Genomic DNA, 288,358 nt, shown 5'->3' with positions numbered 1-288,358 from the left:
AACAACTGGATATCATAGCACAAGGCCCGCTTCTTGAATTGTGATAACCAAAAATGTCTCCAGAATTGCCAGCCATCTCCTGGGGGCAAAATCTCTCCCAGTTTTAAACAGCTGGTTTAGAGGAATACACGGCCAGATTTTAAAGGGCTTTTACCACCAAGTTAAGCCATACATCTAGGCATTTCCATTAAAAACAGGCTGGGAAAATATTTTTTTTGTCTATAAAACCCACTTGGAAGAAAGTTATTTCTTTATTAGGTTAAAATAATTAACTTTCAAAATACACTGTATCATTTCTGGAATGGGTAAGCTGGAATAATAGCTTTTATTTTACAAAATAATTCCAGCTAAGCAAATGACGACATATAATTAACTGATTGGTATGTGAGCTGTTTGGAAAGAGTCTTAATATTGTTCATCTTATTTTTAGCTGTGCTGATACTGTTCCTTAGTTTTTTTGCCTTTTTGCACTGCTGGCTCAATGCCTTTGCTGAGATGTTACGCTTTGGTGACAGGATGTTTTATAAGGTAATGTGTACTTGGACTCATCTTCCTTTTCACATTTTATTTGTGTACTCGTTGTTAAGTATTTGAGCATTGTTTGCTACTAGCTTTTTAACATAAATGTTGTGAAATCGTTTTCTTCCACAGGTTTTACCAATATTAAGTCTGAAATTCTATTACTGATTTAAGTGACGTAGTCTTGTCTTTTCTTCTACCTCTAAATCTCCCTTAGTACCGCATTTGGTTCCTGCTGGATCCTGTATTGGTGATTACAGTGGGAAAGCAGGTGTCCAGAGGGCATTCTGAGACTTTGCTGACTTTTTATTCATTTGAAATCGGCTGTCTGGTGCTGTAGGAGTGATCTCAGCAAATTATTCTATTTAAGATTGTTGAACAGTTCATGAAGGAAGTAACTTTTCCCTCCTTTATTTTGAAAGGCATTAATTCTGCTTCAGATAGTATTCTTACACTTCCAAAGTTGGAATTAAGTTGTAGAGTAGAGGCAGAGTGGTTCACAGTGTTCTGTAATCCCACCTGAAGCCCTCTAGAATTTTGTCTGTTCATGTTTTGGCAACACTCCAAGCCTACCCCTCCTTTCTCAAAGAAGCAGCGAGTGTGTGTTGCAAATTTTATGTCTTATTCCATTGGTCTGATCTTAGAGTAAGAAACAGGATATATATAAAGGAGCACCAGGAGTTGGAGGTAGCCCCCATCTCACTCGTGGTACAACTTAAATTTTGCTGTCTATGATACCAGCAAACTGCTCTGAGGGTTATCACCCTATCTAAGTCTGTGTGACCTTAGAATTCTCTCATTGTGTTTTAGCAAGGTAAGGGGGATTTACTGATTGTTATTTAGATGAACATTAGATTTAATGATTATGTTGTGTATCTTCCATCATAACTTGTGTGATAAAGAGATAGTGAACCTGGGAACTTAATCATCCATAGAACTAGGATTAATGTCACATTGAACACTAATAACCAAAATGCCTTTGAAGATTTTTCTGACATCAGTGTATGGACTAACAATTTATCATAACACACTCTAGGTGTTATATTATGTGTGTATATTCCCTGGGAGTAGGTTTTGCTTTGGTTCTGTGTATATGTATACCTTTGCTTTTTTCCTTAGGACTGGTGGAACTCCACATCATACTCTAACTATTACAGGACCTGGAATGTGGTGGTCCATGACTGGCTATATTACTATGCTTACAAGGACTTTCTCTGGGTAAGCAGCGAGATTTAGTTAATGTTGTTTAAGAAATGGAGATTCTTTTCCAGAAAGTATTACTATTGTGCAGCTGGAGGAAGTTATACTTAGTTGTCTTCAATGCTCTTGTGAGCCGTTAATGTCTTAAACCTTCTGCTTTGAATAGCACTGCTTAGAGACCAGTATCTACAGTTACTAGGACTAAGACCATGTTTTTGCTCTGGATTTTGATTTTACATGACTACAAAGTAAGAATGCGTGCAGGCATTTGGAGAAGTTGAAATGATCCACCAGTAATGGATCATTTTGTTGGAGTCTCATTGCCAGCAAATAATCTCCCCTAGCTTTTTCCATTTGTTTTTTTGTTTTTCTTCCTTTGTTAGAAGTGGAGAAACCACCTATGTTCGGATTTACAGCTCTCCGATATAGATTATTAATATATGTCTTTGAGACATTCTTTAGAGCATCACTTATTTAGACTGAAGAAACATAGTCTTGAGTCTCATGGTTGATTAACGTTGGTATCTCTGGATTGCAGGTTTGAATTGTTAAATAAGGGCACTATTTGGTTAAATGACAGTGTGTTGTGGTGCAAATAGCACAGTATTCGAATGTTCTTTCATTTATAAATGTAATTTGACTTATGGAGGCAAGTCCCTTGTTTCTAAATCTTAGTTTTGTTACCTGTAAAAATGGTACCTGCCCAATCTACCGTACAATGCTACTCTAGATTTGATGTGTCCGTTTAGCAATGAAAACTATGTTTTGTCAACCATAGTGAGTTACAAATATAAGTTATTAATGTTTTTGAAAATATGCTCGATCTTTCAACATTAATGGTTTTGAAAATATGTCATTTAGTAAAGTAAGGATTTTTAAGCATAGTTGTTTTTGTCATTATTTTAGTACATTGGATTACTCCAAGTAGACTTAGAAAATCAAATATGAATATAATAGGTGCCTTTAATGTGTGTTAATTATAAGTCTTATGTACTTCATGTTTAATTACTTACTCTCTGAAAATTGCCTCTAATATTTTCCTTTTACCCTAGTTTTTCACAAAGAAGTTCAAGTCAGCTGCCATGTTAGCTGTCTTTGCTGTGTCTGCTGTAGTGCACGAATATGCCTTGGCTGTTTGCTTGAACTTTTTCTATCCAGTGCTTTTCGTGCTCTTCATGTTCTTTGGAAGTAAGTATCTTGGCATCTCCTGAGTACTGAGTATTATGCTAAAAGAAATTTAGAAAATAAAATATAAAATCAAAGTAGAAAACTAGATAGTAATACCATTTCAAGGCAATGTTTGTTTATCAGATAGTAAGAACATTAATTTTGAGTAATTATGTACAACTCTGTTGCAGGATGCTTACACTTTGATGTAGAGAAATGAACTAAATAAGCTCTTGAAGACTGTTGATAACACTGACTTGGTAGCTCATAAAAACTATAAACAACCTCGTCATTCTTAAACTTTGTTCAGTGTTCACTCTGAAAAAAACTAACCCTTTTTTGGGTGGGGTGGAGAGGGACAAGTTAGAATAGGAATGCGTCCATGAAATATGTTTTCACCTGTTCTGAATACTGATTGCTTTCCAAATAATCACTGATTAATAAATTTAAACAGTGAAGCTTCATTTGTACTTATGGGACCAATGGCCAGCATAGAACGTGTATATACACAGTTGATGCTGTTTATGATAACTAAATGATTGTAGCAGATATCTGAGGCCCCTCATCTCCTGGTAGATTTTGTTTTGATGACTATATATATTTTTTGTTGTTTTCCTAACTTCAGTGGCTTTCAACTTCATTGCCAATGATAGTCGGAAAAGGCCAATTTGGAATGTTCTGATGTGGACTTCCCTTTTCGCGGGCAATGGAGTCCTCCTGTGCTTTTATTCTCAAGAGTGGTATGCACGTCAACACTGCCCCTTGAAAAATGTGAGTCATCAATCAGGCTGGAGTGGTGAAGTAACCTATTTGTCCCCTGATTGTGAGGGTTGGTGGGCAGTGTTAAGGGGAAGGGAGTAGTGGAGATGGTGATAAATTAATGTTAAGGGGAGGGAAATGTGGAGTAAAAGCAGTAACTTATCTTACTGCACTGTCCTTGAACTTTTTCTTTTCTTTGGTTTTCTTCCCATTGAACTCTCCTAGTTCTTGGTTCTCTCTCTCTTTTTTTTCCTCTTTATCTGATTTTTGTTTAGCTCCTTCTAATATTCTTCCTGTGCCCTGAAAATGTAGGTCTTCTCCAAGGTTTTCCCAGTGGCATGTGTATCCACCCCCACCCCCAAATATGCATCTTTTACCTCTTCCTTCCCGAAGTAATAAACTCTATAAAAATGTCCAGCTAGACTCATATGCCTAGGAGCCCATTTCCCTTTTTTTGTTGTATTTTTCTTGTTTGTAATTTTGTAAGAGTCTCATTCTTAGAGCTTTAGTTTTCGGCTGCTTGTAGAAAACTCCCAAATATTTGGGGTGGGGGGCTTCTTGATACATCTGCTTGGGTATTTCTCATGGATACCTATAACTGAAGATGTTTAAAATCAAATTAATCAGTTTCTCTTCCAAAGCTTCTGTCCACCCTGATATTGCTATGCTGCCCTCGCATCCCCTCCTTATTTCCTATGAGTCCCCTTTGTGCATTTGAACTAACTGCTCTGGACTCTGGACTCTGTCTCTGGTCACTCTGCTCTTTGCACTCAGATTTCACCTGTCAGATTTTATCAAGATCTGATTAGGATGCAGTGTCGTCCATGACGCTTATTGATTTATTTATTTGGTTGGTTGGTTGGTTGGTTGCGCTGGGTCTTAGTTGCGGCTCGCCGGCTCCTTAGTTGTGGCACATGGGCTCCTTGCTTGTGGCATACGAACTCTTAGTTGCGGCATGCATGTGGGATCTAGTTCCCTGACCAGGGATCGAACCCAGGCCCCCTGCATGGAGTCTTAACCACTGCACCACCAGGGAAGTCCCCGTGAAGCTTTTTAAAATTCCTGCTCTAGTCTCTTTTCTATTTCTGAACTTTCATAGTATTTCATCTGTTCCTCGTTTAGATAATTCAGTAATTTAAGCTTTGTATTATAGTAATTTGTGTATATTATCATCCTTAACCTACCACCATTTAGATTTAGGGCTACTAAAAATAGGACTGTGCTAAAACAAAATGCAAGATACAGAAAAAAGGTAGTGCCTCTTTAGAATTTGGTCAGGAGTCCATGCAGTTGTGTAGAGTTTACTGGACTTAGCTTCATGTAAAGCTTCTAAATCAAGTAAATCTGTGCTATAGATAAAAATGATGAACATCTTTTGAATTAGTGAGCTGCTTATAGCTTGAAGGTTACTGAAATGCTGGGAGGCATTTTAGAGACGTGCCATGTGTAACATCAACACCCCCTATCTACCCCATATCTCATACATACAGTGCACACAAATAAACTACTCTTCCATTCTTTTTTTTCCCCTTAAAGCCCACATTTCTGGATTACATCCGGCCACGTTCCTGGACTTGTCGTTATGTGTTTTAGAAGCTTGGACTTTGTTTCCTTCCTTGACTGAAGATTGGGTATTCTACCTGATTTGGGGCCAGCATCTGTTTCCAGCCGTTACTGAAGTTATCTGTGTTATTTGGACCACTCCAGGCTTTACAGATGGCTCACTCCATTACTAGGTCACCTGAAGCTGAGCTGTTAGAAGTTTCCTGGAAGCTTGTACACTTTTAAGCAGTTCTTAATTTTTTCCTTTTTGGGAGAAGGGAGACTTGTAGCTGATATAATGACAGATTTTTGCTGGGTCATATCAGCTTAAACATCAGAAATTCTGTTTTGTTTCTTGATTGCATCTAATTTGAGACTAAACATCATGCTTTCTTGGCCACTGAATTAGCCAAAACATTGATGAAGAAATCATTTAAGTACCCCTGGCTTAGAAATTTTTTCATGTGCATTGTTGGAATGTATGCTCATTAACCATGCAATTGGGAAAGAAAATAATGTGGAATGTTTTGCTATTTCTAGTAAAGAGAAAATATCTATTTTTCCAAAGATAATCTTGTTATATATCCTAATTTGTATTTTTTTTTTAAAGTTCAGTTCTATTTTTATCTTGTTTTTGCTATACAGTGTAGGTCGTGATATCTGTGAAGCAAAATTATCCCTTTCACCTTGAATTCTTGAGTTTGCATCCATAATATTATATATCGAAGGGGACAGAAGTAGGAAGGGAAAAAGAAGTGGCACAGGACAAAGAAAAATATTTCCTCTTTTAATTTCTAAAGTAATTTTTAAAAGAACTTGCAGAGTCAATAATGTGTTTAAATTATTTTATTGTGGAACTTATGTGGAAGATAACTTTTGTTGTTTAAACTTTCAGGTAATAACTTCTTTGAAGTTATTTAGAAGTAACCTTTGGTACAGTTATTTTATCTAATAAATACTGACATGAATTATTTTTCAGACTAGTAAGTCTGTTACATAAGTATTAATCACCACCATTAATATTAAAGGGAATATTAAAGATACAGAAGCTGGCTTCTGCATTTGCTCAATTATTATACTTTTTTTTCAATTATTATACTTCTAATGGTAGTGTACTTTAGTTGCAATAAATTAATAGGTGATCATTTTCAAGAAAATGTACTTTATTGTGTGATGTTCCATGTTATCAGATGCCTATAGCTAATACAGTGTGGTGTGTAGGAATTATTTTGGTTGTTTGAATGACACATGATTATGTTGGTAAAGACTGAGCTTTGGAAGGGTTTTTGAAGACCATGTAGGTTCAACCCAAAGAAGGGAGGCTTATGAATTACCCAAAATTTGAGAAGCAGCCAACTTGAGAAACTATCTTGGTATTCTAGCAGCCCTACTGCTATCCAGAAAGTTTTGAGAAATCTTTTTCAAATTGTTTTCAAAAAGTTAGTTTGAATCTCACAAGAAGGTAAGTAAAGTTTCTTAATAGTCACAACTTAATTTATACCGCAAGGTCTCAGCTAAGTTTCCCATACCTTTGGTCCAGTTGAGTTTGGGCAAATCCAACCTCAACAGACAAAAGTGTACCTCAAAGAAGGTTATTTTTAAAAGGGTATTCCAGGACTTCCCTCGTGGCGCAGTGGTTAAGACTCCACCTGCCAATGCAGGGGACACGGGTTCGAGCCCTTGTCCAGGAAGATCCCACATGCTGCGGAGCAACTAAGCCCATGCACCACAACTACTGAGCCTGCTCTCTAGAGCCCAGAGCCACAACTACTGAGTCCGCGTGCCACAACTACTGAAGCCCGTGTGCCACAACTACGCACACCTAGAGCCTGTGCTCCACAACAAGAAAAGCCACCACAGTGAGAAGCCCGCACACCACAACCAAGAGGAGCCCCCGCTTGCCGCAACTAGAGAAAGCCCGCACACGGCAACAAAGACCCAATGCAGCCCAAAATAAAATAATAAATAAATAATTTTTTTAAAAAAAAGAAAAGTAATGAGTTTAAAATTTCTTTCCTATAAAGTATTAATGATAGTAATCATTAGTTTGGGTGTGTTATCTAAGAGAACAACTAATATCTCTAACTTTGTCATAAATTTGTTAGAAGCTCTTATTCTCAATTCTGGGTAGTGAGGAAAAATGGAGGGGTTTTTTGTTTGTTTTTGGTGGATTAATTACTGCAATTGCCTAGGTAAAGTTGCTTCCTCATGTTAGAGCTTAATTAGAAAATTGAGGCTGCTTTTACCCCTCTCGGTAACCACAACGTTTGGAAGCAAAAGGAGTAGTGGAAATGTTTTTTCCATTTTCAATAGTTACAGGGTGAAAGTGGATGATATTTGCAGGTTAAGAAAGTACAAGTGTGTAAAGTAAGTATTCTATATTTGCATACACAGATTATGTTGTAGAAGTAATTCATTTAATATAGGCAGTTTTTATCATAGTTTAAAAATTATACTTACCTGAAAAATTGAATCCTGAAGTCTTTATAGGAAACCTAACAACATTTATGTTTTAGAAGTTGGTCATGTGGGCTACATAGCATGAATTGTTGAAGTCTTTTATGCAAAAATATTTTTGTTTTGTGCGGTCATAAGTAATTTTGAGTAAAGTTCATTGTTTTCTTTGGAGGAAAATAACGGAGATGAACTAACATAGCTGTAGTAAGCAGGTGGCCTGGTGTGGTATAGTAATTTATACATGTTACTTTCGAAACCTTTAAAAAAAAATTGTTAGGCTTAAGCCCAGCATGTAAATCATGCTGCTTCTGGTTGAGACAGGGATGCAGGGCTGGAGCCCTTGTTTGGTTATATCCATTTCCTCTTACCCCCAAATACCCAGTTTGAAAACCACTGGTGTGGTGAAAAAAGTCCATGCACAGCCTTGTGATTAAGATAGCCCCATACTTACTAGCAGTGGCACCCAAAGTTGCTTAATTTATCAGAGCCACAGTTTTCCTCATCTGTAAAATGGGGATTAATAACTACCTCATTCGGTTGCTGCAAACCACTAGCCCAGGCAGAAATAGGGCCTCGTTATTTTCTTACTCTCCATAAATTCCAAACCTAAATCCTTACTATTATTTCATTGGAATCCTTAAAAAAAGACCTGGGATGGCGGGAGGGTGTTTCAAATGCTGCACACTCCCAAGAATATATACTTTTAAATAGACTCTCAGGCTGATGGTGAATTGGCTTTGCACCTTGATAGATACAGGCTCTCACATAATAGAATTGGTAAGAATTTAACAGGATTGCTAAAAGCATTCTTGTTTCCAGCTCTCCAAAATTATTGATACTTTCAGATTTATCTGTTTAGCATTAGGGTAGAGTGGCAAGCTTCTGAAAAGAAATGCTTTTACCTAAGTATTAAATCGTGTTTAGAACTAGTGTGTATACTTTATACTTAAGTTTTAGAAATTATGGAGAGGACGGAAGCTAATGAGGCCTTACTTCTGCCAGTGTAAGGATGCTTCTAGTCTTGGAAGGCAGAATGAATTTCTTAATGGAAGATAGTTCAATGACTTGCTTGCTGATGCAAAATTTCATGTAATTTATATAATAGTTATATATGTGTGTGTGTATATATATTTACTATCAAAGAAAGACCTGCCTTGGACATTCTTTCACATATCTTATCTCTAGGCTTTATGATTATGGCTCAGAAATGGAGGGAACTGGGACGTAAATGCTTTGAGGAATAAAATGAATATTGTTAGTGAAGCTTATGTAAGTATTTGATTAGTTTCTAACATCACTAAAGTCTCTATCAGGTCACAGAGTGTTGGAAGCCAGTTTATGAAGGAGGTAGAATACAGCTACTCTGGTTGCAGTGGAGAGGAGTCCTTACTTGGTCCACCCGTGCTTTTCCCCACCCTGAATTTAATGTCCAGTGTGAAAATCGGTAGATACTGATAAAATTCATAAGCTTTAGGTTAGTAGGAAAGCTGTACAATCTGTAAAACCCTTAATAAAGTTTCCTTCTTTTCTTGTGAAGTATAAAGACTTTTAAATAGCTAATTTGGATTTGAGAAAAATAAAGGCTTAATTTCAGAAGTTATGCAGTTTTTTAAAAAATCTAAAACTGTCTCCGTACTCTTTTTCTAAATGCTTTCTTCTAGCCTTTATGCTAGCAGATACTTCACCATGCTTTGTGGTGTTCTTTTAGTTTGTCTTAATGAGATGGTAGGTGTATTTCTCTTCTCTTAGGGATACAGTTTGAATTCCCATGTGCAAACATGCCACTTGGGTGGGAAGAGAGCTGAAGCCCTAGCCAAGGCTCTGCCATTGGGGCCAGTAAGGCAGCTTCCTTCATGTGTTGGTACCTTTCCAGCATGTGCATTAAACCCATAGTGTTTTAAGAGCTGCAGAAAAGTCCCGGGAATCTGAAGTTGTTATAAGGGTTATCCTGTAATTAACGATGTTTTTTCTAATTCGTTCTTGTTTGCTCTTTTCCTGAATTACAATTCCTCCTCCCCCACCCCCTATATCTTTGTCTAATCACTGGTATCATCACTTTGTTTAGCACACATTGTATTAGCATTAACATTTTTTAAACTTTAAAAAGAATACATACAAAAGGGCAAAATAATTGCATATGTGAAGAATGTGGTAAATTTGGAAAAACACCATGTCTCATTTTAAAAGTAACTCAAGTTTGATATTAACCCTATATTAACTATGTGTTTCATGTTCATAAATGGTTTTCACCTTAATAGCACACAGCTTTATATGCTGAATATAGCCAATAATTTTTATTGGAGTATAGTTGATTTACAATGTTGTTAGAATTTTCTTTTTCAGGATAATGGAGGGAGCCACGTTACAGATTACAAAGAAATAATGGGGCCCAGTTGTGATTTTGTATTTGCATCAAGAAAAGCAGTGACCCTGGTTCTTAAGCCTCCTTTCTTTCTGTGGTCATTATTTGTTGCTTGACTTCTTTTCCTGTTGGCCTTTTAAAACTTGTGAATGGGTATTTCTAAAAGTGTACTGCCCACCCCGCTCCCCAGTGGGTAGAAATGGATTTAGGTTTCTAATGAAAAGAGAAAATCTGTTGACTGGGAAGTGTGCCTTTTCAAACAAGACTTGGGAAAACTAATTTTGAAGCAAGATACGTTGCTTCCCTTCCCTCCGAAGAATCTCCTTATAATAGGAAACTACTATGAGTAGGATTTGACATCACAACATTCTATACATAGAAGCATATGTCATAGTATAACAGCCAAGAAGTACTGAGTTAGCCTCCATGGTCTGGCTCTACCCACCTGCCTCTGCAGTGCCAGAGGAGTGGGAAGGGGGAAGTCCCTTCGGAAATTAGATGTGCCCCTGATTCTTGGACCAAGTGACTGTTCTTTGCCACTGGGGGTGAAGCCACAGTGTGGCAATTTTCCTTGATGAATTTACTAAAGTTTAGGATCTTGTCCTTTTAGGCTGAGCTTGTGTTTGGACCCAAGTTAACTGCATTCATGAATCTGACTTATAGAACTGGAACACCAGTTTGTAAATGTAGCATGAGAAACTGCACTTGGGGTGGCATACTCAGGTTGGCCATGGTCACTAAATTTACTCTCTTGCAGAAGCCCAGCTTACTGTACAATGAGAAAGATGATTTTTTTTTGCCTAGATGGCATCAACACCATGTGATGCGCACTGAAGACAGGCTGTGAACCAGACAAAAAGCCTATTTCTTCCTCAAGGCACAGCCATGTTGTTACCGAAACGCAACTGTGTTCCTGACGCACAGTGAGGCCAAACACCACCAAAACGCTGGAGTTTGGGACAGAGAAAGGTTTATTGCAGGGCCATGCAGGGAGATGGGTGGCTCATGCCTTAAAAAAAACCCCAAATTCCCTGAAGTCTTTCAGCAAAGCCCTTTTACAGGAAAGATGAGGGAGGGGCATAGTTAGTTGTTGCAAACTTCTTGGTGTCAGATCCTTTGTTCTTGAGGTCCGGTCATGGTCAGGTCACCATGTTCCTGTAACATCGTGGGACTTAACAGGGACTGGTTTACAGGGACATAACAAATAAACGTTATCCTTTGTTCTGACAGGAAAGGGCAAGGTTCCAAGGCTCAACTTTCGCCCTCCGAGGTCCAGGCCTGGCTAAGAGAAGGGAGTCCCTGCGAGGTGGGGCGCGGGGAGGGTGGGTGGTTACCGTGCCCCGGAGCATTCGTCTAGCACCCAGTCTGGGTCCTCCCAGTGCCCAGGCCTGGCTGAAGAGGCAGATCTCAGTTGGTGGCTCCCTCAGGGCCAGGTCCCCAGACACTGCCCAGCTGTCATGGCTGAGGGAGCCAGGCGCCCAGGACCCAGCTGGCCCTCAGGCTCCTCAGGCTGCCCAAACGGTGGGGGCCAGATGCCCCAGGCTGTGTCCCATGCAGATGGCCGCTGCCATTAGGCTGCAGAGGCACAGATGGGGGAGAGGTTCACTGCCGCCTCAGGGCCTGGGCCCGGCCAGTGGGCGGTCCTGGTGAGGCCTCTGTGGAGCCCGAAGCTGGAGCTGGAGGGCCCCAGGGAGAAGGCTGGAATCTGCCTCTTACTCTCCACCTGACGACCACCACTCTAGCAGCCCCTCTAAGGGTCGCCCATTGACGCTGGCTCGCTTGGGGGAGGGGCCCACTGTGGCACCGACCAATGGCTGAAGGGGGCCCCCTGTGGCGCCGACCAATGGCTGAGCAGGAACCTCTATCGCGGGTCTAACCCTCCCGCCTTAATGGTCTCTCTATTATAAGGTGAAATCCGAAGGAGGGTACTTCGGTGAATTGCAAGACATAAAAACTAAGACAGACTGAAGCATCATTTCAGTTTTACAGATGCCATTGTTTTATGGAAGCAATACTCTTCCATACTACTCTTCCCCTGGGTAGTGTTTGCTGAGCAGTGTCCAGGTTTCTTTCTCACCGTCTCCTTTCAAACATTTGTGATTGATACCTTCATTTTTCTGTTATGTTAAATACAGATACTGGCCTACTTCCCACTCAGACTCCAGGGAGCTTTGCGTGCTGTATTTAAGCACACATGGATGTGTGTATCACCCTTGTTCACACTTAGGAAATGAGTTGGTAAAGATTGGTGCATAAGCACACGCTGTGTTTGTTTGGTCCTAGTTCAGGGTATGTTTGGTGATTTCACTGACTGGCTCTCTTCCGAGATATTGTTTTGTCCACCTGAAGCCCTGGAAGGCCCTACTGCTGAGTGGTATAAAGCTGCCACAGAAGTCAGCCAACATCAAGAAGCACAGTTAGCCCTGTTTATAACTGTGTCACTTTTACTATGTCTTGAAATTTTCTATTTAGGAAAATTATTATCTGCTTGCATTTTGCTATGGTATTTTCCATCAAAGACCTCAGTAATACTTTATCTTAACAACATTTTAGCGTTCATCATTGTGTATAATTCACAATGATGAGAGGAGTTTCCCAAGAGTAGCAGTTGTATTCTTCAATAGTTATGGTCTTATTGTAATGTTCTTATGTTATCTTTTCTTGTAGTTATATTTCATATACTTCTACAACTTTAACCCAGACCTTTGGTCAGGAACTGGTATGTGTAATCACCACACCATTGCACAGGATAGAAAATGAGAAGTAACATTTGATGTCTTTTTCTTCACATCATAGATCCAATCACTTCCCAAATCCTATAGATTTTACTTTCTTTTTTGGCTGTGTTTGGGGCTTCGTTGCCACATGCGTGCTTTCTCTAGTTGCAGTGAGCGGGGGCTACTGTTTGTTGCAGTGCAAGGGCTTCTCATTGCGGTGGCTTCTCTTGTTGCGGAGCACAGGCTTCAGGCGCGCGGGCCTCAGTAGTGGTGGCACAAAGGCTCTAGAGCACAGGCTCAGTAGTTGTGGCGCACGGGCTCAGTTGCTCGGTGGCATGTGGGATCTTCCCGGACGGGGCTCGAACCCGTGTCCCCTGCATTGGCAGGTGGATTCCTAAGCACTGCGCCACCTGGGAAGTCCCTAGATTTTACTTTCTATGTATCTCTTGAATCTGTTCACTTATCCCCATCTTATCAATGCCCTACTTTAGATTTTTTAAAACTTAAGAATGTGAAAGATGAATTACTTTGTTCTTCTAATATGTAAAAGCTTGATAAACCATGTATAAACTGATGCTGGAGTTTTGGGACCTCTGAAGTTCAGTATCCTGGTTATGGTTCCAAACTCTAATGTAGAGTCAGGACACCAGTGAGGAGGGAGGAAGACAAACTTTGGAGGAAAATTACCTTCCACCTGCTTGTGCCTTGCTTCTGCCCCCTCACCTGTTTTGATGGTTGCCAGTCCTTAAGGTGAAATATGTGTGTGCTATGTGTATTTTAATTCTTGGAAAATCTAGAAAAAACCTAGGATGATGGGATATAGGGCTAAAGGCTAAAATGTTTAGATACCCAAGGTGTTTAGAAGAATTAAAAGGGGCATAGAGATTGTACTGTTTTTGTTTTCAACACTTTGCTCATATTTCTGTGAGCTATTATGAGTCTCCCAAAACCCAGAGACTTAAGCATATAAACACAGAAGCATTAGAACTGTCCAGCTGATTTTCAAACATCATGTATTGAAGGTGTTTGTGCCAGGCACTATGCTTGGTACTAAGGAATATGATGACTGAACAAGAGAAGTTTTCTTCCCTCCTGAAATTTATTTTTCAGACTAGAGGCATCTAGATGCTGGGAATCCACCAGCATTACTTGGCATTAAGGTTTCATCCTAATACAAAATGATCCTGAAACCAAGCAGTAGGACCCTGTGAAGCCTTCCGGGGGAAAGACACTGCCCCACACCCCCATCCCCTGCCTCTTGTTTGCAGAAAAGCTTCAGCCTCCTAGGCCTTCCCCAAGTTCCAAAGAGCAAATTCAGAGAAGTGAGAAAATGCAGAAAGAAAGGAAAACAGTCAAGTAAAATAATAGTTTAGCTATAAAGCAAAAGTCAATGGCCCTTAGTTCCTACCCAAAGGCTATAGATAATATTCTGAGCCATATCCTTGAGTTTTTTACATATACTAACTCCCCCACCAAATGGAAGAAGTTGACTGCATGCTAACAAAAGCACATAGACCCCAGACCGTTTGGAACCATAAGGCTGATGATGTTGCCTCCCGAAATACCACCTGGCTATCTCCCCAACAACCAGAAATCAATCAGAAAAATGTCCACAAGCTGATCAGGCACCTGCGACTCTCTCCTTTAAAAACCCTTTAAAAACCCTGCCTTTAAAAACCCTTCCCTGAAAGCCACTGGGGAGTTCAGGTCTTTTGAGCCTATACTCCTTGCTTAGCACCTTGCAATAAACTCTATTTTCCTTCATCACAACCAGGCTATGCTTTGGGCGAGCAGACCCAAGTTTGGTTGGCTAATCCTGGTGGTGGTAAGAGGCGGGCTCTCAGCTCCTCCGTTCTAATGTGTTTATCCCATTACTTCCTGAGAACAGGTTTTTAAGCAGTAAGACCCAACGATTTGACTTGGGTTGGCTCTGCCTGAAGTGCAGTCTCCTTACCTGCCTCCAGCCAAAAAAAGTCTAGACCTAGGAATGCCTTCCCCCTTCACGGAAAGTTAAGAGTATGATGGGGAGGGGGGCGCGGGCGGTGCTTAATAATCCAAGGAAGACTCGATGGAAATGCCAAGGACAGGAGCAGCTTCTGCAATAATGCCTCAACTGATGGGAACACAGAGTTTTTGTTTACCCAATTTCCCCCTGAATGTGGCTTTTAGGATAACAGAGGAAACAACAAAAAAGTGGGACAGAGTGATGCGAGAAACTTGCTCAAGTCCTACCTCGCCTTTGGTCACAAGCCTAAGAAGTCTTCCCGGGGCAGGGGGAGAGCGACCGCCTGCCGCGGAAGCGCCTGGATCCAGACACTTTCTGACTCCGTGAGAACGGCCCGATTAAACATTTTTATTTTTCATTGCTGTTGAATCTATGTTGAGATTTAAAACACATGGGATCCCCGAGAGACTGTTTCTTAGCCGTTTCAGTCCTCCGCAGGCACCGCCGAAGGCAGCCGCCATTGAGGGTTGCTAAGGCCCGGGGTCCTCGGTTTCTATGACGACAGGCAGGCGTTTGGGAAAAGGTGCGGCTACAAGACGTCTGGCGAGAAGCACAGTTTACAGGTATGGGCTGCAAGTGTCGGTTTCCCATCACTCCTGATGCAGAAACGGTGCGAACTCTGCCCGACCGCGAGTCGGTGGGGCTGCGTGCGCCAGGCGCTGCCTGTGGGGAGGCCGGGACCTCGAGCGAGGGGCGCATTCAGGTGGTGCCGGTGGTCGGAGGTGTGGGCCGAGCGTGTACTTCCCGACCTGGGCCCAGACTCTGATCCACCCACAGGCTTCTTAGTCGCATCAGAGGACTTTAGAGCCCGGAAGTCTCCTCAGAGAAAACCCATGCTAGATGAATTGTAAACTCCAATTTTAACATAAACAGTTAACGGGTCTCTCTCTATCATTCTCTCTCTCTTTCTCTCTCTTTCCTGCAGGTCAATGTGGCAGCCCTGCCAAATCCCAGTAATGCCGCTGATTTGTTTCTAGGTTAGCTTTCTGGAGGGGTATTTCAAATTACTAGAGAGTGATAGGAGGCATTGCTTACTATGTCGCTCCCGAAAACGCCCTCAACGTCAACACCTGAGGGCAAAAATGTGAAAATCTCTGCATCCAAGGAAGAGACAGGTAAAGTTCTTCAAGGCATAAATAATCATGGCCATAGTCAGAAATCACAATACGTTCACTATTTTCCTTAATTTGAGATTTCAGGATACTTTAATTAGTTTCGTTTTTCCAATACATTTGTTTCAATAAAATCAAAAGCCATTCCTTTTATAATATTTTTCACTGCTCTGCGTAAGGACTGTGTTTGTAATTTTTTTCAAATGCTAATGAGTTTTATATTGTTCTGAATTCAACCTATTTTAAATACCAATGGTTGTATGAAACAGTACTTTTTTGGGGTGTTTGTATCAGGTTTTAGTAATTATTCTGAATGAAAGTAATTATTTGTATAAGATTTTCATTCATATATAGCTAAATGCAGATCTGTACTGGAATAAGAATCTGCTAGTCACTTCCCTGGCGGTCCAGTGGTTAAGACTCCGCGCTTCCATTTCAGGGGGCTCGGGTTCGATCCCTGGTCTGGGAACTAAGATCCTGCATGCCAAAAAAAAAAAAAAAAGAATCTGCTAGACTCATTCCTACCCCTCATTATGTTAAAGCTTCCTCCAACTCACCTACATCTTGTTTTTAGGGGATATTCTGCTAAAGTCCCACCTAACTTTTTTTTTTCCTTATTTCCTCCGATATTCTGACTCCATCCCAAACTTTCAAGAGATAGACTTTTGGTAATGTGAACTTCGGAGGTTTTGATGGTGATCAAAGCATGATACATCCTTACAGAAATTAACAAACCATTCTATGTGAGGGGCATAGATTAGTTGAGAGTTCTTTAAGAAGATTGACAACCTACCCCTCCTTGCTGACTGTATAGGAGACCTTTTCCTATATTAGGCCTACTCCCCTACCTTTATAACTCCTCTGCCCTAGTCAAACTGAGTAGAACACTCTTTATACTGAGTTTTACTGCACTAATTTGCTCAGATTATTTTACTCTCTTCATTTCTAAGGATCCCAATTCTACATTTAAATCCAACTCATAGCTTTCACTCTATAAATATTCCAATTTAATTTTCACCTTTGAACTTATATAGAAAAAATTACTAAATAATTTGACAGTTTTGAGGAGAGGAGATTTCTTTTGTCATTTTCACATCAAAGGGAAAATAGACATTCCCATCATCTTCATGCTATTTCGGTTAGTTGATCAAGCGAAGTGAGTTTAATTTTCAACTTTGAATTTGGAACAATGGAGGTTCATCTTTGTACCTGAGTTTTTGAACTCATGTCTGATGTAAGTGTGAGTAGGGCAGACAATATGAGTTCCTTTTTCTTGACCAGTTGACTTTCAGTGTTTTAAATATTGCTGCTATTCTTGGCAACCGGAAGCAATGTTTCTCTCTGTTAGCAACATATATATGGGATTGATGAGGTAGCCTGGGAATCTCTAATTAACTCTCAAAAAAACTACAGTAAGCTTTTCTTTCCCATTATTTTCTTAGGACTTCCTAAACTAAGGGAGAAAAAAAGTCTGGTGGATCCGTCGAAACCCCTTCCTACTTCCCTTCAGAATGAGTTCATCCCTCAGGAAGTTCTACTTTCTCTGACCTATACAGCCAATGCTGGTCCTTGTCCTGAAAACTTACTGCCTCCTAAGAAAATTAAAACCCCAAAGGTGTGTATATACATATATAAAGTACTTGGGAACATTTATCTTTTGGTATCCGGTTCATTAAGTATTTATTTAGCATATGTTATGTAATCCAGATTGTCTTAAGAATATTTTAAAATTAATTTCCTAGATTGAAAACTAAACTCTTTTGCATATTTTCAAGGAAATACTTGAGTATTTCCATTAACCTGTTTTTATGTGATTTACCTAAATGATCATTACTACTCTTAGTCTTGATATTTTTCTTTCACTATTGAATTGTCCTAGTTTCAGTCTTTCTCCTTGGTATTAAATAAGAATTCTGCTCTCTCTTTTTCCATAGAATATTCAAATGCCTTTAATGTAAATTCTCAAAAATGATTAAGAATAGATTTCACTTGACTAGAGCGCCCTCTGCTGTGTGTTCATGTTTTTCTTTTTCCCAGGGTACTCTTCCACGCCCTGTTGACCACGTTTGGCATAACCCTATTCGAAGAAATAAGTTCAAATATCTGATTGACCATCCCGTTTCCCTAACGGGAGCTGGAAGGTAAAGAAGGAAGATAGTTGGGTAGATGCAGATGAATAGAATCATTATCTCATTTTGTATGATTTCCTTGGGAGGAGCAGAATCGGAAAAATTGTAAAATCATAGAATCATCGATTTTAAATCAGAGAATAAAATCATAGAATCAAGATTTCAAAGCTTGAAGTATCTTTTTTTAGAAAAATACATTTATTTATTTTTGGCTGCATTGGGTCTCTGTTGCTGTGCGCGGGCTTTCTCTAGTTGTGGCGAGCGGGGGCTACTCTTCGTTGCGGTACGTAGGCTTCTCATTGCGGTGGCTTCTCTTGTTGTGGGCTCTAGGCGCACGGGCTTCAGTAGCTGTGGCACACGGGCTCAGTAGTTGTGGCTTGTGGGCTCTAGAGCGCAGGCTCAGTACTTGTGGCGCACAGGCTTAGTTGCTCCGCGGCATGTGGGATCTTCCCAGACCAGGGCTTGAACTGGTGTCCTCTGCTTTGGCAAGCAGATTCTTAACCACTGTGCCACCAGGGAAGCCCGCTTGAAGTATCTTTAATGAACCAGAATACAATCTGAAGAGGACATGGGTCTACCTTTTTGTGTATGATGATTATCAAGAGGATGGCAATACGTGCTGGCTCTGTTGACTTCTCACTTGTTTTAAATTTGCTTTTGCATGCCTTCATGTACTTGTCCCCTTACTCTCCTATTCTTTGTTGTACCCTAGTAGAAGGGAAAATATCAGGCAGAAGACCTTTAGGGCCTCTTTTATTTGCACATCTGAGAAGAGCTAGGTAACATAGCTTCATGACCTGCAAAACCTTGAAAAACAAGTGCTTAATCCCTGCTTTTCCTCAAAGCGAACCCTTAACTTTTACACTGTTTTAGATCAAATCAGCAAATTATATTTGTTGTTTTTATATCATTCCTAAAAATATCCAAAATTACAACATTTTCCCTGTGAAGATTGTAATCTGCTAATTTTCTGTGTATGGTTAATTTATCAATTTACTCCCTCCAAAAAAAAATTTACTCCCTCCATGCTCCTTACTGAAATATCACTTAATAGTAAGTTTACAGTTACTAATACTTGGGTAGGTTATTTAGTCTTTCTGAGTTCCATTTTCTCACTTGTAAAAAGGGAATAATAGACTTGCTCCATTTTGTGTACCTTCCAGGGATATAGAAAGCACAAATGAGATAATGAATGCAAGAGCACTTGTAAAACTATACACTGCTATGTAAATATAAGGTGTTATTACTCAGCTATGTCTCAGTGCTAGAAAAAGTGGTAGAAATTTAGGCTCTTCATTCCTGTGTCCTGGGGCTTTGGTGTCATAAGTATTGGTACTTTATTTTATGCCATCAGACCATGGCTATAATTATTACTATATAATAATTAGTAGTTATGAGATGTTTGAAGTACTTTGAAAAAACAATTAGCTATATCTGAATGCAGCAATAAACTGACATTAAAGTTTTAATGTCAAATGACATCTGAGTTGGAACTTTTTAAAATGTGAAGATCTGTAGTGTGATAGACAGGATAATGACCTCCCTGAAATGTCCTCACTGCAGTCTTTGGAACCTGTGGTACCTTACATGGCAAAAGGTACCTTACATGGCAAAAGTTACCTTGATTTGGCATTGGCAAGAGACAAGAGGAGACAAGAGGAGGGTGACTGTAAAATTAATAAGTGTTAGTGACAGATATTGAGGACAATGGATGGGATGGAATCAATTATGGATGCTGAGATTTTTGATGAGTAGAGTGGTGCTGCTAACTGACAGAATTAGTGAATATAGAAGGGTGAAAAGTGAGAATGAAGGAGAATTATTCAGTCATATCTAGAGGTAACAAATATGATAAGGTGAGATTTGATAGCATTGCCAAGGGAGAAAGTATAGGGAGAGCACAGAAGGATGAGGACAGGACGTTGTGGAGCATTTCCATTTGGTAGGCAGGAGGTCACAGAGATGTTCAAGAAGGGGTAGGTAGGATGAGAGAACCAGGAGAGTCCAGTCATACAGAGGACAGAGGAGAGGAGAGTGTTTTTAAGAAGAGAGGTGATCAACCCTGGAAAATATTCCAGGAAAATAGTGGAAGATGAGAACTGATGACTTAGCTGTAGAAAGTCATCCTCAGCTTTCTGGAGAATGATTTCCCAACTGCAGGGAAATTTTAAGAAGTCTGATGTTTAGCAGAAAGTGAGAGATAGATAGATCAAGGTAACTTGACAACAATGTATGGTCAAGGGAAGATTTTTAGAAGGGGAGAAGACTTGAGTTATAGACCAGGGGGAATGTTCCAAGAGAGAAGGAAATACACAGAAATTAGGATTGATGGAATGAGGTCCCCAAGGATGTGGGCAAAGATGAAATGAAGGACTTAAGTGGAGGAAATAATCCTGGGGAAGAGAATATATCTTAACATGAGGCTGAAGGAAAGGCGAATGAGAAATTTGACCTGGAGAAGAGGAAGAGTGCGGGGGGGAAAACCCTAATGCCTCAGCCTTCTTAGTAAAGTATGAGGTAAGGAGACCAGTTTTGTGTCCCTTTGTATCCACTAGAAGGATGTGTGTGGACTTTACCCACTCTTATCCAGTAGCCAGACAAAATTTATTTTGTAAATATATTTTTCTTATCTTTTAGGGATATTTCTTTTCTGTACGATGTTAAATATGTTAAAGGAGAGACTAGGGAGAGCACAGTTTGTCCCCCACAAATGGACCGTTCATTACAGTCACGTGATGGTGTCCTTGTGCCTCATAAGGTAAATAAAGTATTTGACAAATAATTTTCTCTCCCTCTCTCTACTTAAAAAAAAAATTTCCCCCAAATATAAAGCCATGTCATACTATAACAACCTGCATTGTTTATGTTTTCATAGCACTTTCTAATTATTTCTAGAAAAGGGCATTTAGTGGGAGATGATCAAACATATCTTATTTTAAGCCATTTTCCAAACTACAGTTATTTACTTTAATCTGGATAATACAGTGTAGGAGACTAGATTTTTTTTAAAAGAAACCAACAGTTTAAAGTTGTAGAATTCTTGAAAGTAACACAACATTGTAAATCAACTGTACTTCAATTTTAAAAAAGGCAGAAAAAAGAATTGTAGAATTCTTATTTTTGGCTTGTTGCTAAGGTAAATTTTACATTCCTATTGAATTTTAAAGTCAATAGATTTTTGTGTAATTAATACTAAAACCAAGATTGTTCTTTAATTCATGGCTAATTTTTAATTTTATTTATTTTTAACATTTATTTTTGGCTGCGTTGGGTCTTCGTTGCTGTGCGTGGGCTTTCTCTAGTTGCAGTGAGCAGGGGCCACTCTTTGTTGTGGTGCATGGGCTTCTTATTGCGGTAGCTTCTCTTGTTGTGGAGCACGGACTCTAGGTGCGCGGGCTTCAGTCTTCATGGCACATGGGCTCAGTATTTGTGGCTTGTGGGCTCTAGAGCACAGGCTCAGTAGTTGTGGCGCACGGGCTTAGCTGCTCGGTGGCATGTGACATCTTCCTGGACCAGGGGTCGAACCCACGTCCCCTGCATTGGCAGGCGGATTCTTAACCACTGAGCCACAAGGGAAACCCCTTGGCTAATTTTTTAATTTGTGCTCTGCTAAAAGTTTATTACTCCTTGCCATGACCCATATTACTAATATTGTTATTTCTCTGATCAAAATCTCTTAATAAATAGTATCCCTTTGGTATAGAAATTAGGATTTGTGAAACTCAATTTTTTTCATCTGCTTGTTTTCATTCTTGTTGTTCTTTCTTTCTTTTTAAGCCAAAGAAACTAACAGATACTTTGATTCCTGAAGAATTTCATATTGTGTCAAATACAGGAGTTTCAGGTTTGGAGTGTTATGATGAGTGAGTACTGTGGTATATACTGAATATCTGACAAGTTGAACTGTTTCCTACTTCCCAGACATAGAGGAACCTGAGCAGTTCACTCATGTTCCCAAGCAATATCTACACTGAAGTGAGTAAACATCTGGCTTACATCCTAATACAATTTAAGAAAGGTATCAAAAACTAATGAAAAAAGTCTTACTTAAAAGAGTTTGAAGCAACAAGAATTTACTGTATAGCACAGGGAACTGTGCTATTACAAGATATTGAATATCTTGTAATAACCTATAATGGAAAAAAATCTGAAAAAATATATAACTGAATCATTTTGCTGTATACCTAAAACTAACATAATATTGTAGATCAGTTATATTTCAATTTAAAAAGAGAGTTTGAGATTTTAGTTTAGATTAAATCGTTCTCTGTCTTTTCCTACTGTTTAATTTTGAATTAAAAAAAAAATAGATCTTTGTTCTGAACGCTTGCTGTGCCTCTTTGGGAATGGTTTTGAGCAATGACAAAGGAAAGTAGCCCTCTAAGTTGGAATCTATAATGCACACTCTAGGGCTTAGCTCCAGACTTCAGACTAGTCATTTCAAGTTTTCTTTGATTTCTGCTAATGGGATTGAAAATGGGATCTTGCTTTTATTTTCTGAAACAACACTTGAATGTTTCATAGTTTAAAAAACTAGAACTTTGGATTAGGTTTTATAGTAAAATACTCAGAAGCTGTCACTCTTTTTACCTTATCCAATACGTATGTTAAATGGCATTTCCTTATGATGGTGGGTTTCAGAACAATATTTTGCCAAAGGGAACTAAACGGAACTCATTTTAATTCTTATATAATTTCAAAATTATAAAAAAGCTACAAAAATGGGACAGGGAACTCCTGTATACCCTCTATCCTGACTCACTGAGTGTTTACATTTTGCCTTATTTGCTTTAATACACACACACACACACACACACACACACACACACTTAAACTATTCAAGAGTAAGTTGGAGTCCCTCATGACCCTTTGCCACCAAATACTTTAGTGTGTATTTCCTTGTAACCCACTATTTATAGATCTTTTTGATGACTTTTTTAGCTCCATCATTCTTGTATATATTAGTTGCCATTTTACAATATAGACTCATAGATTTCTGTTTTTTTCAGTGAGTTATAATTCTTTGCTATCATTGATGTTCAAATTTTTCCTGATTTTGCTAATGCCAGATCCTTTGAGCTGGCTCTTGTGTTCTTTAGGCATGTCCCCATCATTCTTTGAATGTTCTCTTATTTTCTGGCTCAATAAGATTTTCAGGTTCATCTTGTATTTCCCAGCTCCAGCTTTGGAGTGAGCTATGAGTCACTTCTCCACGGAGTACTGTTTGCCTTTTAGTGTAGAAGCGTTCTTAGAAACCAAGATCTGGGTGCTAGATGTACTCATTGCTCCTGGGGTATCATTGCTTCTAGTCCCTCTCACATACTCATTTTTGAAACGTTTTTGAGTCTTTATATTCCCTGAATATTTTTCACTAATCTAAATTCTGAAAGTGGACCTTATTAACCAACTGTGTTCCAGTAGGGGGCAGACCAAAGGAAGTGTTTTTTAACTAGGGGAAGAAAAAAGATATATAAATAATAATGAATTTGAAGAATTACCATGAGATTCTCATTGTGATACCCATTTAGGTATAAGCAAGTACTTCCAGAGGACAGATAAATATGCTGGGCATCAGGAAGCTTGGCTTCTAGTTTCAGCTCTGCTTATTAATTTTATAACCTGTTTAGTCACTTAACTTTGTTGACTTCAGTGGTCTTAAAACATTCTTCCACCTTTGAAATGTCATTTTTCTTAATCAAAGAAATTTTTGTATTGTGATACACTGAGGAATGTGATTAAAGCTCTTTTACTTAAAATTTTTTAAAATGTGATAAGTATCATTATATCTGTGTCTGTAGATGTCTAAGGCTATTTAAGTATCCTCTTGTGTGTAAAACGATGGACCTTTCTGATTGTCTCCAAGCTTCTCAATTCTGTGAGGTCTTAAGTTTTTCATGTCTTGTTATGTGATAAATAGGCCAGACAGTTTTCTTACAATAATATTTACCTGTCTTATTTATTGCAGCAAATATACTACTCTCCTCACAGATAGTGAAAATAGACTATTGCTCTTCCCATCCATGTAAGTATTGTTTATTTTTGAGAGTGTTTCTAAGAAGGAATAACTATATACACATATTCTTCTTTTTATTGGTACTTTATTACACAAAAATATTAAAATTACTGCAGAAAGCCAAGACAATAATTGCCTACAATTCTATCATTTGATCAGTGTTTTCATTTGTCCAACTGCATATTGATTTTTTTTTTTTTTTTTTTTTTGTGGTACGCGGACCTCTCACTGTTGTGGCCTCTCCTGTTGTGGAGCACAGGCTCCGGACGCGCAGGCCCAGTGACCATGGCTCACGGGCCCAGCTGCTCCGCAGCATGTGGGATCTTCCTGGACGGGGGCACAAACCCACGTCCCCTGCATCGGCAGGTGGACTCTCAACCACTGCGCCACCAGGGAAGCCCTGCATATTGTTTTTTTACATATTTATAATAATATCAAAGTGCTAAAAACACTTTTTTTTTTACCATTTTAAATGGTTTTTTTTGGGTTTGTTTTTAAATTTTATTTTATTGTGGTAAGAATACTTAACATGAGATCTATCCTCTTAATAAAATTTTAAGTGTGCAATACAATATTGTAATTATAGGCACAGTATTGTACAGCAGAACTGTAGAACCTTGCATAACTGAAATATTATGCCCATTGATGAGCAGCTTTCCATTTCCTTCTCCCCTCAGCCCCTGCAAACCACCATTCCACTTTCTGATTCTATGAGTTTGACTATTTTAGATACCCCATGTAAGTGGAATCACACAGTATTTGTTTTTCTGTGACTGGCTTATTTCACTTAGCATAATGTCCTCTAGGGACATTCATGTTGTTGCATATTGCAGAATTTCCTTCTTTTTTTAAGGCTGAACAATATTCCAGTATGTATGTATGTATGTATGTGTGTGTGTGTATACATATATATATGTGTATACACACACACCACATTTCCTTTATCCATTCATCAATGGATCAAGGGTTGTTTCCACATCTTGGCTGTTGTGAATAGTGCTTCAGTGAACTTGGGAGTGTTAATGTCTCTTCAAGATCCTTTTTTTTTTTTTTTTTCTTTTGGCCACACCATGCGGCATGCAGTATCATAGTCCCCTGCAGGGATCAAATCCGTGCCCCCTGCAGTGGAAGCATGGATTCTTAACCCCTGGATATCCGGGGAAGTCCCTCTCTTCAAGATCCTGATTTCAAGTGGGATTGCTGGATCATATTTTAAATACTTTTATATTCTAAATATAACCATTAGTGTTTCTCCATTTTGCTATAAGCTTCTTTTCTTTTTTTTTCTTTTTTTTTTTTTTTTTAGGCTTCTTTTCTTATCTATCCCTTGTCCCTTTTCTTTTATATTGTGAAGTAGCGGATCTTAGCAGCTTGGTGTTTATTACTCCACATTTTTCTGTGTTCTTACAATCTTACACAATAGGGGTATAGAGTTTTTTTGGGAGGTGGAACATTATTTTCTTTTATGAAAAAGAGGATCATACTATTTGCATTTTTGTTGGTTTTTGTTTTGTTTTGTTTTTGTATTTTGTTTTACTGTATTATTGATATCCCACTAGATTAGTATTGTACATATAGGTATAACGCTTTAAAATACCATTAATATTCCATAGTATGTACATTTTCTTTATACATATTATGTTCCTTTTGCCATCTGAGCATGACCTATTGTAGCATTAATTATATATGTCTGCCATCTTAATCTTTTAGGAAACCTAATAAAAGAGTAGAAGTGGTCCAGCTGAATGATGTGATGGATGCTATGCTAGAGAGGGCTGGTGTGGAAAATCAGGCATATACAGGGCCAACCAAGGTAATTACAAAGATCAATGTAAACCAGTGGTTAAGAGCATGCACTCTGGAGGTAGAATGCCTGGATTGGACTCCTGACCCTGCCGTTTATTAGCTGACGACCTTGGGCAGGTCATTTAATGTATTTGTACCTTGATTTCCTCATCTGTAAATTACAGATAATAATATTATTTACCTCATAGGGTTGTTGTAGAGATTAAATGACATAATGAATGTAGATTGCTTAGGACAGTGCTTGGCATGTGGTAAACATTGTATAATTAATTTTTAGTCATTATTATTGTATTTAATTGAATATAAGGCACCACTGATTATAAGACCCTTATTATTTTATGTACCACTAAAAACATTGCCAATTAAACCATGCTTTCTTATCACTTATAATTTTTATTTTGCACCTAATGAAAGAGCTCTTTCAGTCTTACATAGATACAGATGTTTTTCTTTATGGGGCTATTTCTCTTTTGTTTTATAAGTTTTTATTTTTATAGAATTTGAAACTTATAGACAAGGTCAATATAAGGCACTCCTGTAACCTTTACCCAGGTTTGGTAATTGTTTACACTGTGCCCTATTGGCTTTGTCATTCTCTTTCCCTCTCTGTGTATCTCTATGTGTATGGTTTTTTTCTGAACCATTTTAGAGTAAGCTGGCAACATCATGCCTCTTTATCACCAAACATTTTAGGGTATGTTTCCTATAAATAAGGACAATCTCATATATCCATAATATAGTTATCAAAATCAGGAAATTTAACATTGATATGATAGTATTATCTAATATAGTTCATATTCAAGTTTCAAATTTTATTAATTGTCCCTGTAATGGCTTTTATAGCTATTTTCCCCTCCATTTTGGAATCCTAGGATCACACAGTGCTTTTAGTTGTCATGTTCCTTTAGACAGCTATAATCTGAAACCGTTCTTTGTTTTTCTTGACCTCAATATCTATAGAATGTTCCTTAATTTTGGTTTGTCTGATGTGTACTTATTCAATTCAGGTTTTGTATTTTTGGCAGGTATAACATAGTGGTGATATTGTGACTTTCTCAGTGCATCATATAAAAAGGTGCATGATTAGACATAGATTTTTTTTTTAATATATCATTTTTTATATATGTTTATAAAGGAAAATGTAAGTGAACAAATTAATCAAGGTGTTTCTAAAACTTATTCACATTGAGTGCTTACCTCCTAAGATGTTTTTTACTGGCAAGACTGTAATAAATACTGATTATCTTACTTATCTTTTGCCAGATGCACAAACTATTTCATATATTGAAGAAGGAACAGACCATTTATAATATAGTATTTCATGAACTTATTCGACAAGTCAGTGTGGACTGTGCAGATAGAGGAGAACTACTATCCAAAATCAGGTTAGAGCTGTTATTGGAGTACCCCAGTTTCCTCCTGAATTTTATATTAGAATTATATTTATATCTGCTTTTAAGAAAATCACAGGGCTTCCCTGGTGGCGCAGTGGTTGAGAGTCCGCCTGCCAATGCAGGGGACACGGGTTCGTGTCCCAGTCCGGGAGGATCCCACATGCTGCGGAGCGGCTGGGCCCGTGAGCCATGGCCACTGAGCCTGCGCGTCCGGAGCCTGTGCTCCGCAAAGGGAGAGGCCACAACAGTGAGAGGCCCACATACAGCAAAAAAAAAAAAAAAAAAAGAAAATCACAAAAGTAATTTCTCTATTGATAATAAGGGACCTAAGTGCATTTCTATTATATTTTCTATAGTAAAAATATATTAGTTGAGAACTTCCTTAAGGTGATTTCTGTTGGGATGTTTGGCACCATATTCTTTTATGATTGGGAGTGAAGTGCTACATGGAAAAGTAGAAACAGTATAGATTCTGGAGACAGACCAGTCTGATTTTAAATCTTCATCTAGGTGTGTGACCTTGGTAAAAGTCTACCCCTTAGTTTGCTTATTTGTAAATGAAGACAATAACTATGTAAACATTTTTCTTTTTTAAAAAAAATTAATTACTTAGTTAATTTTTGGCTGCATCGGGTCTTCATTGCTATGCACGGGCTTTTTCTCTAGTTGTGGTGAGCGGGGCCTACTCGTCATTGTGGTGTGTGGGCTTCTCACTGCGGTGGCTTCCCTTGTTGTGGAGCACGGGCTCTAGGCACACAGGCTTCAGTAGTTGTGGCACGTGGGCTCAGTAGTTGTGGCTCGTGGGCTCTAGAGCACAGGCTCAGTAGTTGTGGCGCACGGGCTTAGCTGCTCGGTGGCATGTGACATCTTCCTGGACCAGGGGTCGAACCCACGTCCCCTGCATTGACAGGTGGATTCTTAACCACTATGCCACCAGGGAAGTCCCACTATGTGAAAATTTTCCATTCTTAAATGATATTTACTGAGTTTCTACTCTGTGTCAGGCATTAAGATGCTTCATAGAATAATGCAAGCACAGAAGTAGGTGCTCAATACAATAATTATTATAGATGATGATGATAACTATTATTACTATAATTCTTTTCCTTATGACTATGGCACTTTCCAAAAGCAGAAAGGAATAGTAGAATTAGAATACTGGGTTCAAATTACACATCTGTAGCTTCCTTGCCATGAAACCATAGGCAAATTACTAGATTTCTCTGAATATCTGTTTCTCCTGAATGGGAATTAATAATATGAACTTGCCCTATTAGCCACTATCTGATTTGTGGAAACAGAGTCTGCCTATCTGACAGTGCTGAGAAACTAGGAGCAAAGCCATTAATAGGAGACTGGTCAAGAATAGATACTAAGGGGTAAGTTGTTGGAACACCATCAAGAGCTTCAGAATGCCCAATTAGAATGAGGATAGGGGCAACTAAAGGCTCAGTTGTCACTCTAAGAACAAAGCCAGGAGAGATAGATGAGGAATCATTGCAGAGGAAGTAGATAACTAACTGTGTATCCAAACCTTCCTTTAATGAGGAATTGGTGTGAGTGGGACTCTTCCAGCTGATTTCAGGAGTTAGCTTCTAGGGGCCAAAATAGGGTGGGGCCCTATTCCAGGAAGTCTAGACAGAAAGAGATAGGCAGGCAAGTCAAAGCCAAATTTCTTTAAGAAAAATTGAGCCAGACACTAGGGAGACAAAAATGCTAACTCTAAAGTGCCAGAGTTAGGATCAGAATAGGGTTTCAAAGCTAAGGTTTTAGAATGGGGTAGAGTTGGAGTTTAAGAATACCCAGTACGTGGGGATAAGCAATGAGGTTTCAGGGTGGTTGCTGCAAACATTCATGATGTGTTTGTGAAATGGTGAAACATTCAGTAGGTCCAGAATGATCTATCGTCCGGCATTTTGTTGTGTTAGGAGCTCTTTGAAGGTCTAGGGCCTACCTTCAATGAGGAAGACTTCTGTTGTCCTGAGCCTGGTATCTTCTAAAGTCCTCCCTGTTTCACAGGATTGTTGTGAGGATCCAGTAGCTGTCCCCAATAAATGGTAACACCATGCATGCCCTGGAAATACTCTATATCAGCCCCATTTGCTTGTCACTATAGTTTTCTGCTCTGTCTTTTTTTTTTTTTTTCTGGCTGCATTGGGTCTTTGTTGCTGTGCCCAGGCTTTCTCTAGTTGAGGAGAGCAGGGGCTACTCTTTGTTGTGGTGCACAGACTTTTCATTGCAGTGGCTTCTCTTGTTGCAGAGCACGGGCTCTAGGCACGCAGGCTTCAGTAGTTGTGACTCTCATGCTCTAGAGCGCAGGCTCAGTAGTTGTGGCACATGGGCTTAGTTGCTCCATGGCATGTGGGATCTTCCTGGACCAGGGATTGAACACATGTCCCCTGCATTGGCAGGCAGATTCTTATCCACTGCACCACTAGGGAAGTCCCTGCTCTGTGTCTTTCTGATCAGCTTGTGTGTGTCTCTGCTTTTCATGCGACTGTCTCTTAGGCCTGTTACTGTAGAAGGAGGGTTTCATATGAAACAGAGGTTCATAATAACCATTTTTTATAGAGGGAAGAATGACAGATTGGTTATAAGCTGAATAAGACTCAGATTACACAGAAATAGGGCTACTGCAGTAATTATTTTTGGTTGACACTATAAATATCTTTGGATGCAGGCATCTGACATTTTTCAGTTATTGTTATTTTCATTTTTTCCAATATTTTATTAAGGGAATTTCCAAATACCCATATAAAATTTGAAAGAATTTTACTGTAAGCACACATATATCTAGATTCTGCCGTTAACATTATACTGTTCTCACTGTATTGCTTGTCTATCCATCTAGCCATACTTCTGTTTATCCACCAACTTCATGTACTTCAAAATAAAATGCAGACATCAGTGTATTTCCCTCAGATACTTCAGCGTGTCTGTCATTAATCAGAGTTCATTATTTATTTGCCTTTTTTTCCTTTTTAAGTAAAATTTACATATAATAAAATGAACAAATCTTGTCTGCATTTGTTGACTTTTGACAGATACATACACTTAAATAACCCAAACGCTTATCAAGATATAGGGTATAACGGCCACCTCACAAAGTTCCTTAATGCTCTTTCCCTGGAAATGCCCACCCCTCCTTCTCCAGAAGTTCTGACTTCTTTGAATCTTAGATTAGTTTTGCCTATTTAGGAACTTCATACAAATGGGATCATACAGTATATACTCTTTTATGTAAGGCTTCTTTCACATAGCATGTTTTTGAAATTCATCCACATTGTGCATGTATGGGCAGTTTGTTCTTTTTTATTGCTGAGTGGTATTCCATTGTATGAATGGAACAAAACGCAGTTTATCTGTTTTCCTATTGATGGGCACTGTTTCCAGTTTGGGGCTATTATGAATAAAGCTACTGTGAACATTCTTGTAAGAATCTTTCTGTGAACATGTGCTTTCATTTCTTGGGTAAATATGTAGAAATGGGATTGCTAGTTCATAAGTTTGTTTTTTTAAATTTTTTTCAAAAATTGTTTATTTTTACACAAATTTTAAAGATTACTTTCCATTTACACTTATTCAAAAATATTGGCTATATTCCCCATGTTGTACAAAACATGATAAAGTAAGTTTAACTATTTATTTATTTATTGGCCATGCCTCACGGCATGCAGGAGGATAATCATACTTTTCCCTAAAGTGTTTGTACCATTATATACAGTATATACCATTATATACTCCTGCTAACAGTGTGTGAGAGTTCTGGTTGCTCCATATTTTTGCCAACATTTAGTTATGTAGTTCTTTTTAATTTTGGACATTATGGTGGATGTATAATAGTATGTTATTATGCTTTTAACCTACATTTCCCTGCCAACTCTTTTTTTTTTCTTTTAAGATTTATTTATTTTTGGCTGTGTCAGGTCTTAGTTGCAGCACGTGGGATCTTTTTGTTGAGGCATGTGGATCTTTTGTTGCAGCACGTGGGCTCTTTGTTGTGATGCGCGGGCTTCTCTCTAGTTGTGACGTGCGGGTTTTTTTTTCTCCTCTTCTTTAGTTGTGGTGTGCAGGCTCCAGGGCGGGTGGGCTCTTTAGTTGTGGCGCGAGTTCTAGAACGCATGGACTCTGTAATGTGTGGCATGCAGGCTCTCTAGTTGAGGCACGCAAGCTCAGTAGTTGTGGCACACAGGCTTAGTTGCCCCATGGCATATGGCATCTTAGTTCCCTGACCAGGGATCGAACCCACCTCCCCTGCATTGCAAGGCGGATTCTTTACCACTGGACCATCAGAGAAGTCCCTCCCTGCCAACTTTTGATGTTGAACACTTTTTCATGAGCTTCTTGACCATATATTCTTTTCGTGAAATGTCTGTTCAAATCTTTTGCCTAGTTTTAAATCAGGTTGTTTGTCTTTTTATTATTGAGCTTTAGGAGTTCTTTATACATCTTAGAAACTAGTCTTCTGTTATATATATAATTTTATTTTATATTTACATATATTTTAATGTATTTTAAAACATACATACATTTGACCCTTGAACAATGTGAGTTTAAACTGCATGGGCCTACTTAAGCATGGATTTTTTTTTTTTCTAATAAATACAGTACTACATGATCCATGGTTGGTTAAATCTGTGGATTTGAAACCTTAGATACAGAGGGCTGACTATGGGACTTGAGCATCGTTGGATTTTGGTGTCCACAGTGGATCCTGGAACCAATCCCCCACAGATACCAAGGGATGACTGTCCACAGATTTTTAACTGCAGTGGAGTGGGCACCCCAACCCCTGCAGTGTTCAAGGATTGACTATACTTAATATTTTCGCCCAGCTTGTTACTTACCTATTCATTTTTTTAAAAATGTGTTCACCTTACTTTCTTTTAAAAAATAAAAAGTTTAAAAAAAAATAGTTTTAGGACTTCCCTGGTGGTGCAGTGGTTAAGAATCCACCTGCCAATGCAGGGAACACGGGTTTGAGCCCTGGTCCGGGAATATCCCACATGCCATGGAGCAGCTAAGCCCATGCGCCACAACTACTGAAGCCTGCACACCTAGAGCCCGTGCTCCTCAACAAGAGACGCCACCATAATGAGGAGCCCATGCACCGCAACCAAGAGTAGCCCCCGCTCGCCGCAACTAGAGAAAGCCCGCGTGCAGCAATGAAGACCCAACGCAGCCAAAAATAAATAAAATAAATTTATAAAAAACATAGTTTTAGATCTACAGAAGAACTGAACAGATAATACAGAGAGTGTCCCTATACCCCTCTGTCCTCTGTATACAGTTTCTCTCATTGTTAACATCTTGTGTTAATGTAGTATATTTGTTATAAGTAATGAAACAATATATCAGTATTATTGACTGAAGTTCATAGTTTACATTAAGGTTTATTCTTTTGTTACACAGTTCTATGGGTTTTGACAAATGCATATTTTTCAACCATAGAAAGGAATGAAGTACTGATACATGATTTACCATGGATGAACCTTGAAAACATTATGCTAAGTGAAAGAAGCTAGTCACAAAAGACCACATAGTGTATGACTGCATTTGTATTAAATGTCCAGAACGGGCAAATCTAGACAGAAAGTAGATTAGCAGTTGCCAGGAAATGAGAGAAAGAAGAATGGAGAGTGACTGCTAACGGGTACCGTTAAGAGGTATTTGAGGATGATGAAAATACTCCAGAATTAGAGAGGTTGAGGGTTTCACAACTTTGTGAATATACTAAACACATTATCATACACTTTTAAAGGGTGAATTTTATGGCATGTAAATTATATCTTAATAAAAATTACGAAGTGTTCCTTAGTAGTCATCTCATCATTGTGATTCCTCATTTACATTGCCGATATTAATTTGTGTATCAAATTTCACATAAGAAAAAATTTAAACACCTCTTTTATGTAAGTGTTATCTACCTTCCTATAATTTCTACCTGCTAATCCTAATTTTGTACTCTAAAAATCCTCAAAAGAAGTCCATTCTTCCTTTCATCTTATATCTCTTTAAATATTTGAAAACAGGCATTTTTTCTTCCTCTTATGCATTCTGTTAAGCTAAACATCCCCAGTTCTTTCAGGTTTTCTTACTGAAATATACTACACATGGAAAGCACACTAATTTGTCCATGTTGATTTCAAAATATGGTATCAGTCGGTATCACAACATTACAGTATCATACAGAATAGTTTCATGGTCCTAAAAACCCTTGTGCATCACCTATTTATCCCTCCTCCCTTCCCATCCCCCCTCACCCTGAACCCTCAGTAACCACTGGTCTTTTTTTTTTTTTTTTTTGTGGTATGTGGGCCTCTCACTGTTGTGGCTTCTCCCGTTGCGGAGCGCAGGCTCTGGACACGCAGGCTCTGCGGCCATGGCTCACGGGCCCAGTCGCTCCGTGGCATGTGGGATCTTCCCAGACCGGGGCACGAACCCGTGTCCCCTGCATCGGCAGGCGAACTCTCAACCACTGCGCCACCAGGGAAGCCCCACCACTGGTCTTTTTACTGTCTCTATCCTTTTTCTTTTTTCTAGAACATCATACAGTTGAGGTAATATGTTATGTGGTCTTTCCAGACTGGTTTCTTTACTCTCACTTGAATTTTAATCTGATGAAAAATTTCCTGACCATTATTTTGTGGAATTCATTAAATTCTGGGCATTTAATGCCAGAATATCATTGCTTTGGAACAATGATATGCTTTGGAACAATTTGACTATGATGTGTTTTGGTGTAGTTTTCTTCATGTTTCTTATGCTCGGTATTCATTGAGATTTTTGGATCTGTGAATTTATATTTTTCATCAAATATGGAAATTTTTTGGCTCATTTTTCTTCAAGTATTTTTTCTGCCCTCCCCCTCTTCAGGGGAGTCTATTTACACATATATTAGGCCACTAATAATGAAATTATCCCACAGGTCACTGATGTTTTGAAATCTTTATTTTTTTCTCTTTTACTGTTCATTTTGGATAGCTTCTATTGCTGTATCTTCAATTTCACTAATCTTTTCTTCTGCAGTATCTAATCTGCTTTTAATCCCACCCAGTGGTATTTTCATCTGAGACACTGTAGTTTTCATTTCTAGAAGCTCAGTTAGGGTCTTTTAAAAAATACTATCCATGTCTCCTTAACTTTTTTTTTTTTTTTACATCTTTATTAGAGTATAATTGCTTTACAATGGTGTGTTAGTTTCTGCTTTATAATAAAGTGAATCAGTTATGCTCCTTAACTTTTTGAACATATGGAAAATAGTTATGATAACTTTTAATGTCCTTATCTGTTAATTCTAACACTTATGCCATTTCTGGGTCAGTTTTGATTGATTGATTTTTCACTTCATGGTTGTGTTTTCCTACTTCTTTGCATGCTTGGTAATTTTGATTGAACGGCAGACATTGTGAATTTTACCTTATTGGATACTATGTATTTTTGTACTCTTAAAAATATTCTTGAGCTTTATTCTGGGACACAACTGTTACTTGAAAACAGTTTGACCTTTTGGGACCTTTGGGCAGGACCAGAACAGTGCTCAATTTAGGGCTAATTATTCCTGAATACTGAGACTAGACTTTTCTTTGTATTCTATCCACTGCCCCATGAATCATGAATTTTTCCAGTTTGGCTAGGTGGAACAGGCATGATTTTGAGCCATGTGTGAGTGCCAGGCACTCTTACCTTTGATCCTTTCAGATGGTTCTTTCCCTGGTCTCAGAAAGTTTCTTCACATTTATGCCCTGATCATTACTTAGCTGAATACTTGAGGGGGACCCTCTGTAGACCTCCAGACCTCTCTGTGCAGCTCTTTTCTCCCTGGTAGCTTGTCCTCTGAACTCTAGCCACTTTCATCTTTCTAGACTCTTAGCTCTGTCTCCTTAAATTAGGGAGTCCAGTGGGGTCCTCATGGGTTCCATCTCCTTATTGCATGGCCTGAAAACTCTCTCAGGCCAGCAAGTTGGAGCAATCATAGTGCTTACCTTATTTATTTCTGGTGTCTCAGGAATCACTTTCTTTCATTGCTTGATACCCAGTGTCTCAAAAATTGTTTCACATACTGTGTCTTTTTTTGTTGTTGTCATTGTTATTTTAGGAAGGAGAGTGTATTTGGTTCCTCTGGATTTCTTTTTTTATTTCTTGCACCTATATCTGTACCACAATCCTATGTATAAATTAATGTCCTTCATAAGTTTTGGAGAAGTACCAGTGATGATCTCTTTGATGAATGTCTGTTCTCTATTCTCTCTGTTTTCTCTTTCTGGAACTCTGATTAGACTTATATTAGATCTTCTCATTCTATGCTCTTCGTCTCTTTATCTCTATTTCATAATTTCCACCTCCTTGTCTCTGTGCTGCATTCTGGGTATTTTTTCCAGGACATTAATACTCTCTTTAGCTACATCTATTCTGCTGTAACTCATCTATTGAGTTTTACAGTTTGATAATTACATTTTTCCCTTGAGAGTTCTGTTGGTTTGTGTCCATATCTGTCTCATCATATTTGATAAGTTTTTTGTTGCTTATTCATGTTTAAATTCCATCTTTTATTTCTCAGACATTTCATACATAGTATTGTATTCTAAATCTGATAATTCTAATATATGAAGACCATTGGTATCTAAATCTACTGTGTGTTGTTTCTTCTGCGTCTCATTCATGATGGTTTATTTACATGAGTATTTTCCAGTCTTTGCTTGTGTGACTAATATTTGGCTAATCTTAATCATGAAATCCTCAGGGTATAAATCATGGATGCTTCCTGAAGAGATGATTTGTATTTTTTCTTTTCTGGAATCCTGGCTCCATCCAATAGCCCTACTCCCAGGTTGCCCACTTTGAAGAAAGCCCAAGACTTAGCCTCTGGGACCCAATGTTGGTATTTTTACTGGGCCACCTCTGACCTTGGGTTTTCCTAGTGAATACTGGTTACCACTTCACACTCCATTGTTAGCTTACCGTATTTAGTTTGTTGTTGTTTTTTCATCCCTAGAGACTTCTATTTCTTTCTGTGAGCCCAGTAATGCTTCAAGAAGTATGCTTTCTCATGGATATAGTTTTGTTGTAATGGGAGGGCCCTTCAGAATATTTTGTCTCTATATTGCCATGAGGGAGGGTCTTAAAGAAGGTGTTTTAAAAATTGATACGTCCCAATGTATGAGCTGCACATTGAGCTGATAAACTCCCTGTCACTTTAAGTGTTTAAGCAAGGGCTGGATAATTCTTTCTGTCAGTGGGTGAGAGATCAAGCTAAATGATTATTTCAACTCAAAGATATTAAAATTCTAGGGTCTCAGGCTTAGAATACAATACCTAGATCACTTTTAAAATAAATGAAGACTGCTTAGTTATAGTATTTATAATTTATCATCTGTGATCATTTCCAAATATTTTGTTTGGTTTTATTCAGAAGCAAGAGAAATTACTTCTTAGCACTTAAAGACTTCTTTGTCTTTGTTTATTTTTAAACAGTTGGTGTCTTTTTACATTTGGGTCAGTTTGAGAAAGTGGTTTTATTCATGAATTCAACTATTTACAAAAAAAACTATTTAGAAAAATTCCACTATATTCAAGGCACTCTGTTAGATGTTGTAAATTTGTAAATACATAAGACATAGTTTTTATCCTGATAGAGTTTATAATTTAGAAGAAGAAATAAAAAAAGTCCTTATTTTGTTTTACATCTCAGACATTATATTCCAAATATTTATGACTCTGATTAAAATTCTCCACAGTTCATTCACTTGGAATGCGCATTCATTCATGAGCATGGCAGGAATTCACAGCCTAGATCCTTTTCTTTTTCTGTCTTTTTCTCCCCACATATCTTTTGTGAGTATCTGTTCGCTATTTCTTTCCCTAACATTACTTTCTCTCTCACATATTTTCTGGCTTGTGTTTCCTTTTCTTCTGCATGATGTCTTGTTTTCCTTCTTTCTCATACAGAGAGCGGTATGTACAAATGCTTGATCAAATTGCCTGGCATATGACTGACTTCTACAAAGACATGGTAACTCAGCGAGTGATGGACCAGCGCATTTTAGAAGAACTGTACAATTTTAATAATGTTATTGAGGAACTGATCAGGTAAAAACTGTGCTTATCAAAGCCCTGTCTCTAAAGAGAGTAAAAAATACTCAGGGAAAGTAGAATGATTAAAGGTGAGGACTCTCTGATTCTCTTTTCGTGTTTTGCAAGAGAACAGAAAGACCTGGATATAACTGTAGAGACATGGGTTACACAGGTTAACACAAAACTAGGGGTCTGTTGTATGTTTGATAGGGAAAAGACTCTTGTTCTTCCTTCCAAAATAGAGATGCTTATCTTAGCTTGGTTTACAGAGCAGCACCATGATTATGGATGTTAAGGTTCAAATCCCAAAGAGAATAAGCATTATATATAATAGCAATCACATTTAGTGATCAACCAACCTTGTGGCCAGATGATTAGTGACAAGAATGAAGAGGATAGGATAGACATGTCAGAGGGTAGGACAGAGCAGCCTTAAGGCCTTGCCTGCCAGCATCTGCCTTCACTCCATTCTAGAGAATCCTCCCCATCTTCTTTCTGCCTTTTCTAGCCAGTCTGATTCCATTGCCAAACCTGGTAAGAGTCCACCTGAATGAACACTAGATTTCTTGATTTGGTTTATAAGGTAGAAAAACTAGGAAGAGATGTGCACATGATAACTGAGAAGATTCCTGAGTATAAATCTGATTTCCTAGGTAGAAACGTTTTCAAAATCTTCAACTATGAATACAAAATTTGCTTCCTTTATTTCAGGGAGCTGTGTTTGGTTCAGGCACATGATATGAAATTAACAAAGGAAGCAGAGAAGGCCCACAGAGCTTTGGCACAAGCTCTTTTAGACGCTGAAAAGAATGCCAGGTGAGTTACCGAATGTTAGCCATTATTTCATACTTGCTTCACACCTTATTTCAAGAAATAAAAATGTTTAGAAGCATTTGAAGTTTTTTGAATTACAACAGTGCTTAAAGGAGTTAATATATGTTAAAGTTCATTGTATATATTAACTCTTCCACACACTGTTGTAATACACATCTTGTGTCTCCTTGTGTGCGAATTTTCCAGGGGGGTAAACCTAGAAGTGGAATTACCGGGTCATAGGATATGCATAGCCTTGTCTTGCTGGATGTTACCAGATACTCCACAAAGTGGTTGTACCAGTATATCCTCTAATCAGTGTATGAGATTTCCCTTTTGCTCATATCTTTTATTAGTCTGATAGATATGAAAGGTACCTGGTTTTTGTTTGCATTTTCCTAGTTAGTAGTGTGAGTGTAGTTCTTTTTTAGATTTTAGTGACTCTGCTGTGGTCCTAATGTTTTTATTCTATTTCAGGGGTTAGCAGACTTTTTCTGTAAAGGGCCAGATGGTGAGATATGGTTTCTGATGCAACTACTCAAGCAACTGTTCCTTTGTAATGTGTGCCACTGTAGTGCAAAAGCAGCCAAGGACAATACCAGAACATGATTGTGTTCCAATAAAACTTTATTTATTGACACTGAAATCTGAATTTATAATATTTCCTTGTGTTACAGAATATTATTCTCCTATTGTTTTTTAACCATTAAAAATATAAATCAAATATATAAAAAATAAAAAAAGTAAAATTCTTAGCTCATGTGCTATATAAAAACAAGTGGTGGGCCAGATTTGACCCACAGGCTGTAGTTTGCTAACCTCTATTCTATTTCATTTTCATATTCTATTTCGTTTTCTGTTAGAGTTCTGATTACTAGGAAGCTCTTGGGTATGTATCAAAAGATATATATGATTGCATTTAATTTTTATTTAGTTGATTTAAAATATTATTATATTATCATAGAAGCAGTACATGTGCCTTATAAGAAAATTAGAAAACACAGACAAGCAAAAATAAATTTAAAAAAATCACAATTTCGGGACTTCCCTGGTGGTCCAGTGGTTAAGACTCCACTCTCCCAATGCAGGGGACCTGAGTTCAATCCCTAGTGAGGGAACTAGATGCTGCATGCCACAACTAAAGATCCTGCATACCTCAATGAAGATCCCACACGCGACAATGAAGATCCCATGTGCCACAACTGAGACCCGATGCAGCTAAAAATAAAATAAAATAAAAAAATTAAAAAAAATAAATCTTTAAAAAATAAATACATTAGAATTTCTTTTGTGCTAATGTCGATTATCAGAACAAAACATCTAAAATCAGAGAGAAGGGGAAGAAAAGAGAGAAAAAAAAATCTCATTTTCTTTAAACATTGATGGTTCTGAAGTAGGATGGTTCATTTTGTGTGTGTGTGATTAGATATTGTAGGTAATATTTTTTTCTTATAGTGACTAATTATTTTGTTGAAAATTTGGAAAATACAGAAACACATAAATAAGAAAATTAAAAACATTCACAATTCTCTTAAAGTTAACTACTATTAATATTTCAATATATTTTTCTTTTTTCTATATATTTTTTATAAAAATGATATAAACTGAATATGTACTATTGTCATTTGGGTTTTCTTGTTTTATGTTGTACACAAAAATTTTTCCTATGTACCAGAGTATTAAGAACATGACCTTTATTTTTTATTTATTTTTTAAATTAATTAATTAATTATTTTTGGCTGCGTTGGGTCTTCATTGCTGCGCACGGGCTTTCTCTAGTTGCGGTGAGCCGGGGCTACTCTTTGTTGAGATGCGCAGGCTTCTCACTGCGGTGGCTTTTCTTGTTGTGGAGAATGGGCTCTAGGAGTGCAGGCTTCAGTAGTTGTGGCTCATGGGCTTAGTTGCTCCGTGGCATGTGGGATCTTCCTGGACCAGGGCTCGAACCCATGTTCCCTGCATTGGTAGGCAGATTCTTAACCACTGCGCCACCAGGGAAGTCCTAAGAACATGATCTTTAATTAGCTACAGAGTATTTTCATCATAGAGCTGCATTATATATTTTATTTGGCCAGTCCCTTGTTGTTGGACATTAAGGTTGTTTCTGAATTTTTTCTTTGACTGTTATAAATAAGACTCATTCACATATACACTACCAAATGTAAAATGGGTGGCTAGTGGGAAGCTGCTGCATAGCACAGGGAGATCAGCTTGATGCTTTGTGACAACCTAGAGGGGTGGGATAGGGAGGGTGGGAGGGAGGCTCAAGAGGGAGGGGATATGGGGATATATGTATACATATAGCTGATTTAGTTTGTTGTACAGCAGAAACTAACATTGTAAAGCAATTACACTCCAATAAAGATATTTTAAAAAAAGATAAATAAGGGTCATTAATTCCCTTTTTAAAATTGAGGTCTTTTAGATAGTAAAGTGCATAACTCTTAAGGTTATTGCTTGTTGAATTTTTATATGTACATTCATCTGTGTGCCACCTACAGTGATTAATTTTTTCTCAGTTTGAACAAGTGGATGCCTCCAAATAGAAGGAGGCTTTAGGAACTGATGTTGGCGATTAATGGCTTTCAACAAAATTAGAAGAATTTTGTGTCACTGACCTTTTATTCTTACAGAAAAATTAATGTTCCTTAGGAGGAAGTGTTTTCGAAAGGTTTGTGAAAGGCTACCAGTCACTTTCTAACTTCTGTGTTTGTATTTAACCTCAGAAGGGATTTTAATTCTAAAAGAAGCTTCAGTGTAAGTTAGAAGGAAAAGGTATGTTCTGGTAAACAAGAAGAAAAAAGATTTAAGAAAAATGTACTTAATTATACTTAAGCTTTTGGTTGATTGGTGGAGAATTTCTTTAAATCTTATACTAATTATATATAATTTTAAAATGTAGCTCACAATTATTGGGCTTTGTGCGCTTGTCTCTTCTTAATAAAGAATCCTAAATTCTGTGAGAAAAAAAAAAGAAAAACAGCTATATTACTACTACTTGTATTCAGAATTTTTCATTAGATATAGTGTTGTTATACCACTGGAGTACCATGGTGTGAAAATTCTAGTGAATCAAGAAGAATATGATGAAAAGTGTTTAGAGCAGGGAACAATACATTGAACATTTTACTTTAGGACCTTTGTAAGATTTATTCATGAAATGTGAGTATTTTTTCTTCTATTTCATTGTATATTAGTGTTACTAATATATCCAGAAGTTATACCATAATTACCTTGTGATGAGTTTTAAAGGCACAAACTGCCTACTTTAGAACAAAATTATTTTTTAAATATGTATTTATATAGCTGTTTTTAAATTTTTCTTTTAGAATTGTAGAAGAATATCATGACTTATATACGTTACAAAGAGGAAGGATGGAGAGTGATATTGAACAGTTAATGGCAGAAAGAGATATCTGGAGCTCAGCCACATATGAATTGTCCGTAAAGGTTGGTTCATCTGAAATCGTAACTTATTTTTTGGCTGGATAAAGTTTCATTTTACAGTTTCAATAATCTAGACAAAATTTTTATTTATTTATTTTAATTTTTTTTTTACTTTTTTTTTTGGTTGCATTGGGTCTTCATTGCTGCATGTGGGCTTTCTCTAGTTGCAGTGAGCGGGGGCTACTCTTTGTTGCAGTGTGCGGGCTTCTCATTGTGGTGGTTTCTCTTGTAGTGGAGCATGGGCTCTAGGTGTGTGGGCTTCAGTAGTTGCAGCACGTGGGCTCAGTAGTTGCATCATGCGGACCCTAGAGTGCATAGGCTTCAGTAGTTGTGGTGCATGGGCTTAATTGCTTTGCAGCATGTGGGGTCTTCCCGGACCAGGGCTTGAACCCATGTCTCCTCCATTGGCAGGCGGATTCTTTACCACTGCGCCACCAGGGAAGTTCCCAAAATTTTATTTTATTTTTAAATTTTTATTGAAGTACAGTTGATTTACAATGTTGTGTTTAATATCTGCTGTACAGCAAAGTGACTTAGTTATACATATATATACATTGTTTTTCATATTTTCCATTGTGGTTTATCAGAGGATATTGAATATAGTTCCCTGTGCTATACAGTAGGACCTTGTTGTTTATTTGTCCTATATATAATAGCTTGCATCTGCTAATCCCGAACTCCCAATCATTCCCTCCCCGACCCCCCTTACCCTTTGGCAACCACAAGTCTGTTCTCTATATCTGTGAGTCTGTTTTTGTTTTGTAGATATGTTCATTTTTGTCATGTTTTAGATTCCACATGTAAGTGATATCATGTGGTATTTGTCTTTGTTTCTGACTTACTTCACTTAGTATGATAATCTCTAGGTCCATCCATGTTGCTGCAAATGGCATTATTTCATTCTTTTTAATGGCTGAGTAATATTTCATTGTATGTGTGTATATATATATATATATATCTTTAAAAATTTTTTTAAATTTTTTTAATTAACTTTTTATTAGCATATAGTTGGTTTACAATGTTGTATTAGTTTCTGCTGTACAGCAAAGTGAATCAGTTATACATATATCCACTCTTTTTTAGATTCTGTTCCCATATAGGTCATTACAGAGTACTGAGTAGAGTTTCCTGTGCTATATAGTAGGTTCTTATTCATTATCTGTTTTATATATAGTAGTGTGTATATGTCAATCCCAATCCCCCAATTTGTCCCTCCCACCCCTTCTTTCCCCCTTGGTAACCATGTTTGTTTTCTACATCTTTGACTCTATTTCTGTTTTGTAAATAGGTTCATTTGTACTTTTTTTTTTAGATTCCACATGTAAGTGATGTCATATGATGTTTGTCTTTCTCTGTCTGACTTACTTCACATGGTCTCTAGGTCCATCCATGTTGCTGCAAATGGCATTATTTTGTTCTTTTTAATGGCTGAGTAATATTCCACTGTGTGTGTGTGTGTGTGTGTGTGTGTGTGTGTGTGTGTGTGTGTGTACCACACCTTCTGTATCCATTCATCTGCTTATGGACATTTAGGTTGTTTCCGTGTAGACAAAATTTTAAAAAATTAAGTATATGTGTATATATATATATATATATATATATATATATATATATTTTTTTTTTTTTTTGCGGTACGCGGACCTCTCACTGTTACGGTGTCTCTCGTTGCGGAGCACAGGCTCCGGACACACAGGCTCAGTGGCCATGGCTCACGGGCCCAGCCGCTCCACAGCATGTGGCATCTTCCCAGACCGGGGCACGAACCCGTGTCCCCTGCATCGGCAGGCGGACTCTCAACCACTGCGCCACCAGGGAAGCCCAAAGATGTATATTTAATTGATGAATAATGCAGCTATTCTATTATGGGCCTTGAAAAGGAAAAGTTACATTGTTTTCTTTTGTTTATTCTCTATTGGATAGCTGGCTATTGTCCAATTAAGGGCTCTTTTTTCCACCAGAACCTATGAGTATGAGCCAGAATTCTATTTCTGTTGTTTGTGAACATGTTAAAACTTTCAACTTTAATTATACACTAATAAACTAGGGAAAGTGGTTCTTATTTTTTTTACATAATGTAACTGTATTACGATCACTTGATAACTCGCTTTGGTTCTATTACCTTGGTACCCAAGATGACAACTGACTTGAAATATGGCAGCCTGTGGACAATTATAGTGATGCTTTAGGAAAGTAGTAATGTCCCACAATACAGTGTTCTATTTTTCTAAAATGTTTGCTGGTTGGTTGCCTAATTTCACATCTGGAAATTATAATATTAACAATAAATTATGACCCTCAACAGATTCAAATTTTTATACCATTTTCCTCTTTAATAGTCAGACCTCATCTACGACACAGATGTTCCATTCTGATGCAGAACTTTAAAAGGGACATTGACATGTCCAGAGAAAACAACTGTGAAAGTAAATATATAACATAAGAAACAAACCTGGAAAAGAAACAGACTCACAGATACAGAAAACGAACTAGTAGTTACCAGTGGGGAGAGGGGAAGGGGGCGGGGCAAGATAGAGTAGAGGATTGAGGTACAAACTACTATGTATAAAATAAATAAGCTACAAGGATACATTGTACAGTACAGAGAATATAGCCAATATTTTATAATAACTATAAGTGGAATATAACCTTTAAAAACTGTCACTATGTTGTACACCTGAAACTTATATAATATTGTACATCAACTATACCTCAGTTTAAAAGAAAAAAGAAACAAATCTGGGAGCTAGCATGTTCAGTAGGAGAAAAAAAGATGACAAGTGAGTTCCCTCACTCTAGAAGTATTCAAACAGTAGAGAACTAACTGACCAGTGGTAAGAGATTTCTGTAGAAGAATACCTTGAATTAATGGGGCTTTGTGTTGGATCATCCCTAATAGGAAATAACAGCTATAATGTCAACTCCCTGAAAATAAGAACTTTGTTCACCGATATGTGCACAGTGTCTTGAACAGTCATTCATTCACTGAATGACTATATAATTGATTCAGTATATCAGTGGTTCTCAAAGTATGGTCCATGGACCTCCTTGAAGGTCCATAAAACCCTTCATGAGGTGAAAACTAGTGTCACTGTAACACTGAGTTATCTTCTGCCTTTTTCATTCTCATTCTGATATGATTTTTCTTGAAGCTACATGGTATGGGATATTGCAACAGATTGAATTCAAAAGCAAATGAAAATCCAGCTCTATTCTATTAAAGCAAACATTAAAGAGATTTGTAAAAATGTGAAACTGCGTGTACTTTTCACTATTTTTTTTTGTTTTAGAAAATGTAGTTATTTTTCAGAAAAACTATGTTAAATATATAATGAGCTTATTAATGTTTAAGTGAATTAACAAATACATATTTTAAATAATTTCAGTTTTCCAATGCAATAAATAACAATAGATATAATCCATATAAACAAAAGCTCTTCGGAGTTCTCAATAATTTTTAAGAGTATAAAGGGGTTTTGAGATAAAATTGAGAACCTCTGCTATATACTTTGTTCAATTTGGTTCCAGTTCAGTAGTTTTAGAAAACATGAATTTATGATTCAAGTTAGTTCATGATTTTTTTGTTTTGTTTTGTTTTTTGTTTTTTTGTGGTACGTGGGCCTCTCACTGTTGTGGCCTCTCCCATTGCGGAGCACAGGCTCCGGATGCGCAGGCTCAGCGGCCATGGCTCACGGGCCCAGCCGCTCTGCAGCATGTGGGATCTTCCCGGACTGGGATACGAACCCGTGTCCCCTGCATCGGCAGGCGGACTCTCAACCACTGCGCCACCAGGGAAGCCCCTAGTTCATGATTTAAATAAGAAATTGTTATTGAATTAATGATTCAGTGAAAAATTGGTGTGTGATATTGGTTTGGGTTTAATAAATTACAATGGTTTGTTAATGTTTTAGGTTCCTAATTTTAGTACTTTCTAAAAATAGGTAATTGAAAGAAATAAAGTCATGTTGGCTAAAAGACTTTACCTCAATGAAAAAGGCTGGAATAAATATACTAAGCATTTCATCATACTGCTGTCAACTAAGGTAAAGCTCAATTCACTTAAGTCATGGGAAAAGAGACTTCAACTGTTGAGGGTTGAAACTACAAGAAGCCTTTGTTAATTTATAGATTTTTAAAAATTTTAATTAATTTATTTACTTTTGGCTGTGTTGGGTCTTCATTGCTGTGCACAGGCTTTCTCTAGCTGTGGCCAGCAGGGGCTACTCTTCTTTGCCGTGTGTGGACTTCTCACTGAGGTGGCTTCTCTTGTTGTGGAGCATGGGCTCTGGAGCACAGGCTCAGTAGTTGTGGCGCACGGGCTTAGTTGCTCTGCGGCATGTGGGATCTTCCCCGCCACCGAACCCGTGTCCCCTGCATTGACAGGTGGATTCTTAACCACTGCGCCACCAGGGAAGTCCCTAATTTATAGACTAAATTTTAAATATAGTTTTATATTTGTACTTTATTGGGGGCAAAATGAAAAATCTAAGGAAAAGTGAATAAAGGCTCTTCTTTACATTTGTCTGTAATAATTAGAGCAATTTAAGCAATTTGTCTAAGTTAATAACACTGCAGATGTTACTTATAGAGTTATAGTGCTTAAACAAAAATGTAACTGTGTTCATTGAAATAATTGCATTATTGATGCATTCTGTGCAATATTATGGGACAATTCAATGAGCACACTAGGTTGAAAAGGAAGGAAGTGGCGTTTAGTATGTTTCTAGAGCCAAACCATTTACACTACTCATTTCATTTAATTCTTATAACAGTCCTGTGAGATATATATTAGAGTCTTTATTTTATAGATAAGAAAAATTAATTTCAAGTTAAATAATATCCCCCAAGATTATACAGCCAGTCAATGGCTAGGATTTACATTTGGTTCTGTCTGGCTTTGAAATTCCTGTTCTTTCCAATGTACTGCACTGCCTGCCAAATCCTATGAGGAAACTGGGCTCATGTTGCAAAGGAAAAAATCTTGTTCCTAATGCTTTTTTTATTGTGGAAAAATTCACCACCAAAGGGACTGTGTAATAGTGTCACTGATATTTTGAAAAAGGAATATCTTTTCAATTTTTGGATCCATTTCCTACATATGACTCTAGTATTGCAATATTAATAATGGCCTGGTGTATGCTAATAAGTATTTGTTACATGAATAAATGAATAAGTGGTTTAATTCCATGCATTTTATCTAGGACACTGCAGACGTTGCACTGTTGCAGAAGTTGACGGAGAAATGGAGAAACTTAGTGAATAAATTTAAACAGGAAGTGGAAGAAAATGAAGAGTCTACAAGAGAAAAATTGCAAAGTGTTAAGGATGGCCTTGTCAAATGGCAGCAGTTCTTCAGAAATAATACGTGGGTCTCCAAGAATCTTGTTTTTCTGATTATATGACGTCATGTTTGATAACTCAGTCCAATTCTTCCTCTCTTTTTATCTTGTTTCTCTTTTACCTTGTAATTACTCTAACATTGATTTTGGTGAGGTAACCAGCTGCCCTTACACGGGCACAATCCTGCTAGGAGCTTGAATGGTCTTGCAGTTTCTGGTGCAAATCATCTCTGATCATCTTGATCCCTGTACCCAACTGCTGCTGCTTCCACTTAAGTCCAACTCTTTCTTTTCTTCTCTTTACTCTCCTTTTAAAATCAAGTCAACTTATGTCATTACTCTTGGCAGACTTGAATATCTGGATCCATCTGCAAATTCTGTAGCATAGTGTATGTGCCGAGAAGTGGAATCAATGACTGGCAGTTATAAGGAGGGTGATTCTGATTGGATATCATATCTTGTAACAATTAGAGAAATTTGATAATGGAAGAAGCTGCCTTCCTTTGTTAATTAACAAAGTAGTTTATTGGAGGCTGGATGACTACATCACAGCCAAGGTTAGTGGGAATCCGTACTTTGAATGCAGGCTGGACTCAGTGATTTCTAAAGTTTTTTTTTTTTTTTTTTAACTTTAAGATGCTTCGTCTGTTGAGGAAACACATTTAGGTACCATTTCCATTTCGAATTGAGAAGAGCGATTTCAGTTTTTCATATCCTCTAAGACAGCTGTCCGCAACCTTTTTGGCACCAGGGACCAGTTTCGTGGAAGACAGTTTTTCCACGGACTAGTTGGGAGGGATGATTTCGGGATGATTCAAGAGCATTACATTTATTGTGCACTTTATTTCTATTATTATTACATCCGCTCCAGCTGAGATCATCAGGCATTAGATCCTGGAGGCTGGGATTTAAACCCAACCTGCCTGGATCTAAACCTGCTCTAAGAGGTTTCCCAGTGAGTAGATTTGGAAGTTGTGGAAGCTGAAGCTGGTACATATCCAAGCTGGTTGCTGCTGCCATTGTCCGCTTCTACTGTGTGTTGACGTTCAGCTGGGAGAGGAGCACAGGTGGCAGTGGTTCCCTTCTCCCTTTCTCCTCAGGAACTTCTTTATCAAGAGCTTTCTCCTTGTGAGGCTTCAAAAGATATTAAAGGAAACTCTTAACAGAAGTTGGGACTCCTGACCTAAATGTTGAGTTTTAATTGTTCTTTAGGCTTCCTTTCTATTTATATATTGTTTTGGCTGCTGTGTTCAGCAGGAATCATTCTTATGATGACCTAATTTTGGGTGCTGAGGACCCAGAGACCACTCTTTTAATACTGTCATGGCCTCTGACCCTGTAACTTGCTTACTCAGGTCTGATTAGTGTCTGAATTTATATTTATATTTGTAAATTTAAAAATAAATGCCTATGAGGGAGAGGCTGAACCTGAAAGGCATTTGGGAAAATCATCAGGGAGAAACATTATTAATTGTTATAAATGTGTGGATTCATGATTTTCTTTGTTTATATATTGTTATGAGACCATGCTCTTGCTCTTTTTCCTTCTTTCAGTGGAAAAGACATTCTATCCCCTAGTAAAGAAAATAGATTTAAATCAGTTGTTCAAGACTTCAAGCAGTGGCAAAAGGTAAGACTTTCTAGTAAACAGCTTGGTAATCAAAATGCTGTTTGTAAACTTGTCACTCTTCACCTACAACTGAGTCACATCTCATCCTTTAAAAATGCCGTACTAGGTTTTACGAAAGATAAGGAAAGCATCAAGACTACAGGGGCTTTTAAAAATACTCTTAAAGATTCTATTTTCTGTTCTATTTTAGATTTTCGAGTCAAAGTTAGGCTGCCAGAAAAAAATTGGGAAAAGACACTTGGGTGGCAGTTAGGGTAGTTCTGATTCTCTCATCTAATTGTCGGACATAAGTAACATCTGTGCCTCTCATGTACCTGGCTTTTTTCTTTCTTTTTTTAAAATAAATTATTTATGTATTTATTTTTGGCTGCTTTGGGTCTTCGTTGCTGAATGCAGGCTTTCTCTAGTTGTGGCGAGCGGGGGTTACTCTTCGTTGTGGTGCATGGGCTTCTCATTGCGGTGGCTTCACTTGTTGTGGAGCATGGGCTCTAGGCACAAGGGCTTAAGTAGTAGTGGCCCGCGGGCTCTAGAGCACAGGCTCAGGAGTTGTGGCACATGGGCTTAGTTGCTCCGTGGCATGTGGGATCTTCCCGGACCGGGGATCGAACCCGTGACCCATGCATTGGCAGGCAGATTCCCAGCCATCAGGGAAGTCCCTACCTGGCTTTTTTCTTTAGGACAAATTGGACTTTTAAAATTAACATCTTTTAAAAAATTGTGGTAAAATATACATAACATAAAATTTATCATTTTAATCATTTTTAAGAGTACAGTTCAGTGGCATTAAGTACATTCACATTGTTGTGCAACCATCACCACCATTCATGTCCAGAACTTTTTTATCTTCCTGAACTGAAACTCTACCCATTAAACAAACAATAACTCCCCATTTCCTCCTCCTCCCAGCCCCTGGCAACCACGATTCTACTTTCTGTCTTTATAAATTTGACTACTCCAGGCAACCTCATATGAATGAAATCATATAGAATTAGTCCTTTTGTGACTGACTTATTCCCTTCAGCATAATATCCATAAGGTTCATCCATGTTGCAGCATATATTGGAATTTCCTTCCTTCTTAAGGTAGAATCATATCCCATTGTATGTATATATCACACTTTGTTTATTAATAACATCTTTTTAAAAGGGTTCAAACTTTGAAAATAGGTTTCATTAATCAAATTACTATCATGTTATAGTAGTCTGACAAGGGAAAATATATGATACTGAAATCCTCCAATGTGAACATCAAACTCATGACCTAATGAAATCACATCCAGATCCCAGGAAACCATTTTCTTTTCTTTTGGAATGATTTGAGCAGAATATTCTAAGAATTGAAGATGTTTGTTGTCATATATAAAACATAGCTAGTTTAGTGACTTTTTTTTTTTTTACTGTTTATCTGTTTGACATTGCATAGATAAAATTGAAAAAAATCATGCTTCTTTTTTTAGTAGGAATAATAATAATTCTCATTCATTAACTTGTCAGGCTGAAGGTGCTTTCCACATGTTGCTTTACATATTCTTCATAGCATCCACATGAGGCAGGTTTTATAGTCCCCATCTCACAGATGTGGAAATTGAAGGTTAGAAATGTTAACTTGCCTTAGTTATCTGTAAATGGTAAATGGCTGAGTCAGAATTTGAGTCCATGTCTCTCCAATTCCAAAATTCTTACCCTTAATTGCTCTGCTACAGTGCTTCCCTATACTGATTACTGATAAGTGTGGGTGATTTGTTTCCATTATCTGAGTCATAAATAATGGCAGGCTTTATATATAGGTTGCCCTTTATTTTTTCCACAAATATTTATTGATATGTCAGATATAGCACTTGGGCTTGGGATTAAAAAGATAAATGAAAACCTATACATTCTATGAACTTTCCCAGTTTAGTGGGGATCATGTAAACAGAAATATTACATCCTTACCAAAGCAAATAGTAATTAAAAATGCTCAGCTCTGTGAGACTTAATTGCCTATCACTAATTTTTTTACCTATATAGGATTTAATATAATTATTTTCATCCCTGGTAAACTATGGGTTATCTTACAGAGTATCAAAATTGATTAAATTTAACTTTGAAAATAAAATATATGTCATATGAAGAAATGGTATGACAAATAATAATAAGATATGTAATTCCAAAATATTTAGGAGTCACCTGAGTAGACTTTGATGAAATCAGTGAATAATGTGCTTATTTCTTCATCCCCCTTTCACTCTCTAGATGTTGACTGAAGAAAAAGACAAATTTTCTGGGGATCTTCTAATGTCAAAATATGATTGTCTCAAGATAATTAAACATTTACAGGAAAGCTGGGCCGAAATTGGGCTTGGGATATTTAGTCGCCATAAAAGTATGGAGGGAAAGTTACCACCAGAGCAGAAGCACATGGAGGAAATTGTGAAAAGTACAGGAAGACTCTACAAAGAATTTGAAATAAGAATAAATGGGGATAATGGTAAGGAAAAAAAAACAATGATAATGATAATGAGATGGCTTGACAATAGAAAGCATTTTAATAGTAATTATTATTTTCAATACAATTAATATTAAAAACAATAATACATATAGTTTTTAAAATCAAGGAAAATAAAGCATGGAGCATCACTTTATTGAGATATAAGTCATATACAGTACAATTCATCTATTTATACAATTTGATGATTTTTAGTATATTCACAGACATATGCAACCAGGTGGTAAATGATTTAAAATAAAAGAGGAAGTCAAAATGATGAATGAGAGTGAAATTAACAAATCATTTTGAATACTCCTGAAAGACTGAAGTTTACTGATGAAGGTAGTGAGAATATTTTCATCAAGGACAAGAAAAAGTTTGTTTTTAAATTATTTCTCTTTATATATCTGAGATGGGAGCATTTTCATTTCTTACTTTGCAAATGAGTTTAGACAAAAGTATAGAGAGGGTATTTTGCCATGATCTCACAGTGAATCAGTCAAAAATTAGAATCCAAACTTGATAGTTATTCAGACCAAAACTATAAACTTCATGTAAACCTGAACAATGACCGAAAAAATGACTCAAGAACTATATCTGTTCTAGTTTCTGTTATTAACTATCTTATAATCATGAAGAAGCTGTTTTTCATCATTGTCTTCTTAACAGGATAACTCAGTGAATTAATACCTTTAACAGAAACTGCAGTTCATGGTTTCTGGGTTTAATGCATTTCATTCTCAGCTGAGAAGAGAAGACAGAGTAAAAACTGTTATCAACGAAATAGTCCATCAGTCAGAAAAGCACTGATTACATAGTTTTTATTCACTAAATATTTATTTAGGAACTACTCTTTGCAAGATTCTCTGCTAGGCAAGCTGTAGGATAATAAGAAAATGGAAAAAGATATGCCCCTGCCCATGAGTATTTCATAATTTATTACTGATAGTAGACTTACAAATACTTCTAAAAGTTAATGCTTTTCTCACTTTTCCAGGTATCTCTAAAATTCTTCCAAGTTTGGTTAGTTCTCTTGAATTCTGTTCTTTCAAGTTGAAAAGGCTGCTGGAGTTTCCTGAACTGCTTCTTGAAGAATGGGAGGGACTTAATGAAAAAATTAATGAAATGAAATCTCAGTTGGATGCATCGTTAACCGTTATTGGTACTGTTCCGCAGTACATAGATGTGGATTCTGGCTCGTAAGTTCCCATAGCTCTCTGCTGGGTAGAAGGGAATCCCCACGTCTCAACTGCATTTTCTCAGTACTTCGCCTCAGCAATGGGTATTTGGGGTCAGATAAAAAACTCTGACATCCTCTTCCTCCAAGTAAGAAAGCCATCTGACTGGGAGCTGGAGGGTGAGGGAGTCCTGGGTTCTTAACTACAGCAGTCTAGGGTGGAGTTTCTGCCTCCCTGAGCTGAAAAGGGGAAGAGCGAGAGTAGTTTCGGTTCAAATACCATAGACTCTTGCCTTTCCTACTGAATCTTCATAAATTGTCTTGAATATAAGTTTCTTCAGTTGCTGTTTGTCCTTAGAACCATTTCCAGAAGCTTTCAATGGTTTTTGTTTTGTTTTAGTAATTTTCACTAATTTCACTGGAGAGTGGGTCACCTTTTCTCCTCCCACTGTCATGTTGGAAGTTGATCTCTTGAGAGGATTTTAAAACTCATTCTTCTCATTTTGTGGCCTCAGTGGTCTAGAAGTAAATGTAAAGGGAGTGAGTGTAATAAGTCTTTACAGTAGAGGTCTAACACTGAAAGTAAGGTCTGCATTGTCCAGAGTGCATTACACCTAACCCTCGTGAGGGTTAGGAAGGCTGTCAGTGAGTAGCCATTCTACAAGATAATTCAGGGATTTGATTCACCTTTCTCTGAGCTCTCAAACAGTTGTACACACTGAAGTTTACTAGCCCCAGCCAAATAAAACCCTTTCTTTTATCCAATAGTTACTTTCATACTCTTAAGTAAGTCACTTATCTTTATTTTACTTGCTTTTTCCTTCAGGGTACTCCAAGCACATATATTTAACATGATTCAGCAATGGCTTTTGAAGATAGGCAATGAAGTTAACAATGGTAACATGGAACTTCAGCGCCAAGTATGTACTTGTAGGAATTTGTTAGATTATTTTTTGCCTTGGCTGGGAGTTTTCTTCAAGGAAAAACCAAGTCATGCCTATCCAATTGAAGCAGGAGGTTGGGAGGGAAAAATGGGAACTTATATAATATAATTACTGAAATGATTTTCAGTGGATTTTTTTAATGAATTTATTCATTTTATTTATTTATTTTTGGCTGCGTTGGGTCTTTGTTGCTATGCGCAGGCTTTCTCTAGTTGTGGCGAGCGGGGGCTACTCTCCCCTGTGTGGGCTTCTCACTGCCGTGGCCTCTCCTGCTGTGGAGCACAGGCTCCAGGCATGCAGGCTTCAGCAGTTGTGGCACGCAGGCTCACTAGTTGTGGCACACGGGCCCAGTCGCTCCGCAGTACGTGGGATCTTCCCGGACGAGGGCTCGAACCTGTGTCTCCTACATTGGCAGGCAGATTCTCAACCACTGCACCACCAGGGAAACCTCAGTGGATTTTTAACTGCAGTATGTTCCTGCCTTTGGAATGAAGCTTCACAGATGATCAAAAGTTTTTGAGATCTAATTATTATCTTTACTCTTTACTCGGTATACCAAAAAAATTTTCCCTCAATAGCATTAATCATTTTAAGAATTTATGTTGGTGCCCTTGACTGGCTGAAGGAATGACAGAAACATGTTTCTAAGAAGAAAGACAAGATGCTACAATACTATTGGTCTACAGTTATTTGAACAAATAGGGAATTGTCCTGCAGTTCTGAAGAACTAAACCTGTGGAATTCTTAACTGGCACATCATGAAATAATAATTTCCAAAGGATGTCTTAGTTTTTTACGTTTACTTCCACTTCCTAGTCTTAATTATAATCTAAATTTATACAGGAATCTCTTATTATAAGTAAACTTAATATGCAAATATTTGACCTTACAAAATTGATAAAATGAATTTAATTAATTTTAATATTGCTTAAATTGGGAATTTGAAAGGCAGAGATCAGCATGTTGTATGGGAATACTACTTATGAAGCATTATATCACAGTCTATGAGCACGTTGTGAACATAGAGACATCAAGAGTTGAGGAGCAAATATGTTAAGACTGGAAGTATGGATCCAGGGGATCCCCAGGCTTGGGAGAAATTTCTATGACTTAGAACACAACCAAAATTAAGAAGAAAAAGGGTAGGAGAGTGCCTCTCACATAGTGGAACTCAATAAATATTTCTCGAATGAAGTAACAAAGAACATTCCAGCATTGTTGATGTTTTATGGTGTTGCTACATTAACCCCTTCTTCGGTAAGTTTACCATTGGATACTCAGCTAACCATTGGGGATTATCTCCGGGGAATCATATTCTCAATTTTTAATATTGTGGAATTCAATTTTTATAATATAGAATTATTTAGAAAGTACCTTTATATACTTCTCATTTTTATATTTTATATACTTCTGTATTTTAACACTACAGCATTATAATATAGTTAAGCTGCCTAGAAAACTTGCAAGATTATACATTCCTTGAGGAACTGTGTGTATCCATATTAACTGGTATAAGTATTTAAAAATGGAAAAGTTTATCTTTTTTTAACCCACCATTCATTTTCCTGTCTGATCCATTTTCTTCCAGATTTTTTGGTTTTGTTTTGTTTTTTTCTTTATACCTTTACTCCATCTAATCTGTGCTGCTTGGCAGTCTAAAACAGTGATCTTCAAATATTTTTTTTATCATGTATCTCTATCAGCAAAAAATCTTTGAACAAGTTATTTCTAAATTACTTATGAGAATTTCTCTGTTAACCTTTTTGGTACATTATAAAATAAAAACAAATAGTCAAAAGAGATGAAATGAATAATATTTAAAATAATTTTTAGTAATGGTTTTTAAAAAACTGATGTGATTGAACAGGCTTCATAATTGTTTTACAATCACAGGTTAATACTTAGTGATAAAGCCATTTGAAGTTCTGCTCCTAAGTTCAGTTTACTTTGTTACTTGTTTTTAGGGACTGTCATTGCTGAAATAATAGCTCACAAAAGAACAATGCAAATTGAAGAAGTTTATTATTGGCTGTATTTATTAAATAATGCTCATTTTTCAATTCCATCAATCAGTTATGTAAAGATTTAAAACAAATTGTTTAGTAAAATTTTCCATCTACCATAATGTCAATCAGTTGTTCTTATAAACATTAGGCAATGTAGCATTTCTTTTTTCTAACAAAAGATCCCCAACCAGTTGATACACTTTATTTGTAAGATTTTAAAAGAATTAGAAACATATTTCCAGATTTTCAAGTATATAAATTTGAGAGTTTTTAAAAGTGAGCTATATATCATTTTCAGCAACAAAATCATACCAAGATGGAAATCCTTCCAACTCTCCATTTTCAAAATGACTGCTCCATAATGTAAATTTCTTTTACTCATTGTTAAACATCAATTGTATTTTGAAGGGAAAAATTAAGTGTGATTTTTTTTTTTATATCAGCTAGGAGATGGCTGTGTTGCCACTTGCCATCCCTGAAAAGATTAGTAAATTTGAAACAAGCCGTTTTATAAAAAAACACTTAATCTTAAAGTTTCTCTTAAGAATTTTATATCAGAATCACAGTAAATCTCTGGTTTATAAATTATCATTTTCACTCTCCATCTAATTAAAGAGAATGATTCCATATCTTAGTGAAAGTGTGTTTATTTTGATTCTAATTTTAAATTCACCTATGACCTGTTGCATGACCTTGACTCTACCATTTAATCTCTCTAATATAACTATGAAATGAAGATAACACATATTTGTGTTTATTTCACAGGGGTGGTTTAAGGATTTATTAATATTTTTTGTAAGCGAAAATGAGAGTTATTTCAATGACAGTATCATCCAGGCCATTGGTATATGAAAGAACAGTTTAGAGAATTAATTAATTCTCTAAGAAGAATTAATGTAATTGAGTAGCAGCAGGGGCTTAGTGGGGAAAATATCTTTGGCTTGTGGAAAGAAGGTAGTGGTTTTTTAAACTCTTTCTCAGGAAGAGTTGCCCTTTTCCTGATGTGTTAATTCAGGTGTAAAAATACACTAATCAAGATTACTTTAGGGACTTCCCTGGTGGCACAGTGGTTAAGAATCCACCTGCCAATGCAGCGGACACGAGTTCAATCCCTGGGCCGGGAAGATCCCACATGCCACAGAGCAGCTAAGCCCATGAGTCACAACTACTGAAACTTGCACGCCTAGAGCCCGTGCTCCTCAACAAGAGAAGCCACCGCAATGAGAAGCCCGTGCAACGTAGCGAAGAGTAGCCCCCACTCGCTGCAACTGGAGAAAGCCCGTGCACAGCAATGAAGACCCAACGCAGCCAAAAATTAATAAATAAAATAAATTTATTTTTATAAAAAGATTGCTTTAGGTCATTTATGGCCTTTTCTTTTGAGGCAGGAAGTTTGGGTTTTAGTACAAGGATAGACTACCAAGCTTCATTTTTATTCATTAATTTAACAAACATTTATTAAGGACTTTCTCCCTGCTAAGTACTGTGTGGTATTGAGGGATAAAATGATGGTCCATGCCTTAAAAAGACTCACAGACTAAATGAGGAGACAGATATGCAAACAATTATAATAGAGATATGTACAAAGTACTATAGCAACATAGGATAAGGAGCAAATTAAGTCCAGTGAAAGTTAAAAATTCTTCTCAAAGTAGATTATATTTAAGCCAAGAAGAACACTTAGAAACTCACCAGAGAAAGGGACTGCATAGGGCATTGAAGAGAATGGTTGACGTTTGCATTTCATAAAGTTTTTTACATCTTATTTCTGGGACGCAGCCTCAGCAAAAGCCATTTGCGAAGGTTCCCAAACTTTCTCTCTTCTCAGTGCCTAAGGGTGCCCCAGTATTTTCACACTCCTAAGCCAAAAAAATTACCACACAGTCCAATTTATTATTACATAGGGAGGTTCAAACAGCTTACTAAATATTTATGTCCTAAATATTAGTATAACTTTTGGAAAAATATTATAATACGTGTTAAAATAGGTAAACAAGGAGACCATTGGACATGGCTTTAGTGCTTTTAGTAGCCTGTGTAAACAAACCAAAGCCAGAGTCGATGCACTCGAATCCAAGAAAACGAAACTCAAGGAAAACTAATTCTAAAACAGTCAGCTAGATCCTCTCGAATATGAAAAAATGAAACTCAAGAACAACTCTCATAACAGCCAGATAACTAAATTTTCCTAAATAAGGCAAACATTGAAGTTACAGCCAATTAAATAATTGCTTTGCTTTGCTTAGTGTCTTCTCTGTAGAAATCTCTGTCCTAGCTCCTACCTACAGAGTGCCTCTAACCATTTTTGGGGTTTGGCACTGCCTAATTGGAATTGTTGTTTGCCCAAAGATACTTTGTAAAATTTAATGTGTCTCAGTTGAACTTCATTGAAATAAAAAACCCTTTTATTAATTAATTAAACTTTAATTGAGGTATATTGACTTAAAATATTAGTTTCAGGTGTACAACATAGTGATTTGATATTTTTATACATTACAAAATGATCACCATGATAGATTCAGTTACCATTTGTCAAAATACAAAGTATTACAATATTATTGACTATATTCTCTATGCTACACATTATATCCCCGTGACTTATTTATTTCATGACTGGAAGTTTTTACTTCTTAATCTTCCTCATCTATTTCACTCATCTCCCCGCCTCCACTTAAAAAATCCTTTTATTCTCATTTAATCAAAATTACTTACTAATGGAATGTATATACTTTTTTTTTTTTTTTTTGGAATGTATATACTTTTGCACTGTAAAACCTCTCTAACCTTGAAATCAGATTGGACATTGCCATCCTCACTTCCTGTCCCACCTTGATTTTCACACAGTAATTGTTTTTAATCACACAACCACCAATAAAACCAGCTTTCAAAGATACGGTGTCATCAAAAGTGATATAGTGTATCTAAGGTTGAAACTGAATCATGTCAAATTCATGCTATGTCTGACAGGTGTCACATATCATTATTATCTCCCTCAAGAATTTAAAATCCCATGGCATCCTTGAGAGCTCACTGTGAAGCCCTGGGATGCCTTGGTGCACACTGGTGGGAACTGTGGCCTTAACTGGTTAATATGCTTCACCAAGCTAAAGAAGAGGGTAGTTTAATGTAGTATAGTGAGCAAAAGAAAGTAAGGTTACAGTAGTTGAGTAGTGATGATTTGATTTCATTAAGAATAATAGTGTTGTTGAAAATTGGACACAGGTATGATCAGTTCTGTTTTTATATGGTTTTTACTGTTCGATTTATTTTAAATGGGTCATTTGTATTATAATCATTTTTTTAAACAGATGGATGAATTGCATATACCCATGGTTCAATGGATGGTAAATTTTCTGATTTTAATGGTACCTGACTTTCCTGATCCAGATACTCTCATAAAGTTGGAGGAGGAAAGCGCTGAAAAACGTGACCTAGGAATTGCCAAGTTGGAGCTAGATGCGATTGCCCTGGCAAAAATGTTGTCCCGATATTCCATCTATTTGAGCAGGTGAAACTATCTGGTTATTTTATTACTTTCCTTTTGAAGATTAAATGTGACATAAAACGGAGGAGAAACTAAAGCAACATTGTAAATCAACTATAATAAAAATTAAGGGAAAAAAAAGCAGAGGAAAGAAGGTTAGTTAAGTAGCAGCAATAAAAGATTGTTTTAAAACCTTGAAAGAAATGCTAGTTCGGTTTTTAAACTAGCTTCAACACTGCCATGTTGGAATATGAGATTTTGGTGTTTTCTTAATGGCTTTAGAATTCCTTTGAAAACAATGTTAGCATGGGCAGGATGGGAAGTGTATATGTATGTGGGAGTGAGAATTAGTAAACAAAACAAAACAAATCACTTACTTGCATAAATAAGTTGCATCTTGCGTTTTTGCACCTACGGTGGGGGAGTAGGTATAACTTGCGTGTGTAATTCCATGCAAAGTTAAAGGTATACTTTCACATATTTCACTAAACACCAACCAAAACATCTCTTAAAAAAACAAAAACTGAAAAAAGTCTTATATCTGAAAAGCTAGAAGATTCCTGTCAAATCAAGAAGATGTCTATAAAAATTGTAATTCATTAACTAGGAAGCATACTGTCACTATGATTACTTCAAATTTGGGAAGTAGCTTTTACAATCTAGCCAGTTTCCCCTTCATTTCCATTCAGTGTTACCAGTGGTCAAGAGTGACAGGAAGGGAGGGGAGGAAGAGGACAAGAGTGAGAAACCAAGCAAGAAACAAAATTATTCTCTGGTCAGTCAGTAGCTTAATTATTATGGTAAACTTCCACTGTATCTGGACTTAGGAGAGGAACCAACAATAAAATGTATGTGTGCTCTTTTTTTTTTTTTTCCAGTTGTTGCAAAGAGATGGTAACAGCTATGGCTCTGAGTAAAGCAGATCACTTAGGAAAAAATCCTACTAAGGAACTTAATGAACTGGATAAGATGAAGGTAATAACTCTGTATTCCCCTTACTTTTGTTTTGTTTGTTTTAAGTAGACTTTTTAGGTTTAATTGATTTACAACAAACTGCACGTACACCTGTAAAATAATCACTATGATTAAAAAAAGTACATATCCAACAAACTCAAAGTTTCCTTGTACCCCTTTTTAATCTCTCCTTGCAGCCTCGTCCTGTCCTGAGGCAATGTCTGATCCACTTTCTAACACCAAAGATTAGTTTTCATTTTATAAATGGAATCATATGGAATGTAAACTTTGTCTGACTTCTTTGACTAAGCATAATTATTTTGAGATTCACACATATTGTTGCTTTTATCAAAAGTTCATGCTTTTTAGTGCTGAGTAGTATTTCATTCTACGGATATACACAGTTTATTTATCTACCATTCTCTATTGATGAACGTTTGAATTGTTTCAATTTTTTAATTATTACAAGCAAAACTTCAACGCTTATCCTTGTACATGTGTATTGCTTTCATTTGTCTTAAATAAGTATCTAGAAATGGAATGGCTAAGTCATATGGCATGTATTTTTAGCTTCTTAAGAAACTCAAACTGTCTTCCAAAGTGGTTAAACCATTTTACATTCCTGCCAGGAGTGTATGAGAGTTCCAGTTGCTTCACATCCTCACCAACACTTGATAATGGTCAGTGATTTCAATTTTAGACATTCCAATAAGTGGGTAGCGATATGCCATTGTGGTTTTAATTTGCATTTTCTTCATGATCAATGATGTTAAACATCTTTTCATGGGCTTATTTGTCATTACATCTCCTGTGGTGAAAGTTATATTTGAAATTTGCTAAGAGGGTAGATCTTAAAAGTTCTCATCACAAGAAAAAAGATTATAACTGTGTGAGGTAATGGATGTAACTATGTGAGGTAATGGATGTTACCACAACAATTGAATTTGTTGTGGTAATCATTTTGCAATACGTACATATATCAAATCATTATGTTGTACATCTTAAACTTATGCAATGTTATACATCAATAATATCGCAATAAAACTGGAAAAATGCTAGAAAAAGAAATGCAATTGTTTTATAATTTGGGTAGTGGATAATTGAGATATTTAAACCATTACAAGTGAAATAAAATTAACAAACTATTTATGGAAAAAAGGTGAAATGTCTGCTCAAATCTTTGGCCATTTATTATTGGTTTGCTTGTTTTCTTATTATTGAATTTGAGAGTTCTTTATATATTCTTGATACAAGTCCTTTATCAGATATGTGATTTAGAAATATTTTCTCTCAGTCTGTGACTTGCCTTTTCTTCTCTTAACATCTTTCAAAGAGGGGAACTTCTTAACTCTGATGAAGTTCAATCTATCATTTTTTTTCTTTTATGGGTCTTGCTTTTGATGTTGTAGATAAGAAAAATTTTGTATAGTAACACCATGAAGATTTTCTCCTAGAAATATTACAGTTTTAGGTTTTGTATATTCAGATCTGTGACCCATTTTGAGTGACCCATTTTTTTTCTTATCTGGTGACAGGTATGGGTTGAAGTTCAGTTTTTGGCATTTGGATATCCAATTGTTTTAGGACCGTTTGTTGAAAAGACTATCCTTTCTCTATTAAGATGTCTTTTCATCTTTGTTGAAAATCTATTGACCGTATACATGTGCATATTATTCTGGACATTCTGTTATGTTCTGTTGATCTTTGTGTCAACATTGTCACCATTATCAAACTGTCTTGATTACTGTAGTTTTAAAATAAGTTTTGAGATTAGGTAATGTAAATCCTCCAAATTTGTTCTTTTTCAAGTTTGACCAGGCTATTCTAGGTCCTTTGCTTTCCATATTTAAAGTTTTTAAAATAGCTTATCAATTTTTCAAAAAAAGCCTATTGGGATTTTTATTATGATTACATTTTATCTATTGATCAGTTTGTGGAGAATTGACATCTTAACAGTATTGAGTCTTTGAGTCTGCGAACATGGTATATTTCTTCATTTACTTAAGTCCTTCTTTATTTCTTTCAACAAAATTTTGTAGTTTCAGTGTACAGGTCTTATATATCTTTTGTAAGATTTGTCCCTATGTATTTCATATTTTGGTACTGTTACAAATTATATTCTGCTGTAATATCAATTTCTGATTATTCTTTGCTAACACAGAACTATCATTGATTTTTAAAACATTTAAATTTTATTGGAGTATAGTTGATTTACAATGTTGTGTTAGTTTCAGGTGTACAGCAAAGTGATTCAGTTATACATATACATGTATTCATTCTTTTTTAGATTCTTTTTTCTTATAGGTTATCACAGCATATTGAGTAGAGTTCTCAGTGCTATATAGCATGTCCTTGTTGGTTATCTATCTGGTATAAAGTAGTTTGCGTATGTTCATCCCAAGCTCCTGATTTATCCTTCCCCCCAAATTTCCCCTTTGGTAACTGTAAGTTTGTTTTCAATATCTGTAAGACTGTTTCTGTTTTGTAAATAAGTTCATTTGTATCATTTTTTAGAAATCAGATTCCACATATGAGTGATATCATATGATGTTTGTCTTTCTCTGTCTGACTTACTTCACTTAGTATGATACTAGGTCCATCCATGTTCCTGCAAATTATTTTGTTCTTTTTTATGGCCAAGTAATACTCCACTGTACATATGTACCACATCTTCTTTATCCATTCCTGTGTCGATGAACATTTAGGTTACTTCCATGTCTTGGCTATTGTAAATAGTGGTGCAAGGAACATTGAATCACTGACTTTTAAAATATATTTTTTCATATCTTGTGACCTTACTGAACTCACTTATTCCTGCTAAGAAGTTTTTTTTTTCAGATTCCTTAGAATTTTCTGTGTACATAATTATGTTATCTGCAGATAGGGACAGTTTTATTTCTTCCTTTTTAATCTATATGCCTTTAATTTCTTTTTCTTACCTCATTGTATTAACTAGACTCTCCAGTACCAGATTGAGTAAAAGTGATGAGAACAGATATCCTTGCCTTGTTACGTCTTAGGGGAAAAGTATTTATTCTGTCATCTTTAAGTATAATGGGCGGGATAGGCTTTTCATAGATGCCCTTTATCATATTAAGGAAGTTTTATTTTTATTCCATGTTTGCTGAAAAACTTTTTAAAGTCAGGAATGAATGTTGGATTTTATCAAATCCTTTTCCTGCATCTACTGAGATGTTCAATAAGCTGTCTTTTCTAATCTTTTAATATGACCACTTACATTGACTGATTTTTGAATTAAATGTTAAACCAACCTTGCATTCTGGGGATAAACCCCACCTGATCATGATGTACTATCTTTTTATATATTACTAAATTCAGTTGGTTGAAGTTCTTTGTAGAATTTTTACATTGATTTTCATGAAGGATATTGATTATGTAGTTTTGTTTTGTTTTTGAATATCAGTGTTTGGTTTTGGTATTAGGGTAATGTTATCCTCTTAGAATGAGTTGGGAAGTGTTTTTTACTCATCTATTTTATAGAGCAATTTGTTTAGAATTATATATTATTTCTTCCTTAAATGTTTGGTAGAATTCACCAGTGAAGCCATTTAAGTTTCTTTTAAATTACAAAGATAGAGCTATTCAGGTATAAGGCTATCCAGTTTCTCTAATGGAGTTAAGGAAATTTCTTTATTAGATATAAGGCTATTATCTCCTCTTTTTTTTAAGGTTTATTTTTTATTTATTTTTTCTTATTAGTCCTCCATTTTATACACATCAGTGTATACATGTCAATCCCAATCTCCCAATTCATCACACCACAACCCCCACCCCCCACCTCTTTCCCCCCTTGGTGTCCATACATTTTTTTGTCTACTTCTGTGTCTCAATTTCTGCTCTGCAAACAGGTTCATCTGTACCATTTTCTAGGTTCCACATATATGCGTTAATATACGATATTTGTTTTTCTCTTTCTGACTTACTTCACTCTGTATGACAGTCTCTGGATGCATCCACGTGTCTACAAATGACCCAAGTTCGTTACTTATTATGACTGAGTAATATTCCATTGTATGTATGTACCACAACTTCTTTATCCATTCGTCTGTTGATGGGCATTTAGGTTGCTGCAGTGAACATTGGGGTGCATGTGTCTTTTTGAATTATGGTTCTCTCTGGGTACATGCCCAGTAGTGGGATTGCTAGGTCATATGGTAATTCTATTTTTAGTTCTTTAAGGAACCTCCATACTGTTCTCCATAGTGGCTGTATCAATTTACATTCCCACCAACAGTGCAAGAGGGTTCCCTTTTCTCCACAGCCTCTCCAGCATTTGTTGTTTGTAGATTTTCTGATGATGCCCATTCTAACTGGTGTGAGGTGATACCTCATTGTAGTTTTGATTTGCATTTCTCTAATAATTAGTGATGTTGAGCAGCTTTTCATGTGCTTCTTGGCCATCTGTATGTCTTCTTTGGAGAAATGTCTATTTAGGTCTTCTGCCCATTTTTGGATTGGGTTGTTTTTTGTTTGTTTGTTTGTTTGTTTTTTTGTGGTATGTGGGCCTCTCACTGTTGTGGCCTCTCCGGTTGCGGAGCACAGGCTCCGGACACGCAGGCTCAACGGCCATGGCTCATGGGCCCAGCTGCTCCGCGGCATGTGGGATCTTCCTGGACTGGGGCACGAACCCATGTCCCCTGCATCGGCAGGCGGACTCTCAACCACTGCGCCACCAGGGAAGCCCGGTTGTTTGTTTTTTTGATATTGAGCTGCATGAGCTGTTTATATATTTTGGAGATTAATCCTTTGTCCAATGATTCATTTGCAAATGTTTTCTCCCATTCTGAGGATTGTCTTTTCATCTTGTTTATGGGTTCCTTTGCTGTGCAAAAGCTTTTAAGTTTCATTAGGTCCCATTTGTTTATTTTTGTTTTTATTTCCATTTCTGTAGGGGGTGGATCAAAAAGGATCTTGCTGTGATTTACATCAAAGAGTGTTCTTCCTATGTTTTCCTCTAAGAGTTTTATAGTGCCTGGTCTTACATTTAGGTCTCTAATCCATTTTGAGTTTATTTTTGTTATGGTGTTAGGGAGTGTTCTAATTTCATTCTTTTACATGTGGTTGTCCAGTTTTCCCAGCACCACTTATTGAAGAGACTGTCTTTTCTCCATTGTATATCCTTGCCTCCTTTGTCATAGATTAGTTGACCATAGGTGCATGGGTTTATCTCTGGGCTTTCTATCCTGTTCTATTGATCTATATTTCTGTTTTTGTGCCACTACCATAGTGTCTTGATTACTGTAGCTTTGTAGTGTAGTCTGAACTCTGGGAGCCTGACTCCTCCAGCTCTGTTTCTCTTTCTCAAGACTGCTTCGGCTATTCTGGGTCTTTTGTATCTCCATACAAATTTTAAGATTTTTTGTTCTAGTTCTGTGAAAAATGCCAGTGGTAATTTGATAGGAATTGCATTGAATCTGTCGATTGCTTTGGGTAGTATAGTCATTTTCACAATATGGATCCTTCCAATCCAAGAACGTGTTATATCTCTCCATTTGTTGGTATCATCTTTAATTTCTTTCATCAGTGTCTTATAGTTTTCTGCATACAGGTCTTTTGTCTCCCTAGGTAGGTTTATTCCTAGGTATTTTATTCTTTTTGTTGCAATGGTAAATGGGAGTGTTTCCTTAATTTCTCTTTCAGATTTTTCATCATTAGTGTATAGGAATGCAAGAGATTTCTGTGCATTAATTTTGTATCCTACAACTTTACCAAATTCATTGATTAGGTCTAGTAGTTTTCTGGTGGCATCTTTAGGATTCTCTATGTATAGTATCATGTCATCTGCAAACAGTGACAGCTTTACTTCTTCTTTTCTAATTTGTATTCCTTTTATTTCTTTTTCTTCTCTGATTGCCATGGCTAGGACTTCCAAAACTATGTTGAATAATAGTGGTGAGAGTGGACATCCTTGTCTTGTTAGAGGAAGAGCTTTCAGTTTTTCACCATTGAGAATGATGTTTGCTGTGGGTTTGTCATGTATGGCCTTTATTATGTTGAAGTAGGTTCTCTCTCTGCCCACTTTCTGGAGAGTTTTTATCATAAATGGGTGTTGAAATTTGTCAAAAGCTTTTTCTGCATCTATTGAGATGATCATATGGTTTTTATTGTTCAATTTGTTAATATGGTGTATCACGTTGATTGATTTGCATATATTGAAGAAACTTTGCATCTAGGGGATAAACCCCACTTGATCATGGTGTATGATCATTTTAATGTGTTGTTGGATTCTGTTTGCTAGTATTTTGTTGAGGATTTTTGCATCTATATTCATCAGTGATATTGGTCTGTAATTTTCTTTTTTTGTAGTATCTTTCTCTGGTTTTGGTATCAGGGTGATGGTGGCCTCATAGAATGAGTTTGGGAGTTTTCCTTCCTCTGCAATATTTTGGAAGAGTTTGAGAAGGATGAGTGTTAGCTCTTCTCTAAAGGTTTGATAGAATTCACCTGTGAAGCTGTCTGGTTCTGGACTTTTGTTTGTTGGAAGATTTTTAATCACAGTTTCAATTTCAGTGCTTCTGATTGGTCTGTTTATATTTTCTATTTCTTCCTAGTTCAGTCTTGGAAGGTTATGCCTTTCTAAGAATGTCCATTTCTTCCAGGTTGTCCATTTTATTGGCATAAGGTTGCTTGTAGTATTCTGTTAGGATGCTTTATATTTCTGCTGTGTCTCTTTTAACTTCTCCTTTTTCATTTCTAATTTTATTGATTTGAGTCCTCTCCCTCTTTTTCTTGATGAGTCTGGCTAATGGTTTATCAATTTTGTTTATCTTCTGAAAGAACCAGCTTTTAGTTTTATTGATCTTTGCTATTGTTTCTATTTCATTTATTTCTGCTGTGATCTTTATGATTTCTTTCCTACTGCTAACTTTGGGTTTTGTTTGTTCTTCTTTCTCTAGTTCCTTTAGGTGTAACGTTAGATTGTTTATTTGAGATTTGTCTTGTTTCTTGAGGTAGGTTTGTATAGCTATAAACTTCCCTCTTAGAACTGCTTTTGCTGCATCCCATAGGTTTTGGATCATCGTGTTTTCATTGTCATTTGTCTCTAGGTGTTTTTTGATTTCCTCTGATTTCTTGTGTGATCTCTTTGTTATTTAGTAATGTATTGTTTAGCCTCCATGTGTTTGTGTTTTTTATGTTTTTTTCCCTGTAATTGATTTCTAATCTCTAGTGTTTTGGTCAGAAAAGATGCTTGATATGATTTCAATTTTCTTAAATTTACTGAAATTAAATGTACTTAAATTTCGGCATGCGGGCTTCAGTAGTTGTGGCACGCGGGCTTAGTAGTTGTGGCTTGCAGGCTCTAGAGTGCAGGCTCAGTAGTTGTGGCACATGGGCTTAGTTGCTCTGTGGCATGTGGGATCTTCCCAGACCAGGGTTCCCAGAACCCGTGTCCCCTGCATTGGCAGGCAGATTCTTGACCACTGCGCCACCAGGGAAGTCCCTATTGTGTCATTTAAAGCTTGTGTTTCTTTATTAATTTTCATTTTGGATGATCTGTCCATTGTTGTAAGTGAGGTGTTAAAGTCCCCCACTATTATTGTGTTGCTGTCAATTTCCTCTTCTATAGCTGTTAGCAGTTGCCATATGTAAAGTCTATTTTATCTGATATGAGTATTGCTACTGCAGCTTTCTTTTGATTTGCATTTGCATGGAACATCTTTTTCCATCCCCTCACTTTCAGTCTGTATGTGTCCCTAGGTCTGAAGTGGGTCTCTTGTAGACAGCATATATATGGGTCTTATTTTTGTATCCATTCAGCAAGCCTGTGTCTTTTGGTTGGAGCATTTAATCCATTCACGTTTAAGGTAATTATCGATATGTATGTTCCTGTGACCATTTTCTTAATTGTTTTGGATTTGTTTTTGTAGGTCCTTTTCTTCTCTTGTTTTCCCACTTAGAGAAGTTCCTTTAGCATTTGTTGTAGAGGTGGTTTGGTGGTGCTGAATTCTCTTAGCTTTTGCTTGTCTGTAAGGCTTTTGATTTCTCCATTGAATCTGAATGAGATCCTTGCCAGGTAGAGTAATCTTGGTTGTAGGTTCTTCCCTTTCATCACTCCCTTCTGATTTGTAGAGTTTCTGCTGAGAAATCAGCTGTTAACCTTATGGGTGTTCCCTTGTATGCTATTTGTCATTTTTCCATTGCTGCTTTCAATAATTTTTCTTTGTCTTAAATTTTTGCCAATTTGATTTCTATGTGTCTCGGTGTGTTTCTCCTTGGGTTTATCCTGTATGGGACTCTCTGCACTTCCTGGACTTGGGTGGCTATTTCCTTTCCCATGTTAGGGACGTTTTTGACTATAATCTCTTCAAATATTTTCTCAGGTCCTTTCTTTCTCTCTTCTCCTTCTGGGACCCCTATAATGTGAATGTTGTTGCATTTAATGTTGTCCCAGAGGTCTCTTAGGCTGTCTTCATTTCTTTTCATTCTTTTTTCTTTATTCTGTTCCACAGCAGTGAATTCCACCATTCTGTCTTCCAGATCACTTATCTGTTTTTCTGCCTCAGTTATTCTGCTAATGATTCCTTCTAGTGTATTTTTCATTTCAGTTATTGTATTGTTCATCTCTGTTTGTTTGTTCTTTAATTCTTCTAGATCTTTGTTAAACATTTCTTGCATCTCCTCGATCTTTGCCTCCATTCTTTTTCCGAGGGCCTGGATCATTTTCACTATCATTATTCTGAATTCTTTTTCTGGAAGATTGCCTTTCTCCATTTCATTTAGTTATTTTTCTGGGGTTTTATCTTGTTCCTTCATCTGGTACATTGCCCTCTGCCTTTTCATCTTGTCTATCTTTCTGTGAATGTGGTTTTTGTTCCACAGGCTGCAGGATTGTAGTTCTATTATCCCTTCTTGAGTGACCTCATTAACTATGGTCTTGTAAGGAATTTGTAATTTCATCTGTCTAATTTATTGACATAGAGTTGCTCACAATATTCTCCCATTATCCTTTTAATAATTATAGGATATCCACTCTTTTGTTCCTGTTATTGAATACTTGTGTGTTTTATATTTTTGTCCTCATCAGTCTATAAAAAGATTTATCAATTTTCTTGATTTCAACAACCCAGCTTTTTTTTTTTCTGGCTTCGTTGGGTCTTTGTTGCTGCACGTGGGCTTTCTCTAGTTGCAGTGAGCAGGGGCTGCTCTTCGTTGTGGTGCGCGGGCTTCTCATTGTGGTGGCTTCTCTTGTTGTGGAGCACAGGCTGTAGGTGCACGGGCTTCAGTAGTTGTGGCATGCGGGCTCAGTAGTTGTGGCTCGCAGACTCTAGAGCGCAGGCTTAGTAGTTGTGGCGCATGGGCTTAGTTGCTCCGCGGCATGTGGGATCTTCCCGGACCAGGGCTCAAACCGGTGTCACCTGCATTGGCAGGTGGATTCTTAACCACTGCACCACCAGAGAAGCCCAACAGCCCAGCTTTTTGTTTCACTAATTTTTCTCTAGTTTTCTGTTTCCTTAATTTCCACTCTGCTCATTATTATTTCCTTTTTTTCTACTTACTTTGTGTTTAATTTTGCTCTTCTTTTTTAGTTTCATAAAATATAGCTGAGCTTATGATTTTGAGACCTGCCCATAAACAGTGGAATGGATAAATATATTGTGGTGTATCTGGAGTGGTATGTAGAATGCAGGCAATTTTCTGTTCTTTGCCCTGTACGATATTTAAATGACTGTTATCATTAAATTCTACATATGTATTTTATGTTCTTCTGTATATGTGATAGATCTCACCTTTTTTTTTTTTTTTTTTTTGTGGTACGCAGGCCTCTCATTGTTGTGGCCTCTCCCGTTGCGGAGCACAGGCTCCGGACGCGCAGGCTCTGCGGCCATGGCCCACGGGCCCAGCTGCTCCACGGCATGTGGGATCTTCCCAGACCGGGACACGAACCCGTGTCCCCTGCATTGGCAGGCAGACTCTCAACCACTGCGCCACCAGGGAAGCCCAATCTCACCATTTTTAAAAAGTGGATTTTAATAAATTGTTAAGTAGAATATCTTACTAATAAATTTTAAAGTATCTAGGAGATGGAGACTTTTCTAGGAAAATATAAAGTAACATTAACTTTGAAGGAAAAAACTGGCCAATTTTCAGAGAAGAAATTGATGCCTTTGTAAAAAACAGACAAAATACCTCAAAATTTTGCCTGGACTCCATAGATAAGTGAGTTCAGACTTTCAAGGAGCAGGTAGTTCCCATGCTATATAAACAGTTTAAGAATATAGGTAATGACTGAAAGATTTCCCAGTTTATTTCATATAGCTGGCAAAGTTTTTTTAGCCCCAGAGAAATAAAAGAGAAAAAAGAGAAATAAACTCATAACTATAGATGCTGAATCCAAATTTTAAAATAGCAATTCCATTCTGTAAAACATTAAAATAATAAAACACTATGAATGACTAGGGTACATGTAAGAGGAGTAAGAATATTTTACTCTGCGAAAATATGTTCTTATAGGTATATTTCACTTCTCATCTAGGAAGTGAAATGTCTCAGTTTTAGTTTTGTTTCTGGGAAGACCTCAGAGGTATTGTTTACAACAGACTACAGTGCCTCTGAACTGAACAGTCTGTTGGAGCTTGTAACCCTTACTGTGCATCTGGAAATGTGCTCTCATCTTCTCAGGCCTACTGCTACCCACCCCAGATGTAGTGGATATCCTGGTTTTGGTAGACTGGATCTGCCATAGATGGTAATGGGGACTCACTGGCCCATTCCATAATACACCTTAGTCCTCATTTACTTAAATGGGGATAGATCTCTATGTGGTGAGACCATGTTTTCAGATAAGAGCAGTTTTAGAATGAGGATTCAGGGTGCTTTGAGGTGTATCTCCCCATTAAAGTTAAAGCTATAGCAACATGGGGGGACATTATTTTGAGGGACCCTTCCTAAGGGGATCTTGGGGACTTATATAAAGCCATCCAGGGAATTCCCTGGCAGTCCAGTGGTTAGGACCCAGTGTTCTTACCACTGGGGTCCCAGTTTCTATCCCTGGTCAGGAAACTAAGATCCTGTAAGCTGCGGGCATGGCCAAAAAAAAAAAAAAAAAAAAGCCATCCGTATTAGGAGATTTTGTGACAGCTTTGTGCAGTGGGCCATTCATTGCCTGCTCCACCCCAGGCCCTGACCGGAGGTCCATGACCTGACCATCTCTGAGAAACCTACACTTTCCACCAGGCTAATTAGGTCTTCTATTAAGCTCTTTCCTGTTTACTAACCCTTTGCTAGCAATTTCAGATCAATAAACTGGGGAAGTGTTATCAGAGGAGGCCGAGGATCTGCTCTCGCACCAGAAGCAACACTCTAATTGGTCCCATTCTCAGGCCTTTTTTCCTACCAAATGTGTATGTCCTCTCTTTAAGCCTGAGGCTGAGGCCTTTCAAGGGTACATCAAACTATTTTATGGCTCAACAGGCCACACACCTGCCCTGGGAGTGCCTCAGTACTCTCTATTTAAAAAAAATATTAATGGTTAGCTTCCCTTTCATTAGGGCTATCTTCATTTCAAAGTCATCCGCATCCTGACTACTACTGTCTTCCCCTGGTCTCCTGAACAACCTGTGTGGTATGTGAATCCTTACGACATCAGACTCTGGGACTTGTATGGCCTTATCTGTATCCCACATGCTGTGTGGCTTGTGGCACACCCCAGCTACATTCCAGCACCTGAAGAACATCTTGTGAACATACTGGACTGATATTTGAATGACATTAGTGATGGTTTCCTACAACCTAATATTTCTTGGGCTCCTTTCTGATAAATGAGAGTTGCATGATGTTGGACTGGGCTCTGGAGTGGAAGGCCTCTTAAGTAAGCATCCTGTGGAGCTTGATTACTCTTACTGATGGTTCTTAACTCCACTCTTCCATAATAACCACCTAGATAAATTACTTCTTCATGAAGTCTTGGGGATTATCTAGTTCACTAAGACCATCAAGGCAGTCCAGTAAATAATGACCCTATTTACTTCCCACCTGATTCTGGCAGATTCAATCTGACCTCACACAGCTGTGCTACAGTTAAATGCTGGAGATCATTTTCCAAGAGGACTCAGTTCTTGGGATCCTTACCCCTGTGCCTATTTCTGAAAGAAGTTGATCTCAGTGCATACCAGCTGCTTCACTTGGGAATGAGGATTGCTTGTTTTCATTTGAGGTTTAGAAGGACTATGTCAAAGAGTCCTGGCATCCAGTGAGAGTACACTGGGTCTGCTACAGCCAAAGCAGCTGCTGGAAACCTAGAAGAAGCTTAGTCCCCAATAAGCTGGATAGATGTCTTTTTCCAAGTGCTTTAGGTTGATCATCTATAATGTGCCAGGTGTCTAGATTTAGAGTCACTGATGCCCTGAAGTTTGGTCATAATCTGAGCAAACAGCAGACTACCTGGAAGGATTTTTGAGATAGCTTCAGCAGGCCAAGACTGGTAAAAGACACACATTGACCAGCACCTGATAGTGCTGAGAACATGTGGGAAGGAAAAATCCTTCTCAATGCCAGAGAAATACCTACCGTGATGGAAATGAGAAAACTTCTATCTGGTGCCCTCCAAACTGACTTCTGGCTGCAATTGACTCTCTCCATGCCATTCTTTCCCATCTCTGCCCTGTGTAATCTATCAAGACCCTGCCATCCACCTTGGGCTACAGTAACCGCCTTTATGTTGCCCAAGATACTACTGCCAGTTTCAGGATTTGGCCCTCCAGCAGGAGTATGACTTTGAAGAGTGGTGCTGGGGAGTTGCCTCTTGCAGTGTTCCAACAGGTAAACTCAGGGATCTCAGCTTTCCTGCCCTTTTGGGGGGACCTGGAGATGATTGGATTCTTTTTTTTTTTTTTGATGAGGACCATTTTTAGACAGTTGTAAAAAATTTGTTTGTTTGTTTATTTATTTATTTATCTATCTATCTTGGCTGCACCAGGTCTTAGTTGGGACATGTGGTATCGTTAGTTGCAGCATGTGGGATCTTTTCTCAGTTGCAGCATGCAGACTTCTTAGTTGTGGCATGTGAACTCTTAGTTGCGGCATGCATGCGGGATCTAGTTCCTCAACCAGGGATCGGACCCAGGCCCCCTGCATTGGGAGCTTGGAGTCTTACCTGCAGGACCACCAGAGAACTCCTGATGGATTCTTTATAACTACATTACCACCATAGTCTCATCACTTATAAAAGACTACCCCTGTAACCTTTTGTTCTCCTGTTTTTGATCCACTACAATAGGCTTGACATTTAGGACCATCCCTTCTTAAATCCTCCTTCACCCCAGACATGAATTTTAGCCTTTTTACTTCACACAGGAAGCATTTATTAACACAGCCCTGAATCAGACATTATCAGAATTAGAGTATTGATGGAAGGAGATCCACGTGTATTGATTGGCAACCAAGCTATCCTTGTCTATAGCTGGTCAAAGGTGATGTTGAAGGTTTTGAAGGAAAGCTTGCTTACCTCTATGGAAAATTTGCTTGACTCTATAGATTACCATGAAACTTTTATCAAAAGACTCCCACTGATATTTTCCCCATCAGAAGTCCTATGGTAGTATTTTCAATGTCTCACAAGTTTATAAGAAAATGACTAGGATCTGCTTCATAAAATGCAAATACAGCTGAGAATAGTTTAATTATTTCTCATGGATGGTGAGTTAACTCTGAAGAACTAAGATTTTTTTTTTTTTTTTTTTTTTTTTTTTTTGCGGTACGTGGGCCTCTCACTGTTGTGGCCTCTCCCGTTGCAGAGCACAGGCTCCGGATGCGCAGGCTCAGCGGCCATGGCTCACAGGCCCAGCCGCTCCGTGGCATGTGGGATCCTCCCGGACCGGGGCACGAACCCGTGTCCCCTGCATCGGCAGGCGGACTCTCAACCACTGCACCACCAGGGAAGCCCTGGAGAACTAAGATTTTTAAAATATAATTACTATTTGCAAAATTAACAAATGCTTTTGTTCTACACACGGTAAAGTTAAAATATGCATCAGATTTTGTAGTTGGAAGGATCTTTAGGAGCAGTGGTATGATGCAGGCTCATGCTGGCTCACAAGAGCTGACCGTGCAGACCTCTTCCCAATTCCACATTCAGTGATAACATACTGAATTAATGAATACCATTGAAATTGCCATAGTGGAAGTATATACTATGGAAATCAACAAATGCTACAAATTAGGGAATCCCCCCCACTGCCAGTGAATGTTTTTACCAGCTACCCAGTGCATAGGGGTCATCTAGAGTAAACCAACAACCTCATTTGTTTTTAATAGATGAAGACTATTAAGAGTTTACTCAAGAAGTCACAACCAATTAGTTGAACTTAGGACTAGAACCTAACACTTTCATCTCCCTTGTTTGACCCTCTTTTCTGATATGCAGTAAGACATCAACCTAACCCTTTGAATGCAGAATTTAAACTTATCAGTGATATTAACAGAGCTGTGGTAAACTTATTTTACCTATAGAGGCTTCCATTCCTTATCCATAACACAAGGGTTTGGATTTGATTTTTAAAATTTTTTGGCTCTGACATTTCACAATAATTCCACAATTAAAAATAAGTTTAGGGTTTCCCTGGTGGCGCGGTGGTTGAGAGTCCGCCTGCCAATGCAGGGGACACGGGTTTGGGCCCTGGCCTGGGAGGATCCCCATGCCACGGAGCAACTAGGCCCGTGAGCCATGGCTGCTGAGCCTGCGCTCTGGAGCCCACGAGCCACAAATTCTGAGCCCGCGTTCCACAACTACTGAAGCCCGTGTGCCTAGAGCCCGTGCTCCGCAACAAGGGAGGCTGCTGCAATGAGAGGCCCGCGCACCGCAATGAGGAGTAGCCTCCGCTCTCCGCAACTAGAGAAAGCCGACGCGCAGCAGCAAAGACCCAAACACAGCCAAAAATAAATCAATAAAATAAATAAATAAATAAATACGTCTAATCATGGGAAAAATGTGAGACGTATTACTGCTTTTTATGGGTTATTTCAAGGACCTAAAGTGGGTGATTATTCACCACATGGTACAGTTTTTTTGATGGTGTGAGTGAACAGATCACCTTCCCCAGAGGAAATAATGTTTCCTAGTTCCCTCTGCTTTTTCTCACTAATAAGGAATAATGCATCTTTTAAACATTGAAACCAGATCTTAGCTGTTAGAAGATCTTGGTAAAGTAAATGTAGTTTTTCTATTCTCTTTGCAGGGATGAGACCTGCTATGGTGAAACCCTGTATCTCAATAGATAAGGAGTGAGCACCTTTTCCAAAAAAGTGCTTCAACTCTTTACTCATTCACTTTATTGGGGCAGGGGAAATAATATTTTTGTTGTGGTTAAGAGCCCTGGCCACGTGGATTAGAATTGAAGCACAGTGCATAAATGTAATATATGTGACCTTGAGCGAGATATTTAATTGCTCTATTCCTCAGTTTCCTCATCTTAAAAAATGAGGAGGGGGCTTCCCTGGTGGCACAGTGGTTGGGAGTCCGCCTGCCAATGCAGGGGACACGGGTTCGAGCCCTGGTCCGGGAAGATCCCACATGCCACGGAGCAGCAAAGCCCATGTGCCACAACTGCTAAGCCTGTGCTCTAGACCCTGTGCTTTGCAACAAGAGAAGCCACTGCAATGAGAAGCCTGCGCACCTCAACGAGGAGTGGCTCCTGCTCGCCACAACTGGAGAGAGCCTGCGCGCAGCAACAGGACCCAAGACAGCCAAAAATAAATAAATTATTTTAAAAAAAAAAAAAAAAATGAGGAGGGCTTCCCTGGTGGCGCAGTGTTTGAGAGTCCGCCTGCCAGTGCAGGGCACACGGGTTCGTGCCCGGGTCTGCGAAGATCCCACATGCCGCGGAGCAGCTGGGCCCGTGAGCCATGGCCGCTGAGCCTGCGCGTCTGGAGCCTGTGCTCCGCAACGGGAGAGGCCACAACAGTGAGAGGCCCGTGTACCGCAAAAAAAAAAAAAATGAGGATAGTAATATTCTCATAATGAGGATCAAATGAGTTGATAATGCACAATACTTAGAACAGAGTCTGGCATATAATAAAGTGCCGTGTAAGTGTTTGCTGTTGTTATACAATTATAGTTGACCCTGGTCAGTTGCGTAACATTTATTGAGGCAAACCATTAGGCCTTAGTAAATCCAACAATCTTTCTGCATCTAGTTTTATAGCACTTCACTACTTGTCCCATTTCAACCCAGATCCCAAACGCTGTCAATAAGAGATGATATGATTTAGGTCTATATTAATAGAAAATCACTTCTGCACAAATCTTTGAACTGAACTGATACAAAGTTAGTTGAATGGAGTTATATTTAGGGGAATTGTTCTTAGCAGTTCCTCAGTAGGAGTGAGTGAATAAATGAGTTGGTGTAATCTGATGTTTTCTGCTTAGTGATTATCTTTTATCTCTTTTCAGAGAGAATGTTATGAGTGGATCACCACATGCTCTCACCTCCTTTCTGGTCTCAAAGGCAGGAAAATAAAGTTACTGACACGTGAAGAAAAATGGCACCTACTTGGAGAAGAGGTATTTGCCATGTGTTAGCACTGGTCATTATTCATGCTCTTTCTGTATTTCAATAGATAAGGGTACTGCGACTTTTTCCAGTCAATGTTTTGAATCCTCATTCATTTGCTCTATGAGAAGAGAATTGTGGTTGTGACCAAGAGCATTGGCAACTCTTTTCCCTTCTAAAGGAGAGAATCATCACCCAAACGTCTCTCCTCACTTTCTTGGAGGGTGACTTTGCCTCCTACTTTATTGAGGAAAGGATGGCTTTCAGAGGGGAGTTACCTGCCACTTCCTGAGTCATAGCCTCAGACTTCTCTGCTTCTGCACGCACCCTCCCTCCTCCCTTCACACTGAAGTCTCAGTCTTCCCATCCAAGGTTATTTCTTCCTTTGAGTACTTAATCCCATGCACATTGTCTTCTTTCTTTTGTATCTTTAATGCCTTCCTCTCTATAAACATGGTCTCTCTCCCATCTGAAAAAATATGCCCCTTGATATTGTCTCCTTCTTTACTACTACTTTCCCTCCTTCCTATCACAATCACTTTTCTTAAAACTCTAAAACTACTATAAGGTCCCTAATGACCTTATTGCCAGATCTAAGTATCTCCAATCCCATATTTAACGTGACTTCTCTATAGCATTTGATCCTGTTAACCATTCACTTTTTTGGTAATCTCTCCTTGCAAGACCAAAATTCCGTCTTTCTCCTACTTCTTTATTCCTTTTCACACTCCTTCTTTTAGTCTTTGACCTCTGCCTGCCTCTTAAATGTTGATATTCTGTCCTTGGCTTGTTTTCCCTTCTCATTCTACACTCTCCATATTACTATGTTAATCCTGTAGTTTTAACTACCTGTTTACTGAGGATCCCAAGTCAATGAATATCATGTACTTAATGGCAGTCACAAATCTTTATTTTTACTTCAGTCTCTTTGAGGAAGTTCACCTCCAGCAAAGTCTGAAGAAGCTCCCGTTGCTATCAGAGACATAAACTATACAGGTATGATCTGATGGCATATATGTCAATGCTCCTGGGTCTAAGAAGGAAGGTTCTATCTACACACTTGCAGTACTTTTATTTTACCTTTATTTAATTGATTTATTAAAAAAAAATTTTTTTTTGAATTTTGGCTGCACTGCATGGCTTGTGAGAGTTCCCCGACCAGGGATTGAACCCGGGCCATAGCAGTGAAAGCTCCGTATCCAAACCACTAGACCACCAGGGAACTCCCTTATTTTACATTTAAACACTGAAGAAACACCACCTTTCTAAATTATACACCTTTAACAAATTCTCATTTTTCTTTGCTGCCCACGTCTTGGCCAGAATTATTTTGAATTAACCACTGAATCATCTCAACAACATTATACATCTTAATTACAGTACAGTTTTAGAAACTTAGTGAAGTACCATAGACATGATCTTGGCTGCACATCAGATTGAGGAAAAAATTCAAAACCTATACGGAATCACAGAGACTTAAGAACAAAAAGGATTTTAAAGGTGGTTGAATTCAACCAACCATCTGATGCGTCAGTCTTAGTATAACACCTATGCTTGATCATTATGCCTATGTTTGAGTATCTGAAGTGATGGAGATCTACTTTCAGAGTTAGTCCCTTCGTTTTTGGTGAACAGTGACTATTAGAACATTATTCTTTTATTGAACTAAATGATACCTGTTTCCCTGTAGCTTTTTTTCTACCTACTGGTCCTAGTTCAGTCTTCTGGGTTGATATGAAAGGGCTGATTTGTCTCCCACATTATAGTATTTCCATCTATTCTGTTACAGTATTTCTAATATTTGAAAATAGCTATATTCAACCTAAGTCTATTTCTGGGTTTTCTATTATTTTATATTTAATCTGTCTATTCACAAGTCATCACCACAATCTTTTAATTATTGAGGCTTTATGATACATTTTTAGATCTGGTAGGGCCAGCCCTTCCTCACTGATCTTTTTCAGGTGTTTTATGGCTATTCCCTTACTTATTCTTCTATATAATCTACCTCTAGAAAATATATGATTCTTAAAAACTGGGATGATATTAAATTTATATATTAACTTAGAACAGACATGTTTATGCTGTTGAGCTGTTCTATGAAGAATATGAGATATAGGATGTCTACTTTTATGCCTTTCAGTACTGTTTTATAGTTTGCTCATTTTGCACGTTGCTTATAAGGTAGGCCTGAGTATTTTATTTTATTTTTTGGTATTTTAAATAAGATCTTCTTTTCCATTATATCTTCTAATTGGTAATTGTGTATGTATTACTGATTCCTGTATTTTAATTTTATGTATGGTGCCTCTACTAAATTATTTTATTGTTTCAGTAGTTTTTCAATAGATTCTTTCAGGTTCTCCAGATATTCAATCAAATCACCTATAAATAGAGATAGTTTTACCTCTTTCTTTCAATTATTATGTCTTTAATTGCTTTTTCTTGTCTGATTGCATTGAATAATTCTTCTCCTCTTTCATTCTGCCTTAACCTTTAGCGTTTTCATGAGTGAGCATCTGTTGGAGGTAAACTCAATTTTTGCTTGTCTCAAAATATCTTTATTTCACCTTCATTCTTAAATTTTTTTTTCTGGGTATACAATTCTAGGATGATTTTTCTCTCAGCACGTATTATGATACTATTTCCACTGTTTTCTGGATTGTATTGTTACCAAATTGACAACTGAAAATCCAGCTGTCAGTTCTTTTTTTTTTTTGTGGTATGCGGGCCTCTCACTGTTGTGGCCTCTCCCGTTGCGGAGCACAGGCTCAGCGACCATGGCTCACGGACCCAGCCGCTCCGTGGCATGTGGGATCTTCCCGGACCGGGGCACAAACCCGTGTCCCCTGCATCGGCAGGAGGACTCTCAACCACTTCGCCACCAGGGAAGCCCTGTCAGTTCTTTTGAAGTTAATCCATCTCTTCCCTCTGGCTACTTTTAAGATATTCTTTTTGTCTTTGGCATTTTGTAGTTTCACTCTGATACATGTGGGTGAAGATTTTCTTTTCAAAGTTTGCTTGGGATTCTCTTGGTTTTCTGACTCTTTGGCTGGGTATCTTTCATTAGATTTAGAAAATTTTCAGTCATCATCTCTTCAATTATTGTCTCTACTATATTTGCTCTCTCCTTTCTTTCTGGAACTTTGAATGGATATATATTGGAATCCGTCCCCCATGTCTTTTAACCTTCTTTCATATTTTCTATCTCCTTGTCTCTCTGCATTGCATCCTGGATGATTTCTTCTGACTTACTTTCCAATTTACTAATTTGCTCTTCAGCTGAGTTTAATCTGCTATTAAAGCTTTCTGTTGAGTTTTAAATTTAATTGTTGAAGTTCTGTTTGGTTCTTTTTCAAGTCTGATTATTTTTGTAATCTTTCACAGTTTCAATCTCTTATTTCTTTAAAAGTGTAAGTATAACTATGTAGTCTAGCTGATAATTCTAACATATATCTGTATAAGAATATTAATTACAACATTATTTATAATTGCAAAATACCAGAAACAATATAAATATTGATCAATAGGGAATTGGTTTCATAAATTATGGTACATTCAAATAATAGGATTCTGTACAGATAAAATAGATGATTATGTAGTGAAATAAGAATCACCCATGATATGTTACTGAGAAAAGTAGATTAGGGAACATAACGTATATTATTATTTCATTTGTATGAACACGTTTATATGTATATAAAGCAGAGTAGAAGAATGTTCAGCAAAGTGATAGAAGTTGTTACCTGTGAGGGTTCAGATTATTAATTTCTCTGTAGCTTTCAAATATTTTACATCAGTAGTGTGTTATGAAAACAAGGTATTTTCACTTTGGAAAAATATCCTAATATATTGTGGATATTTTTCTATACCATGTATATAATTTCTACAGCATAATTTTAAATTGCTATAAAATAACTTGTTGTATGGTTTATACCATAATTTTTAAGTGCATTTTCCTATCTTGGGCATTGAGCTTATATCTAGCTTTGTTTTATAAACACTGCTGCAATAAACTTCTGTAGGATGGTCTTCAGTCAATATTTGTGCAGGCTCCATTGAGATATTCAACACTGTTTACTCCTTCTCTCTTCTCTTTTGGCTTTCTTGGTGGCCCTCTCACATTTCTGAGGCAACTTTTACCCTCCTTTGCAGGCTCCTCTTTCTTCCGTGACCCTTTATGTGACTAAGTTCCTGTCCTAAGGCCTCATCCTCTAGTCATTTCACAAGTTCTTCTTTGGCGATATAATTTCTTTTCTTGGCTTTAACTGTAGATAAAGCCTTTATAAAGCCTTCTTTAACTGTAGATAAAGCCTTTATAAAGCCTTCTTTTCTTGGCTTTAACTTTAAATGTAGATAACTGTTAAATCTTTACCTTTAGCCAAAATCCCTCCAATCTAAACTTCAGATCCACAAATTCAGCTACTTACTTATTTCCACTTGGCTATCCTAGTGGTGCCTCAAACTCACACAGCCTAATCTGAATTCATCTATGTTCCCAAACTTGCTTATCTAGCTTTGTTCACTATCTCTGTGAATGGCATTATCATCTATGCAGTGGCCTATGTAGTGGTATATAGTGTATATACCAGGTGACATTCAAGATGCTTCCTTTCCCTAACCATTCCATATCCATTCAATCAATCACCCCACCTTCCCTTCCTTCCTCCTCTTTAAATCTACTCGCCTGTTGCTAGAGTGATTGTTTTAAAATGCAAAACAGGTCAATCGATTTATAGGTATCTCACTGCCTTCAGGATAAAATCCAATCTCCCTGGCATAATATTCTAGCCCTTCCTCTGTGATTGTGCCCCTGCCCATCTGCCTCTAAGTTTCTGTCCTCTTGAACTGCTTTTGTTCTCAGAGCCAATCATGTACAAATAACATTCTCTGCCTGGAACTCCCTTGTGCCATCTTTTTTCTCCTCACTCATCCTTCAAGAAGAAACTCAGACATTATGTCCTCCAGGAAACCTTCCTGATTAACCCTCTCTTTCACCCCTGCCCAATACCAGATCTGGATTAAGTGCTCCTACTCTGTGACTATATGTAGCCATAGCATTTTCTTGTCCACTGAATTGTAAGCTGCTTAAGGGCACGGATTATTATTAACCTTTGTATCCTTATCACTAGCACAGTGCCCAGTTGCAAAATTAATGCTCATTAAATACTTTTGAATGGAAACATTCTAGTATTCTGCTAAAATATTTATATCCACTAAGCTATAATATAATATTGTTTTGTCTCACAGGATACTGTAAAAGAAGTAACTACGCCTGAAACAGGCAAGCTTCTTAAAAAGGATGAAGAAAATATGGAGGATAAGAAACTTGAGGAGGAAAAGGAAGAAGAGAAAGCAGAAGAGGTAAGATTAGTATTTTTTTCCTTTTCCTTTATATTTTTAAAGAATGAATATATATATATATATATATATATATACCATTGAAAATAGAAATAGCGCATCTGGAGTGAACTCTTCAACTTCTTTCCTTTCCTCATATAGGTTTAATCATACCTGCAGACACACTTATCTCTTTATTTTCCAAGGATAGGGTGTTCCTCTTCCTTTCTAAATTCAGCCATTTCTCACTAGCCTCATTCACCTATAGTACTGTTAACTACACAGTCTACCTCTCACCCTGATGCTGTTTCTTTATCCCTTCATTGCCATATTTTTCAAATAGTTGTTTAAACTCCTTGTCTCCACTTCTTCAGCTCCCATTCTGAGCTGCCTTTTCTCACTCCCCCCAGGCCATCCACACCTCTCTTCTCCTTATCCTGTCTCCACCCCTGCTGTGGCATTAGTAGTAAAAACAACCCTTCTTGGGGCATCTGTAATAATAATAGTAATGAAAATACAATGGTAACTACTGATAACAGTGTGCCTACCATGACCTATATGCTTTGCACATGTTAACTCTTATCTATACAACACAACCTCAAGGTAAATATTATTGCCCCCATTTTACAGATAAGAAAACTGAAGCTCAGAAAGGTTGACTGACTTACTGAAAATCATATAGCTATAAATTGCAGAACCAGCATTCAAACCTAGTTCAGTCTGGCATAAGAGCCCTTGCTAATTCCTGGGTGGAATACTATTGTCTTTAGCTTTCAGAACTCATGATCACTCTCCATTTTGTCTTAACTTACTTCCCTGGGGTGTTTCTTCTGTGAGTAGTTTAAATGTTGGCATGACCCCAGGCTGTGACATAGATCCTCTACTCACTCTACATGCAGTACAACAGAACAAAAATATTATATAACACCGAAGCCTCTTTTCACCAGCATCTTCTGTTTTACTTCTGGTACAGTGCTTGGCATATAAAAGGCAAAATAAATGGAAAACATTATTTTTTGGCCACTAAATCTGTCATACCTTTCAAATCCCCTCCTTCCCTTCTTCTGTGGCCTTAGTTCAGGCCCTTTTCTCTCTATTTTACAAACTCCTATTCAAATATCATTTTCTCTGTAAAAAAATCCCTGAGTGTCTAGACAATGCAGGGCCCTTTTCTGGGTGCACATAGCTCTCGGAATACACCTCTATGCTAAAAGTAATCATGTAGACCATAATTATTTTATTGCTTATCTCTCCCACTGTTCTGTGAGTTCCTGAGGTCCGGAAGAAATCCTTTTTGTTTTTCTGTTATCTCTCCTTGTCCCCATTTCCCCATCCCCACTAATTTCTCCCACAGTGTTTCCTGTAAGTCTTCAAAAATGCTTGTTGAATGATTAAAGCAAATGGAAAACAAAAGCTTCAGACATGGTGCCAGGCAACTTGCCAGGCCACTGTGTCACACACCAGCTCACTAACACGTCTGTGGTATTTCTGTGCCCTAGAAACCTTCAACATCTACAGAGAAGGAAAAACTCATTCGAGTCATTGGAGTAGACGGAAATGTCCATTCCCAACCTCTGTTTGGAACAGATGTATTGTCTTCTTGGGTATGTAGCTGAAACTCAACTAGGAAATTCAAAACTAGAGAAAAAAATAACTAGGAAATTTAACATTTGTAAAAATGATATGGATCTAACATAACTTTTAGCTTTTCCAAGGGAACTCCTGAATAATATATTTTCCAGATATTTTTTTCTCCCAGCATCATCCTTGGAAAAACTCATTTGTTCACCTTAGCTTTATAAAAACTTTTCATTCTCTTCTTTAAACCTCATTTTATTTTATTTTATTTTTTAAATTAATTAATTATTTATTTTATTTTTTGCTGTGTTGGGTCTTCGTTGCTCCTCGCAGACTTTCTCTAGTTGCGGTGAGCAGAGCCAACTCTTCCTTAGGTGTGTGGGCTTCTCATTGCGGTGGCTTCTCTTGTTGCAGAGCACAGGTTCTAGGTGCTCGGGCTTCAGTAGTTGTGGCTCGTGGGCCCTAGAGCACAGGCTCAGTAGCTGTGACACTCGGGCTTAGTTGCTCCGTGGCATGTGGGATCTTCTTGGACCAGGGCTTGAACCCATGTCCCCTGCATTGGCAGGTGGCTTCTTAACCACTGTGCCACCAGGGAAGTCCTAAACCTCACTTTCAAGTCAGCATTTCATCCCTTTCCTTAACAATGTCTTGGTCAGTATTTGACCAAGTTTTAAATATATTCATTCAGCAGGCTCTATTGATAACTGTGATGAGAAGATACCACAAGAATTATTGGGAAATTGGAAACCTTTAGACAGTAGCTATGGAAACTCAGTAGGAAAGCAGATTTAAAATTCCTTCACAAATGTTCTAAGACCATTCACACTTAAGTCAGCTCTAGATTGGTATCTCTCTGTACAGGATGCCATGACTTTAGGAGCCTCTGGGTGGGCTTCATCCCACTAATCCCCTGAAATGGTATGCACCATTTTGTATGTGTTTTCATACTGTGCATTTTCTTGGGGAAGAGGGGTATGTGCCAGAAATCCATAGACATCATCAAATTTCTCAACCCCAAAGTTAAGAACCATTTCATTGCTAGGAGTCTGACGCATCTCAATAGGCACTGGTGCATGTAGGGGTAAGGAGCTGTGGTGAGGGTCCTGGTGGATGGCAGCTAGATCACTAAAGTGGCAGCATGGTCCAAAGTAGAGGCAGATTGCAGGGATGTATGTCCAGGGAGGTTGTAGGAAATAGACTCCAACTCTGGGAGGAAGAACTGGGAGATACCATGTGGAGAGTCAGGCAGGAGCTGCCAACATTGGAGTTAGAGTGGTACATGGGGGTGGGGGGAGGCTACGATCACATTCTCCCAAAATAATGCGTTTTCAACAAGTTTCTAAAATGATATGTTAATATGTCAGTCGTTAAGACTCTGAGGCAAAGAGGTAAGGGTAAGCAATGCAAATGCAATGTCATGAGACATATTAAAAAAAGGCAGGTAAAGGGTAGCACTTTACTATTTGAGAACCCCCCAGGAGTCCCACCCAAAGCCCTCCTGCCCCAGATTTGCTCCCCTGAGGTGAAAACCCTGCTATGCTATCCTGGCAAGGCATCAGGGTCAGGTCCAGAGTGAGTCAGGAAGCTGACAGGAAAATAGGAACCTGTAGCCTGGGGCAAAACGGAGGGTGTGGTGCTTGTCTTTGGTGGTGTGGGACTTCTGCTCCAGGATGCCAGAATTCCATCTGGAACAGTGTGGTGCTATGTGGCTAGCTCACCTGAGGATGATGGGGCCCAGAAAGTCTATCTCTAGGCTTTGAAAAGTTGCTAATGTTCTACTATAGATCACTGAAGACCAAACTGTCCAGGTTCTCATTGACCATAAGACCTGGGGAGTAGACTAAGATGCCATCCAGATGTACTTGCAAGTTCCTGGAGGTAAAGAAGAATCACATTCATCCTATGGGATGGTGGCCGGACCACTGGACAGGTAGAAAGGGATCACGAGGTACTCAAACAGAGGGCCCCTAATTGTGCTAGGCAAGTGAAGACAAGGTTGATCTTTGGAGATGTTGGTACCCAGAGAATGGAGAGTCCTTGACCTGGCTTGTGAGGTCATAGATTCGGGGCAGGAAGCGGAGCTGGGGGAAGTGCTATCTTGATTTGGACTGTACTGCAGGCTTCATGGGGCAGGAAGGGCCTTGGCTCTGTGCTTCTTCCATTCACAAAGACATTGGGGCTCCCTGAGGGCAGTTTAAAGTTTCACTGTAAAATTTTCTTTTGCTTTTGTTTGCTTGTTTGTTTTTCCTTTATTTAAAAAAAAAAAATTATTTATTTTTTTGACAGACACTTAGCCTCTGGCCCTAAGAACATAAGCAACCATTTAGCAAGGATACAGATCCAAGGCACCAGTCCTACTGGGCAGTGGCACTCTCTCTTTCTGGTCTGAAAACAACTCCCAAGAGGCAGTATGTTTGATTGACACTGGGGGAGGAAAGAGAAAAGGAAGGAAGGGATAGGGAAGCAGAAACCTTGTGGTTTGCAGGTATAACTTGTCTTGTCTCTGGGAGCTGAGTTATAGAGCAGGAGAGCGCCAAGAGATAGCTGGGTCCTGGGTTTCTAGTGAGAAGTAGCTCCAGACCACTGGGAGGCTAGGGACCTGAGCATGGAGAATTCCAGTTGCTCCTCGTATCTCCTCCTTCAAATGACTCCAGCACAGGATTTTCTGGGGGTTGAGATATGAGTGATAACAGGAGTAGTGGTGGTAAGTCACCACCACCTTGGACAGGCTAATTGCTTGGCCTGCTAAACCAGGGCCTCATTCATATCATTACCTGATGCCCTAGTGTCCCCCATAACTAGGAGGAGAAGGGGTGAACTATCAATTATTCCAAACTCTCCTCAATTCGCTGGAAATTAGGACTTTGTGGGAATTCCTGAAGACCATACTTAAAGCAGGAACCGTGTACAAAGCTTGGCCTGCTGTGCCTGTTTCAGGCAATACCCAATTTGACACTTGCCTGATTCACTGGTGAATCAAGTGACCCCAGTAAGCAGCATTGACTCTGCCTCTGCTCATCCTGGGGAAAGGCCGCTCTGCCTTCAGGTGCAGCCCAGTTTAATCAGGTCTGAGATCCTGTTGCAGGGCACCCCTTGTGGCCCTCTCTGAACTGGACTCATTCCAAAGTTGTCCCTGGAGGAGAAGCAGCTGAGCTCTAACACTGCAACCGAATGGTGGAGGTATGGGGTGACTAAATTCAGCAGGCTCTCCCTGAGGCTACCCAAAGTGCTCAGAGCTACCGTGGACCCTAAGCACTGCCGCCTGGCTGCATGAGTTGGGTTGCCTACAGCTCAGCTACTTTAACAAGCAAGATGTTAGAAACCATCTCTTTTAGGCCTGTCTTCAAACCATAGGTCCTGGCTGTCTGTAAAGAGTTGTAAGTATGAGGAAAATGGGAGATTTTGCTGGATCACCTATGAACTCCTTTGGAAGGGAGAGTAGGGGCCAGACTTGGGGGATCAGCAGTATTTTTTCACCAAGCTGAAGGAGGCCCTTAGAAGCCTGTGTTTTCCTCCCACAATACCATGTACCCCAGGCATAGGTATTAAGAGCAGTAACTAACTTACCCATCTTATAACAGCAACAGGGAAGAGTCCTTGGAATTGGTGGTTCCAGAAAATATGTCCAAAGGTGACAGGGCCACTGTGGCTGGCTAGGAGTTCAGTACTGAGTGTTGGATTCCAAGCAACTGGGTCTACAGCCAGATCCTCCCTGCGATAGGCTCAAGCCAGAGCTATTAGTCCAATCTAAAGTCCATTAATAGAGTCAAACCTCAGGAAGACCAAGCCAAAAAGGCCAAAGGCATAATTAGAGTCAGAGAGAGAGACTAGCTCCAAGCTACAGCAGGTTGGCACGAACAAGAAAGGTCTAATGCGATTGCTTCCAAGAGCCGTGCGGCCCACGTTTGTCTCTATTATACAGCAGGTAAAAGAGCATAAAAGCCAGAGGAAGCTTCAAAATATGAGAAGAGGGCCCAAGGCAGTATCTGTGATAAGCCTTGAGGCATCTGTGTCGGTACATGGGTGATGCAGGGAAGGTTGTCACCTGGCATACATAGAGGAGGCCATAATTCTAGAAACCCAACGTCCAGCATTTTGGACCATGGGAATTTCCTGCTGGAGGGTTTGAAATGGACCACAGAACATTAATCTGTACTTGCTGGTGTCAAAACAGAGGGATGTTTTCCTCGCACACTGTAACTAAATATCTATCTGTTGAATTAGTAGAGAGTCGGAAGGCTCAAATGTATACAGTTAGCAGAGTACAGTCCTGGTTTACTTTGGTTTCCACCTACAGTTAAAACTGTTTCATGCAGCTATATAAATCATGTGTGGAACTGCATTTCCAGATGCCTCTGCTCTGAAAGCCTTTCTTTTGGATTCAAAGAACAAATAAATTAGTAGTATGTGCTGTATAGGCACTGCCACATCACAGGTTGCTGGTCCAGGCTGAACAATGACAGCATTTACTTCCCAAACAAACTGCCCAGAGGGGAAGCAAAACAGAAAGAGGAAAATATGTGACTGGGAAAATAAGAAGAGAGTAAAAGAGCTAGAGTAAAAGTGAAAATGTTTGATACAGTTTCTTTTCGCTGGTTCGCTTTTAGAAACAGCAAGCATAGTGCAACGGAATGTGTGATTGAGGATGGAGAGGCCTAGATGAGGGTTTTGCTTTAATCAGCTAGATCATTCTGTGATTATGGCAGGCTGCCTATCCTCTTAGATCTCCCTTTCCATCTGTAAGGTGGGGTTTAACTTTTACTTGCCTCTGTTTGGGAAACATGAATAAATGAGATTTTTAAAAGTACACGGTTCTAGGAAAATATCTCATAATATTCATTTTAAAATATGCTTATAGTTTTTGTCTTCTAAATTTTCTCTTTTGTCTTCCTCTTATTTTGTTTTCTGGAATATAGAGTCAAAATAAGTAAAAGAGGTTTTGTTTTATTTTTTTCATATTTTCTCTGCCTTGATATTTATGAAGTTCCCTAAGGAACTGAAAGATCTTATTGAATTTTGCAATTTGCAATTTGTTATGTGCTTAATGAAGTAAATTATTAATAAGATAAATATAGTTAATTTCCTTGATCTTTAACTTAAAGAAACATGTTTACCCTTCTCTTTATTTTTTAAACCTTTTCTTCTTTCCCTGCTTCTTTCTGTTGATGTTGTTCTCCCTGCTTCTTCTTTACAACTCTAATCAAATTTATGTCCACCAGAGTGTGAATAATTTGCAAGCTGGTATGGTATTTGGCCACAGGAAATCCCTATTCTTCTTTGGTATTAAGAGTGTGCTTAGGGCTTCCCTGGTGGCGCAGTGGTTGAGAGTCCGCCTGCCGATGCAGGGGACACGGGTTCGTGCCCCGGTCCGGGAGGATCCCACATGCCACGGAGCGGCTGGGCCCGTGAGCCATGGCCGCTGAGCCTGCACGTCCGGAGCCTGTGCTCCACAACGGGAGAGGCCACAACAGTGAGAGGCCCACATACCGCAAAAAAAAAAAAAAAGAGTGTGCTTAATCATGTGCTATATAAACATGAATAGTAGAAAAAGAAGGCTTGGTCCAGAACATACTGAAGAAAGAGGCTATTTATCTTTGGGACCCTCAGTTCATTCATAGCACTACTTTCTTTGTCAGAGAGAATCAGCTAATGAAGGTACATTGGCCCCAAGGTATCTTGAAACAATGGCTGTAATTGAACGCATGCAGGAGAAGTTAATGTAAGTATGAGACACCACAATGGTAAGAAGACAAAGATTGCTGACCAGGAGATCTAGCTGAGAAATGCACGCTTCTTGGCTTACCTTTGGTTCTCCTGCTTCCTTTTTCCTTACAAGTGGGATGGGTATCTTCAAATCTTCTGCTAGAGGCAGTGAACACTGCTCCAGGAGGGACATCTGTCCTCAGCCACCGTGAAGATGGAGGAAGTCAAGTGTGTATGTGTATATCTGGGGTGGGAGTAGAGTGTTAGGAGGGATCCAACTCAGTATGTTTCTAAGAGATGAACTAGAGAAATATATGAAACTGGGAGAAGCTATTGTGTGCAGGAAAGAAGGTTACATAACCCAAATTGTAGGAATGACAACAGAGTTAAATAGCTAAGAAAGCTACGAGAAGAGAATATAGACATATAACTTGTGCCCTAGTAATTAAGAAACACACTTCAAACTGGTTTTCTTGATTGTAAGATCTGGTTTTAAAGGTGCTGGAAAAGAAGGGACACTATTTTATTTGTTTGTTGGATCACATCAATAAAGAGAAGCCAAGATTAACCGCTGAAAAGGGGTTCCTTGGCTATTGATGGAGAATTCCAAATACCCAAAAGTCAGATTTCACTAAGAAATGATAAATATATTGTATTCTTAAATCACACCATGTCTGCACTCTGACATTACCATCCAGAGTAGCCCCTAGGCCCCCAATTCTTGGCTAAACATTGATGCTGCTGCTTCCCTTATTTGTACTGTTCAGATATATTCTTCTAATCCCACTGCCTTTTTTGGATAATGAGTTTCTAGATATGAAAGGCACTTTTCCAAACCTTTCCATTTTATTATGTTTCTCTGGATTTTGTCCACATCAGAGAGGTTGAAAGCAGAGCCAGACAAGCAGAGGAGAAGTTTGATGATGTGAATGAAAAACTTCATTATACCCTTATAAGAAATAAAGAACTGGAGAAAGAACTAGAGGAAATACTGATGAAGTATAAAGAGAAGGAATCTGAAGAAGAAGAAGAAAATGAAGAAGAAGAAATCAGGCCAGTAGAAAGAGCCTCAAAATCTCCAAAGAAAGGTGAGGATTGCTTTCTCATTTTGCTTTATTTAGGTTGTATTTATGAGCAAAAATTTGATTGGGTCATAAATATTTTAGAAGAGTATCAATATCTTTAGTGATGATCTACTAGTTCGTACTTCTCCTAGGAATGCGCACACGTATAATTATGTAATTATCTTGTTCAGACAAGTCACAAAAAGGAAAACCAAATGACTAACAATGGTAACTAATAAACTAACATGAGATACAATTTTTATTTATAAAACTGGCAAAGATTTTTTTTTTTTTTTTTGCGTTATGCGGGCCTCTCGCTGTTGTGGCCTCTCCCGTTGCAGAGCACAGGCTTCGGACGCGCAGGCTCAGCGGCCATGGCTCACGGGCCCAGCCGCTCTGTGGCATGTGGGATCTTCCCGGACCAGGGCATGAACCCGCGTTCCCTGCATCGGCAGGTGGACTGTCAACCACTGCCCCGCCAGGGAAGCCCTGGCAAAGCTTTTTAAAAGCAAAGAATACAATGCTGGCCAGAGGGGGCAAAGTAATTAGTTTTACAAATAATACTTGTGGGTGGACAGACAGATATAGCTCTTTCAGAAAATAATTTGAGTGTATGTATGGATATGCCTTAAAAATACACATATACTTTGACTTAATAATTTCACTCTTGAGAATCTAGTCTAAGGAAATAATCCTAAATACAGAAACAAAAATTAATGCACAAAGATGTTCAGTGTATCATTGTATCTAAGAAGAAAAAATGAAAACAACCTACCTTTCCAATCATGGAAGAAAGATTAAATAAATTATGCTACGTTAAAATACCTGAATATTATACAACCATTAAAATGGTATTTACAAGGAATTTGTAATGACATGAGAAATTCTTATGTTAAAATACCAAATGCAGGAAACAGGATATGATACAATATTTTAAAGCTAGAAAAAAAACCAGAACAAAATATGCCCAAACATTGGTATATATTGTCTCTGGTTGATAGAGGTTTGTGGGGAATTTTGTCTTTAGTTTTTAGTACTTAGTGGATTGTCTATGATGAAAATAATCTTCTTTATTCTATAGGAAAAGGAATTTAACTCTTCATTTTCTTACCTGTAATTAATCTATAATCTGCCCTCAAGCAGTTCTTAATATCCCCAATATTGGAGGCTATTTTTTGATTTTTGCTTTCATCTTCAACCTGCGTCAGTTCCTAGGACAAGTCCTGGTGCCAGGGGTAGTACTGGGCAGATATCTACTTTCTGTTTTCTCTGTCACCCCTGTCTCTACCTATGCCCCCCCAGCAAAAGCAGTAAGTTAGCCAACCCCTCACAGTCTCTGGCCCAGCTATGGTATATCATATCATATCAGTGTTGGAGGAGGAGTGTGAGCCCATTTTCTCCCCTTCTGTTAACTCTGAACTGGTAAAATGTTAATCATTACAGGTGTGAAAATCCTTTAGCTTTACGTCTGAATATATGTGAGGGAGTTTTCATGAATTAAAAAAAAAAATTGTATCTTCTCCTATTGTGGTGTAATTTTATCCTGATAATCTGGAAACTAGACTTTTTCCAGTTTACAGAAAACTAAATACTGTATGCAAACCACACAAAAGGTCTATGTGTTAAACTAGAGCAGTTACCTGAACATGGAATGAGTGACTTTAGTTTTGTCCATTTCCATAAAAGTCTTGGGGATTAGTTTAAATCCAGAATTTAAAGGTTTTAATAATTTTAGCTAGAGGATAACGATATACAGTTAGGCCCCAACCTGCAAACAATAACCTACACAAGGTTAGGTTACTGCCACTCTTCCCCTCCTCCACACCCTCATCAAAGTCATTGCCAGGGGCTCAAAAGTAGAGGATGAGAAGCCTTGCAAAGCTTAGGGAAACTGGCTGCTAAGCAAGGCAGTCCCCATGCCATGCGGTGACCTGAACATTTCTCCGAAAAACCCACAAGTTAGACATTTCTTAGAATTAGCAGGCAGCTCCTTTAAAAAATGCAGACACCCCTGGAGCAATCTGACATGCATATGGCATATACTGGGTCATATTTATATGAGTTAGTGCGGGGAGATCACTTCTCTCCTGATAGTTGTGCAGTGAAGGAATGGAAAATCATATGGCAAAGGTAGGAGCCTTGTGAATGCTGAGTAAAGAGATTTGGATAGAGTAGGAAGACATTTATTTTTGTTTTATGTCATTTTTAACAATTAGTAAATCACTGTGTTCTGAGTTAGTAATGAAGAAACGAATCGAGAGGGGAGTTTACACGGATGAATATGGCTTAGTCTCTGATCAAAGTGAGGCTTATGATTTAGGAATGGGGGCAAGACAGGGTATGAACAAGGTGACTGTCAAATGTGGGATGAAGGTGGCAGCACCAGTTGGAAGGATTCCAGTTGAGAACCTTGGTGTCATGGAGCAGCCAGGGAGAGCAGGCTTGACAGCAGAAGTCCTCCTGCACCCATCCCAAGGGTGGGGCTTGTGTAGGGTCTGTGCACGGGACACTGGAGGGAGGGACCAGGAGATACAAAAGGGCTACAGTGATGGATTTGGGAGGATTCTGGATACTAGCTCTATTTGAATTTTTTTTTTTTCCCACCAAGCTTGGGGTATGTACTGGAAGGAAGAAATATTCTTCTTCTTTCTCTTCTCTCCTTGACCACATACTGCTCTTTTCCAGGACCCACTAACTGACTACACTGAAACTTTGAGAAAATGCATTCTCAATCCCAATAACCAATGTAGAGTCAAGTTTTGGGCAAATAGTTTGTAGCTTGGGGCTTACTCATGCAGAACAGAATTTTTTAAATGCTTTATAAAGTTAAAAGTCCTCAGTAAATATATTGTTACTACAATAATTGTTTTTGTCTTTTCAGAGGTACAGCGCAAGGAGAGTTCTAAATCCAGAACTCGGACTAAAACCACTTACAGGATGAAATCCAAATAGCAAACATAGGACACTAGGCTTCACCATGGCTTCTGTCACTGTACCCACCCCAGATATCTCTGCACTTTTGAGTGGACATTGTGGCTTGATTGAAGGGACTCCCTTTGCAACAGCTACCAGAAAAGCCTTGACAGACAACTCAGGGACATCTTCTCTTTAAAAGTCACAGTGATGGCTGTAAGGAATCGGTGTATTAGCTTATTTCCAAGATTAAAAATAGGCTGTGCAAAGGTTTTCTAGCCTCTTCAATTGATTTCCCAGCAGAAGTCTATGAAAAGTGTCAGTTTCTGTCAAGAAAATAATGCTTTTTGAGGACTTTGAACTCTGCAGAGAAGAGTGGCAAATAAAAAGCATTATTTTTTCAATTTAAAGAGAGGATCCTGGGCTTCCCTGTTGGTGCAGTGTTTAGGAGTCTGCCTGCCCAATGCCGGAGACATGGGTTCGAGGTCTGGTCCGGGAAGATCCCACATGCCACGGAGCAGCTGGGCCCATGCGCCACAACTACTGAGCCTATGCTCTAGAGCCGGCGAGGCACAACTACTGAGCCCACGTTCTACAATTACTGAAGCCCGCGTGCTTAGAGCCCGTGCTCCACAATGAAGAGAGTAGCTCCCACCTGCCGCAACTAGAGAAAGCCCATGTGCAGCAACGCAGACCTAATGCAGCCAAAAATAAATAGATAAAATAAATAAACTAAAAAAAAAGGGAGAGAGAGAGGATCCTGATAATGCCCTTAGGTTTCTGCAGCATTTTCAGATTTCTTATTTCAGGCATTCTTAAGATTTATCTGGTCTTCACAATAACCCTGCAAAGTAGGTGGAGGAGACACTGTTATCCCCATTTCTCAGAATGAAATAGAGGCCCCAAATGGGTATAAGACTCCCCAGGGTCACAGAGCTGATTGGTGCCAGAGCCCCCAGCTTGCTGGACCTGTGTCTGGATTGTTTGACAATGGTGATGGGCCACCAGGCCATTGCTCAGACGGCTTCCTTCACAGGGGCTAAGTGTTGCTGAAGATTCACCCAGAATCTCCATTTTTAACTTTTGTTGCCTCATTTGTCTGCTCTGTTCGTGACCCTGGATGCATCTAGGCTTAGAGATGGACTAAGCTGCAAAAATATGTTGCAAATGACACATGGACGTCTGGGCAGTCGCTCAGCAGGGGCCCATCCTACTTCACTGCTCCTGGCTCACTTGCATTTGCTTTATCTCCCCCTGGCTCCAAACACCTCCGAGCTTTCTGCACCTGCTTTGGCTCCGCATACTTGGTGTTCCTTTGGATTTATCTCCTGGAACTGTAGGCCTTTGCCTGCTCCTTGAACCTCAGAAACCCTCTGACTCCAGAGTCCTCAGCCCTGTTGAAGCCCAACCACTGGTCAGGCCTGCCTTTGCCCACACATATCAAAGTGTTTGTGAGGTGGGTCTCAAAAATGTTTGGGGTCAGTCTAAGCCTACTGGATGACTTCTTAATTCTGGGGAAAGAAAACATGAAATTCTTCAGACAGCTGACTAGGCTCATGGCCCAGCTGAAAGCCACAGCTCAGGCTACTGGCTCGTGCTTCCAGTTACCACTTGCTGGGGCAGAGCCAGCCCTACCCTTTTCACTTTCCTGAAGAGATTCTTGAATGATTCTAGCAAATTTGGGGCTTTTTAGTGGGATTTCAGCCTACTTTTTAAAAAATTAATTTCCTACTTTGTAGGAATGAGTCATCATTTCCATGCAAACCAGCAGCCCCCATCCCTGAACATGAGCGTCTTGCCCCTCAGAATGTGTCCGCTCCATCGGGTGGAAGTCTGTCTTAAAGGTCAGAGTTATGCCTGGTGCCACTACGATTAGAATGAGATGTTTGGTACCATAGACCTAGTTGGGGTGGTTTGGTTGTGAGCCACAAAAAGCCATTCTTACCACAAGCGAAAGGATAATTTATTGAAAGCATGTTGGGGAGCTCAGGAGATTGAAGGAAAGTCTTAAAGAATCAGGCTAGGAACAGATAGGATGAGGTAGTTTTAGATTTCAGAAGCAAGAACTGCTTCACCATCTCACCCAGTTGCTACCACCAGATGAACACCAGTCATCTCTTCCATCCTTACATTATTCTTAAAGTCCCATGAGGGAGAAAGGCTACCTCGTAGTCACAGACCACCCCATGGATGTACCAGGGATGGTGAGAAGACTTCAGGGATCTCTTTAGCTTCCTTAAAGGGAAGCAAGGACACCTTGCTCTGCTGTTCCACCAAGACAGAACACAGTCTGGGGGAAGGAAATGCCCAAAGAGAATCAGGAGGCTGGTAGGAAGGCATCATGAATGTTAGGTGGTTAAAAAAAAAAAAAAAGTATGCTACAGAGAAGGCCTCTGCACTGCTGCTCCCTGAAAGTTATCATGGGCAGCCTCCACTTTCCCAAGTAGCTGATGTGTGGGAAGTTTTAGACAGTCCTTGAGTCCTGCGACATCTCAAGGTCACCCTGAGGTGGTCTCCTGAGCAGAGTGGAGAGAGGAGCTCTTGCTACACTTCTCTGTCCGTGGGGCTGCCAGGTGAGGCTGTTGTGCTTGTGTTGAAGGAGAGCAGCCACCCTGTGTTCAGATGTCCAGACAGCCGTGCTGACTGGAGGTGCCTCATCACACTCCACTGGGTCCCAGTCCCCAGTCTCAGTGGTGATGTGGTCCACGTCCCTGGGAAGCCAAGGTGGTAGTGTCTTAGGAATCCTAGAACTTGGAGCAAGTCCCCAGTCCACGAGGCCTGGTTCTTCATCACACACCCAGACCAACTCCATGCATGTGGGCACTGTGTGATTCTCTCCCAAGAGTTCTGGTCCTCTGCTATGGTCCTACTGACTTGACTGTGGTCAGGTCACTTGTCAGGTGCTTTCTGGCACACATTGACTGGGCTTTCCTCTTGTTCTTGGCCTTTCCTAGCTGGAGATCAGTGACTCTGATATTGCCTGGGGAACCTACATTTTGCATTTCACTTTCAAAGACTGCTGAGAATTCTGCTTGTAGGCCCCAAATCTCTAGAGCACTATTTGCCCACTTCTGGAATTTTAAATAAGTGTGCCACCTACCAGCAAACATTTCCCCACAGGAAGCAGAGGAGCTGCTCTAAAATTAGGAGTCTAACTGCTGTAGCCCTGTTGCCTAGGGCCTGCATACCTCCAAAACAGGAGTGCTTGCTATCTGTGCCTGAGGCTGAGGTCCTCTGTAGCCATATTGATGGGAAGCAGTGTCTAGAATTCATCAGGACTTCTACCTCTGCCTCAGGAGAATGGAGAGTTCATTCCAGCCAGGTCTGCCACAGCCTCAAGACAATCTCCTATTCAGGACTGTTGAGCAAGTCCACCAATCCCCCTGACCTCAAAGATGGGCTCTGCCACGTACAGCTTTTCAGAAAGCAGGACTTCTTAGGTGGTGCATCTGAGAGCAAGACCAGTGAAGGCAGCCTTCCAGACGCTCCCTAGACAATCCCAGTACACAGCAATGTCATTTGGCCTGGGCAGTGTTCCAGTTGTTCTGGAATGGCTGATGAAAGGGCTCCTGCATGCCTTTCTGGATTGCAGTGGCTTTTGTTTGGAGGCCATCCTCTTGTACTTGCAGGGGTTGGGTTCCATGAGCCCCTGATCTGACAGAGGCATACTTCAGGCTATCTCTAGGCCAGCTGTGAGAAACAATTTTGAAAGTCTGAAGATAAGATTAACAGTTCCCATCATCTGTCTCACCAAGGCAAACTGCTCTTTGGCAGACAAGATATTTCCATCCCAGATGTCCAGCAGATCCTGAAGTTCACAAGGTACAGCTGGTAATCCATTCCCATTTTCCACTCTGGCCACCCAAATAGTCAAACCCAGGTAAGAAAGAAGAGTGTATCTGATTTCTGGCCGGAACTATTGCTCATCAAGAGAAGAAACTCTTCTCTTCTGTCTAGATTTTGCTTTACTATCATGCTAAAGAGCTCTACACCTTTGAAACAAATGCTTGAAATATTGTGGGGAGGATTCTAATACAGGAGACCTCATATACAAACTCTTAAGCTGGTTCTGTCCAAGAACAACAACCCTGGGACAGGAGCTCCTAGCCATTGGGGCTACCTTTGAAGCCTGGGGACAACAACCTGTATACGAGGCCAGGCTCCCATTTGGTTGAGCCCAATTACTGTCATTTAGAGCTACTGGGCTAAAACCAGAAATATAGTAATAGTCATGGTTTATTGAGCATTTACCTCATGTAAGCACTGTGCTAAGCACTTCACATGTATTATCGCATTTAGTCACAACAACTCTGTGAGGTGGGTTCTACTTTTATCCCCATTTATGTCAGGATAAGTTGCATGTCCAAGGTTAAACATCTAATAAGTTACAGAGTCTGGATCAAATCTGGTATATCTGACAGCAGAGTCCAAGCTCTCAGTTACAGTGCTACTTTTCCTCCCCAAGTTCAGGAAAAGCTAGAAGCGCAGTTGATGAACCCTCTTTGAAGGAATTTGACTTCTACATTCTCTACTTATTGCTCAGCTCAAATACTCAGCAATGGCATTGACACACAAGCCAAAATTCTAGAGGACATCAGAACCTGCACAGTCCTGATAGACTCTGCCAAAGAACATTGTAGCAGCCAGGAGCAATCTAATGAGGAGGAACATACTTTATCATCCAGACATGATCTCCAAGAATATGGAACACAGAGGCATTGGCAGAATGACCTGCTAGGCCTTCCAGATATAGGGGAGTCCAAACTGCAGAGCTCCAGCATTACCCTGATATGCTGGTGAGCTGGGGTTGCCCTTGAAGTTCTAAGGTAGGCCTGCTAAGCCCCCTTAGGATGACCCTCTGTGTTTTTTTGAGTTGTATGAGCTGTTTCAATGTTTTGGTTATTAACCCCTTGTTGGTCTCATCATTTGCAGATATTTTCTCCCATTCCATAGGTTGTCTCTTCAGTTTGTTGATGGTTTCATTGGCTATGCAAAAGCTTTTAAATTCGATTAGGTCCCATTTATTTTTGCTTTTATTTTTTTTGCCTTGGGAGACTGATCTAAGAAAATATTGCTATGATTTATGTCAAATAACTTTTTGCCTATATTCTCTTATAGGAGTTTTATGGTGTCATGTCTTACATTTAGGTCTTTAAACCATTTTGAGTTTATTTTTGTATGCGGTGTGAGGGAGTATTCTAATTTCATTGATTTACATGTAGCTGTCCAGCTTTCCCAACACCGCTTGTTGAAGAGACTGTCTTTTCCCCATTGTATATTCTTGCCTCTCTTGTTGAAGGTTAATTGACCATAGGTGCATGGGTTTATTTCTGGGCTTTCTATCCTGTTCCATTGATCTATGTGTCTATTTTTGTGTCAGTACCACACTGTTTTGATTACTGGAGCTTGATAGTATAGTCTGAAGTCTGGGAGGGTTATGCCACCAGCGTTGTTTTTTTTTTCTCAGGGTTGCTTTGGCAATTCTGGGTCTTTTGTGGTTCTATGTAAATTTTAGGATTATTTGTTCTAGTCCTATAAAAAAGGATGACCTCTTTCTGGTGATTTGGAGTCCAACAACCTGCAGTACACCAGCCCTTAAGTCACATGCCTGCGCAATAAATGCAGGTCTAGACCAGAGTCACTGTCAATCCCCAAATGCCCTGGAATACCATTGTCATAGACTTGTTCCACTCTTACAACCATGTTGTTTGGTTGTGGTGTACTCCAATACCAAGTTAGAATATGTTATCCCTTTTATCAGCTTACAGCCTGCAATAGACTGGATGTTTGTGTCCTCCCCCCACCCCACCCCCCAAATTCATATGTTGAAATCCTAACCTTCAGTGTGATGGTATTAGGAGGTGATGGTATTAGTGTTTGGTAGGTGATTAGGTCATGATGGTGGAGCCCTCGTGAATGGGACTAGTGCCTTTATAAAAGAGACCCCCAAGGACTCTCTTCCCCTTTATGCCATGTGAGGATATAGTGAGAAGACGGCTGGCTATGAACCAGGAAGTGAGCCCTCACAAGATGCCAAATCTGCTGGCATCTTGATCTTATACTTTCCAGGCTCCAGAACTGCAAGAAATAAGTTTCTGTGGTTTATAAACCACCCAGTCTATGGAATTCTGTTATAGCAGCCTGAACTGACTCAGACACTGCCACTCTGTAAATTTCCAGCGAAAAACTGTATGTATCCCTAGTATGTATCCTAGATTTGGATTATACTGTTCAGTTTGTCCTCTACCTATCATTTCAAGATCAGTAACCAGTTGGAATATAGCACCTGGGTCTCAAGAGAAGATTTCTGCTGCTAGGACCTTGTGGACAACACTATCAACTCACCTAACTGGTCTCTGAAGAATTTGCCTTTGACTATTCATTATACCCTTTCACCTAGCACATAGTTTCATAGCAGCTTATCCCCATTATTCTTTCCCATTAAGCCCTCCTACCTTAACAGCTGGGAAGTACCTAAACATACCGTAGACTACTCAAGCAGATCTGGAAGGTGCCTCTGCAAGGTAATGAGCAATTTAAATGTTGACTAGAGACAGACATCAGAGGAGACCAACCAATGGGTGATACCACAGACACTCAGATATATAGGCAAATCTGCCTTTGACAAAAAGAACCTTGCTAAAAGGAATTATTAAGGGTCATAAAGGCCCTTGTTGCATTACTACCCTGGCATTCACTTATTGTTCTGTTCCTGCTTCTGGTTATGCCTGAACCAGCATGGCCCTACCTCCTCCTTCATTGCTCTTGCCAACATTTGCCAACCTGAAATCAGGAACCATCCATGTGGGGGTGAAAAGTGACCAGCAACCCTTGATGCTACCTTAACTCCAATAAACCAGTACACTGGGATGGGTATGGGCCAACCCTGAAAATACATCAGCCCCATATTTATAGTGATGCTTCCTCAGATTTTAAGCCACATATACCAGATAAATGTTTTTGTCCTTTTATTTCTCTATTTAAAAAAAAGAGTCTCTATAAAAATAATTCCTTTTAAGTTCTTTAATTAGGTGTAAATTTTATATCCAGCCTAAGTACATCTCTTTTTCTTTCATTCACTCAGAAACACGGAAGTGTCACTTGCATGGAGAGTTGGAGAGAAGCCTGCATCTCAAGATTACAACAGAGTGTGATAAGCATAATGATAGGGACATGTAGAAAGGGCTGTGGGAGCAACAAAGACCTTGCCAAAGGGACCAGAGGGCATACAGAGAAAAGGACGTTTGAACTACATCTTCAGAAGTCAAAATTTAGCCACATATAGACTCAAAATTCTTTCCAAAGTAGAATGCTGGCTAAAGCTCTTTCCCATAATTACTCTGATTAGATGATCCACCTAAGCATGTTATATGGCTTCTCTGTCATTACATGATTTCACTGTCTTCTCGTGTGTTGCTGCATTGTGACTTCATACATTCCAAGGGCATTCCACATGGCAACCAAAGGGCAGGAAGTGAGGACAGAGGGCCTTGCTTAGGGCTGTAGCTGTTATATGGCAGCCCTCTTTGCAGTCACATTATCCTTGTTTCCTCCTATAACATGGGAGAGTCTTTCTTTTTAGGGTTCAGTGGCTCAACAGGTTTGGAAGGATTTGGTAAAGGGATGCTTCCTTGAGTTCTACTGCTTGGAGAAGACAGGAAATTTAGCAAGTCAAATGGCAAAGGTAAAACCACTGTGGAAGGTTTCTCTGTGGACAAGGATTGCAGGGTGTGGAGGTACCGAAGCTGAACAGCAGCTGGAGTGCCTGATAGAATCTCGGCTGCCATCCTCAGGGACTCGGACGCAGCCTTCTCCCCTTCCGCAGCGATCATCTAGACAAGGGATGTGAAGAAAAGCAAAGTGATTTTTCTTCTTCGCTCCATGAAGGTTTTAATCCTACTTAGCGTGACTCAACAAACAAGCACTAGTATCTACTGTGTGACAGGTGAGCAGACTATCTTTTGTTCTTAAGGATCTTGATTTAGGCAGAGAGATTACACTGTTAATTGTAATTTAGGGTAGAAGTTTTTAAGGGCCATGACAAGTATAGAGGAAGTGTTAGGGGAGTTACTATGTCTGGTGGGCCTTGGAAGAGTAGTAGGATTTTGCCATTTAGAGGAAAGGTGTCGCCTTAAAGTGGGCAAAGGGCACTGGACTCAGAGATCCAGAAGCAACTCTGCCGAGAGGACTGCCTTCCTCCTCCACCAAAGCTCCAAAGTTATCCACCCTCTTACATAGTTAGGGGTTTTTCTTTACCTACGTTCTGTTCTTTAAGGGAAATCCACCTCCCCTCCAGTCCTCATTTTCTCTTCCCAACACCCTTCCCGCCCACACCTCAATCCTCAGGAGCTGCCGGCAGCCACACCTTCTCCCTGGCATGCCTGAGTAGAGGCTATGAGTAGCACAGCCTTCTCTCAGCTCTGGCGTTGAGGGAATTGGGCCCTGATCGTGGTTGTCCCTCCAGAGCTTGTGCAGGGCTAGGGATACAGGTCGGGGTGTCATTAACCTAGAGGTGACAGGTGACTGATATTACCCAGGGAAAAATGCCAGTGCTAGAGAAGAGGGATGGAGCACGGGGAGATGCCTTTAGGGAGAGAGGGAGAAGGCAAGATTCAAGGAGCAGGTCACTGTTACCAATAACTTCAGAGAGAGGGAGTAACAGGAAAAGAGACCTTACGTTGGTCAGTTAGGAGGCTGTTAACACACTTGAGGAGAGCAATTTTAATAGAGTGGTGTGGGTACGAGCCAGATTCCCCCCAGCGCCTGGATGAATAGGTGAGGAGCGAAGGGGAAATGTTCTCCACGAGGAGGCCTTCTTTTGGATTCTCTGGGGATCCTCAAGGAGCAGCCGTGCAGGAGGACGGCCTGCTCAGGGCTGGCTCACCCGCACTTTGGCCTGTCTCTGTGCTTCGGCCTCCACCGCCAGCGAGTGCTGCAGCCCGGCTGGCAGCCTCACATCCTTACTGAAAGAGAAAGGGCATGAGTAGGTAGGTGTGCAGCACTGCTTTTAGCAGCCGGAGCTTTCGTACAGACCTGCCACCTTCCCTGCTGTCATTTCATGACGCACAGCGAATCCTGATTTAGCAGCGTGTGTGGCCCCCGACCTCTGCGCAGACAGTGGGCAGGGAAGAGCAGCTTCAGGGCAGTGCCTCAAAGGCTGATTTTTCTTATCACTGATGCTATAGTAGAGTTATGGTTTTCTCTTTACAAGTGAAACAAATTTTGTGTTGATATACTACGAACATTTTCCCACTTAAAGTTTAATCTAAATCCCGGCTGTTAAATTTCAATAATGAAGAACAGCCTTGAAGAGCCGTACTATTAATAATGAGGGAAGTCATCTAAGTTTATAAAAGAGAACTGATTTTGAAAAGGGTAGAACTGACCAAATGAGAACAATACTTAATGTATTGCATGAAAGATACAAAATTGTATTTTCCCCCTGATTGTAACTATAAAAAAATACATAGATAGAAAAATGGGCAGTTCCTCAGAAAGTTAAATATGGAGTTACCATATGATCCAGTAATTCCACCCCTGGGTATATACCCAAGGGAAGTGAAAACACGTTCACACAAAAACTTGCACATGAATGTTCATTGCAGCATGATTCATAATGGTCCCAAAGTGGAAACAACCCAAATGTCCATCAACTGATGAGTAGATAAACAAAATGTGGTATAGCCAGCTGCACAATAGAATAGTATTTGACCATAGAAAGGAATGAAGTACTGATTCATGCTACACCATGGTTGGATGCTGAAAACATTAAGGTAAGTGAAGGAAGCCAGACTCAGAAGGCCACGGATTGTGTGATTATAATATTTATATTAAATTCCTGGAATAGCCAAATCCAGAGAGACAGAGAGTAGATTAGTGGTTGTCAGGGGCTAGGGGTTGAGGAGGCAATGAAGAATTCCTGCTTAGTGGATGCAGACTTTCTTTTGTAGATGATAAAAATATTCTGAAATTAGATGGTAGTGGTGGTTGCATCACTCTGTGAATATACTAAAAACCACTGAGTTGTAATTTAAAATGGTTAAAAATGGTGAGTTTTATGTTATGTGAATTTTATCTTTTAAAAATGTTTAAATCCATAGAAATATGAAAGTAATTTGCCCAGATGTTACAGTGGTTATGTTATGGCTATGAGATAATAGGTAAATTTTTTTCTTTCTTCCAAATTTATGCCAATATGGCTACAGTACTCATTCAATGAAAGTAATTTTTCAAATAGAAGTTTTGAATAAAACCTAAATATCTCCCTTTATCATATTGTTCTTCCTGGTTAATTTCCTACCCACATTTCTGTTCTCTCCACTTTGATTCCCCAAATACAGGTCACTGCATCCAAGGCAACCTGTGGAGGGAAGAGTTTAGATGTCAGTAACAACCTCCAGGTGGGAGGAGAGCACCCCTATGCACCGATAGCCATTGCACTGAGAAAGCACATTTCTCATTATGTACTTCCCTGTTTTGTTTTAACGTTATAGGGCCTTGCAAAAGTTGTTTAATTTGCACAGTGCCACTCAACAAATATTTGTGGAATTAAAGATGGTGTGGTAGGCTGACTAATGGCTCCTAAAGACATCCATGCCCTAATCCCTGGAACCTGTGAATGTTACCCCAAAAGAGACTTTGCAGATGCAATTAAGTTCCAGGCTGTTAAAATGAGGAGTTTATCCTGAATCTTGCTGGTGGGCCCTAAAAGCAACTGCAAGTGTCCTTATAAGAGGGAAGTGGAGGGACATCTGGCTACAGAAGAGGAGAAGGTGGTGTGATGATGGAAGCAGAGGTTGGAGTGCTGTGCTTTTAAGATGGAGGAAGGGACCATGATCTAAAGAATGCAGGTGGTCACCTGAAGCTGAAAAAGGCAAGGAAATGAATTCTCCTCTCAAAACCTCCAGAAGGAACCAGTCCTGCTGACTGACACCTTGACTCTGGCCCAGTAAAACTTCTTTTGGACTTCTGGCCTTCAAAACTGTAAGGTTGGGACTTCCCTGGTGGTCCAGTGGTAAAGAATCCGCCTTCCAGTGCAGGGGACGCGGGTTCAGAGTACTAGGATCCCATGTGCCGCAGGGCAACTAAGCCCGTGCGCCACAACCAAGAGCCTGCGCACCGCTACTAAGACCCGATGCAGCCAATAAATAAATAGATATTTTTTTTTAAAAACTGTAAGGTTAAATTGGTGGTAGTTTAAGCCATCAAGTTTGTGGTAATTTGTTACAGAAGCAATAGGAAATAATAGAGATGGTATATTTGCTAAATTTGTTCTAAAATGCATTTATTAGAGAACCAAAATCTTTAGTCTCTCTCTCATATGATAGTCTCTTCCATATGATATTCATTTACAGGTGCTTTCACTTCCTGTTGTGGCACGCATCTTCCCCACCTCCCCATCCCAGGAGTGGGAAGAAAATGAATTGTGTGTTCTGGAAAGGGGGGCAGGGCATGGAGCAATATGCGGGCCATACTCTTTTTCCTTTTTAACTTATTTCTGATGATTTCTTGGTGGCTAGATAAATAGTGCATTGGGAACCCTGATAAGACTAATTTAGGGGGTTGATGGGAGGAAGGAATGTTGAAAAAGACTTCATAGAGGAGGTGACATCTTAAAGAACAATATGATTTTGCCTGTAGGGAAAAGGGAAATATTTGGTACAGAGGAACAGCCTAAGAGCAGGCATGGAAGCATAGACTCACTGAACACTGGAGAAACACTAAGTCCGCTGGAGGATTAGATACACTGGGGGAAGGACAGCAAGAGGTGAGGCTACAACAGTTGGGTCATTTATCCGCTCATCCAAAAACCCAGTATCTGGCTGCTGTGTAACAGCCCCATGCCAGGTACTGAGGACAAAAGATGAATAAAATATGACCCCTGACATTATGGAGTTCATGGCATGGGAAGAAAAATATGTAAATGCATAAATTATAATTCAACATAACAAGGGCAAGCTTGTCTGGACCTTATCCTTTATCCTTTGGAGGGGAGGGATGAACAGGAAGAGAGGCTGAAGGGAGGGCAGAGGGGAGAAACGTGAGTGGTTTTTAAATTCCAGAGCAGCAACTCCCCTGTGTCTTCTTGTTCTAACTTCTTCTCCTTTCAGCTTCTCTTATTTCCTGAATTCTTCCTTTTTCCACTAGGATGCTAGTCCCAGTTTTATCAGTGATGAATTGGACATGTCACGAACATTTGGATACTTCATCTTCTCAGCTGTGTCTGCTCAGGCCCCATCAGGCACAATCATTATCAATGCCTTCGATCCTTAGTTCCTTCTATTGAGGTCTTCCTTCAGCCAGACTCGAGTCATAGCTTCCGAACTCAGTTCTGGGCTTGGGTGCCTCATGGCCTCAATGACAGGCTCCGTCACTGGTGGTAATTGCCACCCGACTGGCCAGCTGCCTAGAATGCTGCTTTGTTCTCGTCTCTCTTCTGAATACCTTTGCCAGCTTGTCTTGGTAAGAAGTGAAGATGCCTACCCTGGTTGTGGGCAAGGTCGCTGAGCTTGCTGCCTGCGGCCTAGACGCTGCTGCTTGTGAGGCAGCTCTTGCTTTTCTCTCCCTCCTATCATTCCAACTCAATCAAATCTAGGTGATGGATTGGGTAATGAATCACATAAGGGTCTGTGACATCTTACCTCTTTTCATCTGAAAGTCTTATTTGAACTTATCATTATCTAACTTTGCTTGTTTCCCCAACTAGACTGTAAGGTCCCAAGATGCATTCCTTATCATCTCTGTGTCCCACCAACCCACGCTGTCCAGCGCCACCACCCCTGCCAGCTGCCACCCCCCCCCCCCCACCTTGTGCTATGTGGGCACTTTACAATGAGTCTAAAGCCACTTTTTGTTTTGAGAACAAAAACTGTGGCAATGACTGACTAATCAGCACAGATTGGTGCCTATGATTGGCTCAGGGTCAATTTGGCAACCTCTTAACTGTCAGCTCCTTACAGGACGGTACCTTTGAATGCATGGCACATGGAAGATTCAGTAAATGGCCAATGAAGAAAGGAATAAAAGATAAAGGGATACTTCAGCATACTTGGTGTTAAATTCATCTAAGTACCTTTACATCTTGTGCAATGCTCTTCCTCTCTAGAAGAATTTCAGTGAGGGATCGATGTGCTAGGAGACGCTTCATGGTGGTTTGCACAAGGAATTGGACCGCTTTGGACACATGAGCAAGACTGCTTAGGAGAAGAGAGGCATTTTCCATTCGGTAGTAGCAGATGGCGTCTATCTCCATTACAAACATGTCTTTGGTTACAACCTAGGCAGAAAAAAAATTTGGATGACAACCCTGATTCTTGGGTTCCTTTCCCACATGAGGATAGAGGAGCTAAATATGTTCAAAGGGTATTTTCTCAGCGTAAGATGATGGTAAGAAGAAAGAGTAGTTGGCTCACCCTTTAATCAAAATAGACGTGTTTTTTTTTTAAATTATGGAGTTTGTATTAAATATACTAAAGAACTCACAATTTCAAGGAATCTTATAAATCCTTTTGTAAAAAAAAAATCAGGAATAATTTTCTTACATTAAAACATTCAGTTGATTGTATATTAGGTCTTTTAAAACCGATGCCAAAAAAATCTCCTAAAAGAGCAACATGTTCTGGGAAACAAGCGCTCAAATGTATTGAGTGTGCATCTAGAGGGCAGTTTGGTGATACATATCAAAAGCCCTAAAAGATGTATGTGCACAACATTTCCATTTTTAGACATTAATCACAAGGATATATTTCAAGGGTTTAGCTGCAAGGATATGATTCATAGTATTGCTTATTGTAATAAAAAAAGTAGAAATAATATCAACACTAGGGAATTAGTTAAGTAAATTCCAGTTACTCAATTAGTTGAGTAAAATCCATACGATGAAATGCTGTGTGTCTGTTTAAAACAAAGAGGTAGAAACATAGGTAATATATGAAAAGGTGATAACAATAGATTGTGAAAAAAGACATGTTGCAAAATAGTATGTATGGTGTGATATATATATATATACAAACAAATGCACACACATATATATGTCTGAAACTACAACCACATATATAGAAAAGTCTGAAAGGATACATTCTAAAATATCAACTCTATGGGTGATAGGGTTAGGTATAAGTTTTACTCCTTTTTATATTTTATTATATAAAATAAGCCTTTTAAAAGTATATTATTTTTATTCACATTTCCATTTACCAAAAGAAAGAATGAGAAAGAACCTCAGACTGAAAGTGGGAGACAGTTTAGGAAAGGCTTATAAATCTGAATCAGTAACAGGAAAGTCTAGATGTTATCTCTACATTTAACTTTTAATTGTGGTAAAATACACAAAACATCAAATTCACCATCTTAACCATTTTTAAGTGCACAATTCAGTAGTGTTAAGTACATTCACATTGTTGGGCAACCAGTGTCCAGAACTCTTTACATCTTGCAAAACTGAAAACTGGTGAACAATTCCCCATTCTCTCCTCCCGGCAGTCCCCGCAACCATCATTCACTTTCTGTTGCTCTGAATTTCACTACTCTATGTTCCTCATATAAATGGAATCATACGGTATTTGTCTTTTTGTGACTGGCTTATTTCACTTGGCATACTTTTCTCAAGGTTCAGCCATGTTGTAGTATATGCCAGAATTTCTTTCCTTTTTAAGGCTGATTATTATTCCATTGTCGGCATATACATTTTGTTTATCTATTCAGCCATCAATGGGCATGTGGATTGCTTCCACCTTTTGGCCATTGTGAAAAAAAATGATGCTATGGACATAGGTATACAAACGTCTCTTCAGTACCCTGCTTTCAATTCTTTGGCATTTATATCCAAAAGTAGAATTGGTGGATTATATGGTAATTCTATTTTTAATTTTTTGAGGAACTGTCATACTGTTTTCTACAGTAGCTGCACCATTTTACCTTCCCACCTACAGTATACAAGGGTTCCAATTTCTCTACATCTTTGCCAACACTTATTATTTTCTGTTTTTTTCTTAATAAGAGCCATCCTGATAGATGTGAGGTGGTATCTCATTGTGTTTTTGATTTGCATTTCTCTGATGATTAGTGATGTGGAGCATCTTTTCATGTGTTTTTTGGCCATTTGTATATCTGCTTTGGAGAAATGTCTATTCAAGTCTGTATTGAAATGTCTATTCAAGTCAAGTATATATACTATCTACCATATATGGAGGACAATCTGCTTTACTCAAAGTCATCTGATTTAAATATTAATCTTATCTAAAAAAAAATACCTTAACAGCAACATCTAGATGTATTTGACCAAATATTTGGGTACCATGGTTTAGCCAGGTTGACACATAAAATTAACCATCACAAAGGCCTTTGTCCATTTTTAATTGGATTGTTTGCTTTCTTGTTGTTGAGTTATAAGATTTTATATATTCTGGATATTAACCTCTTATCAGATATAGTATTTGCAGTTTTTTTCCCATTCTGTAAGTTGCCTTTTCATTCTGTTGATTGTGTCCTTTGTTGTAAAGGAGTTTTAAATTTTGATGTAGCCCATATCTCTTTTTCTTTTCTACTTTTGAGCAAAAATAGTCATTTTCCTCTGGGCCAGAAGTGGTAGCTCAGCCAGGGAAAATGTAGAAAGAAAGCAAAATCCACCACTTGGCTTACCTCATGAAAGGGTATCTCCAAGGTTTGGAGGCGAAGGTCAACCTTGTGGTAGGTATCCAGGCAGGGCAAAAAGAAGAAAAGGCCTAGAAGAGGGGGCAGGGGAAGTGATAGGTGAATGGCTAGCATGGAGGCCATTTGGGGTTCACTCTTTTGGCATCAATTTGCATGTTGCATTGCTTTTCTTAGCCTCCAACTGCCCATAGACCTCCCCATATCCCACCTCCACCCATGGTGTGTTTGTTGTTACTAAGGCTACCAAATAATTTGTTGTTCAAGCTGGGACACTTTTGAGGGTGAAAGGAGAGCACTATTATGACTTACACCAGGACAACAGGCATAAATAAACAGGGATTATCCCCAGCAAAATGGGCTGTATGGTCACCTTGGTCATGGTGCTGACCTGTCCAGATATTGGGTTACACATCTGTCTCCTTCACTAGATTTAAACTCTATAACAAGAGCATCTTATGCATTCCTGTTAGCCTTAGTGCCTTTTGGGTGCTCTGTAAAACTATTTCTTGAATCCATGTGTGTAAGAATTTTAGAGCCAGCAACCTCCATGTGGTATTTCTTAAAATGTGAGCCCCAAAGGAATCAGAATAGCAACATCATGATACCAGCCTTCTGGTTGGCTAGTTAGTCCTCACCCACCCAATATAATGTATAGGGTCAATGTGCAATCAATATTTTAGATTGATTTATTGAGATTTTCTGAGAGACCACTGGACACTGTAGGCTTGTACAAGAGCCAAAGCTTTGTTGGAATCAGCAGTACCTCAAGCACCCATGATCTCTCTGAGGAGCCACCCAGTTACTAGCCCTTCTCAGACCCAGTTGAGAAGGATACCAAAAACTAGAACCAGAACAAGGCAGTCCCTGTTCTGGAACTACAGGGTCTGGTTCTATTTTTGTGTGAACCAATCTGTTGCCTCTGAATCTTCAAACTGATTTGTGTCTCCTAGTCTGGTGTCTATTCTCTATCTGTTTCTGTAAAGCTGGCTTGGAACTTGGACCCTTTCCAATCTGTGCACAGTGAGAGTTTGCTTCTTCTCATGTCTTCCTGGATTAGCTCTTCAAACCCCAACTATTAGACTTTTCAGACTAACGATACTTCTATCTGTGCCCCATAATCAGCTTGGACTTCTGGATACAAACTCTGTAAGACTTTAAGGTCCTAGAGACTAGAGACCATGTCTAATTCATCCATCTTCATATCCTTTGTAGTTAAACAATGAAACACGGGAAGTGCTTAATCTATGTTTCTTAAATTTCCATGAACTGAAGGCCAATTTGTTACTTGGATGCTGAACTTTGCCTATCTAGCCTGGTGTGTTCTGATTCCCTGGATCCTGAACTAGCTCAGTTTTGCTCTGAGAATTCACAGGACTCAGACCACTTACATGTTCTACTCAAACCAGTGCCTGGTCTTAGGTCCTAGCCTACTTGCTACTCCAGCCAGCCTGGCCCTGGCATTCAGCTTTTTGCATCCACTCTCTCTTTTGGTCACTGTGACCTGGTAGTAATGCTCTCTGAAGAATTTCTTAATAACCTGTGTTACAAGTAACAGATTGAAAAATGAAGATATCATGAATCAAGTTACTTCATGTAATCTGAGGGCTGTATTACAAACATGCATGGATTGAAGAAATTGGCAAGTCTCTGGAGGGGTAAAAAAGATCATTCTTACCAGGGCCTTTGGCTCTTCCAGGAAGCAGATGTCCCAGTCGGAATATAATTACTCTCTCATACTCCTGTATAACCTAAAGGAATTTAACACTTTTGAATCACTCCAAGAGATTAAAATGAAGTCTTCAGAAGACCCTGGTGTGAGAGTGATCCTAGGTATCAGAAATCTTTGGCTTTGAGAACCAAGAAAAAATTTCTGTTAATACTTACATTTCTAAAATATATACTTAGTAAATGAAGAATTTCAGAAACCAATGAAAAAGTATAAAATTTTTGAGACTGTGGACAGAATTTTGATCAGAGAGTCATGGTTATCTAAAAAATAATTGGTTCCACCAATCAAAGTAGTCACAGCATATTTCATCTTGTATATTGCTGTGACTGATGCATTATGAGCTTTTACATGCATCACTCATTAGCTATTTACAGACCTTACGGCAGCCATGCAGGTGCTCAGATCACCCTTCAGGAAGAGCCTGTAGCCAACTATATGTTGTCTGTAGGAGATACACTTTCTATTTACATATACAAATAGGTTGAAAGTAAAAAGAGAAAAAACTATACCACACAAAGAGTAACCAAAAGAGAGTAGGAGTGACTATACCGATATCAGACAAAATGAAGTTTAAAACAAACACGCAAAAATGTTATTAGTGATAAAGAGGGACATTGTGTAACGATAAAATGGCCAATGTGTTAGGAAAGTATAACAATGGTAAACATATATGTACCTAAAAATAGAGTTCCAACATATATAAAACAAAAACCAAAAGAACTGAAGGTAGATATAGACAATTCAATGATAAAAGTTGGAGACTTTACTATCCCACTTTCAATCATGGATAAAACAACTAAACAGAAGGTCAACAAGGAAAGAAAAGACTTGAACAACACTATAAACAAACTAAACCTAACAGATAGCTATGCATAACTCCACCCAACAATAGCAGAATACATATTCTTCTCAAGCACACATGAAACATCTCCAGGACAGACCATATGCTGGGCCATAAAAAAAACTCAATAAATTTAAAAGGATTGAAACCACACTAAGTATATTCTCTGATTACAATGGAATGAAATTAGAAATTGATAACAGAAGGAAATTTGGGAAATTCACATATATATGGAAATCAAATCACACACTCTAAAATAACTGATAGGTCAAAGAAGATATCACAAAAGAAATTAAAAAACACTTTGAGGGACTTCGCTGGTGGCGCAGTGGTCAAGAATCTGCCTGCCAATGCAGGGGACATGGGTTCGAGCCTGGTCCAGGAAGATCCCACATGCCGTGGAGCAAATAAGCCTGTGTGCCACAACTACTGAACCTGCGCCCTAGAGCCTGCGAGCCACAACTATTGAAGCCTGCGTGCCTAGAGCCTATGCTCCACAACAAGAGAAGCCACCACAATGAGAAGCCTGTGCACTGCAACAAAGAGTAGCCCTGGCTCACTGCAACTACAGAAAGCCCGCACACAGCAACAAAGACCCAATGCAGCCAAAAATAAAAAGTAAATAAATTTTAAAAATGCTGTAAATTCAGAACACAATGATAAATAAAGTTTATTAAAAAAAACAAAACACTTTGAGATGAATGAAAACAAAACCTCAAGGTACCAAAACATATGGAATGTAACTAAAGTAGTGCTTAAAGGAAAATTTATAGCTGTAAATGCCTATAACAAAAGAGAAGAAATATCTCAAAATAATACCCTAATTTTCTACCTTAATGTACTGGAAATAGAAGCACAAAGTAAACCCAAAGTAAACAGGAAGAAGAAAATAAAGATTAGAGTGGAAATAAATGCAATAGAAAATAGAAAAGCATCAGAGAAAATCAACTGACCCAAAAGTGGGTTCTTTGACAAGATCAACAAAATTGACAAATACTTAGCGAGACTGACCAAGAGAAAAGAGAGGAGATTCAAATTGCTGAAATCAGGAGTCAAAGAGGAATGACAGAGACATCACTACTGTCCTTACAGAAATAAAAAAGATTATAAAAGAAAATATTGTGAACAACTATATACCAATTAGTAACAGGTGAAATGGACAAATTCCTACAGAGTCATAAACTATCAAAACTGACTCGAGAAGAAAAAGAAAAATGAAAAAGATCCAGAATTAAAAGATTGAATTAGTAGTTTAAAATTTTCCCACAAAGAGAAGTCCAGGACCAGATGGCTTCACTGGTAAATTCTGCCAAATATTTAAAGAGGAATTAATACCAGTTCTTCACAAATTCTCCCAAATAATAGAAGAGGAGGGAAATCTTTCCAACTCATTCTCTGAGGCCAGTATTACCCTGATACCAAAACAAGACAGTGATATCACAAGACAAGAAAACTACAGACCAGTATCTCTCATGAATATAAATGCAAAAATCCTCAACAAACAACCAGCAACTTGACTCCAGTAATATATAAAAAGGATTATACATCATAACCAAGTGGGACTTATTCTAGGAATACACAGTTGATTTAACATCCAAAATTCAATGAATAAAGGGCAGAATAAAGGGCAAATACCATGTAATCATCTCAATGCGGGAAGAAAAGGCATTTGACAAAATCCAACACCCTTTCACAAAGACGAAGGAGAAGAGGAAGGAGAGCTTGTGTGGGGAGTGAAATCGGCCACAGCCCCGGCAGCATCTGTAGCGTTCCAGCCAAGGACATGCTCTTCCCTGACAGCTCTGGCCAATGACTAAGAATGGCAGGGATACAAGGGCTTGGCCATTTCTGCCCATTGTGAGACTCATCTATGAGGCAAACTTGGCTCTGGAGCTCCCTTTCAGTCTGGCCAAGACTTTCTTGGAGGTATCCCACAGTCTGAGGCACTCTGTCCAATCCTTCCTTCCCCTTCTCATATCAGAGGTGTCAGATCTGCATCATCCTCTGAAGGTTTTCCCTGCCTACTCTTATTCTCTCTCCCCTTAATCTTTCACAGACAATGCCACCCCATAAATCTCTTGCACTTCTAATTCCACCTTGGTATGTGCTTCCCAAACTGACACAGGTCTTCATTTACTTCAGGGACAGCCATGTGTAACCACCTGTGGGCCCAAGATAATTATCATCTGTGGTCTATAGAAGCTGCCTGAGAAGTTTCCTGGAGGTGTCAGGAGTAGGCATCATGACCTCTTCTGGGCTGGTCTTTGTGTTATAGAGTGTCGATGAACTAGACTTAGCTCCTGTCCTGAAGGGACTCTCAGTCTAATGGCAGCGATTGTGTATCCACAAATATTATACATGTGGTAATTGCTAGAATTGATGTGAAAGTAGGATGACACGAGAGCACAAGGAAGGGAATGACAGTCTGGAGGAGTCAAGGAAGGCTTCACAGTTATCTCTGAGCAGGTATAAAGAGTAAGAGCTCTCCTGGAAGGTGAGTGGGAGTGAAGGCATTCCATGCAGAGCAGACAGCACGTACCAAAACACAGAAATGAGAGTGGACATGGTGCGGTCAGTGAGAGGCACCAGGAAATTACTTATTGGGTCCTCATGGAATCTCACCTTTATGCAGAACCAGATAGAAAAAGGGAAGGTCACAATGATGAAGAGCAGGGATGTGAGGACAAGAAGCCACTCACAAGCCCCTAAACTGGAAGACTTGGTACCTTAAAAAAAAAAAAAGCAAAAGAATAATTATATTGGAACTTCACCATATTCACTGACTAGCACCTCTAGTCCAGTCCTTGGTATTAGGGTCAGAGCAGTTTGCTGACTTTGCTGGAAATAGGAACGAGCTGGATATCAGCGTGGTCAGTTCCCAGAGCCGAGGGCACGGTCTGTGTGAAGGGCTTTGTGGGCAGATGGAAGGTGGAGCAGGCTCCTGGAAAGGCAGTGGAGGGTACACTGGAACAACCACAGAATCTGGGCAGAAGGTCTGGGTTCTGGTTCTGGCTCCACCATTTTCTGTCCAAATGACCTTAAGCAAGGTACACAACCTCTCAGTTTCCTCATCTATTCAAGGAAATGCTATTGCATAACTATTTCATAATAACTATCTCGTGGAATAGCTCATATCTCTGGCATAAGAATGAAATGACATATAAACATAAAAGCACCAAACTGTGTTTTTTTACATGTCTGGTGTTGTCATTTAAAACTCATGTTTACCTAGTGGTAACTGCTACAAAAGTACTTTTTCTATCTGAGCCCCTCTTAAAGAGGTACCTTAAAAATACACGATCAATAAAATTGCTACAAAATAGATTTATGTTCCAAAGGCTCTTAGCATTACAAAGGTTCCATTTAAGTCTTTATTTTTCAGTGTGAAAAGCAGATTGCTGTCAAGTTTGTTAGACACGATTGGCTTTACTTTTGAGCTATCCATTTCCAACTAGACGACAGAAGCTGTGCTCCTTTTATATGCATGTGCCAAAAAGGCATACACACACACACACACACACACACACACACACACACACACACACACACACAGCCATACTTAGGTGATATTTCCTTAGTATCCTCTAGAAGTATAATTTTGACAAAAAACAGGACCCTTTGTCCCTCTCTGCATAGTTTCTTCTATTTGAAGTGGTTCAAACCACATGTGTCCAGAGGTTCATCTTCCCTGAAATTACAGCTCCATCTACCACTTGCCCCAATATCTGAAATTCCTCCATGAGAGCCCCTTTGGCTTCAGGTGTGGATCTTTAGACAGTCTTTGAAAATCACCTATATGGGGTAATATTAGCCCATTTGTGCCTATAAAAAAGTGATATGGAACTGGAGTTCAGGCCATCCAGGTTGCTTGGGTGATAAATGAAATGGTATCAGGGAAAATTCAGTCTCAAGGACATAAGCTTCTTGGGGCCTTGTCTTGTTTAAACCGTGTCCCAGGACTGGAATAGTGCCTGACACATACAGGTGCTCAATAAATACTTGTTGAATGTAGGAAGGAAGGAGAAGTGGATACTGAAAATGATTTAAATGTAATGGTTATAGAAATCTCAAGAATTTTAATCCACAGGTACTAGAAAACTGGCCAAAGGGATACTATTTGTCAGTTTAAAAATCTTATAGAGGAATAGGTGACTAAAATTAGAAATGGTGAAAAGTCTATTTTTAAGGGATGGGAAGGAAATGGATAACTAATTAGTAGGCCTGAAAATTTGATTTCCATGCTTGCAAAATAACTGGAAAGGTCATCACCAAATTGATGTGCAGATTACTCGAAGAGGGCAGATATACAAGCTGCACCAGCACAAAACCAAATTCGGTGCTAAATGCCAATGTATGGCAGTTCCTAAATGGTGTCCCACGGAACACTAATCCTCCAGGGTGCTCCACAAAGCAAGTGTTCCTGGAGCAAACAAGTTTAGGAAATATTGTGTACTGTATCCCACTCCTGGAGCTTCCCAATAGTCACTGGCATATTGAAGCTAGGAGAATCCCTGCAGCAAAGAAGCATTCTTTGCTTTGTTTAACCTAGTATTTCCCAAACATTTGACCAGGCGATATCTTCTCCAAGCAATTTCATGTTCTATGGAATTTATTTCTCATGCAACCTACTCTGGGAAATGCAGTTTTGGGAGAGGTGTTTCTATCAACATCATATTAGTTTTTGCAATATTCTTCCCTAAGAGCAATAACAGTGTTATTGCCATGTTTGCTAGCTTATAAATATATTTCATTTGCCAGTGGTAACCATGGTAAGTAAAAATAAATAAATGCACATACCAACAAAATTTATATTTTATAAGTGAAGAAAGTCCTCAAAATTCCTTCATACCACAGTTAGGGATGTGAACAGAAAACTAATATGTATACCCAAATCTAACTTGAAGCTTTACTCACAAAATATTATTCTCTTAGAATGAGTTCCTTGAATATCCAATTTGTTTAGTGTAAGTGAATAGTGAAACACTACATGTTAAAGCAGGAAGCGCCTTGAGATACGACAGTCTGAGAATCCTCAACATTTCAGTAAAATGAAGCTTCTCTTAGTTTCTCCCAAATCTTAGGTAGCCTGGCTGTGGGAGTGTAGTACTAGTGAGAAGGAGAGGGGATGTTGATATGTCTGTTCCCCTTTCCTCTGGGAGCCACAGAAACCTCCCAGACAAGGGCTCAGCAAGGGTGTCTCATCCTTAATGGGCTCATCCATTGCTTGGGGGGGCCTGAAGCTCTAGTCACTTTATAGCTGAACAGACTGAGTGAGGCCCACAAGGCCTCAGCTAGTTGGTGGCAGTGCTGGAACCATGACCAGAAATCAGGGGCAGCACCCTGCAAGGATGGGCTTTTCAATAAGACTGTTTTATTCTGGAATGCTGGCTTCTGCACTTCCCACCTGTAGGTCTTGGGCAAGTTATTTAATTTCTCAGCATTTTTTCTCATCTGTGACACGGGAATGATAATACTCAGTAAAACACCTAGCATGTGCCTCGCACACAGTAGGAGCTCCAAAAATGGGGCTCCCTTCCTTCCCTACCCCACCGATGTGGTCTGAAGCACAATACTTACAGACCTCTAACATCAGCACTACTGTAGCAGTGAATCCAATAACCCTTTAATGACCAGAAGTTTCTGACCCATGAAAGGGCATCAGTTAGGCAAAACAGCATTAACATGGTCAACATAAACTACATCCCAATTGCTGGAATCTTTCTCAAGTCATAGCTTTCAGTGCTACAGCACATAGGGCAGTGCTGGTAGCCAGGAAATGTTAAAATTTCATAGTCAGCAGAAAGTAGTATAACACACTATTCCTTATTTACCTTCCTTTAAACCTCCCTCACCCTGAAATTAAGGTGTAATGAGTTTTTTCTTCCACTCATTATAGAAAGGATTGGAAGCAGATAAATTTGTTCCTAAGAGTTCCTTCACCTGCAGAAGCTAAAGAGACACCTTTCCCTGTGATTCCCTCCCTTTGGTCTAACTTGCCTCTTTTAGCTTGCAAGGGTGTTTTTTTCTTTCCCTCCAGGCTTTGCGCAAGATAAGTGCTTTGAGTGTCTTATCTCATTTTATCCTCACAATTACCCTCTGAGGTGGGTACTATTGCTGTCCCCATTTGATACATGGTTAAGTCCCTGACTATGATCAAAGAGTTAGCTAAGACTCAAACTGAGATCTAGCTTTTCTCTACTTGGCTCTGCTGCCTCTACTTTTTAGAAAGTATGATCACTGCAAAGTGTAAAATACTTTTAGGAAAGTCTGATGAGGAGAGGAGAATAAACTACATAGTTGCCCTGAACCATGTTAATTGGTCCCCAACCTGGATCACACTCCCTCCCACCTCCCATCCTTGGCTGACCCCTGAGAACAGTGGTATTTAGCTGATGTTATTTGTATTTCTTCTGATGCATTTTGGTCTCCACCACTGAGGGGTCGGTGGGTCCTATCTCGCGTCTTTCATTTCCTGGGAAGCTGAGCGGGTCCAGCAGGCTGCTCTGGCCTCGGAAGCTCTCAGTGCGGTGCCTCATTGCACCTTAATTGACACCCCTTGGTTACCACTTGGAAAGGCCGCACCCCCTCCCGGGGCCTCAGCCTGACCGCTGTACCTTCCTCGGGCCGCTCGCTCTCCAGCAGCGCCACCACCTCGGTGCCCTCCTCGCCAGAGCCCCGGACCTCATCCACGTCCACCACGGTGGCTGCAGGCGCTCGGGGCTCACCCGGGCTCCCTGCCCGCCCGAGGGCCGGCTGCTCCGGCCCGGCGTCCCGGCGCCCGCGGCCTCTGCCGCCCCTCTCGGCCTTCGCCCTCTTGTTCTCTTTGTGGGCGGACCCGCTGCCTCTCCCGTGGGCCTCTCTGGAGGAGCTCCGAGCCCTTTTCTCCATCCTCAGAACGACCGAATCCAGGAGCGCCGTTCCTGCAAAGTCGCTGGCAGGGATGCGGGGCGCGTCCCGGGGGGGCTATAATGACCTTGGGCGGGGGCGGGACCTGGGCGGTGGGCAGGCGGGGCTCTGCTCGGGGTGAAACCCGGCAGCTGTTTCTCAGGGGAGCTGTGGACAGGGCGCGCCACCCCTGAGACTTGGTGCCACCTTCAACACTGAGTTTTTGTGAAAACCCATGTGCCAATTTATGGCGTTTTAAAATGTGTTTCTAGAGACGAAAATTTGAGCTGAAATACTACGGAGGCCCGCAAACCGCTGAAGGTGCGATGGCATTTTGCTTTATGATTTGTAAATATCGTATAGAATGGGGTATGTGGTCCTCGCTTAAGACTAAAGAGCTTACGGGAAAGAAAAGGTCGTCCAGTTAGGGTAACTTTAAGGTAAAATTAGAAACTTCTCCTCAAGCAACCCCGTCTTCCCCCTTAAGATCTTCCCAAGGTTACCTTTCCTCTTTCTCCTAATTTATTTTATATCCTGGCCCTACTCTTTCTGCTGAGATTTTCACTGGTAAAGGTGTTGACTGACTACTCCTGGGAACATTTAGGTTTTAAAAGGGGGAAGGAGAGGAAAATTCTCCCAGAACTCTCTCTCTCTCTCTCTCTCTCTCTCTCTCTCTCCCTCCCTCCAGACCTCTTCTCTCTCTCTTATGTATATTTCTTTATTTTTACTAATCTATTATTATTTTTACTAATGCTTAAGCCTGTTGATGATGTTACTTCTTGAAGAATCAAAAGGGAAGGGATCTGATTTAACTTCTGTTTTAGGAAAGGAACACTTTTGTCCTTGGCTAGGCTCTGTTCCCATGCTTCTTTGATGAAGGCAGGAGTGTTGCTTTTTTAAGGTTCACTGGCCATGCTCCATCCAGCAGCAAACTGGGGTAGCTGCCCCACCTGCATCTGAGGAAATTGAAACATTGAATAGATCTATTTCTTTTTTATTCTCTATTAGTAATTTCCTCACTGAATGCTAGGTTGGTCTAGACAACCATTCAAAGTAGAGATTTATGACTCTACTCAGATAGCTCAGATCACATTATTGTATTGTTCACTTACTTTAAATTTTTCAGTATTTATTGAGTTCACATAGTGATAGCTTTTTCTCCTCTCAAAAAGTTTTATTAAAGAATGAGGACCTGAAGTAACTCAAGTTGGCTCTGGAAAAACCATTCCATTACTTTCTTCCATATATGCCATGCTAGGCCACTGGGAATAAAGTAATGAAAAGATTAGTAATAAAGTAACTTAAATAGATTTGTTTTTTACTCTCTAAACCTGATTATTATTATAGGGAGAACAAATGTTTCCTCTCAAGGGCCTGACTCAATTAATAGTTCCTGCCCAGAACACTATACTGAAAAAAATTCTGAAGCTGCATTTGGCCCATAGGGGGAAAAGTATCATGATTATTTAGTATTCACTCAAAATTAATAGTTGATATTTAACATAATTAGTCTTTTTATCATCCTGAAAAGATTTCTGTATTTGGAAAAGCATGAAACTGTAGCATTTATTGATTTTTTTTCTCAGCCTTTGATTCTGTTATGAATTAATTTGATCTAGAGTCCTAGCTATAAACTCTTAAACTAAAATTGTACCTCAATTTTTGATCCAAGAATTGGCAGAATAGTTGGCCAAATGACATTCTCAACGCTGTACCCTGGGGCTTCCCTGGTGGCGCAGTGCAGTGGTTGAGAGTCCGCCTGCCGATGCAGGGGACGTGGGTTCGTGCCCTGGTCCGGGAAGATCCCACATGCCGCGGAGCGGCTGGGCCCGTGAGCCATGGCCACTGGGCCTGAGCATCCGGAGCCTGTGCTCCTCAACGGGAGAGACCACAACAGTGAGAGGCCCGCGTACCGCAAAAAAAAAAAAAAAAAAAAAAAAAAAAAGCTGTACCCTGTCTCCCAATAAGATAGAGGGATTTCTTGTAGGAAAAAAATTGATGAGAAAAAGCCATACTTGGTGTTGGACCCCATGTTGGGTACTTGTTCTCATCTCCTTTGCTGTTATATCATCACTACTTCATTTTCTATATCCATTTATAACAGCAACACAAGCACTTGCTTATAACGCAAGTCTGTTGGGATTATGAATGACAATGACAATATCTGATAAAATGTGTAACATTCCATGTTAAAAAAGTCAACACAGCATCTCGAAGGTGGAGGAGTTGGGGAGTGCTGAGGCAGCAGCATGAGTCTCTAGCTGGCTGGCCTCATCTACTCTTAAAATGATGTTGCTGTTTTCTTTTAGATTCCTTTTTAATTGAAAGTGTTGGTCATCCCTTTGCTGAAAATATTAATGTACACATCTTTAAACTCTTAACGCTTTAGTCCTTGTTTGGGTTTGTTACGAGGCTGACATCTGTGGGAACGGAGTTACTAGGAGAGGGGGAGGACCAATTAAAGTTGCTGGCTATGAGTTTGTTTCTAAAACAAAGGTCACGATAGATTTCAAGGCTTTCTAAATTAATATACTTATTCTCATTTAGTGGTTTGAAATTTTATATCCATAATGAAGAGAGTGAATATTGATTTATATGACTTATGTAATGGAAAAACTGGAATTCATTATCACTAGATGAAATTGCAAATCTTATCACTTGAAAGCTGGAAGAGATTACAGGGAGTTATATTTGACTTTCTCAATTTGTAGATGGCAGAGAAACCAACCAGGAGGGCACAGCAGTGGTCTAGGAAAGTGATGCTGATGAGAGCTGACTTTGGCAATGGGAATGGGTTAGATTCAGGAAATATTTCTGAGGTAGAATATCAGCAGAATTTGGTGACCACGTGGGGTTATGAAGGGGCGGGGGAGGATGGTGAGGGGATAGAAGACTTAAGAGATTTTGACTTTTAGAGGTTGAGCAGTTGGTCATAACTGCAGGCATCTCTGTCAGACCCACTTCCCCTAATTATACTGCTCTCAAGCGTTTTATGTTCTGGCCTTCTTTGCCTGGAGATGCAGTTGTCCACTTGTTAGGTGCCGATAAAACTGACTTGACTCCTCTCTCATTAATTCATTCCACAGATACATAGTGAGCACTTACTATACGTTTAGCACTGCTCACCTCTGAGGATGTAAAGGTAAGACATGCCCTTGAGGAACTTAGAGTCTAACAGGAAGAAACAGATATGTAAACACATAGATGTGATAAAGTGTATGTTATGACAGAAGGACCTACAGCAGGGTCTCTCCACTTCAGCACTGTTGACATTTGGGACCAGATAATTCTTTGTTGTAGGGGGCTTTCCTATGTATTGTAAGATCTTTAGCAGCATCCCTGGCCTCTACCAACTACTGGATGCCAGGAGCACCTCCCCAACAGCTGCAGTGACCAAAAGTGTCTCCAGACATTGCCAGGTGTCCCATGGGGGCAAAACTGCTCAGGGCTGAGAACCACAGATCTGCATGTTACCACGGGGACACAGAGGAGGGGGTAATTCTACCTGGGTAGAGTCAGAGGAGACCCAGTTTGAGCCATATTAAGAGGTAGCCAGGTGATCCTCAGATGGACTTCAAGAACTAGGCCTTCTGTCAGATCAAACGCCTACATGAAATTCCTAATCAAGGCTTTTTGATAAGCTTTCAATATTTTTGTTACCGTGGATGACAAACGTGTTCACAGTTTGTTTGTTTGTTTGTTTTGTGGTACGTGGGCCTCTCACTGTTGTGGCCTCTCCCGTTGCAGAGCACAGGCTCCGGACGCGCAGGCTCAGCGGCCATGGCTCACGGGCCCAGGCGCTCCGCGGCATGTGGGATCTTCCCGGACTGGGGCACGAACTGTGTACCCTGCATTGGCAGGCGGACTCTCAACCACTGAGCCACCAGGGAAGCCCCACAGTTTTGTTTTAAATTTATTTATTTAGTCATTGATTTTCAAGCTTTATCGCAGTAAGAATTGTACATATTTAAGGTGTATATATATATACTGTGAAATTAAAAACTTTTAAAAACCATTTTTACAACACAATTTACACCAGTGGAACAAAGAATTGAATATCTTTTCTTTCATCAACAAATGTGATTTTGATATTTCCCTTGATGGTACAAGTGGATTTCAAAACCAGTCAAACTTTTTCCTAACGAGTACTTCAAAATAATGATGAAACTTCAGGTACAGAAGCGGCTGTAGGCGCCGGAAGCGCGCCGCGCAGGAACCCGGCTCTCTGCCCCGCCCTCCCTGGGCCTCGCCTTCGGCTGCGCAGCCTCCGTGCGCATCCAGACGGGAACTTCCCCCGAAGATTCGCAGGGGCGGTCCCGGAGGCAGAAGTCGATACCTGGCAGCGCACAGCTTCCCGCAGCAAATTCAGTGAGTATCAAATGGCTCGCTGGAGGCCCGTGGGCATGCCAGCTGACTCCACTTGGCTGCTTTCTGAAAAGTGTGGGTGGAGGTTACTTTTGGCTGGAGGGTCCCCAGCACCTCCTTTTCCCCGAACCCTCAAGCTACCCTTATGGGCTAAGAAAAAAATCAGTCTATTAGACCGCACCTGTAACCTATTCATGGTAGATGAAGCAGGAGGAGCTCCGTTCTCACGTTAGAGGGCATCAAAATCACCTGCAGGGCTTATTAAAACATATTGCTGGGTTCCTTCTACCCGCTTCCTCCCAGGTTCTGGTTGTGCAAGTCTGGCATGGGGTCTGATAATTGGTATTTCTAACTAGTTCCTAGGTTATTCTGTTGCTCTGGAACCACAAGTCGAGAATCACTCTCATAGAAGTTAAACAAAGTGTTTTCTAAATACTCCAGCCCCTTCTCACTCCCTCTTAGCCTGGTTTATTTTCCTTGAGAGCAGTTATCATTACTTGATATTATATATATTTATCTGCTTTTTGTTTGTCCTTAGTAAGGTCCAGGAGAACAGAAACTTTGTTTTGCTCTTATAGTTCCATATTTTAGAACAGTGCCTGGCACATAGTGGGAACTAAAAGATATTTGTTGCTTGAAAGAACACGTGTTTTGGAAGGCGTCAGACAAAGCTGAAGCCATGAGAGTGAAAAAGCTTGCTCAGGAAGAGGGGAAAGAGTAAAAAGGAGAAGGGCCAAGGACAGACCTTGGTGTGCATGGACATTTAATGGAATAAGAGAAATAGGAAATAAGAGCAGAAAGCTAGGTGCCAAGCTCAGTGAAGCAGCATCCGAGACACCCACAGAGGAGAGACTTTCAGAAAGGGAGGGGACACCAAGCGTAAACAGCAGAAATCATCTAAGATGAAAAGACTGAAAAGTCTTTAAGATTTGTCAGTTAGAAGATTTGTCATTGATGATTTTGGTAAGACTGACTTAAGACGTTCAGGGTAGTAGGCTGATTGCTTTGGATTGAGTAGGGAATGGTGGATGAAAAAGTGGGAAAGAATGAGTGTGGACAGTTTATTCAAGGATTTGGCCAGGAAGGAATGGCTGAAAGTATTTCTCTGTCTCTCTCCCTTTCTCTTTCTGTGTGTCTCTGGGAGTCGGAGCAAAGTCACTTTCTAGTGGTGAGGCAGGAGTGTGTAAAAGTTTAATAGGGGACTTCCCTGGTGGCACAGTGGTTAAGAATCCGCCTGCCAATGCAGGAGACACGGGTACGAGCCCTGGTCCAGGAAGATCCCACAGGCTGCGGAGCAACTAAGCCCGTGCGCCACAGCTACTGAGCCTGCATGCCTAGAGCCTGTGCTCTGCAACAAGAGAAGCCACCGCAATGAGAAGCCCGCGCACTGCAATGAAGAGTAGCCCCCACTGGCCACAACTAGAGAAAAGCCAGCGTGCAGCAACGAAAACCCAACGCAGCCAAAAATAAATAAATTTTAAAAAAAAGTTTAATAGGGATGGCAAAGGCTTAGAGTAATTGCTGTGGGAAATAGAATTGAACGGTGACATCACATGGCCCCAAATTGGGCATAATGTTAAAAAACTGTGGGAGGTAGGAATGCTGTATAAGTTCTATCAGGAGCTTCCAACTCACCTACTCCTTTCCTGTGTTTTCAAAAGATTCTCTCATACTTGTCATGAGGCATATATTAAAGCTTCAGAGGCTTAAAACACACAACACAGAAACTCGTTACTGGCTGTTCTCTAAGGCAGGAATGCTGGTAGGAGCAGCTGCAATGGAAATATACTCCCAGATACAAGCAGGGATGGGAGGAGACCAGATGCAGACAGTTAATTACCAGAAGAAAAGTGGGCTCTGGTCATCATAATAGGCTGCAGGATGGCAAACACATTGGCCTGACTCACAGAGCTCTCTGGTTGTGGTAATTAATTGTAGGATCCCAACGGATGAACTCAACAAAGGACTCACTAAGTCTTTTTGATTTGTGTAACTACAAAAGCAAACAAACCAACAAAACAATTCTTGGTCTTTGTGAACAGAGGCCTCTCGTGAGTGAGCGACGTGACTTGTCAATCCTATTCCAAGAACTAAATCAGATCCCAGACCCAGAGCATCTTGCGTGTAGCCTAAATATTCTTAAAGAAGGATGCTGCTGAAACACTGTACCTAAGGACTGCAAACCTTTTCTCCAGCCTTTCCCCAAAGGTCTTGCAGTCCCTTATGGATAACTGTTCTGGAGAAAAGGAGGAACTAAACTTTTCAGTAACTATCACTAATTTCAAACAAACACAAACGTCACTGTTTGCTGTCAGCATTCTGAGCTTATAGGGGTTAGGTGATAAATGAATTAAATTCTGGTCCAAGTTCACCTTTGGGCAGGGCTAGTGGGACTGTGAATTCATCCTGTGGTTAGTACCCTACTTGCCAAGTAAATAGCTGGAATAGGTAATCTTAGCAACTGACAGAATTCCTACATGGGCACATTCACTCATTGAGTAAGGGCTATTCTGGAAGAAAATGCCAAGCGGAGTGCCAAAATAGTAGATCAAAAGCGTTACCACATACCTGGAGAATTCCAGAGGTGAGTGTCACCATCAAAGGCGTGAAAGATGCTAGGGTGATGGTTCCCACCTCATTCCCATTTACTTCCCAGTTTAGCCATCACAGAAGTCTGACAGGTCTCAGAGAATGACAGTGCATTATTGTAAACCCAAGCAAGTGATAATTCCAGTTGTAGCTACTCTTCCAAAGGGGGTCTCCTTATTGAAGAAACTCAGCCCCTGACACTCAGCAGTTATTGATCTGGGACTTAGCTCCAGAATATCTTTGTAAAAAATCCTTTTTTTTTTTTTTTACATTACTCACCAATAACTTTCTATATTCAATCAAAAGTTTTGTTTTTATTGCCTATTACTCTTATATCCTTGTTCATTTCTATCAGTTTCTTCTCTTTAAAGTGGGGATCATAACTGTACCTTTCTCAGAGTAATCGGGAAGAAAACTTGATAATCTATGCAAAGAGCATGTAGTAAGTGCTCCATAGGTGTTACCTATTATCTTAGATAATTGGGGATGAAAATCTGGGATGTCGTTTTTCAATCCATTGTTCATTTTGCTGGAGTCATTCTCAAGTTGTTTAGCGAGATGATAAACTTTCAGAATTTCTGCGTGTCTGAAATGTCTTTTCCTCCACTTAAATGCTGATTTGACTGGTAAAGAATTCCAGTTTCAGCTTTGAAGATATTGTTCCATTGAGAAATCCAATGGCAGTCTAATTTCCATTGCTTTATAGGTAACCTGTTTCTATATAAAAGCTCTTCTTTTTCTCCTAGGTTTTGTCTAGGATGGGATCTTAGTTTCATTAGTTATCCTAAGGACTCAGATGGCCCATTTAAACTGAAAATTTGTTTTTCTTCAAATCTGAGACATTTTCTTCTTTTTAAACGTCCAACCCTCACCACCATTCCATTGTTTCTGTAACATCTGTCATTCAGATGTTGGAACGTCTGGCTGGATCCATTCTTCATGTCTCATAATTTTCCTTTTTGTTAATTTGCGCTATTTAGCCCTGTCCGTTCTGCTATAAACCAGCCCATAAATCTTTTCTGTCTTTCAGAGATTACAAAATATTCCTGGTTCATTGATGGAACATTTTGTTTTTATAGGTTTTTTTTTTTTTTTTAATGTCATGGGATTTTAGATGGAAGCTAAAGTAGATGTGTGTGCTCTGATTTCCTTCTTGATTCGAATTCCTTGGTTATCTTTTGGTTTGTCTTGTTCCTTTAATTAGATTGTATATTTTAAGGTAAAAGTCTTCATACTATGCCTCTCTAGTCTACACCTCTTATATACTGTTTTCTGGTTTTCTAGCACCTTATAAATCTGGCTCTTTCCACCTATCCAATAAATACACCCCCAGGTTGTTTGCTCAAATTCATCCTCTTCTTTAGTTTCCCAGCTCTTTCATCTCCAGGGGCACCTGGAATGTTCTCCAGTCATTCAAGAAGCCCTCCTCGGGCTTCCCTGGTGGCGCAGTGGTGGGGGGTCCGCCTGCCGATGCAGGGGACGCGGGTTCGTGTCCCGGTCCGGTTGGATCCCGCATGCCGCGGAGCGGCTGAGCCCGTGAGCCATGGTCGCTGGGCCTGCGCGTCCGGAGTCTGTGCTCCTCAACGGAAGAGGCCACAACAGTGAGAGGCCCACGTACCGCAAAAAAAAAAAAAAAAAAAAAAGCCCTCCTTGCCTCACCCATTCCTCTCTTCCGGGAGCCTAAGTTGCATCTATCTAGCTCAGCAGTGATTCTCCACCAAGCACCAGAATTGCCTAAAATTTCCCCCAATAGACGTAGACCTGCTGAATCAGAATTTCTGCCGATCAGACCTGGGCATCATTTTTCTTCCTTAAATAAGCTCCACGGGTGAATGAGAGGCACACCGAGGCTAAGAACCTCGCAACCTCCTTATCGGGCTGCCCGTCCGTAGGGCGGGACTGACCCTCCCTGACCCTGGCTGGGAGGTCTTTGGAGGGGTTCTTGCGCGCTGCCGCACCGCGTGCCTTCCAAGCACGTCGCAAGAGGCAGGCGCCGGATATCCCAGAAGGCCACCTACGCTGCCTGGGAGCCCGGCCAACCGGCCCCAGGACTGGGGCGGAACCCAGGCTAGACTCCGGAGCAGCCAGGACCTGCCCGACCGTCCGTCCCTGAGGGGCCGGAACGCGGCGCCATGGGAGCGCCACGCGGGCCCTCCGGCACCAGTGCGCAGGCGCGCAACCCGCTTCGCAGCTCCTCTTACGTGGCCGCTAGTTAAGGGAGCGCCTTTGACTTTGCTAGGCCCACAACGGCAGCGCCGGCGCCAGCTCCAGGGTGAGGGGCGCTTCGCCTGCTTCCCTCCGGCCTGCCTCTTTTACCCTGGGTCGTGGGCAGTCCCCGGGGCGGGCGCAAGGACAAGTCCCCATTTTGCCGGCGCCCTTGAGAGACGTTGGGAAAGGGGCAGGGGACCCCACCTCCACCCGTCGCCCGAGCGAAGTAGGGAGGGGGTGGGCAACGATGAGGTCGTTGACTCGGAAGGGGACGCGGGGATCCTCCGCATAGGTTTGGGGTGGAGAAAGTATGCCGGTGCGAGCGTCTTTACGCGGAGCCCTGTCCTCGCGCTGGGAAAGGGGTGTTGCATTTGCCTCCTTCCCAGCCCTGGTTCCCAAAGGGTGGACGAAAGATTTATCTGATACGAAGTTTGCAGTGTAGAGTGAGACCCCGAGCAATCCGAGTTAACGCTTCACCGAAAAACGAGCCAGGAAGTCGGACTTCTCACACACTAGGCCGTGGCAGGGATTTCTTGCGATGCACACGGGTTAATCAACACAGGTTGGGATAAAGACTGAATTGTATGGGGGCTTTGCTAAACGAAGTTTCAGAGCACCCTCGAGGTACTGCTTCTGCCTCATCACCTGTAGAAGTCGCATCTCAGTTGTTTGTATTCCACTATTGGCCATTTTAGACTTCTTACTGTATTTATTTTTCCATCTTGGGTTTGCCTGCTTTTCCTCACGAGCAGTGTTTCTGTCTTAAGTCTTGTAGGGCGCAATGTCTGAACAAGAGCGTATACAGGAATGCCTGAGGAAGGAAATAAGGTCACTTCTCATTTCCACCAAAGATGGTTTGACCCCAGAGCAGTTGGAAAAGGAGTACCTTTTTATGGTTGGCAACCGTTTACCACTCCGAAACCTTGGGTATCGGTCCACCATGGAGCTGGTGTTGGGTATGCCTGATGTTGTCAGCGTCTACCCCTGTGGGGACGGTACTGTAATACTGAAAGGTAGGTTTAAGATTTGAAGGTCTTTGAACTTTGCAATAATAATCACTTAGTAAAGAATTGTTCTAGCTCTGCAATTATCCTGCATCCCCAGCAGGGGATTTTACTTTTGTGAGGGAGAAGAGGGATCATAGGCACCTTAGAGGTTGTGGACAGAGTTAGAGCTTTAGCACAACCAAGAAACCTTCCCCAGAATACTGTGCATTCACAAAAACTACATTGTGCATGTGATTTAATATTATTGCACCTTAAGTCAGGAGAAACTTAACGATGGGACTTCAAATTATGAAATCACGTTTAAAATTTCATAAAGCACAGAAACATAATTGTAGGGAAGTTTATTGTTCATCTCCAGGGTGTCAGATCTTTCAGGAGTTAATTAGCAGCAGTGATAATAAATTGGGTTTTACTGTTCATTCTTCATCCTGTAGTAGAGAAGCTAACAAGCTGTTGTCTAAAATGCAAGAAATGGAGCAAGCAAGGGTTCGTGTTTATCATGTCACCTATATACACAGCTCCTTGGAGAGTTACAAATTATATAACCACAGATGCAAAGAATAAAGAAGGAAGTAAGTTTTCACCTAAATATGATTTCTTTTTTCACACCTCCTTAGCCATTCCAGATGAATCCACCAAAGGAATAGCAAGTTTAGTTGCAAAACAGAGGGGCAGCCATAAGGTTCGAAACTCCATGCAGAAGGGAAGGGCCAGTGTTCGCTTTGGGCCCAGATCTCAACGGCGAGTACCTTACCGAGGAAGGGTGCCCCCTATTCTTCCAGCTGTCGTGAAGAGTGAGTTGAAAGACCTCTTGACGTTATCTCCTATTCTCCTTTCTGATTTTGAGAACGCATTTGCCAAGCGATTTGGACGATCATTCCAGTATGTGCAGTATGGCTTCTTCTCTATGTTTGAGGCGCTGAATGCCGCTGCAGATGTCATTTCTGTAGAACAGACCAGAGCAGGTTCTTTGTTGATGCTGAAGAAGAGCCTATCTGAGGAAAAGCAGAGAGGATGGCCAGCAGGTAAGCATATTAGCACTGGTAACTATTGCAGATCAGCAGACTTTGGAGCAGTTGTAGTACATATGTACGTATGTATGTAATGGCTAAGCTTCAACAGTTTGTTGAAGTTGCATCCTGGCTCTACCACTTGCTAGCTATATGATCTCAGGCGAGTTACTTAAAATGTCTAAGTCTTAGTTCCCTCATCTCTAGAATAGGAATAATAATGCTTACCTCTTGGAGTCAGGCTGAGATGGGGGTCTGTAAAGTGCCTGGCATTTAGTAAGCTCATAATAAGTGGTAGCTATTATTATGAAAACACAAGATCAGCTCTCTCTTGAGTACTGAAAAAGAACATTAGTTATATGTGTTCAGGTAAAGAAGATATAACATGGAAAATGAAAAGTTTTAAAAATAATACTAGGGCTTCCCTGGTGGCACAGTGGTTGAGAGTCCGCCTGCTGAAGCAGGGGACGTGGGTTCGTGCCCCCATCTGGGAAGATCCCACATGCCGCGGAGAGGCTAGGCCCGTGAACCATGGCCACTGAGCCTGTGCGTCCGGAGCCTGTGCTCCACAATGGGAGAGACCACAAGAATGAGAGGCCTGCGTACCGCAAAATAATAATAATAATACTAGTTTGTAGCATTTGCCATCTGATCTTTGCTAACACTGATCTTTGATATCCTAGCAGGCATTGTAGTAATTGATGTAGTGTAATGATAACCACCTTATTTGTATAGCAATTTACCTTGGATTCTCATACTATAGACAAGTTGGGTGAGTAACCCAATCTTATCCTTATAGTTAAGGAAGCCAAAGCTCAAGAAAGTTAAATGACTTTCTGAAAATTTCATGACTTGAAAAGTGGTACAGCTAGAGTTAGATACTGAACTCTTACTACTGCTCATTCAGTGAGCTTTTCCTACCCAATCACTGTCTCCCTTAAGGGCTCAGAAAACTGATGTGATCATTTGTATAGTGTCCCTCTAGACCCTTGACTGTATAGAATCTATACACTGCCTATTTGGGGAATTCTATGCCTGTTTCAATGATTTTCTTTTTTTCTCAAAATTTGTATTTAGATTAATATAGGTGAACCATGAGAATATCATGAATTTACAAACCAATATTTAAATTGTGGTGGGAAGTGTAATTTGACAAGAATATGCTAGGGGGTTTACAGACTCTGGTCAGGGAAGGCTGTAGGGGCCACTGAGTGTTTTGAGTCTAAACCTCAACCGTATCAGTATTTGTTTTAAAAATTAAAAACAATTTTTTTGGGCCCTGCTGCGTGACTTGTGGGATCTCAGTTCTCTGACCCCCAGCTGTTGAACCGAGGCCACGGCCGTGAAAGCCCGGAATCCTAATCACTAGGCCACCTGGGAACTCCCTGTATCAGTATTCTTACGCTGCTCAAACTTTGGGAGAGTAACTCATGCTATGAAACTTACGTGAGATTGAGTTGTATAAAGCAGTTTGCCAACTTATTGACTTGTGGGGGGTGGATATTCCTTCCCAGTGATTGAATTGTTCATTTTCCCCATACACGGTACCTTATTCCTCATCAGGATATCTTGGAAGTAATTTTTTTGTGTGTGTGAGCTTGATCTTAGGGTAAAGAAAGAGCTAGGCCATAGTGGAGTCCGGTGATCTGTCTTTCATGTTGTATAACAGAATATACCTCTCCTGTAGTATTCCCCTCCATACAAATCTTGAAGAAAAAAAATCTATACTCTAGAAGAATATCCTTTATTCTGTAGCTTTTCATTCCCCACCCCTCCCCCCATACCACTAGATGGTTATCCAGTTTGAAAAGCATAATTCAAGCAGATTCCTTATTTGAAGACTTTTTGGTCTCCTAAACAGGATACAGCTTTTTAGGTTTATACCTATTGAATCCTGCCTCTTTGTAATTATATTCAGGTGTCCTTAAGTGGAGTTTTAGATAGCCCCAACCTTTCAGTAACACACTTATGATCTTTTGGTTTTCTTCTGTAGGTGACTAATCATTCCCTTGTATGTAAATTTTATTGGCTTAACATAAAAATGTAAGCTTACTTAATTTTTAGTTCTAAGTTGAGGGCCTAGCCTCTATATATAAATACCAGAAAACTAGAAATTGTTAGTGATAATTTTTCTCTCCTCTTCTTTTATTCGCAAAAGGTAAAATTTTTACCCAGCCTTTTAGAAGGAAGCAACAAGGGTCATATCCCACAGGCTCCCCAGTAGCAATGGCACGCTTTTCACAACCCACTTCAAACATGGAACCACCGAAGCAAATACTGGACGTGGAGAATACTTCTAGGTCAAATGTGGAGACTTCAAGGCTGAATCACACTGAAAAATTAAACCAGGTGAGATATCCGACTTTGGAGTTATAAATACACCAAAAATGTGTTTAAATTCAGTGGCTGTTACTTAGCTCTCATGGAAAAGCTGACCTTTTAAAATTCAAGTCGTTCACTTATTTCACATTTAACTTAAGCATTTTCTGTGGTTCTGTGGATTAGTTAAGAAGTGAGAGGTGGCAGTGAAAAAAGAGTGCAGTTTTATCAACTCCATGGTTTCAACTGTTTTCTGCAGATGACTCCCAAATCTGTATCTCTAGTTGCAGCTTCTCACCAAAGTTATAGGAGCATATTTGCAACTTAACTCATGAATATCTTCACCTGAATGGCTGGCCCTGAGCACTGCAATCCTGGTATTTTTCTGTGACTATGATGCTGAAGGACTTTGAGTAAAACCCACTAGAATAAAGCCAACAAAAGCCTGATTATGTTAGCAAGATAACAACCTAAGTAGAGCTCCAAATAAGCACATGGAAATTAAAGACATAAAAGTGGTTCATTTCTGTAACTTAAAAAAATTAGCTTTAGTAACATAATTTACATATAGTAAAATTTGCCCATTGAAAATGTACACTTTGAGTTTTAACATATGTATCTAGTTGTGTAATCACCATCAAAATCAAGAAACAGCATTTCCATCATCTCCCCAAAGTTCCTTCATGCCACTTTGTAGTTGATATCTTTCCCCAACTACAGCTACAGGCAACCACTGCTTTCTATAAGTATAATTTTGACTTTCCAAGAGTTTCATATAAGTGGGATTAAATAATGCTTAGCTTTTTGTGTCTGGCTTCTTTAACAGGATGCTTTTGAGATTCATCCAGTATGTATCAGTGGTTTGTTCCTTTTTCTTGTTGAGTATCATTCCACTGTACTGATATACCTCAATTTGTTATCCATTCACCATTAGATAATATTTGTTTCCTGTTTGGGGTATTATGAATAAAGCTGCTATGAACATTTGCTTACACTTTGTATGAACATTGACTTCATTTCTCTTGGGTCAATACCTAGGAGTAGGATTGTTGGGTCAGACAGTAAGTTTAACTTTTTAAGAAATTGCCAAACTGTTTCCAAAGTGGCTGTACAGTTTTACTTTCTCATGAGCTATGTATAAGAGTTCCATTTGCATCTTTGTTAACATTTGATGTTATCAGTTTAAAAAACAGTAGCCATTTGAGTGCGTGTATAGTAGTATCTCATTATGGCTTTAACTGAAGTTTCTCTAATGATAAATAATATTGGGTATCCTTTCGTAAGTATATTTGCCATTTGCATATCTTCTTTGAAGTGTCTAATAATATCTTTTGCTCATTATTAAAAATCGAGTTTTCTTTGTATTGAGTTGGAAGAGTTATTTATGTATGCTGGTTACAAGTCCTTTATTTTTTTTTATTTTATTTATTTTTATTTTTTTGGCAGTACGCAGGCCTTTCACGGCCGTGGCCTCTCCCGCCGTGGAGCACAGGCTCCGGACGCGCAGGCCCAGTGGCCATGGCCCACGGGCCCAGCCGCTCCGTGGCATGCGGGATCCTCCCAGACCAGGGCTCGAACCCGTGTCCCCTGCGTCGGCAGGCGGACTCCCAACCGCTGCGCCACCAGGGAAGCCCACAAGTCCTTTATTGAGACATGTTTTGCAAATATTTTCTCCTGGTCTGTGCTTACCTCTTCATTTCCTGAATCCTGTCTTTTGTGGGGAAGTCTTTAATTTTGACGAAATCTAATTTATTTATTTTTTTCTTTTGGTTCTTGCCTACCTAATAGATTTTTGGTTAATCCAGAGTCACAAAAATATTTTTCTATGTTTTATTCTATAAGTTTTTTGATTTTAGTTCTTAGGTCTATTTCAAGTTAATTTTTGTGTAAGGTACCAGGTATGGATCAAAGTTTTCTGCATATGGATAGCCAATTATTCCAGCACTATTTTTAAATTTTTTATTGTTTTAAAATTTAATTTAATTTATTTATTTTTGGCCATGGGGCATGGCATGTGAGAGCTTAGTTCCCCAACCAGGGATCCAGCATACACCTCCTGCATTGGAAGCTTGGAGTCTTCACCACTGGACTGCCAGGGGAATCCCCAGCACTGTTTTTGAAAAGCACTCTTTCCTCACTGGACTACCTTATTAGTTTGGCACTTCTGTAAAATCTGTTGACCTCATCTATGTGTAGGTCTCTTTCAGGACTCTCTGTCTCTCTCTCTATTCTGGTCCACTGATCTACATTGATCTGTCTTTTTGCAAGTATCACACTGTCTTGATGACTGTAGTTTTATAATATGTTGAAATTATATGGTTAGGTCCTACAGCTTTGTTCTTTTAAAAATTGCTTTGGCGGGCTTCCCTGGTGGCGCAGCGGTTGAGAATCTGCCTGCCGATGCAGGGAACGTGGGTTCGTGCCCCGGTCCGGGAAGATCCCACATGCCACAGAGCGGCTGGGCCCGTGAGCCATGGCCGCTGAGCCTGCGTGTCCGGAGCCTGTGCTCTGCAACGGGAGAGACCACAACTGTGAGAGGCCTGTGTACCGCAAAAAAAAAAAAAAAAAAAAAAATTGCTTTGGCTATTCTAGGTTCTTTGAATTTCCATATAAACTTAACTTGATATAAATCAGCTTGTCAATTTCTACCAAAAATAATTATGCTCTCTGTGATTTTGATGAGAATTACATTGGATCTATAGATAAGTTTGGGTGGAATTGACATCTTGACAATATTGAATCTGCTGATTCCTGAGCACAGTATAGCTCTCCATTGATTTAGATCTGTAAATTCTCTCAGCACTGTTTTATAGTTTTCAGTAAACAAGACTTGCATATATTTTGTTAAACTTACAGCTACATTTTTCATATTTCTGATACTATTATAAAGGGTATTGTCAATTTATTTTCTAGTTAATTATTGCTTGTATGTAGAAAATCAATTTTTTTTGTATATTGACCTTGTATCCTGTGACCTTGAATCAAGGTACTCGATAAACTCAACTCTAGTTTATACTGGGAGTAAAGACAGTTTTACTTCCATTTCAATCTATATGACTTTTTTTTCTTACCTTATGACAAAGGCTAGTTTCTCTAGTTTAATAATGAATAGAAGTGGTGAGAGTAAAAATTCTTGCCTGGTTCCTAACTATAGGGGAAAAGCATTCATTTTTTCATCATTAACTATTATGTTAACTGTAGCATTTTTATAAATGCCCTATATTAGATTGAGGAAATACTCTTCTATTCCTAGATTCTGAGAATTTTTTCCATGAACGTATATTGAATTTTTCTCCATCCATTGAGATGATTATAGGATGTGATACTATGATTTATAATAAGAAATATATATTTGGTCTTCATCCTTTTCTGGCACGGAGCTCCTAAAACCTATGGAAATTCCTAAGTAAAGAGAGTAATAAAGGTATCTTTTGTTATTTTAATGAGGTAACTTTTGGAAATCACCTAAGGATGGGTTGCTGTTGGAGTCAGCCATGTAATTAGAGGGTTGGAGATTAAGTTCAGTCATAGCCAATAATTAATCAGTCATGCTGATATAATGACGCCTCCATGAAAACCCCAAAAGTCTGGGTTTAGAGAGCTACCAGGTTGGTGAACACCTAGAGATTTGGGGAGAATGGCATGCCAGGAGAAGGCGTGGAAGTTCTTTGCCCCTTCCCATATACTTTGCCCTATGTATCTCTTCCATTTGACTTTTCCTGAGTTATATCTTTTTATTTATTTATTTTTCATTCATTAAAAAGTCGAGATATAATTGACATATAGCATTATATTAGTTTCAGTACAACAGGATTACAACAGGATTAGATATATGTATGTATTGTGAAATGATCACCACAGTAAGTGTAGTTAACATCCATCACCACACATAGTTACAAATTGTTTTTCTTGTCATGAGAACTTTTAAGATTTACTCTCTTAGCAACTTTTAATTATAGAATACATATTGTTATTAACATAGAATATATATTATTATTAATATACAATTAATATGTATATAAATAATAATTGCCATGCTGTACATTACATCCCCAGGACTGATAATAACTGGACGTTTGTACTTTTTGACCACCTTTACCCATTTTGCCCGCCCCCAGCATGCTGCCTCTGGCAACCATCCATCTGTTCTCTGTTTCTAAGAGTTTGGGTTTTTGTTGTTGTTATTTTTGTTTAACAGATTTTGCATGTAAGGGAGATCATACAGTATTTGTCTGTCTGACTTATTTTCCTTAGCATAATGCCCTCAAGTTTCATCCATTGTTATTACAAATTGTGGGATTTCCTTCTGGTTTTATGGCTGATATACATATTCCACAACTTCTTTATCCATTTATCGTTCGATGGACACTTAGTTTGTTTCCATGTCTTGGCTATTGTAAATAATGCTGCAACATGGGAGTGCAGATATCTTTTTGAGTTAGTGTTTTTGTTTCCTTCGGATAAATACCCAGTGGTGGAGTTGCTGGATGATATGGTGTTTCTCTGTACTGTTGTCCATAGTAGCTGCACCAATTTATATTCCCCCCAACAGTGCACAAGGGTTCCCTTTTCTCCACACCTTTGCCAACATTTGTTATTTCTAGTCTTTTTGATAATAGTCATTCTAACAGGTGTTAGGTGATATTTCATTGTGGTTTGGTTTGCATTTCCCTGATGATTACTGATATCAAGCCACTTTTCATTTACCTATTGGACATCTGTATGTTTTTGGGAAAATGTTCAGATCCTCTGCTCATTTTTTAATTGAATTATTTAGGTTTTTTTGATGTTGAGTTGTGAGAGTCCTTTATATATTTTGGATATTAACCCCTTATCAAATATAAGATTTGCAAATATTTTCTCCCATTCATTTTATTGAGGTCTTCTTTTCTGTGCCATTTGATGTAGTCCCACTTGTTTATTTTTGCTTTTGCTGCCTTTACTTTCAGTGTCAAATTCAAAATATCATTTCCAAGACCGAGGTCAAGGAGCTCACCATCTAAGTTTTCTTCTAGGATTTTTATGTTTTCTGGTCTTACGTTCAGGTTTTTAATCCATTTTGAGTTACTTTTTGTGTATGGTGTAGAGTTATATCCTTTTATGATAAACCCATAATCTAGTAATTAAAATGTTTCTCTGAGTTCTTTGAGCCATTATAGCAAATTAAATTGAACCCAAGGAAAGGGTTGTGGAAACCTGATTTGTAGCCACTGGATCAGAAGCTCAGGTAACAACCTGGACTTGCGATTGTCATCTGAAGTCAGAGGATGGGGTGGGGGTTCAGTCTTGTAGAACTTGGCCCTTAACCTTGGAATCTGAATGCAATCGCCAATGTCAGAATTGAGTTGAATTGTAGGACACCCAGCTTGTGTTGAAGAATTGCTTGGATATGGGGAAACACCCTCACACACATTGTAATTGGAGTCAGAATTCTGTAGAGCTTTTTCTTTTTTAATCTCTTTGTATGATAAATTACATTGATTTGGTTTTTTTTTTTAGCATTAAAGGAACCTTATGTTGCTGAATGAATCCAGCATGTTGGTCATCATGTCTTTTTATATATTGCTGGATGTGATTTGCTGTTTTCTTGTTAAGGACCTTAGTGTTAATGTTCATAAGGTATATTTTTCTGTAGTTTTCTTGTAATGTTTTATCTGGTTTTGGAATCATGGTAATACAGGCCTTTTGAACTGAGTTGGGACGTTTTCCTTCTTTTTTTTGGCAAGAGTTTGTATTAGGTTTCCCTAAACATTCCACTGAATTCATCAGTGAAGCAGTCTGGACCTGGGGATTTTTTGGGTAATGATTTTAAATTACAGACCCAGTTTCTTTAACAGATAAAGAGCTATTCAGATTATCCATTTCTTTGTTTGTTAAATAAATTTATTTATTTATGGCTGCGTTCTGCCTTCCTTGCTGCACGCGGGCTTTCTCTGGTTGCGGCAAGCGGGGGCTACTCTTCGTTGTGGTGCACAGCGTTCTCATTGCAGCGGCTTCTCTTTGTTGCAGAGCATGGGCTGTAGGTGTGTGGTCTTCAGTAGTTGTGGCATGCAGGCTCAGTAGTTGTGGCACATGGGCTTAGTTGCTCCATGGCATGTGGGATATTCCTGGACCAGGGCTTGAACCCATGTCCTCTGCATTGGCAGGCAGATTCTCAACCACTGCGCCACCAGGGAGGTCCCAGATTATCCATTTCTTTTTGAATGAGCTTTGATACTTTGTCTTTCAAGAAGATGTCCATTTCATCTCAGTTGTCAAATTTGTTGAAATAAATTTGTTTATAATATTCACTCATTGTCTTTTTAAGATCTGTAGGATTTGTGGTGAAGCACCTTCTTTCAATCCTAATATTGATAATTTCTCTTTTTTTCATGATCAGTCTGGCTAAAGATTTATTCAGTGATTTTTCAAAGAACCAGCTTTTGGTTTTCTTGATTTTTCCCACCTGTTTTCTATTTCATTTATTTCTGTGCTTATCTGTATTATTTCCTTCTTTCTGTTTATTTTGGGTTAATATTTACCTTAAGAGCAAGAAAAGAAAATTTGGTCATTGATTTTGGTCCTTCTTTTCTAATATAAACATTTAAGGCTATGGATTTTCCCTAAGTACTACTTTAGCTGTATCTCACAAATTCTGATGTGATGTATTTTCATTTAGTTCAAAATATTTTCTAATTTCCTTTGTGATTTCTTTTGTCTTATGGGTTATTTAACAGCATGTTGTTTAATTTCCAATACTTGGGGACTTTTCAGAGATGTTGTTGAGTTATAATTTAACTTGATTGTGTTAAGAAAACATAGTCTGATTTCATTCCTTGAAAATATATTGAGACTTATGTGGCCCAAAATATATATATGTGGGTGAATGTTTCATATCTACTTTGAAGGAATGTTTGGGTAGAGTGTTCTCTGCTATATTTGGGTAGAGTGTTCTGTAAATGTCAATTAGTAAAGTTGGTTATAGTGTCATTCAGGAATTCTATATTTTTACTGATGTTTTCCTACTTTTTCCATTAATTACCGCAGGATCAGTGTTGAAATCTTCAAATATAATTGTGAATTTGTCTATTTTACCTTTCAGCTTCAGATATTATAAATCTCTGTTAGGTGCATACATATTTAGGATTGATATGTGTTCCTGATGAATTGCCCTATTTATCATTATGAAATGTCCCTCTTTATGGCTCATAATGTTCCTTGTTTTGGAGTCTACTTTGTTTGATATTACCATAGTGATGCTAGCTTTCTTTAGATGTTAGCACTGTGTATCTTTTTGTATACTTTTATTTTTAACATACCTGTTTTATATTTAAAATGTGTTTCCTTTAGAGAGTATTTGGTTGTCTTGCTTCTTCATTTAATCTGTCAATCTCTGTCATTTAATGGGGGCGTGTATACCATTTATATTTAGTGTAATTACTGGTATGGTTTGATTTAAGTCTAATTTTTGTGGGGTTTTTTCCTATTTTTTTCTTTTGGATTAATTTTTTTTTTTTTTTTTTTTTTTTTGCGGTATGTGGGTCTCTCACTGTTGTGGCCTCTCCTGTTGCGGAGCACAGGCTCCAGATATGCAGGCTCAGTGGCCATGGCTCACAGGCCCAGCCGCTCTGTGGCATGTGGGATCCTCCTGGACTGGGACATGAACCCGTGTCCCCTGCATCAGCAGACGGACTCTCAACCACTGCACCACCAGGGAAGCCCTGGATTAATTTTTAAAAATAAAATTTTTAGACCAATTTTAGGTTCACAGCAAAGTTGAACAGAAAGTAGAGAGGGTCCCCATATACTCCCTGCCCCCACATTCATGCAGCCTCTTCTACTATGAGCATCCTGCAGCAGAGTGGTACCTTTGTTACAGTTAATGAACCTCCATTGACACATCATAATCACCCAGAGTCTACAGTTTACATTAGAGTTCACTCTTGGTATTGTAAATTCTGTGGGTTTTGACAAATGTGTAATGACATATATCCACCATTGTGGTATCACACAGAATAGTTTCACTGCCCTTCAGATCCTCTGTGCTCCATCTGCTCTTCTCTCCCTCCTCCCTAGCCCCTAGCAACCACTGATCTTTTTACTGTTTCTATAGTTCTGTGTTTTCTAGAATGTCATATAGTTGGAATCATACAAATGTTGCCTTTTAAATTGCCTTCTTTCACTTAATGATATGCACTTAAGGTTCCTTTGTGTCTTTTCATGGCTTGATAGCTCATTTCTTTTTCGTGCTGAGTAATATTCCATAGTGTGCATATATTGCAGTTTATCCATTTACCTACTGAAGGACATCTTGGTTGCTTCCAGGTTTTGGTTATGAGTAAAGCTGCTATAAACATCTGTGTGCAGTTTTTTGTGTAGACATAAGTTTTCAGCCCCTTTGGGTAAATACCAAGGAGCATGATAGCTCTATCGTATGATAAGCGTTTAGTTTAGTTTTTCAAGAAACTGTCAAACTCTCTTCCAAAGTGACTGTATCATTTTGCATTCCCACCAGCAGTGAATGAGAGTTCCTGTTGCTCCACATCCTCATTAGCATTTGGTGTTGTCAGTGTTTTGGATTTTGGCCATTCTACTAAGTATATAGTGGTATCTCACTGTTGTTTTAATTTACAATTCTCTAATGACATATGATGTAAAACATCTTTTACTTTGCTATCTGTATATCTTCTTTGGTGAGATGTCTGTTCAGATCTTTTGCCCAGTTTTTAATTAGGTTGTTTGTTTCCTTACTGTTGAGTTTTAAGGGTTCTTTGTATATTTTGTATGACAACTCTTTATCAGATATGTCTTTTGCAGTTTTTTTTTTTTGGCAGTTTTTGGCTTGTCTTTTCATTCTTTTGACATTGTCTTTCACAGAGCAGAAGTTTTTAATTTTAATGAAGTCCTGCTTGTCACTTATTTCTTTTATAGATCATATCTTTGGTGTTGTATCTAAAACATCATCACCATACCCAAGGTCATCTATGTATTCTCCTATGTTGTCTTCTAGGAGTTTTAATAGTCTGTTTTACACTTAGGTCTGTGATCCATGTTAAGTTAATTTTTGTGAAGGGTGTAAGGTCTGTGTCTAGATTCAGTTTCTTGCACGTGGATGTCTAGTTTTTCCAGCACTACTGTTGAAGATTCTCTTCTCTCCATTGTATTGCCTTTTCTCTTTGTCAAAGATCAGTTGGCTATATTTTTGTGGATCTATATCAGCATTCTTTGTTCTGTTCCATTGGTCTATTTGTCTGTTCTTTTGCCAATACCACACTGCCTTGATTACTGTAGCTTTATATTGATAGTAAATCTTGAAGTCGGATGGTGTCAGTCCTCCAAGTTTGTTCTTCTCTTTCAATATCGAGGTAGCTATTCTGGGTCTTTTGTCTCTCCGTATAAACTTTAGAATTGATTTGTTGATATCCCCCTGTTGTAGTTTCTTAGGACAGGGCCGAAAGTAAGCTCATCACACGAGATGAATTGTGCCAAAGCACAGCAGTAGAGGGCTGCCGCTCGCTCAGGCAAAACAGCGCCATCTGTCTTGCTGTGGTAACTTTTATTAAAGCATTATCTAGATTTACACTTTAAGACTTGTTTTCTTAACATTTCAGAAGTGCCAAAGCAGCAACCTATGTTTTTATTAATTATACAAGCAATAATTGGCTTTCGTGAGCACCTGCCGTGCTTTGTCCTTGAGCACAAGAACAGCACAAAGTTCCCACCATTATTTTGATTATACTGAAGTAGCACAAGGACATTTCCTTGCATTCCCACCACTCTGATTATACTGAGGACATCTCATGGATCAGTGCCCAAAGCACTCAGTGCTTCTTTTGCAGGCCCCCGGTTTGCTGGGGGTGTGGGGGGGCGCTCGAAGCATTCAGAACTGTGCACAACTCTGGCTTATTCGCATGCCCCCGATTTGCCAGGGGAGGCTCAAAGCAATCAGGACTGTTTGCAGTTCTGGCTTATTCGCCAGCCCCCAGTTTGCTGGGGGGGTGCTCATGGGTCACGTCTCCTTTCCATGTCCTCAGTTATCCCACTACATCCCCCCCAAAAAACTTGCTGGGATTTTGATTGGGATTGGATTGAATCTATAGATCAAGTTGGGAAGAACTGACATCTTGACAGTATTGAGTCTTCCTATCTGTGAACATGGAATATCTCTCCATTTATTTAGTAGTAGTTCTTTGATATCTTTCATCAGTGTTTTGTATTGTTCCTCATATAGATTGTACCTATTTTGTTAGATTTATATCTAAGTGTTTCATTTTGGGGACACTAATGTAAATGGCTATGTGTTTTTCCTTTAGAATTCCACTTGTTCCTTGCTGGTATATAGGAAAGTGATTGGCTTTTGTATTATTAACTTTGTATTCTCCAACGTTGCTATAATTGCATATTCATTCCAGTTTTTTGGTTGATTCTTTGGGATTTCTATATAGACAAATGTGTCATCTTCAAGCAAAGATAGTTGTATTTCTTCCTTCTGAATTATTATACAGTTGACCCTTGAATACTGCAGGGGTTGGGGTGCTCACCCCTTGTACAGTCAAAAATCTGCATATATGTTTTGACTCCCCCAAAACAACTACTGATAACCTACTGTTGACCAAAAGCCTTACTGATAACATAAACATTTGATTAACATGTTTTATATATTATATGTAGGTATATACTGTATTCTTGTAATACAGGAAGCTAGAGAAAAAATATTAAGAAAATCATAAGAAAAATACATTTACAGAACTCTACTATATTTATCAACAAGATGAATCATCTGTCTGTACTTATATCAATATTGTTTTATATGATAAAAAACACTATATATTATACATATTACTAACACTAGACATCAGAAATGAAAAGATAATGTGAAACAGAAAATAATATTAGTTACAGGTACAGTGATTCATGCATTGATGTTGTAGAAGCAGCAATGTGATTGCTTTATGATAGCCTAAAGTAATCAATATGATTCCTTCATGGTAGCCCAGCCTAACTAACGAATGACTTATAAAATTTTTATGACATTCAGTATTATATTCATAATACAGTATTGGAAGCATTGTTTCATTTTTTTAAAAAAACACTTACCTGTGATGATAGGCTGATGAGCAGTTTCTCCAATTACGAGAGACATACTGTACAGTAATATAATTCTTTGAAAGCACAGTTATAAAACAGTAAGAAAATGAAGACATTATTTTTATATTAAATATCACTCATCTTATGCCTATGTAAGGATAGACCAGTATTTACATGTATTTTATGCATTCATGACATACCTTTTAAAATTTTTTTGAATATTTCTAGGCTACGCGGTTCACCTACAAGTTTGTTCAACTTGTCATAAACCTCCAAAACTTTTTAATATATTTACTGAAACAAATCTGTGTGTAAGTGGATCTGTACAGTTCAAATCCATGTTGTTCAAGGGTCAGCTGTGCTTTCTATTTCCTTTTCTTATCTTATTGAATTATCTAGGACTCCTAGAACAGTATTGAAAAGCAGAGGTGAGAGGGGACATCCTTACCTTATTCCTGATTAAGTATTTTTTATGGTTCTGTTTTGTTGCTGTTATTTGTTTATTAGTTATAACTCTTTAAAAATATTTTTAATGGATGCCTTAGGGTTCTCAACATATGTTTTTAATTTATCACAGTTGATCCTCATGTAATATTATACTATTTCATGTAGATTAAGAACTTTAGAACAATAGATTTACATTTCTCTCTTCCCATCCTTTGTGCCATTTTTGTGATACATTTTAATTGTGTATATGTTATAAGCTCCTTAATGCATTTTTATTTTTGCTTTAAAGTATTTATTTTGAATAAGCAACATTTAAGTAATAAAAATATTAAAATAAATTACCTATTTATTTTTAAAAGTTCCAATCCTTTGCACCCAAATTTCCCTTCAGTATAATGTTCCTTCTGCCTGGAAAATTTTAACATTTCCTATAACATAAATATGTTGGCAATGAATATTCTCAGCTTTTGTTCATCTGAAAAAGTCTTTGTCTTCATTTTTGAGTGATACTTTTTCTGGGTATAGAATTCTGGGGTGATAGTTCTTTTTCTTTTAGAACTTCAGAGACAGTTTCATTGCTGTCTGGTCTGCATAGTTTCTGACAATAAATCTATAGTCATTTTTTGTTCTTCTGTACATAACATGTTTTTTTTTCCCCCTTTGATGCTTTCAAGATTTTCTCTTTATCATTGTTTTTCTGCAGTTTCATTCTGGTGTCCCTTGGTAGAGTTTTCTTTATTTATTCTGGTTGAGATTTACTGAGCTTTTTGCAGATGAGTTTTATAATTTTCATGAGATCTGGAAATTTATTTCTAATTAAAAATCTTTATTGAAGTATGATAGACATACAAAAAGCTGTATATGTTTAATGTATACAACTTGATGAGTTTGGAGATAATTATATACCTCTGAAACCATCACCACAGCCAATACGATAAATATATTCATCACCTGCCCTCTTTATTTTTATTTTATTTTATTTATCTTATATGTTTATTTATTTATTTTTGCCATGCCACGTGGCTTGTAGGATTTTAGTTCCTCAACCAGGGATTGAACCCAGGCCCTTGGCAGTGAGCACGCAGAACCCTAACCACTGGACCACCAGGGAATTCCCTATTTTTATTTATTTTTAAATTTTTGTGATAAGAACACTTAACATAAGATCTACCCTCCTAGAAAATTTGGAGAATTTTTGTCTTCAAATATTTTTTCCCCTTTCTTCTTCTTCTAGGATGCCTATATTAGACTGCTTGTTATTTCCTTGTGGATTGTTGGGGCTCTGTTCTTTTTTTTTCTCTGAGTCTCTTCCCCTCCACCTCCCCACTGTGTGCTTCATTTTAGGTACTTTCTCTTGCTGTCTTCAAATTCAGTGATCTTCTGTTGCATTTAATCCCATCCAGATTATTTTTCATTTTAGACATTATATTTTTAAGTTCTACATATTCCACTTGGATCTTTTTTATGTCCTTTATTTATTTCTTTATTATGTTCATACTTTATTTATATACATAAGCATATTTATAAGATTTATAATAACTTTTAATGACCTTAACTGCTAATTTTATCATCTCCATCATTTCTGGGTTTTGAATTTATTTTCCTTCTTTTTTTTTTTTTTTTGACTGCACCACAGCATGTGACATCTTAGTTCCCCAACCAGGGATCGAACCTGTGCCCCCTGCAGCGGAAGCACGGAGCCCTAACCAATGGACCACCTGGGAATTCCCTATTTTCCTTCTTGATGTGGTCACATTCTCCTACCTCTTTGCATGGCTGGTAACTTTGATTAGCTGCTAGACATTATGAATTGTTGAGCTTCACTCAGTTAATTTACTTGGAATCGATCATTTTGAGTTTTGCTTTTAAGATTTGTTAGGGCGGGTAATATCAATTGAATTGTGTTCCTTTAAAATTCATATGTTGAAGCCCTAACCCCCAATGCGATAGTATTTGGAGGTGGGGCCTCTGGGAAGTAGAGTTCGATGAAGTTGTGAGGGTGGAGCCCTCATGATGGGATTAGTGCCCTTATAAGAAGAGAAACGAGAGAGCTTGCTCTCCTCCATGTGCATACACCAAGGAAAGGCCGTGAGAGCACACAGCAAGAAGGCAGCCATCTGCAAGTCAGAAAGAAAATCCTCACCAGGATCCAGCTATTCTGTGTCAACCGAAAAAAATTGCACAACCTGTAAGTAGAGAGTTATGTTTTATTCAGAAGACATTCTTAGTACTTCAAGCCTGGGAGACAGCCTCTCAGATAAACGCTGAGAAGACTGTTCCGAAGAGGAAGGGAGGAAAACCAGGATATATAGGAGTTTTTATAACAATACCAGGTAGTTGGAACAAAAGACTACTGTAAATAAAAGAAAACTAGATATCTCAAGTTATGGAATTTAGTTAGCACTTTTTTATGTAGGGGAAGATGCAAGAGTCTGGGTTCACTGAAATAATTCCTTTGTTATGCACCTCAGCTATCTGGGGCCAGTATCCTATGATTTCCCATCCTGAGTTTCCTCAGGCTGCACCGTTGGAAGTAGCTGCAGTCTGATGGCTGCTAGATGGTGGACATTCCTTGTTTTTATCCTGAGTTCCATCAGGGCTCACCATCTGGGGTAGCTACAATTGCTGATGACTTCGACATCCTTTATTTACTGATATGGCAAGCGATATTTTATTTCTTAGCTGGAACCCTGATCTTGGGCTTCCAGCCTCCAGAACTGTGAGAAAATACATTTCTGTTGTTTAAAGCTACCTAATCTAAGTTATTTTGCTATAGAACCCTTAGCAGGCTAAGACTGCTAGTCCAGAGAAACCTTCAGCCTAGAGCTAATTTGGCTCCACCACTGAGGCATTACCTTTCTGAGGATTCACCTGGATGTGTTAAGAGGTCCTTCCAGTCTGCCTCAGCGGGAACACTTAACTTTTCTCAGCTCTATGTGAGCTCTGGGTATTGTTTGGCCTGTTGCTTCTTATCGTTTGTTTCCCCAGCCTCAGAGAACATCCCCTTCCCCCACCTTATGCACACATCAGTACTCATCCAGAAACTTGAGGGGTCCCTCTGCAGACCTGCAGAGCTATATCTCTCTGTGCCAATCCCTACTCTCCATACCTACCTGTGTATTAGCATCCTTTTCCTCCCCAAACTGGAATCTGTCTCCTCAGTTCATCTGTTTCTATTACCTCTTTCTGTGCTACAGACAGAACTCTCCAGGCTGTCAGGTGAGGCAGTTTAGGACTCACCGCTCAGTTGCAGCACTGTTATGTAACATCTGTAACTTATTATTTTCCACCTGTTTATGGCAGGACAGTGGGAGCCATAACTTTGTTTTGAATGATGAAGTTTTCTTAATACAGGAAACTCAGCCTAAGAAAGTTACTCACAGTCCTAGTGCCAAAAGATAGTTTTCACTCCTGTTCCTTTCATAGTGATTTCCCCGTTGTTTAGATTTCTTTTGTTTTTCCTGACATTTCCTGTGCTGGAGAGACCTGACACCAGCATGGTCATCTTCCTTGGCAGATAAACTGACTGTATGTTTGTCAATTCCTGTCTTTATCTTTGAAATTCAGAAGGTTACAATGAACTAACTGTTGGACTCTTTTTCATTAATTTTTTTTTTTGCGGTACGCTGGCCTCTCACTGTTGTGGCCTCTCCCGTTGCAGAGCACAGGCTCTGGACGCGCAGGCTCAGCGGCGATGGCTCACGGGCCTAGCCGCTCCGCGGCATGTGGGATCTTCCCGGACTGGGGCACGAACCCGTGTCCCCTGCATCGGCAGGCAGACTCCCAATCACTGTGCCACCCATTAATTTTATCACAAAATATTTTCATTTTTAAAAATGATTTTTTTCCAAACTGATATCCAGAAAAGTACCAGTATGTTCTACAACTAATGGTATGTTAATGTCTGTTTTCTCCATACCTTTTGGTTATATAATCCATGGGATTTCATGTGGTTGTTAAAAACTCAAATGTTAATTCTTGAAACAGGGTTAAATACAAAAATATTTTCTCTGACCGAAAGCTGCACATAGTCTAATTGTTTCATATCCATTTTTGGTTACCGACAAAGTTGAGCTTTTAAAATTGTTTATTAGCCACTTTAATTTATTTTGATGAATTATCTGTTCTCTTCCTTTGCCTATTTTTCTCTTGAGTTATGCTCATCTTAATGAGTGGAAGAAAGTTTGCTTAGTCAATTTTTACTTAGTGAAGTGAAGGAATTTTGGCTGTCATAGGCTAGAAATGTATTTTTCTAAATTGTCATTTTCCTTTTTTGAAATAGAAGTTCACAATTTAGGAATATCAAATCTGTTCCTCTTTTTCTTTTACTTCTGCCTCTGATCTCATACCTACAAAGCTCTTCCCCGCTTGAAGGTTTAAAATTGGTTTCTCACTCATCATAATCTGCTGTATATTATAGACAAAAAGGGAACTGTTATTTGTTTGAGAGACCATGATATGCCCTGTACTTTCTTATATTGTCTCATTTTAAGTTACTCATAAAACAGGATATCTGGGATATTAGACTTACAGTTCTTATTTTACAGACTAAGCAACTGAGGTGTGAGAGGTTAAATAATTTCTTAATTAGAAAGTTTCACTGCCAAAACTTAAACTCAGATTTGTCCGTTCGCATTGTTCTTCATGGTTCTGCATATGCATAAGCATCTAGAGGGAGACAACTCATATCTTTTTCAGGTTAAATGACCTACTGTGCTAAGCAGATGCTCAATAAGTCTTAGGAAATTTAACTCTAGTGAACACATGGCAACTAGATGTGTCATTTTTCCAGCTGAAGTCTCAAATAATAGCCTTTAGGAGCTTTATGCAAATTGCAATGCAGCAATGAACTTTAAATTAGGATCAGCTCACTTTTTTTTTTGTATAGAAAAAATTCTGAAAGTTCACAAGAGAAATAATTATTCAGAATAGGCATTATCTGTTTTCTAGTCGTTCTGATGAGTTTTGAAATATTTATCTGTCTCAAATTCCCTTCGTCTAAGACCCTAACAGCAATGGAATGCCTAACCTTTCCACTGTTGGTGCTAATGCCTTACGCAAAATTATAGTCATCCAAAGACTTCAATTAAACTGCTCATCTGCACTAAGAATAAATAAAACATAAACCTCCATTTTATAGTAACACACGCATATACACAAATCAAAAGATTAATTTACCTTAAAGAAGATCCAAGGATCATGGGAATTCTACATGCTGATTTGGAGGGGAGAGAAGTGACAAGGTTAGACACCAAAGAGAAACTTGCCAAGCTCGTGATGTTGCCCAAGGCGAAATTCTGAGTTAGAAGCACATTTGCCATGTCTAAGTGACGTAACTAAGTAGAATCTAAATCAATGTGACTTTAATATGAATGGTGTTCTGTGCCTCCTGTGTAATGCTCTCAGAGTGCTAGGCCAGGCAAGTCTCCAGGGCCAGAAGACCTGTTGGGTTCCTGAGTCATCTTTGGGCTGGGGGTCCATTGGGAAATAAAGCTTTGGAGGTTAATAAAGACTGGGACCCTGAATGTTTCAGTATTCAGCAAGTCTGCTTAGCAACCAATGTCCTAGCAAAGGTCATAAGCAAAGAAAAATTGTGAAAGCTGTGAGAGAAAAAAGGAAGAGACAAGAATTGCCCTGAATTTGAGACATAATCTAATTAGGTACAGACTGAGAGAGAAAGAGAATGAGAGGCATGAAAAATATTGGGACAGTGCCTTAAAATTACAGAGTTCTTTTATGTTTCTTTATTGGACCTTCATGAGAACTTCAAGAGAAAAATATTGTTATGGCAGAAAACTGGACCCAGAGAGGTTAAGTTGACCCAAGACAAACAGCTAGAACAGGGCAGCCCAAAATACATTTTCCACCCCTGGGTCCACATCTCATGTTTTCTGGTGGCTTATGCTTTCTGCTGCATAGGAATGAAGAATATAGAACATTCTGTAATGTAGGTGCTAATTCTGTCATGTGGGATATAGAAAGGACTAAAGTAGTCAAGACTGTCTTCCAGGGGAAAGTGAGATTTGAGTTGACCTGTGTGGGAATTGGTGGGGGGGAATGGTTGACAGTGAAGTTTTGAACTAGATTGACTGAGTCGAACTTCACCACTGCCACTTTTCAGCCATGTAAACTTGGCAAATTGATTAACTTCTTTGTAACTCAGATTTCTCATCTGTAAAGTGTGGATAACTTTTGTATCATAAATGGGTTAAGATTTGTAAAGTGTCTAGAATAGTTCTTGACAGTTGTACACCCTCAATAAATGATAGCATGATAGTTAATCTCAAAAAAAATTGGTTTCTTTTTGATTCATGACTAAAAAGAAAACTTAAAGTTTTAATCTAGCTGGATTATTATTTGGAGTGTGTAATTTTGTGTTTCTGTGCCAGTTCTACACTGTGTCAACTGAAAAAAATGCACAACCTAAAAGTTGTATGTGAGTTATGTTTTATTTGGGGAACTTACTGAGGACTATAGCCTGGGAGACAGCCTCTCATCTGATCATCTGTATTTTATGTTTTTTTTCAGTGAACGTATATTATTTTTGTCATAGAAAAAACATTTAAAACACAATCAGTTTCTCCTTTGTAAAATGAGTACTGGAGTTTCTTTTTCACCTGCAAGAGGAACAGGCAGGCTTGTTCATTAGTATCCTACCTTTTCCCATTTTCCTGCTTTATTTCACAAAAGCAAATGGTTAGAAAAATTTAAACCCTGTTTTTGCAAGACATGAATAACCTATTTACCACATTCTATTCAATTTCCTTTATTTTGACCTCTTCAGAGGAAGTTTAGATGAGGGATGAAAATGTGAATGGGCAAGTATGGATTAGCTGTTATCATTCTAATGAATGAAGCCTCAGACACTGTCCAGCCCAGCTCTTCAGAATTCTCTGCCTTAGTGTATAGACCTAGACTACAGCTAACAGTGATGTTACTTCACTTCCCATTAACAGGTTATTGCCCATAAGAGTGTTTGGTCAAAGTAACAGGGATCTGACATTTCTTTGTTCTCCAGCCTTACAACTAAGAGTACTGTCAGTGAAAAAAATTAATCAATAGTCGATCTAAGAAAGAAATGGGAAATTTTATTCGAGCCAGCCTGAGAATTATAACCCAGGAGGCAGTCTTTCAGAAAGCTCTGAAAACTGTTCCACCTGTTAGAGGTCAAGGCACAGTTACATCAGTGTTTGAGAGAAAGGGTTATACATCAAAGTAACATACTGACAGTTTACATAGTTCAACAAGGCAATTAGTAGGTTGTTGTGACCCCCCCTACAGGATTGAGAAAGGAATTTTATCTCCTAAGGAGTTACTTTGCTGGAGCCAGGAGGAAATTGGTTTTTTTTTGCTTTTATTTTTGTTTTTTGGCAAGTAGGCATTCCTGTGTCTTTTAAGGGGATCTAGTTAATGTATACTGCAGATGTACAATACACAGTAAAGCAGGTAGTGGCTCAAATGCACAGAGAGAGAATTTTATGTTTAATTTTTCTTGTCCTGTCGTAACATTATTTCATCAGTACCCCATCCTATCCTACTTTTAGAAAATTTATTGTAATATTCAGCATGAGATTTAAAGTAGGTAAACCTGGAATTATAAAAGAAGTTCTGGTCTTAAATGAATTAAAAATCAGGGCTGGGTCTTAGTTTGCAACTAACTTTTTCACTCAAATAATGGATAGTTTTTACATGAATTAGATGCTGTGATTTGTATTGAATATAAGAAAAGAAGGATTTTAAATTTCACGTGATGACCTGGCTCCAGTGTCTATTAAGAGTGTCCTCAACAAGTAACTGGATCTATTAAGCAATTACTGTCAGAAGGAGCCCTTCAGTAGTTCTTTAGTGCAATTCTCTGGAAGTTGCATTCTCTGGCCAACTTAGAGTAGCTGTTCCCTGCCTATTTTCCCAGGAGTTCAGATGAAATTTTTAGTTTGGCAAGTCAAATTTCATACTGCCTAGTTTTTAGTCAAATGAGATACTTAGCAAATATTTGAGCAGTTGAAAGCATCACTCCTGTATGTGTGTCTGTGCCAGTTTTGTGATCTTTATCAGAAATGTATTAATGTTTTACCATATGGCCAAAAGACCCGCTGTATATCCCTCTGAGACGTAACTTCTGTTCCTTTCTGCTTTTAGCTTCATGTATTTTCCTTCCAAAATGCTTCCACCCTCATGTTTCTAAATATCACCCAGGTGTCTATGTTTTTAAATTTTTTCTCTTATTACAAAAATAATACAGATAGATTGCAAAAGATTTGAAATACAGGAAAGCACAGAAGAAAATTAAAATCACATATTCTTTTATCACCCAGAAAAGTTGACTTTTTCTTTTTAAAAAAAATAAAATTTAACATCATTCTGGTTCAGGTTTGTGACGTGCTTTTTTAGTCAGAATTATGAACATCCCACATTGTTAAATATTGTAATGCAACATAATTTTTAATGGCACTATGGATATGCCATCATTTTTTAACTTGGGTTTTTTTTTAATGTTTTATTTTTTATTGGGGTATAGTTGTTTTACAATGTTGTGTTGGTTTCTACTGTATAGCAAAGTAGAAACCCTATGCTATACAGCAGGTTCTCATTAGTTATCTATTTTATACATATTAGTGTATATATGTCAATCCCAATCTCCCAATTCATCCCACCCCCTCTTTCCCCCCTTGGTGTCCATACGTTTGTTCTCTATGTCTGTGTCTCTATTTCTGCCTTGCAAACTGGTTCATCTGTACCATTTTTCTAGATTCCACATAAACTTGGGGATTTAGGCTGTTGCTATTTTTGCAATTAAACATAACCTTATTGATGAAAATCTTGATCAAATTTGCAGATATCTCTGTTACTCCCCAGGATAAAATTCTAGAGGAGCAATCACTACATCTAAAGGAATGTGTACTTTTATAGCTTATCATGTATGTAGTTAGGTTGTCCTCCATAAAAGTTGTTTCGGTTAACACTCACATAAGATGCATGTGTATGTGCTTCTTTCCTTGTACCTTTGCTAGTACTCAGTATAAATGGACACTTCTTCAGAACACCCTCCCCTGACCTCTCCCTCCTCACCAACCCTAGTCTAAGTTAGATCTCACATTGCTTTCCTAACATTTTCAGGCATAGTATTCTATCGTGACACTCTGTGCGTTTTTCATAATGTTTATCATAATTGTAATTATGTAGTTATATGACTGTCTCATGTTGGTCTCCCATCACTAGACTGCAAGTTCCATGAGGGCAGTGATCATACCTAGTTTATTTACCCCTGTATATTCAGTGCTGAGTACAATGTGAAGCACATAGTTTGTGTTCAGTACATATCTGTTAAATGAATAAATGAGCATTATTGTAAAAATAATATTCCAATTTGATAGGCAAATAACTATATCTGACTATTAATGTCTGTTTATTAGAGGTTGAACTTTATTGGCTAGCTAGTGTTAATTTTTAATCAATTGCCTATTCCTATCTTCATCCATTTTTCTGAGGAGTATATCTTTTTTTTTTTTTTTTTGTTTTGTTTTTGTTTTCGGTACGCGGGCCTCTCACTGTTGTGGCCTCTCCCGTTGCGGAGCGCAGGCTCCGCAGCATGTGGGATCTTCCCGGACCGGGGCACGAGCCCGCGTCCCCTGCATCGGCAGGCGGACTCTCAACCGCTGCGCCACCAGGGAAGCCCCTGAGGAGTATATCTTTGATTCAAAGCTCTTCTCTGCCCCTTCTCTGGTTCTGTAGGCTCCTATCTGAATATGGCATATATATATATGTATAGTGGGTTCGTTTCCATCTTTATTTACGCCCCTATTTATGATCTTTTGTTCACTTGATTTATTGTCCATTTTTTCTATTTGGTATGTAGGCATCTGACAGTAAAGCATCGTTGAAATCAGGGTGTCCTCTTGATGACTTTCTTCATGTCAATCACTGATTATCTCCCACTCCTGCTTCTCCCCCACAACATAACTTTTACCCTCTACTTATCTACTTATCTAGATAGTCCCAGGATTACTTGGACTTTAAAAAATCTCCCTCACCGCATTCAGTTTAACGTCAGCTTGAGTTACTCATCTAGCTTGAGGCAGAAAACATTTTTTTCTTATCTTCTTGAGATGCATTCTGTTCCTAGCTAAGAGCCTACCATTTTGACATCTTAACCCAGGCTTGGCAAATATTGGGTTGGCTAAAAAGTTCGTTCAGTTTTTTCCATAAGATGGCTCTAGAAGCACCTAGTTGTCTTTAGCTTCATTTGGAACGATTTTGTTAGGTTGTATTGTGACAGCTGTCATATCAACGTGCATTAAAAAAAAAAACTTATCAGAATTGGTGAATTTTTGTGTAGCTGTGAAAAGTGACCCTTTCTTTGTCCCCTGAAACACCTAGCACGGTGGTAATTTACAGTCAGCCCCCTACATACGAACTTTCAAGTTGTGAACTTTCAAAGATGCGAACGTGCGTTCCACCAGCGTCCGGTGTGAGTGAAATTGCAGCTTGCCCTCTGTCTCCTAATGCTGACGATCCTTCAGCTCTACCGTCTCCCACCTCCTTTCCCTCCTCCAGTCAGTAACTCTTCCTGCCTGTTCACTCTATGCCAGCCCCTGAATGCCAGCTGCTGTACTGTACTACTGTACTTTTTGAGGTACTGTACTGTAAGATTAAAAATGTTTTCTTTACTTTTTTGTGTTTGTTTTTTATGTATTATTTGTGTGAAAAGTATTAAAAACCTATTACAGTACAGTACTATATAGTACCTAGGCTAACTTTGTTGGACTTAACGAGCAACTTGGACTTATAAACGTGCTCTTGGAACGGAACTCGTTTGTATATAGGGGACTTACTGTAATAAGTGGTTGTATTGAATCTTCAAATGGTGGGAGCATGTTGGGATGTGAAAAATCAGTTATCTTTAGGTTCTCCCATTGTTCACTGGGAGAGCTTTAGGGAATTATCTCATGGCAGATCCAGAAGAAATGTAAAGAACCTAAGACCAAGGGCTGAGGCATTTTGTGAAAGTTAGTGATATAACCTTAGGAATCTAATTCCCCCTTCTCAGATCTTACTTTCATGTCAGCCTTAGGAGATAATGAGATTGTCTTCATTTTTCAGATGAAGAAACTGAAACCTAAAAGGTCACACAGTTTGTAAGTAATGACAGGCCAAGTGGCAATATGAAGAAATGTTAAAAAATAGAAAGTTTAGAAGGAATAAATTAATAGTGATTATGTCTATGTGATAGGATTTTAGGTAATTTGTATTTTTCTTTATATTTTTGTGTTTTTTCTAATGTATATTTTTTACATTTACTTATCAGCTTTAAATATAACTCCATGATCTTTCATTCTACTTTTTATAATTTTAAAATATCCTGAATTTTATTATTTGCTTTCCTGTTAAATTTTATTCACCTGTTTGTTTTTTTAACATCTTTATTGGAGTATAATTGCTTTACAATGGTGTGTTAGTTTCTGCTTTATAACAAAGTGAATCAGCTATATATACACGTATATCCTCATATCTCCTCCCTCTTGTGTCTCCCTCCCACCCTTTCATTCTACTTTAGGTTTCCACTCTGTGGCTCTTCACTGGACCTTGGTGTCTGGATATGTTCCATGATACTCTCTACTCCTAACCTCCTGTGCTTCCAGCTTATTTTTTCAGTTATTCCCATGCATCATCTTTTTACCATATTGGGGCCTCTCTATGCCATTGGCTTCTCTCTACTAAAATCCTCTGACCCCTGCTATCTTAACTCAGGCCTCGCCTATTTTTACTGCCTACCTGTTGAGTTTAGATAATCATCCATTTTTTTCCTCAACTTTATTTTTCCACTTTCTCAGCTGTCTGAGCTCCCTTTCCTTTCCTGCTGTTCTCAGGAGTGGGCCTTGCTTCTGAACTCACAGAGAGAACACTGAAGCTATCAGATAGTAACTCTCTCCACCTGCTGACCCCACATTTACAGAGCCTTTCTGTATCCCTACTGGTCCGTCTTCATTTCTACTACAACAACAGAGCTCTCCTTCCTGTCTCCTTAAGGCAAGACATTCCACCGGTGCCCTGGCTCACTCGCATTCCTGGCTCCCAGGGACCTTCCACCATCCCACCTCTAACCTGCATTAAAAAATGTGTTTAATAAACATTGAATAATTTTATAAACAGAAGAAAATTAGTAACAAAAATCTTTACTGGGTAAAAGTATGGGATTTGGGGGCTTCCCTGGTGGCGCCGTGGTTAAGAATCCACCTGCCAGTGCAGGGGACGTGGGTTCGAGTACTGGTCCAGGAAGATCCCACATGCCACGGGGCAGCTAAGCCCGTGCACCACAACTACTGAGCCTGCGCTCTAGAGCCTGCGAGCCACAACTGCTGAAGCCCGCATGCCTAGAGCCTGTGCTCTGCAACAAGAGAAGCCACCACATAAGCCCGTGCGCTGCAATGAAGAGTAGCCCCCACTCACCACAGGTAGAGAGAGCCCGCGTGCAGTAGTGAAGACCCAATGCAGTCAAAAATAAATAAATAAAAGCATAAAAAAAAAAGAGTATGGGATTTTGTAATTGAAGACTCAATCTAATTGTTATAGAGAATGTTAATTATCCTGGAAATTTTCAGTGTTTAGTTTTATAAAGAGTCCAACTACATTAAAAAAGGACGAGGGAATTCCCTGGTGGTCCAGTGGTTAGGACTCCCCACTTTCACTGCTGAGGGCCCAGAATCGATCCCTGGTCAGGGAACTAAGATCTCACAAGCTGCGTGGCCAAAAAAAAAAAAAAAACCCAAACAAACAAAAAACCCTCAAACCTTTCTACATTAAAAAGTCTATATGTTAAAAAAAAGAGAGAATGAAATAATGCCATTTGCAGCAACATGGATGGACCTAGAGATTGTCATACTGAGTGAAGTAAGTCAGACAGAAAAGGACAAATATCATATGATATTGCTTATATGTGGAATCTAAAAAAATAGTACAAATGAACTTATTTACAAAACAGAAATAGAGTTACAGATGTAGAAAACAGTCTTACCAGGGGACTGGTTACCAGGGGAGAAGTGGGGAAGGGATAATTGGGAGATTGGGATTGACATATACACACTACTCTATATAAAATGGATAACAAATAAGGGCCTACTGTATAGCACAGGGAACTCTACTCAGTACTCTGTAATGGCCTATATGGGCAAAGACTCTAAAAAAGAATGGATATATGTATATGTATAACTGACTCACTTTGCTGTACAGCAGAAAGTAACACAACATTGTAAGTCAACTATAGCCCAATAAAAATTTAAAAAACTATATTTAAAAAAAGAGTCCATCAACTCTAAATGTATTTTATAGGGTATGAAATGTTACAGTGCCTCTTAGGAACACTATTCTTCCATTTGATTGACGTACGTTTCCTTTGATAGATGTTTCCTTTAATACTGTTCAGATTTATCTTTTTTTTTTTTTTTTGACTGTAACTTGAAAATTTTTTCCCCTTTTTTTCATAGTTGGAGAATACCTTCAAATCAGTTATTGCACAAACTGGACCTGGAGGGACTATCAATCCAGAGCTAAAACATAAGATAAAACTTGTAAGTGTTTCTGGGAAATGGATGAGAATAATTGATTATACATTTGGGTATCATTTGTGGTTAATTTTAATTTGCCTACAAATATTTTAGTTTTATATTTATTCCTGATCTTTTCAAATATATTACAAATGGAGTGGCTAATCTTTTAAGATTAGAAAAAAATAAATTTCATACTCCTAAACATTTTTAATGTTCTCAAAATTATTTACAAAATGTAAGTTCCTCCAAAAATTCTCTTTTCTTCCCCTCACCCCAATAAATCATTGTTAAAAGTTAAAGATCTTTCCAATACCAGTTTTATATGTATGTATGTCAAGTATTATTCTAAACAGTGCATGGTATCCCATTGTGTTGGTATACCGTATTTCACTTATGAGATCCGTTATTAACATTTGGGTTATTTCTAGCCTTGGCTATTAAAAAATGCTGTAGTTAATGTCCTTGAACATTTATCTAGAAGTAGAGTTGCCAAAGGTATTGAATATTTTTGTTTTGATAAATATTACTAAATTGCCCTCTAAAAGGTTTGAGCAAATTTACGTTCCCACTGGCAGTAAAATGCCACTCTCCAGTCATGCTGTTTTAGCTTATACCTCTTGATTTTTACACTGAGCATCTTTTCATATGCTTAATAGCCATTTACATTTCTTATGTGAATTGCATGTTCATGTCCTTGGCCTAATTTATTGTTTCTCCTCATTAATTTGTGAAAGCTCTTTGGCTGTTTTGTGTTGGGCCAAAGGGTATGTATGCTTAAAATTTTGGTGGGAGCTGTTAATTCTGATTTGAATGGTCGAGAGTATCGTTACAACTCTTACTGCCTTATTTTATTCTGTTTCAGCTGTTGTGGTTTTACTGGGAGAAATGCAAAAACCTCGGTGCATTCAGACCCTGTTTTTTTGTTTGGACATTTGGCTAAAGTGTCCAACAATTATTTACTTATTAACAATTATTTATTTATTTAAGGATGTTCAATATGACTTTTTTTATGGTAACAAAAAACTAGACAAAAATTAAGCATTCATTGAAAAAAGAATTGCTTACATTATCCACCCAAACTAGGGAGTATCATGTGGTTCATAAGAAGGTTTAGGTGTATCTCGATTAATTTACATGGAAGTATCTTCTTGGTGTATTGTTGGACTTTAAAAACAGGTTTTATAGAATAGCACGTTTAGTATTGTCCTTTCATGTAAAAACTGTAATGTGAGTATGTATGTGCATAAAAAGGTTTCTGAAAGGATGTTTTCTGAAATGCAGCAACAACTGTCTCTGGGTCATAGGATTTTGGAATAAGTTTTACTTTATATTTTTCTGAAGCTTGAATTAGAATTTTTAATAAGATATAATATCTGGAAAGGTCTAGGAAAACACAAAGCTTTTTATACCTTATTGGGATAGAACAAGTCCACTTCTAGGAATTTATCCTAAAAATATTTGCACAAGTATGCAAAATGCAAGTATGAAGATAATTGTTGCAATATTTGTGATGATGAGAAATAGGAAATAGCCATAAATAATTAAATAAACAAATTTTATTATATTGACTATTTGAAGAAACTGTAGCTAATGATACTGAAAGCCCAGCCTCTGTACTCCTGTGTCAAATTGAATCTCGGAGACATAGAGTTTTGGGTGAAGTAGAAAAGAATAGCTTTATTGCTTTGCCAGGTAAAGCGGGACACAGCAGGCTTGTGCCTTGAAAACTATGTGTCCCAACCCAGGGGAGTTTGGTGAGGAGTTTTATGGCAACAGTTCAAGGGTGGGGTTGCTGATAAGATTAGGGTGTGTGCAGGGGCTGCATTCCTTTAATCTTGTCTCAGGTAATCTTGATGAGTTTTTCTGGTTCGTTTAGTCTGGCCTCAGGTGGTCTTCTCTGGTATGAAGAATGCTGACATCTTCCATTTGTTATGTTTTAATTCTATGAAGAGCTTAAAGACATTGTTATGTATATCCTTTGAGGCAGAACCAGGACCCTGTTCCAAGGCTGCACTGTTTTTTCTTGGCTGTTTCTCCCTTGACTCTGCATCCCTTCCCTTCCTGGATTAGCAGCTGTTCATATCTGCCCTTTGGAACTCAGTAAGGTCATGGAGGCTGGAGTCTGTTCCCTACAAGCAACGGGGGACATGGAAGGGCTTCTGTGCCCAGCAGCCCAACAGGGTCCTGCTCAGTTTCACTAGGAAACATGTTGATCTATATTTACTGATATGGAAAGAAGTCTGTGATATGATACTAAAAAGCTGGAGAAGTAATGACCTTATTTTCATATTCAGTAAAGGTATTTTTATGTGCATATGGACAACAGTGGCTACTATCTTTGCTTAACTATGTTTTCCAACATTTTCTATAGTGTGCATTGCATTTCTTTTCTGCCATTTAGAATGCTTGAAATTATGCCATAGAATATTTATTTTATGTGAGCTAAAGCTAATTATGTTAGCTGAGCTAAAGAACTATGTCTAGGAATTTCTGGGGAGTTGTGGCATTGCAGTATTATGCAAGAATGATTTCTCAACTCTGGAAATGTTGGAATTCACTGCCTTTTTTGGTTGTTATAACTTTTTTTAAAACTGGAAACTGGGACTTCCCTGGTGGTCCAGTGGTTAAGACTTTGCGCTCCCAGTGCAGGGGGCTTAAGTTCAGTCCCTGGTCAGAGAACTAGATCCTGCATGCCACAACTAAAAGCCCACATGCCACAACTAAAAGATCCCACATGCCACATCTAAAGATCCCTTATGACTCAACGAAAAAGATCCTGCATGCCACAACTAAAGATCCCTCACGCCGCATCGAAGATCCCGCATGCCACAACTAAGACCCGGTGCAGCCAAATAAATAAATATTAAAAAAAAACAAACCTGGAAACTGATTTTTAAAACAATACTGTGACTTAAATTCATTCACTCAATAATAATGTTATTTTTGCCTTGTTACTTTTTAAATTTATACTTTCTTATTTTGATACTTTGTCACCCAGCATTCCAGTGGTGTCTATTTATATTGTATTTCAATTTTCTATTTATTAGGTTGTATCCAAGTTTCCAGAGGGTTTACTTATTTCTAAACTTCTTGGAGAGTTTGAGGTGAGTGTTTTCTTTTTCACCAGCCATGTTTTTTTATGGCTTGCTTATGATTGATAGAAATTTTGTTGCTATTCCTTGGATCCTCCAAGTCTATGCTCTAGAACTTAAACATCTGGCTTTGCATTTTGGTGGCCTCTTCCTTACTAAGAGAGTTAAGAATCTGATTCTTAATAAGTATTTCATTATGCACAGGAAGAATATTTTTACCACTATTATTATATTATTAGAATAAAAGTTATTTTTCATGCCTGATAATACTAAGTGTCAGTGGGGATATGGAGAAACAGAATAACTCATACACTGCTTGTGGGACAAAACCCCTTTGGAGAGCATTTTGGCAATATCACTTTACTTGAAGATGTGCACCCCTGATGGTTCAGGAGTTCTATTAATACTTCTACAGATACACTTTAGAGAAACTCTTAAACATGTGCACATGAAGACATACATGTGACACGCACATTGCAGCATAGTAAAAAACTGGAAACAAATTAAATGGCTATCAGGAGGAGAATGGATAAATAAATTGAGATTGACACTTATACAATGGAGTAATATGTAGCAGATAAAATAAATGAACTAGATTTCATCCATGCAACATGAATCATTTTTGGAACAATTATGTTTTAGTGAAAAAAAATCACATTGCAGAATGATAATTCAGATACTGCCATCTACCCAATTTTTAAAAATGGTTAGGCGTGCCAGTCTATATTTGGAATGCCTTTCTTATAGGAGTTCATTTGTTTTCACAACAGAGTGAGGCACAGAAAAGTAACTTGCCTAAGGGTCAGGTAGCCAATAATGGGTGGAGCCAGGATTTGAAACCCTGGCAGTCTGGCTTCACTATCCTAACTCTTAACTACTATGTCATGAACACTATCACATATTTGTACATATGAACACGGATGTTGTGAGATACTACATAGCATAATGGTTAAGATACATCACCTCTATGTGCTATTTCATAGATGATATGTAAAGTCAGAATAATATTACCTACTTTATAGAGTTTTGTCAAGTTTAAATGGCTTAAAATAAAGTAATTAGAACAGTGCCTACCACACAGTAATTGTTCGATAACTGTTAAAACTCATAGTAGAATAAAAAAAAGAAAACTTAGAAAAGATGCATATCATCCCTCAGTGATGGAGAAAACTTAATTTCACATTGTGAATTTAAATGAATCTTTTAGAGCCAAAAAGTTTATTTCAAATAGGCCCATGAGAGAAAGCTAAAACAAAGAGTCTTGATGTTTTTTGGATTAACATGTCAAGTCACTTATCTAAAAATGAAATTACAGAAAAAAGTGTAGGGACTTCCATGGTGGCTCAGTGGTTAAGAATCTGCCTGCCAATTCAGGGGACATGGGTTTGAGCCCCGGGCCGGGAAGATCCCACATGCGTCGGAGCAACTAAGCCCACGCGCCACAGCTACTGAGCCTGTGCTCTAGAGCTCGCGAGCCACAACTACTGAGCCTGTGAGCCACAACTACTGAAGCCTCTGCACCTAGAGCCCCTGCAGTGCAACAAGAGAAGCCACCACAATGAGAAGGCCGCATACCGCAACGAAGAGTAGCCACCACTCGCCACAACTAGAGAAAGCCCACACGTAGCAATGAAGACCCAACACGGCCAAAAATAAATAAATAAAAAGAATAAAGTGTAAAATAGAGTAATAAAGTAATAGAATATGACTTAATTGTCACAAAATTTATGGGTAAAAATAAACTTCCTATGCTAGATTCACAACTCAAAGTGAATAGTTTTCTACAACTAACATTTTAGCAAAAGTAGCTTCCTGTAATAAAAATTCATGGAGTTAATATTAAAAGTCAACAATCTTGGAGAAATTAAACCTTTTTTTTAAAATAGAATTTGTTTTTATATTGGAGTATAGTTGATTAACAATGTTGTGTTAGTTTCCAGTGTACAGCAATGTGATTCAGTTATACATATACATGTATCTGTTCTTTTTCAAATTCTTTTCCCATTTAGGTTTTTACAGAATATTGAGCAGAGTTCCTTGTGCTATACAGTAGGTCCTTGTTGGTTATCTGTTTTAAGTGTAGCAGTGTGTACATGTCAATCCCAAACTCCCAATCTATCCTTCCCCCACCCCACCTTCCCCCTTGCTAACCATAAGTTCATTCTCTAAGTCTGTGAATCTGTAAAACAAAGCTTTTAATGTTACAGGGAAGCTCTTTGCCCTTCTTAGTAAAAAGACTTCGGCAGAAATTCTACATTATTATTAGAAATATATAATAAGTATAGATTTAATTTAACCTTTATTCTAACTTGTAGTAACACTTACTAATCCTTTATTTATCCAACATGTTATAAAAGGTACCTGTGTGATTTGTCCTCTTGAAATACCTGGGCACCCGCCTGCCATTCTTTCAAGATCCTTTGTTAGATTGCTAATTGAAGGGAAGATAGTGCAGTGGCAGCATAGTTTTTGGATCTTCCTGAAGTGCCACGTAACAACAGTCAGAGAAACTAGATAGCAAAACAAAAAATCCACAGACAATATTTATAACAAAATTGGGTAATATGTCTCCCATGAAGAATTGCTGGAGAGTAAGCAGCAGCAGCCACAAGAGCCTCATAATATCAATGTCTGTGCCAGGAGAAAACAGGGAAGCAAGAGAGGCAATGTCTGATGGACCTAGGGACAAAAGAATTGCAAAATAGCCATCAGGTATTCACTAGAATGTACAGCAAGCCATTTTGAAAACAGCAGCTGAAACTGGATGATAATTTGACTTATCTAATAGCAGAGAATGTTTCATGGTAAGAGTTGAATAGGGCTGGAGCATCATAGCTCCTGTGAATTCTTGAAACTGACCAGCCAGAGCTCCCTTACAGACACTAATGAAAAATTGAGCAGGATACGGACAGTAGAAAAAGAGAAGTCTTAGATGTGGACGCGCAGGCTCAGCGGCCATGGCTTACGGGCCCAGCCGCTCTGCGGCATGTGGGATCCTCCCGGACCGAGGCACGACCCATTTCCCCTGCATTGGCAGGCGGACTCTCAACCACTGCGCCACCAGGGAAGCCCCCTACTGTATTTTTAAACAGTATATGAAAACAATGGAAGGAGGAGCTCTGTGAAGCAGAAAGCAATCCAGAATGATGTCCTGTAAGTCAGGAAAATGAATTTCACAATTCCGTGAATTTCAACAGAAGAGGATCAGGGTCAAATTGCATCATTGTCTTAAGAAAAAAAGAGAATAAGGAGCAGAATAACGTTATCTACTGACAATAAAAGCATGTCAGAAAGACATGTCCCTAATAAAGATCAAAACTGAAACCTACTTTTTCAAAAAAATATATTAAGAAAGTGATACAAAACATGAAAGAACAACATAAATCTGAATTACACGAATTTGGAAATAAGGTGAACAGTACTCAGGGAAGAATTATAAATAAAAGGAAAAAGTCATTTCAGAAATGAAGATTAAACTTCAAAGATTACAGGAGCAAAAAATATAACAGCTAATGCCCTAAGAAAAACGGTAGGTAAAAACAAGGAGCATTTTGAAAGTCAAAATAAATGAGGGAGGCACTGGGGATCTAGGCGTAAAAGGCTGTGTCACTAAGGTTTTTGAAATCTAGTGAGAAACCCAGGCATGCCAATAAATTAAAGTAATATTATGTCTGAGTAGCCTATTTTGGAACAATCGTGAAGATAATTATTATAAGTTCTGGACAAAATATGCAAAATCACTCTCTGAAGGTACTAGAAATTGTCCAAAAGCAGGCAGAAACTGGAAAGGAGTCAGCGCCTGGAGGAGGGAATGGCACCTTTTTGTTTGCCTGGATTTTGGCCTGATGGCAGGCCCCATACATTGTTTGGAATTGGAGATTGGATAGAAATCAGAAGTTTTACCGGCTTCTGATTTGGAGCTACGTAAGCAGCTGAAAAATGAGGGGAGAAATCATAGGATGGAGAGAGCTACAGAGAGGGAGCATCAAATTCTGCACATAAATTCTGCTCAAATCTCTGACTGTTGAACTACACATGCCTGGGGCAGACTCAAAGCAGCCTAGTAAGGCTAAAAGAACTGAATCTATTTCAGCTGTTGCCCACCACAGGGAGTCAGAACTTAAGATTAGTCAAGTTAACTCCCAGCTAAAACTAAGCGAAAAGCAGTACTCTTAGAAGGCCTTTAAAAGATTCCACAGTCTCTACAGCTTACCTATTATGATGTCCAGGATACAAACCAAAATTACTGGATAGATTAAGAAACAAGAACCCACGTTTTTGTTGTGACCCTTGGTGAAGAGAAAATGTGACCCTTGGTGAAGAGAAAAATAATGGAAACGGATCCTGAGATGATGCAGATGTTGAAGTTAGCAAAAAGGTTTTAAAGAATTCTTAAAACCACATTAAAAAGAGTGTAAAGCAATATATGTTCACACTAAATGAACAGATAAGAAACCTCAGTGGAGAAAAATTATAAAGTCAAATGATTTTCTAGAGTTGAAAATAAAATATCTGAAGTAAATTCACTGCAGTGTCTTAAGAACAAATTGGAAATGGCAGAAGAAAGCATCGGTGAACCCCAGAACAGATTGGTAGAAATGATCCAATCTGAAGAACAGAAAGAGAAAATAAATGAAAAAAAATTTTTTTAAAAGCAGAATCTGGGAGTTCCCTGGTGGTATAGTGGTTAGGATTCGGTGCTTTCACTGCCGTGGCCCAGGTTCAGTCCCTGGTTGGGGAACTGAGAGGTACTGTGAGCCGTGTGGTGTGGCCAAAAAAAAAAAAAAAAAAAACCAGAGTCTGAGAGACCTGTGGGACGACACCAAGTGGCCTGACATATGTGTAATTGTGATGAGAGAAAGATGGTAAGGAGAAAAAATGAAAAGAGAAAAAATTCTTGAGAAAATAATGGTTGAAAATTTTGTAAATTTTATGAAAGAGTTTACAGATTTAAGAACCCCAGAAAAGCCCACAAAATGAATACAAAGAAAATCTTACACAGGCACATTGTAGTCAAACTGCAGAAAACTCAAAGTAATTAGAAAATCATTCAACTAAAGAAAAATGACACATTGCCATAGAGGGGAACAATGTTAAATATGATGGCTGACCTTTCATTAGGAACAGTAAAGGCTAGAAGACAGTGGAATGACATCTTTAAAGTTTTCAAAAAAACCCCACTCTGCCCAATTTTTTATTTCCAGTAGTATAGTATCTTGGTAGTATCTTTCAAGAACTTTGAAGAATGAAGGTAAAGTAGAGGTATTTTCAGATAATCAAAAATGGGTAATTAATTGTAAGCAGCCCTGCATTATAGGAAATTCTAAAGAATATTCTTCAGGCTGAAGGAAATGATGCCAGATTGTATTTGAATCTATAGGAAGGATTGAAGAGCACAGGAAATGGTAAATGTGTGGGTATATATCAAAGACTTTTTAAAAAATCAATTAAGTATATGACTGTTTAAAACAAAAATTATAACACTGTATAATTGGGTTTGTAACATGTAGACGTAATATTTGTGAAAACCATAGCATAATGAGTGGAGGGGCAGTACATGGAACTATAGTTTGCAAGGTTCTTGTGTTTTATGTGAAGTAGTACAGTAAGACTGAAAAGTTAAGGATGTATAGAACAATAAATAATGCAGAGTTAGCTATAAAGCCAATAGAGAAATTAAAATGGAATTGTATAAAAATACTCAGTAAAAAAAAAATAGTAAACTCAAAGGAAGACGGGGTTTACTGTTCAGCTGTTTTGCTTGAAGGACAACAAAGGAACAGAGTTTGAGAGAAACAAAATACAAATGGGATTAGCAGAAATTAAATAGCAAAAATGTTAGCTGTATAGGAGAAAATACTTGCAAACAATGTGAACAACAAGAGCTCAGTTTCCAAAATATACAAACAGCTCATACAGCTCATTATAAAAAAAACAAACAACCCAATCAAAAAATGGGCAGCAAACCTAAATAGACATTTCTCCAAAGAAGACATACAGAGGGCCAACAGACACATGAAAAGATGCTCAACATTGCTAATTATTAGAGAAATGCAAATGCAATAAGGGATCACCTCACACCAGTCAGAATGGCAATCATCAAAAAGTCTACAAATAATAAATGCTGGAGAGGGTGTGGAGAAAAGGTAACAATCCTGCACTGTTGGTGGGAATGTAAATTGGTGCAGCCACTATTGAGAAACAGTATGGAGGTTCCTTAAAAAACGAAAAATGGAGCTACCATATGACCCAGAAATCCCACTCCTGGGCATATATCTGGAGAAAATCATAATTCAAAAAGATAGATGCACCCCAGTGTTCATTGTAGCGCTGTTTACAATAGCCAAGACATGGAAGCAACCTAAGTGTCCATCAACAGATGAATAAAAAAGATGTGGTATGTATATACAATGGAATATTACTCAGCCATAAAAAAGAACGAAATAATGCCATTTGCAGTAACATGGATGGACCTGGAGGTTATCATACCAAGTGAAGTAAGTCAGAGAAAGACAAATATCATATGGTAACACTTATATGTGGAATCTAAAGAATGATACAAATGAACTCATTTACAAATCAGAAACAGACTCACAGACATAGATTATATAGGTTACCAAAGGGGAAAGGGAGGGAGGGATAAATTAGGGGTTTGGGATTAACAGACACACACTAATATATATAAAATAGGTAAACAACAAGGACCTACTGTATAGCACAGGAAACTATATTCAATATCTTGTAATAACCTATAAGGAAAAGAATCTGAAAAATATATATGTGTATAAACAATCATTTTGCTGTACACCTGAAACTAACACAACATTGTAAACCAACTATACTTCAATTTAAAAAATGGTACCTGTAAGTCCAATTATATTAATAATTTCACAAATGTAGTGGAGTATATATTACAATTAATGAAGTTATGAGATGGAACTAAATGCTGTCCACATGAAATACATTGTTAGTAAAAAGATACAGATTGGTTGAAAGTAAAAGATGAAAAAGATATATCATACATAACAGTAAGCATAAAAGAATCGAAGTGACTAAAAAAAATCAGGTAAAGTCAGAATTCTAGGCAAAGTGTATTATCAGAGATAGAGGGACATTTCATAAGGATAAATGGTTAGGAAGACACAACAGTCAAATGTGTATTCACCTAATAATGCTTTAAGATAAATGATCTAAAAGTTGACAGAATTAATTATGAGTTAACTCCACAATTATAGGGGTTTTCTCTTTCTGGCATTTAATAAAATAGTCAAAAAAAATGAATAAGGACATAGAAAATCTGAACCACACTCTCTACCATCATGATCTGTTTGACTTTTATAGAATACTGTACCCAACAACTGCAGAATACACATTCTGTTCAGGTACACATGGAACATTTGCCAAGATGGACCATGTAGTTGGCCATGGAATAAGTCTCAACAAATTTCAAAATACTGAAATCTTACAGAGTATGTTCTTTAAGATGGAATTAAATTACAAATCAATACAATGAATTACCTAAGAATTAACCCTCCAGATAATTTGGAAATTAAACAGTTCTCTTCTAAATAACTTATTTTTTAAAATTGAAGTATAGTTGATTTACAATGTTGTGTTAGTGTCTGGGTGTACAGCAAAGTCATTCAGTTATACATATATATGTGTACTTTTTCATACTCTTTTGCATTATGGTTTATTACAGGATATTGAATGTAGCTAAATAACTTATTAAAGACAGAATCACAAGGGAAATTTGAAAATATTTCCAATTGAAAATGAAAATATAACATGTCAAAAATTGTGAGATGCAGCTAAAACAGTGCTCAAAGAGAAATTTATAGCTCTAAAATGCCTAAATTAGAAGAAAAGAAAGGTATAAAATCATCATTGACCTGAAGGTCTACCTTAAGAAGTCTAGAAAAGGGAGGAGCGAAGTAAAGTCAAAATAGTAGGAGAAAAGAAATAAGAAAATCAAGAATAGACATTAATAAAATAGCAACAATTAACAAAGCCAAATATTGATTCTTTGTAAGATCATCAAAATTGATAAACCATTAACTAGTTAAATTAGAAAAAAAGAGAGGACACAAACACCAATATCAGGAAAGAGATTATATCATTATAAATTCTACAGATACTGAAAGGACAATAAGGAAATATTATGAACAACTGTACCTATCATTTGACAACTTAGATGGAATGGACAAATTCCTCAAAAGACACAAATTACCCAACTGAGGCAAGATGAAATAGAAAATCTGAATATCCCTGTAAGTATCAAGAAATGGATTTTTGTTATTTAAAAAAAACAAAGGAAAGAAAAACACCTCTCCACAAAAGAAGGGAGAAGGAGAAAAAACTGCAGGCCCATATGGTTTTATTGGTGAATTCTGTCAAACTTTTAAGGAGGAAATTATATTAATCATACATTGTTTCTTTCATAAAATAGAATGAGTTGGGGAGTATTTTCTATGAATACATTATCCTGCTACCAAAACTTGACATAGACATTACAAAAAAACCCAATTAGATCATGTTTATCATAACATAGCATAAAAAATATTACAAAATAATAGTAAATTGGATCCAGCAATATGTGAACAAGAGGGTATTTTCCCCCAGCAATACAAGGTTGGAGTAACATTTCAAAAGGAATTAACATAATTCACCATGTTAACAGAATAAGGAAGAAAACCATATGATCATTTTAGTAGATGCAGAAAAAGAATTACCAAAATTTAATACCCATTTGTAATCAAAACTCTCAGAAAAATAGGAATAGAATAGAACTTCCTCAACCTGGTAAAGGATAGCTATGAAAAACCTATGCTTGTCATACTTAATAGTAAGACACTGGACACTTTCCCCCTAAAATCAGGGCTACCATGTCCATTCGCATGGCTTTAATTCAGTGTTTTACTGGAGGTCCTAGACAGTGTAATAAAATAAGAAAAAAATAGGCACAAAAACTTGAAGTAGTGAAACTGTCATTATTTGTAGAAAACATGATTGTCTACATAGAATGTACTAAGGAATCCATGAAAAGCTATTAGAACTAATAAGTGAATTTATTAAGGCCAAAGTTAAGAATATAAAAAAGTTGTATATTATATAGATTAATAATAAAAATAATATAATATAGATTAATATAATATAGATTAATATAAAAATCTGTTATATTTCCATATGGAGGCAGCAAACAATTGGAAAATGAAATTTTTAAAATTCTATTTACAATAGTGTGAAATTACTTGAAAATAAGTCTAACAAAGAAACGTAAGACATCTGTACTGAAAAATACTAACATTGCTGAGAGAAATTAAAGAAGACTAAATGGAGAGCTGTAACATTCATGGGTAAGAAGCTTAGTATTGTTATTAATCTATAGATTCAGTATTGTCCCCATCATAATTCTTGTAGGCCATTTGTAAATACTGGCAAATCCATAAGTTTGTCATATATGAGAGTACATAAGGAGTTCAGTTCTTATGCACTCAAGTGATTTTTGATGGAGATGCCAAAGGAATTCAGTGGGGACAGGAAAATCTTTTCAACAAATGATGCTGGAACAACTACTTATGTGGGAAAAAAATGAGTCTCAACCCCAACCTCACACCATGTACAAAAATTAGAGATATATCATAGACATAAATGGGAAAAATTCAAAATTAAAGCTTCTAGAAGAAAACTTTATTTACAATCTGGGGATATTTAAGAGTTTCTTAGAACACAGAAAGCAATAATCATTTAAAAGAAAATTGATAATGAGACTTTATCAAAATTTTACTATTTAGGAGACTCCGTTTAAAAATTAAAAGGCAGACCACAGACTGGGAAGAAATATATACAATCATACATTTGAAAAAGGACTCATATCCAGAATACATAGAGAACCTTCTATATCTCCATTACAGAAAGCCAAACAGCTCCATTAAAAAAAGATTTGAACAGACACTTCACAAATGTAGATGTATGAGTGATTAATAAACACAAATGCTAGTAAACTCATACGTTTTTGGTTCAAGTATAAAATGGTACTACTTTGGAAAATGTTCTGACAGTTTGTTTTAAAATAAATGTATATTTACTCTTTGATCCAGAATTATACTCTTTGATCCAGAATTATTTATTCAAGAGAAATCAAAGCCTCTGTTCCCCCAAAAGACTTGTATAGTAATATTTGTAACAGCTTTATGCTTAATAGCCACAACTGGAGACAACTCTATTATTTATTAGTACGAAAATGAATAAAGAAATTGTGGTATATTCTTTTTTTTTTTTTTTTTTTTGGCGGTACGCAGGCCTCTCACTGTTGTGGCCTCTCCCGTTGCGGAGCACAGGCTCCAGACTCACAGGCCCAGCGGCCATGGCTCACGGGCCCAGCCGCTCCGCGGCATGTGGGATCTTCCCGGACCAGGGCACGAACCCGTGTCCCCTGCATCGGCAGGCGGACTCTCAACCACTGCGCCACCAGGGAAGCCCTGTGGTATATTCTTACAATGAAGTACTATTCAGCATTAAGAATAAATCAACTACTGATAGATGAACCAACATGGATGAATTTGAGAAACGCTTGCTGCTGAACAGAAGAGTACACAGTGTAGGATACCTTCTATTTGAGTTGCTAGGGTAGCCAAAGCTAATTTATGGTGGAAAAAGAGAGTTGGTTTTCTCGGAAAGAAAGAACTTGCTGAGTGATGAAAATGTTTTATATCTTAAATGTGAGTTTGCGGCACACAGTGTGCATTTATCAAAGCTAATTGAATGATAAACTTAAGTTTTATACATTTCAGTGTATGTAAATTTTATGTTTAAAAACTAACAGATATTGAACTCAGTTAATTATGTGCATACTGACATATTTTGGGGTAAAGGGTACTGATGTCTGCAGCTCGTGTTGAAATGCATAAAAAAGGTAAGATGGTTTGGTAGGTAGATGGCTATATAGATGATAAAGGAAATATAGCAGAATACTAATAATTATATAATCTAGGTGGCGGATGTTCACTGTCCAAGTCTTTCACCTTTTCCTGTGTTTAAAAATTTTCATGAGAAAATACTAGGAAAAAATGAACAGGAAAGATTGAAGCGAAATTAACAGGCATTGAAAACAGGCAGAGAAGAGCCAACGTATGAAATAAAACCAATGATGGAACAGAACAAATGTTGAAAACTATAATTTGAGTGAACTTTACTGAAATGGAAGACTTGAAATTATATATTGAGAGAACACACTGCATACCTGAGAATATCAACCCAGAATGACAAACACCAAATTATTGGACTTAAAGAAAAAAATAATCCTTTGAACAAATGAACCAGTGACTTAAAGAAAAAAATAATCCTTTGAACAAATGAACAAGTGACTTATAAAGGAGACAAAATTAGATTATAGAACATTTTCAGTGTTTTTTTTTTGCGGTACGCGGGCCTCTCCCTGTTGTGGCCTCTCCCGTTGCGGAGCACGGGCTCCGGATGCGCAGGCTCAGCGGCCATGGCTCACGGGCCCAGCTGCTCCGCGGCATGCGGGATCCTCCCAGACCGGGGCACGAACCCGTGTCCCCCGCATCGGTAGGCGGACTCTCAACCACTGCTTCAGCAGGGAAGCCCCCTTCAGTGTTCTTCTAAACATTCTCATGTATAGAAGAAAAGGGATTTTAAAAAATAACATTTTAAACACTCAAGGAAAAAAAAATGTGAGCCAAGGATTTTATGGCTAGCAAAATTGACTTTCAACTATACAGAGCTAGACAAGCTATTGCCGCCATGCAAGAATTGAAGAACCATTGTTCCCATGAGACCTCAAGGGGTCTACTGAAGAATGAACTTCAGGTAACCAAAATCACTTGAGGGACAGCAACAAAAGAACTGAACATGAGCACCACTTATAAAACTAAGACCAAAAAAAAAAAAAAAAAAAAAAAACTAAGACCAAATGAGGGTTAGAAAGAAGAGAATATAGTATATAATGGCTATATACTCTGACAATATAAAGGACAGTTACACAAAATGGTAGAAAGAGAAGGGGTGAGCATAGGAAAAAAATGTAAACTGCTTTTATTAATTATACTGGTGATGGTAATGTGAGTACTGTTTTTCTGAGACTACTGAGTAATGTGATATAGAGCAGCAGTCCCCAACCTTTTTGGCACCAAGGACCAGTTTTGTAGAAGACAGTTTTTCCACAGATCGGGGGTGGGCATGGTTCAGGCGGTAATGCGATCAGTGGGGAGCAGCAGATGAAGCTTCGCTGGCTCGCCGGCCGCTAACCTCCTGCTGTGCGGCCCTGTTCCTAACAGGCCGCAGACCAGTACCAGTATGCCACCCGGGGGTTGGGCACCCCTGATATAGAGCATATTAACAATTATGGGAGGGCTTCCCTGGTGGCGCAGTGGTTGAGAGTCCTCCTGCCGATGCAAGGGACATGGGTTCGTGCCCCGGTCCGGGAAGATCCCACGTGCCGCGGAGCGGCTAGGCCCGTGAGCCATGGCTGCTGAGCCTGCGTGTCCGGAGCCTGTGCTCTGCAACGGGAGAGGCCACAACAGTGAGAGGCCCGTGAACCGCAAAAAATAAAAAAAAAAAAAAAATTATTATTATTATGGGATATATGGGGGTAATTATGAGATAATTTTAATTGTATGTACAAGGATTTCTAATTGCATAAATTGAACCTGGAACATCTTACAATTCCAGACCAGCAAGGACTATTAAAGACTAGGTTCACATTAGAAGGGCTTAGGAATCCATGTGAAGTGTTATTTCAGGTTTCAATAAGGATAATAATTGCAGTGGTTTGAAGCCCATCAAATATGTTTAATTCTATGAGTTCATATGATATTAAAAACGAATTGGTGGGCTTCCCTGGTGGCGCAGTGGTTAAGAATCCACCTGCCAATGCAGGGGACATGGGTTCGAGCCCTGGTCCGGGAAGATCCCACATGCTGCAGAGCAACTAAGCCTGTGTGCCACAACTACTGAGCCTGCGCTCTAGAGCCTGCGAGCCACACCTACTGAGCCCACATGCTGCAACTGCTGGGCCCGCGTGCCTAGAGCCCATGCTCCTCAGCAAGAGAAGCCACCACAATGAGAAGCCCGTGCACTGCAACAAAGAGTAGCCCCTGCTAAATAAATAAATTAATTAATTAAAAAAGAAAAATGCTAATTGGTTATCATGGAAGATGATAGAGAACCAATGCATTACCTTAGAAAATGGTAAATAAAGAGAAAGAGCCAGTCACTTACCTCACTTTCCTGAATGAACTGGTAGGACTGGTTAACCAAATAGCAGATGAGGGGAGCATATCTCTATAAAATATTCCAACTAAATAACAAAAAAGAATTTATAGAATTAGAATATCACTATGTTAAGCCTCTCAATAAAATAGTAGATCACGCATCGACCAGTAATGGCTCCTAACAACACCAAGAAGAAAAAAAAAAAGACAACCAGACATTATATGTGCCTCTTTTTAGAACATGGCATCACCAATAGTCTTGTCATAGGGGTGGAGCATGAGTCTGATCAAGCCGCTGGGTCCAGCTGCCAATTTGCAGAAAATAAAGTGTTTGCACTATGAGTGTATCATCTACAAAATCTACTCCATGAGGAAATGAAATCATGTAATAGGATATATACATATATTTGAAGGCATAAATATAAACTAAGGAAAAAATAAAACAACCAGAATGGATTGGAGATGGATGAGAAGTAAGAGAGTGGGAGTAGAAATACACACCAATTACTTTCTTGCTTATGGTTGGGAGTATATAAAGAAGATAGCATAACAGAGGACCTAGGGCAGTGTATTTGACATATCAATGGATGGACCAAACTAACTTACTAAAAGAAACTGCTTCTGAGATAAGATTACTCAACTGTGTTTCATATAAGGATTTGGAATTACCTCCGTATTAATTCATAAAAAATACAACAGGTGTAATCTATTATGTTGAAGCATGATGCATGTTCAAGTTTTGACAGTTTCTGGAAAGTTTCACAAGAATCTGCTGGTGATGGTTTGCATAAGAAACTAGTAGTAATGGTTACCTCCAAGGAGGTGATCTCCTGGTCAACTGAGGGATGGGAGTGGGCTGGAGACTAAGTTTTTGCTGTGTACCTTTTCAAAACTTCTGAATATCACTTATTCAAAAAATTGATAACTTACATTAAAAAGAATCCTTCCCAACCTAGTCATGTGTTCAGCTGAATTGCACATTCATAGTACTGGGCACTTACCGAGAAGGTAAAGAAACCATTAGACTAATGAACATAAAAAGAAAAGAAGCCATAATGTGTAATGTACAAGGAAGTAAGTAGAAGTACCAAATCTAACTCACCACCACCCTTCTTCTGTCCTCTACCAGTTCTTTCTCTCTTGGGATATCTGTGATTGGCTATAGATGTGATACTAATGACCCTTTAAACCGTGACTTGACTGACGCTGGGCCCCATTTTTACAAGTGTCCTGGGAGAAGTCAATAAAGAGTTGAGTTGGGTCTCAGAACATTACTACACCAACAAGAAGTATGCACTGCAGAAATCCCACCCTTTGTCAAGGGTCAATCCTTTAGAACTGTTTGCCCTCTGTGTTCCTGTTGGTCTTCCCCAAGGTGATTAAGTCAGAGCAGGGATTTATTTCCTACTAACACCTAGTCAAGAGGAAGAGAGCAAGAACTACGGTTAGCTCTACTGCTTCACCTTGGTTATGGAGACAAAAGTTTAAGAATTCAGACATTTTCATGGGACGTCTTTATTAACAAGGGCAAACTTACCAATTCACTGTGCAGTTTAAACCAAACATACTTGTTATCTATCTTATATATATTCTCTTCTATCTGTATTTGGTATAGTTCTTCTTTTCCAAGGCGAGAAAATCAGACAGTTATAGGAAATACATAGACACCTGCCTATTTATCCCAACTTCCAGGGTGAAATAATAAACAAAAATTTTAAGGAAATGTTTAAAAATAGTATTTTATTGCATGTGGAAAGTGGTAGTGAATACTCTTTCTCTGAAAATAGAGAAATATCAAGTTTTATTATGATTTTTGTATTTTGTATGTTCCCCTCTTTTTTAAAAAAGACTTTTTGCTTTATAATCAGACATTGTGTAAAATGAGAGGTAAAAATGTCCCTTAATTTTCTTTTCAATTTAACATATGCTGTAAAAGGAACTTGAAGTTGGCCTAGAAGTTTATGGTGAGGGATTATAGGTCTCTTGGTTTGTATTATACTTGCATGGAAGCAAGGGTTTGTTGTAATGCCTGAGTTAACTCACCCTTACAAATTTAGTTTGGTTAAGTCCAAATTAAAGCATTGTCCATGGGCATCTGTATATGTTATATTCTTGTTTTGTTTTTTTTTTTGGTTTTTGGTTTTGCTTTGGTGACAGGTAATTTTTAAAGAGCAACTTTCACCCAAAAATCTGGGCTTCTTAAATGTGACCGAGCTTGTTGGAGCTCTTAGTGACATTCTCCATGTTGAGTTCAGGGAAGGAGAACAAGACTTGCTGGTGTTTGATGCTGATATGAAGCCTCTACCACCTGGTGAGTTGAATTACAATATGATGCAAACCTGATTTTTAATTGTCTCTGTAAGAACAAGGAAAAAGAAAGCACTGGTTATGTAAATAGGCGTTATTGTAACCACATCAACCAAACAGATCACACATTAGCCTTGGAAATGTTTTGTATATAATGACCTCCTTTCTGGTGATATATGTTGCAATGAGGTTACTGTATTAAAATCTGAGTTTTTTAAGTTTACTTTCTTCATTGTCCAGATTTTTTAATAATTCTGAAGAAATAAATTTTCTGAAATGGTGTTCTGAGGGGGAAGCTCTAGATAGTTCAGTGGTTCTTAACTCTTTTTAGAAATATATGGAGGTTCTTAGAAATATATGGACGTTCAGAATAAATGGGTGTGCGCTGAGACTCAGCAGTTGTAATTTAAAAAAAACAACATTTTATTTTGAGATAATTTTAGGTTTATAGAAAAGTTGCAAAGATAGTACAGAGTTCTCATATGCCCTTCATCCAGTTTCCCCCTCATTTTAACATCTTACGTTACCATGATATGTTTATCAAAACTAAGAAATTAACATTGGTACACTGCTATTTACTAAACTCCAGAGTCTATTCCGATTTTATCAGTTTTGTTCTTTTTCTGTTTCTGGATCTACTCCAGGATATCACATTGCATTTAGGGCACTTGACTTTTGTTTTTGTTTGGCTTAGTGGTTTTTTTCTTTTGAAATTTTTATTGAGGTTATTGTAGGTTCACTTGCAGTTATTAAGAACGAACACAGAGAGATCCCATATACTCTTTCCTCAGTTCCCATAATGGTAATGTCTTGCCATCTATAGTACCGTATGATACTTATATTTTTATAAGTTTCTACAAGTGGCTAAAGTGGACAGCTGTGGGTTTTTTTTTACAAAATGTAAATGTATCTTTGTTGATTTTTCTGATTAAAATAACTTACATTCATTCTAAAAAATTCAGATAGCACAGATGAGTAAAAAGTTGAAAGTGAATATTTCTCTACATTTTACTCCCACCAAAACTGCCATTAGAATTTTTATATAGCCTTCCAGACTTTTTAAAATGTATATGTGAGCCTAGCTGCACTTAGAAAAAAATTACAAAAGCAGTATTTGCTTGTTTAAACAATTCCAGCAATGCAGAGGTAGTAACTAGCAGTGATAGTTTTAGTGTTTTTTTTCTGGACCTCTTCTCTATAATTATTTATCATATGTATAATTTTCTTCCACAAAACAGTATTGTATAAACATTATATAAGTCCTTGCTTTTTATACTTCATAGAGGTAATTTTCTATAACAGCATATACAAGTTTATTTCTTCCTTTTTGACTACATATAATTATTTTATGTAACGTATTATAGTTTATTTAACCAGTCTCCTGTCAATGGACATGTAGAGAGTATCCATTTTTTTATCATTATAAAAAATACAGTGATAAATATTCTTGTACCTACATCTTTGTACAGTTACTAGTTTATTTCTTTAGGAGCCACTATGGTTTTATGTCTATCTGGGGTCTGTTTTAATGTGTCAGCCTCCTATAATCATCATACACGTGTAAATTTGTATGATTGTATGGTCAAAATATGTGATTGGTTTGGGAATTCCCTAAAAATTAAGGCATTGTATTATGGACTATAAGTAGTCACATACGTTGTACATTAAGCAACAAATGAATGTTCACAGCTAAAGCTGAACAAGAAATAAATTGAAATCAGGATGTTGTAAAATAAAACCTTTCACCAAAGTTAAAAAAACGTAATCAGACTTGCCCCCCCCAACATAAATAACGTTAAGATTTGTTCCCATCTGGAACTTCTGTTACATCTCTCCATACTGAAAGGTCTGCAAAGACAGGTTCATATCTCTCATCTCTCATTATCTGTCCAGTGCCTGGCACATAGAATGTGCTTATTAACAGTTTCCAAATTATTTTAATAGATATACATAGGCTCCTCTATTGGTCATTTCAGATGGAGCTGTGTCATCAGTCAGAAATTCATGTTTAGTTCAATCAGATAAGAAAATAGAAGCCAAAGCTTGTGTGTCCAGTCCCCCTAGAAATTCACTGTCTACTACTGTTATCAAGGAGACTACACAGGATTGCCCTTCAGAAAACCACAAAGAGCCAGAAGAGAAGATTTGCAAGAAACCTAATCTGGTGGTAAAGCCTTTACAGCTGGTGAGTAAGGTTTGATGGCTTTGTGCCCTGGAGATTCAGCATTATGGAAAGTAACTGAATGAATGTTTCTTTAGACAAAAATGCTGTTTGAGAAAGGTCTTATTTCTAGATATATGATTTCTTAGGCTAGGCCAGAACTTTGGTCTGAAGTCACCTTATGCAGCATTTATTCTGGTTTTCAGCCTTTTGTATAACTAGCTTTCCTTGAGTCTCATTTCAGGCTTTTCAGTTGTCTTCGAAGATTTAACAGTTGTTTCAGGATAACATTGCTGATTCTCTGTCCGTGTGTTTCAGTAGGCTTCACAACCCTCCAGGACTTTTGAGGGAAGAATTGAGGAGCTCTATTGTAGCTGGATGCCTCAGCACTGCTGCAGGTTGCCCCTGCACCTAGCCTCAGTTAGAGGGTGCTTTTATTGTTTTTCTCCTTTATTATATCTCCACACACACTTCTCCCTTTTTGTATTCTCATCTCCTATTACTTATTTTGTAGTTACTAAGGAATTAATTGCTTACTCTTCTTGCCTTCTGCCCTTTACACCTGGCTTCTTTCATGGAAGGAAAACATTTTGTTTGGAGAGCCTGCTATATTTTCTAGAGGACAATAGAAAGGCCTGAAGGAAAATAATATATTTGAGAATGAGAGTGTTTGAGAAACCGTATTTTTGATTGGAAGACTAGTCTGAAATTTAATCCATTCTTTTTTTTTTTAATAAATTTATTTATTTTTGGCTGTGTTGGGTCTTCGTCACTGCGTGCGGGCTTTCTCTAGTTGCGGCGAGTGGGGGCTACTTTTCGTTGCAGTGCGCGGGCTTCTCCTTGCAGTGGCTTTTCTTGTTGCGGAGCACGGGCTCTAGGCACGCGGGCTTCAGTAGTTGTGGCACCGTGGGCTCAGTAGTTGTGGCTCACAGGCTCTAGAGCGCAGGTTCAGTATTAAGCCTTAAAAGTATAAAGTACTTAAAAATTTTGAGTATTAATTGTGGCACAAGGGCTTAGTTGCTCCATGGCATGTTAGATCTTCCCAGATCAGGGCTCGAACCCGTGTCCCCTGCAATGGCAGGCAAATTCTTAACCACTGTGCCACCAGGGAAGCCCTGAAATTTAATCCATTCTTTAAAGTTGCCTTTGTTGGTAGAAGTGGGTAGGATGAGACTCTTAGTTCAGCCTAAGTATTTGAAGTACGATGTTTTCAATTTTATATAGGGCAGTTGTGTGACACACTTTTCACTCTTTACCTAATATCGTAAGACAGTACTTTTAATATTTTAATGTAGGTAAGGATCACCTAGGGAATTTTTTTAAAGGCATAATTTTGGGCCTTACTTCTAGTGAGTGAGTCTGGGCTAAAGCCTAGGAATTTTCATTTTTATTATTTGCCAGGTGATTCTGATAAAGGTGACTCATGAAATATATTTTAAGAAACGTTGTTATAGAGTTTGAAATGTTACTCAAAGATTTATAGTGGTTTCTTTGATTTTTTTTTAACTTGTAGCAAGTAGAAATTAACAAATCACAGCTCAACTTGGCAATGGCAAATCATGATATCCCACCTGATGCTGTACGGGACAAGAAATTATGCAAACTACCCCCATTAGGTACCAGTACCCTCGTGGGGGTCTTTGTGGAGTGTATCATCTCTCCTAGTCAATTCTACATCCGAATCTATAGCAGGGATTCATCAGAGTTACTTGAAGACATGATGATTGAAATGCGGTAGGAATCTGTTGTTTTCAATGTATTTTTCATGTATCTCATTCTAAGTCAGTTCTCAGACATTTTGGTCTCAGGGCTCTTAAAAATTAAGGACCGAAGAGAACTTTTGTTTATCAATATTTATCATATAGAAATTAAAACTGTAAAAAATATTGTTTAAAAATAACGATAAATTCATTTTTCTGAATATAAATAACATTTTATGAAAAATAACTTTTATGAAAATTAGAATAGTGTACTCTTTTACATTTTTGCAGATCTCTAATATCTGGCATACTAGAAGAAAGTTGGATTTCAGTATCTGCTTCTGTCTTTAATTTCTTGAAATACTTTATTTTGGTGGAAGTACGTGAAAACATCTGGCCTCTGACAGATACATAATTGGGAAAAGGAGTATTTTAATAGCCTTTTCAGAAAATTGTGAATACTCTTTGATAGTGTACTAAAACTTGACAAGTGGTAGTTTCTTGAAGTTAGTTTCAGTGTGGAATTTGAACTTTTCGAACTCTACTATGTTAAAATACATTTTCTGCCTTTGCACTTTGAATGGATCCAGGACCAGCTAGATAATTGCAGGCTCCAGTCCAAAATTAAAATGTAAGACTCCTTGTTTTAAAAGTATTAAGAATTTCAAGACAGCAGTAGCTTAACATTAAAGTAAGCATAGGGAACTTCTCAGTGTGGACTCAATGGAACTGGTCCTGAATTTTACCACCATCTGCGATTTTAAAACATCATGTGTTGGTCTTTTGGAAAATACTGGTTCACTGAGTTACATAGATCTTCCAGATGTTGACATGTTTCATCACACAATATATCTTTAAAAAAATCACATTCATTAATAGTATCACTGATTGCATCAGAAAAGTATTAAGTATTAGGAAGCTGTCATGTTTATGGTGGTGGATGCAGCGTTGCCAAAATCCTAATTTTCATTTGAAAGCTTTTGAATTTTATCATTGACAATAAATACTGTCAGTGTTTTCCTTGAAGTGGCAAGCTTGCTTCATTTTTGAGAAAATGTGTGGCAAATATGCAAGTCTGAAGAAACATAGTTTGTGAGTGGCCTTTCAAGCAAAAATGGTATTCCATGAAAATAGTGTCTAGTTCATCTTCCAAGTAAAGATAAATCTACACACACACACACACAAAAAGCAGCTCATTCAGTTCACACCTGAAATGCAAAAGTGCTTTTCATTAAGACAACTTGGGAAGTATTTTACTTGTACTTGCATTTTGTTACAGAGAATATTGAAAAGATAGTCAGTGGTTGAGATTTAATAAACTTAATAATTTTTATTGCTTTATCAAGGACATTCTTATTTTTTTTATTTTTATTTTTTTTCCGGCACGCGGGCCTCTCACTGCTGCGGCCCCTCCCGCCGCAGCACACAGGCTCCGGACGTGCAGGCCCAGTGGCCATGGCCCACGGGCCCAGCCGCTCCATGGCACGTGGGATCCTCCCGGACTGGGGCACAAACCCGCGTCCCCTGCATTGGCAGGCGGACTCCCAACCACTGCGCCACGAGGGAAGCCCTATCAAGGATATTCTTAAGTGAAAGTAGCCTCTTTTTTCTTTCTTTTTTATTTAATGTGAATGCATGGCAGTGAAAAATAAATGTTTACTAGTATAGTTGGATGCCACTGCCTTGATTTAGCAAAGGCACCGGGAATTTTACCCACCCTTGCTTTTACAGCATCATTGCAAATATTAACATAGTGAAAAGGGCAAATAACTATTTTCATAATAATACTAAAATATTAAAATAGCTTTGATCTTAGGAACTTTTTGAAAGGGTATCAGGGTCCCAGGGATTTGTGAACTACACTTAGAGAGCTACTGCTCTAAATTATCTTTTCTCTAGTGAAAAATCATGTCCTTTGTTAGTAAACACTATGTAAAATGTTTACATTTTCAGTTACTTTAGATTTATTCATGTACAACAAATGTCTGATTTTTACAATGGTGCCACATACAAGAATAATTTACTTTGTATCTCTCCAAAAGTTTTTTTCTAACTTTACCACATTATATACTCACCTACCACCCAAGAACACCTGGCATAATGTTACATAATAATCACTTAGTAAGTTTCTATTGGAAGAAGTTTGTTGATAAAGAGAAGGGATTTGGACAAGAAAAAGAAAATTAATTGGTATTAATAATAAGCATTACCAAATCAGAAAAAGTGAGGGTTTTTTTCCTTTGCTTTTTGCCAAGACATTGCTGCTCTTGATACATCAATAAAAATGATCTTTAATTTCTTCTTCCCCTATGGGTTTCTGTGTATTATGGAATTCTGCAGGCGCTGTTATTCTAATCAGCTGGTTTCTGATCGATATGCCATGCCAGAGTATTTTATCCAACCGGGACGTCTCTGTTGTGTAAGGATTTCTGAGGATAAGTGGTGGTATCGGGTCATTATCCATCGAATTCTTGGGAAACAGGAAGTTGAAGTGTTCTATCCAGACTTTGGAAATATTGGAACTGTTCAGAAGTCCTCCCTGAGGTTCCTCAAGTGAGTTAATAAACTGAATAAGGACAACAAGTTTTGAGCTGTAATGCTGAAACTCTGTGGGCTTAGGATCTCTCTTCCTTTTCTCCTGCCTCTCTCCCTCCATCCTACCCTCCATTCCACCCCCTTTCATCTTAGTGCAGGTTTGGGAAATGGTCATTTGGTCATTATAATCACAGTTGGATTATAATCTCTCGCGTCTTCTTTCACATGACCGTGAATCTGAATGAACCGTGAGACTAAATTTCAATCTTATGTTAAGAAAATCATTCTTTGGGTCATGCTAAGAGTTGCATTTATATAGCATGAAGGTTGAACTGTTCCTACCTATATTTTATTTATTTATTTATTTTCAGTTATACATATCCTACCTATATTTTAATTGCATGGTTTTCAAGGACTATTATGTTTTTACAAGTGTATTTCTTAGGTTACTTTAAAGTGTAAGACATTAATTTTAAAATGCATGAGTAAAATACTCTGAAATGGTGTGAAAAGCTTAAATCAAGGAGTGGATAAGAGATTCCATAAAATGCAGTTTTGAAATATGATTAACTATTCATATATTTGATTATCTGTTGCAGGTGCTGCTACACCAGGCTTCCAGCTCAGGCTATCCCCTGTTCTTTGGCTTGGGTGAGACCAGTAGAGGTATGTTTGCTTGTTTCCTGTTTAATCAGCAAACGTTTGATGCCAAGAACAATTCTAGGTTCTCAGAATACAAAAATAAAACATAGAATGAGCCCTCAAAGAAATCATTGTAGACAGTATGAAAGATAGGCACGTAGACAAAAATAATAGTGCTGTGTCATATTTGCTAGAAAATTTTGCAGCATGTGGTAGAGATGCAAAAGGAAGAGCGCTCGTCTCTGTTCGGGGTAATCAGAGAAGGCCCCATACTAGAGGTGGCATTTGCATGAAACTTTGAAGGAAGATTAGTTCTATAACTGGACAGACAAGAAAAGAAAGACATTTCAGGCAGAGGGAGAGCAGCATGAAATATCTCAAATATGAGGAATTTTAAGTGGTTCTGTTTGGCTGCATAATAGAGGATGTGCTGGAATTGGTGCATGGCAAATGATGTCAGAGAAGTAGACAGTAAACTAAGGTGGAGACCCATAGCCATGTGCAGGAGTCTGGACGCAATGTCCAGACTGGGGAGTGACTAAAGGGAACTGCCACAATCAGATATATGTTTTTTAAAGAATTCTCTAGTGGTGGGAGATGATTGGAGTGGGATGGAGCAGGAGACATTTTCATCCATATAGATACATTGGTTTATGTAGCTATAGTTATGCACCTAATTTTATGTTTTTTCCCTCAGAACTCTTAATTATACATGCCATACACATTTATTACACCATATTTGTCTGTTTAACCTAAATAACTTATCAGTTGCTAACATATACGTGGATTATTCCTTACTTTTTTTTAATCTGAAAAGCACAATAAAGAGAAAAGAAGAAGAAAAAACATTATCTGTAATGCCACCATTCAAATGCATTCAATTTAGAAATTTGATATGAGTTTCTTTCAGTTTAGTTTATTGGATGTTGGGGATGAGGGTTTTGTAGGGTTTTTAGGCTTATATAAAATAGTAATCATATTATTTTATATTCCATTTTCCACTCAACATTATAGCATAAATACATTTACATGTTATAGTTCTCAATTTTAATAGGTACGTAAGTAATCTATTAGCTAAACGTGCATTGTAGCCTGTTTAACTGTCCCTTTATTGTTAGACTAATTCAGTCCACTTCTGATTTTTGAGTATTATAAATAATTATGCAAAGTATGGTTTTTGTGCGAGTCACTACTCAGCATTGTTTTCTAGGGTGCATTTTAGCCCTGACTAGGTTTCTTTTTAGTACTTCCATCAGGGAGGTCAGGGCTAAATTTGTGACCCACTCATAGCCAATGTCCGTTACTCTCATATCAGCCAGGTGGCTTCCATTTTTCGTTTTCTTTGCAATTTCCTTCCTAAACTGCTTCTGGCCTTAGGGCTTTTGCCCATGCTGGTCACTGAAATAACTTATTCAAAGAATTCTCATGGTTGGCTCCTTCTTGTCGTTCAAATTTAAGCCCAAATGTTATTTCCCCAAGAAGGACTTCCTTGACCAGTCAATTTAAAGTGCACTGTTCCTCTTCAGTCATTCATCATCATTTTGTTTTATCTTTTTTTTAAAAAAAAAATGTTTATTTATTTTAATTGGACTATAATTGCTTTACAGTGTTGTGCTAGTTTCTGTCGCACGGTGAAGTGAATCAGCCATAAGAATACACACATCCCCTCCCTCGTGGTCCTCCCTCCTCCACCCATCCCACCCACCTACGACATCACAGAGCACCGGGCTGAGCTCCCTGTGTTATACAGCAGATTCCCACTAGCTATCTATTTTACACATAGTAGTGTATGTATGTCAAAATTAATATCCCAATTCATCCCACCCTCCCCTTCGCCCACTGTGTCCACCCGTGCATTCTCTATGTCTGCCCTGCAAATAGGTTCATCTGTACCATTAATCTTTCTTTCTTTCTTTCTTTATTGGCTGCATCAGGTCTTAGTTGTGGCATGCGCGATCTTTAGTTGAGGCACACGGGCTCTTTGTTGCAGTGTGTGGGCCTCTCTCTAGTTGTGGCGTGCAGGCGTCAGAGTGTGCAGGCTCATTAGTTGCAGTACGCGGGCTCTCTAGTTGTGGTGCATGGGCTCCAGAATGTGCGAGCTCAGTAGTTGTGGCACATGGGCTCTCTAGTTTTGGCTCACGGACTCCAGAGCACATGGACTCAGTAGTTGTGGTGCACGGGCTTTCTGCCCCATGGCATGTGGGATCTTAGTGCCCCAACCAGGGATCGAACTGGCATCCCCTGCATCGCAAGACAGATTCTTAACCACTAGACCACCAGGGAAGTCCCTTGTTTTATCTTTATAACACTATCTGGTATTATTTTAATTGTTTGTTCACATACAACATTGTAATTCCTGAGATCAGGGATATTGTCTGTCATATTTACCACTGTATCTCCAGTGCCTAGATCAATGTTTGGTACATGGTAGGTGCTCAATAAATTTTTTTAACTGAATGTATCTCATTCATGTCTTTATTTCTATATCTTTTTTCTGGTTTGGTGAGCTAATACTCTCATATACAAAATCTAAAGCAGGCAGAAAAGTAGAAGTCTACCCTTGGAAGTCAAACCGCAATAGGTGAGTCAGGAATTTTTCAGCTTCTTTCCTGAGGTCACTCCCCAGTCTACAGCCTTGCTGGCTTGCAGGATTAGAGGACATTGTTTGGGAATAGCAAAACAGCTAGAAGTTAGGGTGTAATACTTAAAGGGAGGGAGCCATAGAATGGGTGCGTTCCAAAATCATTGTACGGATATAAAATCCGCCCAAATCCTTAGATGACAACTAAACTTTGCAAACACTGGAGAGAACCCAGTGGCCCTAGTGAAAAGTCACTGGCTTACCTATTATTTTTCTCACCTTGTACGCCTTATTTTGAAGAGATTTTTTAATCATTCCACTATGTTATTTCAGTGATTACTCTAGGAAGTACAGCATATGTGTGTAGCAATACAAGGACATTAGAACACGAATTTCTTTAACGTCCTCTTCTGATCTATTTTTGTTTTGTAATTAACGTTATTGTTTTTAACCCCTCAAGAAAATAACTGTATATAATAATAACAAATCCATTTAGATTTAGTCACGTATTTCTCAGTCTCTTAGCTCTTCAGTCTTGCTGCTCAAACCCTCTGGGAACATTTTCTTTCTATTTGAACTGTATCTTTTAGGATTTCATTTTGTAAGGGTTTATTGACGGCACACTCAGTTATGTTCACCTGAAAATATCATTTTATGCTTATTCTTGAAAGATATGTTCAGTAGGTATAGAATTCAAGGTTGGTAGTTACTATCTTCATTACGTGGAAGGTATCATTACACTGGCTTCTGGTTTCCCTTATGATATTTAAGCCAGCTGTCCATCTAATGGATGTTCCTTTGAAGGCAATATCCTTTTTGTCTGTAGCTGTTTTTAAAATTTTGTATTTGTTACTTGTGTTCTTCAGCTTTTTTAAAAAGCAGGATAGATTTTTATTTTATAGATATTTGCTATCTGTATAGAAGAAAGACCTCAATAATCCAGGATATTTCTTCTTTCTTTCTTTTTTATAAATTTATATATTTATTTATTTATTTTTGGCTGCTTTGGGTCTTTGTTGCTGTGCACGGGCTTTCTCTAGCTGTGGCGAGCAGGGGCTACTCTTTGTTGCGGTGCGCAGGCTTCTCATTGCGGTGGCTTCTCTTGTTACAGAGCACAGGCTCTAGGCGCGCGGGCTTCAGTAGCTGTGGCATGCAACCTCAGTAGTTGTGGCTCACGGGCTCTCAAGCGCAGGATCAGTAGTTGTGGTACACAGGCTTAGTTGCTCCGCGTCATGTGGGATCTTAAAGGACCAGGGCTTGAACCCATGTCCCCTGCATTGGCAGGCACATTCTTAACCACTGTGCCACCAGGGAAGCCCTAGGATATTTTTTCAAAGGATACTATGCTTTTAACAATTTCAGGATGGCATTAAAACTATCTGCTAATGAAATTGAAACTTGTAAATTTACTCTTTAGGAAACAAAATTATTTATTTGTAATTGAGGTAATGTTGATTTATAACATTATATAAGTTTCATGTGTACAACATTATATTTCTACTTCTGGATACCCTACCACGTGTTCACTACCAAAAATTTATTTTCCATCTATAACCGTAGTTGGCCTGACCCCCTTTACCCATTTTGCCCTCCCCGCTTCCCCTTCCCCTCTGGTAATCACTACTCTGTTCTCCATATATATGTATTTGTTTTTGTTTGGTTTGGTTTGTACATTATTTTATTTTTGTTTGTTTGTTTATTCGTTTTTTTTAATACTCCACATCAGTGGCATCATGTGGTAGTTCTCTTTCTCTATCTGACTTATTTTACTTAGCATAAAATGCTCAAGTTCCATCCATGTTGTTGCAAATGGCAAGACATTTACGTATTTTTTTAAAGCTGAGCAGTATTCCATTATGTACATATATACCACATCTTCTTTACCATTTGTCTGTTGATGGGCACTTCAGTTGTTTCCATATCTTGGCTATTGTAAATAATGCCAAAGAACATGGGGGTTGAGATATCTTTTCAGATCAGTGTTTTCATATTCTTTGAATAAATACCCAGAAGTGGGATATCTGGATCATATGATAGTTCCAATCTTAATTTTTTGAGGACTCTCCATACTGTCTTCCATAGTGGAGGTACCAATTTACATTCCCACCAACAGGTTTCCCTTTTTCTCCACATCCTTGCCACCACTTATTTCTTGCCTTTTTGATAATAGCCATTCTGACAGGTGTGAGGTGCTATCTTATTATGGTTTTGTTTTGCATTTCCATAGTAATTAGTGATGTTGAGCATCTTTTCATGTACCTGTTGACCATACGTATGTCTTCTTTGGAAAAATGTCTATTCTGTTCCTCTGCCCTTTTTTTTTTTTTTTTTTTTGTGGTACGTAGGCCTCTCGCTGTTGTGGCCTCTCCCGTTGCGGAGCACAGGCTCCAGACGCGCAGGCTCAGCGGCCATGGCCCACGGGCCCAGCCATTCTGCGGCATGTGGGATCTTCCTGGACCAGGGATCAAACCTGTGTCCCCTGCATTGGCAGGTGGATTCTTAACCACTGCACCACCAGGGAAGTCCCTATAGTTTTCAATATACAGATCTTGCACCTCTTTGGTTAAATTTATTCCTAAATGTTTTATTTTGTTGCAATTGCAAATGGGATTGTTTTCTTAATTTCTCTTTCTGCTAGGTCACTGTTAGCATATAGAAATGCAACAAATTTTTATATATTGATTTTGTATCCTGTTACTTTACTCATTTATTATTTCTAAGAGTTTTTTGATGGAGTCTTCAGGGTTTTCTATATATAAAATCATGTCATCTGCAAATAGTGACAGTTTTACCCCTTCCTTTCCAATTTGGATGCCTTTTATTTCTTTTTCTTGCCTGATTGCTCTGGCTAGGACTTCCAATACTGTGTTGAATAAAAGTGGTGAGAATGGGCATCCTGGTCTTGTTCCTGATCTTAGGGGAATAGATTTCAATTTTTTTCCTTTGAGTGTGATGTTAGCTGGGGGTTTGTTATATGTGGCCCTTACTATGTTGAGGATATGTCCCTTCTGTATCCTCTTTATTGAGAGTTTTTATCATAAATGGGCTTTGAATCTTGTCAAATGCCTTTTCTGCATCCCGTGAGATGATCATATGGCTTTTATCCTTCATTTTGTTAATGTGGTGTATCACATTGATTGATTTGTGAATATTGAACCATTCTTGTGTGGAATAAATCCCACTTAATCATGGAGTATGATCTTTTTGATGTACTGTTGAATTCAGTTTGCTAATATTTTGTTGAGGATTTTGCATCTATGTTCATTAGAGATAGTGGCCTGAATTTTCTTTTTTTGTGTTGTCTTTGTCTGCTTTTGGTATCAGGGTGATGTTGGCCTCTTAAAATGAGTTAGGAAATGTTCCCTTCTCTTCAGTTTTATAGAATAGTTTGAAAAGGATAGGTATTAAATCTTCTATGACTGTTTGGTAGAATTTACCTGTGGAGCTTTCTGGTCCTGGACTTTTGTTTTTTTGGGAGCTTTTGATTACTGTTTCAGTCTCTGTGCTAATGATCAGTCTATTCGGATTCTCTATTTCTTCCTGATTCAGTCTTGGAAGTTTGTATGATTCTAAGAATTTTTCATTTCTTCTAGACTGTCTAATTTGTTGGTATATAGCTGTTCATAATATTCTTTTACAATCTTGTATTTATGTGATATCTGTTGTTATTTCTGCCTTTTGTTTGATTTTATTTATCAGGACCTTCTCTCTTTTTTCTTAGTGAGTCTAGCTAACGGTTTGTCAAATTTTGTTCATGTTTTTGAAGAACCGGCACTTAGTTCATTGATCTTTTCTACTGTCCTTTTACTCTCTATTTTATGTATTTCTGCTCTGATCTTTATCATTTCCTTCATTCTACTAACTTTGCCCTTTGTTTTTCTGTTTTTAGTTTCCTTAGCTGTAAGGTTAGATTGTTTGAGATTTTTCTTGTTTCTTAAGGGTAGGTCTATATTGCTATAAACTTCCCTTTTTGTAATGTTTTTGCTGCATCCCATAGATTTTGGTATGTTGTATTTTCATTTTCATTTGTCTTCAGGTAATTTTTTATTTCTTCTTTGATTCCTTCATTGACCCAATAGTTGTTCAGTAGCATGTTGCTCAGTTTCCATGTATTTGTGACTTTTCTAGTTTTCTTCTTGTAGTTGATTTCTAATTTCATTCCATTGTGATCAGAGAAGATACTTGATATGATTTCAATCTTCTTAAATTTAGTGAGACTTGTTTTGCATCCCAACATACAGTTTATCCTTGAGAAAGTTTCATGTGCACTTGAGAAGAATGTATAGTCTACTGCATTTGGATGGAATGAATGTTCTGTACAAATCTATCAAATTCATCTTGTCTGTTGTTTCATTTAAGGCCAGTGTTTCCTTGTTGACTTTCTGTCTGGATGATCTATCTATAGATGTAAGTGGGGTGTTATTAAAGTCCTCTACTATTACATGTTGCTGCCAATTTCTCTCTTTAGGTCTGTCAATAATTGTTTTATATATTTTGGTGCTCCTATATTAGGTGCAAATATATTAATCGCTGTTACGTCTCCTTGATGTGTTTTCTCCTTTATTATACTGTCCATTTTTGTCTCTTGTTACCTTTTCTGACTTGAAGTTTATTTTGCCTGATATGAGTATGGCTATATCTACTTTCTTTTGGCTGCTGTTTTCTTGGAGAATCATCTTCCATCCCTTCGCTTTGAGCCTATGTTTGTATTTAGAGCTGAGACGAGTCTCCTGGAGGGAACATTTAGTTGGGTCTTGCTTTGTAATCCATCCAGCCACTCTGTGTCTTTTGATTGGTGAATTTAGTGTATTTACATTTAGGGCAATTATTGATAGTTGGATGTTGGCTTTTTAGCTTTTGTTTTCTGGTTGCTTTAAATCTCCCATTGTTTCTTTTTTTTTTCCCCCATTGTTTCTTTTTCCTTGTGTTTCTGTCTGCCATTTTGGTTTGGTGGTTTTCTAAAATATTTTTCTTAGCTTCCTCTTTTGCTGTCTTTTGTGTCTCTGCTCTATTTTTATGTTCTGTGTTTACCCTGAAGTTTGTATGAGACATCTCAATTAAAATAGTCCATTTTCTGCTGATAGCATCTTATATTCATTTACCTGTACAAGTGCCGTCCTTTTCCTCTTCCCCTATGAAATTTGTTTTTGTTCTCTTAAATTATCCCTTTTTATGTTGTGAGTTGTTATCAAACTAAGAGAGCTATATTTGTTTTTCTGCTTTATTTTTTTTTCTCCCTTTAGATTTTATACTATTTATTAATAAAGTGTTTAAAAATCTGTTCTGATAGAGAGTTGCAGTTTTCCAGTTCTGTCTTTTTATTACTTTGCTCAAAGTTTTTTGTATTTTTGCCATTTTTTTTTCTGGTTGAAGAGCTCCTTTCAACATGTTTTGTAAGGCAGGTCTAGTGTTGATGAACTCCTTCAGCTTTTGTTGGTCTGGGAAAGTCTTTGTTTCTCCTTCATATCTGAATGATAACTTTGCTGAAATAGGGTATTCATGGCTGACAGTTTTTATCTTTTAGTATTTTGAGAATGTCATTCCACTCCCTCCTGGCCTGTAGCGTTTCTGCTGAGAATCTACTGGCAGCCTAATGGGGGCTCCTTTGTAGGTCACCATCCTTTTTTCCCTGGCTGCCTTTAAAATTCTTTGTCATTGACTTTTGACAGTTTTAATATTATGTCTTGGAGGAGGTCTTTTTGCATAGGGGTAATTAGATATTCTCTTAGCTTCATGGGCTTGTATATCCAGTTTCTTCCCCAGGTTTGTATTATTTCTTTAAATAATCTCTCTGCTGTCTTTTCCCTCTGTTCTCCTTCTGGGATACTCATTATCCTAATGTTGCCTGTCCTTAAAGGGTTGGAGAGCTCTTGTAGGATTTCCTCATTTTAAATATCTTCCCTTTCCTCTTCTACTTGTATCATTTCTAGATTTCTATCTTCAAGCTCACTAATTTTCTCTTCCATATGGTCTGCTCTAGTCCCAGACTAATGTATTCTTCATCTCATTTATTGAGTTCTTCAGCTCCAGAATTTCTGTTTGGTGCTTTTTTAAAGTTTCAGTCTCTTCGGTAAAGTATTCCTTCTGTTCATTCATTTTATTCCTGAGCTCATTAAACTGCCTTTCTGAGTTTTCTTTTAGCTCATTGAATTTCTTCACAACAGCTATTTTGCATTCTCTATCAGTTAAATTGGAACATTCCATAACTTTGGTTTCTGAAGAATTGTCATTGTCTTTTTGTGGTACCATGTCACTGTGGCCCTTCATGTTGTTTGATGAAGTGTTCTTGAGCCAGTGCATTTAGTATTAAATGACAGGTTAGGAGTTAAATTCCCTCCGGTAGGTGGCACCATCACACAAGTTTTCGGTTTCTCTTCCTTGAGCTGCCTTTGGTCATATTTGAGAGTTAGCACTTTTCAGCCTCCATCCACCCTGTAATAGGTGTGGCTCCATGCCTTCTTTGTTGCTTTTTGTGCCACCAGGAGGGTCGTTGCTGCCATGCTTCTGCCAGAGCCGCTGTCATCACCAGGATGGTTGGCTCTTTCCTTGTGTCTGGGATCCCTTGAGGCACAGGATCTTCTGTGGGGGAAGGGGGATGGGAGGAGGGGTCATGGGCGCCTCAGATGCTGGAGGGACAGGGTCGCGGGCCCCACTGCCGCTGCTCCCCACTTGTCTGTGGTCATGGGTGCCGGGAGTGGTCAGGTGGCCACAGTGTGTGCACCACCTTCCCTGCTGCTACTGGGTTCTCTGAAGCTATGGGCTCCGCTGCCTCAGTTGGAGGGCCAGGATTGCAGGCACGGGCTCTGAGGTTCCCTCGCCCCCACTGTGCGTTCCAGTACACCCAGCTTTGGGTGTGTAGATGTGTGGAATTCTCCAGTGCCCTATTGTGTTGGGCGGAGACACCTTTGTTGAGTTGTGGATGTTTCATTGGATGTAGATTGAAAGGGGAAGACAAAGGTAGTTTTTCCACTCTAACATGTTTCTGAAGTCTGAAAACTGTGTTCTTCAGTTTTAATATGATTATGTGTGGATTTATTCTTATTTATCCTACTTTGTGGTTCATTGGACTTTTTATCTGTGCATTGTTACTTTTCATTAAATCTGGCTAATTCCCAGCCATTATCTCTTCAATTACTGTCATTTCCCCATATTCATATTTATATTCCCTCTCTCTCTCTGTTTCTGCCTCTCTTTTTCTAGAATGATAATTAAAAGTATGTTAAACCTTCTCAATTTACCTTCCATATCTTTTAACCTCTCTTCTGTATGTTACATATTTCTGTCTTCTGTGTTGCATTCTGGGTAACTTTTCCAAATCACCTTCCACTTCACTGATACACTCTTTAATTCTACCTAATCTGCTATTGAATAAACCTATTAAGTTTTTAATTTTGGTTATTATATTGTTACTTTCTAAAAGTTCTCTTGGTTCTTTAATTCTGCCAGATCAATTTTTAATAGATTGCAGGTCTCTGCAGAAGCTTTCAAATTAATTTTGTTTTTTTATTTTAAGCATAGTATGTTAGTTCTTTTATAATTCATCTGGAAATTCAAATATCTAAAGTTTTTGAGGTTTTGTATTAGTTATGTTGTTTCTCTTTGTTCTTCCTTGTGATTCATTGTCTCTTTATATGCTTTTTTATCTTTGTCTGTGTACTGCTCATTGACTTTTAAAAATTTTTGTAAAAATGGTTGAATACAGATTGAGATTGCCTACCTCCAGAGAGATTTACATTCGCTTCTGCCAGGTATCTAGCAGTACGACCAGTCTGGAGCCATGTTAATTTAAATGAACAACCTGAGGATTTGTGTATCACCCAGGTGATGTGAAACTTGAGCTGCAAATCCATGTGAAGGCTAGTTTATTTCTTTTCCTCCTTATCCTGAGCATGAACCCCTAGGGACTCAGCTTAATAAAGGAAAGTCCTCCTCTCCACTCCCTACTCTGGGTGGTTACTGGCTTTGATTTCTGTCCTCTTTGACCTGTGAGACCATCAAAACCGAAGTGAAGATTTGCCTGGATTAGCACATACCCTGAAGGCAAAAATAGTTCCCACTTTCCCTTTAATTTTGGCCTGATAATTTGTTACACTTTTGTCAGTTCTTTGATGCTTTGGGGACATATTTAAAAAATATTTTATCTAGAATATTTAGTTTCTGTAGGAGGGTTGTTCCAATAATCTAACTCAAACATTTCCAAACATGAAAGTTTTTCATCACATTAAAATAAATTTTTTCCCATTATCCCATTTTCATCATTTTTCCTTTATTCTGACTTTTCTCATCCCCAAATCATAAATATCCTCAAATGTGTTATTTTAGTATTTTCATGCTTTGATTTTCCCACTAAAATCTCTAGTTCATTAGGAATTCATTTTTGTATATGTTTTTTATAATTCATGTTTGCATCTGTCATCTGAATCTCATATCTTGTTTGTGTTTCAGGAACATTGGACATCCGGAGCTATTTTGCAGTTCCAGAAGTTGTGTGGTTTGAAGCCATTAGTGGGGGTAGTGGATGAATATGTAGATGGAATCCTTAACATTTTTCTGTGTGATACGTCCTCACATGAAGACATCTATTTCCATCATGTCTTGAGAACAGAGGGCCATGCTATTGTATGCCAAGAAAATGTTCCTTCTAAGGTGGAGCAGTCTGGATGTATTTTGTAATGTATTGTATTTAATCTCAACAGTTTAAGGTATAAGAGAATTTAATACTGAAGGTTATTTGATTTATTCTTTAGCGATATCTGTGAGATTCCTGCCTTCTTAATGCAGAGCACTTTCTTAATTTTCACATGATCACAAAAAACTACATTTGGCTTATTTTCCTTTAGAATATACTTTTATTTTAAATAATTGATTGAGGATTCTGTCTTACCCCCAATTATTTAATTTTCTGAAGTTTTCTTAGAGAAGTGCAACAGTCTCTTATTTTGTAATTATTGAGAGCAGTGTCTACATTTTCATGAATATTGATGTTGATAATTTTTGTGGCTAGCAAAAACTATCACTATAGAAAAAAATCTGACTATTAAATTTTAGAAGATAATGCATTTCCACAACATTTGAAAATTATGAAGTGCTAACTTTTTCACTTTCTCTCTGAGAAACTAAATTTCCTTCGTATTTTTTTAATCCTAGGGTTTCAGAGACCTCAACCCTTTAACTTTATACACTAAATCCAGTGCAGGGCCAGAGGACATTGTCCTGACAGGACTGGGTTTTCCTTCCCAGCAGCACTATTTTAATGAAGATCGAGAGATAAATCCACAGTCAAAAGAGAGAGAATTATATACCATGGTAAGAGGTTTTTGCAAACATCATCATATTCTTTTTATTATTGTTAATACTTAATGAGTACTTACTATATGCCAAACACTATAAAAGGCACTTTAAATATATTATTTAATACTTATAAAATCCCTGTGATGTAGTGACTATAATTAACCTTATTTTACTGATGACGAAACTGAGGCATTCCTGACCTAGGAAAGTTTGGAAACTATGCAGTAATCTTAACAGTTATCTTGTCTCTCATCATTTGCTGGTTTAAACCTTTACTTTAGCCATGCTTTTCCTGTATGATTTCTCTCATACACTGAATTCCACTGCTGCCTTGCTGCAGTTGTGACCTCACCTGCACTGACCCAAATGCTGTTCTTCCCTCTACACTCCTTAGATTCTTCTTGAAGTATTCTCATTTCTTACTTTCTCTGTAAACCTTGTGGCAACTCCTACCCACAGTAATAATAATATTATGTATTATTCCATCCCACAGTACCAATAATAAAAAAAAAATAACCGACACTTATTGAACTCATACTGCATGGCAGGCACTGTTCTAAGTACTTGCATGTACTAGTTAATTTAATCTTCACAACCACTTTACCAGATTGGTGCTTTAAGATCCCTATTTTAGATATAAGTAAAGTGAAGCACATTAGTAAGTAATAAGTTAAATGATTTCTCAACAAATGAGCAGATAAATAGACATGTCCTCTGAGTCTCATATTCCTCATGGCAACAAATACTGGGCTAAGAATATAGATTGGGTTCACTTTGAGAGCCCAAAATTTATTTTTTTGGATACAGCAAAGCTTTTTTCTTTGAATAAAATATGAAAATATTATTTTGTGTAAGTATATTTTATATATCTGACTTTTTAAATTATAGGGAAGATTTTATATTTTAGTGGACTTTTACTATTAGAAAAGATAAAAAGGAAAGGCTACTTTGCTGTACACCTGAAACTAGCACAACATTGTAAATCAACTATGTTTCAATAAAAAAATTTTTTAAAAGGCCATTTGACTACTGAGAGATTAACCTACTCTGAAAAATATGTATGAATGTTTACTGCTGCATGTTTTAAATGATGTCAACATTTTAGATTTCATTTTAGTTTAAAATTAGTGGACTTCCCTGGTGACACAGTGGTTAGGAATCCAACTGCCAATGCAGGGGACACGGGTTTGAGCCCCGGTCCGGGAAACTCCTACATGCCACAGAGCAACTAAGCCCATGCGCCACAACTACTGAGCCTGCACTCTAGAGCCCACGAGCCACAACTACTGAGCCCGTGCGCAACAACTACTGAAGCCCGTGCGCCTGGAGCCCATGCTCCACAACAAGAGAAGCCACCGCAATGAGGAGCCCACACACTGCTACGAACGGTAGCCCCCACTCGCCATAACTAGAGAAAGCCCATGCACAGCAGCGAAGACCCAATGCAGCCAAAAATAAATAAATAAATTTATTAAAAAATAATAATAAAATAAAATTAGTTAAAATTAATTGGGCTTGTTTGGCTTTCTGAAACCTGAATTTTTGCTAGTTGTTATTACTTGATTAGAACAGTTATATTTCCTGATTCTTAAATAGTGAGTTGAATTCAACCTTAAAAGTTTTTAGAATATCTTATCATCACTGTTTGATGTCTTTAAATAATCATAGTTCAGTCCTGAAAATGAACTAAGGCCATCTTTTCTGCAAAAAAGATAAGGTCCAAAGCTCCTCTATCCTATCCCAGCCTATATTTTAACATATCAAGACTCCCATATGCTACACACACAGATACACACACATACACCTACCTCTATACACCGAGTTCCCTGTAATTCCTACTCTTCTTTTAGGCATCCTAACAATTTGTGTTATCTCCTTTATTGCATAGTCTCAGACATCCTCCTTCCCCAGTGATATTTTGGTCATATCTCTGTGTTGGCTCTACACTGAAGGTTGTGCTGTGATTATCTGATTGTGTGTCTTCATTGCTATATTTTGAGTTCCTTTAGAGCTGAGACCTGTTGCATTCATCTTTATATCCACAGAGCTACCATGTACACATTACGTAATCTGTACTCCATAAATGTTTTTCGGCCTGAACTAGTTTAGTAGGATGGGAAGACCTAGGGTCATGCATAAAGTTAGAAAATAATATGGCATATGCATGAACCGTAGCAAAAAATTCCCCTCAGAATTTATAGGCAAGTAGATTTTAGAAATAGTATAGAAAATAAAATAATTTCTCTTTCCTATCTACTAGCGAGATATTAATGATGAAAAGGCTTTCAGTCACCTTAAGTCAATCACCTCAAAGCAGCCGTTAAAGGATTCTGAATTCAGTTCTTTGAAAACCCAAGAGAAGAGCTGTGAAGACGATCCAAAGTGTTCCATCTCCGAGCTACAAGATCTGAAGGAAGAAAATGAGGTAGGAGAAGGGAAGATAGTTTTTTTAGATGTAATTAATGTAATGTAATTAATTCATAAGTGAAGGGTACTGGAATAACATAGCTCTTTAAATCCTACTGCTCCAGTGCCATCAGAGCATCTCCCACAGATGAATTACAAATTCTTCAACAGTCACCAAGACCAAAGTTGCAGCAATATAGCCTTGATCACAAAAAAAGAAACGCCATTATTTGACTTCGATGTGTTTTACTATCCCATAGCTCTGGACAGTCTTCAAGAATTATGCAGTGAATGGAAACTAGTATTGAGAAACGGTATTAAGAAAACCCATCAGGAAAAATGTTGACAACTTTTTTGAAGGATATACTTTATTTTAATCAAATGTTTATGTATTCACAGCTTTAAAAAAAACAAACAAATGTTTGTGTACACACAGCTTAGAGTTCCCTATAACCCCTTCCCCTACATTTCCTATTTCACCGAGCAACCATTTTCATCTCTTTTAGCTGCTTTTTTTGGAATTTACCTCGATTTCTTTCATTAAATAGCATGCTTATGTTATTTCCTGATTCTTCAGTTTTAAGTATGTATGCCCTTCTTACTACTAGAGATGAGGGTTTAGTTCTCTTTCATCCCTTCTTCCCCACCACAAAAATATCCTTTCTGTTCCCCCACCATCATCTTACTAATATAGTTATATCAAACTTTCCATTAGATCACCATTCAATATTTTATTGCTATGACTCTGTAAATGCTACTTACAGCCAAATAGTATGTTATGGCAAATTTTCCTTTCCTGCGTAACTTTTATTTTCTCTGGTGTTAATATTTCTTTCTCTTTAAATCAACATACAGTACACAACTGACTTTGTATTCGGAGTACTGTCCTATCAATACACGTATAGATTTATGTAACCACCCCCACAATCAGGATGCAGAATGCTTCCATCATCTGAAAAAGCTCCCTGGTGCTACTCCTTTATAATTACATCTCCCCAAATCCCTAACGCCCTAGCAACCATTTATGTTTTCTGTCACTGTAGTTTTACCTTTTCAGAACTATCATATAAGTGGAATCATACGGTATGTAACTTCCCAGTAGGGGTTTCTTTGATTCAGCATAGTACCTTCATCCAAATTGTTGCATGTGTCAATAGTTCATCTCTTTTGATGATGAGTAGTATTTTATTGTATGGATGTACCACAGTTTGTATATCCATTCATGCACTGAAGGAAATTTTGGTTATTTCAGGTTTTGGTAATTATGAATAGAGCTTCTATAAATATTTGTGTACAGGTTTTTTTTTATAAACATAATCAGGAGTAGGATTGCTGATTTATGTGGTCAAACTGTTTTCCAGACTGGGTATACCATTTTGCATTCCCACCAGCAGTGTGTGAGTTCCAGTTGCTCCATATCTTATCAGCACTTGATATTGTCAGTAATTTTTATTTTTAGCCATTCTCATAGGTGTGTAGTAGTATCCCAGTGTGGTTTTACTCTGCATTTCCCTAATGACTATGATGCTGACCATCTTATCAGGTGCTTATTTGCCATCCACATGTATTTCTTGGTGAAATGCCTATTAAAGTCTTTTGCCCATTTTTTTATTGTTTTTTTTCTTTCTTACTGTTGGGTTTTTGTTCTGGATATGTTCTGGATAGCCCTTTGTCGGTTTTGCGATTTTCAAATATTTTCTCCCACTTGTAGCTTCATTCTCTTAATGGTGCCTTTCATCCAGGAAAGGTTTTTAATTTTGAGAAAGTTCAGTTTATCAGGTTTTTTTCTTTTATGTACAGTGTTTTCAGTGTCAAGACATCTTGACTTAATTTTACTATAAGGTGTGAGATTTAGGTTAAGTTTCATTTTATTGCATATGGATGTCCAATTGTTCTAGTGCTATTTGTTGAAAAGACTATGCTTTCTCCATTGAATTGTCTTTGTAGACCTTCCAAAAATCAAATGTCCATATTTGTGTGAGACTATTCCTAGACTTTATTTTGCTCCATTGATCTGTCTGTTCCTTTGCCAGTAGCATACTGTCTTGATTACTGTAGATTCATACCTCTTAAAATTAGGTAGTATGATTCCTCCTACTTTACTCTTTTTCAAAATTATTTTTAATATTATGGTTCCTTTTCCTTTCCATTTAAATTTTAGAATCAACTTATCTGTATCTGGGATTTTTATTGGAATTGCATTAAATCTGTAGGTAAATTTGAGGAGAATTAACATCTTTAATCTGTGAGCACAGTATATATATTTATTTAGGTTTTCTTTTATTCCTTTATCAAGGTGTTATAGTTTTTAATATACAGAACGTGTTTTGTTATCTTTAGGTATTTAAAGCTAACAAAGATTAAGCTAACTTAGGTAATACTTACCTAATTATTTAATTTACTTTGGGAGCAATTATAAATGATATCTTTTTATTCCAGTTTCTATATTTTCATTGTTAGTATGTAGAAATTGATTTTTGTGTTTTAAGCTTGTATGGTGTGAACTAGCTAAATTCATTTATTAGTTCTAGGAGGTGTTTTGTAGATTTCTTTGGGATTTTCTACATAGACAATAGTGTTGTCTGCTAATTGGGACAGGTTTATTTTTTCCTTTCCAATCTATGTGTCTTTATCTTCCTTCCTGCCTTATTATTGCACTAGCTAGAATTTCAGACACGATGTTGAACAGGAGTTGTGAGAGAGGATGTCTTTGTTATCCTGATGAAAAGTTTTATCATGCATGCATGGATGTGAATTTTGTTAAATGATTTTTTTGCATATGTTGATATCATGTTTTCTCCTTTATTGTATTAATATGGTATATTACATTAATTGATCTTTAAAAATTGAATTAAACTGGCTTTCCTGGGATAAACACCATTTGGTCATGGTGTATTATTATTTTTATACACCATGGATTCCATTTGCTAATGTTTTGTTGAATATTGTTATGTCTATTTCCATGAAGGATATTGGCCTGTAGTTTTCTTGTACTATCTTTGTATGGTTTTAGTACCAGGGTAATGCTGGCCTCATAAAATGAGTCTAGAGGCATTTCTTCCTTTTCTGTTTTCTGGAAAAGATAATGTTGAATTAGTTTTATTTCTTTTTTATTTTTTAATTGACATTTCTATTGTGGTAACTAAAAGATTCATGTGCGCTATAGGGAATAATACAGAAAGATCTCATGTAATCTTTACCCACTTCCCCCAGTGGTCACATTTTACAAAATTGTAGTACAGTGTCACGATCAGGATATTGACATTGATGCAATCCACCAATCTTGTTCAGATTTCTCCAGTTTTACTTGTACTTATTTGTGTGTGTGTGTGTGTGTGTGTGTGTGTATGTATATTTAGTTCTCTACAGTATTAACACATGCAGGTTCATGTATGCAACCGCACAGTCAAGATACTGATAATTCTGTCATCACGAGGGTCCCTGTGTTGCCCCGTTTATATCCATCCACCCACTCCCTCCCACCACCCCTCTCCCCACTAATTGGTTCTCCATTTATAAAATTTTGTCATTTAAAAATGCTATGTAAGGGCTTCCCTGGTGGTGCAGTGGTTGAGTGTCTGCCTGCTGATGCAGGGGACGCGGGTTTGTGCCCCGGTCTGGGAGGATCCCACATACCGCGGAGCAGCTGGGCCCGTGAGCCATGGCCGCTGAGCCTGCGCGTCTGGAGCCTGTGCTCCGCAATGGAAGAGGCCACAGCAGTGGGAGGCCCGCATACCACAAAAAAAAAAAAAAAAAAAAAAAAAGCTATGTAAAATCATATAGTATGTAACCCTTTGAAATTGGCTATTTTCACACAGTATAATTCAAGTAATTGCATGTATCAATAGTTAGATCTTTTCATTGTTGAGTAGTATTCCATGGCATGTATGTGTCATAGTTTGTTTCATCATTGACCTGTTGAAGGACATTTGGGCTATTTCTAGTTTTTAGCTATTACAGATGAAGCTGCTATGAATGTCTGTACACAGGTTGTTGTGTGGACATAAGTTCTCTGGAATAAATGTCCAGGAGCGCAATTGTTGAGTTGTATGGTAATTACAAGTTTAGTGCTTCATCAGTGATATTGGCCTGTAATTTTCTTTTTTTGTGGTGTCTTTGTCTGGTTTTGGTATCAGGGTGATGCTGACCTCATAGAATAAATTCAGAAGCATTCCTTCCTCTTCAATTTTTTGGAATAATTTGAGAAGGCTAGGTTTTAATTCTTCTTTAAATGTTTGGTAAAATTCACCTGTGAAGCCATCTGGTCCTGGACGGTTACTTGTTCGGAGTTTTTTTTTAACTTCCAAGTCAATTTCATTACTAGTAATAGGTCTGTTGAGATTTTCTATTTCTTCCTGATTCAGTCTTAGAAGATTGCATGTTTCTAGGAATTTATCCATTTCTTCTTGGTTGTCCAATTTATTGGTGTATAATTGTTCTTAGTAGTCTTGTATGATTGTATTTCTGGGGTATCAGTTGTAACTTCTCTTTCATTTCTGATTCTGTTTATTTGGGCCCACTCTTTTTCTTGATGAGTCTGGCTAAAGGTTTATCAATTTTGTTTATCTTTTCAAAGAACCAGCTCTTAGTTTCATTGATCTTTTCTATTGTTTTAGTCTCTCATTTATTTCTACAATATTTTGATCTTTATTATTTCCTTCCTTCTACTAACTTTGGGTTTTGTTTGTTTCTCTTTTTCTAGTTCCTGTAGATATAAGGTTAGATTGTATATTTGAGATGTTTCTTGTTTCCTTGTTTTCTTGTTTGTAGCTTGTATTGTTATAAACTTCCCTCTTAGAACTGCTTTTGCTGCATCCCATAGATTTTTTAGATCATTGTGTTTCCATTTTCATTTGTCTCCAGGTATTTGTAAAATTTCCTCTTTGATTTCTTCAGTGATGCATTTTTGATTAGTAGCATATTGTTTAGCCTCCATGTGTTGGTGTTTTTTTTGCAGCTTTTTCTTGTAGTTGACTTCCATAGTCTCATACCATTGTGGTCAGAAAATGCTTAATATAATGTCAGTCTTCTTAAATTTATTGAGACTTGTTTTGTGGCCTAGCGTGTGATCCATCCTGCAGAATGTTCCATGTGCACATCCAAAGAATGTGATTTTGCTGCTTTTGGATGGAATATTCTGTATATCTCTATTAAGTCCAATTGGTCTGTGTCATCTAAGGCCATTGTTTCCTTATTAATTTTTCTATCTGGATGATCTGTCCATTGATGTAAGTGGAGTGTTAAAGTCCCCTACTATTATTGTTTATAATAAAATCCATTATGTTTATTAATATTTGCTTTATGTATTTATGTGCTTCAGTGTTGGGTGTGTATATATTTACAATTGTAACATCTTCTTGTTAGATTAATCTCTTTATCATTATATAATATCCTTCTTTGTCTCTTGTTACAGTCTTTGTTTTAAGTCTATTTTGTCTGATATAAGTATTGCTAACCTAGCTTTCTTTTCATTTCCATTTGCATGGAATATCTTTTTTCCATCCCCTCCCTTTCAGTCTTTAGATCTTTAGATCTGATGTGAGTCTCTTGTAGGCAGCATTTAGATGGGTCTTTTTTTTTTTTTAAATCCATTCAGCCACTCTGCATCTTTTGATTGGAGCATTTAGTCCATTTACATTTAAAGCGGTTATTGATAGATATATACTTATTGCCATTTTGTTGATTGGTTCTGGTAGTTCTTTTCGTTCCTTTCTTCTTTTGCTCATTTCCCTTGTGATTTGATGACTATCTTTAGTGTTATGTTTGGATTCCTTTCTCTTTGTGTATATCTATTATAGAGTTTTGGTTTGGGGTTACCATGAGGTTTATATATAACTCACTCTCCCCCTTTTCCTCCCTCCCTATCCCTCTCTTTCTCTCTGTATGTGTATGTGTATATGTATATATATATATATATATATATATATATATATACACACACACATATATGTAAAGTTTTAAAAGCACATATATATAGTTATTTTAAGTTGCTGATCTCAAGTTCAAACACACTGTAACAACCCTGCAGTTTTACTCCCTCCCCCTACCTCACATATAGTGTTTTTTGACATCATATTTTACATCTTTCTGTTTTATGTATCTCTTAACTACTTATTGTGGTTATAGATTATTTTACTACTTTTATCTTTTAACCTTCCTATTAGCTTTATAAGTAGTTGATCTACTGCCTTTACTGTATGTTTGCTTTTACCAATGAGATTTTCCTTTTATAATTTTTATATGTCTAGTTGTGGTCTTTTCTGCTTAGAGAAGTTCCTTTAACATTTCTTGTAAAACTGATGCTGAACTCTTTTGGCTTTTGCTTGTCTTTAAAACTCTTTCTCTCTCCTTCAAATCTGAATTATAGCCTTACTGGATAGAGTATTCTTGGTTGTAGACATATATCATGCCACTCCCTTCTGGCCTGCAAAGTTTCTGCTGAGAAGTCAGCTGATAGTCTTATGGGAGTTCTCTTATATGTAACTAGTTGCTTTTCTCTCTCTGCTTTTAAGGTTCTCTCTTTATCTTTAATTTCTATTATTTTAATTATAATGTGTGTTGATATGGACCTCTAGGTTCATCTTGTTTGGGATTCTTTGTGATTCCTGGACCTGGATATCTGTTTCCTTTCCCAAATTCCCTTTCTCTCTCTTTCTTCTCTTTCTAGGACCCCTGTATAATGTGAATGTTAGCATGCTTGATGCCCCAGAGGTCTCTTATTAAACTATCCTCATTTTAAAAAATTATTTTTTTCTGTTCAGTTTGTGTAATTTCCACTACTCTGTCTTCCAGTTTGCTGATATGTTCCTCTGTATCATATAATCTACCGTTGATATTCCAGTGTATTTTTTATTTCCGTTATTGTATTCTTCAGCTCTGTTTGGGTCTTCTTTATATTTTATAATTCTTTGTTAAACTTCTCACTGTGTTCATCCATTCTTCTTCTGCATTTGTTGAGCATACTTATGATCATTACCTTAAACTCTTTATTAGGTAAATCGCTTATATCCACTTCACTTAGTTCCTTTCCTAGGGTTTTGTCTTATTCGTTCATGTGGAACATATTCCTGTTTTTCATTTTGCCTAATTCTCTGTGTTTATATCTAAATATTGGGTTAGTTTGTTCCATATCCTGCTCTTGGAAAGTGGCCTTATATAGGAGACGTCATGTGGGGCCCAGCAGCACACTCCCCTTTGGTCACCAGAGCTATATTCTATAGGGATGCCCCCATGTGGGCTGCATGGGCCCTTCTGTTGTGACTGGGCCCACTACTGTGGGTGCACTGGTAGTCAAGGCTGGCTCTCAGCCTGGTTGGTTGCCAGGCTCTGTCTTGTGTGGTGGCTTGGGCCAAGTTCTGGGTCGTCTGGTTCTGCGGTGCCAGTCTGCTGGTGGTGGAGCTGGTTTCCAGCACAGCTGGCTGCATGGTTCTGGGTGTCCCAGGGCTGGTTCCAGCCTGCAGGTGGGAAGGGTTAGGTCCAGGCACAACAATCTGAATTTTAATTAGTATGTTTAGTTCATTTACATTTAATAAAATTATCAATATGTTTTGATTTTAGGTCTACCATTTTATTATTTTTCTATTCATTTCCCCAGCTTTTCATTCCTTTGCTCTTCCTTTCTTCTTTTAGTATTACTGTTTTTTGGTAGTATTCTTTTATTATTTAGCATTCTTCTTTAGTAGCCTATTTTAATTTACTTATTACATTTTCATTGTATATGTATGGTTTTGTACTGATTACTCTAGGAATTACAATATACACCTTTGACTTTTCACAGTGGACTTAATCAATATTTACCACTTCAAGTGGAATGTAGGTATCTTACTACCATATAGGTCTTTACCCCTTCCCACCTTCTTTATTTTCTACTATGTATAATAACTATGTATATTGAGAATTTATAATGTTATATTTTTTGCTTTCCATCTTCAAACATTCTGAAAAATTCAAGAGGGGAATAGTCTATTATATTTACCCAGATATCTACTTTTTCTGTTGCTCTTCCTTTATTTCTGATATTCCAAGTTTCCTTCTGGTATCATCTCCTTTCTATTCAAAGAACTCCCTTTAGTGATTCTTTTAGGGCAAGTCTGTGGAAAACAAATTATTTTTGTTTTCTTCATTGAGAATGTATTTATTTCATCTTCATTCTTAAAGGATGCTTTTGCTGGATGTAGAATTCTAGGTTGCCAGTTCTTTTCTTTCAACCCTTTAAAAATTCCATTTCACTTCCTTCTAGCTTTCATGTTTTCTGATACAAGATGTGCAGTGTTGAAATTGTTGTTCCACTATAATAATGTGTAATTTTTCTTTGGCTTCATTCAGGATATTTGTTTGTCTTTAGTTTTCACCATGTTGTTCGTAATCTATGTAGGCACGAATTTCTTTGAGTTTATCCTGTTTGAGTTTTACTAAGCTTTTCGAATCTGTAGGTCTGTGTCTTCCCAAACCAAATTTGGGAAGTTTTCAGACATATTTCTTCAAATAACTTTTCTGCACTGCATTCTTTCTCTTCTTCTTCTTGGACTTTGACGACACAAATGTTAAACCTTTTGGTATTGTCCCATAGTTCCCTGAGACTCTATTTTTGTATGTATGTTTGTTTGTTTTCCCAGTTTTTTCCTCAGTTGTTCAGACTGGATAATCAGATTGGATCTATCTTCAAGTTTGTGCATTCTTTACTCTCATCTCTGTCCTGCTATCAAAAAGAGAGTGACAGAGCTCTATATTCAGTATAAAACAACCCTTCATTTAATTGTACTGTTTTTATTATATATTTGCACCGTCCTCAGCTTTACCCTCCAGAAGACCTCTAGTCTTCCAGCAGGAGGAAGAGGTGTAGTTTCCTGGGTTTTTTAAATAGGGGAGGGTACCTGGAGATCTAACTGCTTCTTACACAGACTTTTAACGAGAGCTCTTGTTTTCATTCCCACTTTACACCCTCAATTCCAAAAACTCTGTAGGAGCAATTCCTGAACTTTTGCAGTATTTATGGTATAAATTTGGGTTGACTCTCAGTTTTTCCTGCTCCAAGCTCAGGATTCCACTTTCTCAGGACTGCATAATAAGTTGTCAGTTGTCTGATTTCCTGTATCCAGAACATAGGTGATGTTTTCTCCTTTTACATTCTCTTTGACCCTAAGTTTATACCTTAAATTATTTTATTTTGGTGATGTGTCAGGAGAGAGAGTAATAAATTATGTACTCAAACTTCCATCTTTACCCGGAGTTAGGAAAAATTTTAAACCTAAATTTCAAAATACATACAGGAATCATAAATTAAAGTTTTATTTGTCACCTGATACATTCTAGGATGGGATTCCCACTGGAATGCCATGCCTGGAGTCAGTAACCATAGATGATGATATATGGGATGAGAACTGGATACCTTTGCAGGCCGGAATGGGAGAAGGAAGTGATGCTGCCTCCCACTTACCTACCTCAAGGCTTGATGGAAAGAAACCATATTCATCATGTAAAGAAATGCCACAGAAGGTTAGATCCCTGGGGAAACATAAAGCAAATCACTACTGCAAAAGGAAATATTAATGTAATTGTCCAAGCCTCAAAAAAGCTATGCATTCTGCACTTCATAGGGATTAATCAGACAATAATTCAGAAGAATGTATTCCCACCCCCACCCCCCACCAAAGATGGTAGAGTTAGGGATGGGGGCAGGATGAAGCAGGGGAGAGTAAACCATGGGCTTATTGTGGCTACCTATTCTATCAATCATTATGATTTTTGTTTTACCATTGGCACCTAGTCACAGCCTTAGGATCTAGAAATAAACAGTGTTCCCTAATTTAATTTTTATTGCATTGCCTTGTAATATTATGTCTGGATCTCTGCAGTGAGTATATTTACTAATATTGGGCCCTATATATTTGAATTTTAATTTATTTTCCACCAGCTCTTAGAAGAACTATCAACACTTAAGTTGCCCCTTGTTATTTGTGCCATTTAAATACTGGATGATCATGAAAATCATCTAACCATGAAAACAGTATTGAAGAAAATACTACAAAGAGAGTTGTGTTTTTTTAATGTGATCTGTGTATTCAGAGGAATTCAGTGTATTGAGCATGGACCAGTGAAGCAAGGGGGAAAACTCACACTGATATAGAAAGTTAATAAATATCTTTTCTTGTTTAGTATACATTGCCTCTTTGCCTTTACCTTGCCCAAGTTATCCTCCATTTGGATCATATGGCACTATGTCTCAGTTTATTGTTGCAATTTTTTTCTCTATAGGATTGGTGTTTTTCTACACCCAAAGCTATATGGGATGATTCATGGCAGCCTTCAGGCCTTGTGAGTGGGAAGGAAGTAGAAGTTGAAAAACCAGAAGGACTGGGTGCTCAAGAAAAAAATACTGGCACAACCGGAATTCAAAATGTAAATGTCTAACGAATGTTATTGTTACAAGTTTTCATGAGGAAATACTTTCACTTTTAGAAAGTAAAATTCTGGTTAATGATCCCTCTCTTAGCATTTGGTACAATACATATACATAAAAATGTATGTTTATTTAAAAATAAATTTCAGTTAACTTACTGTAGTTATTCATCTCTCCAGAAAAAAATTCTGAGACTAGAATTAAAAGATTGATTAAGCCTCTACATTAGGGATAGGGAAAACAGGTATTTTCACTTAATCATACATTTTAAGTTCTGTATCTGTCCTATCATCTAGGCCAGTTTTTTTCTTCTTGTTGCTTTGGCAGAAAACACTAACCCTGGAGCAAAATCCGTTTGTTTTGTGTTTCTCCATCCTGAAAACAGCAGGACTGTTTGTGTGAATTGTGAAATTTGGCTAACGGTCTCTGTACTTTTGTGCATTACATTGAAAATGAAGGACTCAAGTCTAGGAGAATTGTTGAAAAGCAGATTTGTGGAAGATGAACCTTCTGAGTGATATATTTTCTACAGAATATGGTTACTTTGCATGAGATCATTGATAAAAGTATGCTGCATTACATAGAACAGTCTGTTCCAGAAATGTAGGTTACTTAAAGCACAGATTTAGCTTTAGGATAAAATAAACTTTTATATTTTGTTTCTCAGGTAGTTTTTCTTTAAGATATAATAGCTTTATTGAACTATAACTCACATACCATGTAATTCACTTAAAGTATGCAATTCAAATAACTTTTAGTATACACAGACTTGTGCAGCCACCCGCATAATCCATTTTAGAACATTTTCATCACCCCTTCAGAAAAAACCACTATCCCTTTGGTATCTGGGTAATGCTGGCATTGTAAAATGAGTTTGGGAGTGTTCGGTTTTTTGGAAGACTTTGAGAAGAATTGGTATTAATTATTCTTTAAATGTTTGGTAGAATTTTACCAGTGAAGCCATCTTATCTTGTGTTTTTTTTGTTGGGAGGTTTTTGATCACTGATTCAATTTCATTACTAGTAATCTGTCTGTTCAGATTTTCTATTTCTTCCTAATTCAGTCTTGCAAGACTGTATGTTTCTAAGAATTTATCCATTTCTTTCAGGTTATCCAGTTTGTTTGTGTACAGTTGTTTGTAATGGTCTCTTAAAATCCTTTTCAATTCTGTGGCATTAGTTGTAATGTTTTTTCTTTTCTGATATCATTTGAGTCCTTTTTTCTTCATTAGTCTAGCTAAAGGTTTCTCAGTTTTGTTTATATTTTCAATATATAAAACAACTCTTAGTTTCATTGATTTTTTTCTTTTCTCTATCTCATTTATTTCTGCTCTAATTTTTACTATTTCCTTCTGCTAACTTTGGTCTTAGTTTGTTCTTCTTTTCTTAGTTCCTTAAGGTGTAAAACTGAGTTGTTTGAGATCTTCCTTCCTTTTTTAATGTGTTTTTAATGTTTTATTGCTAGAAACATCCCTCTTAATTCTTCCTTTGCTGCATCCCATAAATTTTGGTATACTGTGTGTTTTCATTTTTGTCTGTCTCAGAATATTTTCTAATTACCTTTGATCTTTTTTGACCCATTGGTTGTTCGGGAGTATGATGTTTAATTTCCCATATTTCTGACTTTAATCTTCCTTTCTGATGGATATTCTCCATGAGTATTGAATAATAGGTTGGCACTGTTTTCTTTCGATGCTTTGAAGATGTCATTCCTTTATGTTCTGGCTTCTGTTGAATTGCCAGTTGTCAGTTACCATTGCTCCTTTGAAGGTATGTCTTTTTTTTCCCCCTCTGGCTTCTTTTAAGATTTTTCTGTCTTTTGCTTTCAGCATTTTGATAATTATTTATCTAGATGTGATTTCCTGTGGATTTATTCTGCATATGTATCACTGAGCTTATTAAATCAGCAGATGGATACTGTTCATCAGTTTTAGAAAATTCTGGTCCATTCATCTAATCAAACACTGCTTCTGCCTCATTATCTCTCTCCTTTCCTGCTGGCATTTCAGTTCTACGTATGTTAGAACTTTTGGCTGAGTCCCACTTGGGCTCTGTTTTCTTGTTCGCTCTCTTTTTTTCTTTTGCAATGCCTCTGTTCGGAGGTTTTATATTGATTATTCCAGTGCACTAGTCCTGTCTTCTACAGGATCCAGTCTGCTGTTAAACCCACACGTTGAGCTCTTAATTTCAAACATATTATTTTCCAGTTCTAGAATGTCCATTTGATTCTTTATTTTATAGATTCCAGTTCTCCGTTTAAATTCTCCATATTTTCCTCAGTTTTGTCTGTAACTTCCATTTTCTTGAACATGTTAATAATCATAGTTATTTTAAAGTTTTTCGCAGATAATTTCAATATCTGAATTACCTTTGAGTGTGTTCTTACTGTCTTTTTTCTCTATTTGATCTTGTCATTTGATCCTGTTTTGGGCATTCAGGGGAGGGGAAAGACAGGCGGAGCATACCTCATGGTTCTTTTTAATTGAATGTTGAACATTATGGAATTTAGAGAGGCTCTGGATGAAATAGCTTCCTCTCCAAAGAGGGTTCAGTTGTCTAGTGGCTGGCAGATTCCAGCCAGTCACCTTCACACATATTGAGGCTTGGTTTAGGTTTGGTGAGGACTGCTGTATTTCACTTTTGTCCCTAGTCCTTGAATGTGGCTCTTACTCCTAAAGCATGATTCTTTGGAGATCTCAGCTGAAAGCCTGAGGAGTTTGTCAACGCTCCTCCGCATTCGTGGGGCTCAGACTCCATCCTCTGTCTCCTCAACTTAATTGAGATATAATATACATACCATACAGTTCACCCATTTAAAGTGTACAATTCAACGGCTTTTAGTATATTCACTAGTTTACTAGCATATTGTGCCTCCATCATCACCATAAGAATTTCAGAACATTTTCATTATCTCAGAAAGAAACGCATTCTTCAGCTGTCACCCCCACCCAAACTCCCCAACCCTCTTCCCCCCAGGCAACCCCTCATCTTACTTTCTCTATTGATTTACTTATTCTTCAGGACATTTCATATAATTGGAATCAATACAGTATGTGGCCTTTTGTGTCTGGCTTCTTAGCGTAATGTTCTCAAGGTTCATCATGTGTATCATGTATCAGTACTTTACTTCTTTTTGTGGCTGAATAATCCATTGTATGGATAGGCCACGTTTTGTTTATCCATGTGTCAGCTGATGGACATTTGAGTTGTTTCTGTTTTTCTCCTATTATGAATAGTGCTGCTGTGACATTTGTGTATGTGTTTTTATGTGGACATACGTTTTCAGTTTTCTTAGGTATATACCTAAGAGTTGAATGGCTGGGTCCTATGTTAACTCTGTGTTTAGTGTTTTGAGGAATTGCCAGACTTTTCCAAGCAGTTGCAACATTTTACATTCCCACCAGCAATATAAGAGTGTTCCAATTTGTCCACATCTTTGCCAACACTTGCTATTATCTAGTTTTAAAAATTATAGGGGGCTTCCCTGGTGGCGGAGTGGTTGAGAGTCCGCCTGCCGATGCAGGGGACGCAGGTTCGTGCTCCGGTCCAGGAGGATCCCACATGCCGCGGAGCGGCTGGGCCCGTGGGCCATGGCCACTGGGCCTGCGCGTCCGGAGCCTGTGCTCTGCAACGGGAGAGGCCACAACAGTGAGAGGCCCGCATACCACAACAACAACAACAAAAATTATAGCCATCCTAGTGGGCATGAAGTTGTATGTTGTGGTTTGGGGCTATTCTTTTGATTGCATAAGTTAATGTTTCAGAAATCATGAACATGTTTCTTGAAAATCTGCCACTAACCTCTAGTTCCATAAAGGTATATTTTCAGACAACTACGAGGGAGTCAGTAGTTGATAACTACAGAGGGATAAATCTGGTAGAGCAATACTTCTCAAACTATAATGTTCATACAGATCACCTGAGAATCTTGTGAAAATGCAGATTCTGACTGAGCAGATCTGGTATGGGGACTGAGGTTCTCCCTGTCCTACAAGCTTCCAGGTGATGCTGAAGCTGCTTGATGGTGAATCACATTTTGAGCAGCAGCACCCTAAACCACTGTTTAGAGGAAGAGACTCTTACTTTTCAATTAAGTGCTTAAGTTGCCCGCAGGTACTTGCTTTCAGTACTGGCATACACATTTAGAAGGCATTCACCTATGTTCTTTTTTTCCAGTGTGAAAAGCTGTCAGAATGCATTTAAATATGTTTTAACAATTTGTCTTTCTTCAAAATCATATTTATCAGGAAAGAAAAAAAGATACAGCTTTTAAAAAAACTGTTTCTGATTTTGATTTTGTTAAACTCCTGAAAATAGGCAGCAGGGCTTAGTGTAAAAAACACCTGTCTGGGAGTTCTGTCATCTGTGGCTTAGTCTTTACCACAAGTTTGAACAAGTTGGCTTTTGGGGCCTTAGTTTATCCATCTACAAGGACTGATTTGGATTAATGATCTTTCCAGCTCTAAAAGTTTGCCATATTAATATTTACTTAATTATCACTGAAGCTTTATTGAAAGAACCTCATTTTCAGTGAGAATAAACTTAAAGGGTAGCGGAGAGGACTTCCGGGAAGATGGCGGAAGAGTAAGACGCGGAGATCACGTTCCTCCCCACAGATACACCAGAAATACATCTACGCGTGGAACAACTCCTACAGAACACCTACTGAACGCTGGCAGAAGACCTCAGACCTCCCAAAAGGCAAGAAACCCCCCACGTACCTGGGTAGGGCAAAAGAAAAAACTAAACAGAGACAAAAGGACAGGGACGGGTCCTGCACCAGCGGGAGAGAGCTGTGAAGGAGGAAAAGTGTCCACACACTAGGAAGCCCCTTCGCGGGTGGAGACTTCGGGAGGCGGAGTGGGGGAGCTTGGGAGCCGCGGAGGAGAGCACAGCAACAGGGGTGCGGAGGGCAAAGCGGACAGATTCCAGCGCAGAGGATCGGGCCGACCGGAACTCGCCAGCCGAGAGGCTTGTCTGCTCGCCCGCCGGGGCGGGCGGGACTGGGAGCTGAGGCTCCGGCTTTTGTCGGAGCGCCGGGAGAGGACTGAGGTTGGCGGCGTGAACACAGCCTGCAGGGCGTTAGTGCACCGCGGCTGGCCGGGAGAGAGTCCGGGGAGGGGTCTGGACCTGCCGAAGAGGCAAGAGACTTTTACGTCCCTCTTTGTTTCCTGGTGCACGAGGAGAGGGGATTAAGAACGCTGCTTGAGAGAGCTCCAGGGACGGGCGCGAGCCGCGGCTAAGAGTGCGGAGCCCAGAGACGGACATGGGACACATGGGACGCTAAGGCCGCTGCTGCAGCCGCCAGGAGGCCTGTGTGCGAACACAGGTCACTAGCCACACGCCCTTCCGGGGAGCCTGTGCAGCCCGCCACTGCCAGGGTCCCGGGATCCAGGGACAACTCCCCCGGGAGAACGCACAGGCGCGCCTCAGGCTGCAACGTCTCGCTGCCTCTGCCGCCGCAGGCCCGCCCCACACTCCGTGCCCCTCCCTACCCCCGGGCCTGAGTGAGCCAGAGCCTCCGAATCAGCGGCTCCTTTAACCCCGTCCTGTCTGAGCAAAGAACAGACGCCCTCCGGCGACCTACACGCACAGGCGGGGCTAAATCCAAAGCTGAGCCCCTGGGAACTGTGAGAACAAAGAAGAGAAAGGGAAATCTCTCCCAGCAGCCTCAGAAGCAGCGGATTAAAGCTCCACAATCAACTTGATATACCCTGCATCTGTGGAATACCTGAATAGACAACGAATCATCCCAAATTAAGGAGCCCTGTGGATGAAAGGCGCTTGGTGCTACAGCCAGGAGTCAGTGCTGTGCCTCTGAGGTGGGAGAGCCAACTTCAGGACACTGATCCACAAGAGACCTCCCAGCTGCACATAATATCAAACAGCAAAAATCTCCGAGAGATCTCCATCTCAACGCCAGCACCCAGCTTCACTCAACGACCAGCAAGCTACAGTGCTGGACATCCTATGCCAAACAACTAGCAAGACAGGAACACAACCCCACCCATTAGCAGAGAGGCGGCCCAAAATCATCATAAGTCTACAGACACCCCAAAACACCACCAGACGTGGACCTGCCCACCAGAAAGACAAGATCTAGCCTCATCCACCAGAACACAGGCACTAGTCCCCTCCACCAGGAAGCCTACACAACCCACTGAACCAACCTTAGCCACTGGGGACAGACACAAAAAACAACAGGAACTACGAACCTTCAGCCTGCAAAAAAGGAGACCCCAAACACAGTAAGATAAGCAAAATGAAAGACAGAAAAACACACCGCAGATGAAGGAGCAAGATAAAAACCCATCAGACCTAACAAATGAAGAGGAAATAGGCAGTCTACCTGAAAAAGAATTCAGAATAATGATAGTAAGGTTGATCCGAAATCTTGGAGATAGAATGGACAATAGAATGGACAAAATGCAAGAATCAGTTAACAAGGACCTAGAAGAACTAAAGATGAAACAAGCAACGATGAACAACACAATAAATGAAATTAAAAGTACTCTAGATGGGATCAATAGCAGAATAACTGAGGCAGAAGAACGGATAAGTGACCTGGAAGATAAAATAGTGGAAATAACTACTGCAGAGCAGAATAAAGAAAAAAGAATGAAAAGAACTGAGGACAGTCTCAGAGACGTCTGGGACAACATTAAACGTACCAACATTCGAATTATAGGGGTTCCAGAAGAAGAAGAGAAAAAGAAAGGGACTGAGAAAATATTTGAAGAGATTATAGTTGAAAACTTCCCTAATATGGGAAAGGAAATAGTTAATCAAGTCCAGGAAGCACAGAGAGTCCCATACAGGATAAATCCAAGGAGAAATACGCCAAGACACATATTAATCAAACTGTCAAAAATTAAATACAAAGAAAACATATTAAAAGCAGCAAGGGAAAAACAACAAATAACACACAAAGGAATCCCCATAAGGTTAACAGCTGATCTTTCAGCAGAAACTCTGCAAGCCAGAAGGGAGTGGCAGGACATATTGAAAGTGTTGAAGGAGAAAAACCTGCAACCAAGATTACTCTACCCAGCAAGGATCTCATTCAGATTTGATGGAGAAATTAAAACCTTTACAGACAAGCAAAAGCTGAGAGAGTTCAGCACCACCAAACCAGCTCTACAACAACTGCTAAAGGAACTTCTCTAGGCAAGAAACACAAAAGAAGGAAAAGACCTACAATAACAAACCCCAAACAATTAAGAAAATGGGAATGGGAACACACATATCGATAATTACCTTAAATGTAAATGGACTAAATGCTCCCACCAAAAGACACAGATTGGCTGAATGGATACAAAAACAAGACCCATATATTTGCTGTCTACAAGAGACCCACTTCAGACCTAGAGACACATACAGACTGAAAGTAAGGGGATGGAAAAAGGTATTTCATGCAAATGGAAACCAAAAGAAAGCTGGAGTAGCAATTCTCATATCAGACAAAATAGACTTTAAAACAAAGACTATTAGAAGAGACAAAGAAGGACACTACATAATGATCAAGGGATCGATCCAAGAGGAAGATATAACAATTGTAAATATTTATGCACCCAACATAGGTGCACCTCAATACATAAGGCAAATACTGACAACCATAAAAGGGGAAATCGACAGTAACACATTCATAGTAGGGGACTTTAACACCCCACTTTCACCAATGGACAGATCATCCAAAATGAAAATAAATAAGGAAACACAAGCTTTAAATGATACATTAAATGAGGTGGAGTTAATTGATATTTATAGGACATTCCATCCAAAAACAACAGAATACACATTTTTCTCAAGTGCTCATGGAACATTCTCCAGGATAGATCATATCTTGGGTCACAAATCAAGCCTTGGTAAATTTAAGAAAATTGAAATTGTATGAAGTATCTTTTCCGACCACAACGCTATGAGACTCGATATCAATCACAGGAGAAGATCTGTAAAAAATACAAACACATGGAGGCTAAACAATACACTACTTAATAACGAAGTGATCACTGAAGAAATCAAAGGGGAAATCAAAAAATACCTAGAAACAAATGACAATGGAGACACGATGACTCAAAATCTATGGGATGCAGCAAAAGCAGTTCTAAGAGGGAAGTTTATAGCAATACAATCTTACCTTAAGAAACAGGAAACATCTCGAATAAACAACCTAACCTTGCACCTAAAGCAATTAGAGAAAGAAGAACAAAAAATCCCCAAAGTTAGCAGGAGGAAAGAAATCATAAAAATCAGATCAGAAATAAATGAAAAAGAAAGGAAGGAAACGATAGCAAAGATCAATAAAACTAAAAGCTGGTTCTTTGAAAGGATAAACAAAATTGATAAACCATTAGCCAGACTCATCAAGAAAAAAAGGGAGAAGACTCAAATCAATAGAATTAGAAATGAAAAAGGAGAAGTAACAACGGACACTGCAGAAATACAAAAGATCATGAGAGATTACTACAAGCAACTCTATGCCAATAAAATGGATAACCTGGAAGAAATGGACAAATTCTTAGAAAGGCACAACCTGCCAAGACTGAATCAGGAAGAAATAGAAAATATGAACAGACCAATCACAAGCACTGAAATTGAAACTGTGATTAAAAATCTTCCAACAAGCAAAAGCCCAGGACCAGATGGCTTCACAGGCGAATTCTATCAAACATTTAGAGAAGAGCTATCACCTATCCTTCTCAGACTCTTCCAAAATATAGCAGAGGGAGGAACACTCCCCAACTCATTCTACGAGGCCACCATCACCCTGATACCAAAACCAGACAAGGATGTCACAAAGAAAGAAAACTACAGGCCAATATCACTGATGAACATAGATGCAAAGATCCTCAACAAAATACTAGCAAACAGAATCCAACAGCACATTAAACGGATCATACACCATGATCAAGTGGGGTTTATTCCAGGAATGCAAGGATTCTTCAATATACGCAAATCAATCAACGTGATACACCATATTAACAAATTGAAGGAGAAAAACCATATGATCATCTCAATAGATGCAGAGAAAGCTTTTGACAAAATTCAACACCCATTTATGATAAAAACCCTGCAGAAAGTAGGCATAGAGGGAACTTTCCTCAACATAATAAAGGCCATATATGACAAACCCACAGCCAACATTGTCCTCAATGGTGAAAAACTGAAAGCATTTCCACTAAGATCAGGAACAAGACAAGGTTGCCCACTCTCACCACTCTTATTCAACATAGTTTTGGAAGTTTTAGCCACAGCAATCAGAGAAGAAAAGGAAATAAAAGGAATCCAAATCGGAAAAGAAGAAGTAAAGCTGTCACTGTTTGCAGATGACATGATACTATACATACAGAATCCTAAAGATGCTACCAGAAAACTACTAGAGCTAATCAATGAATTTGGTAAAGTAGCAGGATACAAAATTAATGCACAGAAATCTCTGGCATTCCTATACACTAAGGATGAAAAATCTGAAAGTGAAATCAAGAAAACACTCCCATTTACCATTGCAACAAAAAGAATAAAATACCTAGGAATAAACCTACCTAAGGAGACAAAAGACCTGTATGCAGAAAATTATAAGACACTGATGAAAGAAATTAAAAATGATACAAATAGATGGAGAGATATACCATGTTCTTGGATTGGAAGAATCAACATTGTGAAAATGACTCTACTACCCAAAGCAATCTACAGATTCAATGCAATCCCTATCAAACTACCACTGGCATTTTTCACAGAACTAGAACAAAAAATCTCACAATTTGTATGGAAACACAAAAGACCCCGAATAGCCAAAGCAATCTTGCGAACGAAAAATGGAGCTGGAGGAATCAGGCTTCCTGACTTCAGACTATACTACAAAGCTACAGTAATCAAGACAGTATGGTACTGGGACAAAAACAGAAATATAGATCAATGGAACAGGATAGAAAGCCCAGAGATAAACCCACGCACATATGGTCACCTTATCTTTGACAAAGGAGGCAGAAATGTACAGTGGAGAAAGGACAGCCTATTCAATAAGTGGTGCTGGGAAAACTGGACAGCTACATGTAAAAGTATGAGATTAGATCACTCCCTAACACCATACACAAAAATAAGCTCAAAATGGATTAAAGACCTAAATGTAAGGCCAGAAACTATCAAACTCTTAGAGGAAAACATAGGCAGAACACTCTATGACATAAATCACAGCAAGATCCTTTTTGACCCACCTCCTAGAGAAATGGAAATAAAAACAAAAGTAAACCAATGGGACCTAATGAAACTTAAAAGCTTTTGCACAGCAAAGGAAACCATAAACAAGACCAAAAGACAACCCTCAGAATGGGAGAAAATATTTGCAAATGAAGCAACTGACAAAGGATTAATCTCCAAAATTTATAAGCAGCTCATGCAGCTTAATAACAAAAGAACAAACAACCCAATCCAAAAATGGGCAGAAGACCTAAATAGACATTTCTCCAAAGAAGATATACAGACTGCCAACAAACACATGAAAGAATGCTCAACATCACTAATCATTAGAGAAATGCAAATCAAAACTACAATGAGATATCATCTCACACCAGTCAGAATGGCCATCATCAAAAAATCTAGAAACAATAAATGCTGGAGAGGGTGTGGAGAAAAGGGAACCCTCTTACGCTGTTGGTGGGAATGTAAATTGATACAGCCACTGTGGAGAACAGTATGGAGGTTCCTTAAAAAGCTACAAATAGAACTACCATATGACCCAGCAATCCCACTACTGGGCATATACCCTGAGAAAACCATAATTCAAAAAGAGTCATGTACCAAAATGTTCATTGCAGCTCTATTTACAATAGCCCAGAGATGGAAACAACCTAAGTGTCCATCATCGGATGAATGGATAAAGAAGATGTGGCACATATATACAATGGAATATTACTCAGCCATAAAAAGAGACGAAATTGAGCTATTTGTAATGAGGTGGATAGACCTAGAGTCTGTCATACAGAGTGAAGTAAGTCAGAAAGAGAGAGACAAATACTGTATGCTAACACATATATATGGAATTTAAGAAAAAAAAAATGTCATGAAAAACCTAGGGGTGAAACAGGAATAAAGACACAGACTTACTAGAGAATGGACTTGAGGCTATGGGGAGGGGGAAGGGTAAACGGTGACAAAGCAATAAAGAGGCATGGACATGTATACACTACCAAACGTAAGGTAGACAGCTAGTGGGAAGCAGCCGCATAGCACAGGGAGATCAGCTCGGTGCTTTGTGACCGCCTGGAGGGGTGGGATAGGGAGGGTGGGAGGGAGGGTGACGCAAGCAGGAAGAGATATGGGAACATATGTATATATATAACTGATTCATTTTGTTGTGAAGCTGAAACTAACATACCATTGTAAAGCAATTATGCTCCAATAAAGATGTTTAAAAAAAATAAATAAGTAAAATAAACTTAAAGGGTAGCTAAAGCACATACATGAAGTTGCATAAATTAAGCAAAAAATTGAATCCAGCTCTTTGCTCTCCTGAAGTAGCATATTGTATGGCAGGATAGCTATGTGGACTTCTAGAGTTTTCATTTTTGCTGCCAGATAAAGGGGCACAGCCATTTGTATATGACATAATTATATACCAGTCACATCCATGCCAGCCATGTTTGAAAATGAACAAGGTGTTTCGTAATGGAAGAAAAAAGGAATGCAAAAGGAATGCCAGCTGATATTAAATGTCTACTCCACAGCCTAAAGAACACACAAAGCTACATCTTCTGTTTGTATAAATTTTGTTTCAGTTTACCCTGGGCAGATCCCAGGCTGTAAGCCACTTAGGTCGGTTCATTACGGCCTGGTCCTGACGGGGCCCACTTAATCGTCAGTGCCAGTTAGTTAGCATCACAGAAGACAAATTCTCTGAGTCACTGCAAACTGTAGCTATTTCAGCAGCGGCTCTGTGGTAGGATATAGGATCTGTTGATTACAATTTGGCACTTCATTCGCTTTAGCCCAAATCGAGGCTTTGTTTGGGAAGTTCATCTTTTCCTCTCAAACCCTGATTCTTAGTACTCCATTTTGTCACTTCTTCTGAGGAGCCCTCCTTTAAGTCCTTTGTGTTCTCCTAACATGTTTTTGATGCTGTGGACTGCAGTTAGTGCCTTCTTCGTGGCCACCTGCAGCACGTGTACTGTTTCCCTAGCCGAGGACTGTGAGCTCCTTAGGGACAGGGATCGTATTTACTGGGAGGCAGTGTGATGGAGCAGAGAGAACATGGGCTAGCCTGAGTTCATCTCTCTGCCTTGTCACTAACTGGTTGACATTGGATAACTTGGTAAGCCTCTTGTAAAAAAGCATTATGCTAAGTAAAGGAAGCGGTAATAAAGATGTAACAACACCTAACCTAGAAAAACGTTCTGATGTTTCATTGAAGAAACACATGCCAAGAACCTAGCATTGTGCCTGACAATGAGTGCTCAGTGAATGTTATTCCTCTCATTTCCTGCCGTTCTTCCTTGGCAGCCCTCAGTACCATGTTTGCTCATAATATGCATTCAATACATGCTTCTTGAATTAATGGTCACTAAGTTAGAGAAGGACTTGTTTTCCAGAGAGTATCTAGATTTTTAAAAGTGGGGAGTTTTATTTATTAATTATGATATGAAAATATTCTATTGTATATAAGTAAGGAAACAAAATAGACTTAATTCTTACTGTTGAACTAACAGTTACTTTTCATGCTTTTGCCCCGTTTTCCCCATTCTGTAGCAACCAAACTTAAAGAGTTCCTCAGATTCTCCCACATTGCCCGAATTGGAGGAGTTCTACATCTCTCTTATCCAGTCACAGCAGTCAGCAGAAGGTGGCCAGTTTGAGCCTAGCAGCATTGAGACTTGTCCAAAGCAAATTCAGCTGTCCACAGCAGCACTCAACTCAACTCCTGCAGTGGTCGATTCCTCACAAAAACACTCTGGTTCAGGTAGGTTGACATACAGTTGACAAATGCAGTGGTTTGCCATGTTGTTAAAAACCTTCATTTATCTTTTCAGAACATGACTTGAAAAATTGCTGATGTTAGCATTTGTCTGAACTCCTCCAATTGTTCCCTTTCACTTTGCCACTCTTCTTTTTTTTCTGCAATTTGGGGGGTGGCGGGGTCAGGTTTATGCACAGTAAAACTTGCCAGTTTTTAAGTGTACAATGCTATGAGTTCTGACAAATGTGTACAGTCTTGTAATAAGCACCACAGTCATGATAATAGAATATTTCCGCCAGTCTAAAAGGCTTCCTCATATCCCTTTGCAGTCATTCCCTCCCCCTACTTTCTGGCTTCTGGCATGTTACTTTTCCTTTTCTAGAATTTCATATAAAGGGAGTCATACAGTATGTAGTTTTTATGTCTGATTTCTTTCATTTAGAGTGATTTTTAGAGATTCATTTATGTTGTTGCTGGTGTCTAAAGTTTGTTCCTATTCATTGTTGAGTAGTACCCAGTTGTATGGAAATACCACAATTTGTTTATCTGTTCACCAGATGACAGACGTCTGGATTGTTTCCAGATTTGGGCCATTATGAATAAAGCTGCTGTGAGTGTTCACATACAGCTCTTTGCGTAGACGTATGTTTTTTATTTCTATTCAGCAAGTACCTTGGAGTGGAATTGCTGGGTCATATGCTAACTGCATGTTTAACTTTTTTTTTTTAAAATAAATCTATTTATTTATTTATTTATTTTTGGCTGCGTTGGGTCTTTGTTGCTGTGCGTGGGCTTTCTCTAGTTGCAGCGAGTGGGGGCTACTCTTCGTTGCGGTGCACGGGCTTCTCATTGCAGTGGCTTCTCTTGTTGCGGAGCATGGTCTGTAAGTGTGCGGGCTTCAGTAGTTGTGGCACACGGGCTCAGTAGTTGTGGCTCGTGGGCTCTTGAGCTCAGGCTCAGTAGTTGTGGTGCACGGGCTTAGTTACTCTGCGGCACGTGGGATCTTCCCGGACCAGGAATGGAACCTGTGTCCCCTGCATTGGCAGGCGTATTCTTAACCACTGCACCACCAGGGAAGCCCCTGTTTAACTTTTTAAGAACTGCTAAAATGTTTTCCAAAGTGGCTGAACCATTTGGTAATTCACACCAGCGATATACCTAAGTTCTGATTGCTTCATCTTCTTGGCAACATATTATATTGCCAGTCTTTTAAAATTTTACCATTCTAGTGGGTGTGTGGTGGTATCTTATTGTGGTTTTAATTTACATTTCCCTATTTGCCAGTGATGTTGACTATGTTTTCATGTGTGTATGTACCATCTGTATATCTTCTTTAGTTAATTACCTGTTCAAGTATTTGTGCATTTTTGTTGGATTATCTTCTTTTTATTGATTTGTAAAAATTCTTTATTCTGGATACAAAACCTTTGTCAGATTCATCTGTTGCAAATATTTCAGGTATGTGGCTTGCCTTTTCATTTCCGTAACAGCATCCTTGGAAGAGCAAAAGTTTTCCTTTTGATGAAATCAGATTTGTTGGGTTTTTTTCCTTTATAGTTTGAACTTTTTGTGTCCTATTTAGAAATCTTTCCTAACTCAAGTAACTAAGACTTTCTCTTACATTTTCTTATAAAAGTTTTATAGTTTTAGGTCCTGCATTAGGTCTGTGATCCAGTTTGTTAATTTTTGTGTATGGTGTGATGTAAGGATCAATGTTTATTTTGATTACATATAATTATTCAGCTGTTTCAGCATGATTTATTGAAAAGACTGTCCTTTCTCCATTAAACTGCCTTGATGTCTTTGCCAAAAGCCAATTAAGTTGTATATGTGAGGGTCTATTTCTGGACTTTCATTCTGTTCTATTACTATTACGTCTGCCTTTATACCACTGTCTTGATTTTTGTGGCTTTATAATAAGTCTTGAAATCATATAAATTTGTTCTTCTTTTTCAGATTGTTTTGGCTATTCTAGGTCATATTCCATATGAATTTTAGGATTAGTTTAATTTCTACTGAAAGCCTGCTAAAAGTTTTATTGGGATTTTTTTTTTTAATCTCTAGATCAAGTTGGGGAGAAGTGACATGTTAACAATATTGAGTCTTCTGATCTATGAGCATCATATAACCTTTTCTTGTTCAGTGTTTAATATGTTCTTTTCCCATCCAGTATATTTTTCATCTCAGAAGTTCAAGTTATAATCTCTAGGGTTTGGTTTGGGTCTTTTTTCTATCTTCCATCTTTCTCTTCAGCATACTCATCATTCACTTCTTGAATACTTGGAGTGTTCTTATGACAGCTATTGTAATACCCTTGTCTTGTGATTCTAGCATATGTATCATTTCTGCATTCTGTCATCTGTCATTTCTGAATTGGCTCCTACTGATTGGTTTTTCTCCTAATTACAAGTCACATTTTTCTGCTTCTTTGTGTATCTGGTAATTTTTTATTGGATGGGAGATGCTGAATTATATATAGTTGGCTGAATCTCTTTTTCTTCCTTCCTCCCTCCCTCCCTCCCTCCCTCCCTCCCTTCCTTCTTCCTTCCTTCCCTCCCTCCCTGCTGTCTATGTATAATTTATTGGGGGGGGGTAGGAATGTAATTAAATTACCTGAAATTGCTTTGATTATTTCTGTGTTTAGTTTAGGTTTCATTAGGCTGATTTAGAAAAGCCTTAAGTCTGTTGGCCCTGCTAGGCAGTACCTTTCTGAGGGTATTGATGGGACTTGATGTCCTATGTGTTAGGATGTCTTTACACTGTAGCTGGTGGGAACACAAACTATTTTGCCCCAGTATAAAATGCCTAGTGTTTGTTCTGCCTACTCCTTTCAGGTAGGTTTTCTCCTGGGCCTTGGTGGTCCCCTCACATACGTGAGCCAGATCGCTACCTAGCCTAAGACTCAAAGCGACCTCTGCAGGTCTCCGGCTTCTTCTCTCTCTGCAGCTGCCTCTTCACTTGTACTTTTCCCCCACGAATTCCGGACACCTGGCCTCCATGAATTCCAAACTCTGTCTTCTCAGCACAGGGAGACCTCCAGGCTCAATGTGGACTCTCCCTCCCTGTACTGCAGCCTGGGCTTTATTTTGACAGTGAGCTCAGGCACTTGTAGGGCTCACTTTGTTTCCCGTCTCTCAGGGAGCACTGTCCTCTGAGCTTGTTGTTCAGTGTCTGAAAGCTGTTGTTTTATATACTTTGTCCAGTTTTTCAGTTGTTTAAAGCAGGAGAGATTATTTTTCAATCCCTGTTTAATTAGCATCACGTCTGGAAGCAGAAGTTTTGCTACTCTTTTAAATTCTTTCATCGTGTGTCCCTGCTTTCATGTTTTTATACCTTTTAAAATCTGAGCTCACCAACGACTTCCTGTAAAGCCCCATTACTTCACTAGAACTCACTGTCTCTTTTCCACTCTAGTGGGCATTAATTATAGTCTTGCGGTCAGAGTTTTACTTTTTAGAATATCCTGTAAAATTCTCCTTAATTTAATTTATCATAACTATATGGCACGTGTACCACATGCTACTGCTGCTAGATGCTAAAGATGCAAAATAAGATATTGGATTATACCTGATATTTTTCTGAATTTTTGAAATCTGTAATTTTAAGGTCTAGAGAGGTGCTTTTCAGAATGTAGTCAGCATACCGGTACTAGTCTGTGAAGCATTTGTGATGATGGACAACACAACAGCACATTGTTTAGCTCCCCTAGATTTTTTTTTTTTCCTAAAGGAGGACTTTCTTGAAGGAAGCAGTGTGTTGGTTTATATGTTGGCAAAAGCTCCTTCTCTCATTGCAGGCAGGTTCAAACAATTCATAGACCAGCTCCTTCAGTAGCCCTGGTCTAGAGTACACATGTGAGGATGCTAGTATCCACTTCCGTGGCTATTAAGAACTCTCAGCATGGAGTTCCCAGCAGTTTATTCCATTGAAAAGATTATTTCTTCTTAGTTAAACTAATTCCCAAGGAATTCTTTTTGTGGCTAATAATTGGCTTTTGGAATTTCTTAACAAACACAGTTAATGTTAATTAATGTTAATTTTCATTTTTATGGTCAGTTTGGTCAGTTTTGTTTTTATGCTGGCAGACTTGGAATTGGGACCACTTTCGCAATAGAGAAGGCCCGTGGGACACCATTTTGCTCACTGCTGAGAGGAGGAAGTAAGGGAGCTTAAGGATTCTTCCCTGGAATTGGAATTATACCCAATTTATTTTTTTGATGTCCTAGAAAGAGATCTTCCCTTCCTTATTCACAAGTAGATATTTTTTCCTCTCTTCTTTGCCCTCATCCTGACAAGATTTATTTTATCTCAGTGCATGATCCCCCATCCTCATCTCCTTTCCATTTTTTGACTGGTTTCTGAGTCTCTTTCTCTCTGATTTGCCATTGGTAATTGGCACCACCTAACCAGAAGATGGTTGTAACACACGTTAGTAAAGATCTAGAATGGGAGCGTGTGAGAACCTCTTGAAAAGACCTGTGTTTTCTTTCTTTTTCAGTGGAAAGCTCTCCAGAGAGCCTAGAGAATGAAGATTTTTCTAGTAGCCATGCTATTACAGTGTTCAAAGATAAGAGTCAGGGAGCCATGGACCAGCTGTCTTTGATTTTGTCTCCTGAGCACCAGATTTCTCAGAAGCTCTACATTCCTCGAAGCACAGCCACTGCTGCCTTAGGAGCTGCTGCGCGGCTGGCCACATCCAGGAGACTCCTGCACTGGTACCCCAGTGTGAAAAGGATGGAAGCATGAGAGAGCAGGGAGGAAAAAATAAACTAGATGCTTAGGGCCTGGTGACCTCCCAGGCCAAAAGAGAAGGAGGTATTGAGACAAAGTAGTATTTTGATAGTTGATGCTTTTGTCTTTCTGTGTGACTCTGTTAGCTTTGTTATGCGAACAGTCCCCTTTGTTGTGTAAGTATTGATGTTTAATGTTAATTTTCATTTTTGTGGATGTTACTTTTTCTGTATGGTTTTGTTCACCTTTGTTCAATGTAGTAGTTTAAAGGAGTTTTTGTGTTTCCATAAATGTTTTTTTTTTTTAACATCTTTATTGGGGTATAATTGCTTTACAATGGTGTGTTAGTTTCTGTTTTATAACAGTGTATAAATGTTTTTCTTGTATATATCATGACTGATAAAGGTAAACTGAAAAACTAATGTTTTGTGATCCATATGTGGTAAGACAAAAATTCTCACATCCCTATTTCCAGAAAAAGGATGTCTGAATTTTAAGGCTGCCTTTTCTCATTTGAAAACTTCTATATCATAGAGAGAATCAAGGGCTCCAATCTTTACCATCATTATTTCTTTGAAATACTAGGATCAGTAAGAAAATCCACACCATGAAGCTTTGGTCATGTGAACCCTTTTACATTAAAAAAAAAATTAAGCTATCTTTCAATGTAGGCAATTTCTTGAAGACTGACAGCAAAATTATAGAGACCGATTGTTGAAACTTAGCTGAGCCATCTCTGTAAGTCATCATAGTTCCCTGGAGCCTTAATGTAACAATAGTTAAACAGTGGTATTGTTTAAGCATTTATATAACATGATGTTCTCTGAAGTCCAATTTATTATGTGACATTCTGTTTAGCTCATAGTATAAACCATCAGGAGAAAAGACTGAAAGGTGAAATTAAAGAATGTGAGTGATACAAATTTCTTTGTGATAAAATACCAGACTTATACCCAAATGTAAAAAATCCAATACAGAAGCATTTCTTAGTGGTAAAATTAGAGAAAGAGGTGTGAATTACTGGCACGCTGCCTATGACTAGGTTCTCACCCTTCTAGCCCCTCTTCTAAGGCCTCCTGTTTTGGCGTTAAATGGCAGAACTGGCCCCTAGTTCCTTTCTCTCTTTCTACAGTAAGGAATGTCTCCTCTTTCCTTCTCAGTTACTTAATCAGCAAAATGTCCACTGAGGAAGGGAGTGAGATGAGAGTAAATATCAGAGTGCATTTCAATGTAGAGTATTACTGGTTGAAACTTCTTTCTTAGAATGAAGTGATCATGAAACAAAGTTTAACCCAAAGTCTCTAACTACTGAGTGTTTTGGTTCAAAAACTTTAGAGAAAACATGTTAAATGCAGTAAAATTTTAAAATCCAGATTTACCTTTAATTCCAACATATCTATAAGAATGATGGTATACTAATTGACCAAAAAACTGTAGTCTGGAAACGTCAGTGATAGTTGACCCGGAAAGAACAGGTTTGCCATTGGGGTTTTTGTGATTTTCCATCAGACATCTTTATTGGAGAAGACAGTTGGAGAGTTATATGGAGGATCAATGAACAGTTAAATATCACATGACAGTTAAATTTCGTATGTGATACTCAACCGTGATATGAACTGGAAAAGCTGTTTTTCATACAAGTTTAGATAATTATCCACAATTTGTTTCTAAAGAAGAAAATTCATTTTGGATGATGCTTCTTAGAATTCACTCTTTAGAGAAAAAACCCAGAATATTGAGTTATATTCATCACTTCTCAAGATGGACAATTATTGGGTTTCCGGCAGGGTGAATCTGGTAGAAGCAGTATTTACATATTTAGTAGGTCAAACCGTAACCCTCTCTATAATGGCACAAAACCACCAGCAGGAACTCTACCAACACCGGGTAACCTGACAGCAACTAATTTCACACTTTGCCAGTTAGATGGGAATAATGGAATCACTGTGCTAATAAGGCTCTTTCAGAATCCTATCCATTTGCAAATCGCCACACAGAGAATCATTTAGACAGACCCATGTCAGACTAATGAGTGTCAACACACTTTGACAGAACCCTGTTTAGTAATGAATAGTTAAGATCCTATTTGAATTAGCAGAGTAAAGAATGAACCTTTGGAGGCTCGTACATGTTGACTACTTGACTTTGACTAGGACAGCCAATCTGCCAATATGTTTCCCTACCTTCTCCCAGAAGGTGTGCTTTGTTTGGTAGTTAACTGAAATAGCTCAAAGCATCAAACAAATTTAATAGATCATTTGAAAATGAATAAATAGGTTTCTGTATATGGGCAGGGATAGCAATAAGAAATGTTCAAAAGATCGGGAGATGCTCGTGGTTAAGGGTTAATTATATTTTATTGACAAAAGATGGGTTGATATCTACTATACTTAGAACAGGCCCTCCCCCCGCCCATATTTTTGGTGTTAAGGATCTATTAGAAGTAGTGATGGTCCCCAAGAAATGTTGACTGGGAAGTGGGGGCCTGAGGTGTGTGTTGAGGGAATGGGGGTGAGAACACACAGGAGAATCCTGGTTGTAAACTCCTTAGGGGTAGAATAGAGAGCGGCTTTACTATTAGCCACTCAGGTTTTAACTCCAGTGGCTTGTGCCAGTACCCCTTTCCCATCCAAAAACACACCATGGGATATCAAAAGAGGGCCATTCCAGCTGAGTGAGCCATGCCTTTCCCCTCTCTCTCTCACACATTTGAGATGCCAGTTGTCCATTTCAAGGTATGGGGATAACTAGAGACTTCTGCCTGCAGTCAGACTATGTCTAACCTAAAGACTTAGAATTGTAGAATTTTGGTGTAGCAGGGACCTCAGATGAGGAAATTTGAAACCTAGAAAGACTGACTTGCCTATGGTCACACAGCTTAAATTCCCATTTCTGCTGACTCCTAGCTCCTCAGGGCCCTTTCCACAGGAAAAATATTGCAACATCATCTTGTGTCATGTAAATGATTTGATGCCAGAAGACACAGTTTGGGCATAAGTCCAAAAGAATGGTGGTTCTGATAGATAGCTGAGCAGCCCCTGGTGTTGGTGGGGAGAGGGATTGATTTACAAAGATCTCATATTTTTGAATGTGGATAGATTAAATAACAGTGGGCCAGTTATACAGCTGAAGAATCTGAATCAGGGTGGGGGGCATCTTCAGGGTTGAGAAACTAAAATATTACAGAGCAGTCCTTCTGAGGCTTCCTATTAACATTTATACTAGGTAGCAAGGCCTTTCTAACAAACTGTTGGTATCTTTTCAGAATTAAATTCATTTTACTTATGTATACAGTGCCACATTATTCATAATTTTGCAGGAGCCATCACTAAGACATTTAAAAGATTTCATTTCTGATGGCTCGTTCAGATCTTGACGTTTTCCAAGATGCCAACCAAGGCGCCTGTCAGCTAAATTTGTCCGTGTGCTTTGAACGCAGCCCTGTTCCTAACAGGTGTCATTTGTCTCATTTAGTCAGTCACCAGTTGGCCTAGTAAGTTCTTGTTGTCATTAGCCTTTTGGAACCAGAATACTTTAAACTCTGCCATTCTTTTTTTTTTTTTTCTTTTTAAAATAGACTTTATTTTTTAGAACAGTTTTAGATGCACAGCAACACTGAGCAGAAGATACAGAGATTTCCCATATGCCCCCTGCCCCAACACATGCACAGCCTCCCCATTATCCACATCCCCCATCACAGTGGTGCATTTGTTACAGTCGATGAACCAACACTGACACATCATTACCACCCAAAGTCCACAGTTTACATTAGGGTTCATCCTTGGCTTTGTATATCCTATGGGTTTGGTTAAATGTATAATGACATGTATCCACCATTATAGTATCATACAGAGTAGCTTCACTGCCCTAAAACCCTCTGTGCTCTGCCTATTCATCCCTCCTTCCCCCACCCCCTTCCCCTGGCAACCAAGTGTTAATTTTTTTTTTTTTTTTTTTCCGGCAGCGGGCCTCTCCCGCAGCGGAGCACAGGCTCCGGACGCGCAGGCTCAGCAGCCATGGCTCTCGGGCCCAGCCGCTCCGCGGCATGTGGGATCTTCCCGGACCGGGGCACGAACCCGTGTCCCCTGCATCGGCAGGCGGACTCTCAACCACTGCGCCACCAGGGAAGCCCTGTTAATCTTTTTAAAACTTAAAAATGTTTATTATTTAAAGAAATAGACTAATATCTTCAGTCCCGCTGCCTGGGTTTGGATCTCCTCCCTACCATGGCTGTGTAACCAATGGCAAATGGATTAACTTGCTTAAGCCTCTGTCTTCTTATCTGTAAAGTGGAGGTGCTAATAGTATCTATGTTGTAAGACTGCTGAAAGATAATCTAAAATTTGAGAAGCGTTCAGCCGGGCACCTGGCACTTAGTAAACACAAATCCAGGTACGTATAGTTACCATGGTTATCATCTGTCATCTTGTCATCTCTGTGGAGGCTGCCTTTCATTGTCCCAGTGTGCGTCTCACATTCATCCCTCCAGAGGAAATCTGATTGGGTGACGTTGTCATTATCCAATATGGAGCATCTCTGTTAGACAGACTCTCACAGACCCATATCATGGGTGGTTGGTCATTCTGATGTCCAGCCTATCCATAGCCACTTTGGGCTTGGGTCCCACCCCCAGACTAAACCACTGGCACCAGAAGCATAGTCCAGTGATATGACACAAGACAGAACAAGAACCGCCCCCCACCATTGTAACCACTTTCCTCAGAGGAGGGCTCTGGGGGTAGCAGGCACTCAGAACTCTTTGGCTTGTGCAGTACAGTTGGTTAGGAAAGGAAAAGAATCCAGAAAGAGCCTGGAAGAAAATGAGGGGGGACTTCCCTGGCGGTCCAGTGGCTAAGACTCTGTGCTCCCAGTGCAGGGGGCCCGGGGCTCGATCCCCGGTCAGAGAACTAGGTCCCACATGCCACAACTAAAGATCCCGCATGCTGCAACTAAGACCCGGCACAGCCAAATAAATAAATATATATTTTAAATGAGGGAACAAGGGATTAAAAACTCTATTATTATTGGTTTAGTGTTGTTGGGAGGATTAATGGAATCAATCCACATACAGTATTTCTCGAAGTGCTGGGTGAATTGTAAGCACTCAGTATGTGGTAGCCTTGAGGATGGCAATGATGATGGTGGTGATGACGATTATGACTGTTACCAGGTCTATTTGAGGCTGAAGAACAGGTACAGGTAGAATGATGGGGAGAGGGAGATAAAGGACAGATTGTACTCAAGAGAAGGGCCATTAGGGGTTTAAGGTTTCAAAGCAGGAGTAGCTCCTGGGGATGTAACAGCCCAAACCGAGGTACTAAAAGTGGCAGTGTGACATGCATACACCTGGCAGCTCCTTCCTCCCTGCACCTACAGATAGACTGAGTGTCCAAGATGTGTATTCTCCTAGGGTCTCACCCAGTGCACACTCCTCCTGCCTCGGATCCATGGGGAGTGCTCTGCCACTACCTGATGCCTTTTCAGAGGTACCCAATTCTCTCCCCTCCTAGGACCTCAGAAAGGGGCCAGTGTTTGAGGTCCTCCTGCCTCAGAGAATGAGTGTTCCTGCAGAGCCACTGGATGGCACGTACTGGCAACTGGTGCGAGCTTGGGCTGCGGGGAAGGTTGCAGAACAGGAGACTATAGCCTGGCACAGATGCCCAATTCCCAGCTAAGGGAGGGGTCGTGGTAGATGGGAAGCAGTCGTGCTTCCATCGTTTATTATTTTATTAACCACTTAGGGTACTGTATGCAGTGAGCATCACCTGGTTTCATCTCTAGTTTTCCTGTTTGCGATTCCTTCCTGCTTTTTATTTTTATTTTTTTTTACATCTTTATTGGAGTATAATTGCTTTACAATGGTGTGTTAGTTTCTGCTTTATAACAAAGTGAATCAGTTATACATATACATATGTTCCCATATCTCTTCCCTCTTGAGTCTCCCTCCCTCCCACCCTCCCTATCCCACCCCTCCAGGCGGTCACAGAGCACCGAGCTGATCTCCCTGTGCTATGCGGCTGCTTCCCACTAGCTATCTACCTTACGTTTGGTAGTGTATATATGTCCATGCCACTCTCTCGCGCTTTGTCACAGCTTACCCTTCCCCCTCCCCATATCCTCAAGTCCATTCTCTAGAACGTCTGTGTCTTTATTCCTATCTTACCCCTAGGTTCTTCATGACATTTTTTTCCCTTAAATTCCATATATATGTGTTAGCATATGGTATTTGTCTTTCTTTTTCTGACTTACTTCACTCTGTATGACAGACTCTAGGTCTATCCACCTCATTACAAATAGCTCAATTTCATTTCTTTTTATGGCGGAGTAATATTCCATTGTATATATGTGCCACATCTTCTTTATCCATTCATCTGATGATGGACACTTAGGTTGTTTCCATCTCCCGGCTGTTGTAAATAGAGCTGCAATGAACATTTTCGTACATGACTCTTTTTGAATTATGGTTTTCTCAGGGTATATGCCCAGTAGTGGGATTGCTGGGTCATATGGTAGTTCTATTTGTAGTTTTTTAAGGAACCTCCATACTGTTCTCCATAGTGGCTGTATCAATTCACATTCCCACCAGCAGTGCAAGAGGGTTCCCTTTTCTCCACACCCTCTCCAGCATTTATTGTTTCTAGATATTTTGATGATGGCCATTCTGACTGGTGTGAGATGATATCTCATTGTAGTTTTGATTTGCATTTCTCTAATGATTAGTGATGTTGAGCATTCTTTCATGTGTTTGTTGGCAGTCTGTATATCTTCTTTGCAGAAATGTCTATTTAGGTCTTCTGCCCATTTTTGGATTGGGTTGTTTGTTCTTTTGTTATTGAGCTGCATGAGCTGCTTATAAATTTTGGAGATTAATCCTTTGTCAGTCGCTTCATTTGCAAGTATTTTCTCCCATTCTGAGGGTTGTCTTTTGGTCTTGTTTATGGTTTCCTTTGCTGTGCAAAAGCTTTGAAGTTTCATTAGGTCCCATTTGTTTATTTTTGTTTTTATTTCCATTTCTCTAGGAGGTGGGTCAAAAAGGATCTTGCTGTGATTTATGTCATAGAGTGTTCCGCCTATGTTTTCCTCTAAGAATTTGATAGTTTCTGGCCTTACATTTACGTCTTTAATCATTTTGAGCTTATTTTTGTGTATGGTGTTAGGGAGTGATCTAATCTCATACTTTTGCATGTACTGGTCCAGTTTTCCCAGTACCACTTATTGAAGAGGCTGTCCTTTCTCCACTGTACATTCCTGCCTCCTTTATCAAAGATAAGGTGACCATATGGGCGTGGGTTTATCTCTGGGCTTTCTATCCTGTTCCATTGATCTATATTTCTGTTTTTGTGCCAGTACCATACTGTCTTGATTACTGTAGCTTTGTAGTATAGTCTGAAGTCAGGGAGCCTGATTCCTCCAGCTCCGTTTATTGTTCTCAAGATTGCTTTGGCTATTCGGGGTCTTTTGTGTTTCCGTACAAATTGTGAAATTTTTTGTTCTAGTTCTGTGAAAAATGCCAGTGGTGGTTTGATAGGGATTGCATTGAATCTGTAGATTGCTTTGGGTAGTAGAGTCATTTTCACAATGTTGATTCTTCCAATCCAAGAACATGGTATATCTTTCCATCTGTTTGTATCATCTTTAATTTCTTTCATCAGTGTCTTATAATTTTCTGGATACAGGTCTTTTGTCTCCTTAGGTAGGTTTATTCCTAGATATTTTATTCTTTTTGTTGCAGTGGTAAATGGGAGTGTTTTCTTGATTTCACTTTCAGATTTTTCATCATTAGTGTATAGGAATGCCAGAGATTTCTGTGCATTAATTTTGTATCCTGCTACTTTACCAAATTCATTGATTAGCTCTAGTAGTTTTCTGGTAGCATCTTTTGGATTCTCTATGTATAGTATCATGTCATCTGCAAAGAGTGACAGCTTTACTTCTCCTTTTCCGATTTGGATTCCTTTTATTTCCTTTTCTTCTCTGATTGCTGTGGCTAAAACTTCTAGAACTATGTTGAATAAGACTGGTGAGAGTGGGCAACCTTGTCTTGTTCCTGATCTTAGTGGAAATGCTTTCAGTTTTTCACCATTAAGAACGATGTTGGCTGTGGGTTTGTCATACATGGCCTTTATTATGTTGAGGAAAGTTCCCTCTATGCCTACTTTCTGTAGGGTTTTTATCATAAATGGGTGTTGAATTTCGTCAAAAGCTTTCTCTGCATCTATTGAGATGATCATATGGTTTTTCTCCTTCAGTTTGTTAATATGGTGTATCACGTTGATTGATTTGCGTATATTGACGAATCCTTGCATTCCTGGAATAAACCCCACTTGATCATGGTGTATGATCCGTTTAATGTGCCGTTGGAGTCTGTTTGCTAATATTTTGTTGAGGATTTTTGCATCTATGTTCATCAGTGATATCGGCCTGTAGTTTTCTTTCTTTGTGACATCCTTGTCTGGTTTTGGTATCAGGGTGATGGTGGCCTCGTAGAATGAGTTTTGGAGTGTTCCTCCCTCTGCTGTATTTTGGAAGAGTTTGAGAAGGACAGGTGTTAGCTCTTCTCTAAATGTTTGTTAGAAATTGCCTGTGAAGCCATCTGGTCCTGGGCTTTTGTTTTTTGGAAGATTTTTAATCACAGTTTCAATTTCAGTGCTTGTGATTGGTCTGTTCATATTTTCTGTTACTTCCTGATTCAGTCTTGGCAGGTTGTGCATTTCTAAGAATTTGTCCATTTCTTCCAGGTTGTCCATTTTATTGGCATAGAGTTGCTTGTAGTAATCCCTCATGATCTTTTGTATTTCTGCAGTGTCCGTTGTTACTTCTCCTTTTTCATTTCTAATTCTATTGATTTAAGTCTTCTCCCTTTTTTTCTTGATGAGTCTGGCTAATGGTGTATCAGTTTTGTTTATCTTTTCAAAGAACCAGCTTTTAGTTTTATTGATCTTTGCTATCATTTCCTTCATTTCTTTTTCATTTATTTCTGATCTGTTTTTTATGATTTCTTTCCTTCTGGTAGCTTTGGGGGTTTTTTGTTCTTCTTTCTCTAATTGCTTTAGGTGCAAGGTTAGGTTGTTTATTCGAGATGTTTCCTGTTTCTTAAGGTAGGATTGTATTGCTATAAACTTCCCTCTTAGAACTGCTTTTGCTGCATCCCATAGGTTTTGGGTCGTCGTGTCTCCATTGTCATTTGTTTCTAGGTATTTTTTTATTTCCTCTTTGATTTCTTCAGTGATCACTTCTTTATTAAGTAGTGTATTGTTTAGCCTCCATGTGTTTGTATTTTTTACAGATCTTTTCCTGTAATTGATATCTAGTCTCATAGTGTTGTGGTCAGAAAAGATACTTGAAACAATTTCAGTTTTCTTAAATTTACCAAGGCTTGATTTGTGACCCAAGATATGATCTATCCTGGAGAATGTTCCATGAGCACTTCAGAAGAAAGTTTATTCTGTTGTTTTTGGATGGAATGTCCTATAAATATCAGTTAAGTCCATCTTGTTTAATGTATCATTTAAAGCTTGTGTTTCCTTATTTATTTTCATTTTGGATGATCTGTCCATTGGTGAAAGTGGGGTGTTAAAGTCCCCTACTAGGAATGTGTTACTGTTGATTTCCCCTTTTATGGCTGTTAGTATTTGCCTTATGTATTGAGGTGCTCCTATGTTGGGTGCATAAATATTTACAATTGTTATATCTTCTTCTTGGATCGATCCCTTGATCATTATGTAGTGTCCTTCTTTGTCTCTTGTAATAGTCTTTATTTTAAAGTCTGTTTTGTCTGATATGAGAATTGCTACTCCAGCTTTCTTTTGGTTTCCATTTGCATGAAATATCTTTTTCCATCCCCTTACTTTCAGTCTGTATGTGTCTCTAGGTCTGAAGTGGGTCTCTTGTAGACAGCATATATATGGGTCTTGTTTTTGTATCCATTCAGCCAATCTGTGTCTTTTGGTGGGAGCATTTAGTCCATTTACATTTAAGGTAATTATCGATATGTATGTTCCTATTTCCATTTTCTTAATTGTTTTGGGTTCGTTATTGTAGGTCTTTTCCTTCTCTTGTGTTTCTAGTCTAGAGAAGTTCCTTTAGCATTTGTTGTAAAGCTGGTTTGGTGGTGCTGAACTCTCTCAGCTTTTGCTTGTCTGTAAAGGTTTTAATTTCTCCATCAAATCTGAATGAGATCCTTGCTGGGTAGAGTAATCTTGGTTGCAGGTTTTTCTCCTTCATCACTTTAAATATGTCCTGCCAGTCCCTTCTGGCTTGCAGAGTTTCTGCTGAAAGATCAGCTGTTAACCTTATGGGGATTCCCTTGTGTGTTATTTGTTGTTTTTCCCTTGCTGCTTTTAATATATTTTCTTTGTATTTAATTTTTGACAGTTTGATTAATATGTGTCTTGGCATATTTCTCCTTGGATTTATCCTGTATGGGACTCTCTGTGCTTCCTGGACTTGATTACCTATATCCTTTCCCATATTAGGGAAGTTTTCAACTATAATCTCTTCAAATATTTTCTCAGTCCCTTTCTTTTTCTCTTCTTCTTCTGGGACCCCTATAATTCGAATGTTGGTGTGTTTAATGTTGTCCCAGAGGTCTCTGAGACTGTCCTCAATTCTTTTCATTCTTTTTTCTTTATTCTGCTCTGCGGTAGTTATTTCCACTATTTTATCTTCCAGGTCACTTATCCGTCCTCCTGCCTCAGTTATTCTGCTATTGATCCCATCTAGAGTATTTTTAATTTCATTTATTGTGTTGTTCATCATTGTTTGTTTCATCTTTAGTTCTTCTAGGTCCTTGTTAAATGTTTCTTGCATTTTTTCTATTCTATTTCCAAGATTTTGGATCATCTTTACTATCATTATTCTGAATTCTTCTTCAGGTAGACTGCCTATTTCCTCTACATTTGTTAGGTCTGGTGGGTTTTTACCTTGCTCCTTCATCTGCTGTGTTTCTTTGTCTTCTCATTTTGTTTATCTTACTGTGTTTGGGGTCTCCTTTTTGCAGGCTGCAGGTTCGTAGTTCCCGTTGTTTTTTGTGTCTGTCCCCAGTGGCTAAGGTTGGTTCCGTGGGTTGTGTAGGCTTCCTGGTGGAGGGGACTAGTGCCTGTGTTCTTGTGGATAAGGCTGGATCTTGTCTTTTTGGTGGGCAGGTCCACGTCTGGAGGTGTGTTTTGGGGTGTCTGTGGACTTATTATGATTTTAGGCAGCCTCTCTGATAATGGGTGGGGTTGGGTTCCTGTCTTGCTAGTTATTTAGCATAGGATGTCCAGCACTGTAGCTTGCTGGTCATTGAGTGAAGCTGGGTGCTGGTGTTAAGATGGAGATCTATGGGAGATTTTCGCCATTTGATATTATGTGGAGCTGGGAGGTCTCTTGTGGACCAGTGTCCTGAAGTTGGCTCTCCCACCTCAGAGGCACAGCACTGACTCCTGGCTGCAACACCAAGAGCCTTTCATCCACACAGCTCAGAATAAAAGGGAGAAAAAGTAGAAAGAAAGAATTAGTAAAAGTAGAAAGAAAGAAAGAAAGAAAGAAAGGAGGGAGGAAGGGAGGGAGGGAGGGAGGAAGGAAGGAAGGAAGGAGGGAAGGAAGGAAAAAAAGAAAGAAGATAAAATAAAATTAAGATAAAATATAATAAAGTTACTAAAATAAAAAATAATTATTAAGAGAAAAAAAACGGACGGATAGAACCCTAGGACAAATGGTGGAAGAAAAGCTATACAGACAAAATCTCACACAGAAGCATACATATACACACTCACAAAAAGAGGAAACGGGGAAAAAATCATAAATCTTGCTCTCAACGTCCACCTCCTCAATTTGGGATGATTCGTTGTGTATTCATGTATTCCACAGATGCAGGGTACATCAAGTTGATTGTGGAGCTTTAATCCGATGCTTCTGAGGCTGCTGGGAGAGATTTCCCTTTCTCTTCTTTGTTCTCACAGCTCCCAGGGGCTCAGCTTTGGATTTGGCCCCGCCTCTGCATGTAGGTGGCTGGAGGGCATCTGTTCTTCGCTCAGACAGGACGGGGTTAAAGGAGCCGCTGATTCGGGAGCTCTGGCTCACTCAGGCTGGGGAGAGGGAGGGGCACGGAGTGCGGGGCGAGCCTGTGGCGGCAGCCGCCGGCGTGACGTTGCACCAGCCTGAAGCGCGCCGTGCGTTCTCCCGGGGGAGTTGTCCCTGGATCCCGGGACCATTGTCCCTGGATCCCGGGGCCGTGGCAGTGGCGGGCTGCACAGGCTCCCCGGAAGCGGGGTGTGGATAGTGACCTGTGCTCGCACACAGGCTTCTTGTTGGCGGCAGCAGGAGCCTTTAGCGTCTCATGCCCGTCTCTGGGGTCCGCGCTTTTAGCTGCGGCTCGCGCCCGTCTCTGGAGCTCCTTTAAGCAGCGCTCTTAATCCCCTCTCCTCCCGCACCAGGAAACAAAGAGGGAAGAAAAAGTCTCTTGCCTCTTCGGCAGCTCCAGACTCTTTCCCGGACTCCCTTCCGGCTAGCCGTGGTGCACTAACCCCCTGCAGGTTGTGTTCACGCCGCCAACGCCAGTCGGTGCTCCGACTGAAGCCCAAGCCTCAACTCCCAGCCCCGCCCGCCCCGGCAGGTGAGCAGACAAGCCTCTCGGGCAGGTGAGTGCCGGTCGGCCCTGATCCTCTGTGCGGGAATCTCTCCGCTTTGCCCTCCACACCCTGTTGCTGTGCTCTCCTCCGCGGCTTCGAAGCTCCCCCCTCCGCCACCCGCAGTCTCTGCCCGCGAAGGGCCTTCCTAGTGTGAGAAAACCTTTCCTCCTTCACAGCTCCCTCCCACTGGTGTAGGTCCCGTCCCTATCCTTTTGTCTCTTTATTTTTTTGCCCTACCCAGGTACGTGGGGAGTTTCTTGCTTTGGGGAGGTCTGAGGGCTTCTGCCAGCGTTCAGTAGGTGTTCTGTAGGAGTTGTTCCACGTGTAGATGTATTTCTGGTGTATCTGTGGGGAGGAAGGTGATCTCCGCGTCTTACTCTTCCGCCATCTTCCCGGAAGCCCCAAACTCTGCCATTCTTAACCACGTAGACAGAAATTGTTTTAACTTCTCAGGCAAGGACTTCTCTAACTTTAGAAGTATCATCGTGTGCCACTTTTCACATGAAATTGAGTGTTTGACATACCCCAAAACTGAGTAGAGAATTTATTCATAGCTAAATTTTCTTGATTATAAGCATAGATATCAGGAAATGCTTTTATCTTTCTGTCTGGTGTAAAGTTTGTTTTATATTTCTGTTAAATTTTTAAAATGTTTTTTAGTTTATGGAAAAATGGTTATATAGGAAACAATGTTTACTTGATTATTGCTTCTTGGTGCAATTTAGATAAATAATTTGATGAGGAAACCAAAATATTACTCTATTTCTGCCTTCTAAACTTATGTTATGGAACTAATGGGAAGTTATTGGGCTCAAAGAATTACGATTAGCCTAATCTTTGGAGTTTGTAACAGCATTTTGTTTGATTTGTTTAAGTATTTATGAAGTTGGAATTTGTTTTGTCAAAAATGTCTAGGTTTTTTTTTTTTATAGTTTTTGTTGTGATAATTCTGCAGGAACGAAAATGTCACTTAAATATGTGACCCAAAGAGCTTAGTTGAGTAAAATACAAAATCTCTTGTGTAGTTGTGAAAACAAATATTTGACATTCTTCTTGACCAAAATATATGTCTTCATTTTTGGCATGACCTCTTTATTCTTCAAGTACTTCGGCCTTTGTAAACCTTTGCTGTATTGTAAATACTTTTATTCCATGAAATTGGAGATTCATTCACACTGGAGCCTTTTCTTAAGTACCTGGCAGACACATTTCAAAGACTTGTTTTCTTTCTCTCCTTCATAGCAACAGATCAAACCCTTCTAAACCATCTTCCAGTTTCTTAAATACTCTTTTGAGACTATTCCACACATGAATTACAAACCTAGGCCCATCTTGCTGTGACTGTAATTCAGTGCTCTTTCAGTCACTTCCTTGATTTCCTGGTTCCACATTCAGAGTCTGCTGCAGTAGCTCTTCTGCCTCGAGCAGAGTATTTCCAGGTGGTTCTCAACTCCATTTAAGTGATGTTTGGTATAAACTCTTCCTTAATCTGTCATTCCACAGGACCACAGGTAGAAACCAAAGACTGAGCTCAGTTCATTTCTTACTACAACAAATGACTCCTTGACAAAAGCATCCTGTTACTACAGTGTTGTTACTCATATGTTCTGGTGAAAAATCTCTTCTCATACCATGTGTATGACAATACCTGTCAATTAAATAAGACTGTGTATGAACCATTTAGAATACTATTAGGCAAAATATATCCCCATAGGATGTTCCATATTTCCTCCTCACAATACCTTCCTCCTTAACAGATACTGGTCTTTCCTTTTGCTTAGAAGGATGAAACTTAAGTAGACATACATGATATGGGCCAGAGCCACAAGTTTATCCTTTCTTTTCTGAATTTTAAAAGTAATAACATTCCTGTATTCATCTGGAGTGGGGCAGAGGCCTGTCAAATTCTACCTCCTAAATGTCTCATTAGTCCACCTATTTCTCTGTAGAGCTGCTGCCACCACCTTAATCAAATTGAGAGGAGAGGGGTAGAACATTTGGCTATAGTTAAGTGATAGCATCCTTCTTACATCTCACATTTTAGGCAGTGGAACAACTGTTTATGATCAGGTAGACTGTGTTTTTCAACAACTTTTTCTGCAGTTGATGCAGATTTATCTTTGTTAAACTGTTTGGATTCAGAAATATAACTCCACCAAAACTTTTTGGTCTTTATTTGGTTTCTACATGGAATTGACCCAACAGTTGACTTTACCCAGATTGATGAGGCTCAGCAAAGTTGCCTCAAAACTTGCGTTAAGAGAAAAATGGTGAGTTTTACAAAAAAAGCCAAATCAGTTCTAGCAAACATGTAATTATCAATAAACCAGCGTTCTGTACTGGCTTTGCTTAGAATCTTTTCAGATTTACAAAGTCATTCAACTTATTGTGGAAATTAGTTTTTGATATAAATTCTAGAGTTCTGCAGAATTTTTATCAAGTGTCTTGGCTAAGTTGAATGAAATTAACACTCACTGATGCTACCTTGTTCTTGTACCAGATCATAAGCATAGAATATTCTTGATACATAGTCTTATTAAAGACCATTTGCTTGGACTTCCCTGGTGGTGCAGTGGTTAAGAATCCACCTGCCAGTGCAGGGGACACGGGTTCGATCCCTGGTTCGGGAAGATCCCACATGCCGTGGAGCAGCTAAGCCCGTGCGCCGCAGCTACTGAGCCTGCACTGTAGAGCCCGTGCTCCACAACAGAGAAGCTATCACAATGAGAATCCCCTCACCACAACGAAGAGTAGCCCCCACTTGCTGCAACTAGAGAAAGCCTGTGTGCAGTAGTGAAGACCCAACACAGCCAAAAAATTAAAAAATTTAAAAAAAAAATATTCCCTGTCATTACCAAGAATGTGATTGTGGCACATGAGAAGATTTACATTAAAAAAAAAAAAAAGACCATTTGCTTGAACAACTTGGCAGAACCATCTGTTTGACCTGAATGTAATGTTTAAGAATTTCCAAGTTCTATATGCTGTGCATCAGTGATCCCTAACCATTTATGGGGTCATTAACTTTATTTTAAATAAATGTCAAACACTGAGGACCGTCTCCCCAGAAAGTGCATGTTCGTACAAAATTGTTCCCTGTTTTTTAGGAGTCTGTGACTCAAACCCACCCTACACATTCTTGAACAGGAAAATTGCCCTCCTCCCTGCCCACCACTTCCATCCCTGGTGTCCTGCCACCATCCCCTAGTTACCTCAGATATAAACCTAGGAGTAGAATCATTCTTGACTGCTCCCTGCCCTTCGTCCCACATCCAGCCCATCATAAAGGGCTGTCAAATTCTACCCCTAAATATCTCACCAGTCCTTCTATTTCTCTGTGGAGCTACTGCCACCACCTTAGGCCAAGGCACCTTCATGTCTTTTCTGTCAGGTGGTAGATGTTCAGTACATTTTATTGAGCGAATGAATAAACAGGACAGAGAATAAGATATAATTAAGGTCAATTGAAATCTTGATCTATTTTCTACAAGGTTATGTTCTGAATATCTATTAAACAGAACGCATTACTGGGAAGAGTCTAATCAAATACAAGCAAACAGCCCATTTAAACTTTGCATTTCGAATTGAATAAAGAGCAGATAAGACAGATCAGACAACTGAGTAGTAGAAGGACCAGAGATATTTTGTCCAGGTCACTCTTCTGCACAAACCGTATTCGGTTATTTTCCTGGTTTGGCTTGTGAAAGAAAGTGCCAAAATAAAATTTAAAAAAATTTAAGTTCAACATTTGCAGCTTCTCAGCAACCAGCCTCTTAGCCGTCTCTCAGAAAAATTTGATTTACCAAATTGGCTCCTTTTAGTTTATCGTTCTTTATTCTTGGAGCCTCACCTCTGACTTCCCATCTTATTTTCCAGAAAATTCTTTCAGCACCACAGACTCCAGTTCAGTGTTCAAACAAAAGAAATTGATTTAAGAGTGTTCTTTAGGGTTAATATATTAATTTGGACATAAACTGCTTTTGTGGACTTTCTGGTGACCTCTTAGTTGGGGCTAAATTGAGTTGTGTAATGAGAGAGAGGGAGAGGAGGGGGCAGGCTTGTGACAGCGCTATGTATGGTGTCAAATAATGGCCTCCAGGGGCAAGAGCAAAATGAAAGACACCAGAGAATCTACTCTTCTTACCAAGAACCTCCTTTTTAGTTTTTGGTGACTTTTATGCCATTAATACTTTTTAAGAATATATTGACTTGGAAGATTAATATTGTGAGGTTTTCCTGTTTTGAATTCAGTGTAGTGATTTGCACCTAAAGAAACGAGCAGGGAAACTGCCACCAGCTTTAAACTTGTTAGATGACAAAGGTTAAATTAAAGATTCACACTGAAATATAAAATGCTCGTGACTGACCGTTACCGACATTACAGAGCCCACAGGAAGGGCAGCAGTTTGCCATCCTGGCCCTGTGTTTTAATCACCTGGAGGAGTTTTCAAAAACGTCCCCAGCTTGGACCACATCATCCTCCAAAGGTTCTGGTTTTATTGGTCTCAGGTGTTCCAATGAGCAGAAAGGGCCGAGAACTACTGTGCAGGAGGATAATCCCAACTACAAGAAAAACTACACACCGTGCCCTGACCTTTCACACCATAAGCTTTCAAGTTTACAGTGATGGTTCTTCAGGGAGGGGTTAGAGGAGGCTGCTGTTCAACTTGTTCAAACTACTCCTGCTGCGCGGTCCTGCCTGCCCATCTCCTCGTCCTTTGCCTCATCTGACAGAGCCCACCATCCCCACCCCCCACTTTCCCTCCCACACACAGATACGTGAGCCACTGTGACAGACTGGAGCGTTTTATCCCTCGGAAACACTGGCCTGGGAATGAGGAGTTGAGAACCATTGTGTTAGAAAATCATTTTTATTTTAAATAAATAGGGTGCTTGGGCTTCCCTGGTGGCGCGGTGGTTGAGAGTCCGCCTGCCGATGCAGGGGACGCGGGTTCGTGCCCCGGTCCGGGAGGATCCCACATGCCGCGGAGCGGCTGGGCCTGTGAGCCATGGCCGCTGAGCCTGCGTGTCCGGAGCCTGTGCTCCGCAACGGGAGAGGCCACAGCAGTAAGAGGCCCGCATACTGCCAAAAAAAAAAAAAAAAAAAATAGGGTGCTGATTGACTACTGCAACTGAATTTAAAATTTTAATTGTAGTAAGAACACTTAACAGGAGGTCTACCCTCTAAACAGATTTTTCAAGTGGACAATACCACATTGTTAACTATAGGCACCATGTTGTACAGCAGATCCCTAGAACTTAGCTGTGTTACTGAGGTTTTAACCCCGTGGATTAGCAACTCCCTATGTCCCCGAAAATGATCTTATTTTGGTCATCTGATATCTAAATCCCAGGTTCTTTGATCTCGCATGGTGGCATTTTCCCACTAAATATTGTAAAGATTTAATGTGGGACACGGCCCCCAGATGCCATCTTGGATGAAGTGTCCTTCACCCAACTTCTGCACACGCCTGCCTGAGCTGAGGTGCTGGCGGCAGCCATTCCACACTAGGAACTCCGGTCGGAAGAGCCAGGTGCAAGGCCTCTGCACGTAGCCCGCTGTGAGCAAGTGAAATCCGACTAAGCACAAAGGAAAAAAAAAACCCATCTCAGAGCTGTGACTATTTTCAAGGCTACTGTTTTTCTCTGTGGAGCACTGCCTTTGGAGCAAAACAAGGAAGAAGCATGTGATTCTAATGTTCAGCACAGAAGAACGGCTACTGCAGGCCAGCTTCTCCAACTCTGAAGGTACTCTAGCCATGTGGCTGACAGGGTCTTGGTGTTCCGGCCAGATGTAAGGCCTGAGCATCTGAGGTGGGAGAGCTGAGTTCAGGACATTAGAGCACCAGAGACCTCCTGGCCTCACATAATACCAGTCAGTGAAAGCTCTCTCAGAGATCTCCGTCTCAATGCTAAGAGCCAGCTCCACTCAATGACCAGCAAGCTACAGTGCTGGACACCCCATGACAAATAGCAAGACAGGAGCACAACCCCACCCATTAGCAGAGAGGCTGCCCAAAATCATACTAAATTCACAGACACCCCCAAACACACCACCAGATGCGGTCCTGCCCACCAGAAAGACAAGGTCCACCCTCATCCACCAGAACACAGGTACTAGTCCCCTCCACCAGGAAGCCTACACAACCCACTGAACCAACCTTACCCGCTGGGGGCAGACACCAAAAAACAACGGGAACTACAAACCTGCAGCCTCTGAAAAGGAGACCCCAAACACAGTAAGTTAAGCAAAATGAGAAGACAAAGAAATATGCATCAGATGAAGGAGCAAGGTAAAAACCCACCTGACCAAACAAATGAAGAGGAAATAGGCAGTCTACCTGAAAAAGAATTCAGAGTAATGATAGTAAAAATGATCCAAAATCTTGTAAATACAATGGAGAAAATACAAGAAACGTTTAAAAAGGACCTTGAAGAACTAAAGAGCAACCAAACAATGATGAACAACACAATAAATGAAATTAAAAATTCTCTAGAAGGAATCAGTAGCAGAATAACTGAGGCAGAAGAATGTATAAGTGACCTGGAAGATAAAATAGTGGAAATAACTACCACAGAGCAGGATAAAAAAAAAGAATGAAAAGAATTGAGGACAGTCTCAGAGACCTCTGGGACAACATTAAACTTACCAACATTAGAATTATAGGGGTCCCAGAAGAAGAAGAGAAAAAGAAAGGGACTGAGAAAATATTTGAAGAGATTATATGGGAAAATCTCTTAATATGGGAAAGGAAAACTTCCTTAATATGGGAAAGGAAGTAGTCAATCAAGTCCAGGAAGTGCAGAGAGTCCCATACAGGATAAATCCAAGGAGAAACACGCCAAGACACATATTAATCAAACTATCAAAAATTAAATACAAAGAAAAAATATTAAAAGCAGCAAGGGAAAGCAACAAATAGCATACAAGGGAATCCCCATAAGGTTAACAGCTGATCTTTCAGCAGAAACTCTGCAAGCCAGAAGGGACTGGCAGGACATACTTAAAGTGATGAAAGGGAAAAACCTTCAACCAAGATTACTCTACCCAGCAAGGATCTCATTCAGATTCAACGGAGAAATTAAAACCTTTACAGAAAAGCAAAAGCTAAGAGAATTCAGAACCACCAAACCAGCTTTACAACAAATCCTAAAGGAACTTCTCTAGCAGGAAACACAAGAGAAGGAAAAGACCTACAATAACAAACCCAAAACAATTAAGAAAATGGTAATAGGAACATACATATTGATAACTACCTTAAACGTAAATGGATTAATGCTCCAACCAAAACACATAGACTGGCTGAATGGATACAAAAACAAGACCCGTGTATATGCTGTCTATAAGAGACCCACTTCAGACCTAGGGACACATACGGACTGAAAGTGAGGGGATGGAAAAAGATATTCCATGCAAATGGAAATCAAAAGAAAGCTGGAGTAGCAATTCTCATGTCAGAAAAAATAGACTTTAAAATAAAGACTATTACAAGAAACAAAGAAGGACACTACATAATGATCAAGGGATCAATCCAAGAAGAAGATATAGCAATTGTAAATACTTATGCACCCAACATAGGAGCACCTCAATACATAAAGCAAATGCTAACAGCTATAAAAGGGGAAACAAACAGTAACACAATCATAATAGGGGACTTTAACACCCCACTTTCACCAATGGACAGATCAACCAAAATGAAAATAAATAAGGAAACACAAGCTTTAAATGATACATTAAACAAGATGGACTTAATTGATATTTATAGGACATTCCATCCAAAAACAACAGAATAAACTTTCTTCTGAAGTGCTCATGGAACATTCTCCAGGATAGATCATATCTTGGGTCACAAATCAAGCCTTGGTAAATTTAAGAAAATTTCAATCGTATCCAGTATCTTTTCTGACTACAGTGCTATGAGACTAGATATCAGTTACAGGAAAAAAATCTGTAAAAAATACAAACACATGGAGACTAAACAGTACACTACTAAATAACCAAGAGATCACTGAAGAAATCAAATAGGAAATCAAAAAATACCTAGAAACAGATGACAATGAAAACACGATGACCCAAAACGTATGGGATGCAGCAAAAGCAGTTCTAAGAGGGACGTTTATAGCAATACAAACCTACCTCAAGAAACAAGAAAAATCTCAAACAACCTAAAGCAATTAGAGAAAGAAGAACAAAAAACCCTCAAAGTTAGCAGAAGGAAAGAAATCACAAAGATCAGATCAGAAATAAAAAGAAATAATGGAAACGATAGCGAAGATCAGTAAAACTAAAAGCTGGTTCTTTGAAAAGATAAACAAAATTGATACACCATTAGCCAGACTCATCAAGAAAAAAAGAGAGAAGACTCAAATCAACAGAATTAGAAATGAAAAAGGAGAAGTGACAACTGACACTGCAGATACAAAGGATCATGAGAGATTACTACAAGCAACTATAGGCCAATAAAATGGACAACCTGGAAGAAATGGACAATTTCTTAGAAAAGCACAAGCTTCCGAGACTGGACCAGGAAGAAATAGAAAATATAAACAGACCAATCAGAAGCACTGAAATTGAAACTGTGATTAAAAATCTTCCAACAAACAAAAGCCAAGGACCAGATGGATTTACAGGTGAATTCTATCAAACATTTAGAGAAGAGCTAACACCTATCCTTCTCAGACTCTTCCAAAATATAGCAGAGGGAGGAACACTCTCAAACTCCTTCTACAAGGCCACCATCACCCTGATACCAAAACCAGACAAAGATGTTACAAAAAGAAAGAAAATTACAGGCCAGTATCACTGATGAACATAGATGCAAAAATCCTCCACAAAATATTAGCAAACAGAATCCAACAGCACATTAAAAGGATCATACACCATGATCAAATGGGGTTTATCTCAGGAATGCAAGGATTCTTCAATATATGCAAATCAATCAATGTGATACACCATATTAACAAACTGAAGGAGAAAAACCATATGATCATCTTAATAGATGCAGAAAAAGCTTTTGAAAAAATTCAACACCCATTTATGATAAAAACTCTCCAGAAAGTAGGCATAGAGGGAACTTACCTCAGCATAATAAAGGCCATATATGACAAACCCACAGCCAACATCGTTCTCAATGGTGAAAAACTGAAAGCATTTCCACTAAGATCAGGAACAAGACAAGGTTGCCCACTCATCACTCTTATTCAACATAGTTTTGGAAGTTTTAGCCACAGCAATTAGAGAATAAAAAGAAATAAAAGGAATCCAAATTGGAAAAGAAGTAAAACTGTCACTGTTTACAGATGTCATGATACTATACATAGAGAGTCCTAAAGATGCCACCAGAAAACTACTAGAACTAATCAATGAATTTGGTAAAGTAGCAGGATACAAAATTAATGCACAGAAATCTCTTGCGTTCCTATACACTAATGACGAAAAATCTGAAAGAGAAATTAAGGAAGCACTCCCATTTACCACTGCAACAAAAAGCATAAAATATCTAGGAATAAACCTACCTAAGGAGACAAAAGACCTGTATGCAGAAAATTATAAGACACTGATGAAAGAAATTAAAGATGATACAAACAGATGGAGAGATATACCATGTTCTTGGATTGGAAGAATCAACATTGTGAAAATGACTATACTAGCCAAAGCAATCTACAGATTCAATGCAATCCCCATCAAACTACCAATGACATTTTTCACAGAACTAGAACAAAAAAATTTCACAGTTTGTATGGAAACGCAAAAGACCCCGAATAGCCAAAGCAATCTTGAGAACGAAAAACAGAGCTGGAGGAATCAGGCTCCCTGACTTCAGTCTATACTACAAAGCTACAGTAATCAATACAGTATGGTACTGGCACAAAAACAGACAGATAGATCAATGGAACAGGATAGAAAGCCCAGAGATAAACCCACACACATATGGTCAACTTATCTTTGATAAAGGCGGCAAGAATATACAATGGAGAAAAGACAGCCTCTTCAATAAGCGGTGCTGGGAATACTGGACAGCTATATGTAAAAGAATGAAATTAGAACACTTCCTAACACCATACACAACAATAAACTCAAAATGATTAAAGACCTAAATGTAAGGCCAGACACTATAAAATCTCAGAGGAAAACATAGGCAGACACTCTATACCATAAATCACAGCAAGATCCTTTTTGACCCACCTCCTATGGGTAAAAGAAATGGAAATAAAAAAAATAAGCAATGGGACCTAATGAAACTTCAAAGCTTTTGCACAGCAAAGGAAACTATAAGCAAGTTGAAAAGACAACCCTCAGAATGGGAGAAAATATTTGCAAACGAAGCAACTGACAAAGGATTAATCTCCAAAATATACAAGCAGCTCATGCAGCTCAATATCAAAAAAACAAACAACCCAAACCAAAAGGGGCCAGAAGACCTAAATAGACATTTCTCCAAAGAAGGTATACAGACTGCCAACAAACACATGAAAGGATGCTCAACATCACTAATCATTAGAGAAATGCAAGTCAAAACTACAATGAGGTATCACCTCACACCAGTCAGAATGGCCATCATCAAAAAATCTAGAAACAATAAATGCTGGAGAGGGTGTGGAGAAAAGGGAACCCTCTTGCACTGTTGGTAGGAATGTAAATTGATACAGCCAGTATGGAGAACAGTATGGAGGTTCCTTAAAAAACTAAAAATAGAATTACCATATGACCCAGCAATCCCACTACTGGGCATATACCCTAAGAAAACCGTAATTCAAAAAGACACATGCACCCCAATGTTCATTGCATCATTATTTACAATTGCCAGGACAAGGAAGCAACCTAAGTGTCCATCGACAGGTGAATGGATGAAGAAGATGTGGCACATATATACAATGGAATATTACTCAGCCATAAAAAGAAACCAAATTGAGTTATTTGTAGTGAGGTGGATGGACATAGAGTCTGTCATACAGAGTGAAGTAAGTCAGAAAGAGAAAAACAAATACCGTATGCTAACACATACATGTGGAATCTAAAAAAGAAAAAGGTTCTGAAGAACCTAGGGGCAGGACAGGAATAAAGATGCAGATGTAGAGAATGCACTTGAGGACGCGGAGAGGGGGAAGGATAAGCTGAGACGAAGTGAGAGAGTGGCATGGACATATATACACTACCAAATAGCTGGTGGGAAGCAGCTGCATAGCACAGGGAGAACAGCTCCGTGCTTTGTGACCACCTAGAGGAGTGGGATAGGGAGGGTGGGAGGGAGACGCAAGAGGGAGGGGATATGGGGATATATGTATACGTAGAGCTGATTCACTTTGTTATACAGCAGCAACTAACACAACAATATAAAGCAATTATACTCCAATAAAGATGTTAAAAAAAAAGATTAAGGTGGGTGGTGTTATATGCCTGAGTTGTGGTGGCTTTTCTCTCCTTTCTCAAAAAGGACCAAGTGTTACGGCAGCTTGACGAGTGTGGGAAGCACATGACCAACCATGAAGTCAGCAGTAACTCTTTTCTTTTATTCTTTGTTAACCAGTTGATTCAACAAGATAAACGGGTACAACTGGAAACTTGATATGAAACATTAAGGAAATTGAATTTCCTGCTGTCTTTGGAAGGAGTCTGTAGGAGTGTTGGGGGTGATCTGGTGTCACAAAGGGCGTTAGCTAAGAGTTTGTTGGTGATACTTCCTGGGCTTTTCTTCAAGACCAGACACAGCTGAGCTTTGAGGAGCAGCTGCTAAAACGGGTCAGAAAGCAAGAGTGGAAGTAGTGTGTGAAAACCTCGTGGGAGTTTTAACTTGGGGATTATAAACCCAGACTTTCTCTACCTGAATTACCTCTCAGAGTACATTTGGTGAAGGAATATTTCAACAAAGCTGCATTTTAAAAAATCTGTTGTGTTGTAAATTAATTGAAGTACGTGGTTCTTCCGAGATTGGGTTTTGCTGTCTCCCCACTGCTAGGTGGCGCTCTAGGACAGGAATTCCGTTGCCAAACCTGGTGCTAAAAATCTTTTCCTTGAAATACTTTGTTTCACAGCACTGTAGAGTTTCAGTGGTGGAAATGGATGGATTCTGGAGCTCACTTCATCCAACCTTTCTTTTTACTTGAAAAAAACAAAGTGACGTAAGTGACTTCTTTGGGAAGTAAGGGTCTTGGAGTAATTCTCATAGGATGCTCTTACCACACTTTAAAATTTCTTCTAATTTGACCCTACAAGAAGCTGTCACAGAGCTCTCTCTTTACAGAACTTAGACTTTAACACTCTATGTCCATCTTTATTACGTGAAGGTGGAGGGGAAACACCAACATAACCATATTTGGAAGCTACAACTACTAATGCTACCTTGCTCCATTGTAAAAGTTCTAAGGAAAAAAAAAGTCACCTTTCCATCTTTATTTTGGACTTTCCAAGCAGATGTGTTTTTACCCTCTTTTATAAACTTCTGTTGTAAAAAAAAAAAATGCAAAATTCTTACAATTTAAGCACATTTTGAGTCTTTAAAGGGATTTTCTTATCCCAGGGCATTAAATTGTGTGTGTTTGTGTTTTCTTGGGGGAAGGTCCGTGGCTTCCTTGGATCGTCAAGAATGATTAAGAATGCCTTCAGGAATCTTGCAGCCTGTGTTAAAAGACTATAGAGGAAATGGAAATCAACTGTTAACTCTTGTGAGTTCACTCTCTGGTGAAGACAAGCAACTTCTATGGTGCAGAGAATGGGTTTGACTCACAACAAGATCTTGAATCAGTTCTAATAACCGTCACTTCATAGGGCTGTACACATCACAAAGCAGCAGAGACAGCTGCCATCAAAAGCTAATGAGTTTGGGTCACATTAGCACAAGGATCGTATATAAGTTCAGCACCCTGTTCACTTCTGGGCAACACCGCATTTACAGAAGAGGTAGACCATCATTCCCAAGAGTATTGCTTGAATAATAAGAGCTTTATCGAGTTTATGTAAGGTGCCACAAGCTGCTTGTTACAGATTATCCGCTTTATACAGATCACCTCATTTAATCCTTTCAGCACCACTGTGGAGTAGGTACTAGTACTCCTGTTTTACAGATAAGAAAATTGAGGCACAGAAAGGTTAAGTATCTTGCCCACACTGACAGAAATTAATATTGTGTCGTAAGAATGTTAATATTAACTTACTAAGTACTTATTATATGCCATACCTTCTACATCTTTTATTTAATTTTCACAGCATCCCTATTACTATTCCTGTTTTACAAGAGGAGAAACTTGAGGCTCAGAAAATTAAGTTACCCAAAGTCACATCTAGTAAGTGGCAGGAACTAAATGTCTGACTCCTCCAAAGAGTTGTCTACATTGTCTCACACCATGCTTCTTCTATTCCCTCTTAAACCCCCTCCACTTCCACCCACACCACTGTATCGAAAGTGCTCCTGTAGAGGTCACCGGTAACCTCCACATTGCTGATGCTAGGAGTCAGCCCTCAGTCCTCATCTTGCCTGACCCATCGGTAGCATTTGACGCCCTTTCTCTCCTTCAGAATGCCACGTTCTCTAGGGTTCCCTCCTACTTGTTGGTTAATGCTTGGCATCTCCTTTCCTGGCTCCTCCTACTTCCCCCTGACCTCTTAATGCTGGAGGACACCAGCCTTCACTTTCTTGGTGAGTTCCTCCAGTCCCATGGCTTTTAATTATCATCTATATGTTCCCACATATTTATCTCCAGCCCAGACCTCTCTCCTGAACTATATACTCAAATGCCCGCTTGACCTCTACACTCAGATACCCAAACATCTGAAACTTAGCAGGTCCAAAATGGAACTCATGGTCTTTGCCCTGTCTGCAACCAAAACCATGCCTTGTACAGAGTCTTCTGTAAGCCACGTGATTGCAACTCCCTCCATCTAACTACACAGGCCAAAACCCTGGGAGTTATCACCAACTCTCCTCTTTCTCTCACATCCTGCACCCAATCAGCGGGGGAGTCCTACTGGCTTTACCTTCAAAATGTATCTGGCATCCGACCCCTTCCCCACCACGCCTGCTCCTACCACTTGGTCTGAATCACGGTGTGTAGCCCAGGTTACTTCAGCAGCCTCATCTGGCTTCCCTGCGTCCTGCGTTGCTCTTTCACTCTGTTCTCCGCAAAGCAGTCAGAGAGAAACTTTCAAACCATAAGTTGGAAGGAATCTCTCCTCTGCTTGAGACCCTCCAAGGGCTCCCAGTTCTACTCAGAGTCCTTACAGTGGCCCTCAGTGGCATTGCCAGATAAAATGCAGGATGCCCAGTTAACCTTGGATTTCAGATAAGCAGCAAATCATTTTTTAGTGTAAGTATGTCTCATGCAATATTTGGGACATAGTTATACTTAAAAATATTCATTGTTTATCTGAAATTCAAATGTAACTGGAATACATATTTTTATTTGCTAACTCTGCCAACCCTACCCGTAAGGCCCTAGCTGACGTGTGCCCCCCATTACCTTCTGCCCCCATCCCCACAACCTCCCCCTTGCTCACTCCATTCCTCCCACACTGACCTTGCTTTCCTCGAGTAAAACAGGCAGCTCCCACTATTGGCTTTGCCTTGGCTCTTCTCCCTCTAGTATCTGCATCTTCTCAAAGAGGTCATTTTGAAAATTACTACTTGACCCCGCACTCCCAGTGCCTCCTGCTTTCTTCCATAGCACCTAACATCTAACGTATGATGTAACTTCTTATTGTGTATTGTCTGTCTCCAGCAACCAGAATATGAACTCCACAAGCAGGTATTTTTACCTATTTTGTTCACTATTATATCCCAAGGGGCTAAAACAATAGCACATAGGTACCCGATAAATATTTGTTGAATGAATGAATGATTTCAAAAGACTACGCTCCTTTCCATTGCGTTATATCCCCTCTGTTTCAACTTGTCTTATGAAAAATATTTGAAGAACCGGAGAGTGTGTGGTTTGGAGAGGAGGTTATTGGCTGAGGCGGGGATTGCACGTATATCCCAGCTGTGATGGTCCTTCTGTCCTGGGACATTCTGGGTCAAGGCACGGGGACTGTCCATGTCTCTCTGCCCAGGCAATCACCAAGTCCCTCAGCACCCTATTGAACAAAAAGTTGTTTATTTTCTATATGCCAGGCCCCATTGCTAAACTCCAAGGGTATGAGAATAAACAAGATACTTCCTACCTAGAAGGACCTTATAGTGGGGTTGAGGTTCCTGCCTGTCTGATAAAACAAAATTGGGAATTGGGCCTGACTGACCACATTTGCCCCCTTTCCAAAGAAAGCACCACAGCTTCCAAACACCCTCTATATCCAATCATCTCCCCCCAGGTTTTTTCCTACTCTGGTAATCCCCAGAGAAAAAACAAAGTGAATATTAAGCAGCAGCAGTGAGAAGAACATCTGCTCTAACCTCACTGTGACCCCGATGCACTGGGCAGAGATAAATTAAAGCAAGCACAGGAAGCCTGTTGGCCTCAGTCTCGAATGACGCCAACAGGAAGTTGGAGCGGGAGAGGGAGGATGAGAGAGTGCACACATGGGCCCCAAGAAGCAGACTTGCCGCTGAAAATCATTTCCTCCTAGAATGTCCCAGTAGGAAAAATAATCGTTAACAACTAGAATAACAATGTTTACTCAATAACTTTGTGTAAATTTGCAACCCACCTTATTTCTGCACTGTTATGTTCCTGAATTACTGATTAGAGAAATCACCATCTCAGTATGCAGTTGCTAACTAGAAAACTCTACAGCGGTTTGCAGAAATGTAGTAGGAATATGGCTAAAATGCATAAACTAGAAGATGGAGCAAGAAGTAGCTTTGGGGGAGGATGGTTTTCTCTTCTCTCTCTCCGCCTTCATTCCGGGTGGACCTTCAGCCTGTACTGGTCACTCAATGAGAGGGCTGTCATTTTCTAATTCAATGAAAAGTTACTATGGCCTATTTGACACAGGCTGTAAAACTTCCTGTTTCCATGGTACTAAATTTACCAAAAGAGCTCATCCTTTACTAAAAGAAGACAGTTCCCTAGTGCAACTGACCAGGCAGAGAGAGGGTTAAAAAAAAAAAAAAAAAGGAGGCCTTGGGATCAACTAAATGCCAGTAGCAAGAACTTGTTCTTTCTTCTCGTGAAAACTGACCAGATGCTAGCTGGAACTCAGGACACCTTAGATGACAGCCCAGGGCTCTAGAGGGAAATCCTACACCTGCCAGATCTTGTAAGGCAGAACTGGCCCAGCCAAACTGAGGAGGAGCCATACTGATCCTCAGCATTCTTAGATTTTCATTTTCAACTCTTCTCTCTCTGACCTTTGTTTGCTGCCCCCCATGAGGGGCCCTGCCCTGCCCTCCCCCATCACAGCACATGCAGGCCCTGTTAGGCAGCATGACCCTTGTTTCACTTTTTAGAGGCAGGATTGGGCTATCCAGTTTAAAACTTTACCCATCACTCTTAGTAACTATTAGTGTCTTATAGTGAAATCTAGTCCCCTGACTAAATCTTCCCTCTTTTTTTTTTTTAACAATTGCACATATGAAGGGGAGAGAATCTATGCTCTCTGCATATTTGCTTCAACAACTTGAAGATTTCCCCATCAGTCCTTTATCTTTGGTTTAACATCATGTTTTTCTTTTTCTTGGTATTGTCCTAGGAGGAAGTATCTTTTTTTTTTTTTTTTTTAGGAGGAAGTATCTTAAACTTGTTTTGGCACTGGGCATTTATCCTTCCTATCACCTTGATGAGGTGGGAATCTTGGAATAAATAAGATTCAAATCGCAAAAATAATTTTTAAAATTAATTAAATAATCTTACTTGAAAAAAATTACACCTTGAGCACCAGAGTAAGAGCACTATTTTCAATCATTTTAGTAGATCATGTCCCAAGAACAAAATGCTCAGGGCAGGCCCAGCAGACTGTCCACAACCATTAGGAACATTCAGGCTGAATGTTCAGCACCATTACTTTCATGTTAAAGGTTAATAAAATTTCCGCTGCTGCAAAAACTAGGATCTGATGGGATCCACTTACAACTTTATCCCGAACCCCAATCTTCTTCCCAGGGAACTTAGCCATCTAGGAGGGGAATGTGATAAAACCAAGTCAAAAGGAATAGCTAAGGACTATAAGCATTTCGATGACCTTTCTTGGAGTGCTTGTCTTTTGGAGAAGCAGTGAATGAATCAAGAAAACGAGGCTTTAAATGTCCAGGACCAAATAGGCCCTTCTTAGCTGCTATACCTCAAAGTAATACAAGAATTAACTTAAGTTCTGCAACTATGCCGAGAAGAAACCATTCCATTGACGCTCATCATAACTGAGACAACTTTTATTTCCTAATCAACCCTCCCCTTCTCCAGACAGACGCCAGTTTCCCTTGTTTCTAATTCCTCACCTGTGGCAGCATGAAGTGGTATTATTTTAACTATGAAAAGATGTTAAATTTCTTCATCACTTTGTCCAAAAACGTGTGATCCAGTCACATACAAAATGAAAGATGGCCGTTAAAGATTTCCTCCAAGATAACTAAGTCTCCACTTCCCCCAACTCAAAGGACCCATTTTAAACTGAGGAATATGCTCTAAGAGGAAACACTAAAGCCAAGTGTGAATAAATGTCTAGCCCACTGGTCCTGGATGGCTAAAGCCCAGCTTCTTCATTCAATCAGCAAATACTTGCCAGGGACCTACCATGTGTCAGGCATTGTGCTAGATGCTAAAGACAGACGTCGTTCCTGTCTGTAAGGATTCCACAGTTTGGTGAGAGGATGGGCAGGATGGCGGGAACTTGCCGATGAGCAGCCACTGTAGGCTTGATAAATGCTCTGTGGAGCGTGTTTAGGGATCCTCGGCAGCAGAGAAGGCCTGACCCAGCCTAGGGCTGGAGAGCAGGATACATTGCAGGCAAGACTTCTCTGAAGTTTTTGCCTATGCTAGGTTTTGAATTTCATATTACCTGTCTCTGGTTTTAGTGCATAGAAGGTATTTAAAAACCACTGGAAAGGTATTTCAAAAGCACAAAAGGAAGAAAGGAAGTATGGGAGACATATTCCAGTTGCGGGAGAGATGGGGAGTTTAAAAACTAAGTTTAAGGAAAATACCCAGAACCTCTAAAGAAGCTAAAAGATGATCTTATGACCTTTTATGTCAAGCTAAGGGCATTTTCTAAAGAGCCTACCTAACTTTATTTGCCCAACTGATCACGGCCCAAACATTTTACAAGTCTGTAAAATTTATAAAGTGATTCTCTTTTTTGCCAATTTAAAGAAGATAAGTCTGAGGTTTGTAGTTTATTGTCCTGTAGGACATTAACCAAATTGAAACTAACTTAGCAAATTTATTTCACCATTCTTTTTTCTTTTCTTCATTAATTATAGAAATCCCAAGTTTTCACATTGCCTTTAAAAACAACGTTGCCATCCTGCTGGTTTCATCACTAGAGTTAATAAAACTTTGAAATGAGCTCACTATTTTTTGTTTAAAAATCAGGCTTGTAACATTTTGGGAATTACCCTTTGATAGATAAGTATGACCAGAAACTAATAGCTCATTATAAAAGCATATATGGTATGTAAAGTGTTTATTAAATAAAGGTTTTGAATTTAGTGATATTACCCAACCCTTATTAGCTATGTTCTCCTCTGTTTTTCCATCATAAGAAAAATAGGGATATTCAGTAATGATCTAGCCTCAGCACTTTCATCTAGGCAGCAATCTCAACTATTGATCTGTCACCTACGTGAACTAATAGGGACCTTTTTTCACTGCTTCATCTAGGGGCCTATGGAAATGTTAATTTGTGGGGGGTTTTCCTTGTGCTTTAAAAAACATATACATTTACAGAGATTAATTTGAGAACACCAGAACCATATAGTACCATGTAGAAATTAAGAAAGTGTATACCTGCTAGGAAACAAGCTTACATCCTGCTGGAAGTAGTGCAGTACTGTGATTAGGACACTTTCTTCTGAGCTTGGCCATCACAAGATCCAAAACTTCTGACATGAATTTAAACTGAGTAAGTTTTAAATTAGTTCATGGTTATTTTTAAAGAAGTTCATTTCTTCTTCACTTAATTAATTGCATATAAATTGAGAGACAAGTGTATAGATAAATAAGGTGGAGAGTGAGTATGCACCAAGCAAAGAGACCACATGTGCAGAGGTATAGAGATGTGGGGAGCAAGGGAAGAGTGTATTTGAGGAACTCCAAGTAGATCAGTACGACTGGATCACTGAGCAGATAAGGTAATGAAGAAATAAAGCTGCCCCAAATAGACAGAAACCAAATGAAAATGGGCCTTGCAGGCCATACAAAGGAGTGGAGATTTCTGAGGCCAATAAGGAGTCATTGAAGGATTTCAAATGCACTTTGTAAAGATCACTTTGAGAGCAAATATGAAGCATAGACTGAAGGAGGCAAGATTGAAAACAGGGTCACTCGTTAAGAGGTTATTGCAATAGTCCGTAATTCATGTAGAAGTAGTGAAGGCCTAAAGGAGGATATAGGGGATAGGGAGGATCAGATTACCTCCCCTTGAAAAGGAAACTGTCCAAAGATCTTATCAGAAAGTATAATTCTTGGGGCTTCACTGGTGGTGCAGTGGTTGAGAGTCTGCCTGCCGATGCAGGGGACATGGGTTCGTGCCCCGTTCCGGGAAGATCCCACATGCCGCGGAGCGGCTGGGCCCGTGAGCCATGGCCGCTGAGCCTGCGCATCCGGAGCCTGTGCTCCGCAACGGGAGAGGCCACAACAGTGAGCGGCCAGCGAACGGCAAAAAAAAAAAAAAAAAAAAAAGAGAGAGAAAGTATAACTCTTTCCCATGTCTTGTCTCCACATCTATTTGTATGAAAGCGAAGAGAGAACAATATCATTCCAAGCAGGAATTTTATCTGTGTGTCTTGAATCTGTTCAGGGAATAATATTGTTTCACATTTGGCGTCTCCAGCTGTATCTTTTGCTGTACATACATTTAAGAACTCAAAGTCTATGAAACTTTCCCCATGTTCCTAAGAAGAGCACCCTGAGAGGAACTGGTCATGTGGCAGAAACCTTGAACTACAGTTATCTCCCTTCAAGACTTTTGGAAACAGAAATTTTTCATTTTTACAATTCCAGTGAATCACTTATAACTAATCAAAGCTCCTTCTCTTAAAAAAATGCATCATTTTCTTTTGCTAAAGTTGGTATTTCTTTGGCATGTAGTAGAAAGATAGATAAGTTGATCTCTTAGAGGGGACTAGGATCCCAAGTGGTCATTTAAGAATGAGAAGGAGACAGCTGAGGAGTCCAGGACCTAAAGCCATCTGGGAAATTGGTGGAGTAAAGATCTCCAAAAATTCTCTCTTTCATAAAAGCAAAGAAAACATTGGCAACATTGTGAGAATCATCTTGCTCAGAACTCTGGAAATTAACCAAAGGCTTGCAGCAATCCGAGGAATGTTCAAGAAAAACTTGGTGAGAAGAGCACGCATTGTGGCATTTTAACTTGCCCTATTTCCATTCCCCCTTTCCCCAGCATCATGGTGGTCTTGAAACCAAAAATCACAGTGAAAATCAGCAGCGTGGCAGCTACTGTAGGGGCGCAGTAGGACTGGAGCTTCTTCACAGTCCCATTACCAGAGAACTTTTATTTTTTGACCTGTCTAGCAGTTCCCTGGAAGACTCCACTAACAAGTATATCTTTATTTGACTTGAGGCAGAGTTCAACTGGTGCAAACAACCTATTCCCTGGGGATATTTATTGAAAACAATCAGAGACAATTATTTTACATCATGAATGCCTGAGGCAGTAGATAATAGTTGGGACAGTAGCTGAACCAAAAGTCTTAAAAGAAAAGTAGTACCTAGAACTTTGAAAAGCTCTGATGTACGTATTCCTGAGATTCCAGAAAGCTGTTTGAGGCTGTGCATATGCTCTGGAAAGAATGAACTTGGACCCCTACAGCACATTATATACAAAATTAACTCAAAATGGATCAAAGACCTAAGAAAATACAGGCATAAATCTCAGTGACCTTTGATTAGCAATGATTTCTTGGATATGACACCAAAAACACAGGCAACGAAAGAAAAAACAGACAAATTGGATTTCATCAAAATAATTTTGTACTTCAGAGGATACATCAGGAAAATGAAAATATAGCCCAAAGAATGGGAGAGAGTTTTTGCAAATATATAAGGGACTTGTGTCTAGAATACATAAAGAAATCTTACAACTCAGTAACAAAAGGGCAACCGGCCCAATTAAAATGGGCAAAGGATCTTAATAGATATTTCTCCAAAGAAGATAAACAAATGGCCAATAAACACACTAAAAGGTGCTAAACATCATTAGCAATTAGGGAAATGCAAAGCGAAACCACAAAGTAATACTTCACAATCACTACCATGGCTATAATAAAAAAGACAGAAAATAATAAGTGTTATGGGGATGTGGAGAAATTGGAACCCTCATACATTTCTGGCAAGAATATAAAATGATGCAGCTGCTTTGAAAAACAGTCTGGCTAAATACAGAATTACCATATGACCTGACAGTTCTACTACTAGCTGTTTACTCAAGAGTAATGAAAAGTGATGTCCTTACAAAAACTTGGACATAAATGTTCATAGAAGCATTATTCATGATAGTGAAAGAAGTGGAAACAACCCAATGACTCATGACAACAAATGGATGAATGCATAAACAAAATGTGGTATATCCATACAATGGAATATTACTCAGCCATAAAAGGAATGGAGTAATGATTCATGCTACAACATAGATCAACCTTGAAAACACTATGGTAAGTGAAAGAAGCCAGACACAAAAGGCCAAATATTGTATGATTCTATTTATATGAAATTTCTAGAATAGGCAAATCCATAGAGAGAGAAAGTAGATTAGTGATTGCCAATGGCTAGGGGGGAGGGGAGAATAGGGAATAACTGTTAATGGGTATGGAGTTTCTTTTTGGAGTGATGAAAATATTCTGAAATTAGATAATGGAAATGGTTTCCTTTATGAATAAGCTTTATGAATAAGCCACTGAATTGTGCACTTTAAAGGGGTGAATTTTATGGCATGTGACTTATGTCTCAGTTTAAAAAAAAGTTAATTAAAAAAAGTCTTTTGATTGGAGCAAAAGCCTATATCTGATCAAGCGGGGCTGTTGACTTCACAGACTACAAAGGAGGCTCAGGACACAGTGCTGTATGGGATCTTAATCAGAGACATAGGTCAGAATCACTTGTGGAGCTTTTAGAACATACAGACAATAGGCCTACTTTTAAGTTTTCTGATTTAGTGGGTCTGCAGCGGAATTAAGAGTGTTTCCATGCCCCAGTTCCCATCCTGTCTCTTAAAGTGTGGATAAGACCAAACCTACGATTTTATATATTCCTGATTTAGGTGTTGAGGACTGCCCAGTTATTAGAGGACAGCATGAGAAATTAGAATCAAGAAATCCAGATTCCTCTCATTCTAAGTCATTCTGGTTCTATACCAAGGTTTCTCTACTCTAAGAGCAGTTGCTGTCCATAACTCATGTTTCATGAAGAGTATTTACAAAGCATATTGGTCACTTACACTTATTTTCTCAAATTCATGCCAATATCTCAACTGTGTTAGGTATGTAAGACGTACTCAATAAATGTAATTTATTTTCCCTTTTTTTAAAATGAATTTATTTATTTATTATTTATTTTTGGCTGCGTTGGGTCTTCGTTTCTGCATGCGGGCTGTCTGTAGTTGTGGAGAGCGGGGGCTACTCTTCGTTGCGGTGAGTGAGCTTCTCATTGCGATGGCTTCTCTTGTTGCAGAGCATGGGCTCTAGGCACATGGCCTTCAGTAGTTGTGGCACACGGGCTCAGTAGTTGTGGCTCGCAGGCTCTAGAGCACAGGCTCAGTAGTTGTGGGTCACGGGCCTAGTTGCTCTGCGGCATGTGGAATCTCCCCAGACCAGGGCTCGAACCCCTGTCCACCACATTGGCAGGCAGATTCTCAACCTATACGCCACCAGGGAAGTCTCTTCCCTTCTTTATATCTACTTATGTCTGAGCCCCTAAAGCCTTAGGAATGAATAGCTTTCTCTAATAGTAACTTTGAAATTTGGAATAGTAGCTTTTGTAATAATACTTGGAGTATTTTGGGAATAAAAAGAATCTAGATAAGGATTAATATTGGTTAGTCTAAAAGTAAATATGAATTCTAGTGAAGATTAGAAATCTCCTTCATCACTGAATGGCATTATGTATGTAAATCTGTTGCTCACAACCTCAGTCTTGGCAAGTATTAAAACACGAACTCTGTAGGGTTGTCCCAAACACAGTGGGTCCCAGAGAAAGAAGAGTGACTCATGAAAAGAACCCCGTAGAGTGCTTCAATCTGTTTCCATGATTTACAATCCCCTTACCTCAGTGGTGACTTCCACTATTTGGTCCAGACCTACAGAGGCCATGTCTGACATTTTGGCAGAGAGAGGGGCATGTACCATCTTGAATCTATCTTGGGCTCACAAATCACCTTTCTTTCCTGCAAAGTTATCAGCTGTTTAATTATAGATGAGAAGTTTGCATCTGTGGCCAGAAACCAGGGCCAGGTTTAATAAAGCCTGAACTGGCTCCCAGTTTCCAAGGACAATCAACATCAAGAAATCCCACTGCACACTTGCCTAGGACTATAAGGGTGATGAAAAATGCCCGTCTTCCCAAGTATAATGTTTCCTCAGATTCATAAATGGCTACTGACAATGTCTAATAAAACAACTGCTAATACATCTGGGTTTGAGTGAGATGGCAAGAAAACCAAAACTATCAAGGTGACCTATAAAAATCACTTCCCGTAGGTCTCCATTCCTCTTCCTCTAAAACAACATTCAGGGCACTTTGGTATGGCCCCAAAAAGGTAGGGGAGAGAAATGAATGACTTTTCAAGATTCTTTAACTTCTTTAACTTGAGTCTTTGTTGTTGGTTTTTTTAATATAAATTTATTTATTTTATTTGTTTATCTTTGACTGTGTTGGGTCTTCGATGCTGCGCACGGGCTTTCTCTAGTTGCGGTGAGCAGGGGCTACTCTTCGTTGGGGTGCTCAGGCTTCTCACTGAGGTGGCTTCTCTTGTTGTGGAGCACAGGTTCTAGGCGTGCGGACTTCAGTAGTTGTGGCACATGGGCTCAGTAGTTGTGGCTCACGGGCTCTAGAGCGCAGGCTCAATAGTTGTGGCGCATGGGCTTAGTTGCTCCGTGGCATATGGGATCTTCCCAGACCAAGGATTGAACCTGTGTCCCCTGCTTTGGCAGGTGGATTCTTAACCACTGCGCCACCAGGGAAGCCCTAACTTGAGTCTTTGAAAAGATTCAGAAGGGTCTACAGAAAAAAGTCTCCCATCCATTTCCCTTAATCCTCCAGTATCTTATCCCAGGGGCAATGGTGCCAGGCATCGTTTTAGGTCCTGGCGATAGAGCAGGGAACGAAACAGAGTCCCTGTTCTCAATGAGCTTACATTCTAGTATGGAGAGACACAAAATAGCTTTGGGTCCTGATAAACCCTATGAGAAACATAAAATAGCCTGAGAAAGACCAGCCTTTGAGGCTCTCAAGGAGAGCGTGGTCGGCTTTGCCAAATGTTGCCAAAAGGTTGAGTGTGGAGCTACATGTAGTGTGTCTACCGGGTTTCCCAGCATGAAGATGGTTGGTGACCTTGACAGTGGAGGGTAGGGATAGGAGCTTGATTACGATGGGTGGAAGAATGAATGAGAAGTGAGACAGTGGGGACAATATTAACTCACTCCAGAGACTTGCTGTGAGTGGGCAGAGAAATGGGACAGTAGCTGGCATGTTGTTGCACAAGTGAAATGAAACAGCACATATAAAGGGCTGAAACCAACACCTGGCACAGAGTGAGCACATAGCTATTTTTAGTATTATCTTTCCTATCCCTAGTCCTTTCTATGTCTCTTCAAAGCACATTTTCTTCTAAAACTATTTTCGATCTCTGATTGTCTTGAGTCCTGGGAATGTACAGTGACTCAGTTGTGAATGATTGTATCTCTGGCGACTATAGACAAAAGTTACTGTTCCAGGAATTGTAAAAGGAAAGGCTTTGTGCTTAAGTGGCTTGTCAGAGTGCATTTGGTGCTGGCCGGGTGAGGTCAGATGACAAGTCATTTCAGCCTGAAAGAGTGCTTTGAAGGGGCTGCCAAATACCAGATTCCAGGCAGGAAGTGATTTTTCTCCTTTTTCTCTCTGCTGCTGGGTCCCACCTTCAGCTCAATCATAGTACAGATGTGAGAGCACCCACATTCATTGTCTCCAGACAGGTTTTCTGGCATTTGCATATTTTCCTATGACAATTGTTGGGTGGTGGCGGGTTTGTGATTTGTTTGCTTTTGGTCTTTTTTTTTTGAGAAATGTCTGCCACATAGACGTATTTCCCAGTTGTCACTGTCTATGATCACGTAAATGGCCATAAGGATAGAAAGACAAAGCAACTTGGACAACTTACAACCAAGGCAAACTACCCTAGCAGAAGGGGAAGAGCGCTAATGGTGTCTATCCTAAGTCACTCTAGTCCTTTTCCTTAAGGCAGTAGCTCGTGTCCCAAGCAGTAGCTCCATATTCGTTTCAAAACCTGGGCATATGTGCAGCATGTCAATCCTGTTAAAGCATCAGTTAATCCCAGATTCTCAGTAAACGAATGTATTTGTAGCTAGCTGGATAGCTATTGTTCTGGAAAGAGAAGAACATTCCTTCTTATCTTCAAGGGGATAAAGTCAGAATGGACCCTTCTGTTTCTCCTTCTGCCAGCTGAAAGGCACCATCCTGAAGCTTCTCCTCTTGGAGTTGTAGCTTCTTAAATTGCTCCCTTGATGTCTCTTTAGCATTGTCTCCTTTTTGAAAGCAATTTGATGGATATTTATTATATAACCCCATGTATTTGTGACTTCAGTCATTGCCTTGCATTGACATATAGTTGTTCTGTGTGTCTTATTTTTCCAACTATAACTGTGAGCCCCTTAAATTTCTTTGAATTCCCTTCAGCTGAGTATATAGTGTAGCCACTCTGTAAATACTTTTGAATTAGTTCTAATGCATTACTTTACCCTCGAGGATCTTAGCGTTTCACTGGGGAGGCAAGGGATACTCAGGTGAAATAGTTCAATAACAAGGCAAAGCAACAATTCAATGCCAAAGTGGAAATGTAGACCCAGGAGGTACAGTGCCAAGGATGCCAGGAGAGGAAAAGTCACAAGGCTGGGCCAGTCTGAGAAGGCTCTTACTTGCCCTGGAAGAATAAGTCAATAGTTGGTTTTACAAATGAATCTACCTAGCATAATAGTATTACTGCAACTGTCATTTTGTCTTTTGTACACAGATCTCTCTGCTTCCCAAAAGGAATTTGTTCTATAGACAAGCCTAGATCCTGGCCCCTAGAAATCTCCCAGCAAAGTTTACTTCTGTCCTCTTTTCCCACTTTCCAAAGCCCTTTCATCACTATTTTTTTAAACCTCTGTTTCTATGAAAAGATTTATCTTATGGTTCAGCTCTCTAAAAGAAAGAGCCCATAGCAGGAGCACGGGCATAGAAAGGATGCATACGCTTTCCTGTGCTGTTTTCTGGGTGCTGCACTTGTGCTTTTAATCCTGCTGCTGTCAAGCTCCATTAGGAGATTTGAGCATCAGCCTCCTACCTTTGGGGCCTGGCCTCCCATCAGCCCTGGCTGAAATGAGGACAGTGTTTGAGAATGGTAATCAAGAAGAAAGACAGGCTGGGTATTTGCAAGGAGCCCCTACCATCCTTACAGCCCAATCACCTTTCATATCACACGGGGGCATTTATCCTCCCAGTTATAAGCACTGACCGCCATTAGGGAAGCCATCAAGATGCCATGTGCTGGCTTCCATAAAGTGATTTTAAAACAGTAGTAGAGGGCTTCCCTCGTGGTGCAGTGGTTGAGAGTCCGCCTGCCGATGCAGGCGACACGGGTTCATGCCCCGGTCCGGGAAGATACCACATGCCGCGGAGCGGCTGGGCCCGTGAGCCATGGCTGCTGAACCTGTGTGTCCGGAGCCTGTGCTCTGCAATGGGAGAGGCCACAACAATGAGAGGCCCGCGTACCGCAAAAAAACAAAAACAAAAACAGTAGTAGAGAATCAAGGCTAAGCTTCTGTAACCCTCGTATACTTTTGAAAAGGAATGGATTTCCTCTTTCTAGGAACATGGAGCAGTGCTGGAGGAGCAGGGCCTCCTTTTCCTCCAAAGTAGGCAAAACAATCCTGGTAATCACGGGGTGACAGATGGTACAGCCAGACAGCCTTCACATCTGGCCTCTGATGTGATTTTAGTGGGTCAAAGCAATACTTGGACTCTTGCCTCAGACCACTGGCAGCAAGTTTCTGGGAAGGAAAAGGTCCCCTGGTTTCCCTTTCTTTGCATTTGATATAAAATAGGAACCAGTGCCATAGAAAGAATCCATAGGGATGTTTGTTTTTCAGGCTGAAATTAACACCTTTGTTGACATCAGCAGAAAATATTAAGAGCCCGTCTATGCAGGTTATTATGCTAGATCTCAAACCAGAATCTGTATATTTTTTTGTGAGCCCTTAGTGTAAAAAAGCACTGATTTGCACTCAGAAAATATATGAAAAAAATAGATGGAATATAAAGCTCAAGATCATTGTTAGTAGGGAAAGTAAATGGAAAGATTATGAGTGTTTATCCCTATCTTGTTTCCACAGCTGATTATTGAAATAAATGCTTCTTTTTTTGAGGAAAGCTCAAAAGTTTACATAGACATTTATTTGCTGAGCCAGGCATTTAATTTGGAATTTTAATTTATTTGTTAAAATTTAACTTGGAATTAAAATTTGCAAAATTTGAATTTGCAAAAGAAAAGGTTGTATATTAATGCCTACAATTAGTTTTAGTGATACAAATCCAACACACTCGTGTTTTTGTTTGTTTGTTTGTTTGTTTTTTGTGGTACGCGGGCCTCTCACTGTTGTGGCTTCTCCCGTTGCGGAGCACAGGCTCCGGACGCGCAGGCTCAGCAGCCATGGCTCACGGGCCTAGCTGCTCCGCGGCATGTGGGATCTTCCCGGGCCGGGGCGCGAACCCGTGTCCCCTGCATCGGCAGGCGGACTCTCAACCACTGCGCCACCAGGGAAGCCCCAACACACTCGTTTTTTGAAATGGTTATGTATCCTTCATTAGGTTGAAGCAAAAATTTTTCTAGTATAATCAGTGAGACAAATATATTTAGTATTGGAGGGTTAAGGTAAGTTCAGACAGAATGGCCTCAGAAGAAAGAGGAATATAGATTTATGAGGTGATATGCCATGAAAAACTATAAATGTGAGTTTGGATGTGAAGTAGCAGCAAATGTCCAGATGACAATAGCAAATCACTTCTGATGTGAGAGCCTGGGAGACCAATACTGAGCTAAATACAAAGATTTAAGGCTCTCCTTTGGACAGCAATGATAATAGTAGGAGAGTGGTTTCAAAGAAATTTCCACAGGAAATAGGACAGTTTGCTCTATGAGACGTGACATATGAGAAAACAATTTATATGGTAGATTTTTAATGATAACTTCTGATATAAGAAGAAAATATTGACTTGTGGTGCTCACCTTGGCCTGAATAAATAATGCTCTGGACTTAGGCCATTCTGGCCAGACTCAGCATTGCCCAAACTGCGGTGTTTAGAATGACCTCATCATGATTCCCCTGTGTCTTCAAGCAGCTTGCTAATTAGGAGAACACCATTCTTTTCCCTTGTGCCTGGATATGCTATATAAAGTCTTTTTAGAGGGCAAATATTGCCTCCTCTTTTTGTTGTTGTGATGTTGCTGTCCTCCATTTTTTCTTTTTTCCAGCTTTATTGAGCTATAATTGACAAATAAAATTGTACGTATTTTAAAGTGATAGTTTAATATACGTATACTTTGTGAAATGATGACCACAAATCAAGTTAATTAACACATCCATCACCTCCCATAGTTACCTTTGTGTGTGTGTGTAATAAGAAAATTTAAGGTCCACCCTTACAGCAAATTCTAAGCATACAATACAGTATTATTAACTGTCTTCACTGTGCTATACGTTAGTTCCTCAGAACTTATTCATCTTACAACTGAAGGCTTGTACTCTTTGACCAGCGTCTCCCCATTTCCCCCACACCCCAGCCCCTGTTAACCACCATTCTACTCTCTGTTTCTGTGAGTTCAGCTTTTGTAGATTCCACATATAAGTGATATTATGCAGCATTTGTCTCTCTCTCTGACTTACTTCACTTAGCACAATGCCCTCAAGGCCCATCCATGTTGTCACAATGGCAGAATTTCCTTCTTTCTCATGGCTGAGTCATATTTATATTCATATTATTCATATATATATATCTCACATCTTCTTTATCCATTCATCTGTCAATGGACACTTAGGTGTTTCCATATCTTGGATATTGTGACTAATGCTGCAGTGAACATGGGAGTGTAAATACCTTAGAGATACTGATTTTGTTTCCTTCGGCTATGTGTCCAGAAGTGGGATTGCTGGATCCTACTGTGTTCTATTTTTAATTTTTTGAGGAAATTTTACACTGTTTTTGATAATGGCTGTACCAATTTACATCCCCAGCAATAGTATACAAGAATTCCCTTTTCTTCACATCCTTACCAACACTTGTTACCTCTTGTCTTTTCGATAAAAACTGTCCTAACAGGCGTGAGGTGCTATCTGTGGTTTTGATTTGCATTTTTCTGATGATTAGTGAAGTTGAACACCTTTTTTTTTTTTTTTTTTTTTTTTTTTGCGGTACGGGGGCCTCTCACTGTTGTGGCCTCTCCCCTTGCGGAGCACAGGCTCCAGATGCACAGGCTCAGCGGCCATGGCTCACGGGCCCAGCCGCTCCGCGGCATGTGGGATCTTCCCGGACCGGGGCACGAACCCGTGTCGCCTGCATCGGCAGGCGGACTCTCAACCACTGCGCCACCAGGGAAGCCCTGAACACCTTTTAATGTTACCTGTTGTCCATTTGTATGTCTTCATTGGAAAAGTGTCTTTTCAAGTCCTTTGCCCATTTTTAATCATTATTTTGTTTTTGTTTTTGCTATTGAGTTGTATAAGTTCCTTATATATTTTATATATTAACCCCTTAACAAATATATGGCTTGTAAATATATTCTAGCATCCCATAGGTTGCCTTTTCATTATGTTTATTGTTTCCTTTGTTAGGCAGAAACTTTTTAGTTTTATGTAGTTCTACTTATGTTTGCACTTGTTGCTTATGCTTTTGATGACATATCCAAAAAATCATTGCCACGGCCAATGTCAAGGAGCTTTTTCCCTATGTGTTTTCTTCTAGGAGTTTTACAGTTTCAGGTCTTACATTTAAGTCTTTAATCCATTTCAAGTTATTTTTGTGTGTGTGTGAGCAGTGTAAGATAGGGATCCAGTTTCATTCTTTTACACGTGGATATCCAGTTTTCTCAACACCATTTATTAAAGGAACTATCCTTTCCTTTCCCCGTATTGTGTGTTCTTGGAGCCCTTGTCAACGATTAGTTAACCATACTTGCATGTGTTATTTCTGGGTGCTCTATTCTGTTCCATTGATCTATGTGTCTGTTTTAGAGACTTTTTTTTTTTTTTTTTTTTTTCGGTACTCAGGCCTCTCACCGCTGTGGCCTCTCCCGTTGCGGAGCACAGGCTCCGGACTCGCAGGCCCAGCGGCCATGGCTCACGGGCCCAGCCGCTCCGCGGCATGTGGGATCCTCCCGGACCGGGGCACGAACCCATGTCCCCTGCATCGGCAGGCGGACTCTCAACCACTGCGCCACCAGGGAAGCCCCCTATGTGTCTGTTTTAATGCCAATACCATACTGTTTTGATTACTACTGATTTGTAATATAGTTTGAAATCTGGGAGAGTGATGCCTCCGATTTTGTTCTTCTTTCTCAAGCTTGCTTTGACTGTTCAGGGTTTTTTGTGGTTCTATACACATTTTAGGATTGCTTGTTCTATTTCTGTGAAAAATGCCACTGGGATTTTTATAGGTATTGTATTGAATCTGTAGATCACCTTGGGTAGTTAGTATGGACATTTTAACAATTCTAATTCTTCCAATCCATAAACATGGGATATCTTTCCATTTATTTGTGTCTTCTTCAATTTATTTTATCAGTGTCTTATAGTTTTCTGCATACAGATGTTTCACCTCCTTAGTTAAATTTATTTCTGATTATTTTATTGTTTCTCATGCTATTATAGATGGGATTGTTTTCTTAATTTCTCTTTATGATAGTTTGTTGTTAATGAATAGAAGTACAACTGATTTTTGTATGCTGATTTTATAGCCTGCAATTTTACTAAATTTTTAAAATGAATTCTACAGTTTTTTGGTGGACTCTAGGGTTTTATATATATATACAGTTATATCATCTACAAATTGAGACAATTTTACTCCTTCCTTTCCAATTTGGATGCCTTTGTCTCTTTTTATTTTCTAATTGCTCTGGTTAGGACTTCCAGTACTATGCTGAATGAAAGTGGCAAGAGTGGGCATCCTTATCTTGTTACTGAGGCCAGCATTACCCTGATACCAAAGCCAGACAAGGATACTACAAAAGAAGAAAATTACAGACCAGCTTCCCTGATGAACATACATGCAAAATACTCAACAAAATACTAGTAAGCAGAATTCAATAGCACATTAAAAGCATCATATGTCATGATTAAGTTGGATTTATCCCCAGGATGCAAGGATGGTTCAACATATGCAAATCAATAAATGTGATATACCACATTAATAAAATGAAAGATTAAAAATTGTATGATCATCTCAATAGAGATCATTTGACAAAGTCAACATCCTTTCATGATAAAAACTTTCAGCAAATTAGGTATAGAAGGAATGTACCTCAACATAATAAAGTCCATATATGACAAGCCCACAGCTAACATCATACTTAATGATGAGAAGCTGAAAACTTTTCCTCTAGGAACAAGACAAATGCTACATCCTTGATGGCAAAGAAAGACTATGGTGCCAGCGATGTTCCTAGGTCTATTCAGATCTTTTGCATAACTTGAGTAAATCACTTATATATTCTATCTCCATGTGAAGATAGGCTAATAATCCCAGTTCACATGGGCCTGGAGAAGTTCCCAACCATGTGAATTAATTGCCAAATATATAATTGTGTTGAGAAAGATACGTTAATATCCTGCCTATGTTTTAGGTGGCTAAAAACAGACCAAGGCAAACGAATTCTATTTTTCTTTCTTTCTTTCTTCTTATTATTTTTTAATTTTGGCTGTGTTGGGTCTTCATTGCTGTGTGCAGGCTTTCTCTAGTTGTGGCGAGCGGGGGCTCCTCTTCGTTGTGGTGCACGGGCTTCTCATAGCAGTGGCTTCTGTTGTTGGGGAGCACAGGCCCTAGGCGTGCGGGCTTCAGTAGTTGTGGCACACAGCCTCAGTAGTTGTGGCTCACGGGCTCTAGAGCGCAGGCTCAGTAGTTGTGGCACACGGGCTTAGTTGCTCTGCGGCATGTGGGATCTTCCAGGTCTCAAACCTGTGTCCCCTGCACTGGCAGGTGGATTCTTAACCACTGCAACACCAGGGAAGTCCCTCTATTTCTTTAAATCACTATCCTTTGATTTAAGCAACTGCAGGAACCACTTAAATAGGTTACAAGTCTGAATAAGAAATTGCTCTTTACTTATTTACTGAATTATCCCATAGCTCTTTTGTGAATTTTTATTCAGAAACGGATTCATCCTTCAATATATTCTGATGGCCCATGCCAAATGGAAATTGGATGTCAACTTCGCTTCATATGGAAACATAGATGCCCTAAAGCTCTTTGGTGCTGGGTGGAGCTTTCAGGGTATGGGCGTTAGTACTGTATTCCCATACAGCCACACACTTTTTTTACCCTCAGTTTGCTGTACCAGTTACCTTAACTCAGTGGTGAGAAAGTACTTTACTATGATTATAATACATTTCAGCACATTGTTTTAGTGAGTTATATTTGTACCACCACCACCAGCCCCCCACCCACCCAAGAAAAGAGACTGACCACATTCAACTCTAAAAGCAGCTACACTGGCTGTAAAGTGGTTGCTTAGTCTCGTGCATGGGCCTGTCCTGGCCACCAGGGCAGGTGAGAGGAGCCAGAGGAGAGGATGTGAACACAAACCTGCTCAGAGAGGCTTCCTAGAGTGTGAAAGTAAAAAGGGTTGCTCGATAGTGATATGAACATGAAGCACACAGAGATGAGTCAGGGACCCTAGCAACTCTCTATTTTTTAAAGCTGTCTTTATTGTACACTAACTCTGCATAAGCACTGGGCTAGGCAATCTCCGTATGTGTAGCCTTAAGAGGTAGAGAGTATTTATCTCCCATTTTGCAGCTGAGGAACTAAGGTTAAGAAAGATTAAATAACTTTCCCAAGGTTACTGTGGCTGTGAAAAGATCCAGACTCAGTTTGTTTGATTAAAAGTTTCATGCTGTTAATCGTTTGACTATTGACTATACTATTTGTTTTTGCAGCCTGATTATTTAAAATTCAAGCCAGTAACTCGTGATTCCTGGTCTTCCCTGGTGGTCCAGTGGTTAAGACTCCATACTCCCAATGCAGGTGGCCTGGGTTCGATCCCTGGTCAGGGAACTAGATCCTGCATGCTGCAACTAAGAGCCCACATGGCACAACTAAAAGATCCTGCATGCCACAACTAAAGATCCTGCCTGCTGCAACTAAAGATCCCGCATGCCGCAACAAAGATCCTGTGTGGCACAACTAAGACCTGGCACAGCCAAATAAATAAATAAATATTTTTTAAAATTCCTGATTCCCAAGAAGCAACTATAAAATAAAAGACTTTATCTTAAGAGAGGATAGATGCTTCACTTGTACTGGGGAGACCAAGAAAGGGAGACAGAAGAAAATGCAAAGTTGAATAAATTTAAATGCAAGATAAAATTCAGACCTTCACAGAGGTAGCACACGCCTTTTTGTTGGATAATTCATTACACCTTACCAGAGTCTCATTTCCAAGGGCTTGTGAGAGAAGACCACACCCGCATTATTTCTGGGAGTTTTCAGAACTCATTTTCTCACATTTCTCTCTGTCTCATGTATATTCACACATGCTCTTCCTTCCTGACCTGCACTGCAACAGGCACAAAGCCAACCCCCTTCACTTGTTCCTACACACCCACAAATTCACTCACAGAAATGCATATTGTCAGTTTAGAAACTTTGCTGAAGATTTGGGGGAAGAAGTTCACAGGAAGGGGTGACATGGGCCTGTGTCCACTGTCCTCCTCTCTTCCTCCTTGTTCTTTACATCCCAGGAGCAACAAAGTCTTCCCCTTGCCTCATGGAGAACAGTTTTTGAAAATCAATTTCCCCCCTAAATTTAGAAAGGAAATTTGGTGCATATCCTGTCTATTAACATAACATAACCCTTACAGAGACTGGAGTGGCATTCAAATACATCAATGTTTTTGCAGAATTAATAAATACTGGCACCAACTGAGATAAATAAAGATTTTAAATAGCCTCACTGTTGCTTGAGATTTGCCACCAAATCAGGTCAGATCGGCTCAGGTTCTTTCTCAAATGAGATCTTTTCTATACTGATGTTCAGAGGTTTTTGAATTTCAAATTGTGGATAAGGGATTCTAGAACTGTATAAGAGAAAACCACTGAGCTGGGTTTTATAATCTAACCCCTCTCTAGAGACATCTGTGGTCTTAATCACTGATTAAACAGTATTTGACATCTTTAAAAAGAAAAACTTAAATCCTAGCTCTGATTTAAAATGTGGCTTGAATGTCAGACGGCAGAGTTGGTCATATGGAAGAAATTAAACTAACACTCCTTTTTGAAGCTTCCACCAGCAAAACCTGTCTTTAGATAAAAATAATTTTTATTTACCCAATTATACTGACAACACCAAGACAGCATTGGAAAGACAGGAACAGCCTTCTCAGATAAGGGAGGAAGAGATGTTTCCACTGGCCAAAGAGACTAGGTTGAGGTGATGTAGTCCCTGTCTAAAGGGTCCTTTTATTTTATTATTATTTTTTTAAATAAATTTATTTATTTTTGGCTGCGTTGGGTCTTCACTGCTCCGTGCGGGCTTTCTCTAGTTGCAGCGAGCGGGGGCTACTCTTAGTTGCGGTGCGCAGGCTTATCATTGCGGCGGCTTCTCTTGTTGCGGAGCACAGGCTCTAGGCACGCGGGCTTCAGTAGTTGTGGCAGGCGGTCTCAGTAGTTGTGGCCCGCGGGCTCTAGAGCGCAGGCTCAGTAGTTGTGGCGCACGGGCTTAGTTGCTCCACGGCATGTGGGATCTTTCCGGACCAGGGCACGAACCTGTGTCCCCTGCATTGGCAGGTGGACTCTTTTTTTTTTTTTAAAGAAATGAAATCCTTTAGTTTATTTATTTATTTTTGCTGTGTTGGGTCTTTGTTTCTGTGCGACGGCTTTCTCTAGTTGTGGAAAGCGGGGGCCACTCTTCATCGCGGCGCGCGGGCCTCTCACTATCACGGCCTCCCTTGTTGCGGAGCACAGGCTCCGGACGCGCAGGCTCAGCGGCCATGGCTCACGGGCCCAGCCGCTCCACGGCATGTGGGATCTTCCCGGACCGGGGCACGAACCCGCATCCCCTGCATCGGCAGGCGGACTCCCAACCACCGCGCCACCAGGGAAGACCTATTATTATTTTTTTAATTTGGCCGCACCACACAGTAGGTGGGATCTTAGTTCCCCGACCAGGGATTTAACCTGTGTCCCCTGCACTGGAGCACCAGGGAGGTCCTGGGTCCTTTTATTTTATAACGAAAGTCAATAGAAAAATATTATTGATGTTACAACTTACTTTACTAGAATGCATCTAAGAGAGCAAGGGATATAGGTAATTGCTTTTTTCCTTGATGTAGTCTTATAGATCTCTAGCCAAATGGCAGAATTTTTACCCAAAAATAAGTCCTCCTAGATTAAAACAAAAACAATACCTTCACACATGCAACTGGAGATCTTCTGCTTCTGATAGTGACAGACCCATACTCCTGAAGGGTAAGTTGAGGATAACTAAAAGGTTGGATAAAACATGTTTAAAATCTTAAAAGCATCAAAGAGCTAACAAGTTAATAAGGAATTACTAGCGTTAACGCCCCAAGAGAGGATAGAAATCCAAAGAGATGAACCTTACATTTGGGACACTGGGGGGCATTTGATAATCCTGGTTAGAGGTCAAAAGTTGGAGCCCATTGTTCACCAAAGGTAGGGATGCTGCTAAACCACCCTCTGCTTTGGGTTGAGATCCTAAAGGAGTTACACTCTAGGGTAGGGTGAATGGAAGTGCACGTGTACTTGGGTGTGGGCTGGATTTAGTGACTCATTTCTCATGAATAGTATATGGCAAAAGTGATGCTTTTTCTCCACATGATCCTTCATCCTGGGTTTCTTTTTTTCAAGTTTTATTTAAATTGGTAGAATAGTTGATTTATATATTGTGTTAGTTTTAGGTGTACAGCATACTGATTCAGTATTTTTTCAGATGATATTCCATTATAGGTTATTGTAAGATAATGGGTATAATTCCCTATGCTATACAGTATGTTCTTGTTGCTTATCTATTTTACATATAGTAGTTTGTATCTGTTAATCCCATACCCCTAATTTGTCTCTCCCCTCTTTTCTCTCCCTTTTGGTAACCCCAAGTTTGTTCTGTATCTGTGAGTCTATTTCTGTTTTGTATATACATTCATTTGTATTATTTTTTAGATTCCACATATAAGTGATATTATATAGTATTTGTCTTCCTCTGTCTGACTTATTTCATTAAGCATTATATTCTCTAAACTGAAGATCAACAAGGATATGGAAGACTTGAACAAACTATAAAAGAGCTGGATATAACATACACCTATAGGATGCTTCACCCAACAACAGCTTTCTTCTCTGGTGCACATGAAATGTTCTCTAGGATAGACCATATGTTAGGCCATAACATAAGTCTCAATACATTCTAAAGATTTGACATCATAGAAACCATGTTCTCTTACCAGAATGGAATAAAATTAGATAATAATAACAAATAAATTTGGGAAATTCACAAATATGCACAAATTAAACAACATACTCCCAGATTACCAATGGGTCAAGGAGGAAATCAAATGGAAAATTAAAAAGTTGAGATGAATGAAAATGAAAACACAACACACCAAAACTTATGGAATGTAGTGAAAACAGTGCTTAGGGAGAAATGTATACCTATAAACAGCTATATTAAAAAAGAAGAAAGAAAAAAAAAAAGAAAGATCTCAAATCAATTTACTTAAACTTCTACCTTAAGAAACTAGAAAGAGCAAACTAAATTCAAAGCAAGAAGAAGGAAATAATAGAGATTAGGGTGGAAGTAAGTGTGATGTAAAATAGAAAAACAATAGAGGATCAACAAAACCAAAAACTGTGTCTTGAAAAAGATCAACAAAATTGACAAACCTTTAGCTAGACTGATCAAGAAAAAAGAGAAAACTCACGTTACTAAGCTCAAGAATAAAAGCTAATCACTACTGACATTACAGAAATAAAAAGGATTATAAAGGAGTACTATGAACAATTGTATGACAACAAATTAGATAACCTTGAAAAAAACGGACAAATTCCTTAAAAGACGCTAACTACTGAAACTGACTCCAGAAGAAACAGAAAAATCTGAATACACCTATAACAAATAAAGTGCTTTAATTAGTAATTAGAAAACTACTCACAAAGAAAAGCCTAGACTCAGATAGCCTCACTGATGAATCATATTGTTTAAAGATGAATTAACACTAATCCTTCACAAACTCTTCCAAAATAGTGGGAGAGGAGGGAACACTTCTCAATTCATTCTATGAGATCAATATTACCCTGATACCAAAATCCGACAAAGACATTACAAGAAAAGAAAACTACAGACAAATATCCCTTATGAATATAGATGCAAAACTCTGCAACAAAATATTAGCAAATCAAATCCAGCAACATACAAAATGGATCATACACCAGGACCAAGTGAGATTTAGCCTAGGAATGCAAGGTTGTTTTAAATCCAAAAAATCAATGAATATAATACACCATGTGAACAGAATGAAAGCTGAAACCACTTGATCACGTCAATAGATGTAGAAAACATTTGATAAAATCCAACACCCTTTTTTAAAATAAAAAACACTCAACAAACGAGGATTAAAATGTACCTTCTTCAACCTGATAAAGGACATTTATGGAAAAACCCACAGCTAACATACTTAATGGTGAAAGACTGAATGCTTTCCCCCTTAAGATCAAGAACAAGAACACTGCTATTAAAAATTTCACTAGAGGTTCTAGCCAGGACAGAAAAAGTGGAGAGAAGAAGGCTGACCACAATGGAATCAAAGTAGAAATCAATAACAGAAAGATAACAGGAAATCTCCAAACATGTGTAAACCAAACAACACACTGCTAAATAACCATTTGATCAAAAAGGAAGTCTTAAGGGAAGTTAAAAAAAAAACATATTGAATCAAATGAAACTGAAAATACAACATATCAAAATTTGTGGGACCCTGTGAAAGCTGTGCTGAGAAGAAATTCATTTCACTAAATGCATGTATTAGAAAAGAAGAAAGTCTCCAATCAATAATCTAAGTTTCCACCTCAAGAACCTAAGAAAAAAGAGCAAAATAAACCTAAAGGAAGAAGAAGGGAGACAAGATTAGAACTAAGTAAAACTGAAAACAGAAAAACAATAGAGAAAATCAGTAAATGAAGAGCTGTTTCTTTGAAAGAATCAATAAAATCAACAAACCTTTAGTAAGACTGACAAAGAAAAAACGAGATAACACAAATTACCAGTGTTTCAAGAATGAAACAGGGAATATACTACAGACCCTGCAGACATCAAAAAGATACCAAGGGAACACAATGAACAACTCTACACACATAAATTTGACAACTTTGATGAAATGTCAGTTCTTTGAAAAATGCAAAGTACCACATCTCATCCAATCTGAAGTAGACAATTTTAACAGCCCTATAAGGAAATTAAATCTGTAATTTAAAAACTTCCAAAAAAGAAATCTCCAGCCTCAGATAGTTTCACCAGAGAATTCTACAAGCATTTGAAGAAGACTCAACATCAAACCTACATCACCGCTTCCAGAAAACAGAATAGGAGGAAACACTTCCCAATTCATTTTATGAAGCCAGTATTACCCTGATACCAAAATCAGACAAAGACAGTATAAAGAAAGAAAACTACAGACCAATACCTCTCATGAATATAGACACAAATGTGCTTAAGAAAATATTAGCAAATAGAATTTAGCAACACATAAGGAGAATTATATACCATAACCAAGTGGGTTTTATTCCAGGGACACAAGGCTGGTTCAAATTTTAAAAATCAATCAATGTAAGTCACCACATTAATAGGCTAAAAAGAAAAATCACATGGTTATATAAACCAATATAAAAGCATTTGACCAAGTTCAACACCAATTTATGACAAAAACTTTCACAAAAATAGGAACAGAAGGCAAATTTGTCAAGTTGATAACTACAGCTAATTTATACTTAATGATGAAAAGACTGAATGCTCTCTCCCTAATTCTTATCAAAATATCAGCAAGGTTCTTTGTAGATATAAAGAAGATTATTCTAAAGTTTAAATGGAAAGTCAAAGGAACTAGAAGATCTAAAACGATTTTGAATAGGAAGAATAATGTGGGCACAATCAGCCTGCCCAATTTCAAGATTTATTATATAGCTACAGTAATCAAGACCCATAATAGGAAAAACTGAAAAATCAGACCTTATCAAAATTTAAAACTTCCTCTGCAAAGGAAGAAAAGAAGAAGTATTCATGTAAAGAGGATGAAAAGACAAGCTACAGACTGGGGAAAATATTTTCAAACCACACATGCACGAAAGGACTAGGAACTAGAATATATAAAGAACTCTCAAAACTCAACAGTAAAAAAACAAACAATCCATTTAGAAAATGGCCAAAAGATATAAATAGATATTTCACCAAAGAGAACATATAGATGGAAATATAGATGGCATATAAGTATGTGAAAAAATGTTCGACATCATTAGCCACTAGGGGAATGTAAATTAAAACCACCATGAGCTATCATTACAGATCTATCAAAATGGCTAAAATCTTAAAAACAGCGACAACACCAAATGTTGGCAAGGACGTGGAGAAATGGGATCACTTATACATTGCTAGTGGAATGGAAAAATGGTACAGCTACTCTGCAAAACAAGTTGGCAGTCTCTTAAAAAACTAAGCATGACCGCCTGGAGGGGTGAGATAGGGAGGGTGGGAGGGAGGGAGACACAAGAGGGAAAAGATATGGGAACATATGTATATGTATAACTGATTCACTTTGTTATAAAGCAGAAACTAACACACCATTGTAAAGCACTTATCTCCAATAAAGATGTAAAAAAATAAAATAAAATAAGCATGCAACTACCACACAATCTAGTGATTGCTCTCCTGGGTATTTATGTCAGCAACATGAAAACTTAACATTTACACAAAAACCTGTACATCCATACCACCCAATAAATAAACCTGGATGAATCTCTAAAGAATTATGCTGAGTAGGAAAAAAATCCAAAAGGTTATACACTGTATGATTTCATTTGTATAACATTTTTGAAATTACACAATTGTAGACATGATAAACAGACAAGTGGTTTCCAGGGGTTAGGGATGGGAAGGGGTGCCAAGGGGAAGCAGGTGTGGCTATAAAAGGGAAACCTGAGGGATTCTTGTGATTCAGATAAAGTTCTGAAGAGGCATGTCACAAAACAGAAAATTCGATTAGCCTATAAACACAGGTAAAAGTGCACAGCCTCATTAGTCATTAGGGATATAAAAAGAAGATCACAATTTTGATACCATTCCACAGCCATCAGATTGACAAAAATTAAGAAGTCTAACAATATTATGTTTTGAAAAGGATGTGGAACAAGTGGAACTATCATACATCTCTGGTGGGAGTGTAAACTTTATGACCACTTTGGAGAATTATCTGGCAATATCTGATAAAGTTAAATATAAGTATACCCTATAGCTTAGCAATTCCCCTCCAAGGTATATACACTACAGAAGAGCTTGCCCTTGCACATCAGGAAATATATGTATATACAAGAATGTTGTTAGCAGTATTATTTTTAATGACCCCAACTACAACTACATGCAACAAAAATAGATGACCTCATAAACATAACCAAGTGAAAGAAGAGGCCAGATACACAACAAAATATTCATGCTACACTACTCCATTTATAGAAAGTTCAAAAACTATAGCGTTTAGAGATGTATAACAAGATGATAAAACTATAAAGATGTATAAGGAAATAATTACCATAAAGTTAGGATAGTTGTTGCTTTAGGGGGAAGGACTTATGAAAGGGAATGGGATCTGGGTTGATGGCAATGAGCTGGGTGGTTATTACAAGGTTTAGTAAATCATGATTTCTAAGGCTGTATGTTGTCTTCATTTTCTCTGTGTATAATTGTTTATAACAAAATAACGCATCTCTTCATATTTCACTGCCTTGTCTTCAAGAAGAAATGAGGAGGGAAGACTGTAGGTGTGAGGTTTTGTGTGAGAAAAGGCAGCACAAGAAAATCTGAGGTCAAAATTTAAAACTTGTGAAGAGAGAGAGGGAAAAAAAGTGGAGTCTTGAGGGAATGGCAAACCTGCTGGCATGATTAGGTGTGCCTATGGATGGTTGTTTTTTTTTTAAGTGCTTTAGGAATAATAAAGTTTGCTCCAAGTACTATATTTCTCACTCCCTTCCTTTACAACTAGGACCTGAGCTGAGGGACTATGGTTTTTCAGGGTTTTTTTTTTGTTGTTGTTTGTTTGTTTGTTTTTCAAATAGATACTTCATTCACCTTTGCTTTGAATCCTCCAGACTGTCCGGGGTATGAAGAGGAAAACATTTGATGTGGAGGAGAACCCTCCCTCCTTGAGCATTAACCTGGGTGACTCCATCCCTCCCTCCTCCCCAGTCGTCAGTCCAACCAAGACTGGAGAGCAGGGTCAGGAGAAAGATAAACAGGCCAAAACAGGTAAAAGTTCCAAAAGTTTGCAAGTGCTAGAAAGTGACAGAAAGATGAGTTTCCACCTCATCCTGTCAAGTTTTTCGAGCAGATCTTCTGAACTACTGATGTCAGAACTATTGTTTGGGGTACAGCACATAAGCAACTTTAAAAACTTTTAAAAGACTTTACAAGAGGATGATTTAACAAGAAACCTAGAGCACCGTTAACGTTTTCTTCTTGTGTTGTGGGGTGGGGAAGAGCATTGCTTCTTCTTTCCTGCTTTTTCCTGCCAGATCTTGCCATCACAACTCTGATCTTACACTGACTCCCTGCCCCGCCACGAGGACCGGGTACCCCTCGACGGCGGGAACATCAGGTGTCACTGGACTTCCAGGGACCACTGCGGGCCGGAAACAGGAAAACAGATGAGCCTTTCAGGCTGCTCTCAAGGCAACGTCCAGTGGATAGCGACACACCCTGGTCCTTAAGACTCTCATTTTCCTGGGAGCGTCTGTGCTGGACCCAATCCGTATGTAGCAAACCAAGTCCCCCGCGCGAGCGTTCCTAGGGCGCTCGACTCCAAGTTTACATTTCTTAGGCAAAAAGGCAGTGGAGCTAACGGAAGCCTCTTTGGAAGGCAACAGCCTGCGCTGTTTTATCCCTTCCCTTCTCCCTGGAGCAGGCAGCCTCTCTAGCAGGGGATTCTCCCAGGACTGGGGCCAGCGCCAATTAGGACGCTCGGCACCTGCCCCCAGCCCCGGCACCTGGAGGGGCGATGAGCTTCTCGGCTCGGTGCAAAGCCAGTCCTCTGAGCGTCGGGGAGGGCGGAGGAGCCTCACGTGGGCCTCCCCAACCGGGGGCGCCCGGAAGGACGCGCGCAGACCCCGTGGGAACCGAACGCGGGAGTCGCCGCCGGAGCTGAGCCGCTCAGCGGAGGTAATGTGTAAGGCGCTGCTCCGCGCCGAGGTTCCTAGGGGGAGGGGGAGGGGAGAGGAGGGGAGGGGAGGGAGAGGAGAGGAGGGGAGGGGAGGAGAGGATGGGAGGGGAGGAGAGGAGGGGAGGGAGGGAAGAGGAGGGGAGGGGAGGGGCGGGCCGAGGACCTCGCGGGGCGCCTGCCTCCGCGCTGGGACGGGGATGTGTCGGGCCAGCGTGTACTTTCGAGGGCGCCTCTGCAACCGGGTAAGCACTCCCCGGGGCCGCCGCCCTCTGCCTACTCCTATCTTGGCCGTGGCCGTGCCCGGCTGGCTCAGTGTCCGCGCTCGCCTCTTCTGCTCGGCCCCCGAGCCGTTCGCTCCGAGGGGGTGGGGGTGGACGTCTTGGGCCTCAAGGCCAGGCCGCGGGTCGCGCCGTCCCCGCCCCGGGGCGGGCCTTGCCGGGTCCCTGCCCCCGGCCGCACTGCTGCTGCTGCTGCTGCTGCCGCCGCCTCAGCCCCACGTTGCCGACCTGCTCCCCGGCGCCTTCCGCCCGGCGGGACCCCACACGGACGCGGCTGCTGCGCCTCGGCGCCCGCGAGCTCCCGGGGACCATGCGGCTGCCTGGGCCCGCGACACGGCGGGCTGCGAGGGCTGGCCGGGCGCGAGTGAGTGAGCGGGGCGCCGGGCAGGGGCTGCTGACCCGGGGTGGGTGGGAGCGGTCGGACTGTGCGGCAGGGTGGATCCGAGCGCGCGGGCGCCCCCGGGCCAGCCTTGCAATCTGGGCTGGGTGTGCTGGTGGTTTTCCTGAAGTTTTACAAAATAAGGCGGGCGGAGGTGCGTTTGCGGCGCCGGGTCGGCCTCTCAGGTCCAGGACCGCCGGGGGCTGACCGTCTGCCTCAGGGACAGAGAAACCGGACTCTCACCTGGGCCGCTGTCTGCTTCCTCCTGAGACCCCGGGGCGGGCGTCCCGCACCCCATCCCACAGGGCCGTGCGCTGACGGGCGGGCGCGGCGGGCTTGTCTGGAGGCGCCGGGCACATCGAAGCTCCGCTCAGCGGCCCGGAGGAGGGTTTGGCCGGGGTAGAGAGATCGGGAGGTGAGCGGAAAGCAATGTCGGGGTGAAACCCGCATTCTGCTGCTCGAGTCCCCTTCACTCGGAGTCTGGCTGGGACGGGCGGGTGGAGTGCCCAGCGCGGCGCCCGGGAGACCGCCTGCAGGGGGGCTTCCTCGCTGCTCTGCGCCTCCGAAGGCAGCGAAGGAGGGCAGGGGTGGAGAGCTGTCTTCTCTGTCAGTGCCCCATGGCTATTTACACCACCCGTGTTCTTGTGTCTCACGTGGGCATTGCTTTCCTCCGGTGAAACTGTGGGGCTCTGGAAGTTCGCTCTAACTAGTTTGATGTGGCGGGGATGTAGCCAGCCCGCAGGCTGGGGCCCCGCAGTCAGTTGAGGCACTTTCTCTCGTTCTTTCCAGTCTGCCCAGCTGCGGACCCTCCCCTAGCCCCAGGTCACGCTTGCGGCCTGGCTGGAGGACCCCGGTTGCGGGGAGGGTGGTTCTCACCGGCAGGGCTAGGGGTCGGATTCTGAGGAGGCAGCCGTGTAACTGGCAGGGGTCGACGTCTACGCAGTCTGGTATCTGTGCCCTGCCCGGCCCGCCCGTGTCTGAGGTAGACCCACGTTTTATACCTTGTGAAAGACTAACGATGGGGGACTTCAGATCCTGCATGTTCACTTTGCCTGCGATTGGCTGGGATCTGGAGTCTTGGGGGGGAAAGGCCACTTTCTTTCTGTACTAATGAAATACTTGAAATTATGTTCAGATCTTGCCCGTTTCCTTCAAACTGACAGAGGTGGACTAAGGGGAAGAAAGAGCAAAGGAACATTCTCTGAAAGCAATTATAATTTCTCAGACCTCTGCCAGGAGGTGCCAGCTCCCGTGCCTGAGAGGATCCAAACCCACATATAGAATATAGAGATGGGGGTCGTGTTGGCACTCAGGGAGGAACTGAAATGTGGCTTCCTGAGGTTCAGCCAGGGCATTGGATCAGCAGCAGTGCCCTCCCTCACTATCATAATTTCTGCCATCCTGGGGGATGAAATGAGACAGGACCATGTGTAAATGGGAAAAGCCTCAAGTTCTTTGGGAGGAGGGAGTATTACATACCTAGATAGAAGCCCTAGCACCACTGGCATTCCTGCCAAAACTAGAAATCTGCATTTAGTGACATCATCAAAAATAGTGCTTGGGAAAGGAAAGATGGGCTCTGGTGCCGACAAGAGCAAGTCCTTCATGTTTTGCCTCTGACTTGCCCATCTGAAATTGGAAATGAGCTCTACTGAGACCAGAGTGCCCTTAGGCTGAATACAAACATCATCTGGCAGCAGTGGAGGCTGGCACAGAAACAGCCCACCCCTCACCCAGAGGCCTTGGGTGGGATTTTAGTGAGCTCTCCTGCTAACTTTGGAAGGAGGGTGTGGTGACTTCCAGGAGCTGGGAATCCTCTGGGTGGCCACTTAACCAAAGAGCCATTCGGCCCTGGCTGGGCTGTTCCAGGTCCTGTCAATTGTGAAAAGTGCCCTGAGGTTTAGAATCTGGCCTGATGATTATTAACACTAATGAAAGCTGCTACTATTTGTTAAGTACCTTCTATGTACCAGAGATAAAGCTTTGCAAAATCAGTATTATGATCCCCATATTTCATGTGAGGAGACTGAGTTTGGGAAAGGCTAAGTAATTTGCTAAGATCATAAAGCTAGTCAGTAGCAAAGCTGTGCCTGGAACCCAGGTCTGTCTAATTCCAAAGTCTCTGCTCCTTCCACAGTGCAACACTTCTCCCACTAAGAATAGATGCACATGTGGTAGCTGAAAATCTAGAACATTGTGAATAAAGACTGTTATTTGTAGGTCCGAGAGATGTTTGTGACCCCATTAGATTTCAGAGAAAGTGCTGGCCTAGTAAAACTGGATGCTTTTTTTCCCCAGTAGGACTCAGGCATTTAATTCATACACAATGGATTAATTTCTTTAATATGTAAAGTGTAAGCTGCAGTGACATATTTATTTACCTTTCAGTTAGCAAACATCAAAAAGATTGATAAACTGTTGATGAGATTCTGGAAAAATAGGCAGTTTCATATATTGCTGGTTGGAGAGTAAACTGGTACAACTCCTTTGGAGAGCATTTTAGAAAAGTATATCAAAATTAGAAATGCCCATGCCATCTGACTCAGTGATTTCATTTTTAGGAATCCGATTTGCCATTGTTCTTGAATATGGCCACAAAGACGTGTATATTATAGCATTGTTTGAACTATGAAAGAACAACCTACATGCTCATCAAAGGGGGGCTTGTGGTACTTCCAGATAGTTGAATACTGTTCTGTTCATCCATAAAAAAAGATTTAGGAAGCTTACTATATAACTGATATTTGACAGTTTTCAAGATATAGGGCTGAGTGGAAAACATACATAGGGTGTTTATAATATGCTACTCTTCATGCTATAAAAGAGGAGGAAGAATGAGCGGTCCAAGATATTTGCTTGCATTTGCATAACCATATACACAAAACCTAATAATACCTGTTGCCTCCAGGGAGAGCGGACCTGTAAACTCTTTTGTACATTTCGTAACATCTTTATTGGAATATAATTGCTTTACAATGGTGTGTTAGTTTCTGCTGTATAACAGTGAATCAGCTATACATATACATATGTCCCCATATCTCCTCCCTCTTGCATCTCCCTCCCACCCTCCCTATCCCATCCCTCTAGGTGGACACAGAGCACCGAGCTGATCTCCCTGTGCTATATGGCTGCTTCCCACTAGCTATCTATTTTACATTTGGTAGTGTATACATGTCCATGCCAGTCTCTTACTTCGTCCCAGCTTACCCTTCCCCCTCCCTGTGTTGTCAAGTCCATTCTTTACGTCTGCATCTTTATTCCTGTCCTGCCCCTAGGTTCTTCAGAACCTTTTTTTTTTTTTTTAGATTCCATATATATATGTTAGCATACAGTATTTGTTTTTCTCTTTCTGACTTACTTCACTCTGTATGACAGAGTAATATTCCATTATGTGCCACATCTTCTTTATCCATTCATCTGTCGGTGGACACTTAGGTTGCTTTCATGTCCTGGCTTTTGTAAATAGAGCTGCAATGAACATTGTGGTACATGACTGTTTAAGAGGGGACTGTAAGTCCCCCTATGGCTACTTTCTGGAGAGTTTTTATCATAAATAGGTGTTTAATTTTGTCGAAAGCTTTTTCTGCATCTATTGAGATGATCATATGGTTTTTCTCCTTCAATTTGTTAATATGGTGTATCACATTGACTTGCATATATTGAAGAATCCTTGCATTCCTGGAATAAACCCCACTTGATCATGGTGTGTGATCCTTTTAATGTGCTGTTGGAGTCTGTTTGCTAGTATTTTGTTGAGGATTTTTGCATCTGTGTTCATCAGTGATATTGGCCTGTAGTTTTCTTTTTTTGTGACATTTTTGTCTGGTTTTGGTATCAGGGTGATGGTGGCCTTGTAGAATGACTTTGGGAGTGTTCCTCCCTCTGCTATATTTTGGAAGAGTTTGAGAAGGATAGATGTTAACTCTGCTCTAAATGTTTGATAGAATTCGCCTGTGAAGCCATCTGGTCCTGGGCTTTTGCTTGTTGGGAGACTTTTAATCACAGTTTCAATTTCAGTGCTTGTGATTGGTCTGTTTATATTTTCTATTTCTTCCTGGTTCAGTCTCGGGAGGTTGTGCTTTTCTAAGAAATTGTCCATGTCTTGCAGGTTGTCCATTTTATTGGCATATAAGTTGCTTGTAGTAATCTCTCATGATCTTTTGTATTTCTGCAGTGTCAGTTGCTACTTCTTTTTCATTTCTAATTTGGTTGATTTGAGTCTTCTCCCTTTTTTTCTTGATGAGTCTGGCTAATGGTGTATCAATTTTGTTTATCTTTTCAAAGAACCAGCTTTTAGTTTTATTGATCTTAGCTATGGTTTCCTTCATTTCTTTTTCATTTATTTCTGATCTGACCTTTATGATTTCTTTCCTTCTGCTAACTTTGGGTTTTTTTTGTTCTTTTTTCTCTAATTGCTCTGGATGTAAGGTTAGGTTGTTTATTTGAGATGTTTCTTGTTTCTTGAGGTAGGATTGTATTGCTATAAACTTCCCTCTTAGAAATGCTTTTGCTGCATCCCATAGTCTTTGGGTCGTAGTGTTTTCATTGTCATTTGTTTCTAGGTATTTTTTGATTTCCTCTTTGATTTCCTCAGTGATCTCCTAGTTATTTAGTAGTGTATTGTTTAGCCTCCATATGTTTATATTTTTTACAGATTTTTTTTCTGTAATTGATATCTAGTCTCATAGCGTTGCTGTTGGAAAAGATGCTTGATACGATTTCAGTTTTCTTAAATTTACCAAGGCTTGATTTGTGACACAAGATGTGATCTATCCTGGAGAATGTTCAATGAACACTTGAGAAGAAAGTGTTTTCTGTTGTTTTTGGATGGAATGTCCTATAAATATCAGTTAAGTCCATCTTGTTTAATGTATCATTTAAAGCTTTTGTTTCCTTATTTATTTTCGCTTTGGATGATCTGTCCATTGGTGAAAGTGGGGTGTTAAAGTCCCCTACTATGATTATGTTACTGTTGACTTCCCCTTTTATGGCTGTTAGCATTTGCCTTATGTTTTGAGGTGCTTCTGTGTTGGGTGCATAAATATTTACAATTGTTATATCTTCTTCTTGGATCGATCCCTTGATCATTATGTAGTGTCCTTCTTTGTCTCTTGTAATAGTCTTTATTTTAAAGTCTATTCTGTCTGCTATGAGAATTGCTACTCCAGCTTTCTTTTGATTTCCAATTGCATGGAATATCTTTTTCCATCCCCTCACTTTCAGTCTGTACGTGTCCCTAAGTCTGAAGTGGGTCTCTTGTAGACAGCATATATACAGGTCTTGTTTTTGTATCTATTCAGCCAGTCTGTGTCTTTTGGTTGGAGCATTTAATCCATTTACAGTTAAGGTAGTTATTGATATGTGTTTTCCTGTTACCATTTTCTTAATTGTTTTGGGTTTGTTATTGTAGATCTTTTCCTTCTCTTGTGTTTCCTGCCTAGAGAAGTTCCTTTAGGATTTGTTGTAAAGCTGGTTTGGTGGTGCTGAATTCTCTTAGCTTTTGCTTGTCTGTAAATGTTTTAATTTCTCCGTCCGATCATGTTTACTATCATTACTCTGAATTCTTTTTCAGGTAGACTGCCTATTTCCTCTTCATTTGTTTGGTCTGGTGGGTTTTTACCTTGCTCCTTCATCTGCTGTGTATTTCTCTGTCTTCTCATTTTTCGTAACTTACTGTGTTTGGGGTCTCCTTTCTGCAGGCTGCAGGTTCGTATTTCCCGTTGTTTTTGTTGTCTGCCCCCAGTGGGTAAGGTTGGTTCAGTGGGTTGTGTAGGCTTCCTGGTGGAGGGGACTGGTGCCTGTGTTCTGGTGGATGAGGCTGGATCATGTCTTTCTGGTGGGCAGGACCACGTCCAGTGGTGTGTTTTGGGGTGTCTGTGACCTTATGATTTTAGGCAGCCTCTCTGCTAATGGGTGGGGTTGTGTTCCTGTTCTGCTAGTTGTTTGGCATAGGGTGTCCAGCACTGTAGCTTGCTGGTCGTTGAGTGGAGTTGGGTCCTAGTGTTGAGATGGAGATCTCTGAGAGAGCTTTCACTGTTTGATATTACATGGAGCCGAGAGGTCTCTGGTGGTCTAATGTCCTGAACTTGGCTTTCCCACCTCAGAGGCTCAGGCCTGACACCCGGCTGGAGCACCAAGACTCTGTCAGTCACCCAGCTCAGAAGAAAAGGGAGAAAAAAGAAAGAAAGAAAGTTATTGAAAATAAAGTTATTGAAATAAAAAATTAAAAAAATATTATTAAAAATAAAAAAGTAATTAAAAAAATAAAGAGCAACCAAACCAAAGAACAAATCCACCAATGATAACAAGCGCTAAAAACTGTGTTAAAAAAAAAATGGACAGAACCCTAGGACAAATTGTAAAAGCAAAGCTATACAGACAAAATCACACAAAGAAGCATACACATACGCACTCACAAAAGGAGAAAAAGGGAAAATTATATATATATTAAAGAAAAAGGACGAGAGCAACCAAGTCAATAAACAAATCTACCAATGATAATAAGCTCTAAATACTGAACTAAGATAAACATAAAACCAGAAGCAAGTTAGATGCAGAAAGCAAACCCCAAGTCTACAGTTGATCCCAAAGTCCACCTCCTCAATTTTGTGATGATTTGTTGGCTATTCAGGTATTCCACAGATGTAGGGTACATCAGTTTGATTGTGGAGATTTAATCCACTGCTCCTGAGGCTGCATGGAGAGGTTTCCCTTTCTCTTCTTTATTCGCACAGCTCCTGGGGTTCAGCTTTGGATTTGGCCCCCGCCTCTGCATGTAGGTTGCCTGAGGGCATCTGTTCCCTGCCCAGACAGGATGGGCTTAAAGTAGCAGCTGATCAGGGGGCTCTGGCTCACTCAGGCTGGGGGTAGGGAGGGGTACGGAATGTGGGGTGAGCCTGCAGCGGCAGAGGCTGGCGTGACGTTGCAACAGCCTAAGGTGCGGCGGGTGTTCTCCCCGGGAACTTGTCCCTGGATTACGGGACCCTGGCAGTGGCGGGCTGCACAGGCTCCCGGGAGGGGAGGTGTGGATAGTGACCTGTGCTTGCACACAGGCTTCTTGGTGGCTGCAGCAGCAGCCTTAGCGTCTCTTGCCCGTCTCTGTGGTCCAAGCTGATAGCTGCGGCTCACGCCCATCTCTGGAGCTCATTTAGGTGGTGCTCTGAATCCCCTCTCCTCATGCACCCCGAAACAATGGTATCTTGCCTCTTAGGCAGGTCCAGACTTTTTCCCAGACTCCCTCCTGGCTAGCTGTGGCGCACTAGCCCCGTTCAGGCTGTGTTCATGCCGCCAACCCCAGTCCTCTCCCTGCGCTCTGGCTCTGACCGAAGCCCGAGGCTCAGCTCCCAGCCCTGCCCGCCCCGGCGGGTGAGCAGAGAAGCCTCTCGGGCTGGTGAGTGCCGGTCGGCACCGATCCTCTGTGCGGGAATCTCTCCGCTTTGCCCTCTGCACCCCTGTTGCTGTGCTCCTCTGTGGCTCCAAAGCTCCCCACCCCCCACCCCCAGTCTCTGCCAGTGAAGGGGCTTCCTAGTGTGTGGAAGCTTTTCCTCCTTCCCAGCTCCCTCCCACTGGGGCAGGTCCCGTCCCTATTCTTTAGTCTCTGTTTTTCCTTTTTTCTTTTGCCCTACCCAGGTACGTGGGGAGTTTCTTGCCTTTGGGGAGGTCTGAGGTCTTCTGCCAGCGTTAGTAGGTGTTCTGTAGGAGCTGTTCCACATGTACATGTATTTTTGATGTATTTGTGGGGAGGAAGGTGATCTCCCATGTCTTAACTCCTCCGCCATCTTGAAGC

General features: G+C 39.2%; 4 protein-coding genes across 15 annotated transcripts in view; 3 read left to right on the top strand and 1 right to left on the bottom strand.

The window, feature by feature from the left end:
• Window positions 1–6,334, top strand: part of SOAT1 (sterol O-acyltransferase 1) — a 57,475-nt gene extending 51,141 nt beyond the window's left edge. For all 6 annotated transcript variants that reach the window (XM_033428179.2, XM_049700941.1, XM_033428176.2 and 3 more), the window contains 5 exons: window positions 431–528; window positions 1,639–1,737; window positions 2,772–2,907; window positions 3,512–3,657; window positions 5,182–6,334. In XM_033428179.2, the coding sequence (XP_033284070.1) occupies window positions 431–528; window positions 1,639–1,737; window positions 2,772–2,907; window positions 3,512–3,657; window positions 5,182–5,238 (536 nt within the window). In that variant the 3' untranslated portion in view covers window positions 5,239–6,334. The remainder of the gene's footprint in view (window positions 1–430; window positions 529–1,638; window positions 1,738–2,771; window positions 2,908–3,511; window positions 3,658–5,181) is intronic.
• An 8,844-nt stretch (window positions 6,335–15,178) lies between these two features.
• On the top strand, window positions 15,179–93,029 carry AXDND1 (axonemal dynein light chain domain containing 1). 7 transcript variants are annotated; one of them, XM_033428172.2, is made up of 26 exons: window positions 15,180–15,291; window positions 15,654–15,843; window positions 17,283–17,455; window positions 17,878–17,981; window positions 20,607–20,727; window positions 21,747–21,832; window positions 23,935–23,991; window positions 25,693–25,795; window positions 27,052–27,173; window positions 37,131–37,271; window positions 37,968–38,072; window positions 41,396–41,516; window positions 45,452–45,553; window positions 46,712–46,875; window positions 48,404–48,479; window positions 50,714–50,948; window positions 51,946–52,147; window positions 52,952–53,045; window positions 58,384–58,583; window positions 59,438–59,534; window positions 75,922–76,032; window positions 81,272–81,385; window positions 82,861–82,965; window positions 88,576–88,658; window positions 89,522–89,730; window positions 92,588–93,029. In XM_033428172.2, exons 2-26 carry the CDS (start codon window positions 15,765–15,767, stop codon window positions 92,656–92,658), a joined length of 3,075 nt encoding a protein of 1,024 aa, XP_033284063.1. In that variant the 5' UTR covers window positions 15,180–15,291; window positions 15,654–15,764; the 3' UTR covers window positions 92,659–93,029. The 7 variants fall into 7 exon arrangements, with proteins under 7 accessions (XP_049556866.1, XP_033284063.1, XP_049556864.1 ...); XM_049700907.1 differs by lacking the exon at window positions 37,131–37,271; XM_049700906.1 differs by lacking the exon at window positions 45,452–45,553.
• Window positions 93,030–99,658: 6,629 nt separating this feature from the next.
• On the bottom strand, window positions 99,659–117,784 carry NPHS2 (NPHS2 stomatin family member, podocin). The gene is made up of 8 exons (XM_004269811.3): window positions 117,455–117,784; window positions 113,463–113,566; window positions 109,946–110,018; window positions 108,259–108,341; window positions 105,692–105,895; window positions 102,924–102,979; window positions 101,504–101,582; window positions 99,659–100,451 (listed from the first exon to the last, which is right to left on the bottom strand). Exons 1-8 carry the CDS (start codon window positions 117,726–117,728, stop codon window positions 100,173–100,175), a joined length of 1,152 nt encoding a protein of 383 aa, XP_004269859.1. The 5' UTR covers window positions 117,729–117,784; the 3' UTR covers window positions 99,659–100,172.
• A 9,876-nt stretch (window positions 117,785–127,660) lies between these two features.
• Window positions 127,661–224,944, top strand: TDRD5 (tudor domain containing 5). The gene is made up of 17 exons (XM_033428181.2): window positions 127,661–127,900; window positions 128,512–128,919; window positions 131,063–131,253; window positions 156,219–156,302; window positions 159,329–159,385; window positions 174,766–174,919; window positions 176,892–177,100; window positions 178,590–178,810; window positions 181,117–181,329; window positions 181,911–181,977; window positions 192,980–193,180; window positions 193,682–193,840; window positions 196,086–196,250; window positions 205,544–205,726; window positions 206,486–206,629; window positions 219,371–219,581; window positions 224,077–224,944. Exons 1-17 carry the CDS (start codon window positions 127,669–127,671, stop codon window positions 224,322–224,324), a joined length of 3,147 nt encoding a protein of 1,048 aa, XP_033284072.1. The 5' UTR covers window positions 127,661–127,668; the 3' UTR covers window positions 224,325–224,944.
• The last annotated feature ends 63,414 nt before the right edge of the window (window positions 224,945–288,358 follow it).

This window comes from Orcinus orca, chromosome 1 (assembly GCF_937001465.1).
Source record: "Orcinus orca chromosome 1, mOrcOrc1.1, whole genome shotgun sequence".
NCBI classification, from domain to species: domain Eukaryota; kingdom Metazoa; phylum Chordata; class Mammalia; order Artiodactyla; family Delphinidae; genus Orcinus; species Orcinus orca.
The sequence above is the reverse complement of the archived record's forward strand: the minus strand, read 5'-3'. Positions and strand labels throughout refer to the sequence as shown.

Bases quoted from the DNA above. Each gene is read 5' to 3' on its own strand.
- AXDND1 (XM_033428172.2), top strand. From the start codon at position 15,765: ATGTCGCTCCCGAAAACGCCCTCAACGTCAACACCTGAGGGCAAAAAT. The intron at 20,728-21,746 runs GTAAATAAAGTA...TTTCTTTTTAAG, and splicing joins GTGTCCTTGTGCCTCATAAG to CCAAAGAAACTAACAGATAC. The intron at 45,554-46,711 runs GTAAAGCTCAAT...CATTTTATCTAG, and splicing joins TCATACTGCTGTCAACTAAG to GACACTGCAGACGTTGCACT.
- NPHS2 (XM_004269811.3), bottom strand. From the start codon at position 117,728: ATGGAGAAAAGGGCTCGGAGCTCCTCCAGAGAGGCCCACGGGAGAGGC. The intron at 105,896-108,258 runs GTAAGCCAAGTG...TTTTCTGCCTAG, and splicing joins TGGAGATACCCTTTCATGAG to GTTGTAACCAAAGACATGTT. The intron at 101,583-102,923 runs GTGGGTAGGAAA...TTTCTCTTTCAG, and splicing joins AAAGTGGAGAGAACAGAAAT to TAAGGATGTGAGGCTGCCAG.
- TDRD5 (XM_033428181.2), top strand. From the start codon at position 127,669: ATGTCTGAACAAGAGCGTATACAGGAATGCCTGAGGAAGGAAATAAGG. The intron at 159,386-174,765 runs GTGAGTGTTTTC...CTTTGGTGACAG, and splicing joins AACTTCTTGGAGAGTTTGAG to GTAATTTTTAAAGAGCAACT. The intron at 178,811-181,116 runs GTAGGAATCTGT...GGAATTCTGCAG, and splicing joins GACATGATGATTGAAATGCG to GCGCTGTTATTCTAATCAGC.